We start from the raw sequence: 288,358 nt of genomic DNA on the forward strand, positions 1-288,358 counted from the left end.
TGCACCTGGGGGGATAAAGGTCAAGGTGTTACTACCATTGAGAAGAGGACGGAGCTTGCTAACTACACAGGTGTGTTATTAACTGAAATCAAGAGAATTGCAAACTTTAGACTAAACATGTAGAATTTTATAATGTTGGCAACTGTGGCCTGAAATTTGGAGAAATTGCAAATCGATATGCTTTGTGAAAGAATTTGGGATGTAAGGATCTCTTCAGAATGACGGGAGAAAAGTATCTATATTTGTATTGTCATCAAAATCTAGTTAGGCATATCTTTAAAGATCATGTATACGAAGGTAAAAAAAAAAGTCAGCCGAACGAAAATATTGGCTTTAAATCATCTTATTTTTTTATTTTAAATTATTATTAAAGTATTTGAAATCACCGATTTGTGTCCATCATGCCACAAAGACAATAGTAATTTCCTCCAGTGTCGCAGGGAAGATAAATAATATGATGTACTGCTCCTTTAAGCCCACATATGCTTCTTTTATTATTGGGAAGATTTTTTTCTTTTTAATTAATAGCACGGGCTTTGTTTTTCACGTGTTATATTTTTTTCTTAAGTCTTGATTTAGCTAGTAATGAAAGCTCTCCAAATCCTAAAATATCCTTAGCGTCTAATTTCACGAGGATGAAAAAATATCTGAAAAACCCTCTTCAATCAGTGGCATAGTACAATATCAGTGATACAGAAACCGATGGATTAATTGCATGCATGCAGCCACAGCGCATTTTTGTTTATAGGATTTTCGCGACGTAGCTGTAGGTTTGCAGCTCTTGCCGCATGCTCCCCAAATATTACTATAACTACTACAATTTTTTCCATGGCGGTAAAAACTGTCCATTTACTGTAAGTGCTGAGATCTCAAGATGAATAGATTTAGGTAACGATTAAAGAATGCGGGCACACAAATCCAACATGGTGGCACTTGAATATATCATAGCAATTTCATTGAAAGTAGGCGTTGGTGGCCTCCACTGACAATGCGTCTCTATATAGGAAGGGAGCAAAAACTCCCCCCGAAAAAATATATAAAGAAATGAGGGAACTCTCCAAGGGCCATAGCCATCACATAACTATGTAGTGGTTATGGTGCCAGAAGTGCCTAAGCGGTTCAGAATTGTAGTCAGCTTGACTCATTACCTAGGGTCCACTGGGCAACCACTCCCTGCCTTTACTACTTCCAACAGAGAGCTGGAAGCCCCTGCTTAGGAACTTCCATTGGCTCTCCTGAGGCAAACCCTGCAGTACTGACTAGCTCATTATGTGAGATAGATCAGCTGATCGCTCCCAGCCAATAATCTAAGCCACACACTGCAGAGGTTAGGTCAGGCAAGATGATTCCAGCTCTCTATTGAAAGTAGTGGAGGCAGGGAGGGGTTTCTCAATGGACCACTGGTAAGGAGTCAAACCATTCTAAAATGGAAGGGCTCTTCTGGCACCATAACCACCGCGTGTTACCGTGATTGTGGGGCCCGGAGTGTTCCTTTATTTTTATATTTTCTTGTTTGTTGTTTTTTTTTCTCCTTTCCTTTGACATTGATAAAATAAAACCGCACGATAATTGTACATCATGTCTATACCTCTCTGCAATGTATAGGTTCAAAATGCCAGCCTAATTTAGCACCATGTGCAGTAAGTGCTTGTGTGTAGGTAGCGGTTACGTGTGGTGCGACACAATACATCACCCCCATTCAACCCTTAACCCAATCAAAACCAGGAAACATATATGTGTGGTATAAAAAAGGCCACAGCTTTTATTTATATTTCGTTTATAATTTATCAAACATATTTATAAAACCAACCATAAATAAAACAAGGTATAAACATTATTTAACTTGAACTAGTCCTTGCCAACCGTACCACCAACCCTCTAGGGTACACGCCCTACCGAGGCATCAGCCCTCCCCCCTCGTCCATGATACCTGGCCTTCACCTTGGCCTTCCAATACCACATGCCAACCCCTGGCCACCATTCCTGGCACAGAGGGCACGCGCAAATACCCAAACCTTTCCCGAGGTTAGGGGAGGGGACCCGACCCAGCATCCTTCTTTTTCTTGTACTCCTCTTCCCAATTGGTTCGGCAAGGACCATACCCGCCAGCTGTGACAAGATATTGAACACCTACAGAGGAAGGAAACAAAAACAGCAAAAAGGGGAGGGAGGGAGGGAGATTGTCACCTTGCCGTTATTTTAAGATGGCTGAGGTGAAGGGGACAAAATGTCCGTTATTTATACAACCCCACCCAAACCCTTAACCTAAATGCCACACCCATTTTACACCCACACCCACCACACCCACACATGCCTCCTATCCGGCTAGCTTTCAGCCCGCCTCCTCTGGGCCTTGTGTGTAGGTAGCGGTTACGTGTGGTGCGACACAATACATCACCCCCATTCAACCCTTAACCCAATCAAAACCAGGAAACATATATGTGTGGTATAAAAAAGGCCACAGCTTTTATTTATATTTCGTTTATAATTTATCAAACATATTTATAAAACCAACCATAAATAAAACAAGGTATAAACATTATTTAACTTGAACTAGTCCTTGCCAACCGTACCACCAACCCTCTAGGGTACACGCCCTACCGAGGCATCAGCCCTCCCCCCTCGTCCATGATACCTGGCCTTCACCTTGGCCTTCCAATACCACATGCCAACCCCTGGCCACCATTCCTGGCACAGAGGGCACGCGCAAATACCCAAACCTTTCCCGAGGTTAGGGGAGGGGACCCGACCCAGCATCCTTCTTTTTCTTGTACTCCTCTTCCCAATTGGTTCGGCAAGGACCATACCCGCCACTAGCCCCGCTGCATTTACGCCTAAATCAGCGGGCGCGACCCCCAAGCAACGCCATGGCCTGTTCCAACGCATCCTGCAGCTCTAGGTTAAACAAGTCCAAACCGACATCAGTGAGATGGACCCCATCCGGGCGGAAAAAGATAGCCGCCTCCCGCTCAAAAGTACGGTGTCGAACTGCCAAGCCCCCGATACCTAGCACAAACTTGGAAACCCGTTTATTAATCTTTATGCGACAGCGCTCCATAGCACCCTGATCGCGTGCGCACCTCCAATAGTTCCTGGAAACTATTCCTGACCATATTAAGCAAATTTTTGGAAAAAGTACCCGCAAGCGCGCCAAATCTCGCCTGATCAGCTCCCCTAAGCCCCACGCGGGCAGCGAACCTAAATCGTTCCCTCCCAGATGCACCACCAAGATATCCGGGATTCCTAATAACGTGGATAACTGCACGACCTCAGGCAACAGCTGACCCCATTTCATGCCCCCGAACCCGAACCACCGGACCTCCGCCAGCTCCCGAGGTATTCCGAGCCTTGTCCCACCCGGGCGAACCCCAGCCCGCAGGTGGGCCCAGTAGATGTAGGAATGACCGATTATCCAGATCCGTCGGCCGGGCCCTGTGGAGAAAACACAAGGGGAATACCGATCAGCCGAGTGGGCCGAACATAGGACCGAAACCTCCCCGATTCCCATCTACCGATCCTTTGAATGGCCTGGTCCGAGAAACCTAAACGAGAGGCTTCCGTAGCGGCCCCAATCCGAAAAGAGTGACCCCCAAAGTCTGTGCTCGAAATACCCAGATGTTCGAGTGCCAGACGGAAAACCCGGAGAAATTGGAAGCGGGAAAGAAAAGACCCATCCCCATGGATTAACAATGGGCCTACAACATCCGGGCGACACAGAAGGTAAGATTGAAAAGCTGCGACGGGACAGACAGCCGAGCCGGGAATGGCGCGAAGGGACACCCATGCCCCCTTACCAAAAATGTCAGTTTTCGACTTTCGCACCAGAAAACGCACCGTATCATCCACGACCGACACATCATGGAACAACAAGCCGCCTGGAATCCGCTTGCTAGGGCTCACAAGTTCCCCAATCCGCAGAGCACCAAAGAAGGCGAAAGAGAAAGCCACCCGAAACAACCGCGCTTCGAAATCGGACAAACAGACCCTGGATAAGACCGACGCAATACCAAGTAGCAGTGCGCCAGAAACCGGTCTCCTGGAATCCCGAGGCTGCGGACCTCTACGCCAGCCACGCATAGCGAGCCGGACCATGAAATCTTTGGTCACATCCGGCACGCGAGTCAGGTTGAACCAGAAGCTCAGACCTGATAGCTTCCCTGATACCGTGGCTGGGGAACAACCACTAGCCTCCCAAAACCAGAGCAACCGTAAAACCCCCTGAACCCTCTCCGCAGATGAAGAAAACCCACCTTGGTCCTGCTCTAGAGCGACCCAGTCACCCCATGCCTTACCGTACCGGGCCCAAGTAGCATCCGACACTGAAGACCGAATCCATTCCCTTATTCGCTCAGGCCAAGGGACCATAGCTCTCTGGGACAGGGAAGGCCCATCGTATCTGCTTCGGGCGCGATCTGACGAAACACCTGCCATTGGAAACGAGAAAGGGCGTCAGCCGTGGTATTCTCTACACCGGGAATATGCACAGCGCGACATGTAACGTTCAAAGACAGGCAACGCAGTACCAAGCTCCGCAGGAGCCTGACCACCGGAGGAGAGGAGGCTGTCAACCGATTAATGGCCTGGACAACGCCCAAATTGTCACAGTGGAACACGACACGCCTGTTCTTGATCTCCGGTCCCCAAAGATGGAGAGCCACCACAATGGGAAAAAGCTCCAAGAACGCCATGTTCCTGGTCAGGCCCGAGTCGAACCACGATCTTGGCCAAGGTTCTGCGCACCATTGTTTTCCCATGATAGCCCCAAAACCCGACGAACCCGCGGCATCCGTAAACAGGTGCAGCACTGAGTTTGCTACCTCGGGCTGCTGCCAGTAAGACCTACCATTGTACTCTTCCAGAAAAACCGCCCAAACCGCTAAATCCTCCCTGAGCGGTTTGGTCAGGCGGACGAAGTGGAACGGCTTCAGTATCCCTGACGTGGCAGCCGCCAGGCGTCGGTTAAATACTCTACCCATGGGCATAATCCGGCAGGCAAAGTTTAATTTGCCCAACAAGGACTGAAGTCGTTGCAGCGTGATCTTCCGCAAGGAGCTCGCCTCCTGGACCACCCCACGTAGATCAGCCAACTTGTCCAACGGAAGCCGACATTCCCCGATGACCGAATCAATCTCGATCCCGAGGAAGCTCAAGCACGTGGAAGGGCCAATTGTCTTGTCAGGTGCCAGCGGCACGCCGAACATACAGGCCACATCCGACACTGCTTGTAAGATCTGGGAGCATATCGGGGAATGCGCGGGGCCCACACACAGAAAGTCATCTAAGTAGTGAAGCAGGGAATCGTAACCGGACTCCATTCTCACTACCCATTCTAGAAAAGAGCTGAAGCATTCAAAATAAAAACAGGATATAGCACAACCCATGGGGAGACACATATCCACATAATAATGACCTTCAAATGCACATCCCAAGAGATGATGACACTCTGGGTGAACTGGTAGGAGGCGAAAGGCAGACTCGATATCAGTTTTTGCCATAAGTGCCCCGGGGCCAGCGGCCCTGACTATGCCCACAGCAGCATCAAAGGACGCATAGGAAACGCGGCATAATTCAGCTGCAATGTCATCGTTTACCGAGCACCCATGAGGGTGCGACAGGTGATGAATCAGCCGGAACTTTCCCGGTTCCCGTTTGGGCACCACGCCCAACGGTGACACCCTTAGATCGGGGAGTGGCGAATCCCGAAATGGGCCCGCCATTCGGCCCAGCGCCACTTCCTTCGCCAGTTTTTCCCTGACCACCCCTGGATATTCAGAAACAGATCTCAGGTTTCTGCAAAAACCGGAGACCTGCCGAGGCCGGTGAGGGATCCAAAACCCCTGCCCAAATCCCTCTAGCAATAAGGCAGCCGCCTTCTTATTCCTATAACGATTTAGCCATGGGCGCATCGCGTCGACGTCCACCGGCGTCTTCGCCCTTAGCGCCCACGGAGTCCCCTTTGTCGCCAGTTTTGGCTCGTTTGAAGCATTTTGAAGCGGGGTGAGACCCACCGCACCCCGAACACTCATGCTTGAAGCGGCAACTAGACCCGAATTTGCATTGGCCATCGTTATATTGCCAACAACAGCCTGTTTTTCGTTGCCCGGCCGACGCTGCGGTTGAAGAACCCGCGCCGGCCCCCCCGAGAAAGGACGACAGGCCCCCTTGATGTGAGGCTGGGCGGGTCATGATAGCTAACCACAAGCCAATGTCCATTTGATCCCAGCCCATGGAAGGCCGAACCGCTAAACGTTGGCGGAACTGCTCATCATACCGCCACCAACCTAAACCGCCGTACACCCGACAAGCGGTCCATATGACGTCCTGGTAGCAGAATAGGGAAGAACATTTGGCGGGAGTCTTCTCACCTATCACGCTGGCTAAGATCGAAAAGGCTCGGATCCAGTTTCCGAAAGTTTTCGGAATCTTCCGGTACCGAAACTTTTCTTTGTCCTTTTCGGACTCTTTAGCGTCAGCGTCAACCCGGGGAAGATCTTCCATAGGGAGGAGAGAAAAAATTTCAACAAATTCCCCCTTGTCTATTTTGGCGCGCAATTCCGGCGTGAGATGGAGGCCCAGAGGGCCTGACCAGCACATGTACGCCGCACCGTGCGCAGCCGGAGCAACCCCCAAACCCGAGAGAGCAGCGGCGTCCCCGGCCGTGCCCACTGCAGATTCCGGCGTCACCGGCAGTAACGCCGAGGTTGAGGGGATGGGGGCCTGTGTTATATTAGCGGGCATTGGCGCCGCGACTGCAGAAGGATCAGACCCTGCGGAACCTGCCCAACCCGCCCGAAGTTGGTTATCTAACGACACCGGGGGGGAAGCCCCGGGGCGATAACCCCGCTCAAGGGTTAGCAAAACCTGCTTCATCGCCTGGAGTACAGAACCCAATTCTTGCACCTCCCCTGCGCCAGCGCCCCCCAAACCCGACCCCGTTATACCAGAGTACTCACCTGCAGGAGCTGAATTGGCAGGTAGTAGCGGGACTTCAACATGCCCACCAGGCTGCAACGGCCCCAAGGGAACTGCGACCGCAGGAAGCACTGCACCAGTCACAGCATCGGGGGACCGACTTGTCAGCCGACCAGGGGTGACCTGTGAAGACAGGACAGGTGAAAAAGAACCCTGCCCACCCAACCCAGGTAACTGGGGACCCGCAGAAGTGGCAAAGACTGTGTGTAAAACTGGCATGGCAGAAGGAGCCCCAGAGGGGGCAGCATGGACCATGGGTAATGGCGGGGCAGATGCAGAGGGCATCACACCCATAGGGAGGGGGCCATGGGGGGTAGGATGGGCAGGAGATAGTGTTGGAAGAGCTTGATGGGCGGCTGAGGATGATGAGAATGCAAGATGAACGGATGAGGTTGATGGGAGTGCATGCTGTCCGGCTGAGGATGATGGGAGTGCATGCTGGCCGGATGAGGATGATGGGAGTGCATGCTGGCCGGATGAGGATAATGGGAGTGCATGCTGGCCGGATGAAGCTGATGGAAGTGCCTGTTGAATGGATGAGGCTGATGGGAGTGTGGTAGTGGCCGGGCCAGGGGAGACAGAGCGGGGAGGATGATAAGGGGGGGGGCTGTGCCCACGAGTAGCCGGACCTGGCTCCATACCCCGACCCCCCGAACCCCCCAACCCCCTACTGGTTGCCCTGCCGCCTCGCGGCCTACTCACCACTCCTGAAGAAGAGCCGGCCGCCGACCTCACTTGCTCGCGCTCCGCCTGGGATCCACCATGAGCCGAGCGCCTGTCAGGTGCTCGGGTTGTCGCCATTGTTGAGCTGGAGAGTGATCTCGCGGACGACCTCCTGGAGGCCCGCGAGATCACAGGAGCAGGAACCGGCGCGGGATGGCCATCACCTCCCCGAGAAGCGGCAGCCGCACGGGTAGCTCTAGACCGCCTCGGGGAGGAGGCGACAGGCTGCACAGACACGTTGCCGCCCGCGGCCGCGGGGGACCTGGCGCGCGGGCCGGCAACGGGGCTCCTGCTCCTACCCCTCACCCGACCCTCCCGCGAGGGGCTATAACGGGTAGGAGGACGCGCCCGGCGGCGCGGAGTACCCTGGCTGCCGACCGAGGGAGCAGCTACCAGGGAGGCACCCTGCAGCCTTACCAGCTGGGCCTGCAGGTGCCGGCCACCGTCCTGGAGGGCCTCAGCCCGAAGAGCAGCAAGGATTCCGTCAATATCCATGCTTCTGGCCGTGGGGTAAGCAAAGCAACACAATAATAGGAAAGAGATTGTCACCTTGCCGTTATTTTAAGATGGCTGAGGTGAAGGGGACAAAATGTCCGTTATTTATACAACCCCACCCAAACCCTTAACCTAAATGCCACACCCATTTTACACCCACACCCACCACACCCACACATGCCTCCTATCCGGCTAGCTTTCAGCCCGCCTCCTCTGGGCCTGAATGGCTTTGCTGCAATAATCCAGTTTGCAGGTGAAATCTGTTGACTGCAGATAGCGTATCACAGTCTGTTACCAGAGCAGATACCATGTTAATCAGGCTAACAGTAGTCATGTTCCTTCAGTTAGATGCAATGCATTTTGGTAAAGCTGTTAATATATGGGACTTTCTGTGCTCGCTCTCCCCCTCCGTTACCTACATGATAATTATGATTGGGGATCTGCCGACTGGCTGTGCTCTGTGTAATTATATGGGAAGTATGCTCTATTATTCCTGTCCTTCTGTTCCTCGTTTGCCCTTGCATATGTCTCTGTAAACAAAGAGCTGCATGCTTCTGGGAGGGGTTGGGGGGGGGCCCAAGCGCAAATTCTCACGCTGTCATTTCCAGTACTAGGCTGCAGATGATGGGCACCAAGTGACGGATGGGTGCCCCAAAGGCCGTTAAGAGCTAGCCCACTCTAGGATAATTAACTAGCAAGGGGCTTCTTAAAAGCTACATATGGGTCAGGGTGCAATTTCAGATAATTCAATACTTATTGGGAAGACTAATTCTCCCATTACGAGTTGCTGCGCTGAAGCTTAGGATTTTTTTTTTATTTTTTTGTTTTTGTGTGTGTTTTTTTTTTTTTGTTTTTTTTCTCCCTTCCTTTTTTCGTGAGAACCATCCAGGAACTAATAGCCCTTTCTTAATGGTTATTTGGTTCATCACCGAAATACATTGCAGAACGGCAGAGGCAGACTGGTGTCCCCCAATCCTATTAAGGAACACATTCAGGGGGTTACCAGTGAAAGGAAAATCGCTCAGGCAGGTTTTGCTGTAATTTTTCTTGTTTAAATTGCAAAGCGAAACCTATGAATGGAGCGATTTATTGGCTAAATAGATTTGCATCTTCCTTATTTAACCCTTAAGGATCAATGATCTGACATGCCGTCATCATGGTTTTGTCCCCCTGCTAGTATGGAATGTACTGGCTATTTAGTACTTGGCAAATATTTCTAGCCGAGCACTTGTTCACTTGTTAAAGTAGCAGGACATTCCATTTTGCTACAGAACCTTTAATGACCGGTTTATTATGATATGATAGAGTTTTTTCATAGACCTTAAGGGTTGAAATTACTGTGTGCATGTCTGTGATCTACGGAATTTTCCTACACACATTTTTTTTTTTTTTATTGAATACTAGCTGTTTTTTTATTTTTGTGTTTTATATAAAAGCATATTCTGATTTATATTTAGATGTAAATGTCGAAACAACTTTGTGTTGAGAATAAATATTGCAAAAGCCAAGAAATGCAGACAACGTTTTGTTAATTTGGAAATTTAAGTAATTTCGGCAGCGGGGCAGTGCTGCTTATAGATGGGTGACACCATACATCGTCATATGATATGATCGTCAGTCAACACATTCTAAAGCCAAAATGTTAGATACTTAAAAAAATTGAATAAAACCTAATCTACGTGTGTATCTATTATAATTATACACACATGCGCACAAACACAGTGTATTTGCAAGACTTTTACAGTGAATAAAAATGAAAAAACAAAACATAATATACACAATTTTGTGGCACACTATGTTCATTCCACTGCAACAACCCCCAAATTTGCAATATTTTGTTGAGAAGTGCCTAGATCCTTAATGTTTAATACCGGCTCTTCAACACCTTCGATCACACTATACAGTGGTACCTCGGTTTACAAACGCCTCGGTTAACATAATTTTCGGTTTACAAATAAAAATCCATTGAAAATAATGCCTTGGTTTTACGAATATTTTTCGCAATGGCCTTATACTGTGTGTTCTGCATTATGGGTTAGTTTCCATGTCATTTTGACTTTTTTCTGACCTCCGGAACGGATTCATTGGTTTTCAATGCATTCCTATGGGAAATCACATTTACGAATTTACGAATTTTTCGCAGTACGAAACGTCCCGGAGAACGCATTCAATTTGTACAATAGTAAGGGTTTAGATAATTCTTTTGAAAACTGACAGGTGCTACTGTCTGCAGACAACCGTTCTGCCACCTAGTGGTGAAAGGGTGTGTTTGCCGAAATATTTCTTATGTATTATTGTTGATATGTACATGCGATAGGTTGTCCATGTTCTGATCTAATTTGTTGTCACTGATGAGCCGTCCATCTATGTTCATTCTATTTTTTTCTCTCATTATTTTCCTTTTAGTTTAATTACTTTGTAAACTAATTGGTCTGCCTAGAATATTGCCATTACAAAGAAAAGAATGCAGGAGTCCTGAAGCCAAGGTATGATGTGATCTACCGGTATATTATTTACAAATATCTAAATCATTCAACTACGTACAAGTAAGGGTTCTTCATCAGTTGGCATAAACTCAAGCTGGTGGGAACAAAATGTGGGATTACTGCCAGGAAATGCTTATATAGAAAGATTTTAATACAGTGTAATATTAATAAGACACAATGCTGCTATGTTTCAACTTGATAACGGACTTTATTAGTGAAATTTATTACTGATAAATTTATTACGGAGTCTGCAACTTCCTTCTACACTAAAAAAAAACGGCAGATTACTTATTTTATACTTTCGGGGGTCTGCTCCTCACAGTCCGTGAAAATGTGAGTGGCCTTAACTGTGCTATTTTATACAATGCTACCATTATGAGTTAACATGGAAAATAAACTTTAGTTTTGTAACAGACAGAATATACGGGACCTTTATTTGTTGCCAAAACCAGTTTTGTCAGATTGCCATAAGCATGGCCCTTCATGAACATGAAGAATTAATGCTCAACGGGATAGCCTTATAACCAAGAACATTCCTGATATGTCCTCACCTGGCCAATGACTCATCTATCACACTGGTGTTTTGATAATGCAAACATCTCCTCTGGACAAAGTGATCTTTTGTTGAGCTCCATGCGGGCTTTTCTGGGTGGAAAAAGAATAAAAATTAAAAAAATGTATACCTTTTGGGTGGTCGATCCAACCTATTGTTGTAACATGTGTAGCTACAATAATGTTTGCAGGATCGGAGGAGATGGTTGCCAGTAGACTGATTCTTGAAGTATGAATCCTAATTTCCATGGGAAGCTATATCTGGGTGCAGGACCCGGTCTCAGCAAGTACTACAATTCTTACTCACACCAGGAGATTTTTTTTTGTGTTACTACCGGAGGGGAGAGAGGGAAGGGAGATATACATACTTGAAGATCTCTCTAGTTGGAACCTCCTTTTGGAGACATACATTCTTGGCAAATGTCCGCTTCAGGACCTGTGTTAATGTTCTTTTTCCCATGCAGCATATATTGCGGGATCTTCAATAGAACTTGCACAATTAGTTAATTTATCACTTGCGTATCAGATATTAAAATATATGTTCACATTTGTAGAAACTGCATGATGCTCCAGTTTGCCATATTTACCAAAATAGTTACCCACGTAAAATGAAATAGTCCACACATCGTATTATATGAATTGGTTGTTTTGAAGTTACAATGCAAGTATTTCACAAAGATTATGTTCTAATGAAAATGCTCAAATAATAATTCCACTTTAGCTTGGACCTATTGTGATAAAGAACGCATCAGCCAGTAGCCCTGATTTTTAAGTTTGGTTTTAAGACCCAAAAGGAGAGTGATCTAAAAAGGGCAACCTACTAGGGGTAGAAGTACCTGCGTGCTAGCAGTTGCACTGTATTTTCGGTACGTTTTATAAACCAAATCGTGGGTCTGCATGTTATGAACCAAATCTTGGGTGTGCATGTCATGAACCCAAATTGTGGGTCTGCATATCATGAACCCAAATTGTGGGTCTGCATATCATGAACCCAAATCGTGGGTCTGCATATCATGAACCCAAATTGTGGGTCTGCATATCATGAACCCAAATCGTGGGTCTGCATATCATGAACCCAAATCGTGGGTCTGCATATCATGAACCCAAATCGTGGGTCTGCATATCATGAACCCAAATCGTGGGTCTGCATATCATGAACCCAAATCGTGGGTCTGCATATCATGAACCCAAATCGTGGGTCTGCATATCATGAACCCAAATCGTGGGTCTGCATATCATGAACCCAAATCGTGGGTCTGCATATCATGAACCCAAATCGTGGGTCTGCATATCATGAACCCAAATCGTGGGTCTGCATATCATGAACCCAAATCGTGGGTCTGCATATCATGAACCCAAATCGTGGGTCTGCATATCATGAACCCAAATCGTGGGTCTGCATATCATGAACCCAAATCGTGGGTCTGCATATCATGAACCCAAATCGTGGGTCTGCATATCATGAACCCAAATCGTGGGTCTGCATATCATGAACCCAAATCGTGGGTCTGCATATCATGAACCCAAATCGTGGGTCTGCATATCATGAACCCAAATCGTGGGTCTGCATGGCATGAACCCAAATTGTGGGTCTGCATATCATGAACCCAAATTGTGGGTCTGCATATCATGAACCCAAATCGTGAGTCTGCATATCATGAACCCAAATCGTGAGTCTGCATATCATGAACCCAAATCGTGAGTCTGCATATCATGAACCCAAATCGTGAGTCTGCATATCATGAACCCAAATCGTGAGTCTGCATATCATGAACCCAAATCGTGAGTCTGCATATCATGAACCCAAATCGTGAGTCTGCATATCATGAACCCAAATCGTGAGTCTGCATATCATGAACCCAAATCGTGAGTCTGCATATCATGAACCCAAATCGTGAGTCTGCATATCATGAACCCAAATCGTGAGTCTGCATATCATGAACCCAAATCGTGAGTCTGCATATCATGAACCCAAATCGTGAGTCTGCATATCATGAACCCAAATCGTGGGTCTGCATGGCATGAACCTAAATCGTGGGTCTGCATGTCATGAACCCAAATCGTGGGTCTGCATGTCATGAACCCAAATCGTGGGTCTGCATGTCATGAACCCAAATCGTGGGTCTGCATGTCATGAACCCAAATCGTGGGTCTGCATGTCATGAACCCAAATCGTGGGTCTGCATGTCATGAACCCAAATCGTGGGTCTGCATGTCATGAACCCAAATCGTGGGTCTGCATGTCATGAACCCAAATCGTGGGTCTGCATGTCATGAACCCAAATCGTGGGTCTGCATGTCATGAACCCAAATCGTGGGTCTGCATGTCATGAACCCAAATCGTGGGTCTGCATGTCATGAACCCAAATCGTGGGTCTGCATGTCATGAACCCAAATCGTGGGTCTGCATGTCATGAACCCAAATCGTGGGTCTGCATGTCATGAACCCAAATCGTGGGTCTGCATGTCATGAACCCAAATCGTGGGTCTGCATGTCATGAACCCAAATCGTGGGTCTGCATGTCATGAACCCAAATCGTGGGTCTGCATGTCATGAACCCAAATCGTGGGTCTGCATGTCATGAACCCAAATCGTGGGTCTGCATGTCATGAACCCAAATCGTGGGTCTGCATGTCATGAACCCAAATCGTGGGTCTGCATGTCATGAACCCAAATCGTGGGTCTGCATGTCATGAACCCAAATCGTGGGTCTGCATGTCATGAACCCAAATCGTGGGTCTGCATGTCATGAACCCAAATCGTGGGTCTGCATGTCATGAACCCAAATCGTGGGTCTGCATGTCATGAACCCAAATCGTGGGTCTGCATGTCATGAACCCAAATCGTGGGTCTGCATGTCATGAACCCAAATCGTGGGTCTGCATGTCATGAACCCAAATCGTGGGTCTGCATGTCATGAACCCAAATCGTGGGTCTGCATGTCATGAACCCAAATCGTGGGTCTGCATGTCATGAACCCAAATCGTGGGTCTGCATGTCATGAACCCAAATCGTGGATCTGCATGGCATGAACCCAAATCTTGGGTCTGGATATCACGAACCTCATGCAGGGTCTGCATGTCATGAACCCAATTTGTGGGTCTGCATATCATGAACCCAAATTGTGGGTCTGCATGGCATGAACCCAAATCGTGGGTCTGGGTGGCATGAACCCTAATCGTGGGTCTGGGTGGCATGAACCCAAATCGTGGGTCTGGGTGGCATGAACCCAAATCGTGGGTCTGCGTGGCATGAACCCAAATCGTGGGTCTGCGTGGCATGAACCCAAATCGTGGGTCTGCGTGGCATGAACCCAAATCGTGGGTCTGCGTGGCATGAACCCAAATCGTGGGTCTGCGTGGCATGAACCCAAATCGTGGGTCTGCGTGGCATGAACCCAAATCGTGGGTCTGCGTGGCATGAACCCAAATCGTGGGTCTGCATGTCATGAACCCAAATCGTGGGTCTGCATGGCATGAACCCACATCTTGGGTCTGGATATCACGAACCTCATGCAGGGTCTGCATGTCATGAACACAAATTGTGGGTCTGCATGTCCTGAACCCAAATTGTGGGTCTGCATATCATGAACCCAAATCGTGGGTCTGCATGGCATGAACCCAAATCGTGGGTCTGCATGGCATGAACCCAAATCGTGGGTCTGCATGGCATGAACCCACATCTTGGGTCTGGATATCACGAACCTCATGCAGGGTCTGCATGTCATGAACACAAATTGTGGGTCTGCATGTCCTGAACCCAAATTGTGGGTCTGCATATCATGAACCCAAATCGTGGGTCTGCATGGCATGAACCCAAATCGTGGGTCTGCATGGCATGAACCCAAATCGTGGGTCTGCATGGCATGAACCCAAATCGTGGGTCTGCATGGCATGAACCCAAATCGTGGGTCTGCATGGCATGAACCCAAATTGTGGGTCTGCATGGCATGAACCCAAATTGTGGGTCTGCATGGCATGAACCCAAATTGTGGGTCTGCATGGCATGAACCCAAATTGTGGGTCTGCATGGCATGAACCCAAATTGTGGGTCTGCATGGCATGAACCCAAATTGTGGGTCTGCATGGCATGAACCCAAATTGTGGGTCTGCATGGCATGAACCCAAATTGTGGGTCTGGATATCACGAACTACATCTAGATTCAGACTCCAATTTATTGTCACCGCATCATGTACATACGAGGGCAATGCAACGTAGTTAGCCTCTAGACAGAAATGCAGCAGGAAATAGTAAAATAAAAAATACTATTTAAAACAATGTACTTTGAGTGTATCCTGGGTCTGCATATCAATGACCATACCTGCACAGACAGTGTTCTTAATAACGGCTGTTGGCTCTTAGCTGGACATTTCTGCTTGTCTGCCAGTGTCATGGATGCTCAGTCAGTTACAGTCATGTCATCCAAACAAAGCCAACAATACTCTACAGAAAATAAAAACAAGAAGAGAAAAAACCCCAACCCCTCACTTTGTTGTTCACACTATTACAATAGGTGCGTTTGTGTTTAAAGTTGTGTTATACCTTACATGAGGTTTTATCTACTTGGCAAAAAAAAATAAAAAATCCAACAACACTTCCATCCATATTTTTTGTATCTGTAAAATATGCATAGAGAAACAGAGATCTTAATCTACTAAAAAAGACATGTAAGCAATGAGCCTGGATGTAGTCCTACCTCATCTCCCGAAAGACTCGTCAAATAGGGAAAAAAAAGTTTTCTCTATTTTTGTCTAAAACGTGGTGTTTCCTGGTCTATTTTCCACATTCCATTGGTTCAGCAGATAAAGACATAGATGGAGCAAATACGCAGCAGTCCTAGGTGGTGGCTGGCAATACTTGCTGATATGGACATAGGCATCAAAAGCCTTCTAGCTGAAGAGGTTGACACAGTGAGGGTGTTTAAGCATGAGTAGGCATAAGGCTTTCCTAGACTTAAAGGAACACTATAGGGTCAGGAACACAAAAATGTATTCCTGACCCTATAGTGTTTAATCCACCATTTAGGTGGCTTGCCCCATCTGAGGAGTGGCCACTTGGAGGTGTCCCTAGGGGCAATGTAAAGGCAGTGATTGCATTAAAATGCCTGAAGGCAATGATTTATACTCACCAGAACAACTACATTAAGCTATAGTTGTTCTGGTGACTATAGTGTCCCTTTAAGATAAGGACAGGGACTAATAAAAGTATACCAAAAATTGGACAGACTAGATGGGCCGTACAGTTCTTATAAGCCGCCACATTCTATGTTTCTATGTTCTCAGTATGGTACTTGGCAACGGATTCTTGTCCAGTTGTGCAGGTGGAATAGTGCCTCCTCAGTTTACGTTGCTTGGTGTCAAGACATAAAGCAGGTGTTTGCACACATGTATGTTACCATTCACAGACGAGTTGGGTGTCTACTGTACTGGTGTATATAGGGGCATCTGGAAAATTTAATCTTGTGTCTTCCAAAACCCCTGGTTTTCCACCATAAACAGATTTATATTCATCTATGGATTAACATAAAAGATGAAAACCAACTTTTTTTTACAAAATGGCTGCCATCCCTCTCATGGCCCATTGTTGCCTTAAATCAAATTGTCGAAATCGTACCCTGTAATTACACAGAGGGCTGCGTGTGTAAAGAATTCCATGCATTCAGCAAATAAACCCAGTGTCCTTTCTACGTTAAACTGCCAAACAGATTGAACTCCAAATAAAATGAAGGGGGAGCGGGAGAAAGGATTGTAACTTCAGACAATACAGCGAATCATCACAATAGTGGACCTGTCTAATGACCCACACTCCGGCAGCAATGGGGACCTGAATCTAACCTTAAGTTTGCCTGTTCTTCCTCTGAATTAAAAAAAAGAGAGAATAAACTAGGCAGGATTATTTGGTTGGCTGCACCATCTGTTCCCCAAACTGTGATCATTACATCAAACCACAGAAGAGCATCACCTCCTAGAGAGCTGCAATTTGTTCACAGGCTAAACCTTTTAGCCCAAGGCCCAGTCCTCTGACACAAGTCACCTCACCCAGGGGCACGCAGCGCACATTGCAAGTGAATGCCCCAGCCACAATCGCAGGTTCCCTTTGATAAATCTCTCCAGTCCATGGAAGACAAAGAAAAGAAACCTCTTTTGTATGTTCACCAATTTGCTGGTGTTTCACACTATTATAGAAAGTATTTCGAAGTCCTGCTGTCTTTGGTTAATCCTACACAGTAGTTTTGCCTGGCACAGAGGGTATCCTAAATGATTTGATCCCGTTTAATATATATACGTGTGTGTATTGTATTGGCACAAATTGTCTCTGAGAATCTTGAGTATTTATTTATTTACATTTTTTTTGTTTAACAGGGACTCTTTTTCTGTGTTATATTTGAGATCGAAACTATTTGGAATTTTTCAAGTTTTTAAAACCCAATCCTACCTTAAGGTACCACTGCAAACATGGATGCTCATCGAGGAAAAATAATGCTATTAAAGTAAACTTAAAGAAAAAAAAAAAATCTTTAATATACAAAAAGTTTTCTCCCCGGGTTTCCTTTTTTTTTTTTTTCTCTTCTCAGAAGTAACATCTATAAGGATTTCTTTAGAATGAAGCTGTTACAGTGCCAGGAGGTGCCTAGCGCCCACTTACCTTTATGGGTCACAACCGTTAACGAGCGGTTTAACCCCAAAGTCTTCTCTGCAGCGCCATTTTGCTCCAGCACCTCCACATCTAATTTTCTAAAAATCTTGACACAGGAAGACGTGGACAGGGGCTCCTCTGATTGGCTAAGAACATCTGCAGTTAACGGTCTAACCCCTAAAGGGACCTCCTGGTGCCATATCTTAATTCCAGTGGAGTAGTTATGGTGGCCAAAGGCTCCCTTTAAATTTAAATGGCAAAATTGAGGCTAAATATCTATATATAGAAAAACAGAAAACATGTGGGATACGGCTGTGCAAAATCTAAAAAAAAGGAACATAAAACAATATATAATATATAGTATATAACAATTGTATACACTCACAAGCTTGAGATGTATATTGTACTTATTACACTTCCAGTAATAGCAAGAAGTTGGAGATATTCTGGGTAGAATGTAGAGTTCCTTCTTTAATTATGTGTGTTGCTGTTTCAGTTTTACTGCTGCTCCTTGCCAACTGGCCGCTAATCGGAGCTTTGACAGTATCCGTTTGTACCCCAGACCGTTTCTGGCGGCTGGCAGTGAACGGTGGTCAGGGAGCCTAGTGAATAGTTTGGCTCGCAAAATAAATTAAGACTGGGTTTAGTATTATGCCGTAGACAGAGCAGGTGCTGGCGTCATTCAGAAACCAGAGCTTAGATATGATTTCTGGTTGAAAAGATGCCAAGAGACATTGTTCAATTCTGCGTTCGCCGATTGTTCCTGTCCTCCTGAAATTCCTCGAATCTCTGCTTTATTATTTCCTATATCAGTGCTGAAAGTGTAGGCCTGACCTAGCGTATTAACAGGGAGAAGGGGTGCTTTTAATCTGATTACAAAACACAACAGGTTTTTATTAGACTCCCAATGCCATTGCAGCTTACTTTACTCTTACACAGGCCCCTGTTCCTTGGGGTTAGTGGCCTGATCTCTGTGTAAAAGGCCCTTTTCTCCCGTCTCCGCGGGATTCTTTTGAAGCCTGCTGCGGCACTGTTTGCACGGAATAAAAATCCAACCACAAAGAACAGCTCAGAGGAAGTAAAAAAAGGACAGGATATTAGATCTTTCCTTTTAATGAACCCCAAACAAATGTGCTAACGATTCACACACTAGCGTCCATTGCACACACCCCTTAGGCAATCGCAAGTTTAACTCACTCAGAACCAAAAGGCTTGTTCTGTCATTTTTTGCAAATGGTTCTGCTCAAAGGCTTAAGTTGTGCCATAACGTTTTACAACAAACCTATCTTCTTGTGATAACTAAAGAATTGTACACTTGCATATTAAAACAATGCTTTCTGAATCTTCAAAAATTTTTTTTACAAAATAAATAAATATATATATATAAAGTAGGCGTTGTGAAAGTGTACTTTTATCAAAATGAAGTTCGAATTGAAGTTTATTCTTAAGTGTAAGGGTTAGTCCAAATATAGTCCCCTTGTTCACACGGAATAAAGGAGCACAGAAGTGGACCGGGGACAAGACACAGTCCTGGAAATACTTCAATACTGCCCATATTCTCCCCGGCCTTGCGGAGTGCTGGGGGTATTAGCATTGGGGCAGTTTATAGCAGCTGTCCAACTTGTTACTGTTCTGGTGATTTTGTTAATGTAAATTCATCGGAGCCAATACCCCATAGTGCATTGTACGCTGCATTTTATTTGTTCTGTATTGCTGACCATGCCCACTGATAGCTACATATTAATACAGGCTCACTCCCAGTCTCCCAGTAAGATCTGCAGTTACACTCAGACCCACTATCAGACACATAGTAAGAACACAGCCGCTGGCCGCCAATATATTATACAACTAACACAAACCAATCCCGTAAAACACATCTCCGAATGAAGCCAGTCGCTAAAAGCAAAGAAACTCATTTATAGACCTTTAAACCAAACTGTTCAACTCTCAGCCACACAGTGAAACACACACGGACACACAGTAAAACAAAGCTAATGACAATCGCATTTTAATCGACCTGTAAACACAGACTCACGCACAGAAACACAATACAATCTATTCACTCACAGCCACACTGAGAAACACAGGACTATTTACAGCCAAATTGCTGATTTGGAACTGAAATCGCTAAAAGACCCACTCATAGGGACAAAAAAATATCATTGCCAGCTGATCGATACACCTTAACATGTTCAGATATAAGCTCATTCCAGAACCATGGACATTATTATGGAGTCACGCCACCCTTCGTGGCCGTAAATGCCACCTCTTTACTTGGAAGGCTTCCCACAAGATTGTGGATTATGATTTACAATTTTTGTCAATTCAGCCAAAAGATCTTGCAATTGCTGTTCCAATTAATCCCAAAGGTGTTCATTCGTCCACTCCGAAAAACCATGTCTTCATGGACCTCATTTAAGGCACAGGGACACTGTCTAGCTGGCACATAAAATATCCTTACCGTAAATTGTTCACAAAGTGAAGCACCCAATTGTCTGAAGTGCCTTTTGTATAAAATTAAGATGTCCCTTCACTGGAGCTAAGAGGCCTAGCCCAAACTCTGACATTTGCCCTGGACAATTTTCCATCTTCTATCACATGTCACAGTAGGCAGGCACAATGCAGTCCAATAGATAGCGTTCTCCTGGTATCCCCCAGATAGTTCCATTACACTGCCAGATAGTGGTGTGGGATTTTAGAGCACAGAGAACACGCTTCCACTACTTACACCTCTCCACCTGACGCATGGCATTGCGCATGAAGCTTCCACTTCCAATAATAGCACTTACAGTTGACTAGGGCAGATCTAGAAGGGAAGAAATATTACAAATGAACTAGTGGTAAACGTGGCATCCTATGGGAGAGCCACATTGAAAGTCACTGAACTCTTCTCTACAGTCCAGTTTGCTGCCAATGTTTATCTATGGACATGTCATGGCTACATTCTGGATTTTAGCAATGGATGAAGGCTGAAACATCTGGATTCTGATTAGTAGGGGGGTCATATATTTTTGGCTATATAGTGTATATAGCAGACCGCGGGTAACCCGACCAGTTACCTACGCTAATTTCCTTCCTACACCCGGTTGGTAACCATTTAGAGTATAAAGAGCCCAATTTCCTCCCAGTAACTGGATGACTCACAGTCCTGGAGTTACAATACAATTTTATTGGCATAATTTATGCATAACTTTTATGGATCTTCCCCACACACACAACCAAGAGTTATAACCCAGAATCCTCCATACCTGAGAGCCCAAGCGCGGGGACGGGGGGGTTTGTCTCCCAAATATGGAAAGCCCGACACTCAGACGAGGGGTCTCCCACCCAAGGTGCCTCTGTGCCTGGGAGCCAAGGCGCAGGAACAGAGACTGTCTCACTCTCCCAGACACAGAAAAACGCTTGCCAAACTAGCCAGGGTCCCAAATGTGTCCACACCAACGTCAGGGACTCTCACAGTGGTCTTCTTTCAGGGTATGCATGCTCCCCCTGGCTGGCGTTCGTCTGTACGAATGGCGGCCACTCAGGGGAGCACTCATTAATTACTTCCCTTGCGGTTTCACACCAATGTTGCAAGGGCGAATATTCTGATGAATTGGTGTGAATGTTCTAATGGGGCACTGGGGAGGTCCTCGTTCGGGAGACGAACGAGTCAGGAAACAATCAGGATAAATGTTATTTCCTGAAATAATCAACAAATAAAATCCAATGGAGATCAGTATGACAACCATATTAGTATAAGCTCTGTTATGCCCCCACCTGCCGTGCCACGACTAGGGTCATATACTAAACAGTGAGTAGCCAGCGTAGATATGGCTGATTAGTTACTAATATAATAAAGCGGATACCTGCCACAGATGCCCCTGTTCCCTCACAGTGGTACAATTATCAATATAATATATTGTAGGGGACATACTGTTCTCCAGTGCCCCCACCTGTGGCTTGCAGGTGGAGCCTAATCAAATATTAACTATAATATGATAATGTAATAAAACCACATGAGGTGAAGCAGTTAGTGTTCCTTTAAAAAATAAAAAAAAATAAAAAAGTACAGAATTCTATTACTACCTGGTAACGGCCCTACTATTGGAACACTGCGTAAAGTTGTCTTTGGACAGACAGATTACCCGCCTTGTATGGAGGGTTAGTCCGTAGCTGGTTCTCAATGAGCTGCTATCCCACCTCGTATTGTCCCTTTATTGTACATCCTCCTGCAACTTTGCATTCATGTGATATTCATTGTTTATCCAATGCTGAGAGAAACAGGTGAATTATACAGGCAGGTCCAATAGCATACAGAACATACCCTCCGTTCCATCCCACACATTGCTTTAACACAAGCAGAAAATCTAACGTTTTAACTGGGAAATAGTAAAAAGAAATGAGAGGAAGAAGAGGAAGTAAAAAATGTAGAAAGAAAAGAGGTATGCTGGCCCACTGGCCTAATTAAAAAGAACATTCTGTGCACCAAAACCATTCAGGTTAACGAGGTAGTTATGGTGCTCATAGTCCCCTGCTGCCTTCTTACCTTCAGTTGTTAAATCTTTTTTGTTAAACTGTTTTCGAACGGTTTAACACTGAGGTGGGGTCTCCCAGGCACATGTCCTGTTTCTCTCTGATTGTACTTGGCAAATACAGAAGCACCGACTGAGAACATTATCCGACTCTCTCAGCCTATCGCTGGCCGCCCATAGTGAGTAATGTTTCATAAAATCACATTAATGTCATTACTTCGGGTGGCCAGCGATACGCGTCAGCAGATGCTCCCATCCTAACATTTCTTCTCAAGCCAAAGCAGGAGAGGAAACTCTGAAAAAGAAAGGTTCAACAATTCAAGGCAAGAAGGCACCAAGGGACTCACTAACATAAGGTGGCTTTGGTGCCCTGAGTGTTCCTTTAATGTAAATTTGTACATGTAATGATCATTAAGTACAGGCTCCAAGGCTTACACGTTTACATATGAAGTATTTCATATAATAAGTAGCGCCCGGTGCTTCTTATTATATGAATCCACTCAATCCGGTCCGCAGCAATATCCAATAAACAAAGGTCACAATGGGGCAAAAAAAAAACTGTAATTCAATAATTCCCCAACTCCCTTTTTATTTAACAAACTACTGTGTACAGGCTGCAGCAGGAACCACGGAATTTGGAGTCTTTCATTTGTCTCTTCTGGGTGAGTATATGATTATCCGAACTATAACGTTGTGAGTGTAAGAGGTAATTTAAAGGAGTACTTACAGCAGGCTGGGGTTACAGAGATAATGCGTTATCAAAACATTTAGAGGGCACTCGATGTACTGTAACAACCAATGCTCACTGCACAGCCCTATAAGGGCAAGGAGGTTCCCCTGGCACTGTATCACTGCACATATCAGTGCAGACATTGAGGATCGTGGGCACCCGACAGAGCCTGGTGAGTGTCAAGCCATATGCTATATGGATGGGATGGCATTAGTGCACCATTGTGGATATGGTACTTAGAGTATGCCTTTAAACTAGAGCATGTGTATGTTGGGGAATTGCGCTCGGGTTATATATGGGCTCGGCGGCTGCTTTGTGGGGTTGTATGCAGGAGATGCTGGTGAGGGTCTGTGTTTACGGGTGGGCCGCCTGGTGTTGTGTATGTGGAGGTTTGTGTGTAGAGTGAGAACATTATTTATTGTGGTACAGTTTAATGTAATGAATAAAGTTATTATAACCTCTATTTTGCTTATGTTTGCCCAGGGAGGGGGGCATGTGTCCATGCTGATCCCTGACTGTCCAGTGAGTGTAGTCTGTGGTACCTCCGATAGGAACAGAACACTGGTAGCCCTCCCTCCAGTCTGACACTTCTTAGTTAAAAAGAGAGTTGTCATGATAACCAGCCGCAACTCTGATCTACTCAGAAACTCTGTATCACAGGGGAGAGACACCCACTGAACTGCCAAACAGGTCACCTTGGGAGTTCTTCCGATATCCCCAGCCTGCCCATTTAGGTGTGGCTTCCTAACATACCATGCAAAGGTACCTCAAGCGCCATAAATTGGCAACCCCGGCATAATAAATACAAATGGAATAACTTTTTTTTTTTTTTAAATGTTTAACCCAGAATTTCCGTTTTTTTTTTTTTTTCACAATTCAGCTTCTTCTGCCTGTACTAGAATATTTCTTATTTTTTATTATTATTATTATTTCCAGCCAGTCCTGGTTCTCCCATTGTGTTCTCCAGGATTACTGCTAAACCCATAACACCTTTTCAGTGCGTAGTGATGCAGTCATTCATAGCTTCATTCAGATCTTTATTTTAATGAGGCAATCTGCACAGACTCTCCCGTAGAAAGCTAGGTTTTGGATTCTGAGGATTCAAGTGTCTATTAACAACAGTATATCCTGCAGCCAGCAGCACTGGGGCCAACCTTTCCCTGTCTCTATTAGGAAGCAGCTTATCCACAGCGAATATAGTACCATCGATGTATATAACCTAGCACCCAGGATCTGTGGGCAAGCTTTACAGAGTGCTAATTAGCAGCAGCTAAAGACATATGGTTTGAGCAGTGGTATTCCTTACAATGCTCGTTTGTCATCAACACCTCCTTTAGATGTTTGGCAGCGTTTTATCAATGAACAAAGTTCTCCATAGAAAAAGAAAATGGGGAAAGGCTCGAACCATATGTTTCACACCAAGACTGGGAAGATGAAATACGTCCTTGGCACAGCCGCTCTTTCTTTGGCACAGCCGCTCTGTTCCCCTAATTGTTACATGGGAGATGTTACTTCATATTCTCGTGTATGTGTGCAAAATATTCTATCAATCTAGACAGAGCCTCGGAGGCCAGTGATGGATTTATCGGTCATTTGGACACTGCCCAACAGCTGAATTATAAACTAGAGAAATTTAAAAGACTAGCTACGTGTGCAGTGTGTGTGTTCAAGTATTATGAATTACGATTATTGCAAGCTCTTGCATATAGTAATACATATAGTATAGTGACACAGTAACAGAGGGATTGAGGGTCCTGCTCAGTGAGTTTACATGCTAGATGGAGTGGGGTATAGTGACACAGTAACAGAGGGATTGAGGCCCTGCTCAGTGAGTTTACATGCTAGATGGAGTGGGGTATAGTGACACAGTAACAGAGGGATTGAGGCCCTGCTCAATGAGTTTACATGTTAGAGGGAGTGGGGTATAGTGACACAGTAACAGAGGGATTGAGGGCCTGCTCAGTGAGTTTACATGTTAGAGGGAGTGGGGTATAGTGACACAGTAACAGAGGAATTGAGGCCCTGCTCATTGAGTTTACATGTTAGAGGGAGTGGGGTATAGTGACACAGTAACAGAGGGATTGAGGGAGTTTACATGCTAGAGGGAGTGGGGTATAGTGACACAGTAACAGAGGGATTGAGGTCCTGCTCAGTGAGTTTACATGCTAGAGGGAGTGGGGTATAGTGACACAGTAACAGAGGGATTGAGGCCCTGCTCAGTGAGTTTACATGCTAGAGGGAGTGGGGTATAGTGACACAGTAACAGAGGGATTAAAGCCCTGCTCAGTGAGTTTACATGTAAGAGGGAGTGGGGTATAGTGACACAGTAACAGAGGGACTGAGGGCCCTGCTCAGTGAGTTTTCATGTTAGAGGGAGTGGGGTATAGTGACACAGTAACAGAGGGATTGAAGCCCTGCTCAGTGAGTTTACATGTTAGAGGGAGTGGGGTATAGTGACACAGTAACAGAGGGATTGAGGTCCCTGCTCAGTGAGGTTACATGTTAGAGGGAGTGAGGAATAGTGACACAGTAACAGAGGGATTGAGGGCCCTGCTCAGTGAGGTTACATGTTAGATGGAGTGGAATATAGTGACACAGTAACAGAGGGATTGAGGGCCCTGCTCAGTGAGTTTACATGTTAGAGGGAGTGGGGTATAGTGACCGTAACAGAGGGATTGAGGGCCCTGCTCAGTGAGTTTACATGTTAGAGGTAGTGGGGTATAGTGACACAGTAACAGAGGGATTGAGGGTCCTGCTCAGTGAGTTTACATGTTAGAGGGAGTGGGGTATAGTGACAATAACAGAGGGATTGAGGGCCCTGCTCAGTGAGTTTACATGCTAGAGGGAGTGGGGTATAGTGATACAGTAACAGAGGGATTAAAGCCCTGCTCAGTGAGTTTACATGTTAGAGGGAGTGGGGTATAGTGACACAGTAACAGAGGGACTGAGGGCCCTGCTCAGTGAGTTTTCATGTTAGAGGGAGTGGGGTATAGTGACACAGTAACAGAGGGATTGAAGCCCTGCTCAGTGAGTTTACATGTTAGAGGGAGTGGGGTATAGTGACACAGTAACAGAGGGATTGAGGTCCCTGCTCAGTGAGGTTACATGTTAGAGGGAGTGAGGAATAGTGACACAGTAACAGAGGGATTGAGGGCCCTGCTCAGTGAGGTTACATGTTAGATGGAGTGGAATATAGTGACACAGTAACAGAGGGATTGAGGGCCCTGCTCAGTGAGTTTACATGTTAGAGGGAGTGGGGTATAGTGACCGTAACAGAGGGATTGAGGGCCCTGCTCAGTGAGTTTACATGTTAGAGGTAGTGGGGTATAGTGACACAGTAACAGAGGGATTGAGGGTCCTGCTCAGTGAGTTTACATGTTAGAGGGAGTGGGGTATAGTGACAATAACAGAGGGATTGAGGGCCCTGTTCAGTGAGTTTACATGCTAGAGGGAGTGGGGTATAGTGACACAGTAACAGAGGGATTGAGGCCCTGCTCAGTGAGTTTACATGCTAGAGGGAGTGGGGTATAGTGACACAGTAACAGAGGGATTGAGGCCCTGCTCAATGAGTTTACATGTTAGAGGGAGTGGGGTATAGTGACACAGTAACAGAGGGATTGAAGCCCTGCTTAGTGAGTTTACATGTTAGAGGGAGTGGGGTATAGTGACACAGTAACAGAGGGATTGAGTCCCTGCTCAGTGAACTTGCATGTTAGAGGGAGTGGAATATAGTGACACAGTAACAGAGGGATTGAGGCCCTGCTCAGTGAGTTTACATGTTAGAGGGAGTGGGGTATAGTGACACAGTAACAGAGGGATTGATGGCCTGCTCAGTGAGTTTACATGTTAGAGGGAGTGGGGTATAGTGACACAGTAACAGAGGGATTGAGGCCCTGCTCAGTGAGTTTACATGTTAGAGGGAGTGGGGTATAGTGACACAGTAACAGAGGGATTGAAGCCCTGCTCAGTGAGTTTACATGTTAGAGGGAGTGGGGTATAGTGACACAGTAACAGAGGGATTGAGTCCCTGCTCAGAGAGTTTACATGTTAGAGGGAGTGGAATATAGTGACACAGTAACAGAGGGATTGAGGCCCTGCTCAGTGAGTTTACATGCTAGAAGGAGTGGGGTATAGTGACAGTAACAGAAGGATTGAGGATCCTGCTCAGTGAGTTTACATGCTAGAGGGAGTGGGGTATAGTGACACAGTAACAGAGGGGTTGAGGGCCTGCTCAGTGAGTTTACATGTTGGAGGGAGTGGAATATAGTGACACAGTAACAGAGGGATTGAAGCCCTGCTCAGTGAGTTTACATTTTAGAGGGAGTGGGGTATAGTGACACAGTAACAGAGGGATTGAGGCCCTGCTCAGTGAGTTTACATGTTAGAGGGAGTGGGGTATAGTGACACAGTAACAGAGGGGTTGAGGGCCCTGCTCAGTGAGCTTACATGTTAGAGGGAGTGGGGTATAATGACACAGTAACAGAGGGATTGAGGGCCCCGCTCAGTGAGTTTACATGTTAGAGGGAGTGGGGTATAGTGACACAGTAACAGAGGGATTGAGGGCACTGCTCAGTGAGTTTACATGCTAGAGGGAGTGGGGTATAGTTACACAGTAACAAAGGGGTTGATGCCCTGCTCAGTGAGTTTACATGTTAGAGGGAGTGGGGTATAGTGACAGTAACAGAGGGATTGAGGGCCCTGCTCAGTGAGTTTACATGTTAGAGGTAGTGGGGTATAGTGACACAGTAACAGAGGGATTGAGGGTCCTGCTCAGTGAGTTTACATGTTAGAGGGAGTGGGGTATAGTGACACAGTAACAGAGGGATTGAGGCCCTGCTCAGTGAGTTTACATGTTAGAGGGAGTGGGGTATAGTGGCACAGTAACAGAGGGATTGAGGGCCCTGCTCAGTGAGTTTACATGTTAGAGGGAGTGGGGTATAGTGACAGTAACAGAGGGATTGAGGGCCCTGCTCAGTGAGTTTACATGTTAGAGGTAGTGGGGTATAGTGGCACAGTAACAGAGGGATTGAGGGTCCTGCTCAGTGAGTTTACATGTTCGAGGGAGTGGGGTATAGTGACACAGTAACAGAGGGATTGAGGGTCTTGCTCAGTGAGTTTACATGTTAGAGGGAGTGGGGTATAGTGACACAGTAACAGAGGGATTGAGGCCCTGCTCAGTGAGTTTACATGCTAGAGGGAGTGGGGTATAGTGACACAGTAACAGAGGGATTGAGGGTCCTGCTCAGTGAGTTTACATGTTAGAGGGAGTGGGGTATAGTGCCACAGTAACAGAGGGGTTGAGGCCCTGCTCAGTGAGTTTACATGTTAGAGGGAGTGGGGTATAGTGACACAGTAACAGAGGGATTGAGGGCACTGCTCAGTGAGCTTACATGTTAGAGGGAGTGGGGTATAGTGACAGTAACAGAGGGATTGAGGGCCCTGCTCAGTGAGTTTACATGTTAGAGGTAGTGGGGTATAGTGGCACAGTAACAGAGGGATTGAGGGTCCTGCTCAGTGAGTTTACATGTTCGAGGGAGTGGGGTATAGTGACACAGTAACAGAGGGATTGAGGGTCTTGCTCAGTGAGTTTACATGTTAGAGGGAGTGGGGTATAGTGACACAGTAACAGAGGGATTGAGGCCCTGCTCAGTGAGTTTACATGCTAGAGGGAGTGGGGTATAGTGACACAGTAACAGAGGGATTGAGGGTCCTGCTCAGTGAGTTTACATGTTAGAGGGAGTGGGGTATAGTGACACAACGGGTAAGGGAAGTAGATTGGTAGAACCGTATTCAATGAAGACTTAGTGTGGGGTTATTTGGAACCATAGAGTTTTATCCGTTCACCTTACTGAATGGGGCTTTTGTTGTTACCGAAATGTTCCACGGTGTGTCTCTGAGCGTCTGCCCTTTGACTGTAAAACCCTGAGAATGCGTCAGTGTAAGCTGAATTCTTCACTTTCTCCTTGAGATTCTGCCCATTGACACAAAGTAGTATCAATGCCTATTCACTCTGAGCCCAATTGAGCCATAGACCCTGCAGAATTTCAAACTTTCACAAATAATTAGTCCGGAAATTTATTTCAGGATGGTGACAGGTGCATTGTGGGTATGCGTACATGTATATGACACACACAACAGACTGGAATTAAATCTTTGTAATGATAGTAAATCACCTGTACATCTGCTAGGATCCTGGCCAATACAGTGCTAGAGGGGTGATCGACCATCAGGACAGCCAGGGTCCAGTCCAGCCCTGCACTATGTGCATTCTATGTATAACGGGAGACGTTGGTAGCCCTCGTGCCCCGTACACAGAACTTGCTATCCTGTCATCTGTGGGTAACTGATCGAGTTTATACGTACAGTAAGAAATGGGGCCAGGTAGAAATGTTCCAACATATCCAGGAAATTAACTCGAAACAACAGTCCCAAACAATATAAGATACTGAGCTACAGGAAGGTCTGACCAGGTAATCCCTCCTAATGCGGAAACAGGAGTATGACGGGACCATTAGATAAACAGCTGGGGAGTGCAGTAACTGTGTGGAAACTAGCATTTTTCAAGCTTAGTTTAATAAATAATTCTCTTATTTTGGTAAATGGTAGCTCTTTACTCCTTTTTTTTTTTTTTTTTTTAATGATTTATATTGGTGTTTACCGCTCAGCTGAGCCTGCAAGAAAAATACTGTCCCGTTTATCGTTTACGTCGTTTGTGATGTGTATAATTTGTGATCTCGTGTTTTTTTTGTCCTTTCATTTGTGCTCCTTTTAGTTTAGTTTTGTTTTTGTTTAGTTTTTAGTTGGTATTCTTGTGTTATGCACAATTCGAGGATTTCTATAGCCGTATGTTTTGTGCTGAAAAGTCTTATGGCGCGTGGATGCACCTTCCAGTAGAGGTGGTAGGGGGTAGTTCTAGACTCTCACCAGGAATCCAATAAAGAATGTATTACTTCGGAAACATTCTAATGAATTGCGCCGTAACTGGAAATGACCAGCAGGTTTTCTTGCTATGGTACGAAGTTCTTCCAATGCAGATTTTACCAGCTACAGGTCTTAATTAAGACCAAAATGGGCTTAAGATTACTAATCACAGAGCCCCCCTGTTTACCTGTTCCCCTCACTAGCATCGCGGCTAGAATCCTGTCTGGGAACTGTATATACGCACATACTTCCTAGTGCCAGAAGTGTCACCCGCCCCCAAGCTGCTCACCTTCAAATGTCCTCAAAAAAAATCTTCCATGCCAAGGGGGATTTATAAAAGTGCCAACAGAAATGTGGTGCACAGTTCTACAAATGGAGCAGTTACCATGGACACAAATTGAATCAGCTGCAACATTCCAGTGGTTTCATGACGATATTCGTACAAATCTTGGCACACGTCTCTGGAACACACACTCTCCGTGTATAAGAGCAACAGACTAGCATCCCGACCTCATGCCGAAGCCAAAGACCAAGCATTTCCTCCCACCTTACTGTACCCTACTCGTTTCCAGGGCCTCTCGCATTCCATTCTCTTTCCCTTCGTGAGATGACGTTCTGAGACAATTGGCACATTTCTAATAGATAATGATTTACAGAAACTCAAAAATTAAAAATCTAAAATAACGGATTTAGCACTGAAATAACCTGGTGACTAAGAGCTGCTGATAACTTTGCAGCACGAAGAGTGTCTTTACTGACGTTCGTGGCATATGCCTTCCAGGAAAACAAAATATTTAGCTTTATTGGTTGGTACCTTGATGGTTACAAAACCACAGGGACCGCAAAGCACATGCCTAAAGGATGGGGTTACAAATCTCATCACATTATTTAAGTGCCTAGGGTTGTTGCTCTCAATTATTTTGTCTTTTACCTGGAGAGGTGTTCCAACTATTTTGGGAATATTGCTGGAGGAGGAAATAGGGGAACTTTGTTTCCGAAGATTAACATTTTTGAGTTTTAACTACAGGAGGTAAGGCGGCTGGATAGGAGCTTGAGGTCTTTTAGTAACGGGGGGTTTATTTTTTCATCAAGCCCTGGGTCGTAGTGTTAGCTTTAAGCAGACCTTGGGAATGTATCTCTGTTAGCTCCGAGGGACGTCCTTTTCATCACCTTTGTTGATGATCTGCCACTTTCTCCCAGCGGGTGTGAAGAGAAGGTGTGACCCAGCTGTTTGGAGTAATGAGCTGGGGGAACCTTGGACGAGAAGGAGAGGGGAAAAAAAAAAAGTCACACAGGGTTTTGATACCACTCTGTTGTGTAAGACGATGGAAGGGAGGAGAAATAAAAGGCAGGAGGATAGAAGCAAAATTGTTGGCTTAGTCATGGATATAATATGGGCACGATGCTGGCCTGTAATCATCTTTTTAACACCAGCTTTTTGCATCACAATGGAAGAGAATCAGCCGTGTTTTGTGTCTGAGCGATCACACAATCAGACGTGGGCCTGTTTAAGGTTTTTTTTGTTGTCTCCTGCTGTGGGCAGACACTGGTACTGCAACAACATCATCTCGTCCCCTTAAGCCACGAACGTTGATTCCCAGGCTATCCTGATCACCTGTCAGCCCTCTACATTTCTCATCCTTATTAGAGCAACAAATATAATTACTGGTTCTTTTGAGGGACGACATGTTTGATTGTGTTGAAGGCAGAGGGGCCTATTTATTTTTTATTTAATTTTTTTTTGCTTTTTTTAGTCTCTGTGAGAATCTGAGAGGTTCTTTGCTCAGACTGTAATCTGTAATCTGATCCTTCCTCTTTCTTTTTGTTTCATTGTCGTTTTATGTGTTTAATTGGCAGAAAATGCGATAAATTCAAGGCGATGTAATTTATATCTTTTGGAAGCAATATGGACACGCGAAGCAAAAAGGGAAATGTTTTAGAATATATACTTTTTTTTGTTTAGTCCCCACACACACACATATTTTCATATTTAAAAGGGTACGATATATAATATGTAGTTAGATCTACGCTCATATACATAGCGTTCGTTTTTGACCGGCGATTTTTACTATTATTTTAATTATTTAATTTATTTATTTTTATATAATCCCAAAATTGTTGCGCAGGGAAGAGTCAACCAGCAGAGGTGGTAAGACACCAATAATGTTTAGAATAGTAACGGAACTCATAAACAGAAAGCAAAATGAAGAGTTTGTGTGTTCTGGATAAGAAATGAGCGGACTAGATGGGGAGGATTGGCATTTACCCGTCATTGCACCCTATGTTTAGACGTAGAGCACACCTGAAGATCACGTTAATGGCACAGAGGCACCTGACATGAAGATTTTGTGTAAAACTTCCCCAAAGGCTAGTATTAATATAAACAAAAGAGAAAAGTGATCCTGCATTTAAAAAGGACACTCCTAGTACCATAACCACTTATTGTTGTGGATATGATGCAAAGAGGCTATGGGTACAGTCCATCTGGCTTCTGTCAAACTGCTTTTAAAGTGGTTTGATGACAAATGACCGATTACTGAGCACGTGGAACGAACCTCTCTGCTTGGCAAGTGATAACGAGGACGTATTATGACCTTTTGGTCCAAAATATTTATGACCTAAGCATTCGTTGCTCCCTCTGTCTGTCCACTCTGATTTAGCGGCCATCCTGCTGTGCCGCAGTGTGCAGAGGATAACGGTACTGGCGGTGAGTGCACAGTGCGTGCTTGCACCATAGAAATATATTGAGACAGTGAAATACTTCATTGCCCAAGAGTTCATGCACTTCTACAATACGTTCGTAATAAACTGTAGTAGTTATGGTAAAGGGACACTGTAGGTCTTGGCACCTAACGTGGAAGAATACATCAGAGGTAAAAAAACAAACTTGAGTTTAACATTTTGTTTTGTGCTTCTACGTGTGTTGCAAAAAATAAATGAAAAAAAAAAAAAAGAGACAAAGATTCCTTGCTTTGCTTTGTCGTGGGAGTGTTTTTGGACCGACTTAAATAAAAACCCAGAAACGGAACTAAAACAGTAAAAATAATTTAATAATAAAGGTGAATTCTGAGGTGTGCCTTGGAAGTTGTGTTATGAGTTCAATCTGATCTAATCTTTCAGATCCACACCCTACATGTGCCGGCTATAGGCCTTGGTGCATGCCATTTTGGGTTAATTTCTGGTATGCCATGGACAGAGACTGACACAGTCTTCTCCTCAAGAATAATGGTTTGACATTCGCTCTGACATACCCTTTGAGTAATATGGACATATAGTATTAAAAAAGTCCCCCGTACCTGAAGCGATTCACGCTAATTAGAGCTGTGACTACGTTCTATTTACCGGTATATCTCATAATGTAGAAGGTAATTTACAGAATACAATTTAATCGATAAACCTAACTTAAATACAAAACCATAAAAGCCAAATTACACAATAATGAGTCTCTGCCAAAATAGTCTTCTCAACACTGGCCAATTTCAGAACGTTTCGATGAAAGTCTTCTTCGGGTGTGTCTGAACTATCTTACCCAGTTTGGCTTCAATAGTGTTTCCAAACTCCCGATTCTCGGATGCTTCATATCACTTGGCATGCCCATAAAAAGTCCAGCTAAACAGTCCAGCTCATTTCTAGTACACATTCAATCCCATTAAAGTGTAAAAAGACAAACAAATCTCAGAATTTTCAAAACCTATTATCAATTATATGTAGCATTAAAAGAGAGAAGACCACAATACTTTAAAATATCATAAAACACTATTAACCTCAAACTCCACAGTGGGACCCATTGGGGAGATGGTTTCCATGACATACAACCATTTTATTTCTGGTTTTCTCAGGTGTCTGTGATGGTCTCCACTTCTCCCACGTTTCCCAGCTAGATCAGTTGAAGCTTCCTTACCGTCACACACCTAGCCTGTCTCCTGTCATTCGTTGACAATCCACATTAGTTATCTCTATTTTGCTTTAGCCATATTTCTAACCCATGTAGGATTGCTTAATGCTGGATAGGTTCAGGTTACCAGTGAGTATGCATCTGTGTGTAGGAAGATTGCCCGATTCACCGCGTTTTCCCGAACATACATCTCGTCATGTTGGCGTGCAACACAATAGAGTGCTGCCATGAAATACCGGTATATAGGATTTATATGCTGCAGGATTCCTCGTTCACTATTATAGATTAATATCTCCTTCCTGCAGCATTTGACTTCTGCAAACTGCAGGTCATCCCTAAGTATCACGTGTTACCAGCTGAAAACCTTTACTGTGTATCTTTGACAGTGATTACAGATGGTTCATCCAAGCTACCTGCTTCATTGATGGGCCAGTGTCACACCAAATACTTGGTGGTTGTGGTGTGAATGTCTGTGTTTTAAACATGCGCTGTGCAGGGTCTCTGCAAGGTCCATCAAGCTGTGAAACATGCTTGGGTTGACATTTTAGCAGTAGGTATGCCATCTAGTGGTTTCTCACAGCAGTGCATCACTGCAATACATGTAGCAAACTGAATCTAAATTCAGCACCTAGGACAGATCTTAATGCATGATTCTGTATACTGTATATTTATAGCCATATTATTTCTTCTTCTTCATTTCATAATTTCATGACAGCTCTATGCTGTAAAACTAACATGTCCATCTACTAGTAGGGATTTCTCGGTATTTCTTAATGTTAAGAACACTTTATAAAATGCATTGATAAAAATGTTTTTTTTTATTAAAGGAATGCTGATCTCAATATGCAAAAGGCCATATGTAATTAATGGTTTGGCAAAATGAGTAGTTTAATAGGTCCAAATGATAGCAATAGTATTTCCGCAATTCTTTAAAAAACAAAAAAAACACAATCATGGTGAAGTGTTAAAATGTCATAATGAAACTATAAAACACATTCTTTAACCCCTTAAGGACCAAACTTCTGGAATAAAAGGGAATCATGACATGCCACACATGTCATGTGTCCTTAAGGGGTTAAATGCTTTACTCACTCATTAAAAACAGGACATTTCTGGCCCCCAAAACCCAGCTTGTTTTATTTAGAAAATGTTTTTATTTAACATCCTCCTCATCATCGATATAGCAGGGTATCGGATTCGGCATCGATATAGCAGGATATCAGATTCGGCATCGATATAGCAGGGTATCGGATTCGGCATCGATATAGCAGGGTATCAGATTCAGCATCGATATAGCAGGGTATCGGATTCGGCATCGATATAGCAGGGTATCGGATTCGGCATCGATATAGCAGGGTATCGGATTCGGCATCGATATAGCAGGGTATCGGATTCGGCATCGATATAGCAGGGTATCGGATTCGGCATTGATATAGCAGGGTATCGGATTCGGCATTGATATAGCAGGGTATCGGATTCGGCATCGATATAGCAGGGTATCGGATTCGGCATCGATATAGCAGGGTATCGGATTCGGCATCGATATAGCAGGGTATCCGATTCGGCATCAATATAGCAGGGTATCCGATTCAGCATCGATATAGCAGGGTATCCGGTTCGGCAACGATATAGCAGGGTATCAGGTTCGGCAACGATATAGCAGGGTATCAATTCAGCATTGATGTACAAAGAAAAGTGAGGGGAAAAAGACTCAACTCAACGACATTACAATTCGGAGGCAAACAAGCTCATATGTTTTAAGTTTTTACATCTTTTGCCAATTTTTGCCAATTTGAACATTAAGCCGCCCACCAATATCTAAGATTTGGTCGCCCTGGGGTCCTTTTGCTGTGGCCGGCTTATCTCAATGGTTTAATTCTTGACACGTGAAGGCCTCTGGAACGGCTGTAGCTGTTGATAAGTTTCTGTTGTGCAGCTGCTGGTAAGATTAATATTACAGACTGCTAGAAACTCTGGGTGAAAACAAGAAGCTTGGTTATTCAAAATGGCTGCACCGGTAGGATATAGAACAAAAAGTACAGAATGACTAGGTGGCAAAAGCTGTCAACTGTCCCACCTCTTTGAGTAGACGGAGTTCTGGGTTTTACTCCTTCCTTAGAAGTTCATGAAGTGCTAAGGCCTCTGGTATATCGTGATCCTTCCACTACCTATTTAGGGCCTTTGAAAACAGCAGGCCTAAGAGGATGCTTCTTAATCTTTTTATTACTTTGTTCCTTGCCTTGTTGGGACGAAGAACTAATTATTACACTGAATTTGTTAGATCCAACAAGAGTACTGCACTGAGTCCTTTCTAGTAAGTGAACTGTTTACACCAGGAAACTGCCTACATAAGTATCTTAACTTTCCATATACTATTGTTGAGAAGGGAATTAACCCCGGGAAAGTGTGCAGTGAGCTCTTCATTGTCTCTGAGGGTCCTCAATGCTGTTTGAAAGCAGAAGCTTTATTGTAGGAGTGGTGGCACAGTCAATATCTGCAACCATTGGAAATGGTGTTAAACGAGAGGGGATCACCAGCCGGGAGATTGCCAAAACCTGCCCATCAGCCTCTAGTTCTGATGCAAACCGTGCCATGAGTTATTTTAATCACGGGGCAAACCGACCACGCACTTCCCACACAGGATGACCGATTTATAGGAAGAAGAGATCTTTAGTTACGTTCCTTTCACCCACCCCTCTTCGTACAAGTAGATGCCGTGGGACACTAAGAAAGTGAAATGAATAATCTGTTGAGTCTCTAAGCTGACACATTACATGGCTACACGTTTATCCATACATTATACGAGCCAATTTGCTTTCAAATTAATAGCTGTGATGTTATTCTCCGTTTCTTTATAATCGTTCTAGCCGTTAAGACAAACATTTTGTGAACTGGTATTTGCACAGTATAGAGAACACCTGCTCTCCGGGAATTGCCTGATGTTGTGCTGGTCATTTGGGGCGGAGGGCAGGACAGCTTGTGTGCTCCAACTTCACCCCCAACTAAACACGACTTGACCCGTGTGACTTTCCATAGCCTGTATGAAAGGCTGGCATCAAGCCTTCTCCCACGGATTTGTTGCTGTAGATGTGTTGGCTTCTCAGCCATTCCACAATGCAGCTTGCAATAAATTGCCAGATAGTTTCATTCATTTATGACTGTGTGCAGTAAGGGCTATGAGGGAACCTGAACAATCTATCTAGGGAACGGCACAAATCTCCAGAAGGAAGCTACACACTTGTTGTGTCTCCCTCCCGCACGTGTCGTTCTTTAATTAAAATTGTAGCAAATGTATTACTAGAGAAATGTGTGATTTATCTTTGCTACCAGTTGTTATATGTAGAGTATGAGCACCCTCTAGTGGTTAAAGTGAATATTGGCAAGCTATTGAATTCCCAAGCTTTTGTCCAATCTCAGAGTTGCCTGTTTGTTGCTAAAGTGAATATTGCATTGGTTAGGGAAGATGGAGAGACGTAAGGTATCAGACCGTTGGTAAGTGGTTTAATAGCTCCCATGGAATTGCACCAGGGAACTCTTAGCAACACAACTACTACAGGGTGCCGAGAGTGTCCCTTTAAATATTTCTAGTATTTTCCAATAGTTCTAAAGGAAATGGGAGAACAGGCATATCCGTAAGAATAATCTCACGTCTGGTTAAATAATAGAAATTCCAGCTTTTATGGGAATTGCCACGTTTTTAAACTTTGAATCGTATCAAAGTTTCTCAACGTTTACAACATTTTACAGAGACAAGCCGTGTGTTTAACAGGTATTGACTAAAATTAAGGGGTAAAATAGCTAGTGATTTTCTATGTGGAATAAAACAATTTCTGTACATTCAATAGGAAGTGCACGTACAGAACAATCTGTGAAAGTAAAAAAAAAAAAACTATAAATAATAAAATGATTAATTTTAAGTTGCTGTGTTCGCAATAAATCTACATTTTTACAGTAGCACGTATCCGAACAGTGTGATCACATTATCCTATAATCTCTGCGCAGTTTCTGTGACGTTTTGTTAATGAATCCGCTTTCTACTTAAGTTGTTAGCGGAACTACAACCCCCACAAATGACTAATTTTAAATGTCCCCATACAGCACAGACGGAGGACACACAAATCTGTCCGTCCGTCCATCTTCACAGCAGTTGCAAAGCATCATTTTTGGCTGTCCCTGTATTACATTGATTTGATGCCACAAGAGGTGCTTTACAATATACAGGGTCCTTCATTACTGACCGGGTCACAGCCATCTGGTGCTGTACGGGGCCATTCAAACTACAAATCTGGTCATTGCTCATGCTATTTAACAGCGTTTGGATTTTGCCCTGCCGGTTCTGAATGGTTTGAATTTCAGCTGAAATCTGCACCCTGAGTGTTAAAATCTGGGCTTAAATTTAACAACAACCACCAAAAACAAAGAAGCTAAACAAACCGCCTTCGTGGCACAAGTGTTAATTATGTGACGGCTGGCCAGTGCTTTCTACCTAGCTGCCAGTATTATAAAAGCCTATGGGTTACTATAACGGAGGTGGAGGCATATCTCCTAAATATTTCACACTAGTGACTGGGCAGCCATCAGGGGCATAACTAGGAATCACTAGTGAATGGGCAGCCATCAGGGGCATAATTAGGAATCACATGGTGCTGGTGCAAGAATCAAAGAAGGGGCTGTCCTTGGTCACCCTAAGCAATACCTCTGCGTGGGATGTGTGTGGTGGCTGAGTGTGAATGTACGGGGCTCGGCTAAGTGTGATTGGCCCTGCTTGGGATCATGCTGGATTCACTGCTTCCGATATTCCCCCAGAGAGTAAAACAGTAACAGGACGAGGACCGTCTGTCATTCAATCTATGGAATTTTGGTCTCACTCCACGTTAATGGCGCTACCATCAGCTCCACCACGCAGGCTCGCTACCTAGGGCTTCTCTTTGACTCTGACCTCTCCTTCACCCCTCATGTCCAGTCCATCACCAAATCCACCTCTACTTAATGCCAAATGCAGCTAAGGTGCAGGTCCATGCCACTGTCCTCTCTCGCCTTGACTACTGCAATCCGCTTCTCAATATGTGCTCCCAACTTGCTTCAATGACATGTTTGTAAGTCCACCCATTGTCAAGCTTTACGGAATTTGTTGGCGCCATATAAATATTCTAATAATAATAATATAACCTGTCTGCCGCTGGCACACGTCTACTGTTAAGGATTTAATTGACAAGTAGGGGAGGGGCAATATTCTTAAAGAGATATAAATTAAAATTAATACATTTGCTAGCACAATATACAGATGGAATTCTAATGTTCTTTAAATATACTTATTAACACTTTAATATAATACACATGTATTAATACATGCATGTGTTTATATACTGTGCGTATTCACATACATATATACACACACATATGCATATTACTATAAATCACATGAATTGAGTAAAACTATTTAAAAAAAAAATGTATTCTTTATTTTGGTTGACAGCGTAGAAACAGAGTATTGACATAATAACATTCTGGATTGTATGTTTTAACAATAGTATATGACTCGGGAAAGCACTCTGCCACTGATAATCGGCATAACAGGGAATTTGAATAATCTTGCATACGGAATTATATTATATAATGCTTGTATTTGGTACATTGTGTTGTGGATGTACGTGGCAGTGACGTCTAGTGGCAAATCGGGTAGTGTCGCAGTTGGGATTTTGTTAAGAACAGGCAAGGCCGGTAGGGCCATTACGCTCTTCAGTTGCATAGACCAGTAATTATCGATGTCTGTGGTGTTGTTATGATAAGATGCGGCGGTCGGTTGTGGAGTGAAACTATTTTTTAATTAAACTTTTTTTTTTGTCAATCAAATTTCTATTCTGGTTCCAGCAAAATGTCACAAGATATGCAAAGCCATACAAAGCGTAGAATACATAAAACATCAGCATATTCAATAGAATCAAACTCTCGTCAGTGCAGGTCCGGTCCGGCCTCTGTCAAAGCTTGGAAGTGATCCAAGGAGTCTAGAGCATCCACCCCCGAAGTTACTGGTGGTGCGTGGCCCACAGCTTTTGCTCTAGGAGGCCTGGGCTGTTGAGTTTGAGGATCCCAGGGAGGTAGAGGTAGATTTATTATGTGGGGTGCCTCTCGAGGCCTTGGTTCTGCACCATATTACTTCACTGAGATTGTAGGACGGCAAGCAGTCCTGTTGGGTCCGAGAATGAGGAGCAAAAATGCAGTATAACTGAAATGTCTCCGGAGCAACTGCAGCATGTGCCTGCTCCATTTGGTCGCTGGCTCTGCCCCCTTCATTAAACGTTTTCATCCCTTTTAACATACGCTCTCATTGATCCATACATGCACTCAAAGGCACACGCAGAAATGGCTGCCCTAGTTCTAAATGAAGAGTAGATAACGGGTGGCATAAGGGAGGTTAAACCTCGCCTTTAGAAATATGGGTATCACATTGATCCCCCTTTTCAAATTAATTTAGCATTTTAAAGTGTTTGATGTGGGGGCTGGCTAGCAAGTGCCGGCGAGCGGCCACATTATTTAACCCTCCTGTTGCCAATGTTTGTTTTTTAAATTATTTTCCCGCTGTTAGTGCTGACAGGAGGCAAATAGTATGTGAAATTATCATTCTTCAGCGCGCTAACAAAATTGCTAGCACATCTATAAATCTGTATTATATTGCTATAAAGATACCCATCCTCTCGATGACATCTCTGCATGGGGGTCCACAAACCGCACAGACCTTTATAGTGGGGATTGAGTGACAGAGGGCTAAAGAATGTGCTGTGATTACTTTTCCCCTTTGGTGACCATAGTGTCCGTGTTTGAGCTGCCGCCTGAACACACGCTAAGATATAAAATAAACACAGCATTGTGATGCGATGTCCATTTTATAGATTCCAGCATTCAAATGGCCACAGGCTGGAGGTGTGACCGTGGTGTGGGGATACTATGGGACATTTAATCTTCATCACCAAATGATCAAAGCTTATGTAGCTGAAAATGCAATTTAGACCAAACACTTTAACGCTAGTTTAAAACCGGTTGATGTGGATTTTAGGTGCCGTGAAGCTCAGGTGTTTTAAAAACTTGGAGATCCTAAAAAATTGGGGGACAAGAAGATAGAAATGCCAGCCAAACAGGGACTGTGACCTCCTAAAGACACAGACATGCAATCATATGAAAATCTCTAGTCCAAAACACTAAGCCAGACGAGTTTTGCTTTACACAGATTGGATTGCGGTACAGTTAGAATCCTTTCCTGCCATTTAACATTCTGTCCGCTGCGCTTGGACCTCGGAATGCATCCCGAGAATCCACAAATGAAGGTAATGTTTCTCCAGAGCTGGTTGTTCGGGTTACAATGTATCCATCTCCCATTAGCTCATTCTCCGCTTCCAGTGAGCAACAGAAAGGTTCTCCTTTGACCTCTTGGCTGCGGAGAGTTATTACAGATTACATGGCAGCTCTTCTAAGAGCCGGCACCCCTATAATTTTCTCCTAATGCTTCTTGAACTAGTTCCATTAGCTGGCTGCTATCCCCAACGCAGTGCACTTCAGCAGCACGGAACCGGCCGAGCATGAAACTAAAGACAAGATGAGATCCAGTCATGGAGAGGGAGATGGGATAAAAATAGGAGTGGGATTAATGAAAAAAGACAAATGAAAGATGTAATTGCTGAATATCTGAGGACCAGACAGCATGAATGTATTGCAGGAAACCAAGTCAAACCCCATCAATAGTCTGGGTGAGGAGACTCCAGTAGGCTGGGCTAACTAATGTAATTAATATCAATTTCTAATAAGATGCAGAATAGGGAACATGCAACAGATATTTACTATCCAGAGCAATAGTCTCAATAGTTTCACAAGGACAAGCGTAAAGTGATAGCCTGCATCCTGTGTGTGTTTATCTTGATCTCTATTATATATACACACACTCACTCTCATGCACATACACAGGTACATAATGCTAGACACACTCAGCCTATTGGCCTCCTCAACACACACACCACCCAGCCACTGCACACACTCACAGAGCCTAGGGCCCCAGGAAACCTTGACCTAGCTGTGGTGCCACTGAGTAATGGCTGGGTAGGCCGTTAATTTTATTCCTTTAGCACATGCAGCCAGCACACACCACACATCACATACAGCTCAGCACACACCACACATCACATACAGCTCAGCACACACCACACATCACATACAGCTCAGCACACACCACACATCACATACAGCTCAGCACACACCACACATCACATACAGCTCAGCACACACCACACATCACATACAGCCAGCACACACCACACATCACATACAGCTCAGCATACACCACACATCACATACAGCTCAGCACACACCACACATCACATACAGCTCAGCACACACCACGCATCACATACAGCCAGCACACACCACGCATCACATACAGCCAGCACACACCACACATCACATACAGCTCAGCACACACCACACATCACATACAGCCAGCACACACCACACATCACATACAGCTCAGCACACACCACACATCACATACAGCTCAGCATACACCACACATCACATACAGCTCAGCACACACCACACATCACATACAGCCAGCACACACCACACATCACATACAGCCTGCACACACCACACATCACATACAGCTCAGCACACACCACACATCACATACAGCTCAGCACACACACCACACATCACATACAGCTCAGCACACACCACACATCACATACAGCTCAGCATACACCACACATCACATACAGCTCAGCATACACCACACATCGCATACAGCCAGCACACACCACACATCACATACAGCCAGCACACACCACACACCACATACAGCTCAGCACACACCACACATCACATACAGCTCAGCACACACCACACATCACATACAGCCAGCACACACCACACATCACATACAGCTCAGCACACACCACACATCACATACAGCCAGCACACACCACACATCACATACAGCTCAGCACACACCAAACATCACATACAGCTCAGCACACACCACACATCACATACAGCCAGCACACACCACATATCACATACAGCGCAGCATACACCACACATCACATACAGCCAGCACACACCACACATCACATACAGCTCAGCACACACCACACATCACATACAACCAGCACACACCACACATCACATACAGCTCAGCACACACCACACATCACATACAGCTCAGCATACACCACACATCACATACAGCTCAGCACACACCACACATCACATACAGCTCAGCACACACCACACATCACATACAGCTCAGCACACACCACACATCACATACAACCAGCACACACCACACATCACATACAGCTCAGCACACACCACACATCACATACAGCTCAGCATACACCACACATCACATACAGCTCAGCACACACCACACATCACATACAGCTCAGCACACACCACACATCACATACAGCCAACACACACCACACACCACATACAGCTCAGCACACACCACACATCACATACAGCTCAGCACACACCACACATCACATACAGCTCAGCACACACCACACATCACATACAGCTCAGCACACACCACACATCACATACAGCTCAGCACACACCACACATCACATACAGCTCAGCACACACCACACATCACATACAGCCAGCACACACCACACATCACATACAGCTCAGCACACACCACACATCACATACAGCTCAGCACACACCACACATCACATACAGCTCAGCACACACCACACATCACATACAGCTCAGCACACACCACACATCACATACAGCTCAGCACACACCACACATCACATACAGCCAGCACACACCACACGTCACATACAGCCAGCACATACTGCATATTACATACAGCCAGCACACACCGTGCATTACATACAGCCAGCACACACCGTGCATTACATACAGCCAGCACATACTGCATATTACATACAGCCAGCACATACTGCGCATTACATACAGTCAGCACATACTGCATATTACATACAGCCAGCACACACCGTGCATTACATACAGCCAGCACATACTGCACATTCCGTACAGCCAGCACATCCTGCGCCTTACATACAGTCAGCACACATCACATACAGCCAGCACACACCGCACATCATGTACAGCCAGCACATACTGCGCATTACATACAGTCAATACACACCGTACATCACATACAGCCAGCACATACTGCATATTACATACAGCCAGCACATACTGCATATTACATACAGCCAGCACATACTGCATATTACATACAGCCAGCACATACTGCATATTACATACAGCCAGCACATACTGCATATTACATACAGCCAGCACATACTGCATATTACATACAGCCAGCACATGCATCACATACAGTCAGCACACACCGCACATTACATACAGTTCAGCACACACCACACATCACATACAGTTCAGCACACACCACACATCACATACAGCTCAGCACACACCGCACATCACATACAGCCAGCACATATTGCATATTACATACAGCCAGCACATGCATCACATACAGTCATCACACACCGCACATCACATACAGCCAGCACATACTGCGCGTTACATACAGCCAGCACATGCATCACATACAGTCAGCACACACACATCGCATACTGCGCATTTCATACAGTCAGCACACACCACACGTCACCTACAGTCAGCACACACACATCACATACAGCCAGCACATACTGCGCATTACATACAGTCAGAGTACATCACATCACATACAACCAGCACACATTACATATAGCTTGATTTTTTAAAATCTGATTGTATTGTAAAGTTATCAAAGATGGATGGCCATAGTTTGGAGAAGGACCGCCAACTGCTCTATTTAGTGTTTACCGTAGGAGCTATCGTCCGTAGATACGTCTCTGTCTCTCCATCACTTGACCTGAATTCTGTATCTATGTTGTACCTCTGTCTCCCTCCATCCTCAAGCTCTATGCATAGCTGTTTATTCCTTTTATGTGTACCTGTGATCTGTACATTGTTTTATCGAGTCTCGTTATCTATCTGTCTCGTATCCCTTTGTCTATCTGTGGAGCTATACAGTAAACTCGTACATACTGCACTTTGTATTCACCAAGCAAACAAATTCTAAACATTTCAGGCCTCTAACATGCACTTGGTAACTATTATTATTATTTATGTATATCTATGTTAAAATAATAATAACAAGCGACTTCCGGTCTAACAGCGAAGCAAACGGACGCACAATCCCGGAGCTCCGTGATAGAAACTGCGATAACAAGCAAATATACTGCCGATACGGTTCCCACTGAACGCTGTACCGCAAGGAGAACTGCCCCAAGCCCCATGGGACGCAAGCACAAAAAGCTGCTGCCGGACAAAGCAGCCCCAGGGCTCACGATAGGTGAAATGTGGCAGCAAGCACGAGGCCTGAGCGGAGTCAATATGGCGGCGCTCCACGGAGGCTGCTCCGACTTCTCAGATGACGGCACAGGGGGAGACGAAGAGGACTATCTCCCAGCCCCAGACCCAAAACCGAGGGCAAAGCCCAATAAACCGAGAGCTGACCCCGACGCCGATCTGGTAACTACCGGAGTGTTAAAGAACCTGCTAGCAGAACTACAGAAAAATATCCTCTCAGATGTCACAGCACTCAGGGGTGAACTGAAAGGCCTGTCGTGCCGCATAACAAAGCTGGAGGATGCCTACCAAGACCAACAGCAGCATACAGCCTCGCTGCAGCGGGAAATACAAGAACTGCGCCAACAAAACCTGCTGTTTGAAAGGCGGTTCGCGGTCCAGGAGGACACAAGACGGAGACTAAATTTAAAGGTTAGGGGGATCCCAGAGGGGCTACCAGAGGCAGAGCTGCCACAAATGATTGCGCGTATGCTTAATATTGTACAGCCCCCAGGCCAAACCAAGGCCATCACACCCAAAGACATCTTCCGGATCCCGAAACCCGCTACGGCCCCAGCCACGGCCACAAGAGACACTGTACTTACCTTCAGAAATAGGTCAGACAAAGAGACGATCCTCACTGCCCTCCGGGGTAAAACACCCATACGGCTTGAAAACACAGAATTAACCTTCTATGCCGACCTGTCCAGTGGAACTCTAGCGTGGCGCAGATCACTCCGTCCACTCACCTCCACTCTCCGGCAACATAATATACAATACCGCTGGGGGCCCTCCCACACGCTACTTGAAAGCACATCAATTCCGGGGCATGCAGGATGCTGCGGATCTTCTACACACCTTAGGCGTGCCTCAGGACTCACTACCCCAATCGGGACCCCAAACTCTCACTTCCCCGGCCCAAGGCTGGGACCCAGCGAGAATTGCCCCGTTTATACCGAGGAACATCACTCCGATCTCTTATGCCTCTGTCACCACCTAACCAGAGACATGGGACAGGCTCTCCAGCCGCAGGGATGCCAAAGCCTACCCGCACCAGACCGCTACACACGTTCTACATGAAGACTTAGAGCCCACCGAGAAGCAGACAACCTCTGCCCCTCAACATGAACAATTACCTCTCCAAGTAACTCTGACCCACGGACTTACCTTCCGACCCTACCCAAAGGAGATATCTGTAGCACGGGCCTCAGGAACGACAGGCCCCAACACCTTCACTCTCAACTGAGAGCAACAAGAACTCGGCCTACACGGCCCTCCTGGACTCTAACCTCAAGTGGACGTGGGTTGACCGTCCACTAGATGGGCCCACCCGGTTATAAGAAACCCCCAACCTTCCGAAGGACTAAGGGCCTCCTCTGATTGTCCGAAATGATGTAGGCTCCAGAGCAAGTGGTTTAAACGCAACACACTGTTCATGCTGGTTTCGTTTTGTTTTTTCTGTTTAATTTTCCACTTTTTCTAGCTCCACATTGCATGCCTCTCTAATAAGGCACTGCCTAGCTTTTTTGTGGGCACTTTATAAATAAGCGAAACGTATACGTAGGTTCAGATTAGAGAATACATTTGTTCTTCTTACTTGTATCTTAACGGGGGTACTACTTTGCTTTACGCATCACAATGCTTTTACATACCTACTGATATATTTAATATACGCACTGTACAGCACTTATCCTGAAGGGAACGTGAGAGGTATATGTGGTAATATTCACAGTGTACCTAGATTAAGGATGTAACTAGACAATGGTATTGCTATCCCTATCACGTGTGTAACTCGCTACCTAATTAGCTTGTCTAACTGTGGACACCGCTGCCTCACAATCTTTTTTTTTTTTTTTTTTAATTCTTTATTTTTGTAGTGCAAACGTAAAATACAAGCTGCTCGGGTATGCCACAACAGCATAAACAGGCAATATTTGGTACAGGATCATACATTGAAGTAGCATTGTTAAATCTGCACACATTTTTTTTTGTTAGTTAGTAGATGATTGGTCAAACGCTTAAGGTTAGGTTTAGCAAGGTTACCACAGGCTAGGTACAATTTACTAGTTGCTATGGTATATGTTATAGGTTATAACAAGATGAAGTCTACGAGAAGTGACATATCGATTTATGGGTGGGTACGTCTAAGAGGTCACAGGCTATGTTCGTCTATTATTTTAGTTGTAGACATAGTTTTACACGGCAGTCTAACAGCTCACTGCTGTAATTAAATTAACATAAGATTAGATTACGGTTTCCTCTGAGTAGGAGTACAAAAGTGAGCTATGTGTTTGGAAGCATGCTTATATATTATGAGAAAAACAAAGTATAACGGTATGCAGTGCTAAGAAAAGCAAAAAGTAAACACGCTTGTAAGAAGCTGACTATTAAACATGCAGCACAAAAGAGTATTCTCTACATTTAGTGCAGTGCGTGGATGAGCTAAAAGGTATTAGACATGGAATAACAGTGCTTGGTCTGGCTTATAAATTGAAGCAAACTCACTGCACATAAAAGTGGTCTGGTATATTAAGGGTTAACTAGGTGAGAAACCACTGGAAAGAAGTTTTAGCAAAAAAAGAAAATAACGTTACGAATAAAAGTTACTATTGCTGGTGGCACAGGAGCACAATGGGTATGAAACATGCGTGTGTTGTCAGAGTCTGGGTATACCCTTGTGCGGCAGTATGGTGGAGGCTTCAGCCGATACCCAGAGTAGGTAAGTCCAAGTTGCTGCTGTTGGGAGACCCTCCTCTGTTGCCCCTGGGCATGGTGTCTCTGCGTCGTGAGGTCGTTCCGGCAGGGCTCTGTGGGGTGTGTAGCCATTCAGCCATGTGTTTTGCAGCGGTGGTAGTGAAGCGCCGAATCTTGTAGCCCTGAGTGCCGTGAGTCTGGCTGGGTGAGTTGCTCCCACGTGTCGCTTGTTTTGTGGTTCCACTTTCGTTGGTCAGTAAGTGGGAGCTTGCGCTCGAGTGACATGGCGCCTGTTCCCGCCTTGAGGATCTCAGGAACCTGCTCCGCCGGACGGACTCTTTGGAGGATTGGGGTGCAAGCTTGTGGTAGCGGCGGCGTATCGTTGGACGGATCCATGAGGCCACCGTTAGTTCTGCCTGGCGGTAGGTTGTTCCTCTGCTAAGCAGCGCGTCTCTGAGGAGTGCGTAGATCTGGTCAAAACTCCCCAAAGGTGTCGTGTGTAGTCGGGTGTGGGTACTCCGCTCCGTAGCACTGCGTTGGGCGGCCATTTTAGCTGTGCCTTTGTGGCCTGGTGCCCCGTGTGCCTTGTAGTCGTCACTTCTGTTTTCGGTTTCGTGTGATTTGTCCAGTGGGGACCGGGATGTCCCCCACCGGTCCGGGGGGGGGGGAGAGGGCAAGCTGAGGCGGAGTTGCTCATGGGTCTTTGTGCCGAGGAAAGCGGCCGCCTCACCCCGGCTTCTGTCCCAGTAGGCCGCAGTCGGTTTTCAGCTTTCCCGTGTCCGACAGGCCCCGGGGTGGTGTCGTTAGGTTCAGGGGGGCACCCCCTATGTGGGTGGTGTACCCTCAAAGGACTTTGGGCCAAGTAGCCGCCGCTTTTGTCCCGGGTTCTGCTCTCCAGGCAGGAGCTCGTGCCAGACACGTCTGCACAGCTTGGTGGTCAGGCCACTCCCCCGCCTCACAATCTTTTAACCTGCTATCACTTGCTTCAATAACATAACGTCCAGCCGTGAGACTGACGATACATGTCTTTACTGTTCTCCACCTCCCTTAACAGTTAAGCCCGGATAGTATCTTATGCAAGCGCCACCTATACTCCTTGATTCGCTTAATACCCCAAGGAATCGATAATAAACGCAGTGCTACAGCTTCGCCCAGCACTAAATACTTTACCTATAAGGATCAAAGCTTAAATATGTCCTAATATTATTGCGATAATACTAGTTTACGAATGCTGAACAATCTGCAGGTGTCAGCGGCATCACAACTGTGTATAACGGGTCTTAACCAAAGTAAAATGGTAGTTCTCAAAAAGCCCACACAAGAGTACCACTCCCTGTATAAACCACACACACAGGCCACCTATGACCACACAGCACAGCGCAATGCCACACTACAAAGGTAGTAACATCACTAATATATCTAGCCTAGCACTGATAAACACTGATGTTTGTTCCCTTAAATTTTTCTTTTCTCTCTTCACACTGTCAATTTCACATGTTAACTGATCTTATTACTTAACCAAGCTAACGTTTTAGCGCAGTTTTCGCTAGGAACTTTGCATGTAACGAGCAAGCAATGTTGACTCAAGTTATGTGTCCATAACTATATACAAAAATGTGCACTGCTCAAAATGCCACCATTGTATCATTATTGTTGTGTTATGTCTATGCTTACACACGCTGTTGTGGCGGGGTAAGCTGTCTTGTATATTCATGCACCCAAAAATAAAGAATTAAAAAATAAAAAAATAAATAATAATAACAAAAGCTAAAATATGTGGGGTTACAGCTTGTTGATCCCAGGAGCAATCAGACTGTCATTTTGGAGTCAAGAAGGAGTTTCCCCAGTTTGTGCAAATTTGGGAAATTCTATAATTTGCGGTTTTTCTTTTTCTTCTGGATTAACAGCAATGATACAGATGTAATAAGGGCGAAACTTTATACACTAGACTCTTTTCAACCTACGCTACACTGAACAGTGTTCCAGACAACATCTCGACCCCTCCAGGAGAGTTGGAACCGCTCTGAGCCCGTGCAGGTTTAGCTGGGCTTGGCACACACAAGCTAGCTGAGACCTCAGGTAAGTTGTCAAACTGTCAGTGATCTGTTAAACTACTTACCCTACACTAGCGTGTCCCTGTCCCTACTTGTATCGAGCTGCTGCCCCCACCCCCCAAGCCCCCATCCATTAAAATAAAAAGGAAACGTGACTCTCCTTTTTCCATAGCCAAGGCTCCTCCACCTCTCCGCCTCTCGCTATGGTCCAATTCAATGCGCATGTACGGCAAGTGCCCGGTGCGTTTAAATTGGGGCTTACATGCACACTTTTCCTATTTACAGGTTTTCCTGTCAGTGGAGCGGAAGTAGGTACTTCCAGTGTCTGTTTTACTGACAGCCGCCAGAGGTGGACATTAGAAACATTGCCGTTTCTAATAAAGACTGCAATGCTTTTTATCGTATTATTAAAAGGACAGGGCCACCGCACCCAGACCACGTTATTGAAATGACATGGCCTGGGTGACTTTACTGTCCCTTTAGGGATAGTTGTGTCTTCAGAGACACAAGTAATGTTTCATATTTTATTTTGTATTGTTTGAAGAAGAATTCTGCATGCAGTGTTTTCTAATATCACCACATCACCAAATATCACCACATCTCACATCCAATTTAAGGTGTATACCGGGGAATCATTGACTGACGCAGTATAAACGGGCAAATCCCATCCCCTGATCACTGCATAGCTGTAGGCGATATTTCCCTGATTGTTGGTTGTGAGAAGAACCGACATTGCAAACCAGTAATAAGAGATCTTTTACTCACTTCTCATGCGGAAACGATCAGTCCTGACAACAGAAAACTGTAACTGTACATCTAATTACGCTCCTGGTTACTGGCGTTCTAATTAGGCATCTTATAACAGCCGACTTCACTAAGAATTGGATGTAGAATGCTGAGAATGATTAATCAGCCCAATAATTCCTTTTTTTTTTTTTTTTTTTTTTTTTAGTTTTTCTTTCTTTGTATTTTTTTTTTTTTTTTTTTAAGTGTTAATCATATCATTTTGTATTAACTATTGATGATTAAAGGAATTCTAGTGTTAGGAATAAAAAGATGTGTTCCTAACTCTATATAGCCCTCTCCCGACCCCCCTACCCACTGGCGTACATACCGCCCTGTGACCAGGTATGTGCGCCAGTTTGCCAGTCTGGCAGTGGCGTTACATGGCAGGCGAGCGAGGGAGCATTCTCCCCTGAGCGCTCTCTGCCCAGCTCCCTCGCGCACACCGCAGTAATGCCGGAATATGACGTCACTTCGGCTCCGACATCAGTAAGCGGCGGGCTGAACAGGAGGATCAGTGCTCCCTCGCCGCCTGCAGGACCGGCCGCCGGGCAGCACCACTGGACCCTCAGCACTCCCAAAGGTAGGAGGATTAAATTATAAAAAGAAATATGAGTGTGTGTATGTGTGTTACTGTGTGTGTCTGTTATTGAGTGTGTGTGTCTGCTAGTGTGTCAGTGAGTGTTAGTTTTTGTTTGTGTGTGTCTGTTATTGAGTGTGTGTCTGCTAGTGAGGGTCAGTGTGTGTGTGTGTGTGTGTGTGTATGTTACTGAGCATGTTAGTTTGTGTGTGTCTGTTAGTGTGTGTGTTTGTCAGTGAGAGTGTATGTTTTGTAAGTGAGTGTGTATGTATGTCACTGAGTGTGTGTCTGTCAGTAAATGTGTGTGTCTGTTAGCTAGTGTGTATGCGTGTGTTCGTGAGAGTGTGTGTGTGTGGTTAAAACCCCTTCAACACTTACCTTTCTCCAGCGCTGGGCTCCCTTGGCGCTGGGGCTATCTCCGCCCCGATCCGCCTTTCAGCGTCAAGAGCCGCGCGCGCATTTAAACCGCCCTTAGGAAAGCATTACTCAATGCTTTCCTATGGACGTCCAGCGTCCTCTCACTGTAATTTTCACAGTTAGAAACGCGGAAGTGCCTCTAGCTGCTGTCAGTGAGACAGCCACTAGAGGCTGGATTAACCCTCAGTGTAACATAGCAGTTTCTCTGACACTGTTTTCAGCTGCAGGGTTAAAACTAGAGGGACCTGGCACCCAGACCACTTCATTGAGCTGAAGTGATCTGAGTGCCTATAGTGGTCCTTTAAGTGTATGTATCGGCATGCACTGGCGTACATACCGCGGTTGCAGGGGTCGCAGCCCTGCGACCAGGTGCCTGCCACCATCTGTTGCGGTCCTGGCCCGCGCAGAGTAAGCACGGGGGGGGCCCACGGATCAATTTTCGCACTGGGGCCCCATGGATTGTGTGTACGTCACTGCCCCTACCCATGACGATTGAATTGAGAGAAAAAAAATAAAACACTTACCTGAATCCAGCTCTGCCTCCTCTGATGTCATTTGACACAGCACATTAGGCCCTCTCTATAGGAAAGCATTGACTCAATGCAGAGCGTATGGATGGCCAGTGCCAGGCAACCTTGAGGCTGTGAGACGGTCTTAGTGCTGCGATATAAACATTGCTGTTTCTCAAAAACTGCAATGATTTACATTGCTGGACTAAGTCTGACAGGGACAGTGCACCTACACCACTTCTATGAGCTAAAGTGGTCTACAGGGTCCCTTTAAGACAAATCTCTTTGCTTCCAAACTGGAGTTTTATATTACTAAAATGGCTTACAAAAACACACACACACACACACACACACAAAGAAAACACACCAAACACGGGTTTTTAAAGGGTCTCCTATTTGTATTTCTTATTTGTAGTTATTTACCTGCATAACGAGCACAGCTGTTACAAGCAGACATGTAATTTGTGATTTTCATAATTTTATTAAAATTATTTCTTGAGAGCAACCTACTGTAGAGATGACCTACTTACCCGAAGCTTTCTTTCTCCTCTTCCTCTTCCAGCAAGAAGTTACTGGATATAGAGGTTAAGGGCAATGGGGGAAGACTGGTTGAGCAAAGTGTATTTTTTTATAATGTGAAACCCTCTAATTTTTCATGACGGGTGACATTCATTTAATTTGTCAGCATCTATCTTAAATTCCCTGCCTGGTCCAGATTCAGATTGTGCTATGTTATATGTAATTAACAAGATGGTATGGAATGTCTTGTGTTTTATACATATTCTACTTTTATTACGGTATTATTATTACCACTCTATGAATCATCATTGTGTAAGTCGGTCTTTGTCCTTGTGTACAGGTACTTGTGATTACCCTCCATTGTATAAAGTTGTATATGATCACTCTGTTGTAGAATGCTACGTGCGATTGCTACTCATTGCGGTGGTGGATGTTTTCTGCCCACTGCGTGCAGTTACGCATGGCTGCCACCCAGCGCGTAAGGCTAAATCAGAAGAAACATTTTAATTATTTATTAATAAATTGGCAAAAACAGCACATAGAAACCTAAAGTTCAAAGTGTTGGTAGTACTCCTTCCCAACCAAGCTCATCATCTTGTGAATTGTTCAGGAGGAAAAAAAACAGATTAAGGAACAGCGCACACATAACAATAATATTTAAAATTTTACACGGCTACTTAAAATCTCCTATCTCCGCAAACAGATATGATGATTCAGTTCCACCATATGGCCATATTGTGTTAAGCCCACCACAACGTCACAGTGTACTCCGATATCGGTGGGTCCTGCACTAATTCCAACGTGGGAGACAAATTAAATAGTGCTAGTGCTAAATAATCTGAAGTGTATGTAAATAATCGGCTGTAAGAGCATTGGCAATATATATAATGCTAAATTAATTGATAAAAAATGCAGTGTCAAAAGTAAACAATTAAAGGGATAGTGCTTGAATGAATGAAAATACTCACATTGCATATCCTATATCTGCTCTATACCAAATGAAAATTATAATTAAAGTGACATTACTATCCATAGAGACTAGACCAGATCCACTCCTCACTCCCCCCCATCTTCAGATGCCCCTTTAAAGGGGACCACAGGAGAGTGGATTCTAGGAGGAGACCTCTTGTAAGAACAGCAAATCAAATCTGATGTACAGATGTTAAGCAGCTAAGCCGAGTTTAATTGTCTTTGGGTAGAATTTCAGATAATCTAGGTGTAAGCATTAATCATGGTGTCACATTTCAACTGCTTTCTGTGAAACCTGGTTTGAGTTTTTGACATCTTAGTACATATTGTAGATGGGCTTTCATTTATGATTAGATTAAAATGTCACTACCAGTAGGTAAGCAAAGTCGTTCTTCAGGTCACTAATGGCTGCAATTAAAATAAATTGGTGGTAGAGCAGAGGCAGGCTCCGAGGGACTGTCTATCCTTAAGTCTGGGGATGAATGTTGGTTAATTTTTAATGATTGCCTTACAGTGTGATTTTAATACTTCTTTTTATTGCGTTTACTCTAACTTGTCTGTTACCCTCGAGTAAGGGGTGGAGGGGCATGACAGGAGGTTAATTGAGCACCTAAAGGTCTGCCTATAAATATTACAAACATTTAGCATCTATACTACACCCATACATTTCTTTCGGGCTTTAACTTTGTCGCAGAGGGACACTCAATCCCTACGTAGACCCCAGCCGCAAACATCACTATTTTACCGTCAGGCGCATTGAGCAGTGCGTGAGCTAATGCCCTGTCTCGCTCATCTCATTCATCTTTTACAGAGCGTCCTAGCACAATACTATTAGAGCATTGTACCTAATACACTTGGCACAGCACACTTCAAGGGGTCATCTTCTCCTCTCCACAGATGCAGTGAAAGCCCTTTGATAGGATTAGCTGGAACGTCCTATTTGGCACTTTGAGAAATATGGGCCTGGACCATATGCACCTATAGCCAGAGTTTGCATCAATGGTGCTTATACAGAATAATTTCTAATACGAATGGAACTAGACAGAGGTGTCCACCTTCACTGCAGCTCTCTTTTCTTGACCTCAAACCGTTCTTGCAGGAGTGAGAGAACCCTCATATCGACCATTGTTTCCCCCCCACAGCCTTTTATTAATTCAATTAGGATGATATGACACTTACAGTCCACAAAGCTAAGATTATCTTCCGCCCCCTCACCTCTGGCCCAAAACCCAGGCATGAAAGCACGGAACCTAACCTGCCTACTTTTAAGGAACTTCACCAGGTGCACCACCTGGTCTTGGACAATATCTTACCACTTAATACACGCCTGGGTCAGACCTCTCCACCTTCATGATGAGATTCCACTACACGCAGGTGCTGGATTATGTCATAAGGTTACCGCTACAGGCAAATTTGCTTAAAGACCCTACACCTTTTGAGCTCCTAAGCCTGGACCTCGACCCCTTTGCACACGGCATCTCATATCTATGTGCTACTCTTCAACAACAAGGCTATTGTGACCCTGCTTTTGGGGAGTCCTTAACTACATCTCAGTGGAGCAAGATTGGTGATTTGGTACACCACTATGCTCTAGCTGGCAAGATCCAGGACTCTGCATACTAGGTCCTCTTTGTGGTACAGGTCTCCTAAGCGCCTTCATGCAATATACCTAGAACTTGATAGTCTATACTAGAGATGTGTATACTAGAGATAGGACTTGGTGCACAGGGACAGTGCTGATTCTGTCAGGATTACTAGTTGATCCAGCACGTAGAATTGTGTCACACAGATGACTAATAGGTAATGTATTGCCGGGCCTTAGAATGGCCGGAATTAAAGGACCACTATAGGCACCCAGACCACTTCAGCTTAATGACGTGGTCTGGGTGCCAGGTCCAGCTAGGTTTAACCCTTTTTTTTTTTTTTATAAACATAGCAGTTTCAGAGAAACTTATATGTTTATAATAGGGTTAATCCAGCCTCTAGTGCAGGCATAGGCAACCTTCGGCACTCCAAATGTTGTGGACTACATCCCCCATAATGCTCTTACACCCATAATGCTGGCAAAGCATCATGGGAGGTGTAGTCCAAAACATCTGCAGTGCCAAAGGTTGCCTATGCCTGCTCTAGTAGCTGTCTCATTGACAGCCGCTAGAGGGCTTCCGCGCTTCTCACTGTGATTTTCACAGTGAGAAGACGCCAGCGTCCATAGGAAAGCATTGTGAATGCTTTCCTATGCACTGGCTGAATGCGCGCGTGGCTCTTGCCGCGCATGCGCATTCAGCCAGTGACGAAAGAAGAGAGAGGAGGAGGAAAGCTCCCCGCCCGGCGCTGGAGAAAGAGAGGTAAGTTTAACCCCTTCCTCCCCCCAGAGCCCGGCGGGAGGGGGTTCCTGAGGGTGGGGGCACCCTCAGGGCACTATAGTGCCAGGAAACCAAGCATGTTTTCCTGGCACTATAGTGGTCCTTTAACGTACCAAAGAGTAGTCAGGATACTTGCCGAGGTCAGGGGATACAGAAAGAGACACAACGATAAGGGAAAGCCAGAAGTCAGGGATACCAGAACACAGGGTCAAAACCGGTCCTTAGAATGGCCAGATTAAGTACAAAGAATAGTCAAAAATACTAGCCGAGGTGAGGGAACACAGAAAGGGACACATTGATGAGGAAAGCCAGGAGACAGGATACCAGAATATTGAGAAGTCAAAATCAAAGCCAAAGTAAAAAAACAGAAGAAACTTGAATCAGGAACGCGCTCTCGGACAACCACTAGGGAAACCACGACAGGGCACTGAGCAGGATGAGAACTGGGCCTAAATACCCCTCCTCTAGATCTGGTAGGCTGTAACCGGCCTTTGACCCAAAAGGCAGTTACCAGGTTCCCATTTGCATAATTGCTGCTCAGCATTAACCCTTCTGTGGATTTGGTTGCTGCTCGGCATAACTTTTCCTGTGTGGACAGTAAATGTCATTAACCCCATTTTTATAAGCGGATGAATACGTGATAGATTCTTGGGAATCAATATGAACACTGACGGGTGACGGACACTGGAGGCATTCTTAGGGATCAATATGAACACTGACGGGTGACGGCCACTGGAGGCATTCTTGGGGATCAATATAAACACTGACGGGTGACGGCCACTGGAGGCATTCTTGGGGATCAATGTGAACACTGACGGGTGATGGCCACTGGAGGCATTCTTGGTGATCAATGTGAACACTGACGGGTGACGGCCACTGGAGGCATTCTTGGTGATCAATGTGAACACTGACGGGTGACGGCCACTGGAGGCATTCTTGGGGATCAATATGAACACTGACGGGTGATGGCCACTGGAGGCATTCTTGGTGATCAATGTGAACACTGACGGGTGACGGCCACTGGAGGCATTCTGGGTGACGGTCACTGAAGGCATTCTTGGGGATCAATGTGCATACTGACGGGTGACGGCCACTGGAGGCATTCTTGGGGCTCAATGTGAACACTGACGGGTGACGGCCACTGGAGGCATTCTTGGGGATCAATGTGAACACTGACAGGTGACTGTCACTGAAGGCATTCTTGGTGATCAATATCAACACTTCATTTTTACAAAACGGAGAGGATGCAAAGACAGGCCCCTTGCACCAAAATAACTAAATTAAGCTATAGTGGTTCTGGTGATCAGTGTGCCTTTGTTTACAGAAACAACCAACCAGGATTTTCACAAAATTTTAGGCTACAATAGCTGAACTGAACACTTGCAACTGAATAAAATTAAACCGTTTTTAGGGAACTCCATTTCACAAATTTCACATTTGGGGTAATTGAGAAACCATGCACAGTTTTATAATATAAACAAGTGTATGTAGATATGTCAGTAGATCAACATCATTAGGCATGGAGACAAACAGGCTATGCAGACTGACATCAGGAATAGATAAAATGATATGGGTAAATACAGAAAGAAAACTACTGCAATGCATAAAAAAAAAAATCGATCTATGTTAAACAATAGAGGAGTAACTGGCATCACTAGGTGCTTGAGAGTAGTTAAGAATTAAATGTCTGTTGGTGGGTGTCAGGCGTAGTATATGGGTGTTATCTCATGTTAGGGTTACCCTATTATAAGACCACTGGGTCCACATCCCTGTGGGCGATTGGGTTTTACACAAATTGGGCTCTGGCTCCCCAAGATGGGTGTGATGGAGAGTGCGCATTTATGGGGTGTGTTTGTAGCTCCATTATGGCCTTTGGGATGGCTGGTAGGTGCCTAGCCCAGGTATATGCGTGGGGTATGTACCAACGTTAGGCAATGTCACAGCAGCCAGGGTGTAGCTGGTATAGTAAATTAAGCTGCTCCTCAGAATTTTAAGCATACACAATATAAGTTAGACTGGGATACAGCATATTTGCCGAAAAAAAGGTCAAATAAAGATAGAATTGTGCTCGCTGGGGGTAAAAACATATAGAGGAATGTAGGAGTAGACTGGCATGCTGTGGGTAGAGTAGTAAGCCAGCATGAAGGCCCGACTACCTACTATCCAAATGCTAGGGATGTGGAGTCTCGAATCAGCCGATGCCCCGGCTTGGTGGCAGGCTTAGGGGATTGAGGTTATCATGAGGCAGAGCCCGAGCAAGTCTTCCCCACATCCCCAGGCCATCTTGAAGGCCTGCATCTGTGTACCACGAACTTGGGTGCTCATATAGGATGCCGAGTTCATCCCTTGCAGGGGACGGCGGTGGATCCTGATGAACTGTCGCCGCCTGCAGCGCTGGATCCCCCGTGTTTGTGGCTGATGCTCGGAGTATTTCCCTGTTGGTCTTCAGCCCGGATGGGCCAATTATGGGCGTCTTCAATGCTGTTGTGGAAGGAGCACCGGGGGGTGCTCTTTTCTCTGCTCTCTCTCCTCAACCAGAGCCTTCGGCGCTTCTAGGTGGGCTGATAGCTTGGCCCAGAATTTGTCGAAAGCCCCATCCAGGCGCAGTTGTATTATCTCACATGCGCTCTGTGCGTTCTTGGCAGGTTGCTGTTCACGAGGCTGCAGCATGTCCGCCATCTTGGGGAAATCTGCCCTGTCCAGGATCCGTGCCAAACAGGTGCTTCAGGGGGACTGCGGGTAGTGGTGTTCACCAGTAGGGACCAGGATAACCTCCGCCGGTCCCGGGGGGGAGGGGACAGCAAAGTGCCGGTCGGAGAACTGTGAGAGCGTCCATCTCACCTCCGCTCAAGCTCAGGTAGGCCTCAAGCCTTAGCCACCGAAATTCAATGCCTCACAGGGTCGTGTGAGGTATCCCCGTGTGCACATCGGCTGCTTAGCAGAGTGGGTACCGATCTAGGTCGGAATAGGCGTATGGCCCGCAGCTAGCCCCTGTTTTCTGTAGCAGTTGCAGGAGCTCAGACTAAACACGTCTGATCCGATCAGCAGGCAAGCCCTGCCCCCTTTTTAGTGAACTCTTATACATATTTCCAGTCTTATTTTATTGCATTGAGCTAAAAATTCCTGTAAGTACCAATGTCCCTTTAAAGAAATGTAAATTGATAGCAACCAAGTTTGGCAATGCTGCAGTTGCAGGACTTGTTTCCCACAATCCCCTGCCATCTGTAGATACAAAGCACCATATATGTGTCAAGATTACTGTTTGATCCAGCACATAGAACTGTATAGCACGGATGACAAATAAGTAACGTATTACCGGTCCTTAGAATGGCCGGATTAAACGTACATAGAATAGTCAAAAATACTAGCCGAGGTCAGGGAACACAGAAAGGGACGCAGCGATGAGGAAAGCCAGGAGTCAGGATACCAGAATATAGAGAAGTCAATAAACAAAGCCAAAGTAAAAAAACAGGTAGAAAACTATAAACAGGAACGCGCTCTCAGACAACCACAAGGGAAACCACGACAGGGCACTGAGCAGGATGAGAACTGGGCCTAAATACCCCTCTTCTAGATCTGATAGGCTGTAACCGGCCTTTGACCCCAAAGTCCGTTACCAGGTTTCATTTGCATAATTGCTGCTCAGCATTAACCCTTCTGTGGATTAGGTTGCTGCTCGGCACAACTTTTCCTGTGTGGACAGTAAATGTCATTAAGCACATTTCTATAAGCGGATGAATACGTGACAGTATGTTAAAGAAGCAATCCATGGAGTGTGTCCTACTGTTTAGTAGATCGGCCCCTAAATAAAACATGCATGCATTTTTTCCTCCAGGTTATCTTGGGGGTTTGTAATAGCTGCGCTCACCTTTGTTCTTCGCCCAGACGATCAGACTATTTGTAAACATAATTAAAAAAACATTTAATGACATAAATCAGACACGTAAATCACGTTAGAAAGCTGAAGTTCTCTTTGTGTTTGGAGTGCGCCTGTAAACACTAGACCCAAAGTGAGCAGGTGATATATAAATTAAAGGGGCATGGCTCTGTAAATGTTGTATTCCCAATTCTACTTAAAGTGATATCCCCTAAATAGTGCTATGTTCATCTAACCAAGCTACATATTAATTAGCCATTATCATCCATTTTAAAAGTCTAACTCGATGTCTACAAACATAGAAAAATAAAGGGTTCAGGAAAAAAAAAAAACCAAGACAACATATCAGAAACGAGTAATTATCATTTTTTTTAATAGTAAATTTTTTTTTTGTTTTTCTTTTTTACAACAAATATAGTGAGAGTTTTCCCAACAAAACTCTGAATATTTTTATTTTTTTTGTTCTTGTGTATTCTTTTCTAACTTTAGAATATACAATAATGCATCACCATACAGCACAAAGAATTAATAAAAATAAAAAATAAGGGAAAATGACATCTCATACACGTGCTGCCGCCCTAGGAAGAGCAGGGAAAGATGAAAACAAGAAATGTTTATTTTTATTAAATATGTGTGTGTGTCGATAGATAGAGAGGGAAGGAAAGGGAATAGATTATGGAAATGGGGAGCTGTGATTGTCTTCTGGGGAGGGTTAAGCTCAAATCACAATCCTATGTAAAACTAAACTTTGACTCGCAGCCATAGAACATGGATACAAATTAAACGCTTTAATAGCTTTCATTTTGACTCTATGAATCCTAGTTATTGCGCCCCAACAAGAGACGGATGTGTTGAACACTTTTTGGGTTGAAACTCTGATTAGTCTTCCTGGATCTGTACTGTTGAACTAGGTTGGATCCAATTCATGACTAACTGGTTATGTTGATATTATATGAATATCTGCTTTTTTGTGTCGCCATTGTTCTGTCTTCCATTTCTTTTACTAAAATGTATTTACGCCACATCTATGCGATAGGTGGTGAGGACCCTTTAGTCCATTCTCTACCCACGAATTCTGGGGAACTGAGACGGAAATTGCAAATTTGGTCCTAACGTAGCCTTGCTTGTAGAACGTTGGAGAATTTTACCACTGACTTTTGTGGTCTAAAATCTGTACCTCCATCAGTTATTCCACCATTTGGCATTGAATGATTTGTATTGCCCAGACACACACATAGCAAATAGTTCATAACCAGGTAAAACAATGTGACAGGTGAAAGCAAACCAGAGTTTCATCCGTGGCAATGTTCAGCTCTCTTTCCTCTATTGCAGCATTTCCCAAACCAGTCCTCAAGACCCACCAACAGTCCAGGTTTTGTTAGTATCTCCATTGGAATAAAACCGGGAAATACATTAATCCTGGACTGTTGGTTGGGCCATGAGGACTGGATTGGAGACCACTGCTCTATTGAATGCAGCATCTATCTAGTAACACCCATTTTCTAGAAAAAGTAGACCTGTTAATCTTACCCACCTACTTTATAGTTAGGGGCAGGTTGACCAGGAGGGAATTGTCTGGAATGAGGGGAACTGTCATGTCTCAATAAATTACACCACTGAAGAATACATCGAACGTCACCTATAATGTGTGTTCACAATTTTATATTAAAGATTAGGCAATTAATATCATAATCATGTCCATCTGAATTGTAATTGACTTCTACGTCAGAATTCCTAGTCCACATTCCACCACAATGTTGCTCTAGTTGTGCAAGTGACACAGACATTTTCAGTGATGTATGTGCATAGTTTAAATCCCTGTTCCCGTGGACGTTTTATACAATAACTGGTATTCTGGCAGGCGTGAGGAATGAATGCAAGAGATTCTTAGCTTAGTTAGCTTTAATTTTGTTTTCTTTTTATAAAGCCTTTAATCCCTTCACCAACAGAGGAACGGCAGAGGTGCAGTGCTATAGGTAAAGTAAAAAAAAAAACACAAATAAAACCACAACCAGACTGGCCAAAATACTAAGGCAAAAGTATAAAATCTTTCTATTTCTATAGTTTATACTCTCAAATTCCAATAAATAACTGGGTACGTGCATACGACTGTACATGGATTTATTTACCAAAAGTGCAATGCAAGAGTGCAAGCTGTCCTAAGTAAATTTGACCTCCCGTGGTCTACACCATTCCTAAGTCTACTCGCACGGGGAGGCTACAGGTTGGCTATAGTGCATTAGCTGAATTCATGATTTATGGAGGCTAGCATGAATGTCCTGAGACATTTGTCATAGTCCCGAAAAATGGTTGTTTTATGAAAGATTTTAGATTTCATAAAATTGCGTCTCTGTAGAATGGGTTGTGTTAGCTTTCTGAGATTTAAGCTGAACAAAGTCTGATTGCAGTGTGCTCAGTGTCGTCTGTAGGACTGCCTAGGAACCGAGTCTGTCCTCAACAAAAACCTTTATTTCAGGTTTATCCCATGGTGCCACAGACATAACATTCCATGTAGCCCATTTTGTAAGGAAATGTAGTTGCACGTTTTTTTTTTTCTTCCAATCAACTGCTGTTTTTTAGGAACCTTAAAGTATGTTACTATACAAAAATTCTTCTGCGGGGTCACTCTTACATAGTCAAGTATCTCATCCAGTTTTATACTAAAAAAGTAGTTTTTCTATTGGACAAGATTTTCCCTGGTGTCATCCTAAAAACATCGCTAAAACCATGTTCCTGTGCGAGGAAACTCCCCAACCAGCACTAGGGGAATAAACCAGAACTATCCAAGTCTTTGGATGTGGCTAATGTGTTATGTCCAAGTTGAAACTTGTCCGAGTAAGGCCATCACAATATCTCTTCTTTCTTACAAGCCAAACTTGACTTGTCAACCCATTACAGTCCTGCAGAATATGTAAAGGTGTTATAAATAATTATGGAAAGTAGGTTTGTTTATATTGTTAGCTTGTTTCATATTAGGGGAAGCTACTTCTCTGAGTTATCAGACCAGCTAATATCTCTGCAGTAAGAAGACCCGCGAGTTAATAACTGAGAACAATATGATTGTTAGAAAATGATTATCCTCATGAGGGAGGGGTGGGGGGCAATGAGGGCACCACTAAAAGTTTCTAGTTATGTAGAAAAGGTTCATAGCTTTTCTAGGATATGACCTTATAGTTGCCATCCAGTTCTGTTGTATCATCAAGTTTGGTGGAACGTAAAAGTTGAGGAATGCCCAAGTTGCACCCAACTAACAGAGGTCCACGAGGGGGCGTGCAGACACGGGATGCAGCTAACACAGGTCTGCCAACAGTGCACGCATCACGGTAGATACATGTGCTTGGTAGAAACCTGTAGAAGTAGACCAGTGGTTTACCAGTATATATATTTTGTTCTCTTAACCCCTTAAGGACCAAACATCTGGAATAAAAGGGAATCAGGACGTGTCACACACGTCATGTGTCCTTAAGGGGTTAAAGGGTAATTAACAACCTTCTTAATAAGCAATCTTCTTAATAAGCAATCTTCAACCCTCATATTAGACTGTGTTATCATGTTGATACCATAAGTGGATGGTAATGAGCTGCCATTGCTCACCAGTAGTAATGCAGAGGGTGAACGTGCAGCCACAGACTTTGTAGGGGTAAAAAGCCAAGTCAACCACAGCAGAAATAAAAATAAATCGGCCTCTTGGGTATAGGAGAAATAATTAATTTCCTTTTGTGTCTGTACTTTGTGGTGAAATAAATGTTGCTCGTTAGGTGAAAATGTATTCACATTACTTTAATAGGACGTACTAGATCTATGAACATCTTAATTAACGGCAAGGCTATGTGCACACCCTTTAACTCCGTGTCAATCAGCTTTTACCCATGGCCTACGGATGGACTTCAGTTCCCAGCAAACTCAGCCAACCCATAGTGGCGGGGGGAGGGGAGGGTTAATGGATCATATTATATCACAAATAAAACTGGCTCCTTGTACATAGGAAAAAAGCTCTTTTATTGCCATAACCATTGGTCAGGGAAAACAACCCTGGGTGTCTCCATATACTCAGGGCTTTTATTTATTTTTTGCATAACATTAAAGGTTTGCAGTGAGTAAAATAACACAACAGCATTATTTAAAACCACAGGCATTGTCCATGGGCCGCAACTTCAAACAATATATAATTTTTTTCTTTTGACCCAAACTTTTCTCCTAATGTAGAACCTGTGACGTTACGTTCAGGAGGCCTGTGACTCAGACTGTGTGTATACATGTGATAAAGTGACGCTTCTTGTGAAATCCTACTGGCAGCCATTTTGTATTCAGGTGGTAGCCATCTTGTCATGACAGTCTGGCCCCTTTCTGACAAAAAGCAATGCACTCTTTCTCTACCCGGTTTCATTAAGCACAATCAATAATGTACAAGTCCTCGGTTAGGGCAAATTAGACATTTAAGTGTACAAGCCGATAATAGAGACTTCTGCATAACCATTACAGCCACTAACTATGTCTAAACGAAAATATTAAAAAGTGGACCATGTTTAATATTTACACAAAATGTATATTGGCTCATTACTAAAACATCATCACTTCTCCTTCTACTCTTAAACTATTGCTTATTGTATTTTTTTTAAACACTTGTCCTATGATAAAGCAAGGAGTGTGCCCTTCTGCACCTACATATTTATAAAATTCTGGGTTAAAGTTGAGGGATATTAGGAAAGGGAGGGATGGGGAGACAGTGGGAGGAATTTGAAGCCATAAAAAGCTGTACAATTACCATCATGTTCAAAGTCAATATTATTACAATATACTCTGACAAAAATATAATTTCATTTCATATCAATACAACAAAAAAACCCAAAGAAAAAACAGTTCCCTGTACTGTAACCATTCTGTGACATATCCAATCTTGCTATATACAATTAATTTAGCTCTAACTTATAAAAGGAGATCATGAGTGACTAGAGGGTGGGGTAAGCGGTTGACGATGTTGTGGATCTAATAACAAAAGTGTAAGAGAGAGCCCCTACATTATGATGATGGGTTTATATGTCAGAAAGCAGATGGATAGAGATACGTGTGTGAATACTTTTTATACATGGATGTTGCAAACATGATGGTCTTTCCTAGGTAAATAACTCTACAAAAGTTCATTTTAAGTCCCAAGTTTGGTTCTTAAATCCACACAATCTAGGAAAGACTCATTTTCAGGCAATAGAAGATATGACTGCCCAAGGCCAGGAGAAACCAGGGATGATCGAGGTTTATTGGAGAGTAACAGAACGTTGGCAATGAAGTATTATGTGAAACAGACTTGGTGATTAAGATGATGCGGGACATCATGCAATACCTTGGGAACCAATGCTTTAGAAGTAGGATAGTTGATGGTCTACAGCCCAATGTTTCAATGTGTATGGGATTGAAAGGGACCTTCTTCTCTCTGACCCGTAACCTGTTTGGTTTTTAAAGTTCCTCCAAAAACCAGAAATGTTACCTGACCATTGGTTCTTTTTTCCTACCTTTCCAAGGCCACAGAGGCCTACAACTTGTTGCATCTCCCCTTGACCACGCTGTGGTTCTGATGCCTTGAGAATGCCATGATGATATACATGATAAGTGGACTTCTGTGTGCCATAGGTAGCTTTTCATAATGGAGTTGAAGATGGACAATGGAAGTAATGCTTGGTGACGTCTAGCAGGAAACCGCTGGAAGAAAGCATTTCTGATGGAAACAGCTGGCTCGAAATGACTGGTTGTCCATCTTAACTCTAGTTTTTCCAGTACTGTACTTTCATAATGTTTGCTTTGGGAAGGCACTTTAACCTGTTATATATGATGACAATGACATGTTTACCCTTCCCGTTCTGAAAGCGTTTTAGTGTACTTCTGTGGTGCACTTTATGACGATAGTGGGTACAGCAGCAATTGGCCAGGGTTTTAACAAACCTTTGGTGGTATCTAGATATGCACAAACATTTGTTTTAATCTATTCTTTTGAATAAGATTTCCGGTCATCGTTAAACAAACCGATTCTAAATGGTTTTACCTGTTCGATCCAGTATCGATTAACAGGAATTTTACTCTGACGAATTGCTTCAAATTAATTTTTGCACAAGTCTACAAAGCCATGAGGATCAAATATGTGGCAGAGTATAAGTTTTAAGGAATGGTCCAGACACCATAACCACTAGACTTGGACATTCCACTTAGTCTGAATTGAATTTTGACCAATATGGCGCATTTCCAAATAAAATTCATCTGAAATTCTGATTAAACTGAATAGAGCATTAGACGACCCAACTAGGCACCAGGTTTTCTTCAATTTAGGGTTTCTCTGGCAATATTTGTTTTGATGCAAATTTTGAACTGAACCAAAACATTTTATCAAACCAGAATTCTTCAGAAACGAAAAGTAAAAAAATCCAAACCCAACCAATTAGGAAGAACTGAAATGTTTCCCCATGCCAAAGACTAATAATTAGGAATGTTTTTGTAGTGGTTATGGTGCTATGGGGCTGTCCCTTTTACATCTATTCCATTTCTGTAATTTAACTTTATGTACAGCCATGTATTCGCTGACATAATTTGGAGAACTGTAGCCTCCTTACGGTTCCTCCCAAGTATTTGGACACTGTGAGCATGCAGGATCTGTACTGTGAAAAGGTTCTTTGTTAAAAGAACACTACAAGCACACTGTAGTGGTTATGGTGCCAGCACTCTCCCAAGCTATGCAGGGCCAGCACATTGGGTGAGTGTCAGCTGATTGCCCCCTGCTGCCGGTCTTAGCTCAGAGCTGAGTTTCCAGCTACAGTGGCGTTGGAGAGTGGTACCCCGTGGATTGCATATAAGAGGTCACTAAACGTGGGGTAAGATTGCGGTGCCAGGGCACAATACCCACTGCAGCATGCTGTAGTGTATTACAGACCAAAGCTTAAACACACTTTATTTTAGCTTTTATTTGTCTGTGGTACAGATTCTCTATGATGGTAAATTACACCAAACATAGGGTATGATTAGATTGGTTTCTATCAATTAATCTTTACTGTTACAGGTTCGTGTGTATGTGGGCGCACAGATACTGTGCAGGTGGACTATAGGGGAGAGTGTGGTACGTCATCCCTCTCTGTTCTGCTGGTGCTATTTACATCCAAATAAGCGCGCTCAATCTGGCGTCAGGCTTAGTTATCTGTACCTCTCATTTGAAACCATAATGCCAGCAGCACCATATCCACACTGACTGTCTTTATCATGCTCTATCCATCACCTATATAACTGAGGAAGCCAAGAATACCTGTCTGGGATCACAAGGTCAAAAATCATAGTCCTATTTTGATTTATTACAGTGTGGATTTCCCAGCAAGTAATGACATTTTTTGTTGTTGTTGTTGTTTGTATCATTATGACTCAACACCGAAGAGACGGGTAATCAAGCAGCGAGTCTGACAGTGACAGCAGATATTTGTGCTGATGGTCAAAGCTTTGATTTCTAAATGGTTTTGTGATTTTAAAAGTTTAAAACCATAAACATTGTTTGGCGGTTTGCTGGCAACCACACCTTACATTTAGGCCAATATTGCTGAATTGCTAGATACTTTATTTTCTTAGCTGGCCATACTTTTTGCAATATGGTTGTTGGCACACGATGGATGCTCACAGTAAGCATGGACTCTAAGCACTGATACACAGGTTATGAAGCAAGGCACTCCCCTGTGCTGCCACCTCCATAGGGGAAGCTAAACTTTCCTGTGCCAATACTTGTACAGTGTACCCACATTGTGGTACAAGTCCTGACTGGCATACACTGGCTCTCCTACAGCTTACTATGAGAGAGCCAGAGCTGCAGTCGCACACATGAGCATTACTAAGAGCAGCTTTATTTATACGCTGCGCTCCCACCGACACAATGGCAGGCCACTTCCTGCTCCCTGCAGACCGGCAAACTTAAACATATGGGTTTTCTAACATTTTTTTATCACGTATTTTTTTCTAATGCAGTGACTTCATAATGCAATTAACATTTTGAATTAAGCCAGATGCAGTGCTCTTAGCGGTAGATTGCTCGATGAACACACAATGATAAGTGTAGTTCCATTTAGCAAGCAGAAACGTATCAGTTATCGTATCTACAGAATACCCAGTGGCAGTTTATTTGCATACTGAAATCATCATGCCATCAATTACCTTCCTTTTTGGGTGCCAATTCAGCAGCCTGAGGCGCCTAATGCCATTTTAGAGTGTTGTACCATTTACCATCTTTTAAGCACCATGCTATAGTTACAACGTAGTCACATCACTTTCAATGTAGTCGAGCAAGATGTGTAAAAGTGAGAATGGTCAGAGAGACCTTCTAAGAACTGCGTTATGCTTGTAGTGCTGCCACCTTGTGATCAGATTATGGCAACACATTTAATATACAAATATAATGAAATTTAGCTATTGTGTCTGTCAGTTGGCAAAAACACAATGCGTCTCTCCAAATATCTTTGTAGTTTCTCCAAACCCCTCAACCCCCGATGTGCATGTGTAAATGCCTTAAATGGCAATGAAATGAATGGCTGAAAGACAGATGGAGAGCTTATGGTAGATTGAACCATTTGTTGACAGGGGGATATGCACAGTTTGACAATGTCTGGCACCAAGCTTGTTGATGCGTAAGACCCAATGGTCAGGGTACCATTAACATTTCAAAAGGGAAAGCATAGACAGAGACTTTGGTAAGTAACCACACTTTTAAAAAGCAATATATATATCATTTTTTAAAACATATCAGTGCATACTTCTTATATGAAAATATACACAAATGTATTTCATAGTCAAAAAAAAAAATCTGAAAAAAAAAAAAAACATTTGAAACAAAAAGCGAACGAGCCAAACACAATATATTAGCTATTTTTGTTTAAATTTTAAACGCTACACTTTTGTTGAGGTTACATCTTTTTGACTTTTTTTTTTATTTTTTGGTGTTTTTTTTGTAAATATTACTTCATGCATCTTACACATTTTTTTTTTTTTAGCCTTTGAGAATAAATATGCTCCTTTTTTCTTTTTTAATTTTCTCCACTCTTCTAAAAACTGCAGCATTTAACTTGTAAATTTTGTGTGTCTGTGTGTGTGTGTGTGTGTGTGTGTGTGTCTCGTGCAAGTTTCTGCCACACCCCTTAATAAAATGAGGGAAAACCAAAAACAGGAAGAAAAAATAAAATAAAACATAAAACAAAAAAACAAAACAAAAAAATGAACAATAATAAACTACTCTACAGAACGCAAATTTACGAATATAAAAAAATATTCACAATGTAACTGTCAACAGCACAAATGAGCACAAGAAATAATATTAAAAATCAGAAACAAATATTTTTACAGATAAAAACAGGGTGTGGGAATTATATCCCTCTCTCTCTCGCGCGCATTTTTTTTTCTTTTTAACGATTGTCTTTTTTTTTTTTCTCATCTTGAAAATTAATATGAGTTTCATGGATTAATTTTTACATTTGTGTGAGAAAAACAAGTATTAAAACAAACGGTTCTCAAAGAACCTAATGTCATTGCCAAAGGCCCGTGAGGTTTCACCAATGCCCATAACAATGTCTCAACGGCCAACTTGCCTCATTCCATCACTGTCGTTCTTACTTGGGTTTCATTAATCATACTGACCACCATTTTGCTGCGGTTTTAATACATTCATTAATAGGACTAATTAGTGAGTGATCTAGCTCCTCCTGGTTCCTGAGTGAGTAACCGTTTAAGTGCCAAATGCACGGGCACATGGCCAGCTTTTTTTTTTATATGTTAGCAGGTCTCGCCTATGACAAGTGTGGGGTTTGTGTTTTCAATTATATTCGAATAACCAATTTGCTTCCAACATTGTGCTCAAATAGTGATTCCAGGTGAAGTCATTTTTAATGCCCTTTAAGGATCGCTAAATCACGTGAGTGATAGCTGCTCTTATAAGAATATGTGACAAGCAGTGACTGTTGTGCTGTGGTCATTAATAGGACGCAGTGTATGATACAATAACCGTTGCCGGGTTTCGGTAACCTCACATTGTGTGTGTGACATTGATGTGTATGAGCCAACATTTGTGTTTTAATATACACAGCACAAAATCCATCTTTTCAGAAACTACTGCTCGATGGAATTCACCTATACAGCAGGTGGTGGAGGTATTATAGAAAGTCATTTGGGCACAAAACACTATGGAGTAGCTTTGGGCAAATGCTAGTGTAACATTGTTCCTTTTAGAATAGAATAAAATAACTCATTGTATTACGCTCTGGACATTACTGTGTCACTATAAATTTAAATTAGAATTGTGATGTTGGGCGTTTTGGTTTTAAATACACTTTTTTCCCCTCCTTCAGCTGTCATACAATTGCTTTTCTTTAAAACAAAACTGTACAAACTCTGTTTTGAGTTTGGCAAATCCCGTCGAGGTACATTTTAACTTAGTTTAATGTCCGCTATTACAGGAGCTTACAAAGTGTTGCATTTTGGGTCCAGCATGAAATTGAAGCTGTATATATTTGCAGGATGACCAGCACACAGTAGAAGTCAAACACTGCTTCTTACAAAGAACGGTGTCTGATTGTGGATGCATGACCACAAGGGGTAGCGGTGACACTTACATTTGGCCAAAGAAGGTACCTTGCAATTCTGGTTGTGGCTTGGTAAGGTGGTGTGTGTAGAACCTGCCTCTCACAGGGACTGGTAAGGTTACATGGTGTTTGATGGATGGCCAATAAATTAAAATTGCAGCAAAATGTGAGGATGGCCCAAGAGAACAGACAGATGGGGTGCGTTCATTCTACAGCAAGTAGACCATCTTGACAGACAGGGTCACTAGGAAAAATAAAACCTAACATCCTTCGATTCTAAGCCCTCCAGTCCAAAGAAATATGCACTACCCTTCGGCACTGAGAGGGTTTAAAATACGAGGAGATTTTGTTTTCCAGACATGATTTCACTTACTAAACGGTGACGGGAAATAGCTGTGATATTGATACCTGAACGCCTTCAGTTCTTTAGAGGGCTGCTGCCCAAACTTATATTGAACCAAAATGTGCTTCCTTCAGTAAGTGAAATCATAGCGTGCATTTCCTCCAAAATAAGAATACCGCATTTAAAAGAATAAATATATATGTATATATTATATATATTTCTTTTTTTTTTGTTTGTTTTCTTTGTAATAGGCAATGTCTGCATGTTGTCGGACTCCATGGCTGTAGAGATGGTTTGTGTCCATGTGTAACCCGGGCTGATATGCTTGCTGTGAATAAGCTAAATACGTTTCTGTTATTGTGGTACCCTTTGGGCGTACTGGACGGTGTATTCTGACTGAGTGGAAACACCTGGCCATATACAAAAAATAGAAAAGATGTCAGGCTCTGCCTGCGACTAATAGTGAAAAGATATATAATGTCCTGGTGACTTGGTGGACCCACCCCTGTTAGGGCATAGTACATAGGGAAACACTGAGCTCATAATATATCTCTTACAGGGCAGTGGTTGGGCATGTTGTAGGTTTTATCTATAATGAAATATTCTGAGTTGTATGTTGAATCGCCAGTTTTTCTCATGTGGACCCACACGTTACCCATCTGGCTATAATTACTCTTGGAGTAGGCAAATGCAATAAGAGTGGGTTGAGGGTGGTAATGTCAGTGTGATGGGGCAGTTTTAGCAGCTGTAGTTGAGTGACCCCCCGACAAAAGTTAACCCTCCATTTCGGTAGGTCATAAAAGTGCAGTCATACTGAATAGAAAGTCTTATGGCAGCCATGGAGTGCCTGGCCTTCTGCAGACATTGCCTGAAGCACTGGACTATGAAGAATGCCTACCGAATACTAAAGCTATATCTCAGGCAGTTTATGATAGGTTCCCACCCTACAGCATTTAAACCCAATGATGACTACTCCATCCCTCACCCCCCCTCCCACCCTTTAACTCGGTCCATCTGTGGACAGCAAGAGAAAAAGTGTCGAAGCAAAGGGCAGTTATGTTACCCATGCGTCAAGTCGCATGCGTTTTACGGATGGGCTTTCACCATCTCCGTCCCCCGTGGGTCTCAGCAGCCCGAGGGACGAGTAATCACCCCGCCCGTCCTCTCGATCATTGCCCTCAAAGGAACTGGCGTTGCTGCTGAGGCTGTCCACAGGAGATCGACCAGTGACTTCATGTCTGCTCTGGTGAGAATAAGAGGTCAGAGGGGTGCCTGTGCTGCGTTCTCTGTTTGGAGAAGGTGGTTCCTTTTTGATGCTGATATTTTGATTGGTGTTGACAGTCAGTGTGGCAGTGTGTGACAGATGCCCACTTGACCTGAGGAAAGAGGAACAGAAACAAAATTTCAAGGGCTGGAAAAGATGCGTCAGGCAATGAGGAGGAAGAGAGTGGGGTTGACAATGAAAAGTAGAAACAAATATGAAGTAGAATTGGTGAGGTGAAAGAGCAGATAAAGATGTTACCACTGTCAGAAATGTACAATAGGCCAGAACCAATAAACAGAAGAGTTGCAAAAGGAAGACTGCAGCAGGATTGCATAGTTATTGTTTCTGTCTGTAACACAATCAAGGTGAAGCTTCGCTGGCATTGAACACCTTCGTGGTTGGATATCACTTGTTGACCATGAACTTGTACCTAGTGAGTTGAGCTACTCTCATATGACGCAAGTTGCCAGGCAACGGTAACCATTGGTCCAAAATGGCCAAATGCCTTAATAATCCCAGCTGAGCCAGGATGGTTGGTCCCTCCCAAGACTAAAGCAGGTCTCTAACCAACAGCCGGACTCGCTCAGGCATTCAGTACACTTAGCAATGTTAATCAGGGCTTCGTACAGAAAACCACAGCTCAGATGGAGTAACAAAACATAAAAAGCAAACTGTTGCAGTTCTACTGCGCTCTGCTTGACACTCAGACAGTAAATTTTATTTATTTTATTTTTTTACTAAGACCTCATCATATAGCAGCAGACATGCAAACAAAAGGCATTTAAATGACCTTATGTTCTCCCCCATTCCCTTATTGGAGCAGGTTACTGTAACCCACTGCGGGTTTTAAAGATTTCAACATACCAATCACTCACTCAGTGTAAATATTTAATTTGCATTTCTTTTTGGGTGGTAACAGATTAACATATTTAATTGTAATAACGTCATTGCAGTTTGCATGAGATCAAAAACTACGCAAAGCAAATAAAATATATGGTTTTAGGAATGGACCATTTTAAAATATATACTTCTAGTGAACTGAACTGTGCACAATAACCAGTCACATCACGTAACGGAGGAGACGGTATACTGGACGATGCGTTGGACAGTAGAGTACTTACACCAAGTTGCTTAGTGACACCGGGACTAGTTGCTGCTGTTGGTGATGTTGCGGTTGTTGTTGCCAGGCGGACATGTTGCCTAGTGATAACCCGCTGGGGGAACTGAATGTGGTGAGTGACGATAGGTCTGCGCTGGTCAGCTGGTAATCTAGGGGAAAAAGTGAAAATAACTGGTTATACGCTGGACGCAAATCTCGCGGACCACGGATAGTTATCGGTGACACACCATTGGTATGCGTCTCTTGCATATGAGAAAACACAGAATTCTGATTTTAAAAGTTAGTGACAGAAATATATTTGGCTGCCACATGAAAATAAATAAAATAAAAAATAAATGTAAAAATTGGTCTCAACCTTTATTACAGCAATGGATTTGCTGTAAGCAAGTTAATGCACACTTTCACCAACAGAGGGCGTTGGCACAAAATTGCAGCTCTGTCACTTCACTACAGAAAGTGGTCAGCTACGCCCATTACTGTCCTTAAAGGGACACTATCAGGCAGGTGCCTAAGCTTTCCCTGTGTGGCAGCTTTCAAGGTACTCTAACTGGCACAGGGTTTTTGTAGTCTTAGGATAACTGTACATTTACACATTTGCTGTCTATTCAACTTGCACATGTGAAAATTATGATTTATGGATTCATGTGAGACAGAGACCCTTTAAAAAAGAAGGCTTTGTAATCTAGTAAGAAGAAGAACACGAAGTTCCTCTATACATGGACCATCTGCCCTGCACTGAGAGAGGGGAATCCATACAGAATGTGCTTTGGGCAGACTGCAAACCAACGCTGAGTTCCAAGAAGCAGAGTGATATGAGATTTAAAGGAACACTTCAATCAATAAAGTGTGTATTGGAGGATGGTTGTGAACCTATGATTTGATGACCCGTGCTTTCTAAATCGACCTTGTTGTAACCAAGATCTGTACTGGGACCGTAGCGACATGCAAGAGGTGGAATGTGTGATCACTGCAGCCATGTGACATGTGTGCTTGTATCACGCCCTATTCTTGGGTGTACACAGTTTCAGTCTTACGTGAAGACGGGGCCTCTCTAAAAACAGGTATTACCAGTACATGGGGAAAGCTGAGGTGTGACCAACAGAAAATAAATAAAAAAAGCAAAGTAGCTAGTTCTGAACCAATTGTGAAACCACCCATCTTAAATGCTTAGGCAATGAATGCACGAGGCAGGTAGGCTTTCAATACAGGCACACATTGATCCATATATTAAATACACGATTGATGCAGCGAGGATTGTGGCAGGAAATCTTACCTGTGTTGTACGCTGTAGACATGGCAGAGAAAGGTAGCCCGTGATGTGACAGTAAACTTGGAGTTGCCACTGAAACGACCGGTGTGGTTAGGGAGTGGGCCGCCTGGGATACCCCTAACCGCTGTGCACTCTGCAGGGGGAACAAAGAAACAGCGACGGATGAAATCACATTACTCACACAACGTTAATGCATCCTAGGCTTGTACACCGCACCATGCTTACCATCAGCCACACTGTTACTTGCTATACTCTGCATGCTATCACAGTGTATGCATTATATATATCCAGTGCAGCTATTACCCCATATGAGCTGAAGCCCTACAGCTATGTACGTCAGAGCAGCCATGCAGAAACAGTGTGTGTTCTCGGCCTGAAAAGGCTGTTACACAAGAGCTGACCCTCTGCAGACATGGCTAATCCCCGGTTACTGCCCTTTTTTGGTTCAGAGGGTTACAGCTTTACAGGTTCGAAGTATGTGAGGCCGGTGAAATAGCTCAGTGGGCTAATGCATCAGCAGAATCTGTTCTAACCCGGCAGGGTTGACTCAGCCCTTCATCCTTCCGAGGTAGATAAAATGAGTGCCATTAAATTGGGTGATAGTAACAACCCCTGGATGTTGGGCTAAGGTAACATCCCCAGGACGTACTTGGAAACCAGAGTAGTCTGAATGTACCATTCCTGGTTAAATACTTTGTTATTATGTGCTTAAAGGGGAACAGTCACTTCCTGGGATTTTAAGATTAGATTTACTTATCTCCTATCTTTAGCAAATATGTGTTTGCTACAACTGGAAAAAAAAAGTTCACATCTATAGATCTATCATAAAGCTGGGCGGCTCCATCTTGGCTCCCTGCCAGCCATCATTATGCCAGTGAACCACAGAAACAACAAATATCTCCCAATCTTTCCTTTCTCTTCATTTGCAAAGTGTGCCTGGACTGGTCATGCCACTTGCTAAATATCAAATATGCATTTTAAAAGAAAACAGAGAAATTTTGAGAGATTAATACCGTAACGGCCTCTCCCCATTGGCTGCGCAGTTTGTGTCTTTGTGTGTTGTGTGAAGTTTTGTTTGATTTTATGTTTATTATGAATAATAGATTTAAAACAGATTGGCAGTTTCTATATCTCCGAATTCTTTGTCCTCACTGTACATTTTAGTGGTAATCACCCAGTCAGAATATCCCTGACACAATCTGTGTTTGTTATATGCCGTGACTGGGACACTCTTGGCTGGGGAGGTTATGTTTCAAATATATTCAAAATCCCAAATTCCCTTGCCTCCTGGGAAGTGGCCCCAGATTGGTTTCAATGGCAGAGTTGTATATACCCTATAAATATCCTCAGTATATTTAGGTAGCAGCTTCTCTCATTGATGGTCCAGCATGGTTGTAGTTATTAGCCTCCACGCGTTTTGCTAATAAAGTCCTTTGCCTTTTCTCTGGCACTGCCTGTTTTTTCTTCTAACTGACTCGTCTCATCTATCTGATAGGCATACAATTGTCTCTTCATGCTGCGGGAGCATCACACGCAGACTCTGGGTTAGGTCACACATCCGCGGTGTGAAGAAAGGCCAGCTGGGCTGTTATTTCCTCCAGACACAGAGCTGGAAGAGAATGGCCTGCCTTTTACTTCTCCTCATATAGGCATCCTTGTGATTTCCTAGCTTCAAAGCCTTCTCTCGGAGCTCACTGACCACCAATTCAGCATGAAGTTACAAGGCAGCCTGCTGGCATGCAGCCCTGGAGCTAGAACACGGAAACCCAGACTAAAAGAACGTGTTTATATAAAAGTAATGCCTAGGCTCTCCGTCCAGTAAGACTGCACTATGACATGCAATAGCACCCATGATAAGTGGAGCAATTCAGAGCCTAGATCCATCGGAACAGTAACTTTCCATAGGGTGGTGGTCCAAATTATGTGGGTGCAATCCTCCTTAAAGAGGATAGGCTAAGACTGATTACACTGACCTTCCCTGAGTTCACGCAGAGACTGGTGATTACCATAAATCAATGTATAACAGAGCCACGCAGTCAAGGGATACAGAGAATTATAGAGTATAGCTTGATTCCTGCCTTGCTCGACTCTACGTTAATTGTTTAATTAAAAGGACACTCAAGCATCATACCAATTCTTGCTGCATGCATGCATGCATCCAGGTGCAAGGAAGCCCACTGTCCCCTTGTCACAGCTGCCAAGAACTGATGTAAGCCCCCCTGTCAGTCACAGACGTTGTCTGGTGACTTTTTGTATCATACTTTATGTAATACATCAGGTTCTCTTATCTTGCCCTTTTGGTGGCTGTCGTGTTCCTATAAACTTATCATGTCTAAACTTGAGAATGTAGGTGAACAACACATACTCTTTTCTGGCCTTTCAAGTGACGGTAATTTGTTTTATGTTCAATGGAAAATGAAGGTGCATATTCATCTAGATGGGAGGCTTTACTCCAAGATGTATCGTCCATCCATAACTAAACCGGTTGTAACAACATACAAAACCATAATGTCCTGTCAGGTGCCGTTTACACCACCGGCAATATAAGGGTTACAGTTTGATACGTTTTAGGTGGTCCTTAACTCATTTTTCAAATTCCCACATGCACTAAATTACCCAATTGACACAATAATATGGGTTTGTTTGTTTTTTCCTGCTGCACATTCTTCCAATATTCTATTGCCTGATTTGCATATTGTTAAGAGGTAAGTGATAGAGAGATACAGTACAGAGCAAGCACATTAACTCACCATCTCCAACTGTTCCTCCGTCTGGGTGCAAAAAGCAGAGAGAGGAAAGAGAAAACACGGAACAGAACCGTTAAATTAGGGAAGGCAGCACACAGCCAAATCACCAGAACAATACAAACAGACTTGTCACATAAAATAAAATCTGCTAAAAGGTCGAAGAACCAGAATATATTGACACAGTGGAGGGAGAACTTCAGGTGAGTCTCTCCAGTGCCCCGGGTGCCAACATACAAAACCATGATCCCATGAGTGACAGAGTCCAAACCCGCACCCTCTAAGCATTATTGGACTACATTTCCCATAATTCCCTGTCGCCACATGAGAATTGTAGTCTTGGAAAGCAAATACTTTTCCAACCAGATCTCATCCTCTCAGCCTGCCGCATCTAAACCTGCTTCCCAACACCACCAGCCATGATCTGGATTGATTTATTAAGAAGGAACATTACCGCGAGGTGTATATAACGAGCATATAAATCCATATATCCAGCTTTATTCACTAAACAAGGAATAGTAAACTATGAAAAGCACTTAAGCCGGATTGGTAGAATTAACCCACTCTGCGATTCTTCCTGCATTGACTATATCATGTGCAGTGAGGATGAACTTACCATGTGGTGCATTAACCCTTTGTTGCCCTGCGTGGTGATGACACGGAGGTCTGGCTTGCGGCTGTTGGCTCCGAGCTGGTTGTTTTGGGACGGAGGTGGCGGAGACTTGGCTTGTATGACTTTGCCCATGCTGTTCCCGTTGGAGACTGGTATGAGGCCTGGAGAGGCCCGAGCACTGATGTAGCCATTCCCTGCAAGAACAAGAAGGATTATGTGTCACTGTGTAGAGAGAGGGAAACTAGGCATTGTTAGGCTGGCTTCTCTGTAGGAAATAAGCTTCTATGATATTTGGTCTCAGGTACTGGCTGTTTTTGCTCCTTTCCTGCAGGTCCATCTCACCTCTGCTTTGTTTTGCTCCGTATAGTAATAATGAGGACCATAATTTGCTTTAATAGCTGGTGGGCCTCAGATGGTAAGATCTTTAGGGAAAGAGGAAAACCAGTCACTGAAGAGCAGCACAGGCCCTCTATCCCGTATTTTAGCTATGTTTTCTTGGTAGAGACCCTGGTTAAAAAATAGCCGACTTGTATTGGGGTATTGTGATGGTGAGTTTAATCCTGTATGGTGTGATCAAATACCTATATTTTTACTGGAGACAGGTTTCTGTAAGTAGCCTTATGAGTTTAGAAACTGTATATTTTGTGTGGATATTTATTTATTGGGGGGAAGGGGTACATCCTGTTTACAAGCATTATCCCCCTATATCCAAGTGAGTACTGCAGATAATACTTTAAGTGTGAAGTCATTGTTTTATTCACTGATTGGATTGTAATTACACCTATTCCATCCTATAGCATACGGTTCATATTCAGATTAACAATGCAGGCCCAGCTCAGTGTCACAGAGCTTTGTGAAAGGGTTAATGGGTGTGGATATAAGGACTGTTGGTAAAGTGAAAGGGCAGCGGCTAGGTGTATGATATCAGACATGGGCGCCTGGGCCATGCCCCCAGGCCTTCTAACTCAAATCATGCTCTGCTTTCCTGGAGCGGGGCAGATGGAATCTAAAGAATGCCAAGTGACGTCAATGCTGACATTCATAGAACCAGCCCTGCTAGAATTGTTTAACAGCTGATGGAGGCTGGAGAGGGGGAACCAGTGGGGTCAGGGCTAGCCAACATGTAACTCTCCAACTGCAACTCCCAGAACCTCCGTCACAGGCTGGCAAAGCATGTGGAAAGTTTCTAGTGCACAATCCATTGTTTACCCTAGCCGTTAATGTGTGCAGTTGTCTGTACACTTTCTTCCCCCATACTGCAATCTAGTGCAGGCCGCAGACACAGTCGTGTTTAGCAGATTAAACTCCAACAGCGAGGACAGAGATTTGTATGTGTGCTGCCCTCACAGAATACAATAAAAAGCAGTAAATCTATTTTAACCAGTTATATCCTGGTAGAAGGCCGTAAGTGTATAACCTTACTGTACTATGTGCCTTTTTGCTCATTGCTCATTGAAACTGGCAGTCGTATTCATCTCATGTATGAAAAAGGTGCTTCTATACTTCACCCCTTCCCCTTTGAGTACCAATCTGAATAACCAGCACCCTCCTCTCCAAAGTGTTAGTTGGCAGGGGAAACGCAGCTGACAGATCTCATGGCACACATGGAGGATTGTGTCCAATGTGATTAGCAGGAGAGGAGAATTAAACGTCTTAGACACCAGCGTGAAACTGGCATTGCATCACTGCCTTTCAGATGGGCCCCGTGAAGAGAGGGCCATGGGAGTCTAGGGCTCCATCTAATGATACTAATAAAATTAATCTCACAGGCAGCAAGGCTATTTACTATGTAATGCTAATGTGATGGGGGGTTACAAAGAACAGAGAAGAAATCGATGAGCTTCTGGGGAACTCTGAAACATTAACCGCTCAGCACCCACTGTTATAAGGTGCTCTGGACAGTTTCCATGTGAACCGGTTTAAGACTTAAATTGCACTTGCTCACTTCGTAAGACTTTGCTGCTTTTGCTAGAGATAAGAAACATTGAATCTTTCAGGAGGACCTTTCATATCTTTAAAACTCAAAGTCACAAATGGACCTGGTAAGAGCTCGCCATGAGACTTGAAGGGTAATTCTGTGAATTAAATCTAGCCACATTGGGACTACGGCTGAGCTGGAGAAATGTTCCAGATCCGCTATTTTTGCCTCTGTTTTCCATTCAGATTTAATGAGCATATAGTCCCCAACAAAATGATGACTCGCTGATCAGCCACAAGTAGTACAATATTTGCAAAGTAGAACAATTAAATTAATATTCCATGTGAATTATTTAGGAGATGCACAGGTAAAGTGTATCCAATGAACAGATTCAATGTTGTGCATGAACGATTCTTCAATTAATAGTTTGAAGAGTCCGTCTGAAGGTGACGGTATGCGTTAATTCTGCAGTTTGGGGTCATCAAGAACATTTACCACCATATGCCATAAATCACATAAACCCCAGTAGGACACGGTCACCTTCACAGGATCTTCTGAGTAAGGAGGTCTTGTGGGGGATCGGAATGACAAGGTAACGTTCGTTCTATGTTCCCTGGCACAGTTCACGACAGGTAGACATAACTCACCTACTGGACTTGGGCAAGTTCCATTCGAATTATTCAGGTCTCCTCCCAGCATGGCTCCTACAAGGTCACAAAAAGTAAAATAAATGAAATCCAGATTAGCCTTATTCCAAAGATGATTACATCTTCCTCATTTCTTGCTAGAACTTAAATTACAGTATTTATGGCAGGCTCTCTGTCTGATAAACCGGTTTAAAGAGATGAAGCAGTAACTGTGTAAGTGCCTGGAGTCCCCTGGCGCGGTCCTTCCATTCAGTGTTAAACACAAGACCCCAGAAGCCCATCCCCTCTGTGCTGATTGAGCTAATAAGGAAGCATTAACCTGGGCAGCAATGAGCCGCTGTAATTGATTGAGAGTGTCAGCTGACTGCGTGTAGCCTATCACAGTGCCCATTGCTGGTATGACGAGAAGGAAGTGTGTAATCTCTGCCTTTGCAATATCCCCAGTGGGGTTGGGTTTATGGAACGCCAGGGACCCTCATTCAGTGTTAAGCTGCTTGAAAATGGCTTAGCACTGAAGAGAGGAACAGTGCTGGGGGACTCCAGGCACCATAACCAATTCATTGAGCTGAAATGTTTCTATTGTCCCTTTAAACCCCACGCCGCTGTATTCTGCATAGAATGGAATGCAGAACTGGGGATTTAAAATACAGAGTTATGTATGAAGGGGGATTGTGGGGCAGAAACATTCTGGTGGTTTCTATGGTGACTGCTCCACTTCTAGAACTGTGTCACAATATTACTCTTTCTATATAGCCCCCACTGTAGTGTGACCGCTTGTTTCAGCCGTTCTTCACAGAGAAACAGTTATTGCAACCTCTGCCTTGGGTATTATCAATATAAGTGCGTCACTTCGCCGCTAGATCACTTCTAAACAAGAGAATACATTGCATCTCCTTTAATGAAAGCACAAGATATAGCACAAACCGCTACCGAACTGCCTCTTTAATACATCATTTGCAAAACTCTTGTTAATTTATTCCATGAACCAAGGGGCGGCAGAGGCTTATTGAATGTGTAGAAATCTTGCTGGGAAGAAATTAATTTTGAGTTTCTAAATGTGTCAGCTTTTTTTTCCAACACTAAAGTACCTGAAATAATTACTGTAACATACAGGCATCATCTGTAAAAAAGGAACACTATAAATTCCATGACTACAAAAAAAACCAAGGGGCAAAATATAACAAAGCTCACAGCTCGATCCTACTGTGTTAAGAAAATAGTCTACACGCCATATGTTATTAAGTATTTGGCATGTGTGTGTACACACAGGAAGGCCTTACCTGCGCTGGCTGGCCTCTGAGGTAGCCCTGGAGATACCGTGTTCCTTTGTAAGGCTGGCTGCTGCGGAGATAAGAGTCGAGGGTCTGCCAGAGAAGCTGTCATCAAGGACTGCGTTACCAGCGATCCTCCGGGGTTACTGAACTGCAATGCGTTCTGATTGGTCACCGGTACAGTAACTGGCATGGCAAAATTTGGGGCTGGCACTGCAGACTGAAAACACAGACTCCATCAGCCACCAATTTCATTTATGACATTCAGCACGTGGTACTAAGTTAGAAATATCATTAACATCAGTGGCCTGGTTTTCAGCATATCTACTGCCCTGCTGCATTATCTAGCTCTATACAAACAGCACTGTTATCCGCACCCCCTCTAACATTCTGATATAAAAGGAGGGCTCAATAATACGTCACATTGATCGATGGAGCAAGGTTATCGTGGAAGACCTTTCTTCTAGCCATGGTGTAATAAGCCATTAACTCTTTCTGCTGCACAGCTGGGTGCGTCCTTAGACAGCAGATCTGCCTTACGCCCACGTGATTTGTTGACAAGGCATTATATCAGCCCACGCCATTTTTAAAGGCCACGATATTCAAAGGAGTGAGTGGGGCACCATCTGAGAAATTATCTGCTCAGAAAGAGGGCGTTTATTTATTTTATTTCCCCCCACGGAGCCCCTAAACTTAACTCCTTTACAGCCAAGGCCTATTTAACAAAGCAAGAAACATATTCAAGTATCCAAATACAACAGTAAAAACAAGATAATGGACAAAAGAGAAAGTAAAAGGTTAGTGGTGAGTGGGAAATGGAAGCCGGTTTAAAGATTTTACAGCTGCCAGTAGGAACAGACAAGCACACCTTGCCCCCTGACAAAATGTTACTGTTTTAGGTGTGCATTAATAACAGGATTGGAGTTTGCTATCTGAGTAACACTGGGTTATAAAAGCAAACTAGCGCAGACTACGTGCTAAACCGGGGCCGGGCTATGATCAGTCCGCAGCAACTGGAGAGGCCTAGAGTAGAACTGGGCAGCATGACTGACAACAAAGTCATTGGCCCGCAATCTGTTTGTTTTATTTACCTGCCCGGGAGAGCCCTGAAAGCCTCACTGCATTTATGCCTACTGTGAGTATTGAGCAAACCCAAGGCCAAGAAGCCGAGCCATGCAAGAACACACGCCATATTGTCCTTAACCCCTCTGTCACTGTAGCCGCCTGCGGTGTGTGTTACAGCCTGTCCAGCAGCGGAGGGGTTAAGTGCACATTCTCCATCAAGCAGCACTGCAGGTTTCAAGCGCCCCGTATGCTCTATAATATGGAAGTAATATGTAACTAAAATGAATAATGCATAGAAAATGTACAGAATGACAATAATCTACTGTTTATAATTTGAGTGTACCGTTATAAGATTTCAGATTGTAATCTCTCCATATAAAGACTGCAGATTTTAAAATCTATTACTAGAAAATATATATATATATAAATATATGTATAAGCATACACGTATTTAAAACATCTGGCCTTCTGTGGGAATATCTAACTTTGAGCTCAGATTGTGCCAAATAAGCTTTCTAAAAGAAAAGAAAACAAATATTTTGATTTTAAGTGGGTATCAGGCCTTTGCAAGCCAACACTTTTTGCAGAGTTCAAAATGTGATCAAGCAAGATTTCAGAACGTAAAATGTGCAAAATCTCAATGGTCCACGCTAATCTGTCATATACAATGTTTGTCCATATCCCTGCCCTAATAAATAGCTTGAACTCTTGATCATATGGTTCTCTACCTTTTTGAGAACTATGTTTCCCAGAATCCACAGAGAGCTACCACGGGAAATGTAGTCCACAAAAGCAGAATCTTGAAAATGTTTTTTTTCTAAGTGTTTCATATAGAGGTGCCTAGTGTCATCACGAGCTCTGGAGGAGTTCCCCCTACGACCCTAACCCTCGAAGCTCGAGGACAGTCTGTGAAAAACGTGCAGTGCTGCTTTGGCCTCTGGCTCACTCTGCAAAGTACTCACTGCGAGTCTATAACTCTGCATCATTTTATCAAACTCCTCGTCAATCTTTTTATACTTCTCCTCGGTCTGCGGAGTCAGCGCAAAAACCTCATCTGCGTCTGGGCTCTCGTACTCCCTGTGCTTCTTGTTCAGCGCCTGCTTTTTTTGGAGGTCAGGACGGAGGGGGAAGGGGGATTTTTTTTTTTTTTTTTTATTATTTAAAGGAATGAAGACAGGAGGGTAGGAAAGAAAACAAAAGAAAACAAAAAAAAGAGAGAGATGAAGGAGTTGCTGGAGAAAGAGTACTTACACCGTAACGTTTGAATAAAATGTCCAGGTCCTCGCTGGCTTTGCGGTATTTGTCTTCCATGAGAGGGCTCTGGTCAATGGAGTCATCCCCATCCGGTTCAGGGCTGTCACACCCGTTAAAACCTTTCTTTCTTAACGTCTGAAATCACAACCAGGAAAATCTCAGCTCTGAGCCTCCTCCATGCACAAGGGCAGTGGGGAGATATGGTGGACCCTAGCCCTGCGGGAGTGCGCAGGAGCCAGGTCTATGTGCCTGGGAGATGTGTAATAGGCAACCTTCTACGCAGAATACAAACCATGACAATACAGCTGAATGAAACAACACGTTAGCTTTTACTCAATAGACTGGGCATTGTGGAAAATAGCAGGTTTTAGGCAAAAATATCAAATTTACAAACATTTTCCTCCTTGGATACTGTGCCCACTCTGCTATGCTAAAAATGTCACTTCTTTTGTCAAGTCTCTACATTTGCCTTTTTATTTAATAAACCCCATATGTTTTTGGTGACCGTCGAATAGAAGGCATTTTTCTTGTGTAGTCTGTACAATTAGGGAAATAATTGAAGCAGGAATTATTCATTTACATGAGAGGATGGCTTAGTTCTACAGGTTACCTTTGGGGTAGGATCTGTTATCTTAAATAACCATAAATGATTACTTATTTTGGCAGGTGGTAAATTTGTATATACATATAGAATATCTCAAGAAACCTTCTTGTCTCCATTCTCTGATAGGGCCAGGGAGAATCAAAGCAACTTTTCATGAAAAAAAAAAAAAATGTATATATATATATATATATTAATATTAAAATGGAACTTAAAATAGAAGTTACAATCAAATTGTTAGTTTGCCAGATCCCTCTAAAAACTACTGCCAGTGTTTGTTTCATTTTCCCAAATGAAGTTTCTATCCGGTAATTCGAAGTGTCGTCATCAGAAACATAGAATGTGACGGCAGATAAGAACCATTCGGCCCATCTAGTCTGCCCAATTTTCTAAATACCTTCATTAGTCCCTGGCCTTATCTTATAGTTAGGACAGCCTTATGCCTATCCCACACATGCTTAAACTCCCTCACTGTGTTAACCTCTACCACGTCAGCTGGAAGGCTATTCCATGCATCCACTACCCTCTCAGTAAAGTAATACTTCCTGATATTATTTTTAAACCTTTGCCCCTCTAATTTAAGACACTGTCCTCTTGTTGTGGTAGTTTTTCTTCTTTTAAATATAGTCTCCTCCTTTACTGTGTTGATTCCCTTTATGTATTTAAATGTTTCTATCATATCCCCCCCTGTCTCGTCTTTCCTCCAAGCTATACATGTTAAGATCCTTTAACCTTTCCTGGTAAGTTTTATCCTGCAATCCATGAACCAGTTTAGTAGCCCTTCTTTGAACTCTCTCTAAGGTATCAATATCCTTCTGAAGATACGGTCTCCAGTACTGCGTACAATACTGGTGAGGTCTCACCAGTGTTCTGTACAATGGCATGAGCACTTTCCTCTTTCTACTGCTAATACCTCTCCCTATACAACCCAGCATTCTGCTAGCATTTCCTGCTGCTCTGTTACAATGTCTACCTACCTTTAAGTCATCAGAAATAATCACCCCTAAATCCCTTTCCTCAGATGTTGAGGTTAGGACTCTATCAAATATTCTGTACTCTGCCCTTGGGTTTTTACGTCCAAGATGCATTATCTTGCACTTATCCACATTAAATGTGAGCTGCCACAACTCTGACCATGTTTCTAGTTTACCTAACTCATTAGCCATTTGGCTTATCCCTCCTGGAAAATCAACCCTGTTACATATCTTAGTATCATCAGCAAAAAGACACGCCTTACCATCAAGACCTTCTGCAATATCACTAATAAAAATATTAAAGAGAATGGGTCCAAGTACAGATCCCTGAGGTACCCCACTGGTGACAAGCCCATGCTTCGAATATACTCCATTGACTACAACCCTCTGTTTCCTGTCACTCAGCCACTGCCTTACCCATTCAACAATATTGGAATCCAAACTTAAATATTGCAGTTTATTTAAAAGCCTTCTATGTGCAACAGTGTCAAAAGCCTTACTGAAATCTAGGTACTGCACCACCCTGATCTATTATTTTAGTTACCCAATCAAAAAAATCAATACGATTAGTTTGGCATGATCTCCCTGAAGTAACCCCATGTTGTCTCTGATCTTGAAATCCATGTGTTTTTAGATGTTCAACAATCCTATCCTTTAACATGGTTTCCATCACTTTCCCCACTACTGAAGTAAGGCTTACTGGCCTATAGTTGCCCGACTCCTCCTACTATCTTTCTTGTGAATGGGCACAACATTTGCCAACTTCCAATCTTCTGGGACTACTCCTGTTAACAATGATTGGTTATATAAATCCGTTAATGGTTTTGCTAGTACACATACAACATCAGGAAAATAGAGCAGCAGAAATACCAGCGATTTTATTTTTTTTATTGTTTAAACTTTGAACCACTTTTCAGATTCTGAGACTTTGATACATCTCCCCTGGTGTATCAAGAGCTAATGAGATTTTGTTGGAATTATATAAATGATGATAATATGATAAAGTGGCTCTTTGATTTTTCTTGCATACCCAGATGTTGACCTCCTGCCTGACCTCAATCAATTATCCCATATACAGACTAATAAGCCAATTAAATAAACATATGGAGCACTTTGCAAGCAGATCCAGGGACGATGGAGTGAGGAGATACAAACAGCTAGAGCGCTACGGACTAGTCAAGAGATGGAGGAAACGGTGGGGCAGAAGCTATGGGTGTTAAGGGGAGAAAATCCGGAGGGAGTGGGGCTGTAAAGGTATTCAGTAGATGGAGGAGTTGCAGGAGGTACTGAGTACGTTATAACATAGTTAATGGGGACAAATAGGGGATTGATGCGGTTGTGTGTGGTTAATTCTGGTCAGAGAAGAAGGTCCATCTATCCAAACATAAACCCAACATCACACATACATTTCTATAACAGATACACATACACATACACACACTCTAGATAAAACAAGCAGATGGCTCGTGCAGCTCCGATTTGCCTTGGCATTAGGCTGTCTTTACAAATGCTCACTTCTTCACACTGTCCTATTTTGGGCTGTGGCTAGGACGCTGTGCTCAGTTCTGCTCTGGTTCCTCCTCTGTATATAAACATGAATTAGGAGCTCAGTTCATTTGACACCAGCTTTGGGCCAAGTATACCCACAGACTCTCCGTGCTGCCTCAGCAGTGCTTTCTTCAGCAATAAATGGCCTTCTTTGGGACAAGATACATAATTGCGATGAATACAACACACATCTCTGCTGACTAGAGGATCTGGCGAATTGCTCTGCAGCTGTTTAGCCTTTTTATTCTGTAAACCTAGCTATTTTTACACAGTCTTGTAATTTAAAGCAGCACCTTCCTAAAATAATCACTGTACCGGGTGCAGCAGTCTGGAGTACCCTACTTTTCAATAAACTACAGCCGTGTAGGCGTCACAGACTGAATATCTTGGCACTGACTCACTGTGCCATAGTGGGCCTTGTTGTGCTACAAGTTGAAACCCCCATTTCCCCAATGCCAAAACCCATTGGAAATATCACACGACTCATCATAAAACACAGTAAGGGGATATTCACATGGTCCGCATCACTTATTGCTGTGTTTATATCGGGCCCGATAGACCATGCATGACCAGTTACTGCTGGAACCCAACTGAATATTTTATAAGAAAATCTATGGATGAACACACATCCTGTCTTCCAAGCGGATTAGGAACGTGTTTCTTATGGAGCTATAATAACAAATAAAACATTGGAAATCATCAATAACGTGTGATGGGCTGCTTCATTATATTTGTATATTAAAGGAAGACTATGGGGTTAGGAATACAAATGTGTATTCCCAACGCTATTGTTTCTTTTTCACCGATTTAGGTGTCCAGAGTTAAAATAGTTAAGGCCTACTTGCCTTTTATCCCACGCCACACTGCTCTCTCCACGGCTGGCTCGCCTCCTTGGTTGAGATCGATGAGCTCAACCAATCCAATGCTTTTTTTTTTCGTAGGAAAGCATTGAAAGGCTAGTGTGGATAGCGCTAAAGACATTTAAACACGTCATTGAGATGAAGTGGTCTGGGTGCCATTAGGGTCCCTATAAATATTCTGCAATTAATCCGGTTCAGTCTTGCAGATAGAGACGCTCTGTTCAAGATAAAAGGTAAGTTTTTTTCAGGCCTAAGAAATGCATATTTGTGTAATATAATGGGTATGTAAACAAAATATTAAATATCACAGGGTGCGACGGTTCCCCTTTAAAAGTTAAAGGGAAAATTGAATACAATGTTCAAGGTTTTATCCGCACTCCCAGAAACAGGACATGGCTCGGTAGTGTTCCAGAAGCAGAGGGCAGAGAGGGTACATATATTGGTCTTATGTCCAGAGACTCCAATATGACGGAGCAGGACCTCGCAATACAAGATTGAATTCAATACAAAGAATTAAACTGTTAACCTTCATTCCATCGCTACCCTGCTGTTCTCTGGGGGAGGCCAGGGTTTTAGAGGAATTAGAGGCAAATGGAGAGTGGGAGATTTATATGTTGCTGTTGATCTGCCAGTATTAAATGGTAGTCTCGGAATCTCTTAAAATCTTCTAATTGTTTCCTGTTGTTTTTAACTTTGACTCTCCGTAAAGTGCAGGAGGATATTAAGTGCATTTAGGATTTTATGCTCTGGCCCCTGCGCGGCTCTTGTGCACTTACAATCCAGTAACGCACATTCAGGGGGGTCGGATGGTTGCCATCCAGCGGCTGAGTTGGTAACTTTGCCAATACGAGAGATGGATTCTAAATTAAATAAAATGGAGTCTGAAAGGTTATTTCTCTCTGTAGGTTTGTGAGTTGGGATTGGCTCAATGAGCGCAGGCCTCTTTACTTTGACATTCTTAACGCCTTACGGACACATGACATGTGTGACATGTCATGATTCCCTTTTATTCCAGAAGTTTGGTCCGTAAGGGGTTAAAGTGACACTATAATCACCAAAACAGCTTTAGCTTAATGAAGCAGTTTTGGTGTATACATCATGCCCCTGCACTCTCACTGTTCAATTCTCTGCCATTTATTTGTTAAATCAATTTGTTTCTACAGCCCTAGTTACATCTCCCTGCATGTGACACAGCTTTCCTAAACACTTCCTGAAAGTGAGATCTAATGTTTCCACTTCCTTTATTGCAAATTTTGTTTAATTTAGAATTTTGTATCTCCTGTTCTGTTAATAGTTTTCTAGACCTTGCAGGAGCCTCTTGTGTGTGATTACAGTTCAACTTAAAGAGCAGGAGATAAAAACTTCTAAAGCAAGTTAACATGTGCTTGACATAGCTTAAACAATTTTTTTTTTTAATTTTCAGTCACAACCAGGGGAGATACAGCTAGTGCATAAACAGAAACAAAGGTGATTTTAAGGGGTACTATAGTGCCCTCTGCCCCCATGATAGATAAAGAGTTTAAAAAAAATAAAAATAAAAAAAAATATTTGGGGGCTGCGCATTGGCCATCCTCATATGAAAGCCATAGAGATTTAACAGACTGGATATTCAAATGCAAAGTGTAAGGACATCCAGCGTCAATTGGGCGACCTTAAATCAGGTAAAATCCCAGAAACGCCTCTAGTGGCCGTGTTAGTACTGCAATGTAAACATGACAGGCACACTGCACCCAGACCATTTTAATGAGCTAAAGTGGCCTTGGTGCCTATAGTGTCCCTTTAACTGTTAAACGGCAGAGAATTGAGCAGTGAGACTGCAGGGGCATGTTCTATACACTAAAACTGCTTCGTTAAGCTCAAGCTGTTTTGGTAACTATAGTGTTCCTTTAAATTAAACGTGTTTGTTTTGATAGGACAAGAAAGATAAGTACTCAACTTTCTGGTAACATCACACACTGGCTTGCTATAGGATATAAAGTTGCTACTGACCATCTGAACTGATACCCCCTCCCAGTCATATTATCTATTGATGGAAGCCCCAAGGAAACAGTGTCTGACAACAGGTTATGGGGATCGCAATGAGGTGCACTGACTGAATTTGGAGTGTTTTATTTCTTTCCAATTGTCCACATAAGCCCCAGTGTGAGTCTGAGTGCTGGAATTTCACACACACACACACACACACTGTGCCATAGACTGGACTTATTGCTGAATTTACATCCAGCAAGGGCTACAATGTATTGTGTTTATATAGAACATTATAATTAACAGTAAATAGGACTTGTTAACGTGTCCTCCTCACCTTGTTTTGCTCTTGGCACAGACCAATCGATTATCAGAGAAGCTATAAATGCCCCTTAGCCCAGGCTCTACAGGCGGAGCTTGGCGCTGAGACCACCATCACTGTGATCCTATATATAGTCTCTGAACAATGAGACGCAGCAGCTGAGATCCAACAAAGACTGCAATGGCATAGATTCCCTCATTTCAGCTGCATAAGCACACACAAGACATCCTCAGCATATGGCCTGGGGCCATCTGGAGAGAAAATTAGCAGTAAGGAAGTTACTCAGGTGACATCACATGACCATGTGCTACAGGGACATTGACAAACGGCTGCTGGTCACTTGTAGCTGGAGCAAGTGACTCAGTATTCTCAGCAGGTGTAGCTTCAAACACATACAGAAACCTGCCAAACTCCAAATCCCATCATCCTGGGATCCCGACACTGCCAGACTAGACAATAAGATGAGAAGAGGCTATAACGGCAATGGAGAGCCATGGAGTACAGAAGCATGTCGATAGATATATACACAGATTTCCTGTAAATCTCTTCTTTTGGAATCAGATCTATTCCTTATAACACAACCCCTGTGAGAGGATGATTTCCCATGCTCACATGTAGTCGCAGCCCCGTGGCGGGTTGCCATGCTTGGAGCATGCTTTTGGCAGTGCATGCTGGGAGTGTTCCCATACAAACTGACAGCATTGCTAAACACATGGTGGGAGTGTTGCGTGATCATGTTTACATGTCAGACTAGCAAATTCACCAAACCAGCCCGCCACCCATTAACCCTCTCATTCCCATAGAATCAGTGCATCTCACATGTTATCGGGGACTTACAAAACAGAATGAACCGTGATACATGCTGCTTTGTACAAGATTTAGTATCTTTAATGGCAGATAGCTCTGCTTAGGACATAGTCTTAAATTAGAGGGGCAGAGGTTTAAAAATAATATCAGGAAGCATTACTTTACTGAGAGGGTAGTGGATGCATGGAATAGCCTTCCAGCTGAAGTGGTAGAGGTTAACACAGTAAAGGAGTTTAAGCATGCGTGGGATAGGCATAAGGCTATCCTAACTATAAGATAAGGCCAGGGACTAACGAAAGTATTTAGAAAACTGGGCAGACTAGATGGGCCGAATGGTTCTTATCTGCCGTCACATTCTATGTTTCCTATCACATGCGTACAGCAAACCAGGCTTGTAACAATACAGCCAGATACTGACGCAGTCCTGTTATTTAGTCAGCATTGTTAATGGAGGGTTCTTGCACCAACTGCTGAATGGCTAATTGGGAGTATAGTTTCAATCCTGGCTATACCTCATATTTTCATTTTCTCTACTTTTTATTAATGTATGCAGCCCTATCTGACAAAGTATGCTTTATAACGCCCCCTGTAAGTAAGAAAGGTTTGTTCTAGGAGGATCCGGATCCGTTTCTGACTATATTCTTTCCATTTTTGGTTGGGAGTTGAGTCCATGGTGCTAAGACAAGCTGCAGATTATTTTACTCTTTGTGTAATATGTGCTTCTTGAGCTAAGGAGGGCCATGCAATGAATGAGGTTCTGTGTCGGACCTGCTTAGCTCACTGAAAAAGTCCAGCAGGAGGAGCACACAGGTAAATTGTCAAACCATTCTAAAGCAAAATACTCCAAGCACGGAGTACATACAAAATGAGTTTCAGACACTCACAGGGCTACCTTCGTACAATGACATGCAGCATGCTATGGTGATTATGGTGCTTAGTGTCCCTTGAATTCACTCATTTTTCCATTTTCTTTTAGTACTAGATTCTCTGTTGGAAGGTCTTTTGATGATTTTACAGTCTGCTCAGCAATCTCTATCCAAACCATTTGTACTGTGTGCCAGGATACAATGTCACCCGAGGCCAAACACCACCGAGAAAAGGTAGGAAAGCAAACATGGGCCCGCAAGGTGTATTAATTAGAATGGCTAGAGTCATGGAACAACTGTCCAAAGAGGCAAATCAATGTCTGGGTTCGGAAGAAAAATGGTAACAAACAGGTCAGGTCTGGCACAAAGGGAATCGGGAACCCAAGAACTAATACTATTCAGAGACACACAGAATGCTCTCAGCAAGGCAACGTGACGTCCTGTAACCATGTGAATCGGAATTCTGGACAATTCATACTTTTTCGTGTATGTGTTGCTTTAGGAGGCTAAAGAATATTTCCTTATTCCAATATGGAACCTGCCATGGTCGTCGGCAGCAGGTAGATGCTGCTTCTGCAGATGTATAGAGGTTAGAAACCAAGAAACAATTAATAAATAAATCGATATTAACTCTTCTTTTGCAACTCTCCCTTTGGGTGACATACTTGATGTAGCCTGGGGACATCCAAGACTCGGCAGATAACGTGACACCGTGAAAAGGTCACACAATGACATTCAAACTGTGGTGAGTGCGCAGGAAGCTGCAGCAGTGAAGGAATTCAATAGAGCAGGAATCTTACTTTGCCTGTCACAAGCAAACACCTTAAATCATTAGCTGCGATTGTGCGCCTCTTCCTACACACCTCTGTACTGTCAGATCCTTTATTCACGGGTTTAACATTCTCCCCTTGTGACGACATATCACTCTTATTTAACTCTTCACATGACCACGTTCCACATGGCTGCAACTACTTCAGGAGAAAAGCTAGCCCCGAGCGGTTAAGTGGAAAACACTACATAGTTAGAACCAACATTATAACCCACTGACCGAAATTTGGACTCAACCTGGCCGAGACGTACAGAAGGCGACAACTTCAATCGTGTGTCTCTCAAAGCATTTAACTTTTGATTGTGAGAAGTAGATACCTAACCTACCTGACACTGAAAGGACAACGCAGGGGTTAATATAAGGCACGGGTTAATATAACGCACGGGTTAATATTAGGCTCGGGTTAATATAAGGCACGGGTTAATATAAGGCACGGGTTAATATAAGGCACGGGTTAATATAAGGCACGGGTTAATATAACGCAGGGGTTAATATAAGGCACGGGTTAATATAAGGCACGGGTTAATTACTGCCTGTCCCTGCAAACCTTTCCCACTGCGCAACTTTCCTTCACACTTCGTTTCGCACATCTCTGCACACCTGGGTGTCTAGGAGCTGACATTTTAGCTCGGCATATAAGAACACCTCGACAGAGCGAGGAAAAAACGGGGTGCTAATTAAACAGCGGTGACCGTATCCTGCAAACAGCTTAAACCCTCCTCTCTCCACGGAATTAACACTTTCACCGCGCTTGCAAACAGAAGAATCACGATCTAATGACAAACCAGGACATTCCTGTTAACCCTTTTACAATAGAGGGCAAGGGGTTGGGATAATAATTATACGTACATGTATGTGTGGAAGGTAAGCATTCCCAGTGCTGGAAGGGTTAAAAGCTACAACAACAAGCATCAAGTTAAAGCACCTATACTTTGTACCATGACCGAGCTTTAACTATTAGCAGTGAATACTTTCCAAAACCTGATTCTGCTAATAGTAAATACCATGTTTGCTAATCTCAGGGCCTGTCTCCGGTGCTCATTATTTAGAGGCGAGTGCGCTCCCTCCCCAGTGCCAATAATAAGTGCCTGCTCCTGTTAATCCTGCAGCGGGGAGGCCGCCACTCACTTGGCATTGTCAATCCCTCATTATATACATAAGTAACCGTTGTGGGAGGCAATTACTAGACAGGGAAGCTGAATGAGGCCCGTTCCACTGGCTGGCGTGGTTACTGAAAGCGCTGGCTGGCAGGGGGGTGATGACTGACTACCCATCCCCGTTAATTCACTGCCTGATACTGGGGGTGGAGGGTTAATCCAGGACCTCCCACAACAGCCTTGTTAAAAACCAGAACCCTTCCACCACTGTGCCTTCTCAGGGGTTTTACATGGCACAGTGGGTGCAGACTGACATATTGGCCCCAATGACGGATGCACAGTATGGCGAGGAGCCCTATAGTGAAACATCGGGGCGTTTGCAATAAGCAGTTAGCTGGCAGACGCAAATCTATACTTTAGGCCAACGTAACAAAGTTAAGAAATGTTTAAATTAGAGATTTCATTCTGTTCCCTCAAAGCGGCCAGCCAGCTCACCCCAACTCACTGCGTTATGGATAAACGGTTATAGAGCTCAAACCAATTCCACCTCTACTCAAACACAGCTGGTGGGACTGCTGCTATGATAGGATGTGGAAACTAGCCACACTGGGACAGGGGTAAAATCTGGATCGTCTGAGCAACTCTTCTGAAACTGTGCGGCATTGCCCAACAACTGCTACAAGCTATCCTTCTCTTTATTAACAATGAAGGGTGTCTGAGGAATGTGCAAGGCAGCCATGTTTTACGGCACTTTTAATTTTTTTTGTGTGCAGGACAATGTAGACTTAACTGGAGTTTGACATTATTCACCCCCCACGTGGTCAAAATCCACCAATCCTTAAAACAAACAATGGGAAAGTGTTAAGGTTAATATAACCTGTCTGTTGGCCTACGCAGGAAAAAAATAAACATACTCTGCACCAGCAATGCATTAAAAGGACACTCTAATTAAAATATTTATTTCCAGTTAGATTCATTACAAATGCACTGTGGCCATGCGATCCATTAATCCTGTGCTTTTCTATGACGAGCATTGAGCGTACCATGCTGGCCCCAGACATCACCAACATTGAGTTATTGAAGGCCCTAACAGGTGTCTGTGTGACAGCCACTAGGGGCGTGGGGATTGCAAATGTCAAAAACTGCTGTTTTCACTGCAGGGACTGCATCATTGGGATGAAATTATTCTGGTTCTTGGAATGTCCCTTTAAAACATAAGCTCTTGGCATCCTGATTTCTTCTTGTTCAAGTGTATGCCATATGCCTCCAATGGACTGTGAGGCCCAGACTCTGTTTACAGATCACAAACAGGATTCTGCATGTATGTTCCATAACTATAGAGGGGGATGGGAGGAACATAGTTTATGACCGCATGTCAGATCATGTGGCACGTCTCTGTCACGGTCCTACCCTCAATGTTAAGATGTTATGAGAAACAGCTGAGGTTCTTGTGACCTGATACCACCGGTGGCACGGAGCGGAAGGCAAGCAAGTCTATTTCATTTAAGGATCAGTTAGTTTTCTCAGCCATTATAAAATGCCATGTTAAAGGGACACTATATGCACCAAAACCACTGAATGTAGTGTTTTTGGGGGGCAAATGGCCAGTCCCTGCAGGCTGAGCAGTATAAACGCTGCCTTTTCTCAGAAAACAATGTTTACATCCAACTCCACCTCTTGTGGCATTCATTCTGACAACTACTAGAGCTGTGATTCCCAAACCAGTTCCTCGTGCCCCCAATCAGGCCAGGATTTAGAGAGATTTTTTGTTTGTTTTTGGTTAAAAAAAAAAAAAAAAAAAAAAAAAAACCTTAGTCACAACTGGGTGATCCCTAAATCCTGGACTGGTAGGGGCATGAGGACTGGTTTGGAAATACTTGCATTAGAGGGTCTTCCTGGACAACGCAGTGCAAAGAGGGCAGGACCCACATTCTGCATGGAGATGCTGTAATCTCCCCATGGAGATGCATTTAGAAAATTGGACAGACTAGATGGGCCGAATGGTTCTTATCTGCCGTCACATTCTATGTTTCTAGGTTTCTATGCAATGACTCAATGCAACTCTATTAAAAAAGTTAAAAATCACTCTTGTTTCTGTCCATGCAGCAATAGCCACACCTCCCCTGCATGAAAACACAATGGTTTCATTTTCAATCAGATGTTAACTTGCTTTAGATGTTTTAATCCCCTGCTCTGTATATTGAACTTTAATTATACACAGGAGACTCCTGTAAAGTTATTAACCGAGCAGGAGATATGAAATTCTAAATTTAACAGAATGTGCAATAAAGGAAATATAAACATTAGATGACTCTTTACAGGAAGTGTTTAGAAAGCTGTGTAAGTCACATGTGGGGAGGTGTGACTAGGGCTACATAAACAAAGTGATTTAACTCCTAAATGGCAGAGAATTGGGCAGGGAGACTGCAGGGGCATGTTATATACACCAAAACTGCTACATTAATCTAAAGTTGGTTTTGTGCCTATAGTGTCCCTTTAAGGGCACTGATCAGTTTAACTGGCAACCACAACATCATCAATATATTATCCTGTCACTTTCTCTAGGGAATCTGTCACCTAATAGTGAAAAAAAGAGAAAATATTTTTTTAATCTAGAATATAAAAAGTTATTACTATTGGCATTCATATAGCGCTAACTTATTCTGCAGTTCTTCACAATATTATAAAGGAGAAAATTGCAAAATGCTATAGGAACACTAGACCCTGCTCAGGCAAGCTTACAATCTAATTGCACATTAATAGTATTTACAGAAGATTATTTATATATATATATTCTGATCACTGTTGTGTTAGAGCTCATTTCAGTATTCCATGCAAATTAACTCGTTTTTCCCAGGATTCTCTACTGCCGTCCCCAGGTCCCCTTTAACAGGAATTTCTCCTGTGAACCATCGCCTGATGATCTGGGTATCAACACTAACAAACTCATGAAATTTGTCAAAACAAGCATACTGATTACGTTTAATTACACCTGAGGATCCTGGGAAAGGAAAGTTATTAAGGTCAGATACAGGGCACAGATAGCAGCGCAATACAAATTGTGCGCATGTCTTTCACATGCCGACTTATGAAGGGATTAATTCATCACTAGACGGATTTGCAGGGTTGTGGGTAGGGACCCCCTTGCATTGCAGACATTACTCAATGTGCCCTAAAGGTCTGTCCTATCAGAGATCTCCTCTCCAACCTGCCTGTTTTCTTTAAAAGGCGAGAATTCATACAAAACCTTCCCTGGAGAGCCTTATCCAAGCAAGAAGGCCTAATCTATGTGTTATCTGCCTGATAAAAAGACAGGTCTGGAAAGGCACTCAGCACCCTTATCCTTAGAATAACAGCCTTAGTAGGCCATGTCTTGTCTATCTAAATGCTGCACTGATTACACAAACATAATGGGCTCTATCGGAGCTAATTACCCTATTGGCCTGGCCCTGGCAATTCTCGCTCTGCCAGCTAGTGTCACCTTACCGTGGGTTAGCATTTACTTTTTCACTCCTCAGACAGGTGTCACTGTCACGTCACGGGAAGATGACACCTGAGGCCAAAGGCCGTTGGGAGCCATACACCCGCAAGAGGCACTTGCTCTGGCAATGATGGGCAGACTAGATGGGCCGAATGGTTCTTATCTGCCGTCACATTCTATGTTTCTATGATTAACCCTTTAGCGGTCACAATGCTGGCGAGGTATTCTGACACACGTGAAGGAGGTTATAGATCCTTCATCTCCTACTACGGTCATTCCCTTTAACCATTTGTCAAATAAGACCATTAAACGAAGGATAGGAACTGCACCGATTCATACACAGCCATCTCAGTGATAAGGGCTTCCTAATAACAAAGAACTGCAATTCCCATTATCCTTGGTAGCTAACGGCCTTTAAAGGACCATGGGAACTGAAGTCCAAATGTCAGCATTCTGTCTGTCATACATCAGTCATACAAGAGGCAAAAGGCATGAATGGATGATATAGACATGTAGTACAGCTTCCTAGCAGAGACTGTGGGACATCACGGTGTAAACAATCTGAAAGAAAGAAAATTAGTGCGAAAATTGGCCAATCTTTCCCAGAGTCTAGCTTCAAATAGGTCAACGGCTTCTCTAACGTGTAACGGAAGCTACGCAACTGTCCTGGGTTTTAGGTTATTCAATCCTTCTATTTTACCAACCCTGCTTCAAGGTAGTTCCATGCTATGGAGACATGTGGAGCACAGTTTGGATGTAGTCGGAAGCGCTCACCTCTATAATGTCTGCGTTTGTCCTACTTTCATGGGGCTCGTTATACTCTGTGTATTTCAGCAGCACCTTGTCCATGTCTGTGCTGGCATACTGAAACAACTTGTTCGAGTGGTTGAAGATGATAAGGGCGATTTCACAGTCGCACAGGACGCTTAGCTCGTAAGCCTTCTTCATCAAGCCGAACTTACGCTTTGTGAACGTGACCTGAAATGAAGATTAGACAATATTTAATAAAGGAGGTGGGTTTCAATCTAGCTATTGAGTACATATCCACGCTCTCTAGTCTTTACATTTAAATTGTAATGGCAGCCATGGTCACTATGCAAAACTCCCAGAATCCTGTCTGCACCATGTCTCTGGTTAAGTGGCAGAAGGACGGCCTTATCTCAGAACCCTGCTTGCTGGAATACATGTGGGCTCTGCAAGATAACCGTGACTGTGACAGTCTGATGAACAATTGAGAGAATGGATTTTTCCTTCCTCCAGAGGAGGGGGGGGGACGTATTCACCAATCAGTGACTTAGATTAAACAGGGCTATTCACTAAGGTGTCAGTTGTTGGAAATTATAACAGAGCTGAACTGGAAAATCACTGACTCTGAGAATGTTTCCAATTTGACAATCATGGCCTAGAATGTTTAATTCCCTGTGAATTCTCTACAATTTACACCTTGGCAATAACAAAATCTGGGCCAATTAGGGCTGTGTCATTAAAAATCTTCAAATCTGTAACGTTGGAGGTTTCTATTTAACTTAGGTAGTTCAGACTAAATTCCACAGTGTGCAAACCAACAGTGTGGTGAATAATGGCATAAAAATCCAGTATGTAGCTTTGAAAAAGAAGACTGCTTCCTTTTGGCAACGCTATGATGGCTAGGAGTGATCCAAGTTGTATTTCAGACCTTTTCAAACCTTCAACAGAATTTCAAGCGGGATAGGGAGAGGGCTAAACAGCAAGTTATGGTAAATGGACTAGCAAGCAGCAAGACGTAGGAGGAGAATGCACTCTGAGAGAGCACCGTTTAGTGAATCCCCAGACTATATTCTAATCGCTTCATTAGCCAGAAATCGCTCATCTGTCTCAGTCACAGTTTGTCGAACCTGCGATCATTCGTTCACACCGCATTTACATCACTATATTTTATAGAAATGCATCAATTAATGAATATATTTGCACAAAATTCTGATTTATTTCTAGATACAAAATATTTTATATTAAAAGTATGTGGGGAAAAGTCAGAACCTATTTATATTATCTAGTAATTTTTCCCCAAGACCGTAAACTCAATCAACTTCAATATATGCTCTATTGTAGTTGGAACAAGCAAAGTATTCTGACAGAGTAAAACACACAGACATCCCCTACCTAAACCAATGGCTTTATAGGACCAACCTGACACTGCTAGGATGTAATGATCTATCCCTGCTATACAGTGTGTGAAAGGTAAGAACAGATCTCACCATCTCCATCATTGCCCAGAAGCGGTCGGCTCACTTGAGGGAGACAATAGTTAATTTCAGGTGTAGCTACCCATCCAATTCATTGTCTCCTAAAACCGTGAATAGGTGGGGCCCAAACAGTGTTATTATCACTACTTAAATAGAAAATGACATGCCATATCTTAAACCAATAATACAGAAAAAAACAAAAACCATGTAAAAGGACGCCAAAATCTCCCGTAAGATGAAAATTTTAGAGAGATTGACTACATCTGCAGGCATTCGTCTGTCTCACCAGAAGGACTCTCCAATTTATATCCTCACATTCTGCTCTAGTGGAACTGATCATATCCCAAAAACCCCTGTCAAGCATGGGTTTCTGGGGTAAAGTATGAGTGGGACTACTCAATAAACTGACAACAGCCGTACTGGGAACGCCAACACTTTATGCACAGCATGGCGTATGGTTTACAGGCTGTGCACATGAGCAGTGTTTGGCTCTGCAGTTCCAAAGGAGGAGATGAAGCTCACTCCAAGTTGTGATATGAGATGTCTAGCTGTCTGATGGTCAGGTGCTTATAGCGGTGTGATTTTTACAAAGCCGCTCTCCTACAAGGCAAGTGGGTCTGAAATATTAGTTACTATCTGGTGTAAAATTTAACTAATTGAAGATGAAAAAAAGTATTTTTCATATTTACAGGAGTTGGAATAGCTGACGTAGAAGGAACAGGGTATGATGTGTGGCAGGCAATCTGCAGGTCCAGTTATACCAGCAGTTAGCAGAAACGGTCTCACAATACGCTGGACCTACCTCTGGTACTCCCAGTATGAAGACCCAACTGAAAGCAGACTGTCCAATGGAAATGTCTCCCCTCCCTATACTTCTATAAATCACGTATTATGATTATTGTTATTTACGCTGTACAGAGGTCATCATTAAAGGGACTTTATTGTCCTACTCACTCTGTACAACTGTTCTCACCGGGACAATGATTAAAGGATACTATCGCATCCATCGAGATCATTGGTTTTGTATACACAACCACATTCACGATGTTGTTTGCTATGATTTGTTTGAAATTAACAGCGGTTGTTTAACAACATTTACTTTTTAATGGAGTGATCCCATAAAACCAACATTTACAAAGCATGACATACGATAACTTAAGTGGTAAAATATTGACATTTTTGTATTTCATATTTATGTGCCAAAATGCTTGTTGATAAACATCAAGGCCTAGTGATGGTCCCTTCTAAACTTTTAACAGTCAACTCATGGGAGATAAAAATAGTACCCGGAAAGCAGAACGATACTTTGTTAGGTGTAGTGAGAAGTTGTAAATTGTTACATATATCAATAAAAACTGTTCTAAATACTGAATTGGAATATTTGTTTCTTGTTAAAACAATAAATAGGGACCAGTATTAAAATAATATCCTCACTTTGCTGCCAGTGATTACAAATGTCTTCACCTCCCCTTTAAGTGACAGATGTTTAGCTCAGCTGTGGTCTCTCAAGGCTCCATCATGTGCTATTATCATCAGTCATGGGGAAGCAATATTCCATTGCACACTCTCCACTTCCTGTGACAGCACAGCACACTTTATCACCTTCCCCCATGAGCTACAAAGCACAACTTGAAATACTAAGAGCTAGTTGGAGAGGGCACAGAGCGCAAAATGCAATCTAGCACGCGTATCTCTTCCATTGGATCTACATTTAGTTTGCAGGTTGTGAACCTATTTTGTTCGCCACCATTGGCACAGACAAACTACAGAAAGCCTCTATTATTTACTTCCACAAAGCCAAGCGTGCCATCTTAAAATACTTGTTTTACAGCACACGGGGTGAGCATTAGCCATACAGGTAGAGGAGGAGACCGGCTGATTCACAAAGTCCAGATAGAAACAGTATGCAATCCAAAGCACTTCGTGTTCATAGACTGCACATGGTGTTTCTGATCAGAGCAGTGTATCATGTACTATGGAGGACAGGTCGTATTGAGAAAATACACGTGGCAATCAGTCGTCGTTGTCCCCCATTTTATCCCAGAATTTCACATTTCCTTTAACAATTCTCTACAATTTCTGCTTTAGTGTATAAATCCAGGTGGTATCTTTTGGGGTTTTCAAGCGTCAAACAAAAAGAGAGAATGCTAAATCTAGCCACTCCTACACATCTTTGTCAGAGGCGGGGGTACCCTGCTCTAATACTGCACACCCTGTGACTTTATTTTGCCTAGCAGTGTTTTGGACTAGCCCAGCCACAGTTGAGGTTGTGAAAGCTTTGCAGCACATTTAGAACGTTGTGTTCTGAATATTCCAGAGCAGAATGTAAAGGGTTACTGATTTATCTGTGGTTTTATTTTAGGATATAAATGGCTTTCCCTATAAGTACATTCCCCTCATTCTCCTTCATATATAAGGGGGTCAGCATGTTAAAGTTATGGGATTGACACATTTTACCCCTGTGACTGCTCAGACACGAAGCTTTCTCCCAGCATCACATGTGTTTCCACGAGTAACACGGCCTATAATTCATCATTCACCCGAGACTTATCCGATGTGACAGTTGCCACGGTAACCCTCCTTTGTCTTCTATCCTCTACTGTGCAAACGGCGCAGATCTTACACTGTGTCAGGCGATAGGGGGTTTAAACCAAAAGGGACACACTGGCGCTACAGAGAACAGTCGTTACCATCGCAAACTGGGAGACAGAGGGTTAACATCCTTCATCTCACAATAGGGATATAATACAGGTAGATCGTCCAGCATACTGCTCCTAACAGCAAACCTGGGGAGGCCAAGAGGTATCGCCCAAACCACAGGCTGCAGCAGAACTACAACACCCATGATGCTGTGCAGGAATTCATTCACGTGTAAGCACTAGAAAGACATTTAAGATATGGGCTCTCCAGAACACAAAGCCGTATCCTGAGTATTTTACAATCACGTAGCAGTTCTAATAATCTCATATTTGGAGATTTTTCCAATTCTGTTATTTTGGCCGACATAACTTAATTGCCATCCTAGCACAACTGCCTGTTTAGTCCGTGTCCCCCACGTTTTCCTGTAACACAGTGAGAACCACACAATCTTTGTGCAGCGAATTTGTGTGCACTGAACCATTCAGAACATCTGTCCTGACCTGTATAACACACCTGGATCTGAGAGAAAACTGCTACATCAAATTTAAATGAAGCACTACCACAAACGGATGTCAAAATACAGGAAAATAATTAAATAAGAAACCTCCATCACAAGGTGCATTTGTAAACAGCAGCTAATTTACAGCCAGACAGGAGTGTGACAGGTCATCTAGATGTACATTAAATAAATCAAGTCATCGTGATATAACAGGGAGCAGAAAAATGTACCCATTCAAAAAGAAATACACAGAATGAACACGGGAACTGCACACGTACAGAACGAACGCATCCTCCACCAGGCCCAAGGAGAGCAATGTTTGTGTAACAGATATTATAATTTCACACGAGGGAAAACATACAATCACATGAAATGAAAGATTATCTGGGGACGGAGGGCAGGGCAATTGTGAAAGGTTTTTTAAAACAAGCCTGAAAAGCACAGAAGAGGTTTTTCTTCCACAACAAAGTTGTAAAGCCAATGATTGGTAACAAAAAAGACTTTTTAAGTAAAGTTTTTGTTGTGAATAAATAAGGTGTGCTCCCATGTAATGCGGAGTCATTTAAAATGAATACCCAGAGATTGGGGCCCTTCCAGCTTGTTCTTGGTACATAAACAGAGAACAGGCAGAGGCTGTTCCCATAACCCTCAGCCAGCCAGCTGCTGTGCTTTACACTGGCTCAGGGTTGTGAAGGTTCAGGTCTGGTAATATCGAGAGGTTGATGGAACCTCTGTATCTAGAATTCCGTGAAATGTAAATAAACTTTCGTAACTCTGCCTTGGGAAAGGACCACAGACACAGCAATCCCACCAGTCTCCCTATAAAACACATTGGGCCCCTCATCCCAGTAATCCAGTCTCCTTCACACCTTCGCCAACCGCAGTAGCACTTTCCCATGTCACTCATTATCAGCATCCATCACTCGTCAGATACACCCTATCAGGGAGGCTGAGCTGGGCCTCACCAGGACAGGAGATAACGTGCAAGCAGCAGCCTCTTCGGCTCCACTGCCACCAAATCACAGCACAGATAACCGCTATCGTGCTGCTCTCAATCCACAGGAATGCCCCCTGGAAATGGACGGTAACCACCATCATCATGGACTCTGGGGACGTTGGAACTGTCGGGCCCACCAGCGCCAAAGAAGGAATTTGAGAAGTTAGTCCCAAAGGAATCCCAGGAAATGATTGCATTTTCGGCTCCTAGACACCAAACGGTTAATACAAAGAAACAAAATATCCCTCTACATTATACGCATGATTGTGGAGGATCTCCCATGATAACTAAATGGCTAGCTCTTGGGAACAGTCTTCTGGAATGTACCATTATCTGATTATAGAACTAAATTTCCCCAGGTTAGGATCTACCTGCTATCAGCGTCCATTCCTATTGTTTATATACATGTTACATGTTACAGTGCCCTGATTTAGTGTAACCCCTGCATATCAGCATCTTGCCCTGAATTCCACAGAAGGTAATATTCAGCCTAATGTTCTCAATGATAATTGGGCAGAACTAGTCATGTAAGGGGGACGCAAAAATACCCATATTGTAAATCCTGGTCCGGTCAAAAACATAATCCGCAAGATATTAAAAAGAAATTAAAACATATTAAACTTATAGCTATGGCAGTGTGGACAGAAGTCTGTCTTTTGGGTTTAAATCCAGAGAGACTGGTTAGCAGCCAGCAGCCTCCCCTCAAACTGAAATGCTGCTGATTATTTCAGCGCTGTCTGTCAGGGGTGGTATGGAAAGGGTAGTAGATACCTGGAACAGCCTTCCAGTGGAGGTAATAAAGGCTAAAAGGGATATAGAAAGGGATAGTAGTAGATACCTGGAAAAGCTTTCCAACAGAAGCCGTAAAGGCTGGCAGTCATGTATAATAAATAGCCTTCCAGTGAAAGTAGAAAGCATTTCCCTTTCCCAGGATAACATCGAGGAAGGAAATGAAATGTGGCAGTGTGGACTAAGACCTCATTAAAAGCCATCAAAGTCCATGGGGGGGTATAATAACGCCACCTCACCAAGCTCACCCTCCAATGTCTGCCTTGCATACTAACACAGACCTAAGCAACAAACAAGATACTAACAATCTGCAAGCCAGTTATATTTGCAGTGCCCAATTCTCTGCCAAAGCCTTAGAGCAGGAGAGGCCATATGGTAGACCCCAGCTACATGACTACAACACCCATGATGCCTTGACAGACCTAGCCAACACAATCTAGGCTTGATCATGCTGAATTATCATGGGACAGAATGCATGTACTAAACATATCAAATCTCTGCCATAGATCTGCTTTCAGACAGGCGGATATGACCTCCCTCATCACGTAATCCTATCTGCGTTTCGCGGCCTTTTTTGTCACTCATTTCAAGCACAATGTACATCAATCGCCTCCTGGTCATTGCAGGAGGTCAGCGGATCTGTCTGATGGCTGCCATTAACGCAGGATTTTGTGAACTAATCACAGCTGATAACAAGCAACGTGTCACGGTGTATTGCTAGAATGATCGTACCTGAACGCAATATTTAGAAATGTTATCTGCGTTCCGTGCATTTACAATATCATTCAGAATTCAACTAATGAACATCACATTAAGATCATTCATACTAATGATGATTTTAATGTGGGGAAGGGGTCGAACCTTTTGCCCTATTGTGTTTGTGTGTGACCGAGGGGTTTAGTGTGCCTTGAGATAGCAAAGAAATGTAAAATGTGTGATAATAAATGGAGTATAATGAGAGCAATGGAGAGTGCCAGGAAGAGGGGGGATGGGACAGCGATAACGAGAAAGCAGAAACAAGATAACGTGATTTAATGTGCCAAAGGAAAAAGACAGCCAAGAGGTGTGATAATGTGAAAGTAGAATTAATGGAGAGATGCAGAAGAGAGATAGACAGTGTGGCCTGGAGAAAAGAGACAGAGCAAGATTGATGATGGGACAAAGTTAAGAGGAGAAAGGCAGAGAGAAGTAAAGGTATAGAGCAGAAAGAGGAGACAATGTGACACACAGGCAGGGAGACAGTCTGGCACACGCAGGGTTATTCACACAAGTAACAATTGTTGTGAAATCCAAGTGAATGTCAAACTTTAGGCCAAAATTTGAAAAAGGATTCTCCAAGGAAGGTATAAATATAATTTTCAGTTATTTTGGCATACATTTTGAATTTCACTTAGAATTCCTAAAAATGTATACTTTTGTTAATAACCCGAGAGCGCGGCACAGAGAGAGAGAGAGAGGAGAAGGACAGTGAGTGTGCGGCACAGAGAGTGAGAGGAGAAGGACAGTGGGTGTGCGACACAGAGAGAGAGGAGAAGGACAGTGAGTGTGCGGCAGAGAGAGAGAGGAGAAGGACAGTGAGTGTGCGGCACAGAGAGTGAGAGGAGAAGGACAGTGCGTGTGCGGCACAGAGAGAGAGGAGAAGGACAGTGAGTGTGCGGCACAGAGAGAGAGGAGAAGGACAGTGAGTGTGCGGCACAGAGAGAGAGAGGAGAAGGACAGTGAGTGTGCGGCACAGAGAGAGGAGAAGGACAGTGGGTGTGCGGCACAGAGAGAGAGGAGAAGGACAGTGAGTGTGCGGCAAAGAGAGAGAGGCGAAGGACAGTGAGTGTGCGGCAAAGAGAGAGAGGAGAAGGACAGTGAGTGTGCGGCACAGAGAGAGAGGAGAAGGACAGTGAGTGTGCGGCACAGAGAGAGAGGAGAAGGACAGTGAGTGTGCGGCACAGAGAGAGAGAGGCGAAGGACAGTGAGTGTGCGGCACAGAGAGCGAGAGGAGAAGGACAGGGATTGTGCGGCACAGAGAGAGAGAGGAGAAGGACAGTGAGTGTGCGGCACAGAGAGGAGAAGGACAGGGATTGTGTGGCACAGAGAGAGAGAGAGAGAGAGGGGAGAAGGACAGGGATTGTGCAGCACAGAGAGAGAGAAAGCGAGAGAGAAAAGTGATTGTGCGGCACAGATAGAGAGCGTGCGAAAGTGAATGGTACAGAGAGATGTGATATGTGGAAAGGGAACGCAGGATATTGTGTGACACAGTGGGATTATGGCCGTACGGACTGAGAATGAGGACAGAGCTCAGTATTCAGAAAGAGGGCGATATGGGGAAGAAGTAGACATGAAACGAGTGACAGAAAAACATTAAACAGTTGCTGGATGTTTATTTTTCTGACCAAAGCAACATTTCCTTTCCAACTAGAAAAAAAACTGCATCCACAGCACAACTACACAGCACTTCCTCCCCTTCCTAACACCAGTCTCTAGGCCGGGCACTGCCCCATACCCCTTACTAACAGCCCCATAGGCAGAGAGCAGCACCTATCACTGCCCCATGCCACTCACTAACAGCCCCCACTGGCAGAGAGCAGCACCTATCACTGCCCCATGCCACTCACTAACAGCCCCCACTGGGAGAGAGCAGCACCTATCGCTGCCCCATGCCACTCACTAACAGCCCCCACTGGGAGAGAGCAGCACCTATCACTGCCCCGTGCCCCTCACTAACAGCCCCATAGGCAGAGAGCAACACCTATCGCTGCCCCGTTCCCCTCACTAACAGCCCCATTGGGAGAGAGCAGCACCTATCACTGCCCCGTGCCCCTCACTAACAGCCCCATAGGCAGAGAGCAACACCTATCGCTGCCCCATGCACCTCACTAACAGCCCCACTGGGAGAGAGCAGCACCTATCACTGCCCCATGCCCCTCACTAACAGCCCCACTGGGAGAGAGCAGCACCTATCACTGCCCCATGCCCCTCACTAACAGCCCCACTGGCAGAGAGCAGCACCTATCACTGCCCCATGCACCTCACTAACAGCCCCACTGGGAGAGAGCAGCACCTATCACTGCCCCATGCCCCTCACTAACAGCCCCACTGGCAGAGAGCAGCACCTATCACTGCCCCTTACTAACAGCCCCACTGGCAGAGAGCAGCACCTATCACTGCCCCATGCCACTCACTAACAGCCCCCACTGGCAGAGAGCAGCACCTATCACTGCCCCGTTCCCCTCACTAACAGCCCCACTGGGAGAGAGCAGCACCTATCACTGCCCCGTGCCCCTCACTAACAGCCCCATAGGCAGAGAGCAACACCTATCACTGCCCCATGCACCTCACTAACAGCCCCACTGGCAGAGAGCAGCACCTATCGCTGCCCCGTGCAACTCACTAACAGCCCCACTGGCAGAAAGCAGCACCTTTCTCTGCCCCATGCCACTCACTAACAGCCCCACTGGCAGAGAGCAGCACCTATCACTGCCCCATGCCACTCACTAACAGCCCCACAGGCAGAGAGCAGCACCTATCACTGCCCCATGCCACTCACTAACAGCCCCCACTGGCAGAGAGCAGCACCTATCACTGCCCCGTTCCCCTCACTAACAGCCCCCACTGGCAGAGAGCAGCACCTATCACTGCCCCATGCCACTCACTAACAGCCCCCACTGGCAGGGAGCAGCACCTATCACTGCCCCATGCCACTTACTAACTGCCCCACTGGCAGAGAGCAGCACCTATCACTGCCCCGTTCCCCTCACTAACAGCCCCCACTGGCAGAGAGCAGCACCTATCACTGCCCCGTTCCCCTCACTAACAGCCCCCACTGGCAGAGAGCAGCACCTATCACTGCCCCGTTCCCCTCACTAACAGCCCCCACTGGCAGAGAGCAGCACCTATCACTGCCCTGTTCCCCTCACTAACAGCCCCCACTGGCAGAGAGCAGCACCTATCACTGCCCCGTTCCCCTCACTAACAGCCCCCACTGGCAGAGAGCAGCACCTATCACTGCCCCGTTCCCCTCACTAACAGCCCCCACTGGCAGAGAGCCGCACCTATCACTGCCCCATGCCACTCACTAACAGCCCCACTGGCAGAGAGCAGCACCTATCACTGCCCCATGCCACTCACTAACAGCCCCACTGGCAGAGAGCAGCACCTATCACTGCCCCATGCCACTCACTAACAGCCCCACTGGCAGAGAGCAGCACCTATCACTGCCCCATGCCACAGAGCAGGACCTATCACTGCTGGCCCTACCATAGCCATCTGATAACACTATCAGAGCTAATTAGGGACTGCCTAAGGGGGAGGGGGAGCTCAAGCTGAGCAGCTTATTAAAAAGGATTAGTGAATGGCATTAACACTTCACTGTCAGCCAGTATCCACAGGAATCTCCCTCCACTATACTGTCAGCTCAGTGGAAGGGTGGTGGATCCGTGGAATGATCACCAGGCAGATGTGGTAATTTCACAACAAAAGTAATAGAACAAGAATTTATAGGAATAAGGTCAGGGATACACACAACACGCACGCTAAATATTTTAAGGGTTTTCCAGATACCTGGAATAGCCTTCTAGTGGAGGTAGTAAAGGCCAACAGTGATAGAGAAGGGGTAGTAGATACCTGGAATAACCTTCCAGTGGAGGTAGTAAAGACTAACAGTGATACAGAAAGGGTAGTAGATACCTGGAATAACCTTCCAGTGGAGGTAGTAAAGACTAACCGTGCTATAGAAAGGGTAGTAGATACCTGGAATAGCTTTCCAGTGGAGGTAGTAAAGACTAACAGTGATAGAGAAAGGGTAGTAGATACATGTGCGGCACTTCCAGTGCAGGTAGTAAAGGCTAACAGTGATAGAGAAAGAGTAGTAGATACCTGGTATAGCCTTCCAGTGGAGGTAGTAAAGGCTAACAGTGATATAGAAAAGGTAGTAGATACATGGAATAGCCTTCCAGTGGAGGTAGTAAAGGCTAACAGTGATAGAGAAAGTAGTAGATACCTGGTATAGCCTTCCAGTGGAGGTAGTAAAGGCTAACAGTGATATAGAAAAGGTAGTAGATACATGGAATAGCCTTCCAGTGGAGGTAGTAAAGGCTAACAGTGATAGAGAAAGAGTAGTCGTGTATAACTGTGATATCCTTTAGAGATTGTGAGATCGTCTGGACGGGGCCCTTTACTGTTCCCGTAGTTCATACATGTTTTGCTAGAACTAAATGTTTGTCTCGTTTGCAATTGTGCAGGGACTCGGTATATGTTGGTGCTATATAAATAATTGTAATTGGTCCACTTCTGATATAATCCTTACCAATTGACAACTCCATATATAATGGAACTAATTTATGTCTAACATAATAACGACATAACAAAACCTGCTATGTAACCTGCATTGATTATTATGTATTTTATCTACCGTACATTACGTGTCTATGTGATATTCAAAAGATTTATGCCAGAAGTCTTCCTCTGCTCATAAATAAAGTATTTCAACATAAATAAATTATTGTAATTGGTGTTTAAAGGGTTGTAGGTATCTGGAATGACCTTCCAGTGGAGGCAGTAGAGGCTAACGGTGATCTAGAAACGGTAGTAGATACCTGGAATAGCTTTTCAGTGGAGGCATTGCATAAAGATGGGAAAGGTGTTGAAGGCGGGGGATACATCCTAAGTAACAAGCAGTCACTGTATTTATTTAGGGTATATCGTAACGATCCCCGGGGATTAACCTCTGCCTGGCTCCTAGAATCCTCCATCTCCTGCCATACGTTATAGAATCCCATTCCTCGTGTACAGAATGGGGTTTCCAAGCTAAGTCCTCAGGAGTCTCCTAACTGAGCCGGTACCCTGCTCCCACGTGTCCCAGCATGTGCGTCACGTCTTCACTGAACCCACAAAGGAATACTGGACCCCCTTAATCCCTTAGAGGAGAAGCTGCTCTAACAAATTGCTTTGGCCTGGCAGTTAAAGGGTCTCCAAACCTAGTTTGGCGGCCCTGTAGCTCACTAACAAGCCTGGCCTGCATGCGTTAACCCTGACATCATGCTGCACGGCATGTAACAGCTGCTCGCTGCTTCAATCTGCCATTAGTGCGGTGATCAGAGAACTGGAAAATACGGCTGCCAATCACCGCGCTATAGAAGTCTAAGGGCAGCTCAGTCTCATCTTACGCTGCAGAAAACAAGGAGCTGCAGAGGATTATGGGACAGGACGCCCGATCCTACGCTCTGCTACTCGATATTCTATAAACCGTAACTGTCAATAAAGTTGTAAAACTCAATTTAAAAAAACAGCTTTAAAAAGTCTTTATTTTCATATAAACGTCTTCTAATAGTTCACAATTCACCCGCTTAGAAACACATCCTTGATTTCCACTTCTGAAGAAATACAGTATTCATGAAAAACTATACAGAGAGAGGGGGAAAACCGTGAGAAATGTCTATTTTTGGCAATCTTCAGATTTGATATAGGGATCGATCTTTGTGGGATTTATTCCCTAATAAACTAAACTACTTATAGAGAACAGAAATCTGAATTGCCAAATTTAGGCTACCTTAGTCAAGCCGTGACTGCAGCAATTCTGGAGAATTTTGACAAATCGGATATTTCCTGCCTATATTTTGCAGCCGGGCTTTCTATCCCCTCCAAGCAGATTTTTAGTAAATAAATCCCTCCGAGCGAGTAGCACAATTTCTAATATACACACAGGAGAAAATAGCAGCATTGAGCTCAATATGTATAACATGACAGACAGCGATCTTATACAAAGTACAATAGAAATCATTTATGACTCTATAAAACAGCTATCCTGGATGATATAGGCCTGTCCTCTCTATCGGAGGTAGCCTTCCACGATTTATAGCTTATGCACTGCCGCTAATTGCCCTGTGTGTTCAGGACTGCATTAGTCTGTCTGGCTGTGTCCATATGATGGGATGTAAATGGAGCCCAGAGACACCGAAACACATTAGAATTCTGCCTATTCCTTATATAAAGGTAACACGGCCGCTCAGAATATCCGATATTATTGGATGTGCGGTTACGTGTCTCACCAATAGTTCATTATAATAGGATTAGTACATGGTTTGGCGTGGTGATTCATTCTCTACAATCCAGAGCTACCATAGACAAATATACAGCTCCTGTATAATGTGGGTGGTGGATACATGGAATGGTCTGCCAGCAGAGAAGGGAATCACATATTATTATTATTATTACTACTAATTTAGCACTGACATATTCTGCAGCGCTGATATGCTGGAATTTATAACCCTTCTGGATATAAATAGTAGCCAGTCCATTAATGGCACATTATCAGTTTCAAATCCAATTTCACGGGCTTTCTGCCAAACGCACAATGAATAGAGGATTCAGACTAGGCCTCTCGCATGGCCTACATAGAATCCCTTTATTCTAGCCTGCTCACTCTGCCTTCCTGTCTCCTAGCCTACCCTATACCTGGTGAGTTCAAATACCAGACTATCAGCCAACACAGAACAGCAACTCTCATCAAGCTTAGCCAGCCAGATACACAGCAAGGTTGCCAATAGCTGGACATCTGACATTTCAATACTCTCTTCAAGAGGTTAACAACCCACAGCCCCATCGCAACCTGCTGTTTGGGATTAATGCCTCTGGAAGGCTATTCAATGTATCTACTACCTTTGCTATATCGCGGCTTGCCTGGAAGGTTATTCCCACGTACATTATTTACTGCAATTTGCACAATTATCTCCTCCACCAGGCCCTGCAGACACACTGTATGACTGCAAATCAAAACTGCTGACCCCATTTCGGTGTCTCCATGCTGAGGCTGGCCCCTGATTGTCCCAAGCATTCTGAATCCACGTATTATTCCTCTGGGATGCGACTGTAAAGTCAGCAGGTATCGCTGGCATTAGGAGCGTAGCAGGTCTGGGAGGTGGGGGCAGTGCCAGCATACTAATCGATCACTAGGCAAGTCTCTCAGATTGATCTATCGGAGAGATCCGCTTTAGGATTCAGCACTTAGAGACCAGAGAATGTCACTCTACACAGTCACAAATTATTCAAAATTATACTGCATATATTTAATACACAAAAAAAAGTATTCCTGTTGTGTTGGCCTTTTTTTCTGTAGAACCATTCAGCGTAGTGGAAACTATAATTAATAGCCTAATTGTATATGGGATGGAAGGGCTATGCCATATGCCGAGTCCTGCACAAGTTATCAATCTGAGAAAGTTAGCAGCCATCTATAGAAAGCCATGTGCAATATAGAACAAACTGCTGAACACATTTAGCACAAGAAAAGTGGCCCAATTCTGGGGCAAGATGTTACATAATCCATCGGGTGCCATGGAGACTGCTCCACCTTCAGAACGGATTTTCTTTTGATCTGTATATGGATATACCTTCTGAGAGAGTGTAAGAGGTAATGAACACATTTATCAAATATTACCTTAAGACTAAAAAAGTCATTTCTGTGTTTTTTTTTTTTCGGTGGTGGTGGCAGGCTTGCTTATCTACCCAATGCAATATGTTGGGTCGAGAACCTCTTGTAGATCTGTAAATGATGGAACATATATTGTGACGCTCTTGGAATTTCTTTGTTAACCCTCCAAGACCCGTTTATTAGAAGAGACCTGTGCATTGTGAGGAGGCCACAGGTGGGCAGAGATAACAATGCTGCATGATGAGCCACCCAGTGCCACCAGTAAATATCTGGCATAGAGCCACGGTGAGAACACAGTGTATAATGCCAGTGTAACCTCTGACCCCAGACCTGTGGAATGCTGCACTTTGAGTCCATTGTTGAAGTGATAGCACTCTGTGATTATGTTTCCTCTGCAGCTCTGCTTCCTGTAAGCTGCCAATCAGCATGGCCAAACAGGAAGCAAGATGCAGGGGAAAGCCAAACACTCACACTCCAGGTTGCCCTCGGCCACTCACAGGAAAAAGAAATGCAAGCAGGCACGCTCAGAGCGAGGATTTGTCTGCGTTCAATGCAGTCTCAGTTAACTCTTCCATTGTCATGAAGACAAAGTAATCACTGTTAAATGGCTGTACGTATCTGTACAAAATAACCGCTGGCTTATCGTACGGAAAGGGATAATCAGTTTGGAAAGAACCCCCCCCATTGGAGACTATAAATAATAATAAAATGAATAATATGCACGGCAGGACAGATAATGGATGACCACATAAATGGCTATTCCCGCAATATATTCAGTAATGTAATGTGCATCGTACACAGCACAGTTTAAAGGGACACTCCAGGCACCCACATATTAGGTGAATTGTGTAGGTTAGATTACGGTTAGTTTATTAGTTACCCTGTGCTTTTAGTTTTGCTCCCTGAGTCCACACCTCTTCCCCTTTTTGCTCCAAAACCACCACTGCTCTTGATATCATGACTTAGGTTTAGGCGGTTGTAGTGTAGCCGTTTACTTTCTACATTGAAAAACTAACAGCTGAAATACAACTCCTTGAAAGCATTGTTTATGGATGTGCTCTATGTTAAGGGAGCATCATGACGGGCTAAGCCACTTCCTGGTTTCACTAAAAGTCATTGCAGATGCTGCAAAATCTGGAGACTTGCAGCAAATACAGGTACAGCAAAAGTGATGATTTCTCCCTCTTTGTAATTGCTTTAGCAATACAATACATTTAAGATAAAGAATGAGTTAATTCTAGCCTGGCGTGTTCCTTTAAATACCGACTGCGTCCATTCACCTGGTGTCAAGTTGCGCATGTTGCGTTGCTTATTGGCGACAAAGCACAGAGAATTTAGCGATGGAGACATTGGCCAGAACGCAAAAGCAAATTGCGCACAGAGCGCCATGGATTATGGGTAACTCTATCCTGACACTTGGTTGTTAATAGAGCCAGTCTTATCTGTATAGGCCTGCAGCATTGTACATATGGCAACATGATTACTGCTGTCGTTGGGTGTCACTTTATTAGAGTAGGGAAATGCTGGACATCTTGAAGCTATTGCTAACTCTATCAAACATCTTTATTTAGTTTGTTTGCCTGTTTAACCCCGCTTTGCCGAGAGCTGGCCTCTGGGTATGAAGCAGATTGATGGCTCGCAAGACAGAGGCTTATTTATAATCAGCGTTCCTCCAATCAGAGCAAAGTGTCACCCTAGAGACAACACAAGCCCCCCCATAAGGAATTAACAGAAATTACGCCTAAAAAAAATCTAATCAAAAAGGTGTACTTTCATTATTTCAACCCTATTTTTATGTTTGTTTCTTTACAATAAATAGTTACAAAACAACAAAAAAATTAAAAATACAGCAACGCAGACTACTTTTAAAGCCCAAACTGCTTTTAAAGCAGACTTAAGCTGAGGAAGAACGCGCACACTTGGTAGATTGTATATAAAACTGTGAATTTAACGGTGTGATGTTTCCTGTGAAAGATTATTATTATTAGCAAAGTAATGCAAAAGCAGTAGGCCAGTGTATTTAAATTAAATCCCTTTATAAGTAAACGTAGAATGAAAACGGCTGCTCATTCTGCTAAAAAGGAAAAATGGCTCCCCACCTCCTCCGTTTACTAAAAGCATCAAAAGAGCCCTTTAAATTCATTCACTGATACGTTTCTAGCTTTTTGTTTTTGGGGGGATTTTTTTGCATCTGTTTTTAAGGTTGTTTTCGTTTTCTTTTCTGGAAATGCAAAATGTATTTTCTCCCCCAAAGTTCCTTTATATGATGGCAATAAGCAATGATGGCTGCTAGGACCTCGGCTATAGGGAATACTGACCTGTTAGAATAACGATTTGGACATGCCATGGTATTGGTATGGAAACACTCCCAGCACCTTTTTAAGTGTAGGGGGTATAATTGTCAGCCAAGGTCACTAGAGGACAGCCATCTTTCATTTAACTTTCCTCTTCACTAAATAGCAAAATGATTCAGGAAACCAAGTGATCTCTGGGCCTAGAAGTAGAACTTCTCTTAGTAGATAAATAATCCAGGATTGACAAGTAAAATAACTGAATATTATGGGCTTGTCATTTTACATTTATAGTCCTCCATAAATCTGTCTGGTTTGATTTTTATCCATTGTACGTACAGCAACAAGCGACCATGCAGAGTTACATGAGGAGTGATTGGTCAATAAAGTTGAGCTAAACGGAGGTACAGGCTGGAGACTAATGGATTGTTCAAATAAGACTTTCGTTTGGTAAAGACTGATCCTTAGCTGTGTATGGAGTAATGCCTGACCTCTGGCATGATACATTTTGTGGACTGCAGTTCCCAGATCCCCAAGTTGGATTCTGAGCAATGCTGTCTCCCAGGCCAGAGGGCCTGCAAGACATCAGTTATGGCAACTTCGTACTAAACTCCACAGTCACTGGTCAGATTACAATGTCTTACAGTTAGTGACACCCTAACAATCAAACTCTGAACCCCAGAGGCGGGTCCCTCGCTCGCCATTCCTCGCCTAAATGCCGCCACGGATAGTAACACACAGCAATCTCCAAAAAATGAGAGTTCCACTAACCTGTCTGTTCCGTTCATCTGTGATTCTTTGAATCTGAATCTTTTTCCTCCCCATGGCTCCTAAAAATCTTCACTAACCAGCGAAGACTGTGCACAGAATGGTTTCCCGTTTTCTTGGGATTTTTTTTATTTTTTTATTTTTTCCTCCGTCTTCACAAAGTGTTCATGAAATAATTGAAAAACAAAAAATAAAAATCCTATTCCCCGTCAGTTCATGTTATTTCCCTGCTGGTCCCAGATGTTCTGAACGTTTTCTGCCGGCTTCAGTCCTAAGAGGGAGGAGGGGGTTTGAGAAAGAGAGAGAGAGAGAGAGAGAGAGAGAGAGAGCATGTGAAAAACATGTTTCCCATCACATAGAGTTCAGCCTTGTTAAATTGTATCCTCCTGGGGATAATAACCTCAAATCTTTTCACATTGTTCTACTGTATCAACTCTCCCCAAAGCCTTTTAACAGTTTCAAATCAATCATCTATTATCTGTCTTATTATTTCGCTGATCTATTTTGCTGATGAGGGCACAAACCAAAATATGCAAGTTGACTTTCTTCTTTGCAGATTACTTTACACATCGCGATCACCTCCTTCTCTTAAAATACAGGGGGTGCCCTTCCTAATTATAGCTTTGTTTGTACCAGATTTGTCTTCATATCTCAAAAACATCTAAACAAACCACAACTATGCTCCAGCCTTATCTTGCAAAAATATATATATATAATTACATTTTTTATTCAAGTACAAGAATTTAAACCCCCACCTCTCTGTTGAATCATAAGTGACGTTCCTTAATCGAGAAGTCTTTCTGACCTTCTTGCTTTACAATTGGATTGTCTACATACCTATTTATTCAATTCTTTCTAAAATGTTGGTACCTGTACGTGCCTAATTTGTTGCAGAATTTTTGTCACGTGAATCTTTCAGAAAATTCAATAAACTTTAAACAGAAACAATAATTTTTTTTTTAAAACAACTGGTACAACTCCGGCCATTAATGCAGATATAAAAACCAAACAAAACAAAGTGCAAACACATAATAATTACGTAGATATTGGAACTGAACAAACACCATATATATATATATATATATATATATATATATATATATATATATATATATATATATATATATATATATATATATATATATATATATATATATATATATATATATATATATATAAAAACAATCCGGGTTAGCACAGATTAGTTTGAATGACATTCGTAGTCCTGTAATGTGTATAACTACCCAATGTGTGCTCACTCAGCACACGTATCCCAAAGAAGGACAGTCTGTCACATAATCTGAACCAAAGCAAGACAAAAATCTGTAAATTTGTAAGAGGAGGGACTTTTTAAGGACACTGGGAAAGGTCATGCACATAGTGGATCCAAGGTGACATTCCCTCAGAAAAGAAATATGGAATGTGAAACGGAGTTGAGGAACTCAAGCAAATGAGTTTTCCCAAGTACAAACAGTGAAATCCGCTCTCATACTTGCTATACAGGAAACAGCTTATATTATATACACGGTTATTATACATCTTTAAGTGATATAATGGATGCTACCGTCAAGAAACAAACAGTAAAGATTCCCCTGAATGGTTATGGAGAATCCAACAAAGACAAAATTTTTATTCTTGATGGATAGTCCGGGACAGAGCTCTGTAAATCGGTTGGGCTAAAATGTAACTTCTAAAGTAACCACTCTGCAAGATTATCACAGAGAATGTCCGTCCACAACCTCTTAAAAATACTGCACCCAACAGGTATTTATAAACCAAACGTACAGTATAAATAATGTGGGACAAGGTTGATGAAGGTTGGATTGAGGAATTAAGGAGCCAGAAGATGTCATGAGCCATCTAGATCTTAGGAAGATATATATCCATAGCACTATAAGCACCCAAAGAAGGATGACACAAGTCATGGCCATCTAGATCATGGAATATCTGAAACTCGAATGGGCAGGAGGGATTGCAGCACACACTCCAGGGTTAGTCCCAGTTAGAGACCCTTCTAGAGATTGGGCAATGGGGGCAAGATATGGAGGACAACTCTACTGGCAATGAAAGGGTTAAACTGGAGGCCCACCCCATCTTCTGCGTAGGAGCCTGGGGCAATGAAAAGAGATCAGTTGGCCTTGTGTGAACCACAAGTAGTTCTCTTTGATCCCAAGCTGCCTTGGAGCTAAGCAGACCTCACTGTATGGCACAATTGTTTGCCTGGCTCACAAGGATGCAGATGTACTACTAAGGCCTATGGAGCTATTGTACAGCATCAAACTTGGATACCAATCTCAAGATATGGTGGTCACAGTGTATGCCATGGTATACACGGACCAGTCAGGGTACGGAGGCTTCCTGGAATCATGGCGTTATCCATCAGTTCACTAAAATACCATCAAATCTAATTCTGGTGCCCAAGGAGTCATGAATAGAATTCTAAAAAATCCCATGCAATCACCAAGGGAATAGAACAAGTTGGAGCTATGGCAGCAAGCAAGAATAAATATTGCAGATTATAAAGAATACATGCCTTAAAACAACGAGCAAATCCACCACAACATCGGAATGATATAGAAAAAAGGGGAAAAAAACTAAGTAAAAAACAGAATCTGAAATCTTTGTTTATTTTTTAAACAATAAAATTCAGGACTAGAAACACAGGCTACTACTGATATTACAATGTTAAAATAAACTTCTTAAGTGCTGCGAAGGGAGATGTGCCACAGCTGAAAAGCTTAATTTAGGAGAGGGGAGGGCAGAGAGCGAGCAAGTCTTGGATATCGAATAAAAACAGGAAGTTCTCCTTATTGTCCTGAGTAAAATGCGTGAGTCACAGCATTATCATAACAGAGTCCACGGTTGTGTAAGGGGGGGCAGATAAGGAGTGCCAGGGCCACCCGTCTCCACAAATTGTTCTCCACTACAAGCCCTATTGTTTTAAGAAAAGGAATTTTACACTTGCTGTCCCAAAAATAGATTAGGCTGGGATATAAATAGCTGTCCCGGCGTAGATCCTTCAGCCAGGAAAAGATGAAGGGGAAAGGGAAAAAAAATAAAAAAAAATTATATTGGAACAGGTCAGATTCCCAAATTGTGTTTTGGAAAAGCAGCTGGGCTGAATTTCTGAGCAGAGAGATGAACAAGCAAAGCAGCGTCCACGCAGGGAAAACCAGCGGAGAAATGTAAATGCTTACAATGGAACATTCAGAACAAGATCTTTCGCATGAATGTCTTAAAATGGAATCTTTGTAAATGGAGTCGAATAGAAAACAGCCAATTTAAAATGTAAAAAAAGGGGATTTCTCACACATTCTGACTCTGCAAAACAGCTCCTTTAAATGTATGAGGGTGCAGACAGTTGCTGGGGGGGGGCTCTAGACCTCTGCGGACACCCAGCAAAACAAATTGTACTCTGATACTTTGATATTCTAATTGAAGATAGAATCCAATCAATTAAATCGTGCACAGCCTCGAAAACGTTATGAAGCACAGATTTTATTTCTCCTGTACACAGTAGGATCCATCTCTGCACTTAAAATTATTATTTTTATTTTTTTTTTTTAAACGCACACACACTAAGTTCAACACCCTAAGAGAAACAAGTAACACGATTGGATAGAACTGATGGGTTGTCTATAAAACACCCAGGGCCCAGATTGGGCGCACCCGAATATATGAAATTAAAATGGATTTTCACAAATGTCATTGTTTCCCTTCCACTTATTTTATACAGTGATAGATCTACTCTCCACCTATAGAAAAACAACTGAGACTTTTAAAGAGTTTAAAGAATGTCGGGTATGTGTGATTCAACTTGTGACATCCCTCCTGCGCCCCGACTTCTAATCCCAGGCTGTTAGCTCCTCCAGACTTTAAGCAGGCAAACTGATCTTTTAATATGCATGATCTTGTGAAAATACATGCATGCATCTCTCGCATTAACGCATAGCTCCTGGAATTCACAGGAACATGCATTCTACACAGCAGAATGTCAATTTATGTCTGCGTTTGCTCCATCTGCTAATTTGAGATCAGCGCTTCCATGTTTAGTCAAAGGGAAATCAAGAAAGAAAGAGGAAAAAAATCATAAAAACATTACACACACACACACACGGAGTACATGTGTTCTGTAGAATTCTGCGGAAACACATTAATATAGTCTGTAAAGGTATATGAGATGGTGTGAAGAACCCATGAACTAGTGAAGTCTAGAAGTTTAGCTTACACACAAGTGCCAATCTGTGAATGTGGCGCTCAGAACAAAATTATATGTGAAAAAATAAAAATAAAATAAGTGTTTATTAAGTAAACCAGGGATTATTTAGAAATGACCTGCTACATGGTCCCTATTCTTTTATATATTTATTTTTATTTTATTTATATTTTATTTATATTTTAGTCCTGGGGTGAAGAAGTTAAAATCAGTTCATTTGGAATTTATAATAATGCTTTTGCAAGTCCCTGCCTGAATCTGTTCTCACCTGTGGTAAAACCTTCGACACTTTCTTTTAACATCGTCGTGTGAAATAGGCCGGTGTTTACTCCCACCACCTAAGAACTACAAAACCTCAGCTGGGAGGTGAGTCTATGACTTAACAACCCTTTCTACATAGCGGTTGTTTGAGACATTTCCCTTTAAACACCCACCTGTCACTTCGTAAAACTCTCGCTTTCTAAATCACATTCTATCTGGGAGGCATTGAGACTCTCGGGTTCTTATCGCCATAAGAAAAGCTCTGTTCGGCATCCAGTAATGGCTGACAAAGTCCAGTCGGGTTCAGCTCACTCCTCCGATAGGAGAGCGGCACTTGCAGTCCCACAAATAGAAGTAAATCTATCTACTGCACGAGTCCACAATGGACATTTAGAAATTCCGTAGCCAGGGACGCCCAGAGATGTCCTAGTCTCAAAAAGGCTAGCAACAGAAATAACCATCTTAAAAGCCACTTACTACAAGGTGGTCATTAGGAATTAAATGACATTAAGAGCACATGTTTCAGTAAAGAGCAACAGCACAAGAATAAAGCAGAATGCGGGATAAAGTGCTGGATATGGAAAGGTTATCCAACACAGCTTTTTACTTCAATTTTCACAGCGGGACAGATTTAACTAGTTGCCACGTTGCAGTCTATTAAACCCTGCATCTATATCACATACAAACTATTGAGGATCAAACTCATCTACGTTTTAATTAAAAGGTGACTTTACTTAAATGATTTGTGGACTCCCTTAACACAGTACAATATGCATTAAACCTGGAGTGCCAGAATGGTAGATCCCCAGATGTTTTAAAACTACAGCTTCCATGATGCCTTGTCATTCCAAAGCATTCTTAAGGCATGCAACGCATCATGGACGTTGCAGCTCTACGACATATTGGGATCTACCTTTTGTGCACCCCTGCAGTAAACTATCCGTTCTTGACCTTTCCAATGACTTCAGTGTTCTCAGCTCAGGCAAGAGAGCGACTCAGCCAATCACAATGCTCCCTTACTTCTCCATGGCAGCGCAGAACTTATTCCATTAATTCCTGCAGAGCCGAGGTTTGTGGGAGTTGTGGTTCAATAGTCCACTTTTTACCGTAGAAAGCCAAGAGTTGAACAAATCCCAGAAACGTCTGCTGTGCAAGAATGAATGAGATAGAGCGCAGCATTGTCATGGGTCATGACATACACAACAGAATTAGCGTAGCATAAAATGAGGGAGGGGCAGGAGGGTGGAATTATGGATCAAAACTAATATTTAAAGATTCATATAAAAAAAAATAAAAACACAATCCACCAAAAGTTGTACACAGCGTACCAATAACATGGGTACCATGAGTGTCCTTTTAATAAGCTTTGACAGAACAGAGATTTTCAGTCGCCCCAAACTCCTACCCCCTCCTGTTCTGCAACATTTTATTGGGATTCCTAAAACCAATGTTTTTTCTCCTAAAATGCCGATACTGTCACAGAGTAGCAGAGGGTCTTTTAGAGTCCTGCAAGCTTGACTGTGGCCCATTTATTGCTTTAGGCAGCCAACAAAGGTTAAAAAAAAAAAGAGGGGACAGACTGGAGCTGTTCGGAGCCTTTATTAACCTAAACCAGGTCTCCAGGAATCCCGACCGAAATGGCAACCACAGGTCCTGAACGTATAAAAACAACAAGAGGCTCATTCACACCCACACCCCAGACCTGCATGAATGTGAGAGACTTTGTTAATGGAAATATACAATTCATTCTGCGCCAAGGAACACAGGGCTGTCTATATGATTACAGCAAAAGAAAGTAAAATGGATAATTTTACTCGTTTGGAGCCCAGAACAAGGAAGCCCCCCCCTGGTACGGTAATTATAATTACAAATAAAAAATATTCACAACACTTATGTAGGCCTGCTTGTAGGTTAAAGGCATTCTCCCTCCGTGACCTTCAGATTTATCATATTCATGATGATGGCAAGCTGAGCCTCATAAAAAGTATCTCACCAACATCTGCAGTGCAAAGGTCAGCAGTCCTCGACCTTAAAGTTTGTTTGTTTTTTTACTTTATTTGCAATGCACACAAAACACTACACAGATCAGTGGAACGTACACAGGCTACGAGAGTGATGGGAGTTATAGTGGGTGTAAATTCGTTCTGGGTCCAGCCCCTTGATCAGCAATAACAAAGTCCAAAAAATGAAGTTTGATTTTTGCAAACCTAAACTGCCGTGCCTCATGTCTAAATTAAATGGGAACAACAGCGGACACAGTAATAATCTATGTATTTGTCACTTTGACCCAGATTCCAGATCTCCCCAACATAATGATCCCATCAGCACAGTGTAATGATGGGAGATGTTATAGATCAATAAGGGGCCGTTGAAAAGCAGTGCTTCTTGACATCAACAAACCGGCATCAATCAGATCCCCGCTGAGCCATCTTATACACCAGCCTTGCTTCCGCAGCGCCACTTACAAAGGTCTTGTCTTTCAAATCAGGCCAATTACACGGCTGGTTGTATGTCAATTGCCATTGTTCGGTTTAACATGTGCAAATTACACTGATGGCACAATTCGTGCGCACAATAGTCCTAATGTTTAAGGCAACGTGCCCTGTGATCATATTACTCCTGATGAATAAAAAAAGAAATAAAAATAAAAGAAGGGGTGTCTAAACATATACTAGCCATTTGGACACTTTCAGGGCCAGGAGTACATATTGAGATGTCAACCGATATATGCTACCATTTCATTTTCCCTACAGAATACACTATAAAATATGGTAATATTAGAACATTCAGATGGATTTCTGGTTTATATTCACTATACATATTGGATGACCAGTCAGTGCCATCACTCAGACCCAGGGAGGCAAGTTCCAAAACGGGTTAATATATCTCACGGGAGAGGGTGAAGCCGCAACACAGGGTAAGCTACTATCACTCATCCAATACCCATGTAATCTGCATGACGTGACTCTACCCAGAATTCTCAGTTTCATGGGCATGCAGGAATTGTTCTTTGTACGTTACATGTGTAAATGTGACGTAACCAACAGAACGGAGAGGCAGATTACAGAGTAGGGTGGTAAAAAGGGAGGAGGAGGAACTAGCAAAAAGTCTTAATGGGACACTCCAAACACCAATTACTCTAGCTTGCTGAAGTGGTTTACATTGCTGGACTAAGGGAGACATGGACAGGGCAACTCGGACACTTCAATGAGATGAAATGGTCAGGGTGCCTTTAGTGTCCCTTTAAGACCAGCATGATATAAAACAAGCATGCACTGCACATGGTAAGAATATAAAGGTAATGTAACAGTCCCAGCATGCACTGCACATAGAGGTAAGGTAACCGTTCCAGCATGCACTGCACATAGAGGTAACGTAACATACCCAGCATGCACTGCACATAGAGGTAACGTAACAGTCCCAGCATGCACTGCACATAGAGGTAATGTAACAGTCCCAGCATGCACTGCACATAGAGGTAAGGTAACCGTTCCAGCATGCACTGCACATAGAGGTAACGTAACATACCCAGCATGCACTGCACATAGAGGTAACGTAACAGTCCCAGCATGCACTGCACATAGAGGTAATGTAACAGTCCCAGCATGCACTGCACATAGAGGTAATGTAACAGTCCCAGCATGCACTGCACATAGAGGTAACGTAACAGTCCCAGCATGCACTGCACATAGAGGTAACGTAACAGTCCCAGCATGCACTGCACATAGAGGTAATGTAAGAGTCCCAGCATGCACTGCACATAGAGGTAACGTAACAGTCCCAGCATGCACTGCACATAGAGGTAACGTAACAGTCCCAGCATGCACTGCACATAGAGGTAAGATAACAGTCCCAGCATGCACTGCACATAGAGGTAATGTAACAGTCCCAGCATGCACTGCACATAGAGGTAACGTAACATACCCAGCATGCACTGCACATAGAGGTAATGTAACAGTCCCAGCATGCACTGCACATAGAGGTAATGTAAGAGTCCCAGCATGCACTGCACATAGAGGTAACGTAAGAGTCCCAGCATGCACTGCACATAGAGGTAATGTAACAGTCCCAGCATGCACTGCACATAGAGGTAACGTAACAGTCCCAGCATGCACTGCACATAGAGGTAAGGTAACAGTCCCAGCATGCGCTGCACATAGAGGTAACGTAACAGTCCCAGCATGCGCTGCACATAGAGGTAATGTAAGAGTCCCAGCATGCACTGCACATAGAGGTAACGTAACAGTCCCAGCATGCACTGCACATAGAGGTAACGTAAGAGTCCCAGCATGCACTGCACATAGAGCTAACGTAACAGTCCCAGCATGCACTGCACATAGAGGTAATGTAAGAGTCCCAGCATGCACTGCACATAGAGGTAATGTAAGAGTCCCAGCATGCACTGCACATAGAGGTAATGTAACAGTCCCATCATGCGCTGCACATAGAGGTAACGTAAGAGTCCCAGCATGCGCTGCACATAGAGGTAACGTAACAGTCCCAGCATGCGCTGCACATAGAGGTAACGTAACAGTCCCAGCATGCACTGCACATAGAGGTAATGTAAGAGTCCCAGCATGCACTGCACATAGAGGTAAACTTAACAGTCCCAGCATGCACTGCACATAGAGGTAATGTAAGAGTCCCAGCATGCACTGCACATAGAGGTAACGTAACGGTCCCAGCATGCACTGCACATAGAGGTAATGTAAGAGTCCCAGCATGCACTGCACATAGAGGTAACGTAACAGTCCCAGCATGCACTGCACATAGAGGTAATGTAAGAGTCCCAGCATGCACTGCACATAGAGGTAACGTAAGAGTCCCAGCATGCACTGCACATAGAGGTAATGTAAGAGTCCCAGCATGCACTGCACATAGAGGTAACGTAACAGTCCCAGCATGCACTGCACATAGAGGAATAAAGTACATGTGCAGTGGAGCAAAGTTTTTTTTAAAAGAGAAACAAAGCAGGAAATAGTATGATGAAGGCAAAGGAAAATGGAATCATTACACTGAGACTATTTAGGGTGTCCTCTCTCTAATAAAACTATTCTGTAAGAGGTCACAGTTTTAGTAATTTAGCAAAAACAAAAAAGAGATTCAAATCCAAGAGATGCCCTCAGAACAAACACGTCAGTAACCCCTGCATCTTGTGGGATTGCTTCCTAAAACCCCTACCCCTGACTGGAGACGTACGAATAATGGTTACAGAGACCCAGTTTAACTACCCCCACGTTACAGACGGACTGAAACGCCATGACACAGCCATACTCTATGATGAGGTCTGTTGGGATCACTTCTCTCTATGACAAATTCTAGCACAATTCAAGATGTTAACAAGGCTTGTTTAATAAGGTGGACCCCTGTCTTTATATATTTTTAAAAAGCAATTGCATTCGCATAGACAGATAGACACAGACGTGTTTATATACCGTGTGAAATATGAACTTACCATACAGATTTCCTACACCATTTAACAAATCTCCAGGAGCTGAGAAGGGGGTAATACATTCCCCCATTTACTGTAAAATTACACACCTTTCAGACAATTATCTTTTTTAATCAACATTAAGGATAACCTCCACTTCGTGTCAATCAATTCCATCATGTTAGAGTTCCTTAACTAAGTTTGCAAATAAACACAAACCTTACAAAAAGGGAGAAGATTTTTCTTATTTTTTTACCAGCATAATACAAAATGTCTCATTCTCTGTTCATCTTAAGGGAGATTGGTGCATTAGCATTTACATTTCTGCAAGTACTAATACCTTTTAGTGCACATGTTTGTGAAACCCCTTAGTAGACAATCCTCATGTTTCTACAGATGGGAGTTTTTCCTTACCTCTGTATTGGGGAGAAGCACATGCACTCCGTGTTAAAGAGAGGCCGCTGGAACACATGCGAAGCAGGCAGAGCGAAGACGCAGCACGCCAACTAAAGACCAAGTGCATGGCTCCCCCGAGGCAGGAAGACCGTTAGGCTCCAGGTTCTTGTCAACCCAATCAAGAGCTGGCAGCCTCAGGATACTAACTCTTCCGATGATCATTTCTTTTGTTTTCTCAAGGCTGATGACATGTTCATCCCCTCCTCCTCCCCCCCTATAACACCAGAAATAGGAAGTTTGAAACCTCTCATGGAAAAACCTCAAGATCTTCCACTGCAGGCCTTGCTCACACAGATTAAATGGAGGTCAACAAGCGGTTATGAACAGCGGCCCATGAGGTCCAAGGTACGCCCCACGTGGTCTACAATTGACAGGAGGATCTGGAGACCCTTCCATTAATGATACCTGGATCCCTACAGTGAGAACAGTTACTTTATTTGCAACGTGAAAAGAATATAAAAATGCATCCAATAAATTGGGGTTTGTGTGCTCTTTTAGAAGAAGTAATAATGCAGTGAGGTCTTTTCCTCCAAGGTTCTCAGTCAATCCAATATGGCCTCCACCACCATCAGATGCGGGCATTTGTAGCAGACACAGCAATATGGCTATAGATGTTGCTGTATATGGCAGATAGAGCAATACATAGTCAGAGTTACAGATAGAAAGACTAGCAGAACCAGAAAAAGACCGTGATTTAAAACAAATACCCAAGGGAAATATGGTTGAATAGAGAGTTCAAATATTAAAGGAATATTGTCGAAAAAGGTTTTAGCATCCAAATATACGGTAATGTTTATGTTATCATATACCATTTCATCATGTGTTCCCTAATAATGGTTAATACGTTTGTAGGGATTAAAGGGACACTATAGGCACCAAGACCAGTTCAGCTAATTGAATTGATCTGGGTGCACTGTCCCAGTCCCCTTCACTCTACAATGTAAAACAATGCAGTTATTGAAAAACTACAATAATTACCCTGCAGGGCTAACACCACCTCTAGTGGCTGTCTAGTGGTCTGCTAAATGCATGAGGACGCACTCATACTCTTTATGAGGACATCCAGCATCAGCTAAAACCCCATAGGGAAGCATTGAGTCAATGCTTTCCTATGGGGAAGTCCGAATGCGCTTGCCACACATGCGCATTAGGTCCCCCCCCTTCAACTGATGTTGGCAGAGGAGAAGCGAGGGATATTGGTACTGGAATCAGGTAAAGGGTTCTCACCCTTTGTCGGCTGCAGGGTGCTGTGGGATACGAGGGAGGTGGTATGGGTTACGAGGGGTGGGGGGTGTGGGTTACGAGGGAGGTGGTATGGGTTACGAGGGAGGTGGTATGGGTTACGAGGGGGGGTGTGGGGTACGAGGGGGGGGTGTGGGGTACGAGGGAGGTGGTATGGGTTACGAGGGGGGGTGTGGGGTACGAGGGAGGTGGTATGGGTTACAAGGGGGGGTGGGGTACGAGGGAGGTTGGTATGGGTTACGAGGGAGGTATGGACAGAGGGTACTATAGTCCTAGAAACACAATGGTGCAGTTGTAGCAATAGAGTTTTCCATTTAAGAAAAATACTCCTCTCTGTCTCAGAGATTCTACCTGTGGTCTGAAAACAGCAAGGTGATTTGTTAGTGTGGGAGTCTTACTTACACATTATTGGCCATTGGAGTGGTGATAAAAACCTACAGTTGTTTAAATGTGTATAGGGATTTGTGTATAGGGACTAACGGATTTAGTTTTTATTCCATCTATTGGGGCTGATGTGTACTAAAGTCACTGCTGCCGCCCAGGAGCAGTGGGAGTTTGAGCGCAAGGCTTGATTTCGTATGTCGTAAAAACATTTTTTTAGTATTCATGTATATGTCATTTTTAAAGAAAATCGCTTGTCTACCTTTCCCACTCCCCATTTCTGACAGCCATCTTTATGCACCTTTGGTCAGACTGTCGGTTATCTGACCCAAAGCTCACTATTTTGCAGCTGTCTTTTTGAAAACTGCCTGCTCTTTCTGCCTGCAGCATTTTCTGTCAGACGATTTTGGAAAGCAATGCACAGCTGCCAAATTGTGATCACTGGGTAAGATAACTGGCAATACTATAAATGTGGATTGGAGAATATAGGCAAGTATTTTTTTTATTTATTTTTTTTAAATGTCAATAAATATAAATTTTAAAAAAATAATGAGATGGTATATTATAAACATAACAAACATTATTTTACGATAAAAAAAAAAAATAGATCTGATGTCAGTGTTCCTTTAAGCTTGGATTGCAAGCTCTGGAGCGCAGGGTTTCAGACAAACACATGGTATAATGTCGGCCCTAGCTGTGTGTATATCAGCCTAGTGACAGTGTGAGAGGAGATGGCTCCTGGAACGAAGCCATTTAAATGGGATATACGGTGAATATTGGATGTTACTACACTGTGATACTTTGTACTGATAGTGGACGGTGCGCGAGGTCTGTGGCCCCTGAAGCAGCTGTCTCTCCATTCCTCCCGGTGCCGCCATTCTCCGCCTTATCTTGCTTCACTTGAAGTCAGACACAGAGTGATCCAGACACACTCGGCACATGGATTCTCATGCACTCGTTTCCATGGCGACTATCGCCACGCAACAGCTCCAAGGTCTCAGCCTCCTTGATGCTGTGGGAGGTGGGAAAGGCATAGACATGGCAGTGTATGTGAGAGAGCAACAAAACTCTAGGGAGACCACCCTGTCTCCCTGCTCTGCCTAGAGACGGTTAACCCCTCGCGCCAAAGAGAGCCGAGAGCCATGCAAGACAAAATGTGCCATTTCAGAATCAAACCACGTAAAACATCTATGAATGCCAAAACTCCAGGTAGCCATGGCTACTAACTATCATCCTTATGGGGCTTAGATTTCTAGGTCCTCAACAGATGTAGACTTGCTGACTCCTGTACGCAACGTGATTCTAAATTCTGCATCGATTTCGAGCAATCCTGTAGTATGTTGTAGGAACAGAGCAGGGACTATAAATATCTGGATTGTTCAGGAGCCAGACAGAACTAATTAGAAGCCATTTTGTGTCGTAACCAAGTGGAAAGTATATGCTTTGAGATTCTCAAAAAATACTCAAAAATGTTTGGTGTTGGCAGTAATATTTTATGATTCACAGCTCACTAGAGTTCCTTAAACTACGAAGAAGACTTTAAAGGTCCGTAATTTCTACTTGCTTCAATTAAGGTGGCAACCACTACTGTCATGGAAATTTAGCAGGGCTTTGGACAGGGAAATCACAAACGGAGGCCAAAGCTACAGGGGATCTTTAAAAATGACCAGTGTTCCATATATCACCAAACCCCTTTCCCTCAACTCTTAAGTTAAAGAAATGGATGTTTGAAAGAAAAAAAACTAAACAAAAAAAATGGGTTAAGATGGGCAGCATTAGCTGGATCTTCAGACCTTTTTATATGACGCAGTGAGCAAAAGCCGGAACTGGATTGAATCAATCGCATGCGTTTGGGATCTGTCATTATTCTGTCAGTTTGTGGAGAACATGCAGAAACTGCTAAATCGTTCCCTGGGAACAAAACCAGCTGTTACAAGAGATTGGGTTTCTTGATGCAAAACCCTTGCAGGAAAATGCCCGGAACAGGATGAGGTGGTGATTTGAAAATGTGTTTGTATGTATTTATTAAAACTGGCTGCATTTAGGGAAGCGCTTTAGAATCTATCAACGGAAATGTCCAAATGCAGGGAAAGCATTTAGGAACTTGAAACCCCTACATGCCGTGGCCTGTTATTGAGTGTCAGTCCCAAAAGAAGGCAATGACATCATCGGACTGACATGAGCGCTTCAGAGAGTCCACCTGCCTTGCTCTCTCCCTCCGCTACGTTGTTGCTCTTGCTGGTGGTACACGGTTATATTAGCATAAACAGCAACTACACAGAACAATCTTCTAACAACGCGTAAGAAGAACATTGGTCTACAGCTCCAGCTTAACCCCTTAAGGACCAAACTTCTGGAATAAAAGGGAATCATGACGTGTCACACACGTCATGTGTCCTTAAGGGGTTAATAATGTGACACTGCAATTCATGAATTTATCCTAATTGAATGCAATTAAAAAGTGTTTGAAACTTCCAGATCTCGTATTACAAATTGTGGGTTTATGAGGCTTTGATTGTAAATGTCCCCCGTCATGGTCACCGCAGGGACATCTGCAGTTGCATCCATGGAAACTGAAGCAAACAGTGGTGACCAAGGTCTCTTTCACCTGTTCAACTTCTGTCTCATGAAAGAGACCTTTTGCTGGATGACTAATGGCATGAGAGTGCCAGGAACCCTAGGCACTGGGCCAAGAGATTCTGTTCTGAAGCTTTCAGTCGGTCTTGAGCACCCAACCCAGTCTGCCCTCACTCGGAGCAAGGATGGTCCTTTACCGATGCCGTAGAGCAGTAAATATTAGTCCAGATGTTTTTGCATGCCTTGGGCTTGAGGCAGACTGAGAATGATTGGAAATGCGGTTTAGAAACATACGGGGTGCCAATGTTGGCTAGCAATGCCAGAGGGCTGTAAAACAATGCAAATCAGGTTTAGGGGTATCGTTACTGGTTTGGCAGCAAATCATTGCCACTCATTAATGCAAAAGGCAAAATATCAATGCAAACAAACAAGAAAATAGAAAGCAGCATAATAAGTACTATATGATATATTTCAATGAACAAATTTGATACTGCAATACTGTATATGATTGCATCAGATTCGCTGGACTAACAGTCTGCGCCTGGGTGTCTGTGTTCTAAATGAGAACACCGAGTATCCAATGACACGTCACCAAGGCAATGACGGAGTGAACCTTATAAGGGTCACTGCCATATTATGTTCCGTATTCTCTAGTACCCAGGCTTTAAAAACAGAAAAAGTTGGACTCCTTTTCAAGAGTCAGACATGTATAGTCAACCATCACACAGGGGGGTAAATTAATTAGCATCATTTGGCAGGAAAGTCTGGCAAACAATGTAAATGGTAAAAAGCACATGCCTTCTCCAACACATACAGGCCAATTTAGATCAGGGAGCAAATAGCACAGTTGGTTAGAACTTGCAAGCAAAAGGCTAGTAGTCCGTCTCTGAGTAAGGATGGTTTTTGATGTACCAAGCAAAATATTTGAAAAATACATGGGGGTATTTTTTTTTCCTGAATAGCTTATTTTTTTCATGCAAAGATGTGGATTCCTTGACAAAAAAGGCAATGAAGCTGACAAAAAAAATTCAGGAGCAAAATACATGTAAACATAGTGTAAAGACCCCATGCGATCTCCCGCAGCTCAGAGCTGTTGTAAAACGGTATGCTTGTGTTTTTGTGATGTTTAAGCCCTGCATCCCGGGTGACATTGGAAATGGGCTCTGTGCCACGATAATGTCCACACTGGCAAAGCGGTTCTGTGTGATATATTTCTGAGATGAGCACAATGTGTGTGTGAATTTTGCCATTAAAAGTCATGGACATTGAGAGCAAAATCCATGAATTCCTCATGGTTTAAGGTGCTTTGGGCACTCCTTTATCATCTGATTGTAGTGAATTGAAAACCGAATTGCAAAATACCGGCTGAAAGTGCAAATTTGGAAAACTTTTGCCACCGTCACGGTCTGGATATTAAGTCTAAATTTCAAATTCACATTTCAATTCACTACAAATCGCGTGATGAACAAGTCCCTAAATGTAACATAATCAGAGCTCAAAATCCCAAGCCCTGTGCTACGAGCCAGGCTTAAAAGTTACATGCCACCAGAGGCCTGGAGGGTCCATGGCACAACTCATGGTGAATTACTTTAATAGGCGAGTGGAAATGTAATGCCCTGTTAGTATTTCAAACACTCGTCTACTGGATATGATAATATGAAAAAAATAGATACAATGAGAATGGCATATTCATTAACTAGACGCTACGATCAGAATGTCACCAATAGGGACAGATATTGCTTCACATCTCCCAGCGATGTCACAGAAAGGTCTACACAAAGGAATTATATTTATTTATTCCAAATGTTTTTTTACCAGTAAGAATACATAGAGATTTTTATTGTTTTTAAGTCTGTCCCGGGACATACGCTTCAGACTAAACTGTGATTTTCTAAAGTGAAACATTAATTCTCTTTAAAAATATCGATACTACCGAATTATCTTTACAGGTACAGGGCTGTCCATTAAATCGTGGTGATCCACACCACATTATAAAGTGAAATGGCGTGCTAAAGAGATAGCAGCAAAATGTTCTACATAATCAATCTATATCTTATGCAGGGGGGGGGGGGGGGGTATTTTTATAGACTGGGATAAAAGTCGTTCCTGCTTGCTCCAAGGCTGCCTGCAAGAAGTGTGCTTGTTGCCATCCTGCAAGGGCAGAGGATGGCACAGAGGGTGAAACGCTTTAGGCGACCAGGTGTTCGCTACCAGCCTTCATCGCTCATCGCAATTAGTTTCTAGGAGGGGAGACTGAACAATCTAAGTACAATCCTACGGAGACGCAAAAAGAAAAATTGAGGTCTGATTCAAGCAACCCCCGGAGGGAAGAAATTATGTTCCTGACCTAGATTTCTGCAGATAGCTGATATCAAGCAAAAATCTAGACACAGTGCCTTAGCAGGAAGGGATGCTGGTACTAAATCACACAATATACTGCCATTAGTGAACTCACACATCCAAGTGCAATGTGATCTTATAATCTAGAACCTCTTCTTTTCCTGTTTTAATAATACATTTGATATTTGCTGGAAATCTGCAATCTTAGAAATCTACGCTTCAATTCACAGTTTGGTTATGTTTGCAAAGTCACCGCGCAGGCCTCTACGAAAGGCCACTGGAACGGCGTGAAGTCGGACAATAAATGCCCAGGTTTTATGCTGTGTTCACTATTCCCTGAGTCATTGCTGACCCTTGATTTTTTTATTTTTCGGAGCTGAAGTTTCAGAGTTTATCAGACCTTTCCTGCTGTTTTACCTTACATTAGGCAAACGGTCTGTTCACGAAATTCCCTCTGGAAAAGTAGGATTATAGGGACGGATTTTTTTTTTGTAAATTCTTACATGCAATCGACTGTACAGCGTCTTCGAAAAGAGTGAAAGGCAGATTTAGAAAGACAGACAGATGGATAAAAATAGAGATACAATCGAAACAGAATAAAGCGAGATATTCAGTCTTGTCATTTCCACAAGCCAACACAATGGGGAGCAGTTAACCCCTGCCGTGCCGGAGTAGGACATGGCATGCCAAGGGTTAACACAGACTGCCAGTTGTGAATCAGGTTGTGTTCAGCTGACCAGACAGCTGCACGGCAGCCATGAGGCATATTAAATGGCGGCTTTTGTGAGAGGAGTTTGCAGCATTTTCCCAGATGACATTGAGGACTGTCCGGCCATTTGTTCTTTGTTTGACTTCCTTGAGTTACGTGGCAATAAAACGGCTCATTCCAATTGGACACTGCCGTGCCGGGATGTGGGGATTCCTCACCTACACTGATTGCTCTGCCTCCCATCTGCCGAGATTTGTCAGCACTTGCTTACGTTTTATCTATTGTACAGCGCTGTGGAATATGTTGGTGCCTTATCAATAATAATAATCATTAAAAATGGCTTCCTACGACTTCATGGTTCTCTAGACACTTGTGTTCAGGATAAAGATCTCTATGAAGTTGTCCTAAGTAAAAGGAATGATTTAGAGCTCCTTCCCCATCGCTCTCCGCAGGGTGCCCATGCTGGCTGTAGAGAGGGGATGGGCACCCAGGAGTGGCTGGCACACGTGTGATCTGTTTCCAATCGAGCAGACAAGGAGGCGCTCTGAGCAACTTGCAGTCTCAGCATCTCCTGAGCGCTGATCCGGAGCAGACATTGGCAGCACGAAGAAGGGGCCCTTTGTTAAGATTCCCAAGAAGAGGGTCAACATAGCAGGTAGCCACGGGGCCCCTAGCATGGAGCAAATCATAAACTACCTAAAAATAAAAACAGAAAACTACAAGGGGAATACCTGACGGACGGGTCAGCAATACACATGGTGTAGCTTGTTTAAGGCAGCATGAATTTGATCAGGCCAAGGCCTTCTTCGTCTCTGTAAAATATCCCATGCTACCACTGCTGCTGGGAAAATATTCCATGAATCCACTACCCTCGTTCGGTACAGTTGTCTTTCTGCTGACCTCCGCATACACAGTGTGACCCCTGGTACCTCCTCCCCATGAAAGAAATGCTGCCTCTGCCCTTCGCAAAGTGTTTAAAAGGCATGTAAGCACATACCAACAGGTAACACTAGACCTTCAGGCAGAGAACCGACCACTTGTGGTCGCACAAGCCATATGGCAATGCATGGGGGTTTAAAAACGCCAAGGAGTCGGTGTTCTTAAAACGCCATGTGTGGCCCTATGATTATTCTACAAAGAAAAAAATGAAAGGTAAGGTTTCCTAGCTCCTAACAAAATAAATAAGTATATAAATTGCTCGTAAATATATAAGCGGGAGGTTAACTTTTACAAACATTTGCCAATCTCAGTGTCAGAGGGCTTTGAGCACTCTGCACTGGAAGAGCCACAACGGCATCAGATGTACCTAGCAGTACTGTCTCCATGGTTCAAGATATCTTACATTACACAGAGCACAAATCAAATACTAAAGTCTGGCCTCCCGGATGCTGACGGCCTACAACTCCCAGAATTGTTTGAGTGCAATAGTTAGGCAGAGAACCATGGGAATTGTAGTTTAGCAACAGCTGGGGGGTTGGAGATACTTGCTTTATGGAAATCCTTCGCCAAGATCCAGTGGACCAAAGTGTTTGGATCACAGAACAATACGCCGCAGCCAGACTGCGCAGAAACAGCTCGCAGACTTTAGAGAGCGAGCAACAGTAACACATCTCGCAGGAGCGACAGCTTACTGGAAGAAGTGCATCTTGAATCATTACCCTGCTTGCTATCATTTTACACTTGGTTATTAGAATAATGGCCCTCTGTCCATTTTAGGCGCAGTGACTTTGTGACAAATCGTAAAATTGCAGATTACTTGTTGTAAAGACTAAAGAGCAAAGGATTTAAAGCAAAATCCTCGCAGCTATACGGAGGAAAAGAAATGGTCAGATCACCTTTTTTTTTTTTTTTTTTTTATATGGCCAAGATTTTAGAATTTACAGTAACACCATCATTCCCATTAAACGCCAATCTCTGAAGCCAGGGAATTGGAATTCACACACACTTACGAAATGGAGAATAAAGGGTTAAATGGGGACAGTGGATTCAATGCAAATTTTATACTTAAGGCAAAACACAGCCAAACCGTGAGCGTCATTTTCCCATTCAGCTATGTTTGTCTTAAATGTGAAATTTGCTTTGAATTCCTAACAATTCTCACTGTAGTGAATAACCCTGTATGTATCGAAGATCAAATACACCTACATCAACTGAATCAATCAATAAATTAAAATAAAAAATGAATTGAAACTAACCTGGTTTAAGAACCACAATGCCCTAAATTCCTGCAACTCTTTTTGTGTAAAAGTCTACGTGTATACAATAACGGGCTTATTTACTAAAGTATAAACTGCCAGGAATTTAGCATTTTAGGCCAACATGTGAAAATGTACCAGGTCAGCTGTGTTTTCAGTGCGGGTTCTGTGGTCTACAATTTGCCATTTACTTTGAATTCCTGGCACTTCTCACCTTAGCGAATAAGCATATATATGTTTCAAAGTTTATTTCAACAGGCACCAAAGGTTTTTTTTTTACCTTGCGCAGGACGCTGCGAGATCCCATTAAAAACAGTGCTGCTTTCACGACAGACGCCAACATGAGTCTTTGGAGAAGTTGAAATATAAGTGGACAGCTGCCTCTCAGCTGCTGCCGGTCAACACTCATGGGAAGGAAAAAACCCTACAAAAACATACAACCTGTCTATTTAACAGGATCTGGGAGCCTGCAGGTTAACCTCTTCATTGCCACACACCTGTGCGCTCTATGCAATGTATCCTGTACCCAAGATTGCTGGACTAAACATAAACAATATGCGGTGTGTGAGAAGTTACACAAAGAAAAAAAAAACTGAATTAAAATGTTTAAAACATTTCTCTTAAATATGTCCCCCCCACGCTCGTTCCCCCATGACCAAATTTCTTCAACAAAACAAGACATGAAATAAGGAAGTCATTCTGTGCGGTCTTGCATGTTTTTCCCCTTACTGTTCACGTTACAGCTTCCTCTGCAGAGGGTGCTGGGAGTGGGGAACAGGCCTTCAATACAACGGTTTACATTTGGCACCGTAAAAAAGGCTCCGATTTCCAACTTTTCCCCTTAATCTCTTTAAGGACCAAAGATGCTCCAACATGGGAGGTCTCGCTGCTTAGGGATCTACAGAGCTGCTGACAGTCAATAACCAGGACAATCCACAAAGGACTTGATGGTAAGGGAGACGAGGACTGTGATTTAAACATTAATTAGTGAACACTAAAAATCAGAGAGAATATTCCATTAAAGAATCGAGAGCCATGAGTTGTCCAGACCAAGGCCATAGATGGCAAACTGCTTGAAAAGTGTTTGAACTCCGACCAAAACATGTCCTGGTGTTCTAGTGTAAGGGACATTATAATGTCACCTCTCACCTCTGCCTCCCCTCTATGGTGTTTGTTGCAGTGAATACATGCGCATGCTATGACATCATATTTGGGCGCCTTCTACTAAAGGGATGCCCAAAGATACACTATGGATGGAGCCAAGGCACCTTCCTTCTATTCTCCTGCTTGGGACTGAATATGACAACAAGGGAACAGCCTCGAGTGCCCATAAAATGCCCAAACACAGATTAAAGCCAGAAAGGGACAATAAATTAAACAATGTTCATGCCCATGTGATCAGGGTCTCTAAAGCAGTAATGTTCCTCCACCTAATCCCTTCAAGCTCTCTCATCCATTGAGACCAATAAAAGTTTGAGACCCAAAAGACTGCAAACCGATAAACAAGGCTATATAGGTACCAGTTTGATATACCAGCCATCAGGATTGGCAGACGTGGCAGATTAATAAGCAGAATATGCTGTGGTTTTATACGATGTAAATAAACTGTACTGACCCAGCGCCAATGTAGGCCCTGTTCACACGTTCGCGATAATTTTACCTTCATCAGACTACGGCTATTCTGTCCAAATATACAGATTACAACTTCTGGCCGAGACTCGGCACAACACATGCTCATGGGATTTACAGGAGACAGGGAACATCAAAGGTTAAATCTAATTCACATCTACATGTATTTATATGAAGATAATGGGGTGCCAAATAAAAATTCCCACCTGTGGCTACACTAAATGTAATAGAGATACACATTGAAGAGGGATTGTAAGAAATGAAAGAAATAATAGAGATATAAGAAGAGCTTGCAATCTAATAGACAGAGCAGTGATGGATATAATTCACATTACAGTAACTGCACTAAATATAGAACATCTTTATATTGTTGCAAAACGCCAGTCTCACATATTAACCCATATTACAATACATATTTATGGCAGAACCTGGTCAATGATATACCAGCAGACTTATACAAGGAAAAAGGGGAGAGAAAAAACTAAAATATCCATAAATCAGTCATGGCTAACTTGAGCAAACGCTTGAACTACATCCCCCATAATGCTCAGTCTGCTTAAAGGTTATGCAGAGAGGATCCCTAGACAACTGATATAAACAAACACACATTGCTCTTGAGTACAGGGATATAGCTCTGCTCCTAAAGCGGCTTAAAAACACAGCTAGAGATCCAGACATGACCTACGTCTATAAACCTCCCTTAGGAAGAAAACTGGATCGACAGCAGAATGGGAAGGGTTACAACACTCCGATCTCTCCAGCCTTGAAACTGTGAAACACGGCTTGAGGATTGTAAACAAGTCTAATGTCTGTGCTGGGCATGCAGAGCTAGCTGGGCCTATTCTGCACTTGCTGAGAGCTCACCCAGAGTAACTAACCCACGGGCTGGTCATCGTTCAGGCCTCGTCCACTGTGTGCCAAGCTAGCTCCGGGAGATTACAAGCCTTAAGTGTATACCATAAGCCATGCCTTATAAGGAGAGCACAGGCAATGGTTTGAGCCGCGTTACAGATGACAAGCACACACTCTGAGCAGGCTGTGTGAGCTCTACAGGAAAAAGAAAAAAAAAAGAAACTAGAGTGTACTTACTGCCAGAAGTCTAAGTGACAGTCCTTACAGGTCTCTTCCTTGGGCAAGTGGCTTCCAAAAAGAAAGAAGCGAGAGAGCCTACGACTCGGTGGCTTGTGGTGGCCCTGATAGATCTTACCAGCCCCAACCACCAATAAACCAACTGTTTGCAGTCTGTCGCTGGGCAGCATGGAAGGTGTCCCCCCCGCACCCCCCCAGTAAAATACACCACACTGCTTGTCCTGAGTGACAGCGAGACCTCTGCCTTGTCAGCGAGTAAAGGGCAGTGACAGATGCGGTGACTGGGAGGGGGTGTCTGTGTGTGAGTGAGAGGAGGGTATGGCTTTAGGGGGAAGGAGGGGTATGCCTCCTGCCTAAAAACAGCTGTTGAAAGAAGCCGCTCAGTTTATTTCCTTTCTAGTGTGATTTTAACTGGTCCAGCTCCCTCCCCCTCTAATTCCTGGCCAGTAGCAAAAGTTTTCAGAAAACAAGCAGTGATACTGTGCATCATTATTAATGGGGACAACCATCCTTCAACCCCATCCAGGGACATTTCTTATCCTGGATTAAAGAATTATGGTCAATGTGACGTCAGAAGATTGATTAATTCATAGAGTGCAAGCTCAGTGGGCCAGAAATTAAAAAAGGTTAGAAAAGTGTTAAGTTTTAACCAGTAGGAGGACAATTTAGCAAATAAACTGCCAAGAAAGAACAATCAGCAGAGTGGGAATGTTTGAATGGTAACATTTAGGAAAGAATAGCGGATTTGGATAAATTCACTAAAAGCTTGGCTGTGTTTGCCAGAAATTTGCAATTCAATATTCTATTCATAAAATTGTAACCAAGGACAAAATAAAGATATTAGTTGAGTTTTTAATCGGCTGATTTCGCCACAACCTTGCCCCCTTCCCCAAACTTTGCAATTCCCCTCTCAATTCTTTCACAGTTTGAGCTTAATGATTTTAGACTAATGTGAAGTGGGGAAGTCTTAGAGGGGATTTAGCACACCGGAAACACTCAGTTATTTGTTACATTGTGAACCTTTTTAAAAACGTCTTCTAATTGGCAACCTCCAGAAACAACAAAACTACAAACTACAAAACATTTCCCAAACTATCGGTGTTAAAGGGACTCGGGATAAACATGGTGTGCGCGTCTGTACCAATCAGTGCAAATCTGGTGCCCGCGGGAAAAACGGCAAACATGGCGACTGCAAATGAGTGACACATGTCCGTCATTATGAGAAGCTGTGAGTATCAATATGGGGTAAATAGAACTGATGATCTATATTCTGCGGGGATTTACCAACACAATATATAGGTTTTACCCACTCTTACATGGAGTTGATTCCATCAGCAACACATTATCCAGCTCTCATTTTTCAACTAATTTGCATTTTTGTTTTGGGACCTGGCTGCCAGCTTTCTATATATGCTGTAACGATCCATATTTAAAGTGGGCAACATCTACCCAGAATCCCTAGCTCAGATACTTGCTCCCCATGTTTACATCATGTCATCGTTCAGATGTACCTTTCACAAGGAGAAATGAATATACTGTATATAAAAAACAAAGAGCCTCCCACGCAGATAGAAGACATTTGTGTGTCCAATGTGTAAGGTCCCCTGCGGTCTTTGGAGTAAGTGAAAATGAGAGATTGACATGCAATATATGCCCTGATCCAAAGAGCTAGCATTCAAATTCTCTAATGTAAAAGTGCATTTGGAACCAGTTTCAGTTTCCAGTGCTGTTCAACCCTCTCTGATTTAATAAGGGTCAAACTCAAAACAAATACACACAAAATATAAGGAAGGTATTTAAGACAGTTGCCTTGATTGTATTACATATATACCAACATCTATAAACACAAGCCCTTATAATTGTTTTGGGGGGTTTTTAAACTGAAAAATACATTTCTATGTGGGTAACCTTGGAGTGTCCTCAAAGTGAGCAGGTTCCTGGGTGGGATAGGAGACCCCCCTGCCTGTGCCCTGCATTGCTCGCACTCTGCCAGCTGTCTGTATTGTCACTACCTGTCACACAGAGCAATGCGCCCCCCCCCCCACCCCCGGTGACGGACTGAACTAGATGTGAGGTCTCTGCAGGGTTACTACATAGCGAAACATTCATGTGGAATTCAGGATACAGGGAAATTATCCTCATCAATATTTATTTAATCCCAGCAATGACACCAAGTATCATACAATACTCAAAGGGGTAGTACAAAGTCACGCTAGTATATAGGTAACACCTTAAACAAATATGAAATCTCTCGGTTCCAACCAGAAAGGAGATCCTCATTCTTCTACATGGGATCAGAACTTTGTATCAGCATATCCACAGTATATAAATTCTTGTACTTCCTCTGCGGTCTGGGAAAAAGGTGCAGGCTTACAGCTATGTAATATTTATAAATTGCTTCAGTTTTAATCAACGCCATGCAGGGAGGTCTAGGACAGGGGAAGTTTCCACTTGATTAGCAGTAAGCAGAAGGGAGCTTTGCCTAACTTTTGGTTTGCAAGATTCTAGATCAGGGATACACGAAGAAGGCCATATTGATCCTTCATAGAAAATGTTCGAGAATCTGGAATGCCAGAACTAGCCTACCACCTGTTCCACATCGATGATAATAGTTACAAATACAAAAAGAGTCCTGCGCTCACTCCCATCACTACTGGGCCGGCAGCAATGACTACAGTACTCATCAGCCCCAATATATAGTAAAAACCAAAGAAAAGAAAAAGGTACCTGCGCTCTCTCCTTAATCCCTATGTATATTTAGACAAATGGAGGTCATTTAGTTGCTCCAATGGCCATTGGAGGGAATGCCCACCGTAATTAATTAAGGGTTAATAAGTATATAAAAAAAATACCCCTCTCTGTCTCATTAGAGATATCTTTGCCAGAAGCTCAAGGAAGCAGGCTGAAGGGTCAGTGTTAGGACCCGCCTAGGGGGGTCTGCCTTGACGTTGGCAGGCGGGCATTCCCTCCAATGGCCATTGGAGCAACTAAATGACCTTAGTTTGTCTAAATATACATAGGGATTAAGGAGAGAGCGCAGGTAACTTTTTCTTTTCGATGATATTTAGTTGCCCTGTTGGCATTATCGAGAATATTAGAAGTTCAGGTGTGACACTAACGGTACGTGAAAGTAAAATTCGTTATAGGGAGACGTTTGGAGGTATTTTTTAATTTCTTTTTGCAGTAATGTGCCAAAGACAGCTTAGCAGACATGGCTCTCAATCACAGGGAAACAACGGTTAGCGTTTAAGTCGTAATGGAGCAAAGTCTCCCATAATGCTTTGCCAGACTACAGATAACCCTGGTCGAGATTTTTAAAAGGAAGACAGATTATACAAACTATATGCTTCACCTTACAAACCCTTGTCACTAGTCTGCTGTTAACTCGAATTTCTGAACGTTCGTCTTTTCTGAGCCAGTAAAACCCCCCTAAAGATGTATATTAAAAGCTTTTTGATGACGAGGTTTTTGCAACAGAAATGGTAAAAATACCACACTTGACATCTCCGAGTGACACGTTAGAAAAAGGTGTTCATCAAAGCTATCCGCTCTTTTTTTTTTTTTCAGATCGGAAGCTGTGAGGTGCTTGAAAATCTTCGGCCTTATATAAAGGCCCTTTATAAAAATAAAAAAGTAAAAATAAAAAGTGAAGTGTCGGCCTTCACTGGGTAACGCAAGCTGCAAACAACACTCGCCGAGAAACCGGAGGCACAACATCACAGGTTAGTTTATACATTTCAAAGGTGGGACAGCCAAGAAATTATCGAGACATCTGTTTTCCTCCTTAAGGGCATCACACATGGAATAACTTACTCACTTGAAATGAGAATGCTGCTTAATATCTTTTATAAACAGAGATCCTAGTCACTCATTGTACAGCGCTACAGAATTTGTTGGCGCTATATAAATAATAATAATAATAGTTAAAATATTAGCATTTAAAAAAATGATAGAACAACTCATGGATGGCCAAAAAAGTAGTCCTGAAATAGTTTTGGATCGCTCATTAGCCACCTCTGCAATTTGTTCACTAAGTTTTCAATGTTGGCACTACACAAACAGCAATATCAATTTGTAGAAAATGAATTTAAAAGAAGATACATAGAATAATGTAATACTTAAGAAACTGGGCCAATGCACAAAGACAGCAAACATCCCAAACATCCTCCCCACTCCCCCCCCCCCCCCCCCCCCCCCACACTCCCCACACTCCCCACACTCACACACCTTATCAATGGTTGGAAAAATGGTTTATTTCAGATTAACTTCCCCCACAATTCAAGCAGAGGTCACCCAACACAAACAGCAACTTGCCATCCTGATCAGAACACTGGCTAATGTTACAGATAGGTAAAGATAAGATTATACTCTGACACCCAGACAAAGCACTCTCCAAATCGGATCTGGGTTCTTTTCTAGCCTTGGGTGTTAAAAAGCTCCAATTAACCACAGAACCCAGACTGCCGCAGCACCCCTCTTGCAGTGATCACATGATGGGAGTTAGGATTTTGGTTAAGTGTATGGAAATCGCAGTATAGCAAAGAAGGAGAATATTTAAGATTTATTGATGAGATGTTTTATGTCATGAATGCAGTAACTACACAGGAAAAGGAAATGTCGGGGGAGAGAAAAAAAACATGGCTCAGAGCCCATCTACGAAGACAAAAATTAAATAAAAATTATCATTGTTTCACTATTACAACCTGTTTTTTTTTTAATTTTGTTTAAGGGGCGTGTGCACTTAGAAAGACCAAATTCTACGGGGAGTCTGTTCACTAAACGGCGCATTGTGGTGGGTTTTAAAACTGCCTGGAGGGCGATATAACGGAGTTGAAGTGAACATTTTTTTCCCAAAAAAAATCCAAAATTTGGGAAACTTTTTACTTTTTCCAACTTTAATTTTTCTGCCTAAAATGCTCCAAGATCAGGAAGCATTAATAATCTTCATGCGAAGGGGGAAAAGAGTTAAGTAAATTAAACATCAGAAGAAAAAAGTATCCATGTGAGTTTCATAAAACCTACACTAAAGACACATTAAAGGAAAGAGGAAACAGGTCATTGGCTCTGCTCTATCTAGCTACAGAGTGTTAGCTCTTATGACGAGTATCCTGTTTATCAGCTGCACTAGGATGTTTAAACACAACATCCTAGCAGATATTCAGATGGACTGCTGTCCATTACTCCAGCACTTTGAAATCTAAACAAGTCCTCTCCGCTCACTGTCTTCGATCTTTGAATTTTCTGTAGGATTGGAGGGTCACTGCATCACACGCTGTGACTCACATATCCCCTTGACCCGGCTGTGGCCATGAAAGTGTTATTGGCCACATGGTATTGTTGAAAGAGTACTGGGCATTCCACAATGTACTGGCCCATACCAGCAATGGCTAGGCCTGACCCTATAGATGTTTGTAAACCTTAAGGCTGACTAAGACTCATGGGAAATGAATCTCATTGAGCTGCTACCACTGGCTTCTACAGGCCTGGGGCTCTCAGCTTGTACTTGACACCTCTCCTGGAAGAAACCTTCATCTATAACCTTTTGGCTCCTACAAGGATTTTTCCGATTTTCTTCATATTAACAAACATAAAGGGAACTGGTCGTATTTACGTTATATTAATCAGAATATTTAAAAAGTAAATACCCGTATATACTCGAGTATAAGCCGACCCGAATATAAGCCGAGGCCCCTAACTTTACCCCCCCCCCCCAAAAATGGGAAAACTTATTGACTCGAGTATAAGACTAGGGTGGGAAATGCAGCAGCTACTGGTAAATTTAGATCCTCAAAAAATTATATTAATTGAATATTTATTTACAGTGTGTGTATATAATGAATGCAGTGTGTGTGTGTATGAATACAGTGTGTGTATGTATGAGTGCAGTGTGTGTATGTGTGATGCAGTGTGCGTTTGTATGAATGCAGTGTGTGTGTATATGAGTGCAGTGTGTGTGTATATGAGTGCAGTGTGTGTGTGTATGAGTGCAGTGTGTGTGTGTATGAGTGCAGTGTGTGTGTGTATGAGTGCAGTGTGTGTGTGTATGAGTGCAGTGTGTGTGTGTATGAGTGCAGTGTGTGTGTATGAGTGCAGTGTGAGTGTGTATGAGTGCAGTGTGAGTGTGTATGAGTGCAGTGTGAGTGTGTATGAGTGCAGTGTGAGTGTGTATGAGTGCAGTGTGAGTGTGTATGAGTGCAGTGTGAGTGTGTATGAGTGCAGTGTGAGTGTGTATGAGTGCAGTGTGAGTGTGTATGAGTGCAGTGTGAGTGTGTATGAGTGCAGTGTGAGTGTGTATGAGTGCAGTGTGAGTGTGTATGAGTGGGGTGAGTGTGTGTGATGCAGTGTGTGTTTGTGTTGCAGAGCCGTAGTGGGGGGTGGGCATTTTTATTATTATTATTTTTGTAATTATTATTTTTTTTTGTTATATTATTATTATTTTAATTTTTTTTATTATTATTTTATTTTATTATTTATATTTTTTTCGTACCCCCTCCCTGCTTGATACATGGCAGGGAGGGGGGCTCTCACTCCCTGGTGGTCCAGTGGCATTGGCAGTTCAGTGGAGGGGGCTGGCAGAGAGCGCTTACCTTTCCTGCAGCTCCTGTCAGCTCCCTCCTAGTCCGCGCCGGTCCGCTCAGCTCCCTCTGCAAGTCCCAGTGTAAGTCTCGCGAGAGCCGCACTATGACCCCGCGGCTCTCGCGAGACTTACACTGGGAGCTGACAGGAGCTGCAGGAGCCAGCCCCCCTCCTACACAGCCCCATTGTCTGTATTATGGCAATGCAAATTGCCATAATACAGACATTGACTCGAGTATAAGTCGAGTTGGGATTTTTCAGCACAAAAAATGTGCTGAAAAACTCGACTTATACTCGAGCATATACGGTAGATTTGCTTTTTAAATATTCAGATTAACGGATGTTGACATCTTAACTACCTCCTATAAAGGCCCAACAAGTCACACAATTTAACCAATTATTCCCATCATTCTTTTTTTACCATTACAGGTAAACATACCATATTTCTGCAATCTAATTAAGGCTGTAAAGGAATCATGGGAGTTGTAGTTCAGATGTAAAATGTTTTACTTCTGCTGGCACTATGCTTTTATCATGACATTTATAAATAACGTGTAAACCACAATCAGAGAAGGACCAAGGTAATGAGAGATCCAACCACACTATGGCTTCGCTAAAGCAAACTCCCATCATCCATGGTTCTACACTGAAGGCGAGTCATGAAGGGGATTCAATTATAACAAAGGGCAGTGATTATTTATCAACCCATTTAATTAACAGTTTTTCAAATTCCCCATTTTCCACTTTTGTCCCCAAAATACAATATTTTCATGTTTTTACAAAACAACTGCAAATTCTAGCATTCATGCCAGGACTCTGCATGAGATTACAACAGTCTGGAATGAATTTAGAGGCTGAGCCAGGATAATCGGAGTGGATACGGTGCACACAGGCTGTGCTAGTACCGGGCAGAGCTGTCACAATGAGAGCAATGTGCACAACACGCTAGCCGGGAATGGATTCATTGCTGAATGAGGAAGGGGGAGCGTGCTCCGCTCAGCTGTTCTGGAGCTAGCTGGGTGATGGACGTTATGGCCGCGTGTGGAAGAGAACGTAATGTTCTGCTTGAGAAATAATCCACTGGAGCCACAGATTGATGTAACTGGGCCAGGCTGTAAGAGGGGAGGTGGAAGAAGTGGGGGGAGACACTAAATAAATAAATAAAAAAATAAAATCTTAAAGCTACAGCGCAGCGGTCAAAAGCCCAGTCTGATGGCAAGCTCGCTGCACTTCAGACAGACAAACTCCAGGGGGTAAAGCAAGCACAGAGGTATTCTGCCCCAGAAAAATTAGAAAAAGGAGTAAATGAACATTTCACAAGACTAAAAAGTAATACACACGATATATAAAAGATACATAAACCCGGTGAATATTTTACATATACGCATATATATGCTATGAAACAATAGAAATGATTTAACTGGAGAGTCAGGTTTAATATTATGATGTATATTCTATAAATGCATAGAATACACAGTACAGCTAGGCAGTGATATTTGGTATAGTCAATATATTATATACAGTGCCCTCCGCTAATATTGGCACCCATGGTAAATACGAGCAAAGTAGGCTATGAAAAAAAATTAAGCTTTAGTTTAACCTTTTGATCTTTCATTCAAAAGATACTCAAAAATACAATGCTCTTACAAATACAAAACAATTGCAAACACAATACAGGTTTATAATTTAAAAAAACAAAACAAAACAAAAAAACATAAAATTATATATGTGGTACAATTATTGGCACCCCTAGGAATTCATTTGAAGAATAAATATTTGAAGTATATTTCCATTGATATACTCCATTTTTTAGTACACCTGGGTGACTAGGAACAGGAAATTGTTCAACCATGACTTCCTGTTTCACATGGGTATAAATATGAGGTAACACACAGGCCAAATTCCCTTAGTCATTCAGCACAATGGGTAAGACCAAGGAATATAGTTGTGATGTGCGGCAAAAGGTGGTTGAGCTTCACAAAATGGGAAGTAGCTATAAGAAAATAGCAAAAGCATTGAAAATGCCCATTCCCACCATAAGGGCAATAATTAAAGAAACACTATAGGCTCAGGAATACAGACATGTATTCCTGACCATATAGTGTTAAAAAAAAATATTTAGGTGACTGGACCCCCATGCACTGGTTCTGCCCTAACTCTGCCTCGTTGGCTGACATCATTAAGACTGACGATCTAAGCCAATCCAATGCTTTTCCTAAAGGAAAGTTCTGGATTGGCTGAGAGAGTAAATTCTGATTATCTCAGCGAAGACTGGCCAATCAGCATCAACTTATCGAGATGCATTGATTCAATGCATGTCTATGAGGAACATCAGTGCTGCACACCCAGTCTGAGTGACTGACTGCCACTGGAGGTGTCCCTAGGGAGCAATATAAGTACTGCCTTTTTTACAGCAAAAGGCCTGCAGGGACTGACTATACACACCAGAACATCTACAATACGCGGTAGTTTTTCAAGTGACTCTATAGTCCCTTTAAGAAGTTCCAGTCAACTGTAAATGTTACGAATCAACTTGGAAGAGGACGTGTGTCTACATTGTCTCAAGGTTTTGTGAAGAGGATGGTTTGAGTGGCCAAAATATCTCCAAGGATCACAGCTGGAGAATTGGAGAAGTTAGCTGCGTCTTGGAGTCAGAAAGTCTCCAAAGCAACAATTGACGTCACCTACATCACCACAAGTTGTTTGGAAGAGTTTCAAGAAGAAAGCCTCTACTCTCATAAAAAAAAACAAAAAAAAAACCTCAAGCATTTCCAGTTTGCCAGACACGACTGGATCTTCAAATTGGGATCTGGTTCTATGCTCAGATGAAACCAAAATAGAGCTTTTTGGCTATAGACACCAGAGGTGGGTTAGGCGCACAGAGTAGTAGCCATATGGAAAAGTACCTCATACCCATGGTTAAATATGGTGGTGGCTCGACCTCAAAATGTGAATGACCTGGAGAGATTCTGTATGGAGGAATGGTCTCAGATACCTTGCCACGTATCCTCCAACCTCGTCAGGCACTATAGGAGAAGACTCAGGGCTGTCATTGTGGCAAACGGCAGTAGCACAAAGTATTGACTAAAAGGGTGCCAATAATTGTGCCACACATTTTTAACAAAGAATAATTTTTTGGGAAAAACGTGTGTCGTGTTTGCAATTGTTTTATCTACAAGAGCAATAAATACAGTTTTTCACAGCCTTCTTTGCTCATATTACCGAGGGTGCCAACATTAGTGGAGGGCACGGTCAATGTTAAAAAGTCATATGAAGACACATACCTCTAACGATTCCTGAAATAGCTGTTCATCATTTGGGGAAACGGCTGTTCAAGAGGAATATCTGCAGGGAAAAAAAGAACAATGGTGGGTTATACGATTCATAGCACATATTAGCAAACATTAAATCCACAGCATACACAGAAAACAATGCGGAGATGGCAAGAGCCATCTTTTCATCCTCTTAATTAGCTGGTTACATTGTTATTTACTAAAGTGAGAATTGTTCTGATTCAACTGTTGTGGTCTAAAATTTGCAATTTTTTTTTTTTTTTAACAATCCTTAGCAATTCCCTGGTTTAGTGGGAAAAAAAAACATCACGTGAAAAGTTTAGAACCATAAAATTATGTACTTTTGTCAGACAAGTGTTGATTATGAAAACGCAACTGCAAATTTTAGGCTGCAGAAGCCGCATTGGAAAAATAATCAACTATAAGCACTAAAAACACTCTGCAAAAATAATTAGAGACGCACATTTCTCTGAATTCGCAGTGGTGATAATATATTAAAACAGAAGCACCATTCATCAAATGCACCAAAAAGGTGTAATGGGACTCGTTACCCAAGCAAGTCAAATATTAAAATCCCATTAGGTATTTAACCATTTACAAGGTGGATGTAGTGATTGGCAACATGGTGGATTTTCATCATTATCATTTATATAGCGCCTGCTCTGCGGTGCTCTACAATCATACCGTGGGGCGAATAACATGATAGCAGAATGTAAGCTCGTTTGAGCAGGGTCCTCTTCAACCTATTGTTCCTGTAAGTTTATTTGTAATTGTCCTATTTATAGTTAAATCCCCCTCTCATAATATTGTAAAGCGCTACGGAATCTGTTGGCGCTATATAAATGGCAATAATAAATAAATAGCAACAGATACAAGATTTGAAGAGACCCTGCTCTAATGAGCCAACAATCCAGGAGACTGAAGTGTTTGTTCTGCAGTTCTGGGAACATTCCTTAGAAACAGACCTTTAGTTATACTACAACGTATGGAGGGAATATTCTATAAAAGGCCAAGCTCATTAGAAGAACACACTCTAATTAACTAAATTATATATAATTATTATTACTATTTTTACTAGATTTATTCCTTCATAAGTATAGATTCATGGGCTATTCTTTGTTTACTATTTAAATCGCTATTTAACCTGACTTTATTTTAGCTGGAGCCCGATCTGCCCACAGTGAATTCATCAATCCATATGACGTTTATTAATTTGGATGCTTCGAACCAATCCAATGCTTCTCAGAGCGAATACCTGGTCATGGGCAGTGTTTTGTGTGATGGCTTTGAAAGGTGAAATTCTTCAAAAATCAATAAGAATCTAGTGGCTGACCTTGTGACAACCACTAAACGTAAACAATGCCATTTCTTTGAAACGGCAATGTTTTAGATTCTGAAAAAAAAGAGACAGAATCTATAATTCTAAAGCCACTAAATTGAGACGTAAGGGGTTACAGTAAAACAACAACAAAAAAATACAACTTTATTTAAATACTATTTCTCGGATTCTAGACCATTTCTTTCTCTGTTAAGCTGAACAATACGTGAGTCAAATGTAATAAATTATCGATAAATAATTGGGGCCATGGTCATTTACAGTCAAATTCACCCCCTTGAACCTACATATATGTAATTTGCAATAATTCTGAGCCATCGCTATTTCAGATTAAAAGGGTCAGCGCTGATAGAACAAACTGGGAAAAATGAGATTAAGGCAGCTTCCCTCCAGAAGGAAGGGGATCCCTCTATCCCTATAGTAGTAAGGCAAGTACAAAATATAAGAAGTGTAGAGGATTAGCGCCACTCTAAAAAGACACTGGTGAGAATATTATAACCAACATAAGATGCCTTCAATAGGTCTACAATAGATCGATACACTTAAAAAATGGCATAGAATAAGAGACCTAAAATACAAATATATATAAAAGAAGATAAATGGAATAATAAAAAATAAAATATAAATTATTGGATATATGTCCAAAATAGAGAGTCCAATAAAAGATGATGGTATGTATTTTCTGGAGGAGCATCTTGTTGGGATATCAGATGTGGAAAGAAAGAGAGGATAATGGTGCAGTATGTCCAAAATTCTGATGATATTTTAAAGGATTTTATTTCAGATAAGCCTAACGTCGTTTTTAGAGGCGCCCCAAATTTCAGATCTATTCTGATTTCTTATCTTTCTTACCACAAGCCAAATGTTTTTTTTTTTTAAAAATGTAATAGATGTACGGTATGTAGAAACAAAGATCAGAGTATAAAGTCAAAAACGACGCACTTTATATCAACTAACACTAAAATGTCTCAAGAAATTAGAGATCTCATCTGTTGTACTACTGAAAACGTAATATACCTATTGGAGTGCCCTTGTGGCCTCCAATACGATGGGATGACCTCACGATGTTTAAAAACATGATTGGCAGAACATTGCTGCAACATTATCAAAGGTTATCCCAACCACTCTGTATCAAAACATTTTCTAACCCATGATAAAAATCCAAAGTATCTAAAATGTATAGGAATTCAGAAATGGAAAATCCCTTGGAGAGGTGGAGATCTTAAAAACATTTTAGGCCAAAAAGAAATGAATTGGGTTTTTAATTTAGAAACCCTGGCCCCAAAAGGCCTGAATGTAGATTTTGACCTTATTAAACATTTGTATAATTTTTTTAAAGAATTTATCCTATTCCATCGTATACAATATATTTTGTTTACCTCCCTTTATACGGTTTATTCCTATACATATACATTTTAAGTTTAACTCTCAGTCATACACATTCTAATAAAAAACAGCTATAATTAACAGTACATACTTTCTCAGATGTATTGCTTTATGTATCTACAGTCTTATATATAACTGGTTTTATATTTATTTTAACATTCTGTATATACTATAATGGTTTACAGTTCTAAGTGTATATATGTTTATGTATATCCCTGTGCAATGTATTCTCGGCCGTTGCTAACCGCGCTCGCAATGCCTATCCTTATTCCATCGGCATATTGAGTCTGCCCACCTGATCATAATCCCTCTTGTAAGATAAAATGTATTGCTTTTGTTTGGGTTGGAGGTTGGAGTTTTTCCAGCTCAAATTTATGCTTGCTGTGTCCACTATGTTTTTATCATTTTTAGTTTATCTACTTAATGTTAATATGACCTTGGACCTTTGAAACAAGTCATGTGACCTCATTTAGGGTCAATGGTCAAATAAGACACCATTTTTAATTTGCTGATTGTTTGCACCCTATATAAACCCACATGTGCCAGGCTAATACTATGTACACTTGAAGAAGCCCCTGGTGGTAAAACGCGTTGTGGATGTTTAAGTTGTTTTACTACTGTGTTAATAAAAGGTTTTTTGGCTACTTTTACATTGAGTGTGCCATTTTACTCTTTTTACTCAGTTATTATTCTTTTATTGCCTGGTATCCTGATTTTACTCCCAGCAGAAACTACTCAAGAAATCATTAGGTGGGGATTATTCCACCCACGCCCTATCCATAGAGCATTTTGTCTGCTCTGGCAAATGTGAGTAGTATTCCCTTTCTTATTCTTCTGGTTGATTTTATACAGTGAGCACTATTGTTGTTTCTTTTTATTTTTTGGTGCACGCATCATTGAAACCATTGTTCACGTATCCTATAAGTGGGGATTGTACCACTGTACGCCTTTCATACTAGAGCTGGTTTAAAGCTCTAAAAAACGTGAGTAGGACCATATATACTTTTATTCTTATTTTTATATTTTCTGGACATAGTGCACCATTGTCCTCTCCTTCTTTCCACATACGGACCGGATCTGATATCCCAACAAGATGCTCCTCCAGAAAGTATATACCATCTTCTTTTATTGGCCTCTCTATCTTGGACGTATATCCAATAACTTTTATAATTCTATTTATCTTATTTTATATGTATTTGTATTTTAGGTCTCTTATTCTATCAATTTTTTAAGTGTATCGATCTATTGAAGGCATCTTATGTTGGTTATAATATTCTCACCAGTGTCTTTTTAGAGTGGCGCTAATCCTCTACACTTTTTTACATTTTGTACTTGCCTCACTAGTTCAGATTAACTGGGAACTCACCGACCAAACCATTAAAAAAAAACAACATTTGGCCATCTAAGCAAAACTGTCCAAATCACCATCACTGCAGATATGCATTATACGAATTATAATTATATTATTTTACTCTGTAGCAATGTTTCATGATGCCTGCTGGGTTCTTTAAATTTCTCTTATCTCACCTTCAACAGCTGGCTTTTCTTTGGAACCAGGCATTTCTGCCAGTTTGGTTTGAACCTATCAGCAACATCAGCCATACTTAGAATATTGGCTAGCAGTAAACCGTTCTGAAAAGCCTGCCATTAAGTGGGTCATAAAAATATTTCACAGCATAAAAAAAAACAAAAAAAAAAACACAATAATGTAAGCCTTCTAAATCTTCTAAAAATCTCCAGACAGTGTAAGGATGTTTTCCCAGAGTGGGGTCGGGTAAATGGCAATAATCATGCACTTGGATAATTTTCACGGCTGTGTCTCTTTAATTTTCTGACCATCCGGGCACAGAGCACAGCGTTACTGCAACACCTAGAGCTGTGAAAAACTGTCACTGCGTATAGGGAACAAAACAATGCAAATGAGCAGAAGTGCTGATACAGGAGCGAGTTACCAGCATGACTGTAAAACCAGCAAAAAGGGAAACTGCGGCCACGAGCGTTGACTGTGACAATCCAATGCCGAGAACTGCCACCCAAAGGAGGTGGTAGAACGACAGGATGGTGGCTTAAGCGAACCAGTTAATGACAAGGGGGTATCCCAACACGTGGTATTATATTGGACAATAAGAGGGTAAAGCTCAGAATGTTAAAGGAATATAAAGTTTTTAAATCTGCATTCTGGTTTTTAATTGAGGAGTCTATTCGATAAATGGCTCAATTCTCTCAAATTTTTGTGATAAAATACTTTTGAGGTTAATTTTATTGAAGCAAAACAGAACCATATTGAGCTGAAGTAAAGTAATTTAAAAGTAGATTTTTGGGGGCTATTGTCATATGACAGGGGGTTATGGTAACGTCAGGGTAACATAGGTTTGCTTGCCATTTGTCGGATTGTAAGAAGCCAAATAGCTGACCGAATGACCGCCGTAGTGATGTAAAAATAAGGCTGAAACAGGTAAACTTGGCTTTTGTAAATAGTCAAATTGGTTTCTCATGTCAAACATTCTGACAGTGTTCTCCAAATGTATCAATGTCTGGATTCGGACATGAACGACAAACATTGTAGACTAGATTACAGTCTGTCTGGAGACAAAGACAGCTGAGATCTGGAAGAGAAGGATGAATATACGCAACCAAACTCAAATCCAGTGATAAATAGACAGAATTGGCAGCTGTCTGTAGTTTAACCGAATATCCAGTTGCCAATTCTATCATTACAAAAAGCGGTCATTAGTATCTGTTTAACCACTAACTCCACGGGAGCGACCCAATATACCCCAATAATTAAGAAATGTATTTAGGGAATTCCACTTGGGTTACATTATTCATTTAATTTATTTGACCTATTAAATTCATATTATTTTATGAATTTAAATGTAATCATTTGTCAAGCAGGCAAATTTCGTGGCTATCTGTAGGATTGTCTTCGAAAAGCAGGTACATTTGGGGAGTTTTCCGTCTACCAGATTTGCTCAGAATAAATCCTGTTGAAATCTGGTGTTTGACAAATATTAAAATATATATAATTTTTACTATTGTGCCTCGTTTCCACTGAGCGGATCGGTTCAGTTCGGTACGGTTCTCTATTTTGGGTGTTTCCATTATGAAAGTAGTCCATACAAGCGAACCGTACCGATCCATTCAGGGCCCTTGCTTCAGATGTAGGGCCATAGGAAATGGAATGGTTTGGTTATAGCAGAGCTACTATACAATCCATTGATTGGTGGACAGGAAGAGCATTTTTTCTAAACCCCGCATGGCCCTGAAAGGTCTGACTTGCAGTGGAAACGCTCACCAGAATGGGCTGGTCCATTCTAAACCTTCCAAACTGTACCGACCCGAACCGATCCGCACAGTGGAAACGAGGCATTAGAGTCGCATTGGAGAATTGTTTATTTTAAAGCAGACACCGGATGGTTCTGAAAAAGTAAAAACTGCGGCAAATAGTTCTATCCAGGCAGATCAGGGTGACACAGAAACCCCACTTCCTATAGGATTGGAAAGGCTTCTTTTTTTGCTGAACTGGGAATTTGAAGAGAATGTAAACGAGAAATGCAAATTTAAGGACAAAATAGCTAATTTAGAGAATTTTTACAAATCGTCTATTTTGGTCTACAAAATTCCTCTGGAATTATTGGTTTATTGGAAAAAACTAACCGTATTCTTTTAGAAGTATCACTAATGAGCAAAAATAAAAAAAAAATAAAAAATGATACCACAAACTGTTAGTATTTATTAAAGCAACCAAAAAAAACGAACGGTTCAGAACAACTGTTAACGCCTAGCGTGAAATGCAATACCTTGCGGAAATGAAACCGCGGCTGGAGCTGCGTCGGCGCATTGAGTTGTACCTCGAGTACTTTAAGGGAATTTGACAGCGTTTAATATTTGCTTCTTGTATCTTGGAGCAGAGACTGTACTAAACAGGTGAAAGGTGATATTGAAGAGCTGAGCAGATCATATTAAATAAACGGCGGATCGCGGATATAAAAACTGTCTCTTCAGCGACATCTTATTTCCGCTCCTTTGGTTAGCTGCTCGTTTAATTCTATTTTTTTTTTTTATATTTCAATAATGGTGCAAGCAAGACAGCTTCCTTTCTAAGTAATGGTACCTAGCCAAATCTGTCCTCTGATCAAGGTTATTAGCCACCTCCGTGGTGAGGCTTTTAATGTTTAAAGACACAGGAACACAGAAAGAAGAGGATGCGTTCGCTCTCTGCCACAATCACAATCTCGAGAGAATGCTTTGGGCTATGTAGTGCAGAACTTAAAATGTTAAAATAACTAAATATACTTGCTCAATATATATGCACAGCTAGTAAAATGTTAGCAAAGTGGCCAGTGGTTTGGATAAGGCTAACCTTGCAGGGTGCTTTACCTTTAAATCAATTATCATTTTTTTTTTTTTTTATCTTAATTAAAAAAAAAAAAAATAGGATAGGGAGCAGCCATATTGGTTTCTGGGCAGACGGCAGCTGGGTTTATGGTCTTTGTGACTCCATGAGAATCGGTACATTTGGTTAATTTGAACTAGCTGAAACACATTTGTGCACAATTATACCACTGGCCAGTATATAGGTCTGTTTGTGTAGGTATGCCTAATGCACTGTTTTCTAAGTTTGTCCTTCACAGGCGCCCTGAAAAGAGGTTTCTCTCTAAACGGCATTGCATTAAATGCAGGACTAAGCTACATAATAACCCTGAGCTATACAATAGATATCCAGGGCTAGGCTTGGTTTTTAGTAATGGTCAGTCAGTAAATTACACATACCAATGCTGAAATGTATCAAATGTGTTTTGACTATGATACTGCTTCTGTGTAAATAGTAGGTAGCTCTCATCTTTAAATACACTATGGGGAAACGCAGGTCCGTATGGCCGCAAAGAGTTAAAATGAGCAGGAAATTGCAAATACATGTGTGAAAAATAATCTATGGGTCTATCTGTTCCAAGATTATCTGTAAAATGGTCCATCCTAAGCTCTCCATCATGAGGTAGGTCAGGTGTAGGTGCTCCCCACAGGCCATGTGTAACGTTACCCAGACCAGGGCTGCCTTCATTCCCATACTGGACACATGGTACTCTTAGTCCTTCACAATAACCATAAGTATATCCAGGTCCAGCTCCTCACTACAACCTGTAGTCCCGGGACGAAGATGGGGAGATGGCACGGGACGAAGACGGGGAGATGGCACGGGACGAAGACGGGGAGATGGCACGGGACGAAGACGGGGAGATGGTGAAAAAAAGAGGGAGATGGCAAACAAAGAAAAAGAGGAACACAAAGAACAAGAGAGGTAGAACCAGCAATAACAAAATTGAGGGTATGACAAAATGTTTGGATGAGGTGTTACAGGGAAAAAGCGTTGAGTGGAGAGAAAGGTGGATGGAAAGATGTTAGAAAGAGGTGATGGGGAGAGAGACGTAGGGATCGACCGATATTGATTTTTTAGAGCCGATACCGATACCGATATTCTGTGAACTTTCAGGCCGATAGCCGATATAATTTGCCGATATTCTGTACATTTACCATTTTGGAAAATAAAAACTATTTCTAAAGGTAAATGCACAAAATATACATGCCACGTGTAGTGGATGCAGTGTGTTTAGACAGGGGAGCTGTTTGTGTTTGTGTAGTGTGTGTGTAGTGGATGCAGTGTGTGTTTGTGTAGTGTGTGTGTAGTGTGTGTGTAGTGGATGCAGTGTGTGTTTGTGTAGTGTGTGTGTTGTGGATGCAGTGTGTGTTTGTGTAGTGTGTGTGTTGTGGATGCAGTGTGTGTTTGTGTAGTGTGTGTGTTGTGGATGCAGTGTGTATTTGTCTAGTGTGTGTAGTGGATGCTGTGTGTATTTGTCTAGTGTGTGTAGTGGATGCTGTGTGTATTTGTCTAGTGTGTATATAATGAAAGCAGAGTGTTTGTGTAATATGTGGGTAGTGTGCGTAAAGTTAATGCAGTGTGTGTGTGTAAAGTGAATTCTGTATATACTAAATGCAAAGTGTGTGTGTGTGTGTTTGTGTAGTGTGTGTATATAAGGAATGCAGAGTGTGTGTATTTGTGTAGTGTATGTATATAATGCAGTGTGTGTGTAGTGTGCATTATATAAACACACTACACAAACACACACTGAATTATATAAACACACTACACAAACACACTGTGTATATAATGCAGTGTTTATATCATGCAGTGTGTTTGTATAGTGTGTGTATATAATGCAGTGTGTTTGTATAGTGTGTGTATATAATGCAGTGTGTTTGTATAGTGTGTGTATATAATGCAGTGTGTTTGTATAGTGTGTGTATATAATGCAGTGTGTGTTACACACACACACTGCATTATATACTTACACTATACAAACACACTGCATTATATACACACACTATACAAACACACACTGCATTATATACACACACACTATACAAACACACACTGCATTATATACACACACACTATACAAACACACTGCATTAAATACACAGTGTGTTTGTGTAGTGCATGTGTATAATAATGGTGTGTGTGTGTGAGGGGTCATTTTTTTTTTTTTATATTTAATCATTATTATTTATTTTGTGTTGTCCCCCCTCCCTGCTTGTTACCTGGTGGACCAGTGGCATTGGCTGAGCTGTGGGGGGGGGGGGGGGGGGAGGGAGCAGCAAGCGTTTACTCACCTCCCTGCAGCTCCTCCAGCTCCCCAGTGTAAGTCTCACAGCCAGCGTGCCGCGGGTCTCGCGAGATTTACACTGGGGAGCTGGAGGAGCTGCAGGGAGGTGAGTAAACACTTGCTACCCGCCACCCCCCCCCCAGGACCGCCAGGCTTGTAATGAGCCTGGCGGTCCTGGGAGGTATTATCGGCAATATCGGTATCTCTATTGGCCGATACCGATATTGCCGAAAATACCGAATATCGGCCGATTATATCGGTAAAACCGATAATCGGTCGATCCCTAAGAGAGAGGTGATGGGGAGAGAGAGAGAGGTGATGGGGAGAGAGAGAGAGGTGATGGGGAGAGAGAGAGAGGTGATGGGGAGAGAGAGAGAGGTGATGGGGAGAGAGAGAGAGGTGATGGGAAGAGAGAGAGGTGATGGGGAGAGAGAGGTGATGGGAAGAGAGGTGATGGGAAGAGAGGTGATGGGGAGAGAGGTGATGGGGAGAGAGGTGATGGGGAGAGAGAGAGAGGTGATGGGAAGAGAGAGAGAGGTGATGGGAAGAGAGAGAGAGGTGATGAGAAGAGAGAGAGAGGTGATGGGGAGAGAGAGAGAGGTGATGGGGAGAGAGAGAGAGGTGATGGGGAGAGAGAGAGAGGTGATGGGGAGAGAGAGAGAGGTGATGGGGAGAGAGAGAGAGGTGATGGGAAGAGAGAGAGAGGTGATGAGAAGAGAGAGAGAGGTGATGGGGAGAGAGAGAGAGGTGATGGGGAGAGAGAGAGAGGTGATGGGGAGAGAGAGAGAGGTGATGGGGAGAGAGAGAGAGGTGATGGGAAGAGAGAGAGAGGTGATGGGAAGAGAGAGAGAGGTGATGGGAAGAGAGAGAGAGGTGATGGGAAGAGAGAGAGAGGTGATGGGAAGAGAGAGAGAGGTGATGGGAAGAGAGAGAGAGGTGATGGGAAGAGAGAGAGAGGTGATGGGAAGAGAGAGAGAGGTGATGGGAAGAGAGAGAGGTGATGGGAAGAGAGAGAGGTGATGGGGAGAGAGAGAGAGGTGATGGGAAGAGAGAGAGAGGTGATGGGAAGAGAGAGAGAGGTGATGGGAAGAGAGAGAGAGGTGATGGGAAGAGAGAGAGAGGTGATGGGAAGAGAGAGAGAGGTGATGGGGAGAGAGAGAGGTGATGGGGAGAGAGAGAGAGGTGATGGGGAGAGAGAGAGAGGTGATGGGAAGAGAGAGAGAGGTGATGGGGGGAGAGAGAGGTGATGGGAAGAGAGAGAGAGAGGTGATGGGGAGAGAGAGAGAGAGAGGTGATGGGGAGAGAGAGAGAGGTGATGGGGAGAGAGAGAGAGGTGATGGGGAGAGAGAGAGAGGTGATGGGGAGAGAGATAGGGAGGTCATGGGGAGTGGAGAAAACTAGAGGAAGATCATGGAGGGTAGAGAGAGATATATGGAGATAATGAAAGAAAGCCTGATAAATAGTGTTAAGTGACGGGGAGAGATAGCAGGAACCTAGAGGATCTATGAGAAGTGACAGTTTTGGTTGACAAGCCTGTCGGCTGATAACAGACACATTACCAGCACTGCTGTCTGTCAATGGGAGATTCTCAGGCCTCCGAACACACACACTGAGAGATTGGATAGTGACACTGTAATTATACGGGAAATTACCATGTAAGGCAGTGCTCGTTACTCCTCTTAATGACCAGACATGTTCCCCATTCTTCGCATTTAGTAATCTCACCCAAACAACCCACGACAGACAAACAATAGGACAGTAATTACTTGTAGGGGGGATTCTCCAGCCCACCCTAACTCTGTTTATTCTCCCCATGGTTTACTCTGCTCCCTATACCAAATAATAAACGCAGTATTTCCATTTCAATTCGATCACGCAATGCATTGTGCAGGCAGAATACACAACACAATAAAACGAACAAAGAAAAGCCTTGGAAAAAAAAAAAATCTAAACATCAGAATGACTGCAAACCCAGAAGAGCTCAAAAAGGCAATTCCAGCATACACCACGAAGATGCACAACATGTATTATTTCATTTCATGAAGGACCTGTTAAAGGGACATCCCAGGTTTCAGCCGGCCCATTCTATAGATCAGTGGCCCCAAACTCAGGAAATTGGCATTTCTCATGTCAGTTCCTATGTAGTAGGTAAACAACTAACATAGAACATTAAAAATATATGCAAAAATAAATGTATTTAAAATAATAAAAAAATACTCACGCTGCTGTTCCTGTAAGCCCCTAGTTTTAAGAAGTGACTCAGTTAGTTTGAGTTAAAGGGACACTCCAGACCCCTAAAGCCGTTGAAATGCTTTATGTATTGTAAGCTATTTCAAGCATGGTCCTCATTAACCGATTGATCCAGTAACATTTTGTATTTGTCTAATTTATCGTAAAATGTCCCCCTTTAGAACATTGTAAAGCGTTGTGGAATAAGTTGGCGCTATCTAAATGATCTATTATAATAGTGTGTGAAAAGGGCACATTTTGACAGAAATTTACACTTTTATAAATGAACCTTGCTACACCCCCCTGGCTGTCAATCAGATACCTGGTCCTGTTACTTCCTGGTTGTTTAGCTCAGTGAAGCTAAACTCAAGAGGCAACAATTGTTCAGAGCACCTGCCTTGCAAAGACTTCTTATTGAGCTGCATTGGGCAGTCCGTTATTGGACATATATAGAAAGTCTGGGTTGGGGAAAGGGCTTGCAAAGGATGCAAACAATATCTTTAAATATAGCCCCAATTGCATAATTAAATGCATGCATGTTTCAATGGGGTATATCGAATAAACAGTGAATTTACAAAATTATTTATAGGATATGCACAGCTTAACTGCCCATAATTTAAAGGGGTCGCTAAAAGACTGGATTATTGCCTTTGTAAATAAAACAGATACATCTTTTAGATTGAAAAACTAAAGCAAGTTATCCCCCATTAGACCACATAGTACTTGCTTGCAGCCAACTGCAGATGAAAATGTAACCAGAATTGGAATTGGTTCCTGGGAATGTATCATGGGTGGTGATGAGACACATCTCTAAAACTGTGGAGCTAAACTGTACATGCTATAAAAATGGCAGGAGTCTCTATCCACTCTGTACATGCAGCCTGCACGTTCCTCTACATGTTACATGCAGCAGCGAGGGCCACAGAGCCTCTAACGCTGTGACCGTTAAGAGCCAAATACTTTCGTTTTAACTGGCCAACTTCCTCTTTGCAGGAGGGGATACAGAAGTGAAACTGGCAGATGTGCTGTGCTGATGCTGTGAAGGATATACTGGCAAAGAAACAGGCGGGGGTATATGGAGTCTAGTGGGCTCTGACCTCTTTACTGAAGACCTGCTGGGACAAATAACAAAACGTGTAACAGGTCGCCACACTATAGCGGTTGAAAAACTACAATCCAAATGATGCGTTGCCAGCCTGAAAAAGCTCTACAAAAGCTGTGGTCTCTCTGCTGATCATCCATCGGGTGGGCATTATCACAATCTGTAAAACCCTTTTTAGATTTAATGCTTGGAGTAAACAGCGCCCCCTTCTGACCTGCCAGTGTTAATCCCATTACAATGTTCACGCCTTCGAAACCCCACACGTGCTATAGATTAAGCTAAACATGGCCAGGCTTGACCACTTACCCTAGGAGTGCACCAGGTCACTGCTGGCACCATAACCATTACAGTTGACTGTAGTGTTTATGGTGCTTGGAGTGTTGCTTTAATTGCTTGCAAAGGAGCATGGGAGATTTATTTTTGCAACAACTGGACAGTAAATTGTTGGCTTCTAATGCTGGATGTCAAATATTGGTCTGTCAACCTTGTGCTGGTTGGGTCAAACTTTCCCACAATTCCAGCCAATGGCCAAAACTAAATAGCCTGGAATACAAATAACAGGTGGAGCCGAGATACTCCACACTGATGTAGGGTTCCCGGGCACATTAAAGAGGCAGCACTACATTTTGTGGTTCCTTTCGCTTCTTTTGAAGTCGCTCGGTCTGGTTTCCACACAAAGTTTCATCATGAATGGAGACTGAGGAACTAATTATAAATGAGATACTAAAATGAATTGGGCAACAAGTTTGATGAATGAAATGTCGACATATCTATTTGATAGTAGAGTATCCTACAGTCACTGGCTGCGCATACAGTGTCGCCATACTGGTTTTGTTGTTGATTTTTTTTGATCGGTTTGCATATCTAACAACGCTCGTTTTTCGACAAACCAGACGAGTCATAAATATTTTGTGATAATTGAACTGGGAATAGTTGCTCCCGCGAGTACTGAGCTTACAACACACAGGCAGTGCACTAAACAAGGGGACCAACATCAGTGACTATATGTAATTAACAGGAAGTTCCCATGGGTTAAGCATCGTAGATGTATCACATGGTGTAATAGTAGGAGAGCCTACACACCAGAGAGATACATTCTCGTAATATTCCACAAAACCTATTATTATAACCCTTTATAGAGTGCCAACACGGTACACAAAGCAATCCAGTTTCCCCATAAAGACTGTACGCAGACCATAAGAGGACTTCACTAAGCTGGCAAAGGAGTACTAGGATAGAAACCACACACGCGCACAAGTCATTGTTCGTACAAAATAGCGACGCGGTAAAAGCCTGGCTACTCAGCTAATTGGCACAGTAAGCACAATTCTCACTTAACGGAAATAATGAAAGAAAAAAAAAATTGTGTTCCTTGCTAATTTGTCGTGTACATAGCAACCCCGAGCTGAGATAGCGGCAATGAGAGCACAGGGACACGGGTAATCATTAACCGGTCTGAGCTGACACGGCCCATCTTCAGTATACAGTGACAATGTTTCCATGGCAACAAGCGCAGCGTGGCGTCGAGAGGTTAGCGGACTCGAAGCCGTGATAACGTTTATCTAAAGCAAAATAAGAGGCCTTTTTTTTTTTTTTTTTTGTTAAAGATACTGGCACACATCACAAAGGCTTCCTCGCATCTTTATCATTACTGGAATCATTTTGTTAACTTAGCAGAGAGGTTTTAAATGCAAATTCAAAATTAAATAAACTTTAATAGCAACTAAATACAAACTGGCACAAAACATAAAATCGCAAATAGTGATGTCTTAAGTGATTTTCCAATTGGGGCACATGTAGCGAACACTTTGTGTGACACATCAAGCAACGTGTACCTTGTTATCGGCTAGCTCCATCTTGTGACACTGCGTCTAGAGCAGCGATGGCTGGACATGGCCATTTGTGGGAATCCTTTACCAGGCTAGCAAAGCATCATGGGACATGTAGTCCAACAGCAGATGGTGTAGATCTCTTTACTTCTAAAAAGTTCTAAAATCTCCAGACTGCAGCCATATTTTAAGCCCATCCCAGTCCTGTAAACTGTGCCTTCTAATAACGGGGCAATGTGCCCACCACCCAGCGTGTTATTGCCTGTTCAAAACGCTCAGTACATCTCGTACTATGACTCAGTTGCTCTTTTTATTTTATTCATGAGTTGAAGTTTTTTTTTATTTTATTTTTGTTATTTGCCGAACATCCCCAAGGCTGTTCTTCACACACCCTCATCAATAAAACGAAAGAAAAAAAAAATAAACAAAAACAATTTATTTTCATTTATTATTCATGTCTTTAAGCAGCCTGCGGGTTAAAAGTAAAGAGATGCTAAACAGTGCTTTGTAAAGTGTGTTTAATGTGCGGTGGCAGGAGTCCCAAGCACTCCGAATAATGTCATTTGGGAAGCAGCAGCAAAGCCCTCTGGGAAATTAACCATTTACAGGAGCGAAAGGCTTCCAAACTAGTCATATATGCCCGACAACTACAAGGACAAAATGTCCTCGCTCATGCTAAGGTAATAAGCCAAAACAAAATATGTTACAAATAAAATTACCTAATCAGCTAAATTCTGATTCTGAATGGAATTAAAAACTCAGTATGAATAACACGTGTGAATCTATACGTTTGTACATGGTAAGTGGCTCCAGTCAAAGACAATCCTCCTTCTAGACACTGGCTCGGAATTGTACCCCCTCCAGTAGTCAATACACATTTATAAAACTTTAATATCTTTTACATTCCCTTAAGGGACATCAAAGTAACAAAACCACTACATATTTGATACAGTTTTGAAGCAGTAAGAAAAAGGAAAAAGAAAAAAAACAGAACAGGGGTCTTCTTGCCAATGCCTAAACCCTCCCCCCCACCCCCCACCCCCCACCCCCCACCCACACAGCTAACATTATAATGAGGAAGTTTCGCTTCCTCATTATTTGGCCAAAATACTGATATGTGTTAGCGAAATTTGGCCGCCTGCGCCAAATCTCTGTTAACCCTTTCACATGGAGTACTTTACAATGTGACACAGTCAAAGAGGTTAACAACTATTTCTGGTGTGTGTATCCTGCTAAACTGTACAAATGTTTTGACCACATAAGAAGGAAGCCAAACATCCAATTATCATATAGGAGGCCGAGGGACTACGTGAAACTGGACAGAAAGTGCACCTAGGTTAACGAGCATCATAACAACTATAATAAACAGTAGTGGTTGTGGTGTTGAAGCGTCTCGTTAAAATCTCCTCCAATCTAACCTATTTACCAAACAGGACACTATATTCACGAGAACAACTACAGCTTAATGTTGTGGTTCTGATGTCTACAGCATGTCTCTGCAGTGTTAGCGAGAAAAGGCAGGGTTTAGATTACTGCCTAGTAACACCTCTAGGTGCAGTCACTCACACGGACACTAGTGGTGCTTCCTGGGTCAGTGCTGCATAATGTGCAGCACTGGCGGTTAGTCTCCCCACTCTGCATGGAGGCACTGAATGTTCCCTGTAGAGATGCATTGATTTAGTGAATCTCTATGAGGAGATGTTGATTGGCCAGTGCTGTGTTTTGCCGCGCATGTGCAATAGCCATCCAATGTTTTCCTATCAACACTAATGATCTCAGCCATGGAGGCGAAACCGGCGCAGCATAGGAGAAAAGGTGAATAAAATCACTTTTTCATCCCATAGAGAGGCGGCCGATCACCTAAGCAGCCACAATAGTGCCATTAATGGTAATACTGGTTTGTATTCCTTACACTATAGTGATCCTTTAAATGAAAACTATCCAGAATAACAGTCCTCCCTTCAGTGCGAGCTGCTGTGTTCACAGAGTATTTTACAGATAGCAGTCGGTCTGTCGAACGGTTTGGGTCAGTGGAAGCAGCCAGATAGGACAGATTAGACACGGACACTCGTTCCCTGACAATACAGAGGCTAAAGGTGTTAAAAGCCCCCCACTATCTTTAACATTAAACAGCTGAGACATCCCAGGAATGTGACATAAATGAATATGTGCTAAAGTATATGAGAAGTGAATGTTTAATGAGAGTTTTACGTGAATGCAGTGCGACGCTCCACTCTGAATGGGTTAAAGGATGGGAACAAAGCCATCTCTTATAAAGAATGCTTCTTCTGCCAAAGCTAGCACCAAGAGAATGAAAACTCCAATACACACAGGACAATTCCCAGAGCTCAGCGCCAGATAACATGACCGCAGTAGCCGCAAACACTACCAAGTGCTGCGGCACTGAAGAGGTTAATCTGAGCGACAAATGCATACGGCAGGTGATTGGCTGTTCAGAGGCGGGCTTAATACGCTGAAGATTTGGGGGAAGTGGATTTCTACTCACAGCAAATCAGTATTTATTGAATAAAAGAACAAGGACAATACAGCCAAGCTGAAAATGTAGTGGACTTGAAGAATTTTTTCCAATTAGGCGAACATTGAATTCTGAACAATTTAGTAACACGCTTTAGTAAATAATCTGACAGTAGTGTTTTCGGCTTTTTTTTTTATTATTATTATTATTATTTTTTAGTATCACACCTTCAGCTTACAAAACGCAGAAGCTGATTCAGCGGCAGTGACTTAGCATTGAACAGAATTCTCCAATTCACCAGTCTGGCTAATATTGTACTAAATTTAGCAATTTGGATCAAAATAATTTCTTAAAGGCATAGCCAAACCACCCCCCAATGATAAAGTGTGACAAATATAGACTCCATGACGAAGTATTCACCGTAATAAACACATTGGTAAAGCGGACCTGTGTCTGCTGGGGACTGTGCGACGATGCATCGCCGATGGCAAGCTTCCACATACTGGAACGCGCACTTGAGAAACCGGGCCTGAATCGCTCCAAACAAAAAGACCGCAAGTGCTGTAAAGAACCTGGAAATAGTGGAAAAGTGAACAAAAAAACCTGTATCGGTGCCAAAAAGAATACATTGGCAGGATTTTCATGGGAATTGAGGAAAAGTGAATATTTTGTTCCAGCTCCTAAATTTTGCAGTTCCCTTTTCTTTTCTCCACAATGGTCTCTTTAGCGAATAAACCCCTGAAGGCACCCCAAGATGTCTGCCTATATGTATTGTTTTGGCATCAACGCTTTATAAACATGTGGAACGTTGCAGACCAGTTATTTCAGGTTGGTAAATGTGCCAGGCAGCGGATTTCAAAATATTTGAATGGGTTTCGCTGGTATACTGGAATAATAAACTTGGTGCACTGTACGACTGTGGGATCAGGAACGCAAATTGAAATCCGTTTTGGTTCTGTGATTGTGTGTCTGATCCCAGTGTATCTGCACTGCGATGATATTACTGCAGACACCTACCCACACCATTCAAATGGGAGCGTACGCAGGGAGGGGAAGTACCATGTGAGCAGTGAGCCATGCAACTGTACCACATGTTAACCCAAGATGGGAAATTCCCGCAAACAACCACCACTAACAGGACATCCAGGACGGACACAAGTACACTTCTCGTGCCAAAACATTTTTATATTTTAAAAATTAAAAATGTCCGTCATTGTCAATCGACTGATTCACCTGCTCTAAAGCGGGAACACCGTAATGATTGATAAAAAAAAAATATTGCCTGTTGACCACAACAACTGCTAAATGGGCCATCAAATGTATAGAAAACGAGATGGACACAACTATATTCTTGAGATCAAGAAATCAGAAAGTGGGCACTGTTCTGTAGAGCCACCCATCTGCTGTAAAGCAGAAATGTGGAAAATCAGCCATACTCCATTATGAAGGACACAACACGAATTTCAAGGGAAGTGTCAAGAAAAGAAGGGCCATCTTTGAGTGTTAAACACAGTCCAGCAAACAGTCAAAATACACAAAAACAAACAAAACCAAAGTTATAATTTCACTGAAAACATATAGTATGTCTGCTTGCAAGGAGCTCACCATTTTAGGTGGTCATGTGATATGTGACCGCCACCCACTCCCCTCACTGCTCGCAGTGCAGGCTGCTTTACAGCATTTCATGTTCAGTCTGCACCATCGGTCAGTCAGTTAGCGCTCCAGCAACTCCCACAATGCTTTGCCAGCGGTTTCACAGCAGCAGCTGGAAAGCTTACATGGTGGAAATTGCTGCTCTAGGCAATCCTTAAAGGGACACTATAGTCACCAGAACAACTACAGCTTAATGTACAGTATGCAGCTTAATGTACAGTATGCAGCTTAATGTACGGTATGCAGCTTAATGTACCGTATACAGCTTAATGTACGGTATGCAGCTTAATGTACAGTATGCAGCTTAATGTACGGTATGCAGCTTAATGTACGGTATGCAGCTTAATGTACGGTATGCAGCTTAATGTACGGTATGCAGCTTAATGTACAGTATGCAGCTTAATGTACGGTATGCAGCTTGATGTATAATATACAGCTTAATGTACAGTATGCAGCTTAATGTACAGTATGCAGCTTAATGTACGGTATGCAGCATAATGTACAGTATACAGCTTAATGTACAGTATGCAGCTTAATGTACGGTATGCAGCTTGATGTATAATATACAGCTTAATGTACAGTATGCAGCTTAATGTACAGTATGCAGCTTAATGTACGGTATGCAGCTTAATGTACAGTATACAGCTTAATGTACAGTATGCAGCTTAATGTACGGTATGCAGCTTGATGTATAATATACAGCTTAATGTACGGTATGCAGCTTAATGTACAGTATGCAGCTTAATGTACAGTATGCAGCTTGATGTATAATACAGCTTAATGTACAGTATGCAGCTTAATGTACCGTATGCAGCTTAATGTACAGTATACAGCTTATTGTACAGTATACAGCTTAATGTACCGTATACAGCTTAATGTACAGTATACAGCTTATTGTACAGTATACAGCTTATTGTACAGTATACAGCTTAATGTACGGTATGCAGCTTGATGTACAGTATGCAGCTTAATGTACAGTATACAGCTTAATGTACAGTATGCAGCTTGATGTATAATATACAGCTTAATGTACAGTATGCAGCTTAATGTACAGTATGCAGCTTAATGTACAGTATGCAGCTTAATGTATAATACAGCTTAATGTACAGTATGCAGCTTAATGTACCGTATGCAGCTTAATGTACCGTATACAGCTTAATGTACAGTATACAGCTTAATGTACCGTATACAGCTTAATGTACAGTATACAGCTTATTGTACAGTATACAGCTTATTGTACAGTATACAGCTTAATGTACGGTATGCAGCTTGATGTACAGTATACAGCTTAATGTACAGTATACAGCTTAATGTACAGTATGCAGCTTAATGTATAATATACAGCTTAATGTACCGTATGCAGCTTAATGTACAGTATGCAGCTTAATGTACCATATGCAGCTTAATGTACCGTATGCAGCTTAATGTACAGTATGCAGCTTAATGTACAGTATGCAGCTTAATGTACCGTATACAGCTTAATGTACAGTATACAGCTTAATGTACCGTATACAGCTTATTGTACAGTATACAGCTTAATGTACGGTATGCAGCTTGATGTACAGTATGCAGCTTAATGTACCGTATACAGCTTAATGTACCGTATACAGCTTAATGTACGGTATGCAGCTTGATGTACAGTATGCAGCTTAATGTACAGTATACAGCTTAATGTACCGTATGCAGCTTAATGTACGGTATGCAGCTTGATGTACAGTATGCAGCTTAATGTACCGTATACAGCTTAATGTACAGTATACAGCTTAATGTACCGTATACAGCTTAATGTACGGTATGCAGCTTGATGTACAGTATGCAGCTTAATGTACAGTATACAGCTTAATGTACGGTATGCAGCTTAATGTACAGTATACAGCTTAATGTACAGTATGCAGCGTGATGTACAGTATACAGCTTAATGTACAGTATACAGCTTAATGTACAGTATGCAGCTTAATGTACAGTATGCAGCTTGATGTATAATATACAGCTTAATGTACAGTATGCAGCGTGATGTACAGTATGCAGCTTAATGTACGGTATGCAGCTTAATGTACGGTATGCAGCTTAATGTACAGTATGCAGCTTAATGTACAGTATACAGCTTAATGCAGTTGTTTTGGTGAGTATTATCGCTTCCTTCAGGCATTTTCATGTAAACACTGCCTTTTCAGATAAAAGGCAGTGTTTACATTGCCCCTAGGGACACTCCTCAGATGCCCACTGGAAGTGCTTCCTGGCTCAGGGCTGCACAGTAAGCAGCTCTGCTCTTCGTCTCCACGCACTGCATGGAGACGCTGAATTTTCCTCATAGAGATGCATTGATTGGCCAAAACTGTTTGACCCCTCCCCTTGTCGATTTTAGTCAATCCAATGCTTTCCCTATGGGAGAGCATTGTATTGGCTAAAAATCGTCCATTTCAACGATGTCACAAAGGGGGCGGAGCCAGCGCAGGAAGACCCGCACGGTCTGGAAATAAGGCGAGATTTATACTTTTATAGGGGGGCAAGCCACCTAAATGGTGGGTTTAGCACTATAGGGTCAGGAATACATGTTTGTGTTCCTGACCCTTTAGTGATCCTTTAATCCTTTTCCTGGCAGATATTAAGCAAGATTAAAGCACAGTAAGAGAAAGCCCTCATAGTTTACCCTAGCACACTGGGCAAGGGTACAGCTGTATCCATATTTGAGAAAGTTACACAATTTTTAAAATACAAAAAAGTTAGACGCAAACGTTTAAGTCAAACATTAGACGTGAATTACAAAGAATGCGGAGTAGGAATGTATGTCCAGTAAAAAAAAAAAGAACGTGTTTAAAAAATTGTACTTAAGTGGTAAAATGGTTAATTCAAATACCATGTGCCTCGTTACGTTTAGTGAGCTGTTTTTGTAAAATAATTTGGTAGCTTTCTATCTAAAGATCTGATGTTTTATGACAGCAATCTACGCACAGAGCCAGTGCCACCACGCCTCCACTACCATATCTTTCATTTTGTAGCTGTAGAAGTAAGTCTGTCAACCAAGCACACTCCAACGAGCTGTCGGGCCAGCTAGACCGGATTCACAGCCTGTAGCGCAGTAAAGGAGGCGTGTTCGATCTGGTGACATCAGTATGCAAGGGTCACTGCTAATGTGAGCCCCTGTCAAAATAAAGCCCTTTAGTTGGATCGCAAGCTGAGGGCACAGCTTCTAACTATAAGGGTAGTGTGACGAACATCTCTCATGACACACTGCAAATGGCTTTCCGAGGTAAAACAAAACAAAAAAAATACAAAACCTGAAAACAATTAAACCTAGAAATTCAGAAGGGACTTCCCACAGTTTTTGAAAAGGTTTCCAGGGTTAGACAACATAGTAAATTTACTATCCTGTCATGGTGCTTAGATCTTAACAGGACACTAGACTTCAGAACTTGAGAACCCATCATGAGCATGGGCGTACACAATTCATATAGGAGATTTCTCAAGAAAAAGATTAACAGATAAATCCGAAAAATGTTCTGTTTGCATTACCTTTTTCCCTTGTTTTCACAAGTTTTACTTCACAAACATGTGCAGCACTTCTGGGAATGCCTTGGCTGTTAGGGCTGTTTACCACTTTATTGCATAGTCTTCTGCTACTGCTATGTCCACCTGCACAGGTGAACATAAATCACTCTCACTACACACGCACACACACCCTGTAGCCCCCTTTGGTTAGGGGTACCCAATGCAGTAAAGACTGTTAATTTTGATCCTGAGACATAGGATAAATGAGTCACTTCATAATACTCTTAATATTTAGTAGTCCTTCCTTTATTGTTTGAATAGGGCAACTGGTTTCCGTTGTTTACTAACTTCTGCTAACATAACACAAAAGTGAACGGGGGGGATACATTGCTTGGAATTCTTTGTCTTGATATTTTGTGTGTCAGATCATATACCAACATTGAAAAACTGTACTTTATATTACCGGTTATAAATAAAGAATTAAAAAGAAAAAGAAAAAAGATAAATCTGCCAATATGTGGCACAGTGTTTTACAGGGTTTTTTTATTTTTATTTATTACAGGTATCTGTATAGAGATTTCATTCAAGCCATCTAGGGCGTCCACAAATACGTGGTAACGTAGATCTGCTCTCACACGTTGGCATCAGTGTAACATACAGTAATTTGGTTATTCTTAAAGACGATAGGCGAAGACTGAGTGAGGACCACATGTAAAAAATAAAATATCACGGTTCTGAAGGAAACTCGTAATAAGACACTTCAGCAGCAACAAAAAAAATAAATATAACAAAGAAATCAGTGCCAACCATTGGAAGCTTAAAAAGTTTATTCTGGAGAAGAGTGGCCAACAAGTTCGCCCTTGCCTCTAAGAACAACACTTTGAGATGGCGCAAGAGGCATTGTGATGGTAAAACTAAACACTCATTTACTGTAAACATCAGTTCGACTGCTAGAGTTCCTGTATGATCACTGGAGAAAGAGCCTTCACCCCTCCATTAATTCCCGTCCCCCTCACCCACTGGCAGTGGTAGACGGAGGATAGCATTTCCTAGTTCCCATGAATACAGCTGCTAAACTAGCTTTCACAATATTTCTGAAGAAGGTCATGTAACAATAAGAGAAAGGGAAGTAAGAAAACAGTACCCAAAGGATGTACCCGTTGAGCCAATATAAAACAGTTTTGAAGAATTATAGACATGGTAGGTAATGGTCCAGAAATGGTCCATAGGTTTCCTATTTCAAAATCCAGGCTTTTAGAAATCATCATCAATCAATAAAATGTGAGCGAGAACGCCTTGATCATCAAACTCTATATTCACATTCTCCTCCATGACATATCTCCAGTTACTTTCACCCATCACAGTGTACCTGCCAACATCTTCTTGTCTCTGCAAGCCTAGCACGAGCTAGTAATCGTGGACAACAAGCTCTTGTCGAGCCATCCAGAAAATGTACTCCAAAAGCAATATGGATGGGATGCTGCTAGTGAAAGGGCTTCCAAACTCTTCCACCAAGGGGCCTACTGGCAATAAATCACGCTAAAAGAATAGTGTGGAGAAATCCATAGATTCTATCCTGCAACTAAAACCGTGGATGTCCATCATCTTCCCTACCTACGTACAGCCACATCAAAAACAGAACAGCAAACTTGCAAGTAGGAATGTAATGGTTTCCCTTAGCAAGAAGAGATAGATTTGTTAGAGGAGGCAGAGAGACAGCACATAAGTACTGTTCTTTAGCCATATTGTTAGAGGATAGTGGGTAAAATACATGAATGTACGTTAGGTCTATGCCAAGTCTGTTTGGATAACTGAAAAGAACACAGCTCGAAGGGGAGTGAGTTCCAAAAACATGTGTTGAGGAGCAAGAACAATGAGCGCTATTTACTAAACTCTGAACTATCAGGAATCTAACAGAGATTTGTATCCAAATAAAGGTTAATCTAGCTGACTTGAAGATATACACATATATTGACCATAATTGTCAATGTCATGCAATAAACAATAGTTTGCAGTTTAGTGAATAACTGTGAGCTAATTTTTCACTTCCTCATTGCATTCAAACGGGTTAAAATCTAAAGTAACCTTTACATCTGTCATGTTGCTTTAAGCCTTACACGCTGTGTTTGTCAGCATTTTCCATAAGGCTTTCTTCTTCTTTTTTTTTTTCCTTCACCCCCTTTGGCGTTCATTTTACAAGTTAGATTTTTTTATTCTTCAAAGATAAATCCCACCTTCAGAGTTAGCTTAGCTTTTCTGCTAAGAAACTATCACATAGCTGACACTGGAGCTGCTTAGGTACATTCTGCCTCTAAAAACTGTCATTTTAATCGAATACTGGAGTAGTTCACCATTCATGGAACCTCCTCCCAGCAGATGGCAGTGCAGAGAAATTAAATGGCGCTGGAGACAGTCGCAGTTTCACGCTCATATTGTATGCAAGATGGAGTCCAATGAGTTCATAACTAGGATGGTTACAGTATTTCTAAAGAGTATTTCTACAACTTACATGATGCTTTGCATGCATTTGGAGTGCTTTTAGAATGACAAAGAATCATGGAAGTTGTAGTACCACAACATCTGGGGATAAACGTTTATTAAATTACTATAAACTTGGTCAGATTTCATTGTTGGACACGCCTCTCAGCTAGGCGACTTTCTTCATCCTCCAACTCCACCTCGTGCCCACTCATGTCATGTAAATCACATTGATCAGACTCCCTCTCTCTTCCCCCTCTGTCAGGATGTTGCAGAGATCTTCCAACTGCACATGTGTAAATCTGTGAGGTATGACCAATGCACTTCCAGCATTCCTAGGGATAGGACACTGATTGGTTAGATCAGTGTCCTCCATCAAGTATTTGTGGAAAGCATAAGAAAGATTAAGCAGGTTATAGGAAAATAAATCCTATTTACCTCCTTGTCAGCCTCCACATGAGAACAATTGTCAAAGCGATGCATATCCCTTTAAGAAGGGGGGCTGTTTCAGAGAATGCTGTCCGGCATATGATAATCCAGTCCCTCCCGTAACAGCAGAGGGAAGTGTGTTCTTGGAACAGTAGACTAAAATTACAAGAAAATAGGAAATGTTCAGGAAGTCAGCATCACTTCTAATGTAAGAGCAAAAAAGTGCTGTAAGGTCAGTCCAGATACTAAACGTTATTTATTTTGTTACAATTCTCAATTAATTCCTTTTTGTTCTCGTTATCATTTTAGAACTATACAGCATCACACGAAAGTTGTACCGTCTAAAGCTATTTATGTGTGCATTAAAAGGGATCTGTCGCTATTCTTTAATTCCATCACAAATGCTTCAAATAATCAATGACTCATTAGGGAATTTAAAAGCACTGGTATTTAAAGTAGCCCTACTGCTTATTGCAGTGGTTATAGTGCAAGGTTCCCTAGGCTCTGAGCACTGGGGTAGCTTTGCACCCAAAAATGGATGGATTTGTACGCACATGGAAGTAAAATATCTGAATTATCTTAGAGGCAGGTGACTGGATGGGCTTTGACAAAAAACAAGACTCCCTCTGTGCCCAAACTGCTAAAAGAACATTTTTAGAAAAAGGGTTGAATGGCACCCACAAAACATTCGTACCATAACCACAGCAATAAGCTCTCCCGTTAATGTATACATTATAATCCCTGAGGTACCTCAGCCTTCAGAAGTGTTTTGGAGGAGCCTACGATAACAGTTTGACAGAGATTAAATTATAGTTTTTTTATTATCAAAAGCTGTAGTTTGCCTAACTGAATCCACAGGCCGTCGCAAAGAAACCAGGAGAAACTGGGCAAGATGGCCAGAAAATATGGTCTGCATCTGGAGAATAATCAGAATATAGTGGGTCAGGAGAAATCCAATAACACCCTCAGTTGACATATGGCAGTCAGGTGCCACGTTTGAAACAACGGGATGAAGTCTTATACGAAACAAGAGAAAAAAAACTTTGTGACATAATATATAGAGAATGAAGCTACATTGAATGGTATAAAACCATCTTCAGTGGCCAAAAAATTTAAATTGTTGGTTCAAAGAGACACGAATATGAGTGCCGTCTGGTGCAGCATGTCCTACCATCTATTCAGAGTGTGTACCAACATGTTAGCAAACAGGGTGGGGTATCTAATCAAAAATCAGTGGAATCACCGATGCTGATATGCAAAAGACTACAATGATCAATAATGAGCCTCGTTTGGCATATTCTGACCCCAAAAACTCAGAAAACGGAATAGATACTAATGGGACTAGACTGGCTACATCAGGGCAGAGAATTGATCATCACTGAAGCAATGTGGAACATTTTGAACCTGAATTGGGAAACACACAAAATCAAAGGTTTTGATATATCCTGCAGAGAGGTTAAAACAAATGACCCCATTAAAAAAATAAAACAGGCTCTACCAAAAAAAGAAATGATTCAGGTTTACAACAGCAGGACACACAAGGCATTAAGTGTTGGTCTTAAATATAGAAAATAAAAATTGCCAATCGAAAAATACCAAAAGTTGCCTGCTCCATGGGTTGCGTTCTATATTTTACTTTAAAATAATCCAATCCTCAGTTCATTATGGTCCAGTATGTACCAGGTCTCTTCCTCCAAACCGGAAGCTCATATTGTGTGGTTGGGGTTTTCAAGACGTGATGGGAGGGGGCTATATAAGTGGCACGTGGCCCTAGGTATGCTTCCAGCTTAACGGGAGCAAAGCAAACTGGCTGAAATTTTTAAAGGAATTTCATAAAACCTCTGTAGAATGCAAAACCATACATTCAGATTTGGAATGCAAAGTGTATTGACAATTTGTGGCATTCAGGTGACCGGTCCCTTTAAATATTGCCTCTCTGTAGAGACTGGACAGTCCCCAGGCCTGTGATAAAGTGAAGGCCCTTGCACGTCTTTGACAGGGGATGCACAGGCTAAGTTGTGGCGATGAGAAGTGCTCTAAGCTCGCAGGAAGTGGTTTCTGACTGTGGTGGCCTCACACGGCTCATACAGTAGCTGCAGAGCATGTCGACTACACAGACCACCAGGCTGCAAAAACAAATGAGGGAAACGCAGAGCAGCTCTGCAAAAACAAACAAGCCCTTCCCAGTGATTGAGGGCCACCACAGGAAGACGACAGGGTAAACGTGCTAGGCTGACTATATCTGCAATAGCCGATTGTCCATCCTTCCTGGTCAAACCCAGTATCCTGGCTCTACGGACTAAGAGAAACACTGAATGTGCAATTAAACAGTACGTGCATTGAAACACACATATTATATCCAAGTACTCGGACCAACCATGCCCAGATGTATATAATCCAGGTTCCACTGAAGACAAAATTGCTAAATCTCAGCCAAAATAAAAACCAAAAACAGACAAACTAGCTGCATCGGAAAATTCCCTTCTTCAGATGGTTTCCGAATTTGCTATTCCTAAATTTTCCTATTGGTTTTCCAATACACTGTTTAGCTAATAAGCTTCAGCGCAAAGCATGGGTGTCTCTACTACGGCAGGAGATAAATCCAGTCTTACCGGTACTCCGGAAGCAGGTAGGCTCAAGGCAATTCCACGAGACATTACGTCACGGACTTACCATACACACCTCGGCTTCACCGGTAGATCCAGATTCACTGCAACTCTGACAAACTGGTGCAATCTCTACAGGAGGCCATTTAACCCCATCATTGCAAGGAGTTAGGCAAATCACATTATATCTTAACACTCCTGGGACATCGGCTGCTAAGTAGAAATTAAAAGGGAAGCTGGAAAGAAAGTGTGACTTACACAAAAGATTATTATTTAATCTCCAGATAAATTTTATGATTGCGGAAGACACAATGTTCCTCAAAGTCACGTGTTGCATTGTTTGGGTGTTTTTTTTTTTTTGGGGGGGGGGGGGGGGGGGGGGTTGTGCAAGTCTAATGTCATTGTGGTTTTTTTTTTTTTTTTTTTTAAAGTCTTAAATGCTGTCTATAGGCCCTGGACAGCTAATTAAAAGTATGGCTGTAACCTGCATTTTAAGGTGTGATTAAGAACACTCTACTGAACAAAGGTGTAATCGGCAAAACACTTTTCAATGCTTACAATGTGAGGCTTTAAACACGAGTTGGTCTGTAACCCCACACATGAAATATAGAATAGAGTTCAGTATTAAATCCATTTGGTTTTAGAGACAGGGGCTGATCTCAGTATGTAGGGACGGCTTAATTTCTAAAAAAAAACAGTGATGTTTTCCACTGCAGGGCTAAGGGGGACCGGGACACTGCACCCATACCAGCCTAATGAGATTAATTGGTCTGGGTGCCTATAGTGTCCCTTTACCTCCTAGATTGCAGATAATTGAGTAGCGAGACTGCAGGGGCATGACCTATACACCAAAACCACTTCATTAAGCTAAAGATGTTTTGATGCTTACGGTATTCATTTAATAAAAGTTCTTTAAATTGAAACATATAATTTAATTGGTATATTCACTAATTATCGAGGTACTCTGCCTATATATAGATCCCCCCCAACTTAGTTCTTTCAGCGTATACTTATAAGTGTGATGGCAATTCACGGTTTAATGAACGCAAGACTCTCCTGTGCACCCAGTCTCCTATGCCACATACTGACACAGCTGTGACCTTACTTCCTATTCTGACGCCCACATTAAACAGCAGCAACACTGAAAGGCAGGCTATATCTGCTGCGGAATACAGATCACAGGCAGATATACAATACGACGTGTTTCAATCCACGCAGAAATGTAGATATAATAAAACAAAAACACAAAAACGGCATAGTTTAAGAATTTTCTTAATCTAAGAGCCCAGCGATAAAAAATAAATACATTTAATTTCTACCCGACTCATCTACAGCTACAGTTGAGAAACCGATCTTTATGTTGAATGATACGCCTATAAACGTTGTACATGGCTACATTATGGCGTTTAAGGGGAACGGACAACTGGCTTGCTATATTTTGTCCATAACAACCAAAGCGGTACCAAAACTCAAACTCTCCCAATTTACTTCTAGACCACAAACTGGTCTGACTCGCAGTTTAGTGAATAAGACCCCACACGCTGTCTGTATCTGTACATTTCTGGAGTGACGTGTCTGGCCCAAGCTATAAAAATAAACGTACAGATGTGTTTAGGTGAGCAGAGGAAAGGCAAATAATCAGAGGTACCAGCAAGGGTAAGTGTAATAAACGCTGCTCGGGTAAATCTGAGATGGAACAGGGGGCACTTTTATTTATGTAGCTGCCACTGGGTTTCAGGGTAACAGGGATGATTTAGAGCGACAGCCCTGCCTCGCTACTTCACCACCCCCAGCACCTGTCCACATGCGTCTTGCATGGAGCTGGGCACAGCAGTTTAACGAGGGGGGAGGAGGTCTTCTTTAATGTCAGAGAGCAATCAGCTCCCCCCTGTGACCACAGCTAGACCTGCTGCTGGTGGGCCACGACATTGTTTCATTGAATGGACCAGGATTATCAGACTCCCACAACATCATACTGTATATATTTAGAATTCTATCTATACAGCAAATTTGGTTCCACCTCACACTAGACCCCAAAGAGGTCCTACAGTGGTCCAGGAGCTCAGTGCACCAAAGATGGACAGGGAAAGAAGTTCACCTATTGTTCCCACTGCTCGAGGCTGGCCATAAACCATCCACAGGGACATGCATCGTTCTTCAAATTATAGCACTTGACAACTATGAAACACATGACTATTTCCTAAACATCAATCTGAGATCTTGCAAATTCCATGGCAATCAATCATTGGACTTTAACATCCCTGATTTACAAAGAATGTCCTACACACTAGTCCTTGAAAGTTTTAGGCTGTTCTCGACTGAGCTATAGGGATGTGCTATAAATGTATCAACAACCAGTCCAGGGCTGGCCCATGAGGACTAGTGAGGGCTAATACTGGCAGCCTAGTACTAATAAGTGTTTAAGAAAGGTACTTAAATTTCCACGGTGACAACTAATAAAATAAACTGCACGTTATTAATCTTAATACGCCAACACAACCGGCTGTTTCAGACGAAAATTTCCACGAAACCTACAAAGGTTGGAAAGAGTGTCTGTTCCCCTGGGGGTACGGTCATGTGTCTTCGGTCCTCGCTGGACTTTTTCCCCCTGCGTTCCTTCAAAGACGCAAAATCCTTCAACATGAAAGCGATTAACACGCCAGCAGCAGCTACATGTGTTTAAACTTTAACCGTTTCTGTGTTTTTAGACACGGATAACTGCCAACACGCCACCAGATACTACACAGAAAAACTGGAGGGATCAGAAGCTTATAGCTGAATGCAACGAGGCCGAAATGGGATACATATAACGTAGGAGCAACGGTGAAGCAAAGTATCACACGAATCAGTAGGATTGCTGCAGGTTATCATCAAAAACCTGAACAATGAATTTTGCGGTAAAAAACAAACAAATAATACTATGTTTTCTTATATACATGGCATTTTGGGATATACTTGAACAATCTGTGCCCTGTCAGAAGAAAATAGTGATGCCACGGTATAGGTCAGGGGTAGGCAACCTTCGGCTCTACAGATGTTTTGGACTACATCTCCCATAATGCTTTTACAGCCATATTGCTGGCAAAGCATCAAGGGAGATGTAGTCCACAACATCTGTAGAGCCGAAGGTTGCCTACCCCTGGTATAGGTTAAAGAATCAGAATGGCTGAACCAGGCAAGTTCCCCAAGTCAGCTATGATTCCACTTTAATGATTTTGGTCTAAAATGTGAAATTCATGATTTACTGAATAACCCCCTAAGTCATTATGTCAAATCTTAAAAGAATCGCGACCTAGCGAAAACCATCTATGTAAATAATTACCTGGCAAATCAAATTAGACAGAAGTAAAAATGCTAATTACTGTGAGTTTTATTGTCGTGGAGCTCCGTGAAACACCCATACGCACTGTACATGACGAAGATTATTTGCTGCTCTGTGATACATTCATACACGCTGTACATTACTAAGAGATTCATTGCTGCTCTGTGATACATTCATACACACTGCACATTACTAAGTGATTCATTGCTGCTCTGTGATACATTCATACACACTGCACATTACTAATATTCATTGCTGCTCTGTGATACATTCATACACACTGCACATTACTAATATTCATTGCTGCTCTGTGATACATTCATACACACTGTACATTACGAAGTCATTCATTGTTGCTCTGTGATACATTGATACACACTGCACATTACTAATATTCATTGCTGCTCTATGATACATTCATACACACTGCACATTACCAAGTGATTCATTGCTGCTCTGTGATACATTCATACACACTGCACATTACTAATATTCATTGCTGCTCTATGATACATTCATACACACTGCACATTACTAATATTCATTGCTGCTCTATGATACATTCATACACACTGCACATTACTAATATTCATTGCTGCTCTATGATACATTCATACACACTGCACATTACTAAGTCATTCATTGTTGCTCTGTGATACATTCATACACTCTGCACATTACTAAGTCATTCATTGCTGCTCTGTGATACATTCATACACACTGTACATTACAAAGTCATTCATTGCTGCTCTGTGATACATTCATACACACTGCACATTACTAATATTCATTGCTGCTCTGTGATACATTCATACACACTGCACATTACGAAGATTATTTGCTGCTCTGTGATACATTCATACACACTGTACATTACGAAGTCATTCATTGTTGCTCTGTGATACATTGATACACACTGCACATTACTAATATTCATTGCTGCTCTATGATACATTCATACACACTGCACATTACTAAGTGATTCATTGTTGCTCTTTGATACATTCATACACACTGTACATTACTAAGAGATTTATTGTTGCTCTGTGATACATTCATACACACTGCACATTACTAGGATTCATTGTTGCTCTGTGATACATTCATACACACTGTACAATACTAATATTCATTGCTGCTCTGTGATACATTCATACACACTGCACATTATGAAGATTATTTGCTGCTCTATGATACATTCATACACACTGCACATTACTAATATTCATTGCTGCTCTATGATACATTCATACACACTGCACATTACGAAGTCATTCATTGCTGCTCTGTGATACATTCATACACACTGCACATTACGAAGATTATTTGCTGCTCTGTGATACATTCATACACACTGCACATTACTAAGCGATTCATTGCTGCTCTGTGATACATTCATACACAATGTACATTACTAATATTCATTGCTGCTCTGTGATACATTCATACACAATGTACATTACTAAGTCATGCATTGCTGCTCTGTGATACATTCATACACACTGTACATTACTAATATTCATTGCTGCTCTGTGATACATTCATACACACTGCACATTACTAAAATTCAATGCTGCTCTGTGATACATTCATACACGTTGTACATTACTAATATTCATTGCTGCTCTGTGATACATTCATACACTCTGTACATTACTAATATTCATTGCTGCTCTGTGATACATTCATACACAATGTACATTACCAAGTCATGCATTGCTGCTCTGTGATACATTCATACACACTGCACATTACTAAGAGATTTATTGTTGCTCTGTGATACATTCATACACACTGCACATTACTAAGATTCATTGTTGCTCTTTGATACATTCATACACACTGTACATTACTAAGAGATTTATTGTTGCTCTGTGATACATTCATACACACTGCACATTACTAGGATTCATTGTTGCTCTGTGATACATTCATACACACTGTACAATACTAATATTCATTGCTGCTCTGTGATACATTCATACACAATGTACATTACTAATATTCATTGTTGCTCTGTGATACATTCATACACACTGTACATTACTAATATTCATTGCTGCTCTGTGATACATTCATACACACTGTACATTACTAATATTCATTGCTGCTCTGTGATACATTCATACACGTTGTACATTACGAAGTGATTCATTGCTGCTCTGTGATACATTCATACACACTGTACATTACTAAGATTATTTGTTGCTCTGTGATACATTCATGCACACTGTACATTACTAATATTCATTGCTGCTCTGTGATACATTCATACACACTGTACATTACTAATATTCATTGCTGCTCTGTGATACATTCATACACGTTGTACATTACGAAGTGATTCATTGCTGCTCTGTGATACATCCATACACTCTGCACATTACTAATATTCATTGCTGCTGTGATACATTCATACACACTGTACATTACTAAGTCATTCATTGCTGCTCTGTGATACATTCATACACAATGTACATTACTAAGTCATGCATTGCTGCTCTGTGATACATTCATACACAATGTACATTACTAATATTCATTGCTGCTCTATGATACATTGATACACACTGTACATTACTAAGAGATTAATTGTTGCTCTGTGATACATTCATACACTCTGCACATTACTAAGAGATTAATTGTTGCTCTGTGATACATTCATACACTCTGCACATTACTAAGATTCATTGTTGCTCTGTGATACATTCATACACAATGTACATTACTAAGTCATGCATTGTTGCTCTGTGATACATTCATACACAATGTACATTACTAATATTCATTGCTGCTCTGTGATACATTCATACACGTTGTACATTACAAAGTGATTCATTGCTGCTCTGTGATACATCCATACACTCTGCACATTACTAATATTCATTGCTGCTCTGTGATACATTCATACACACTGTACATTACTAAGTCATTCATTGCTGCTCTGTGATACATTCATACACAATGTACATTACTAAGTCATGCATTGCTGCTCTGTGATACATTCATACACAATGTACATTACTAATATTCATTGCTGCTCTATGATACATTGATACACACTGTACATTACTAAGAGATTAATTGTTGCTCTGTGATACATTCATACACTCTGCACATTACTAAGTGATTCATTGCTGCTCTGTGATACATTCATACACTCTGCACATTACTAAGAGATTAATTGTTGCTCTGTGATACATTCATACACTCTGCACATTACTAAGATTCATTGTTGCTCTGTGATACATTCATACACACTGCACATTACTAATATTCATTGCTGCTCTGCGATACATTGATACACGTTGTACATTACTAAGATAGATGCATTGCTGCTCTGTGTATATTCATACACACTGCACATTACTAAGATGCATTGCTGCTCTGTGATACATTCATACACTCTGCACATTACTAAGATGCATTGCTGCTCTGTGATACATTCATACACTCTGCACATTACTAAGTCATTCATTGCTGCTATGTGATACATTCATACACACTGCACATTACTAATATTCATTGCTGCTCTGTGATACATTGATACACGTTGTACATTACTAAGATAGATGCATTGCTGCTCTGTGTATATTCATACACACTGCACATTACTAAGATGCATTGCTGCTCTGTGATACATTCATACACTCTGCACATTACTAAGATGCATTGCTGCTCTGTGATACATTCATACACTCTGCACATTACTATGAGATTCATTGTTGCTCTGTGATACATTCATACACAATGTACATTACTAAGTGATTCATTGCTGCTCTGTGATACATTCATACACGTTGTATATTACGAAGTGATTCATTGCTGCTCTGTGATACATTCATACACACTGTACATTACTAATATTCATTGCTGCTCTGTGATACATTCATACACGTTGTACATTACGAAGTGATTCATTGCTGCTCTGTGATACATCCATACACTCTGCACATTACTAATATTCATTGCTGCTCTGTGATACATTCATACACAATGTACATTACTAAGTCATGCATTGTTGCTCTGTGATACATTCATACACAATGTACATTACTAATATTCATTGCTGCTCTGTGATACATTCATACACGTTGTACATTACAAAGTGATTCATTGCTGCTCTGTGATACATCCATACACTCTGCACATTACTAATATTCATTGCTGCTCTGTGATACATTCATACACACTGTACATTACTAAGTCATTCATTGCTGCTCTGTGATACATTCATACACAATGTACATTACTAAGTCATGCATTGCTGCTCTGTGATACATTCATACACAATGTACATTACTAAGTCATGCATTGCTGCTCTGTGATACATTCATACACAATGTACATTACTAATATTCATTGCTGCTCTATGATACATTGATACACACTGTACATTACTAAGAGATTAATTGTTGCTCTGTGATACATTCATACACTCTGCACATTACTAAGTGATTCATTGCTGCTCTGTGATACATTCATACACACTGCACATTACTAAGAGATTAATTGTTGCTCTGTGATACATTCATACACTCTGCACATTACTAAGATTCATTGTTGCTCTGTGATACATTCATACACACTGCACATTACTAATATTCATTGCTGCTCTGTGATACATTGATACACGTTGTACATTACTAAGAGATGCATTGCTGCTCTGTGTATATTCATACACACTGCACATTACTAAGATGCATTGCTGCTCTGTGATACATTCATACACTCTGCACATTACTAAGATGCATTGCTGCTCTGTGATACATTCATACACTCTGCACATTACTATGAGATTCATTGTTGCTCTGTGATACATTCATACACACTGTACATTGTACAAAACAGGTGTGAGGAAGGCTGAACTTGATGGACGCAAGTCTCTTTTCAGCTATCTAACTATGTAACATTACTAATATGCATTGCTGCTCTATGATACATTCATACACCCTGTATATTAGTGTGAGATTAAGTGCTGTGGAGCTCTATGATACTCATACAGACAGCACAATACGGTTATTGTGATGGAGCTGTGTGATATACTTGTAAACACCAAAACTCTCCTAAAAAAAAGTGTTATTTGGGTTACAAATGTGCACTGTCCATCAAGTGAAGGAACAATAGATATGCAACTCTCACAGATCCATAATAAATAGATTATGGGCAGTCAATTTGCCCATCCTAAAAGCCCTTAGTATGAAGGTCCGTGCCACAGACAGCATTAATCTTAGATATTCTGAACGTCCCGGGAAGATTTGCTGCTGGAGCTATATGCCACAAGTCCACCAACTTTATAGCATGAACTATGTGATAAATCACCCATGATACATCCACAACGCACCTTCTTCCAAGGAACAAATAATGTGCATACTCCGCTCTGCCCTTAGCACTGAAATCAATTCCAGAAAATGACAAAAGGACCAACAGGTGGAACGTATTCATCTGGATATTGGGCCAATGGCTCGGACACGATAAACCAAACCATATGCAAACGTATAATATATTCCCTATATTCACAAATTAGATTTTCCTTCCAATTCAGGAAACATATTCTAAAATAAATAAGAGAAGAATGAATTAATCTAAACCCCCAAAAACCTCTGACAGAAGGCACTACCCGATATCACGGGCTACACCCGAAAATAATTCGGCCAAAATAGCAAATTGGAATTCCTGAAATGCCATTTGGAAAACCCTTGAGGATGATAATTGTTTCTCAGGAAAGTATGACCAAGGATGAGCCCTATGATATACTTACACGATGCCGTAGGACTACACCGGCGTTCTCTCCCCTTTATTATTATTGGCATTTATATGCCAATCTGTGCCAACAGATTCGTAGCGCTTAACCATATTATGAGAAGGGGGATTTAACTATAAATAGGACAATTACAAGAAAACTTATAGGAACGATAGGTTGAAGAGGACCCTGCTCAAACGAGCTTACAGTCTATAGTTTAGAATGTCCATACACAGTCAGACGATGACTAATGTCCCTCTAACATTTACCTATTCTTAGAATGCCTTACCTTTCCTGAGCTATTATTGATCTAGATTTCCATGAATCTTCTGTAGGTAACATTACAATATACACTGTTGCAGTAGGCAGATAATGTTTTCAAATACCGCACTGCATGGTGGGAGAGGTCCCACTACGCATTATAAAATGGGGGAGCTTTAATTTCCCGTAATACAAAGGTTGATGTTATTAAAGCTCTATATTGTAGACGGGAAAACTAATCAATGTCCTTTAACTTGATTTTCCAGCACCTAAATGGTTAAAAAGAGCCATGCCACCAAGACATATGGGTTCTCCAACAGGCCATTCAAAATAACAAACAAAGTAAAACAAATTGTGGTGGTTAGTACAGGGAATGGCCGTCCAGCCGAGCAGGTAGAGATGAATAAATCTCAGGGAATTCATGGTATGAGCGATGGCAGTAAAGGGAAGGACTGGGGAGACCGCCACAATGCAGCTCTGAAGTTTAACAGAAAAAAGGAGAGAACAGATCGGGTCAGCCAAGTGTTGTCAGAGATTAACGGATAGTCAGAAATCCCCGTTAAAGCATCACTTTGGAAAAGGGGAGAGGAAACAAAGATGGGGTTAGGACTCTTACTGGCACTAGTCTATACAATCTATGGGGCTTATTAGAAACATAGAAACATAGAAACATAGAAACATAGAATGTGACGGCAGATAAGAACCATTCGGCCCATCTAGTCTGCCCAGTTTTCTAAATACTTTCATTAGTCCCTGGCCTTATCTTATAGTTAGGATAGCCTTATGCCTATCCCACGCATGCTTAAACTCCTTTACTGTGTTAACCTCTACCACTTCAGCTGGAAGGCTATTCCATGCATCCACTACCCTCTCAGTAAAGTAATACTTCCTGATATTATTTTTAAACCTTTGCCCCTCTAATTTAAGACTATGTCCTCTTGTTGTGGTAGTTTTTCTTCTTTTAAATATAGTCTCCTCCTTTACTGTGTTGATTCCCTTTATGTATTTAAATGTTTCTATCATATCCCCCCTGTCTCGTCTTTCCTCCATGCTATACATGTTAAGATCCTTTAACCTTTCCTGGTAAGTTTTATCCTGCAATCCATGAACCAGTTTAGTAGCCCTTCTTTGAACTCTCTCTAAGGTATCAATATCCTTCTGAAGATATGGTCTCCAGTACTGTGTACAGTACTCCAAGTGAGGTCTCACCAGTGTTCTGTACAATGGCATGAGCACTTCCCTCTTTCTACTGCTAATACCTCTCCCTATACAACCAAGCATTCTGCTAGCATTTCCTGCTGCTCTATTACATTGTCTGCCTACCTTTAAGTCATCAGAAATAATCACCCCTAAATCCCTTTCCTCAGATGTTGAGGTTAGGACTCTATCAAATATTCTGTACTCTGCCCTTGGGTTTTTACGTCCAAGATGCATGATCTTGCACTTATCCACATTAAATGTCAGTTGCCACAACTCTGACCATTTTTCTAGTCTACCTAAATCATTTTCCATTTGGCTTATCCCTCCTGGAACATCAACCCTGTTACATATCTTAGTATCATCCGCAAAAAGACACACCTTACCATCAAGACCTTCTGCAATATCACTAATAAAAATATTAAAGAGAATGGGTCCAAGTACAGATCCCTGAGGTACCCCACTGGTGACAAGCCCAAGCTTCGAATATACTCCATTGACTACAACCCTCTGTTGCCTGTCACTCAGCCACTGCCTTACCCATTCAACAATATTGGAATCCAAACTCAAAGATTGTAGTTTGTTGATAAGCCTTCTATGTGCAACAGTGTCAAAAGCCTTACTGAAATCGAGGTAAGCAATGTCTACTGCACCACCCTGATCTATAATTTTAGTTACCCAATCAAAAAAATCAATAAGATTAGTTTGGCATGATCTCCCTGAAGTAAACCCATGTTGTCTCTGATCTTGAAATCCATGTGTTTTTAGATGTTCAACAATCCTATCCTTTAACATGGTTTCCATCACTTTCCCCACTACTGAAGTTAGGCTTACTGGCCTATAGTTGCCCGACTCCTCCCTATTACCTTTCTTGTGAATGGGCACAACATTCGCTAACTTCCAATCTTCTGGGACTACTCCTGTTATCAATGATTGGTTAAATAAATCTGTTAATGGTTTTGCTAGTACACCACTAAGCTCTTTTAATAGCTTTGGGTGTATTCCATCAGGTCCCATTGACTTATTTGTCTTTACTTTTGACAGTTGAAATAGAACCTCTTCCTCTGTAAACTCACGTGTAATAAATGACTCATTTATCCTTTTTCTTAACTGAGGTCCCTTTCCTTCATTTTCATCTGTAAATACAGAACAAAAATATTCATTGAGGCAGTCAGCTAGACCTTTATCCTCTTCTACATACCTTCCTTCTTTTGTTTTTAATCTAACTAATCCTTGTTTTACTTTTCTTTTCTCATTTATGTATCTAAAAAAGGTTTTGTCCCCCTTTTTTACTGACTGTGCTATTTTCTCTTCTGTGTGTGATTTGGAAGCTCTTATAACTTGCTTAGCCTCTTTCTGCCTAATCTTATAGGTAATTCTATCTTCCTCACTCTGGTTTTTTTTATAATTACTAAATGCTAACTTTTTGTTTTTTACTATTTTGGCTACATCTGTGGAGTACCACAGTGGTTTCTTGAATTTTTTGCTTTTACTGACAAGCCTAATGCAATTTTCTGTTGCCTTCAGTAGTGCAACTTTTAAATAATCCCATTTCTTTTGGACTCCATTTAAATTGCTCCAGTCTGATAATGACTCCTTTACACATATTCTAATTTTGGAAAAGTCTGTTTTTCTAAAGTCTAAAACTTTTGTTTTTGTGTGGTGTGACTCAGTCACTGTTCTTATATTAAACCACACTGACTGATGATCACTGGATCCTAAACTTTCACCTACAGTAATATCTGATACCAAATCTCCATTTGTTAACACTAAATCTAGTATGGCCTCTTTACGAGTTGGCTCCTCAACGACTTGTTTTAGAGACAATCCCAGTAGGGAGTTTAGAATATGTGTGCTCCTGGCACAAGTAGCTATTTTTGTTTTCCAATTTATATCAGGAAGATTAAAGTCACCCATGATGATAACTTCCCCCTTCATTGTCATTTTAGCTATTTCTTCAACTAGTAGATTATCTAACTCTTCAATTTGTCCTGGGGGCCTATAAATCACACCTACACGAGTTACTGTGTGATTACCAAATTCTAACGTAACCCAAACTGACTCTATGTTCGCCTCACTAACCTTTATTAGGCTAGATTTTATGCTATTCTTTACATACAGGGCCACCCCTCCCCCTTTCTTGCCTTCCCTGTCTTTTCTATATAAAGAGTACCCTGGTATTGCTATGTCCCAGTCATTTTTCTCATTATACCATGTCTCAGTAACAGCGACTAAATCTACACTATCAGTTGCCATTATTGCCACAAGTTCATGGATCTTATTCCCTAAACTGCGAGCATTTGTAGACATGACTCTAAGCTTATCATTTTTTAACACACTTGCTACAGGCACCTTCTGTCCTTGTTTTGGGGGACAATTGGATTGATGTTTTATCACCCTTTTGCCCCCCCCTCCTAGTTTAAATACATCCTAGCAAAACCTCTGAACTGCTCACTGAGAACATTTGTTCCCTTTTGAGAAAGATGCAAACCATCTTTTTTGTACAGTTTATTTCCATTCCAAACAGAGCTACCATGAGCAATAAAGCCAAATCCTTGCTCCCGACACCATTCACCAAGCCACAAGTTAAAGTCCCTAATACGCATCCGCCTGTCATTCTGAGTGTTATGCACAGGCAGAACTTCAGAGAATGACAATGTGGAAGCAACCTGCCGTATATCATTGGCAAAAACACTAAAAACTTCCTTAACCTCTGAAACCTCATTGCAAGCCAAGTCATTTCTCCCTAAATGGACAAGTACATCCAATTCCCCTTCCTGCTTTGCTTGCTTAACAATATTACCGATACGTCTCCTGTCTCTGTGAGCAGTAGCTCCGGGAAGACACCTCACAAGACCACCATTGTCCATCTCCACACCTCTTATGATGGAATCCCCCACCAACAACTGCTTTCTATTAGGCCTCACCAAGCCTCTCTGCACAACACCACTAGCCTCAGTGCCTCTCTGCACAACACCACTAGCCTCAGTGCCTCTCTGCACAACACCACTAGCCTCAATGCCTCTCTTCACAACACCACTAGCCTCAATGCCTCTCTTCACAACACCACTAGCCTCAGTGCCTCTCTTCACAACACCACTAGCCTCAGTGCCTCTCTGCACAACACCACTAGCCTCAGTGCCTCTCTGCACAACACCACTAGCCTCAGTGCCTCTCTGCACAACACCACTAGCCTCAGTGCCTCTCTGCACAACACCACTAGCCTCAGTGCCTCTCTGCACAACACCACTAGCCTCAGTGCCTCTCTGCACAACACCACTAGCCTCAGTGCCTCTCTGCACAACACCACTAGCCTCAGTGCCTCTCTGCACAACACCACTAGCCTCAGTGCCTCTCTGCACAACACCACTAGCCTCAGTGCCTCTCTGCACAACACCACTAGCCTCAGTGCCTCTCTGCACAACACCACTAGCCTCAGTGCCTCTCTGCACAACACCACTAGCCTCAGTGCCTCTCTGCACAACACCACTAGCCTCAGTGCCTCTCTGCACAACACCACTAGCCTCAGTGCCTCTCTGCACAACACCACTAGCCTCAGTGCCTCTCTGCACAACACCACTAGCCTCAGTGCCTCTCTGCACAACACCACTAGCCTCAGTGCCTCTCTGCACAACACCACTAGCCTCAGTGCCTCTCTGCACAACACCACTAGCCTCAGTGCCTCTCTGCACAACACCACTAGCCTCAGTGCCTCTCTGCACAACACCACTAGCCTCAGTGCCTCTCTGCACAACACCACTAGCCTCAGTGCCTCTCTGCACAACACCACTAGCCTCAGTGCCTCTCTGCACAACACCACTAGCCTCAGTGCCTCTCTCCACGACACCACTACACTCTGAGAGTGCAGAAAATGAATTATGTAGAGCAACAGACTGTGCAATATGCCTTTTATCCACAACTCCAAGTCTACCAGATCCTACAGTAATCCATCTGCCATTCCTAGTATGTCTCTGCGGCAGTGGCTTTGCAGCAGTTCCAGCCTGAGTTTGTTTACCAGATAATTTACAAATCTCAGACTTCAAAAATACAATCTCCTGCCGCAAAATAGAGAACTGTCTACAGATTAGACAACAACCAAACCTCCAAAAAGTGGAACGTGAAACAAATGCAAAGCAACTATTACACTGAACTAAGTCTGCCATTCCAATGAGGTGAATAATTTAAATCAAACAAACCTTAACTTTTTATTTATCCTCCTGGATACCTCAGATTACCTCCAGTTTATCTCCAGAATATCTCCAATCACACACACACTTAGAAGCAACACTTAGATGAAGCAACCAAGCTCTATCACTAAACACTGAACTATTATTCACTAAACACTGAACTAAACAAGCTATATTTTGACTATGGCAGCATGGGAAGAAGGTATCCAAACCAAACTTATTTCCCCCAAATTTAGCAATTGAATTTTTAAATCAGCGTCCAGTGAATAAACGCCTTTATTTTATTTCACCCCATGTCGGGTTAAATGAATGTCAGTGGCTGAGCACTGGTACAAGATGGCCGCTGTGCTGTGAGGACTTCGAGGCTGAAGAATTTGACGTGAGAAAATGCCATCGAGATGCCCCTGTGCCCCAGGGAATAACCTTCCCATAGACATGACAGCATTACACGGCCTGTGAGAGAGAGGCCGGCAGACAGGATTCCCACGGTCCAGCAATAAGACGCTGGTGTTATCAGCACATGGAGGAGGGACAGGCTCCAACCATTCTCTTCCCAGTCCTAAAAAGGAAGACGGCCCGTCTGCGTCCTTTCCAGCCTTGTTTACCTACTTGCAGAGAAAGGGATTGCACGTGGGCTTTAAAAGTCTTGTACTGTATCTACTAACTGACGTTCCTGTTAGGTCTGCCTTATAGCTACAGTGACAGAGCCTCGTCTTAATAGTAATCATTCAATAAGTGTGCCCTCTACAAACCGTATTGCAAATGATGGACACAGGCCTGGGCAATGCTTATTAATCAGAGAATTCATAGATTTTACACTTCTATTCATACACTGGAAGGGTCGCTTCAGAATTCCGCCCCACCTGCAGCAGAATGCAGTTCCATCACATGTAGTAATATTAAGTGTTCTTAAAAAACAAGTTATTAATTCTACAATTTAAGGCCCAAAATTCAACTAACGCTGCCCACCAGTATTTAAAAACCAGTCCCTAAAGATGCCCTCAGTCTATGCCCCACAAATGTTTCATTCACTCAGCAAATATACAAACACCAGTCCACGCACAAGCATCCAAATGTCCATTTTTAAATGGGTGACCCGTATAATGAGTTGCTCCAGGCCTTGGTTGAACTATGGTGAAAGCCAGTGGGGGCATATACATTTATCGGTCCTGTATTTCTAGAACTTCCCCGAAGGAGGAGCCATTTAAAACATTCACAAAGATCTGAACGTTTCCAGGCTCATTATACCTGGAGGGCAGTTTGAGACACCGGAGGTGAAATAAAAGAGCTTTTCCTCGCCTGCACAGATATTTCCAGTATCTCGATACGCATGGAAATTTTTACCCAATGAACCAGAAATCATTGTTTAATTTCCCATCCCCCATTTAAGAGAAGCGAGTATTTTAAAGATTCTTGCAGCTTTCTACACGTCTACTTCTATATTTTGGACCTACTGCCAGTCAAAAACAGCACCAACTACAGTTTCGCCTTTCCCCATCACCCTGTCAGTTTGTTGGGGTAGGTACCCTTTGGCACAACTGATGTGCTGGACTATATCTCCCTTGACGCTTTGCCAGCAATATGGCTGTAACAGCATTATGGGAGATGTAGTCCACAACATCGGGCGCACCAAAGGTTGTGTCCACACACACACACTATATATATATATATATATATATATATATATATATATATTAGGAGCCTGTCGTTTCACAAACCACAATAAACAAACCGGCAGGAAACCAGAACGACTTATCTCTTCACTCTTTAAGAGGAAATGATCTTCTGCAGACCAAACTCCTATGACCGATCATTAAATAATAAAAACTTTTTTTTTTTTAAAGTCAGACACACAAATCTATCTCACAACAGGTGTCCAACTACAACAAGATACAAAAGCAGAGAACATTAAACATATAAACCACCCATAGGTGCCTTAAAAACACACACACACACACAAAATCACAGAACAAAAATATATTACAAAGATGTCGATGTTGTTAGTCTAGAAGCTTTATTGATAGAGGCATTTTCTTGGTTTGTAACAAGGAAGGGTGAAAGGTGTGTTGGCTGCAATTTATGTCATCTACGAGAGAACAAGTAAGGCGGTAGCTGCATGTGTTAATAACAGAGAGAGGAGATTTCGAGTTAGGCTGGGTGTTACTGCCAGGTAACCGAAGGCTAAACCCAGGATAACCTCATAATCCAACTCTGAGTCAAACAGCAGGAGGAACGTCTGGAACTGCCTTCGATTGGATGTTTCTGCATGGCTCCCAGAAGTCAGGCTGGGCAATGTCTTCTCGAGATGTACTACAAATCCCATCACTCACTCAATGATGGGATTTGTACTCCATTAGGAACGAGGCGGTCTCAGCTGAAACCACCTCCTTGAAGGAGTAGAACCATAAGGTTGTCCAAAACAGCAACTGCTTCCACAACTACATTTCTCTTGTGTGAATGAGAGAGACATGGCAGGGAAAGGAATAAGCCAATACAAAAGATGGGTTGGTGGTCAACCATCCTGGTTTTAGAGTAGAATGAGAAGACATTAAAGGGACACTATAGTCACCTGAACAACTTTAGCTTAATGAAGCAGTTTTGGTGTATTGAACATGCCCCTGCAGCCTCACTGCTCAATCCTCTGCCATTTAGGAGTTAAATCCCTTTGTTTATGAACCCTAGTCACACCTCCCTGCATGTGACTTGCACAGCCTTCCATAAACACTTCCTGTAAAGAGAGCCCTATTTAGGCTCTCTTTATTGCAAGTTCTGTTTAATTAAGATTTCCTTATCCCCTGCTATGTTAATAGCTTGCTAGACCCTGCAAGAGCCTCCTGTATGTGATTAAAGTTCAATTTAGAGATTGAGATACAATTATTTAAGGTAAATTACATCTGTTTGAAAGGGAAACCAGTTTTTTTTTTTTCATGCAGGCTCTGTCAATCATAGCCAGGGGAGGTGTGGCTAGGGCTGCATAAACAGAAACAAAGTGATTTAACTCCTAAATTACTGTGAATTGAGCAGTGAAATTGCAGGGGAATGATCTATACACTAAAACTGCTTTATTTAGCTAAAGTAATTTAGGTGACTATAGTGTTCCTTTAAAGGTGTAGTTTGGCTGGTGCATCAACTTTAACTGCTAAATCTCATTGAAGTGGTTAGAGTGTCTGGAGTCCCCCAACGCCATCCTTCCATTTAGGGTTAAACCAGTTTTAATGCTTTAATGAACAACAATGGGCTGCTGTGATTGGCAGGGTACAACTTGCTCAAAAGAGCTTACAATCTACAGACTTTTCCAGCTCACTAGTCTTCAAAAACAGGCAACACTTTGCTAGTGCACAATTTTGCTCACTATGGCATTCTATATTTTATATACACATTATTTTAGGGTGAATTAATGTAAACTGGTGTAGTATTTTTGTTTGTACAAAGTGAACGTGGTATGTGACATTCCGTCTTGGTATCTCATCAAAGCCAACAACGAGGACGAAGGTTACTAAAGAACGCGCATACAGTTGGGGCAATTCCTCTTTTATTTTTCATATTCACGGAGGTTCAATGGATTATTATCTGCAGAAAAATATGCATTCCGTCTGAAGTTTTACATAAAGTCCACACTTCCCTCGATACGTAGATCATTTTACTGTACAGTAACCGGTGGGTAGGACATAAAAAGACAGGAAAATTATAAGCTTGGGTGCTCAATAAATAAAGAGAAAAATATATGCGCACAGCCCACCACATCGATCAACCCATGGTAAAACATAGAAAAATCGTCAATAAGAGATTTAACAGCATTTGTTTTAGCCCCAGTACAAATCCCACGTTGAACGCATACATTTAATGTTACAGTCCAAGCAATCATCTCCTAGTTTTCTTCTAGTAACATTTTGTAAGGATATCTAATTATTAATAATGTAAAGGGTATATTTGTGCACTAGTGGGGACGTTCTTCAGAAAAATCAAATCATTAGCTATGCAAATCCAACATAGTTATGCTAATGGTAACTTTAAGGGTTACTCAAAGCACCATAACCACTTCAATTCGCTATGAAAAGCTGCTGATACAGAGTTTAACCCCTCTGCTGCCAGGAACATAACTCCCGCAGTGTTATTGGGGTGTTACTAGCCCGAGCTAAATGGTTTTCCCCATTGCTGGCAAACTATGCCAGGTTAATCTTGCCATCATAACCTCTAGAGTGGGGGATATAGTGGTTATGGTGTTTGGAGTAAGCCTGTAAGGCCCATCAAACCACTATAGATTTGTCAACATTTGTTAAGTTAGACCACAATCTCTATGTAAAACTCAGACAAGCAAACAGCAGATAGCAGACTTCTCAATCCAACCAACCAACCAACCAACAGATTTCTATGTTATCTGCAGTTCAAAGCATCTTGTAAATCACCCCAACCTTGCAAATCCTTCTATCTTGGCAGAAAACATTTTACCATCACTTCTACCAAAAGTACGTAATAACCACTTTGATCACACGTGCACTCGACATTACTGACGTTTTTATAAAATTCTTTATTAGTAAGTACATGCTACAATAAGGCAGCTGGAATACAGAAGGAGCACAGCAGTGCACGGTCATGGAAAATTAAAGGGACACTGTAGGCACCCAGACCACTACAGCTAATTGAAGCGGTCTGGGTGCAGTATCCCTTTTGCACTTCATGCTGCAATGTTAAACATTACAGATCCAGAGAAATTCTAATGTTTGCATTGCAGCTCTAAGTCTGCCCTTAGTGGCCGTCTACCAGAGAGCCACTAGAGGGCTTCCGGAATCCAAACGGACCTTTGGTTCGGTATCTGATGCTGGACATCCTCATGTTCTGCATGAGGACCTCCAGCGTCAGATTTTCCCGATAGGAAAGCATTGAATAATGCTTTCTTATGGGGAGGTCTAATGCGCGTGCATGCGCATTAGGTCTCCTCTGCCGGCTGACATCGGCGGGGAGGAGCGTGGGCGGAGCCTGACCCAGCGCCAAGGGACATCGGCACTGGATTCAGGTAAGTCACTGAAGGGGTTTTAACCCCTTCAGGAACATGGGATGGGGGGTGGGAGGGAGAGGGTCACTGCAGGGTCCTGCAGTGCCAGGAAAAAGGATATGTTTCCCTGGTACTGGAGAGTCCCTTTAACCTTTTCTGTCAGTGCTGTGTGTGGTCAAACTGTTGGCATTTGTGGGTAAGAGAGAGATTTTTATAGAAAATCTACCTGGATTCAGGTAAGTGACTGTAGGGGTTTTAACCTCTTCAGCCCCGCTGGAGGGGGCCACTCCAGGAGCCTATTGTGCCAAGAAACCAGGCTAGTTTTTTTTTTTTTCAGGCACCATAGGATCCCTTTAAATTGTATTTAAATATAAATACATATTTCTAATAAAATTAATGGATACTAGTAGCAACAATCCTGGTAGCAAAATGGACGGAGGGAGGCGCACAGTTATCAAACTGTAAGTGGTTGGCTTATAAATACATCTACAAATATATACGTTGCAAACATTATTCCAAGCACCATCAAGACGCATGGGATAGAATTATATTTACCTGCAAACTTCTTCCACGAAACGTGTTAAGACACCAAAAGTGCCTCATTTTCTACCGTATATCTCATTTATGAAGGTATGTTAGAGGAAGCGTGTCCACAGTTTGCTTTTTTAATTAGATTTTTACATTGAATACTTTATTTTCACCTCTACACAATGGTTTTGTTTTTTTGTACAAATCAGTAGCATGCTCTTTTAATGTAACGTATGTTGTCCCTCCAGGTCCTTTTGTGATGTCACCAAGTGTACATAATGAGCCTTTCCATTAAGTTAGTAAGTTGATTGAGCGTTCAGAAGAACATTATACCTCTACATAGGTTGCGAGGCCTCCTCTGAATAGGGTAGCCACGGCTGTTCAATGAGACAGCATGTGGCCAATCAGTACACGCTTCTCCCACACACGTATGTTCCTGCTGTGACATCACGCATTCCAAGCTAAACGCCGCAATATGTTTGTAATAAACTAACTGAAAAGTCTAGCGGAATATTATCAGCATGTCCGATGGCTTCTAACAGGCAAAGACGCGAGGTCCTAACTATTCAACAACGTCCCCAAAGCCTGGTCAAGCCTATGAATGTATAGTGATAAAATGTCATGGAACATAAAATCCTGTTAACTCCTAAAAGATATATCATAAGGGGTGGAGGGGGCGATTTCATGATGAGAAAATGGTTTGTGTTCATGGGCAAGTATGAAAAAAGACTGATAGTATAACATCGCAAAATTCAAATATATAAAAATAAATCAATTATAAGGCATAGTTTTAACAGTACAAATAATCATAATAATACAATAATTAGATTAGGCTGTGTATTACGATTTACTGAAAATACGGTAATGTGGTAGTTTTCTTTAACCCTTTTCACTACATTCCCTCCCATGTTCATCCTTCTGCCAACTCTCGGGTCCAGATTTATGGACCAACAGAAGCACTGTCCAGTCACGTGGAAGTGAACAGGAGGACTCTAAATGCTTGGATACTGGATTGGAGATGTGGATTTTATAGGCTATCAATGGTCAACACATGTATAACAGAAAGCAGGGGAAGAATTTATCTTAATCCCAGAGTTATGCATTTGCAATTAATTTACTGACTTCATACAAAGATTTGCTGCTGCAGTAAGTGTTTCCATAGACTCGCCATCTACCTCTGGAATAATCATGGACTTTATAATCTTTGAAGAGCTATAATTCTAACCCTTTCAGATCTACTTTGAACTTTAACTGGGCAGGTGGGTAGAAAGGGGCTGCAATGACAACTAGTCTTTCACCGAAAATAATTAGACAAGGGGGGGGGGAGGAGAAAAAAAACAAAAAAACTGAAAAACCTTCAAGAGAATTGAAGGCGTATTTTTTTTTTTTCACCGATTGCCTTTTGACGCCGTCGAGGAAAATACAGGTGTTTTTTTACAAGTGCAAATAAGCGTGCACAGAGTAGAAAATTGAAGCATTCCACTTTGTATATGTGAACAATGAACAAACATGTTTTGTTGCTGAAGCGGAGGGAAAATGGTGAGGGGGGGAGGACAGAGCGCGTGTAAGAGGCATATGCGCAAAAGGGAAACAGATGTCTCTTGATATACTGTATTCTTGTGTTTGCACTTCATGGCTGCAAGTGTAGGGCTTTACTGTAAGTAACATGACACACAAATTAATGGATCCTAGGAGCAAAATGGACGGTGGGAGGCGCACAGTTATCAAACTGTAAGTGGTTGGCTTATGGACCTTTTACGAAGACTGTCTGCACAATGTCAGTAGGGAGTAAGAAAGGCAGTGGTACTTAGGATGTAGCAAGATGTTCTGGAGACTGGATGGAAATATGTGTAATGTTGCCTACAGCGGTTGACAGTCATGGAGGTGTTTACTAGCAGAAGTGCTTTGTCAGACCTCAAACCAACACAACTGGTTTGGTGAGGGGTTTGTCGAGGTAATTATGCAGGAAGCTTGCAACAGCTGCAGATTCTGTGATCAAGCCCTTGTACAAGAGGGTGACTCTGGGGGACTAAGAGCCGGCATTAACCCTTCACATTGCAAGTCACACATTTCTTACCCTATCTTCTATTTGATATTAATTCACCTCCGAAGCTATATTTATGTGATGGACGCCAAATTTATTGTTGTAAAAAGTTATCAGCCCATGATATGAAACACAAAAGGATGCAATATCCAAGGGAAGAAGCAGAGTAATCAAAAACATGGTGGTTGTGCGAATTATGCTATTTCCCAGAATCCAAACATCGAGCCAAATCCAGCATGCTTGATACATGGATAAATACAGCGGGCTTTAAAGGGACACTACAGGCGCACAGTTAACTTCATCTCATTGAAGTGGTCTGGGTGCCTTGTCCATGTTCCCTTAACCCAGCAATGTAAAACATTACCGTTTTAGAGAAATTCCAATGTTTACATTGCAGGGTTAAGACTGCCTCGAGTGGCCGTCTCCTACTAGAGGAGCTTGCTGCAGTTTCACAGAGTTTGACTTCATGCTGTGCATGAGGACGTCCTGGGTGTTGAATAATCCCATAGGATATCATTGAATTAATGCTTTTTCTTGGGGGAGGGCCTAACGCGCACATGGCTCTCACCGCGCATGCACATTAAGTTTCCAGATTGCGCTAACGCCAGCAAAGCCCAAACCAGCAGAGAGGAGCTAGGCACTGGAATCAGGTAAGTGGTTAAAGGGTTATTTCATCCTTTATATCACCGGAAGGGGAGTGGGGGTGCAGAGGGATCCTATAGGGTTAGAAATATAACTCTGTATTTAATCATACAGTGCTGGTAGGATTGTAAGTAATCGCAAGCATGGCCCTTGCAGCAGCCCCCACGACAAGCTGAAAATTTACTCCTGTCTTTCTATGAACTGCGATCTATTTACCCTCAGCTGAGAGTGATGGGGATTATACATCTCGTCCGCTGTCATCCAGCTCTCAATAGAAGAGATCTTACAGAAAAAGCTGGATAGTGATCCAAACCTTACATTTTTATTTCACGCAGCCGGTACTGTCAAATTGGGCCAATCACCTTAACTCTGCAGCCAGAAGCATATACAGTTCAGTGTCTCTTTAAGAGTTTGTCAAGCCTCATTGTAGCAAGCCTTTTCATTCTTCTGTCACAGTTTAGAGGTCACAACCAAAGTAATCTCCAAGGTTTACAGAGTGCCTGCCTTCACAAACAAGGCCCGTTCCCTCTAAGAACTGAAAAATGCAGATTCTAAACTTGACCCAACTGCTTGATCTTCATCAAACCTATGCCAGTCCCAGGCATGGGGTGAAAGTGGATGGCACAGTGCCATAGTACTGGATCTCACAGAGCCCTGCAGCTATGACACCCATTATTAGAAACTTTCGCAGTAAAAAATAATATTCTCCTACGAAGGCCAAAAAAAATCAATTCAATTAAATTAAACAACAAACATCATATAGTCTCCAATGCAGATTGTGATTGCATGAGAATATTGTTTTATTTTTATTTTTTTAAATCATTGCAAACTACTGTTTAGTTGTGCGAACACTCATGCCACGCCACGCCACTAATAGTCATCAATACCTGCAGATGATTCATTATAGATTTTCTTTTCCTCTTTCGGGCTGGATACAGATCTCCTTGAGAATAAATAATATGAAGCACTTAAGTTAGGGCACAAAGGCATTTAGCTGACCGTCCCTGGCAGCAAAACAGACATTATGTTACGGCTATTAAGGAACCAAAGCTCTCCTGCTCTGATTGAATTATTGAAAAGTGCAGAATTATTTATAAGAACATGCTAGGGAAGAACATGTTCCAGAGTTCGCGAGGAGCCACAATAATGACCAGACAGAGAAAGAAAGCTCTGTTCTGTGACATCACCGGGGTTAAGCGGCCATTTCCTCCCTTTACCGTTTTGGCGCTGCTTAGCACAGACGTAAGGAGAATCAGACAAAGGGGGTCATTTGTAAAGTGCAAATATGGGGCAAAGTTCTAAAAACGGAACCATAAGGCATGAATCTTTTAGTGGTATCCACGGCAATTGCTCCATATTTAGAATAGAATTGCTTTTATACACAACGGCAACATGGATACAAAACAAGGGTGAACGCGAACAATACATTCCACCAAAGACAATCAATAGTAAACACCTCTAGTGTAACGATAAGCAAATTCTTTACCGTTCCTCTAGGGGTTAAATCTCGTCAGAAAGAAATAAAGTGGAAAAGTACATAGCTCTAAATCGGCCTGGTTTAGAAATGTTATTATTGAAAGATTAAATATTCAGATTTTTTTTTTTTTTTTTAGCATCCCATCATTGTCCAAGTTGCAATTTATTCAATGATCTGAGCTTTAAATGAATCGCAGGACAGATCAAAATAGATCAGTCAGTGTCGTCCGTCTAGAATTTCGAACAAGATTTGAATTTCAGCCTCTCTAAACGCTGCCGGTTTATTATGCTTTACATAAGATCTGGCTGCTTGTAGGGATTTTTTTCTCTCTCTCTCTCTCTCTAAACCAAATAGGCCTGTCTCAGCACAGTTCAGATCTGGAAGTGTGAAGAATCGACCGGTGTTTTAAAGACAAAATTGGTAGGGTACCAGGATACGTTGACGATTGCTCCCAGATAGACAAGTCAGCCTCACAGCTGATTAACAACTAGCAATGTGTGAGGTAGTTACTTTACGTCACACCTACCCCCACAAACTTATGAAGAGCTTCTCCTGTATATTTTTAACCCCTCAACGTTAACAATCTGATACGTACTGATCCATAAAAAAGGGCTCAGACATGATGAGAAATAATTAGGATCTCTGGTAATGGCGTCAATAGGCAGACGGTCTGCGCCATAAAACGTTACTAATATTTGCTTTACACATTTTTTTTTTTTTTTTTTAAATCTCTGTTATGTTGAGTGCCCTTCTAAATTTCTCCTATCTTTTGGTTTAACCTTAAAAAAAAAAAAAGTATGTTTTCATTTTAATAAATGGAAGAAAAAAATAAAATAATTATACATTCGTGCAGAATTTGGGTTTTCTTTTTCTTACGCTCATGAAAAAAATAAAATAAATAGCTAAATATTTGGAAGGTAGTCTGCTATTTTTTATTTTTTTTTTTGCATTTTATTTGAACTAAGATTTCTTCCAAAAACAAACAACGATGGCATTCATAAAAATAACAGCACAGTTTATGGCCGATAATCTTTGCATTGTGTTAGTACATTTCTCTCTTTGTACAGGAGAACAGCTCGTGTCATCCGAACACCATTTGGCTGCGTAATTGAAGCAAGCTGGTGGTCTCCGCACCTGCTGTTGATCTGACAGGTGTTTACAACAGCAGGAAGTGGAAATTCTGACAGCTCCAAGGCCGAGGTTTGGAGGGGAGTGGAAATGGTTGCTCCCTGAAATGTTGCGACGCCCCAGAACAGGGAGGACGAGTGCATCGGTGATTGTGCGTTGTCGCCCAGTCATTAGACAAAAAGACAGTCAGCAATCTCCATATTTATATCACCTCGCAGTTTAAAAACCATTTAGCAACTCTGCATGCTACGAAGAAAGGTTAAAATATCTAAAAAGAAAGTACGTAATGTCAAGGAATTTAAATGTAATCCCTGGCCTGCCAGGTAGATCTGTCAAATCAACAGAAAAAACAACAACATTGAAACGGGAAAACATTTAGTGACAGACACAAAGTATATAGACAGCTAAAGATTGACAAACAGTGTTCCTCCTCTACACAGACACAAAGTATACGGACAGCTAAAGATTGACAAACAGTGTTCCTCCTCTACACAGACACAAAGTATACGGACAGCTAAAGATTGACAAACAGTGTTCCTCCTCTACACAGACACAAAGTATACGGACAGCTAAAAGATTGACAAACAGTGTTCCTCCTCTACACAGACACAAAGTATGCGGACAGCTAAAGATTGACAAACAGTGTTCCTCCTCTACACAGACACAAAGTATACGGACAGCTAAAGATTGACAAACAGTGTTCCTCCTCTACACAGACACAAAGTATACGGACAGCTAAAGATTGACAAACACTGTTCCTCCTCTACACAGACACAAAGTATACGGACAGCTAAAAGATTGTCAAACAGTGTTCCTCCTCTACACAGACACAAAGTATACGGACAGCTAAAGATTGACAAACAGTGTTCCTCCTCTACACAGACACAAAGTATACGGACAGCTAAAAGATTGTCAAACAGTGTTCCTTCTCTACACAGACACAAAGTATACGGACAGCTAAAGATTGACAAACAGTGTTCCTCCTCTACACAGACACAAAGTATACGGACAGCTAAAAGATTGTCAAACAGTGTTCCTCCTCTACACAGACACAAAGTATACGGACAGCTAAAGATTGACAAACAGTGTTCCTCCTCTACACAGACACAAAGTATACGGACAGCTAAAGATTGACAAACAGTGTTCCTCCTCTACACAGACACAAAGTATACGGACAGCTAAAGATTGACAAACACTGTTCCTCCTCTACACAGACACAAAGTATACGGACAGCTAAAAGATTGACAAACAGTGTTCCTCCTCTACACAGACACAAAGTATACGGACAGCTAAAGATTGACAAACAGTGTTCCTCCTCTACACAGACACAAAGTATACGGACAGCTAAAGATTGACAAACAGTGTTCCTCCTCTACACAGACACAAAGTATACGGACAGCTAAAAGATTGACAAACAGTGTTCCTCCTCTACACAGACACAAAGTATACGGACAGCTAAAAGATTGTCAAACAGTGTTCCTTCTCTACACAATTGTGTGTGAGCAATCTAGCATGTAAATTACTAAAAAAAATTATTTTACCCCACCACACCCAGACATTTGACCAAAAGCAACAGAAAAGGTGCTTATTACAAGATGAGGTTATCATAAAGGTTTTTAACCACTTCAATGCTTGACTGCTTACGAAAAATGCTGAGCGGATACAATACCAATAATGGATTGTTCCTAAACCATAGAACCACTATTCATTACAACCAGCTGGGAGTCTGAAATTTAAACACCGCAAGTGATACAGTGAAATTATTATTATTGCAGAATGACCCCCGACCTGATGTGGGCTGTATACCCCATAAAGCTGTGCGATCTGAATGCAATGGGACTAGTAGGACAGACAGAGATTACAATCAGCCTCTACTAGGAAGGAATTATGTTCTCATTTATAGACTCCATGAGCGAAGGGCACGTGACCTTTTCTAGAAACAAGAGAACCAATTAGCGAGCTGAATGGATCTGTAATGATCTGCGATCAATCACTTTACCTAATCGACTTGCACAGTTTCAGTGAGAATTTCAAATTTACGGCCGTAGTAGCCAATCTGAATGCACGGCTGACTTAAGAGAATTTTTGAAGTTCGCAATTTTTTTCACTTTAGTGAAATTCTGTGGCGATCCAGGCCACACCCTCTATCCTTCTACGTACAAAGATAGAACATCCCCCACTCTCTCCCCCGACCCAAAAAAAAGTATCTGCAAAGCCCCTAATTGTAAGTGGTTAAACGGACATGTTTAAATCTCAGACATCCAGAACGATTGAAGTTGGAATAACTGGCAGACAAACAGTTAAAAATAAATTTTTTTAAAAATAACTTAAAGGCCCCGTTCACCAACTGTTTGCTACAGAGTGATTTCTAGAGGATAGTGACAGATATCGTAGGTGGGACTATATCTACGGGTTTAAACAGCGCATAAACCGGGCATGCCCTGCCTCTCTGAGCTGGGAAAATATAAGGTGCAGAAGACATTAAAACAAACCGTGGGAGACAGTAGCACAAGAGGGAAGCAGGCTGTAGGAGGGGGTCTGAGCAAGAGAGGAGATTTGAGAGCTGGGAGAAAAGCCATCATTACGTTTTAGAACGAGAAATGGTCCTAATCTGTTCTGCTATCTATAGGCAGAGAGTTCCAGAGGTGGTCCCCTCCACTGATGGAAATCAATCTCTTCTTTTGGTTTTCTTGATTAAATTATGTACTGCTGTTAAGAGATCCAAAGTGTCTAGAGCAGACATTAAATATATACACATCTGCTAAAGGAACAGAGGTCCGCTATGGTGGTAGACTGATTCACATTGAAAGATGTGCAAAATATGGTGGGAAGACCAGATTTGGTAGAACATTCTGATACGATGTTCAGAATAGTCTGTAAGGTCTTTCCTGACCAAAGATTATCCTCTCTTTGGACAGAAGACAAGTCTTGGAACTCAGTTGGATATTTTGTTAGCGGGGGAACTTTGAAAACACGATATCGCAGTGGCCAACATTAACATGAACAAAATGGGCCAGCCAATGGTTTGTTCACTAGGACAGCACATCGTCAACTGCCTTCCTAGAGCTTCTAGGCTAAATCCACTATGATGGAATGGCCAACTCAATTAATGAGTGCTGGGCTACATGCAGATGCCAAATCATAATAAGCATGACATTTCATAGTGACGTGAGGTTTTCAGGGAAAAGATTATGGTCACAGCAAAGTGTAAACATTTGGTCATTAAAGGGTTGAAAAATTAAACAGAAGAAGCAATATACTGCTAAAAATTACAAGTTGACATAAAACACAATCTTTGAACTGGAGCTATTTGTGTTTTGTCCATAAAATGAACAAATTACAACCAATGGATAGATCGGATGTCCACAGCAATCGTAATTTGGCCTCAAAAGCTGTTTATTTGGGCAAATGAAAAATACTGAGTGCACAAACACACAAATCACAGCTAATCACCAACATGTGGACACGCACACAAACACACACACACTTAGTGCAATAACGTTTTGGCTCAACATACATTGTGAAAATATGCAGATTCCCGCCCAACGGTTGAATTAATTTGACGCCCCCATGGCGGTGAATCACAACTTTGCTTGATCAATCTCACACACCTATTTATAGCCCGAAAGCCGTGCTGTAAGTTTACATCGCGTATCTCATCAGACATGGAGCCCACTCAATATGTACAGTGTAACACAAGTATGTGAACGAGGGAACTGGTTAATGGGTTAAAATAAAGAGAGGTTCACATAACATGCAGGAAAAGACCCGGTTTAAGGGGACAAAGTGGTGGATACAGACCACGACTTTCCAGAAACAATGAAAGACGTTATTGGCCAAGGTTATCAATTTATTCATCACTGAATTAATCGTTGAATGAGCAGCTAGTTATTCTTTCTAAAGGTGCGTGGAATAACCAAACACTTTCAATGCCAACAAAGGAGTATATTAATACTGTTTGTAATTAAAGGGACACTCCACTCCCAAAATATATATATTTTTTAAAATCATTATTTAGTAAACGTAGCCCAAATAAACACATGCATGCATTTTATTATGCATATTTTCATTGGATGTATATCTACAAAAGATCACAAAACATGCAGCCCTCTCCTGTGGATGTCTAATCACAGACTTCCCAATGCAGTTCAATGAGAAGTCTTTGCAAGGCAGGTGCTCTGGGCAATTGCTGCCTCTGGAGTTTAGATCTACTGAGCTAACCAAACCAGGAAGTAACAGGACCGGATTGTCAGATTGGCAGCCAGGGGGGTATAACAAGGTTTATTTATGAAAGTGACCATTTCTATTAAAATCTGCACTTTTTGTAAAATGAAAAAAAGAGAAAAAGACACACTCTTTACACACAAAGCACTTCGATAAGCTAAAGTGTTTTGGGGGTCTGGAGTGTCCATTTAATGATCCTTTAGGAATATCATCTCCATAACGTTATTAAATTCTGCTGTAGCACCAGAGCTCCTCTCGGTCATTGGAAGAGACTACTGACATCTCAAATGCTGATGTCATCAGGGTGGAAGATGTCACTCGCGTGACATCCTGCCATCACAGGAGGCAGGTTTATTGTTATGGGTGACAGTAATTAGGCTGATCAAGCTGCGTCTCTTAGGCCTTATTACTGAGAGGGGGTAGAGCTTTAGCGGGTTGTTAGACTTCTATTATTTATTAGGGTACTAAAGTCTTTATTACCTTCCCATACAACATGACTTAGCTAGTGTTTATTCCTATAACACAGCAGAGCTGCAGCTAGAGAGAGGTACAAAGTCCATGGAAATGTTAAAAAACAGATACTAGTGGGGTAATTTACACAACTTGATATTTCAGCAGGAGACACCATAGTGGGCAATGCCTTCCAAATGGGTAGACACCTCACAGGGCGATATTTTCTCCATAGGTAGATACCTCAGAGAGCGATACCTTCTCCATGGGTAGACACCACAGAGAGCGATACCTTCTCCATGGGTAGATACCACAGAGAGCAATATCTTCTCCATGGGTAGATACCACAGAGAGCAATATCTTCTCCATGGGTAGAACCCACAGACGGCGATACTTTCTCCATGGGTAGACACCACAAACGGCGATACTTTCTCCATGGGTAGAACCCACAGACGGCGATACTTTCTCCATGGGTAGACACCACAAACGGCGATACTTTCTCCATGGGTAGAACCAACAGACGACAATACTTTCTCCATGGGTAGACACCACAGAGAGCAATACCTTCTCCATGGGTAGACACCACAGAGAGCGATACCTTCTCCATGGGTAGACACCACAAACGGCAATACTTTCTCCATGGGTAGACACCACAGAGAGCAATACCTTCTCCATGGGTAGACACCACAGAGAGCGATACATTCTCCATGGGTAGACACCACAAACAGTGATACTTTCTCCACAGGTAGACACCACAGAGAGCAATACCTTCTCCATGGGTAGACACCACAGAGAGCAATACATTCTCCATGGGTAGACACCACAGAGAGCAATACATTCTCCATGGGTAGACACACCAGAGAGCAATACCTTCTCCATGGGTAGACACTACAGAGAGCAATACCTTCTCCATGGGTAGACACCACAGAGAGCAATAGTTTCTCCATAGGTAGACACCACAGAGAGCAACACCTTCCCCATGGTTAGACACCACAGAGAGCAATACCTTCTCCATGAGTAGACACCACAGAGAGCAATACATTCTCAGAGAGCAATATCTTCCCCATGGTTAGACACCACAGAGTGCAATGCCTTTCATATGGGTCAACACAATACAAGGAACACTTCCATTGATAGACACCACATATGGACATGTTCGACATGGATAGACTCAAAAGGGAACATATTCTCAGTGGGTAGACACATCAGAGGGAACACATTCTCTGTCGGTAGACACAATAGAGGGAACACATTCTCTGTCGGTAGACACAATAGAGGGAACACATTCTGCGTGGGAAGACACAACAGAGGGAACACATTATCCGTGGGTAGGCACAATAAAGGAATTACATTCTCCATGGGTAGACACAATAGGGGGGAACACATTCTCCATGGGTAGACACAAGAGGGAACACATTCTTCTGTTAAACAATTATCATGCGGAGAAATGGTTCCAAAACCTAAACGTCTCATGTCACACACCAAAAGCGGGAGTAAAACTTTATGAAAGTGATTCATACAGTGTTGACACCCATGGTTTCCCAACTGCTCCATGTCCCAAAGCAAACTTTCCATACTTCCTGCACAAACTGAGCTTGTACAATTAGAGCAATGGATTCTGGGTGCCCTCCAGTGCTGAGGATACAATGTATTCAGTGGTTGTGTCATCAGATTGAGTCACACCTCCCAACATTTCTCTACTTTGTATTGCTATGTACCCAGCTGTTTGGAAATAGTATTTTATCGTAAAACTATTGTATAACATAATACATTCTACAGAGACCCAGCCTCACTGTTTAAAAAAAAAAAAAAAAGAAAGAAACTAATTTTAACTTTTCATTATTTAATATATGAGGATTCAGGAGCTCAATGCACAGCAATGGGTTAAAAGTGACCTCTCACCCAATACATGACGGACATCTGGTTTACACTAATTCTGGACAAAGTATCTCCAAATCCACTTAAACGGCTGTTCCGCAGTCCCAGGAAGCAACTCTGCTCTCCCAGAATCCTTTGTCAACCCAACTAAGTCACGGCAAAAGTAAAGCTGAAGGAATAACAAGCTCACTCCTATAATGAATCAGCAGCACTACAACTGATAATGGCTAGATCAACATAATAATAATACAAAGTCATGCTACAATAGATGAAGGGTGTGAGTGGCTGCAGGGCTGCACCCCATGGGCTGTGCTGAAAAAACACACAAATTACTACATGTGGACCGGATACCTCACGCCTGTTGTTCTCACTGCATGGGAGGTATGGCGTACAGGTAACTGATCAGACAATTATTAGGTATTTAATCCAATTAACATTGGATAAATATTCAGGTCTATGGTGCGTTATAGTTTGATGAAAAGGGGCCGTCATGCCAGACATTTCTGATAACTCATTTGCAGTTACATCGTGCCTCTGATACATTGCACAGATCATAGACCCCATCACGCACCAAGCCTGATTGGCTGCTCACTGTAACGTACTATAAACCTTGCCGACGACAGGAAATAGGTTTAGAAAGATCAATACTAGAAAGAAAAAAAAAGGGATTCTGTAAAAAAAAAAAAAAAAAAAAGAAGTTTTCTATTTTTCTATAAAAATCTCTCTCTCTTACCCACAAATGCCAACATTTTGACCACACACAGCATTGACAGAAAAGGTTAAAGGAACTCTCCAGTGCCACACTGCAGGACCCTGCAGTGACCCTCTCCCTCCCAACCCATATTGCTGAAGGGGTTAAAACCCCTTCGGGACTTACCTGAGTCCAGCGCCGATGTCCCGCCCACGCTCCTCCCCTGCCGACATCAGCCAGCGGAGGATAACTAATGCGCACGCACATAAAACCTCCCCATAGGAAAGCATTATTCAAAGCTTTCCTATGGGGATTCCGGCGACGCTGGCGGTCCTCACATATCGTGAGGACGTCCAGCGTTGTTTAAAACACTTTTCTTGTTCTAAGAACACGGAAGTCCCTCTAGTAGCTGTAGGATAGACAGCAACTAGAGGAGGACTTAACCCTGCAAGGTAATTATTGCAGTTCATGAAAACTGCAATAATTATACTTGCAGGGTTAAGGGTGTTGGGAGTTGGCACCCAGACCACTCCAGTGGGCAGTGGTCTGGGTGCCTGGAGTGTCCCTTTAGCTAACCCTTGGCCAAACAACATGGGAACCCGTAGATCACAACGATAAACGATAAAGGTTAGACATCACTGTCACATGTGGTCTTGACCTTGTCTTTGATGTCTCTGTTCAGGACTGAGTTAGGTACTCACATCAAGTCAATATTCATGACTTATCTAAGCTGACAAGAGGATATTGAATTCCTGAAAGTACGAGGGGGGGGGGGGGGGGAGCAATAACCAACTACTGGACATTTTTATACAACGGAGTTAAAATTATTACATATTACATAACATGGCCGTGTGGTGCTTTACAGTTCCTCAACTATCAGTATCCTCACTTTGTGACCATAATTAGCACCCAAGCTTTCTTCCAACAAAAGTAGGGGGTATTTAAAGGGACACTATAGTCACCAGAACCACTACAACTTAATGTAGTGGATCTGGTGTCCCAGCAGTCCTAGCACTGTAAACACGACCTTTCCAGAGAAAAGGTAGTGTATACATTGCTGCCTAGTAACACCTCAAGTGGCCGTGAGTCAGACAGCCACTAGAAGTGCTTCCCGTGTCAGTGCTGCACAGTATGCAGCACCTACATTTAGCGTCTCGACTGAATGCTCCCCATAGAGATGTAGATTGGCGCAGAGTGGTGTTTTGCCGCACATGCGCAATAGCCGCCCATTGCTTTCCTATAGGAAAGCATTAGATTGGCTGAGATTATCAAGACTGATGATCTCAGCCACGGAGACGGGGCCAGCCGCATTGACATTGGTGCAGCGATTGAGAAAAAGGTAAGTTTAAATACCTTTTAAGAAGGGGGGTGGGGGGCAGTCACCTGAACAGCCACTCCAGTGTTGATCTCTTATAAAAATATAAAACAAGGATAAAGTCAATGGAATACGACTGCATCACAAATTCACAGGAGGGAAAAAAAAAACACTAAATAAAATTGGTATGGGCTGTGCAGTGAACACGCTTTGTCTCGGTATTCAGCGATCAGTACCTGCCTGGCTTACATCTGCCTACAGCTACCCTCGAGGATCTGGGCTTTAAAAATTGCACTTTCTCTTCCCCTCGGCAGGAAAGGAAACATTTCCAGATCCAACAGCCAAAAATAGCTTCTCTGCTCCTACCGCTCTATTCCAAGAGGTGTGAAGCTGGTGTAATTAGCTTGCATCCAACTCTAAGTCATTAAAAAAGTAATAATAAAAATGGTCTTTGTCTGCCCCAGAAAGGAAGAATCCAGTATGGAGATCAAATGTTTTTGTAAGCTGTGCCCCAACAATTCCTGCAGTATAGTGGCGACAACTCTCTCTGCTGCTTAGTAAACTATATTTTTTTACCATGCAACGTGGGAATCTTCTGCAGCGTACAAAGTATGCTTTAGTGTCGCTTGTTAATCAACATTATGTTTGCCTTCAAGCAATTAACAGATTTCACTGCCAAGGTCTCGATTGCCTGTTTTCAGCACACGTTTTGCCTGCCGAGATGGCAGGACTATACCTCATATTGGGGTACAAGGAAACTTAAATCCTCCAGATATTTAGCAGCTAAAGGCAACAAGTATACAAGGACATTCCAGGTAGCCAGCCTCCCAAAATGACTTGGATCAGTTTGCTACACATTCACCCAGGGGGTGCGGTAATGGTATGTATGCCTAGCGGTTGAGCCTTTATTATGGCACTGTGGTCTATGAAGATTTAGGTAGGTTAGCAGGAGCAAGGCACGACCTTGGCGGCTCTCCATTCACAATCCACGTGTGCCACAAACAATGCACTCAATTGTTATTGTTCCTTGGGGGGGGGGGGGGGGGGGTGGGCATAGTGAATGCTGTCATTTTCCACAATTAATTAATTTGATTATGTTGCCCTACATTTGTCTACCTGCTTGTGTACTTTACGGAACGGTACCGACCTGGGAACTTTGACATCTCGTCCCTCTACCTCACAGTCACACTTAGTATCCAACATATCACTTTTATTTTTATCCCAAAAGGTCACAAAATTGGGCAAAATTCTCTGCACGATAACCTGATGTTGTCTTTTACTGCAAACCAAGTGAAGGACGTATCGTCCTGTTTAGACATTTATCCTCTTCTGCAAGGAGATTTGTGGAAACGGGTTCCCTAAGTTCAAAGCGGTGTCTAAAGCTGTGCCGATAGGCAATCTCCTGAGTTCCCGATTGTTTTTCTGTCACCATGTAAAGATTCTGTACACCTAGCAAAGCAGCCATCAAAAATCACCCAAAAAAACAAACTACACTAAACTGAAGCCTTTGGAAAACAGATATAAAAGATATGAATATTACTGTCTGGGGGAGTAAAAAGAGAAAAAAACTGCCTAAGAAATTAAATGTACTAAGCCACTGTAGCTATAGAAAATCAGCCTCAAGATCAGATTCATGGACACCATTATATTTCAACAAACTTAGCAACGAGGATTCAAGGGAAACTCCTTAATTGCAGACAGATTGCTTTAAAACATCTAATCATCTATATAGATAATGATCAAGAAAGGTCTGAGAAGAGCAAGGTGTGAAAATGTTCCATATGCAATAAGAAGTGTAAAAACCTATTCATCTCATTAGAAGACGTTCCAATGTCCTCTGCTCGTAGAACACCAAGATGGGAATGGTGGATTGAAGCTAGAACGGAATTCAATCCAGCCTACTCAACACCGGAATACATATGTGATACACCAGGCTGACCACGTGAACATGTTCAGGACCTAGTCTTTGGGGGTATTCACCAATTTTGTATTATGAAGAACAATTAAAGGAAATTGCAAATTCATGGCCCAAAATGACCCAAATGTAGCTATTGTGGCTCCAAAATTGGATTTCCCTGGCTAATCGTTCACAAATGTTGCTTTTAATGAATACATTCTCTACATATTATATATATATATTTATTATTTTGCTGTGTATTAGCAGTTTAATTATTTACAGATTTTGCATAGGAATCCACGACCTGTAAGATATATAATTATATGAGTCAACAACCCCCTACCCTCCGTCTTCTTCAGCATTCGTTAGCATTCCAGCGTTTGGTTAGAAAATGAAATTAAACATCTAATTGCTACTAAACTTCACCCACACCATTTGCATTTACGATGTTAACAGTAATGATGGGGTATCGTCAACTAATTGCAAATTTGTATTTTTCTATTAATTACGTGTACAGCTAAACCTTTTATTACCTGCGCCTGCTCGATTCTCTCAGGGATAACCTTTCCTGCACCCATGGGTGTTCATGCGGCAACGCAACTGTTTTGGGAAGATGGGTAGTTTTTTTTAACCCTACCAGTGCAGACGGGGAGGAGGGGTGCTCGCCTTTACTGGCTGTGCAAGGGTGGAAGGGAGCAATTAAAGGACGAACAGCGTAAGCAGACCATCAAACACTCGATTGCATGATGCATGCTATATCGACCCTGAGTGCAGCATATTGACCCTGTTCTATCTGCTCCAAATGCCTAGAGTCTCAGATTTCCCAAGCCCTTTTAGTTTTGGTGAGCTGTGTAAGAATCGCTGCACCCATGCCAGTTTCTGACCCTCCACCATCACCACCGCGACATTAAGATGCTGCGTATTCGAAGCCAGAGCATGCAGGAATGCTGGGAACTAGTGAAGAGGAAGTTTCCCAGTGATTGCCAGAGATTGATTTAAAAGGTTCTTGTGCAGTGGAATAAAACAGTAAAATCAAAATAAATAAAATTGGTGGAGGCTTGTTCTGTGTTAGTGACGTGTACAAGGGGCAATCTATGCATTATAAACACAGAGTTACTGCTTGACTTTATAAAAAAAAAAAAAAAAATCTGGGACATTTAGAATAGAACAAATGAGATCAGCAGACATTTCAGTGAACATTGCTACAGATAGATCAAAGCACACCTAGGCCAGCAAGCAATAAAACAACTCCGGGCTTTATCTTATTACAAGGGTACAACCCTTTAGTTTTTTTCCACGCATTCTAGATCTGTTTGACATTTCTCTGTTCACACACTCACAAACACGGTCTAATCTGGGCTCATTTAAACAACCTTAATGCTAGCCATGCATCATGGGAGTTGTAGTTTTACACCATGGTCATCTGCTTCATAGTTAGCATTTACCATTTCTGCTGGGTGACAGCTCAGTTCTGTAAAAGGAGTCAAACCTGATATGCTGCCTTTCGATTTCAGAGTTTTTTTTATCTGCTCTAATAAACAGTCAGATTTCGTAACTTAGGCAAGGTCTGCCCTACTTGCTTCTCCCAAATTCGAATATAAAATAAGCCCCAGTCAACAAGGCATGCATGACGTAATTACAGGGAAGATTAAAAAACAATTATTCTTATTTGTTTGCTTTTTTTAAACAGATGTGATTTAGAACTGTGAGAGAGAAAGAGAAAACTGAAGAGGAATTTTAGCTTATAATGATATTTGGAAAAAAAAACAACAAACTTGATCTGCAAGTTCCATGAACGCAATGGGTTAAAAAAAAAAAAAAAAACAGTTCGGATTGAATTATGGGTTGGTCACCAGATCTTCAACACACACTAATTGGGAGTTGCGAAGAACACAGGTTCAAGTTCACCTCCTGCCCCAACACAGTGTATGAACAGGATTTATGATTTCTCAGGAAGTAAAAAACACATCAATCTTTTAAGGTAGGCCATAAATGACAGAAGGTGATGAACCATTCCCCTTTTGTGACATAAACAGAGATACCATCAAGGCAGGAGTGTAGGACTCACCAGCTTCTGTAGCTGAAACGTATTTAGGGAACAGATTTGTTTTCATATAACAAGAGCAATCTAGTCCTAAGGTCTAGGACAGGGGTAGGCAACCTTTTAGCAGCACTGTGCCGATACAGGATTGTGATGTCCCGTAGCGTGCCGGTCCTATTTTTTTTTTTAATCGAGGGGTGTATGCTGCCATATTCTGCTTGTTATTTTTACTGTATTTGCTTTGTATCGTTGTATGTGTGCATTTAAGCAGGGCCGTCTTTAATAGTGACTGGACCCTGGGCAAAGCATTTGCTTGGGGCCCCCTGGACCCTGTCCCCCCTCCTCAGGCATGCAATCACGTCCTCCATCTCAACACAGTGGCGGATCTAAAGTAGAGAGGTGCAAGAATTTTTGGGGGTCTCCCTGTTGCACGGGTGATTAAAAGGTAGATCCCCCATCTGTCGTGCAACTCCAGAAATGCATTGACAGCTGGGGCTCTACCATTTACCCATGTTTGCAGGTCTGTATTTAGCACTAAGCAGTTTTTGTGTGTTTGAATGCAAACAGGTTTTTGTATGGAATATGTTTGTATGTGGTGTTGGCGTGATTGCAAGCATGTATTTGTGTAGTGTTGGTTTTTGAATGCAGGGGTGTATTTACATATAATTTTGGTGTGTAACACAGACATGTGTTTGTACGTAGTGTTGAAATTTGAATGCAGGGGTGTATTTGTGTGTAGTGTTAGTGTGTGAATGCTGAGATGTATGCACATATATACGCACACACACACACACAGATCTATACACACTGAAATGCGCACACACACACAGACACACAGACATACTGACACACAGACATACTGACACACAGACACAGACATGCTGACATACAAACATACTGACACACACAGACATACTGACACACACAGACATACTGACACATGCTGACACACACAGATGACACACACACACACACACACACAGACATACTAACACACACACTGACAGACATACTGACACAGACATACACTTTAAAACCCACCCTCCAGTTTCCTACCTTTCCTGCTCGTGGCTGAAGGTGTTGGGAGTTGGAGTCTAGAGCTCTCGGCCAGCCCCCCTCCAATCAGCCTACTCTTCTTTCCCGCGCGCTCCTCTCTTTGTGGGAGGAAATGATGCACGGTCGTCACTTCCTCCCAGGCTGCTGCCGAAAAGCAAGGGGCCCGCTCACGCTGTTAAAGCGCCTCAGCGTGCGACAGGGCCCCTGCTGACAGAAGCCCACCGGGTGGTCCTTTGCGCATGGGCAACGCGGTGGGCCTCCTTAGTGTGCAGATTACCGGCCAGAGGGTAAGAAATAGTTGAGGCCAGCAGGGCTCACGGTGCAGCTGGCGAGTTTGCCCCACGTTAAAGACGGCCCTGCGTGTACGAGCTATTATATTGTATATGTTCATGAGTAGTTTATGGTATTGTGTATGATACATATGAATGTGGGCTGTGTATGGAGGCTGCTTGTGAAATTGTGTATGTGTGTGGATGGATATGTCACAGTGTGTGTTTGGTAGTGTGTGGGGGCTGTTTGGGGTATTGCATGTGGGGTTGTGTGCATGTATATGGATTGTTAGTGGTGTTTCATTTGTGCAGATTGTGTGCATGTTTGTGTGTGGGCTGTCCGTATTATTTGTATGAGGGGAGGGTTATTCTGCATTTCTGTGTATATCTAGCAATGTGGGTGGCTTCCAGTGGGGACTAGGCCGGCCACGGGAATGTCAAGTATAGGAGCTGCAACAGCAACTGCGAGCTGCTCTACTACAGTGTGGATTCCTATTCAGAAGTGCTGGGAGGACGTGATCTGAGATTACTTCCTCTACGTGCTGCAATGCATAAATTGAGGATTGTCCTTTACTACCTTTTCGGATTAACAGATATCTGAAATTTTACTGGGACTCCTGATAGGTCAGAGCCTGTTTGGCTCTAGCAGCCTTGAGTGCCATGCAAAGACACCTCGAGTGCCGTGCATGGCACTAGTGCCGTAGGTTGCCTACCCCTGGTCTAGGATCTCACGTAGTTTGAAGGTCCACATAGAACCCGGTGGGGCTGTCCAAGTTTATCTGTCTTAGTTCGGACAGGTCTGCTAAAACGGTTATAAAAATAAAATAAAAATAAAAAAACTCATTAACATCTACAGAGTTTTTTTAGGCAGCTGTGGGTCACAGAGCAAGCACGGATGGTCTGACGGTGAATAGCTCTGCATTAAGTGCACTTAGTAAATCTGTGGACCAGAGACCATACTAAAACACCACTAAATACCTGCCACATGTCAGTCAGTGTCCATCTCAAAACACACAAAACATGAATCCAGGGCTGGAGAAACAGTAGATGCCAAGATATTGCAGAATTGCAACTTTCATGATGCTTTGCTATTGCAAAGAGTGGCAAAGCACCATGGCACTTGTATTTCTATAACATCTGGGCATCTACCACTTTCCCAGTCGTGGAGACAACTCCCAGCATAGGGACTGCACACTTCTAAAGAATAAACAACTGAAGATCCCAGTGGTGCAACAATGGGCTCAGGCTGGCCAAACCCTTTTCTTCTGGAGACATATCCCGTCTTCCCACCAGAAACAGTTCTCCAGCTTTAGCCACTTAGTACTGACCTCCTGTGTAGTTCCACACCTGCCTGCCCAAGATTGGCCTCTTTTGACAATCCAGCTCCTGCTCGCCCCAAAAAGCTCCACTTTGAAGGGCCTACCCAATATAGACTACCTCTGAAACTCCCAAATCTGCCCGCCATGGATAAAATATCTTTGACAGTCCAATTTCTGCCCATCCTGGATACAGTATCTCCGACAATCCAACACCTCATCATCTGGGATAGACCAGTTACTACAAGTCAACGAGTGGTCTACAACAATCTTGTTTGGCCAAACACCAGAGCTTCTGGATTGCATTCACCTTCGTTTCAGAACCAAAGTAAATTTAGTAGATTATTTAAATACAATTATTATTATAATTAAAGAGCCACTGATCACTCAAAGGTAGAGACTGGGAAAAAAAATGTCAAATGGCAGAAACCCCAACTCTTGCAAAGAAGACTGAGTATCTCTAAGAGAAGCTCTCTATTCTAACGAATACAGTAACAAGTTCAAAATAAACTTCAAGGGTACAATGGCCAGTAGCCCACCCATGCCAAGGGTCCTCTCCATGAGTAACACCATTGTGATAAAGAAAGTTACTAAATCGAAAACCATCAATTCAAATTGCAAACCGGAGCCGAAGACAAGCTGAGCTGGAATTGTTTTTCCCCAACTCTCCTTTCGAAGTGAATTTTATGCCGATAAATCACTGTTTAGCAAATCAATACAAAGTGTACACCACGGCTGAGAATTCTTTGTTTACTTATTAAACAAATTCAGTCCATTTCCATCAATAAATGAATAATCCGTTTGGCTTTAATAATAAAAGATAAAAAAACAAAAAAAAAAACATATTTGCTGCTTAACAAATATTCCAATCAGATCGGTGCACGCAGGCAGAATGCGAGAAGCAACAACAGTAGTAGCATCGAGACATCCTGCTAAAAATATTCAAATATCTATAAATATGTCTATAGCTATAAATATGTTTATACGCCGTTATCCAGCACCTAAGTGGGAGGTTTGCCAAATTCTAAAAATGGGTCCATGGCTCCAAAAAACAAACAGTCTGATAGATATCAATCTTATTAAATAGGTCAAAGGATAGAGTGCATTATATTTTCACTGCAAGTTTAACCGTCAACATTAAACCAATTATATATCCACATTCATTTATTTATTTATTTATTTATTTATTTATTTATTACCAGGAAGGATACGTTTACATTTTTTCCTTATTTTGTGTCCAAACGGATAACCATCTGGATGCTTCACAAGTGGAAGCACAAAATAGAATTTTCTCGCTTAGATGGGATAAGTTACCCAAAATGTTTAGCTTTCGTAAGCAGCAACATGATTTTAAAAAACATGCCAAGATAGCGAGGCTTCTAATGTCCCCCCCCCCCTCTGCCCCCCTCCCCTCGCCAGGGGGTACTAATAAGGTACAGATGTTGCCAGCTAGTGAAGTAATAATCGCCGGTTACAAGGTGCATCTCTGAGAGGGACAGGTTATTAAATCGGAGATAACAGTGTCCCAAATAATGCCAACGGGTGACATAATTCTGGCAGTGACGCTGTTTTCTCTTTAACAGGTGAAAGTGATTTAATAACAATTATAGATACATTAACTCTAACCTGGAAAGAGCACAAGATAATGACCGTCTTCCCCAAAAAAGCCCTCTTTATTGCTCCTCCGAAATACTTTTCTAGACTCCCAGGTTTTAACAAGATAAAAATGGGCAGTTCAGCTTTAAAATAAAATTAACATACCTTGTACAGATTATATACGAGCTACGAATAGTCGCCAAGTGTCAGAGAATCTCAAAAAAAAAAAAATGTAAAAAAATATTAAATTGCAATTCCACTTCTTAAACACTACTCTTCTCAACTAATTGAGGTTTTAACTACACTATGCGACCCCAGAAAATATCCGTATCTTGTCACTTCTTCCTCTCGGTTAAAGTCGTGTCTTTGGCTTTCGCAGTCTGCATCCAGATGTGGCGATGCATCCAGTTGTACAGTCCAATATAAACAACACCCTCTCCGCCAAATATCACTCTACCCCTTGGTACCTTGGTATTTTTCCCACTGGCCTTTCGTGAATTTCCTCGGTTGTAACCGAGCGGTCGACCTTTTCAGGGTAAGAATAATGTTCAACGTTTTGCAACGCAATGATCTGCTCATCCCAGTGACAAGCAAAAGGGTTAATGGAGGAGTGGCCGGTTGGCTACAAAGTGGAACCCTTTCGAGGGCTGTACATTTTTGAGGGCATTACACAGTTCTTGTGCCAGAGTCTGCTTTCCGGCACTGAAGGTGGTTAAACTAATTTAGAAAAATAAAACGAAGAAGAAAAAAAAAAAAACAATAACACAAGGCAATAACCCAGCTCTCCCCGCAGGGGCCTCCCAGCCCCACTCTACTCCCAGAGGCTCATGGCCGGTGACACCCAGGCTCTTGTTATGATTGCTCCTGCTCCTATCCACCGTGCTGGGGCAGCTCACCTCCAACCCTTCAGAGGGCATTAAGGGGCTGACGAGTCCATTTAAAGGGCAACTATCAGCACAAACGCGTACGGTCACTTTTAACCCCTCTAGAACCACAGAGGCCTTGCCAGACCTTGAGAAGAAAAAGCACTTATAAAAACATTATTACCATGGTTATTATTTAGCCCCAAGAGCACACATAGCTGTAAATATTTAGCTCTGATAGGCAGGGCCCTCATATAGTCCCTATTGATCTGTACAAAGTGTGTGTATTTACTTCCCCCAAGCCATGCTGCGCTACAGAGGACGTTGGTGCTATAAAAACAAACATTTGTGGCTGTTAAAGCAGCATTTGATCAATGTGTGCCCAGAATGAGACAGTGCCATCTCCACAGGGAGGCAATCACTGTGACCATGACAGGAAGAGCTGATCCACTTACCTACACAGGCTGAGCCCAGGATCTGCAGATCTGCCCCCTCTCCTGGTTCCCCCCTCCCTTCTCCTCCTGGAGGGGAGTCTTTGGATCTCCTTCCCCCCAAAATAAAAGCTTTCACAGCCCCAGTCTTCCCTCTGCTTCCTACTGTATCCCTTCCTTCCTCTTCCTCCCCCCTCTGCTACAATGTAACTCAATTTCAGCCAGCAAAAAAAAAAAAAAAAACACACATACAATGTATCTGCTAATGCTAACACAGCAAGATGATGGACAAGCCACAGCAGCCAATGCGGAGGCAGAGTCTAGTGACAGCCGGCCAATAGAAAGCCGGGGGGAGGCGGGCTCAGTGGCAGTGTTTAGCTGTAGTCTAGGTTGTCACTGTAGGGTTAGGTTGCAGTGTGTTGCTGTGAATCCCTCCGCCTGGATAGATAGGCTGACAGATTTAACCCTTTACTGCCCAGAAAGAGCTGACTAGAGCCCTGCAGGGCTGCAAGGGGTTAATCAAGTAACAGAAACCCATGCAGTCACACAGCATTTAGACATATACAACATCTCTTCCAAAGAGAAGCCTGGGAATACTTAGAAACTGCTATCTATATAAATATATACACACACACTCTATGTATTATTATTATTTATATAGCGCCATCAGATTCCGTAGCGCTGTACAATGGGTATAGTTATATATATATTTAATTTCTGCTATTATACCACAACAGTCATTGTGGGAAAAATATATATAATTGATCTATTGTTTAGTGAATGCAATGAACAAACCAGGAGTCTCTCTCTGTTTAACTTTTTTAAAATTAAAATCTGGATGCACTTTGGGTTCGTTGTTTTTTTCACTTTTCTTCTACGTCACGCTATAATGTTTGTTTTTTTATACCATTTTTTTTCTGTCTAATTTTTATAATCACATCTTTCTGATAACTATCAGAACGCACGGCGACCGCCCTCGCTAAGTAACGCGACTGACGGCAAAGGGCAGCCACTAGTAACGTTCCAGTTACACACAAGTTCGACACTAAAGTGCCAGTTGTGGAGAATTCGAAATGCATTTCACATTTTAGGTAAAATCGCTAAACGGAAATCTCCTCCGAGACCGCTGTGATTTACGATTGGCTGGTTTGGCACAAGATTTGAAAAAAAATTTCTTCCAATTCCTAATAATTCACGCTTTTGTGAAAAACCGTGACAGTGAACGGTGAGGAAGGGGCTTATGTTCTGACAACTAGCAAACATAAATGTCTTTACTAAACAGCGAATTGTAGAGAAAACCAAACCACACAATTAAGGGGTCAAAAACTCAGCCGTAGTTTTATTGCACTTGAAATTTTTTCAAAATCAGAATATTATGACAATATTTTCCAGTTAATTTTTCAATTTACTACAGTCTGCTGCTTAGTGTGTGATTCTTATGGAACCTTCAGAATCAATGGGCCATAAGTATATTAAAAAAAGAGAGAGAAGCTTGCAGGGGAGGTTGCCTGGACGAATTTGCACCGCTCACAGACATAAAAGGGGCACTATATCCTGGTGCACATATTTGTCAGGATAAAAGTCTACCCTACAGGCAGCCATTTAGGAACGCTCATGTACAGAACACTGGTGCACGGGCGGAAATGCCCTCAACAAGACTTGCGCAGCACCAAAATATTCAAAAATGTGTTCAATTTGGGCTCTATGGAAATCAGGGAGTAAAAGAAACAGGACAGGGTCTAAAAATCAGGACTATTCCACCAGATTTGGGACAGCTGGCAAGACTTAACTTTAAAAAGCAGTCATATTTTGGAAAAGAGAATACATAATTAATAGAAAGCATTTTATTTCAAATTTACCCTTAATGAATTGATTGCCGTGAGAGCTATAAAATATGATCATATGTTTTGAATGACAATAACACTTGTTATAACCACCCCATACATCCCCCAAATCAAGGCAGGGATAATAAAAAAAACAATGATAAAATTATATTTATCATTAAATTATACTTCTATGCATTTTATGGCCTGCTTTTTTTAATAGAATGTATAACCCACTGTTGGGCTAAATTTGCTTAACTTTAATCAAGTCAATTTTAAAATAGTGTTACAATGGGGCCGTCTTAAAAAGACACAAACAACTTAATAGCGAACATACCGAACATAATAGTACCATTTTTGTAATGGGTTACTACAGGATGGGGCACAGCAATGGGTCCTTTATCCGCAAGGTGGCAAAGTTTGTTGTTTTTGTTTGCATTTTACAAAAGCCCAGGAGAGATAAGCCAGACAGTAAGTTCTCCTCCCCACCAGTGAATTACTTGTCAGACAATTGACAATTAAGTGACAGGTGCCTGCAGGAGAACCCTTGTACAGGCAGTTCTACTGTTTCCATTCACAGAAACTACAGAGTGTGCACTGTATACTCTTCTGGCAAGCACATTATATACTCTGACAGAGATATATATGAATGGAGAGATAGGCATGAAGGCAGCACAGAGGAGGTTTCCTACTTTGGGAAGGACGGATCCCACACAGTTCCAATCATATAGTAAGTAACAGGGAAAGGGGTTGGTGTTAAAGCTTGTGAAGCAACCACAAACCCAGCAAAATGGCTGCCAAGATATTGACCAGATTTATTTTTTATTTTTTATTTATTTTTGTAATGCATGAATAAAATACAGGATTGTTAAGACACCTTAGCGTAAGCACGTTTAACAAAAAAAGTTGGTCTCACATGTCATAGATGCTGCACTTTAAAAAAAAAAAAAAAAAGTAGATAAAACATAACAAGTTAAACAGTATGGCATTAGAACTAAATCAATAGGAGAGAAGGTGATATGCAATTATGTATGCCATGTCGGATTAAGGTCCCTGAGCCCTCGGCATCACACAGCCAGCTAAATAAGCGTGGGTATCCACTGTACTGGCTGCATGGAGAGTCACCCCAGTCCCCAGGTAGAGATCCCCATCTCCCACCGCCGGTCGGTTATGAGTCTGTTAGCGGACAGCCATCAATCAGCCTTGTTAGCCCAGTCACTCCTCAGAGCCAGGTACTGTGTGTCGCTTGAGGTTGTGGAGTGACTTTAAATTTCTCCATGTTGCGGGAGCTGATGCTGCAAAGCAAGGAGGTGGCGTGTGGAGAGGGAGAGGTTGGTGCTTCCGGCAGTCTGCCTCGGTGTCGATTGTTAGCACCCATGAGCCATGTGTGACACAGACAGTGTTGCCCTGCCCACATGGGGCGCCAAGAGCCCTGAGAGAGACCACCATCTCTGTGGAGGAAGGAATAGACTCCGCCGCCATCTTGTTCGGTAAGCGGGTCCTCCAATGCAAGTAGCTGGCATTGCTAGTAAGCTGGAAGTAGGGCTTCAGGGTGGACCGGGATGACCCCCACCGGTCCAAAGGGGGGGAAGCAGGGCCATCGCCTAGCGGAGTCGAGGGTCTAGCTTGTTTACGGTATGCAGGATAGCAGGGTGGCGGCCCCTCATATAAAATAAAATAATGGGGAAAATAAACAAAAAAGATTTACTTACCTTTTTTCTCCAAGTGTGATGGACTTCCCAAGGTACCCCACCACCGCTGGCTGAGATGATCAACCCTGATGAGCACTGGGAGGCTACTGTGCATGCGCGCCAATCGCTATGTACTGCGCCAATCAGCATCAAAATGTACTGCGCCAATCAATGCATCAAAATCGAGAGTGTTCAGCGTCACCACGCCAAGTCAGTCGCACAATCTTTGCAGGACCTAACCCAGGTAGCCTCTCTTTAAGTGACAGCCATTAGAGGTAGCGTGTAAACACTGCTTTTTGTCAGCCTGCAGGGATAGGCTACTTGCCCCAGAACCACTACATTATGGATCCGATATATAAAAATGGAATGTCCCACGCATTTAACAATTTCAGGATTGCATATAGTGGCAAATTGTCAGGGTACCTGAAGTCTCTACCTCTGAGAGAGGTAGAGACTTAGTCGTTTATCCGTCTAGACGAGCCGTTTCCTCCGTTCCTCGCGGTCCATTCAGTCACTTAAACGCTGGCCGCGAGGGATCCGCTTCCTTTTCTAACATGACGCTCGGTACGTGACGTCATGACGCCAATTCCGAGTGACCTGTCACTCAATTGTCGATATCAAATCAGGACTCGTCGGAGGCGTGTCTACTCTCCGGAGTCAGGGTATTTAAGCTTGCTTCTCTCTTCAGCTCATTGCCCTGTCGTGGTTCTAGCTTGTCTAGTCACTCAGTGCTTTGGTATTCTAGTATTCTCTTTGGTTCTGACCCGGCTTGTTGTACTACTCTGCTTATCTCTGTTATCCCTTTGATCCGGCTTGTCTCTGACCATTCTCTATTATTCTCTGTACGTTAGTCCGGCCATTCTAAGGTCCGGTATACGTACCTTCCTACTGTCTGTACTCTGCGTGTTGGATCCCTGTCCCGATCCTGACACAAATACAAAATAAGCAGGGATACCATACCAACAAATGTTTTTTTATGGACCAGACTGATCTGTAATGAGTAATGCATGTGGTCGTTAAAGGGTTAAGCAGACATGTCAGTTTATTCACTGATTAGTTTCTTCATACACATAAAAACAAAGCAGACACATTTAACAGGTTTCTTCTGCTACTATGGCAACCAAGTCAGGAAACCAATTAAAGACTTCACCCTGTGTCACATGGCTACAGGTAAGGATCTGACCCGGAAGTATGTGGCACAACTTGACGTAATTAATTCAATAAGTTCTGATAAGATGTTTGGACATTCTGCAGTAATGGGGTAGATCTTCCAAATATAAAATGTATTAATACAAATTATTATATTCATCATGGTAATGGAAATTGATGCATCATGTCATATATATATATATACATACATAATAGATATGTTAAATAAAAATAATATTCAATAGAAAATATATCAATATTACTTCTGATAATTGTGCAGTCTACATAAAATCTATAGAATTATTTACTTACAATGTGATTTCAAAAGAATCTCAAAAATATAAGCAATTTAATGCCTTTGGGGACTGTTAATTACAAGAAACAATATCACAAAATATCTTTAAATAAGATAATCTAAAACTAGGTTTTGTACAAATATGAAACAAAGATTGGAAATACCCTTCACTGTATGGACACTATGTGGACTGACCGGCCATGCTCTGGCTGAGTGTGGAATCACCAGAAACTTCAATCCCCCCACATATTTCAGCAATGCGGCTTCTGCAACAAATCACACTATAAGTGTCCCCCAACCTCTGAGTGAGACATGGCAGCGGTTCTGCTCCCTGTGTGCCTGGCCGCCATGATATTCTCTGCGGGGCTCTCTGTGAGGGGAAGAGGCGGGATCTGGGGAGTGACATCACTTCCTGCTTTCTGTGTGCCTGGCCGCCATGATATTCTCTGCGGGGCTCTACGTGAGGGGAAGAGGCGGGGTCTGGGGAGTGACATCACTTCCTGTTCTCTCTGTCCCTGGCCGCCATGATATTCTCTGCAGGGCTCTCTGTGAGGGGAAGAGGCGGGGTCTGGGGGAGTGACATCACTTCATGCTTTCTGTGTGCCTGGCCGCCATGATATTCTCTGCGGGGCTCTCTGTGAGGGCAAGAGGCGGGGTCTGGGGAGTGACATCACTTCCTGTTCTCTCTGTGCCTGGCAGCCATTATATTCTCTGCAGGGCTCTCTGTGAGGGCAAGAGGCGGGGTCTGGGGAGTGACATCACTTCCTGTTCTCTCTGTGTCTGGCCGCCATGATATTCTCTGCGGGGCTCTCTGTGAGGGCAAGAGGCGGGGTCTGGGGAGTGACATCACTTCCTGCTCTCTCTGTGCTTGACAGCCATGATATTCTCTGCGGGGCTCTCTGAGAGGGCAAGAGGCGGGGTCTGGGGAGTGACATCACTTCCGTTCTCTCTGTGCCTGGCCGCCATGATATTCTCTGCGGGGCTCTATGTGAGGGGAAGAGATGGGGTCTGGGGAGTGACATCACTTCCTGTTCTCTCTGTGCCTGGCCGCCATGATATTCTCTGCGGGGCTCTATGTGAGGGGAAGAGATGGGGTCTGGGGAGTGACATCACTTCCTGTTCTCTCTGTGCCTGGCCGCCATTATATTCTCTGCGGGGCTCTCTGTGAGGGGAAGAGGCGGGATCTGGGGAGTGACATTACTTCCTGCTTTCTGTGTGCCTGGCCGCCATGATATTCTCTGCAGGGCTCTCTGTGAGGGGAAGAGGCGGGGTCTGGGGGAGTGACATCACTTTGTGCTTTCTGTGTGCCTGGCCGCCATGATATTCTCTGCGGGGCTCTCTGTGAGGGCAAGAGGCGGGGTCTGGGGAGTGACATCACTTCCTGTTCTCTCTGTGCCTGGCAGCCATTATATTCTCTGCAGGGCTCTCTGTGAGGGCAAGAGGCGGGGTCTGGTGAGTGACATCACTTCCTGTTCTCTCTGTGCCTGGCCGCCATGATATTCTCTGCAGGGCTCTCTGAGATGGCAAGAGGCGGGGTCTGGGGAGTGACATCACGTCCGTTCTCTCTGTGCCTGGCCGCCATGATATTCTCTGCGGGGCTCTATGTGAGGGGAAGAAGCGGGGTCTGGGGAGTGACATCACTTCCCGTTCTCTCTGTGCCTGGCCGCCATGAAATTCTCTGTGGGGCTCTCTGTGAGGGCAAGAGGCGGGGTCTGGGGTGTGACATCACTTCCTGTTCTCTCTGTCCCTGGCAGCCATGATATTCTCTGCTGGGCTCTCTGTGAGGGCAAGAGGCGGGGTCTGGGGAGTGACATCACTTCCTGCTCTCTCTGTGCCTGGCCGCCATGATATTCTCTGCGGGGCTCTCTGTGAGGGGAAGAGGCGGGGTCTGGGGAGTGACATCACTTCCGTTCTCTCTGTGCCTGGCCGCCATGATATTCTCTGCGGGGCTCTATGTGAGGGGAAGAGGCGGGGTCTGGGGAGTGACATCACTTCCTGTTCTCTCTGTGCCTGGCAGCCATGATATTTTCTGCGGGGCTCTCTGTGAGGGGAAGAGGCGGGGTCTGGGGAGTGACATCACTTCCTGTTCTCTCTGTGCCTGGCCGCCATGATATTCTCTGCAGGGCTCTCTGAGATGGCAAGAGGCGGGGTCTGGGGAGTGACATCACGTCCGTTCTCTCTGTGCCTGGCCGCCATGATATTCTCTGCAGGGCTCTCTGTGAGGGGAAGAGGCGGGGTCTGGGGGAGTGACATCACTTTGTGCTTTCTGTGTGCCTGGCCGCCATGATATTCTCTGCGGGGCTCTCTGTGAGGGCAAGAGGCGGGGTCTGGGGAGTGACATCACTTCCTGTTCTCTCTGTGCCTGGCAGCCATTATATTCTCTGCAGGGCTCTCTGTGAGGGCAAGAGGCGGGGTCTGGTGAGTGACATCACTTCCTGTTCTCTCTGTGCCTGGCCGCCATGATATTCTCTGCAGGGCTCTCTGAGATGGCAAGAGGCGGGGTCTGGGGAGTGACATCACGTCCGTTCTCTCTGTGCCTGGCCGCCATGATATTCTCTGCGGGGCTCTATGTGAGGGGAAGAAGAGGGGTCTGGGGAGTGACATCACTTCCCGTTCTCTCTGTGCCTGGCCGCCATGAAATTCTCTGTGGGGCTCTCTGTGAGGGCAAGAGGCGGGGTCTGGGGTGTGACATCACTTCCTGCTCTCTCTGTGCCTGGCCGCCATGATATTCTCTGCGGGGCTCTCTGTGAGGGGAAGAGGCGGGGTCTGGGGAGTGACATCACTTCCGTTCTCTCTGTGCCTGGCCGCCATGATATTCTCTGCGGGGCTCTATGTGAGGGGAAGAGGCGGGGTCTGGGGAGTGACATCACTTCCTGTTCTCTCTGTGCCTGGCAGCCATGATATTTTCTGCGGGGCTCTCTGTGAGGGGAAGAGGCGGGGTCTGGGGAGTGACATCACTTCCTGCTCTCTCTGTGCCTGGCCGCCATGATATTCTCTGCGGGGCTCTCTGTGAGGGGAAGAGGCGGGGTCTGGGGATGGGAAGTGACATCACATCCTGCTCTCTCTCTTCTTCTGCTGAATCTGCAGAGTGCTCCTGGATTGAGGAGATAAGGAGCAGACTGATAGCAGAGACCGCTCACACCGGGCATGCTCCGTTTTAGAATGGGATAATGGGTGCTGGTTTACAGACAGGAATATTAGGTGGAAATGGTAGAGGCACAGGCAGAATGAATGGTTAGAAGGTACTCCTATCACCTCGGCTCAGATACCCCACTGCACCCACTACAGACCCTCTCTCCCCTGCACCCACCTCAGGCTCAGATACCGCACTGCACCCACTACAGACCCTCTCTTCCCTGCACCCACCTCGGCTCAGATACCCCACTGCACCCACTACAGACCCTCTCTCACCTGCACCCACCTCGGCTCAGATACCCCACTGCACCTACTACAGACCCTCTCTTCCCTGCACCCACCTCGGCTCAGATACCCCACTGCACCCACCTCGGCTCAGATACCCCACTGCACCCACTACAGACCCCCTCTCACCTGCACCCACCTCGGCTCAGATACCCCACTGCACCCACTACAGACCCTCTCTTCCCTGCACCCACCTCGGCTCAGATACCCCACTGCACCCACTACAGACCCTCTCTCTTCCCTGTCCCCACCTCGGCTCAGATACCCCACTGCACCCACTACAGACCCTCTCTCTTCCCTGCACCCACCTCGGCTCAGATACCCCACTGCACCCACTACAGACCCTCTCTCACCTGCACCCACCTCGGCTCAGATACCCCACTGCACCCACTACAGACCCTCTCTTCCCTGCACCCACCTCGGCTCAGATACCCTACTACACCCACTACAGACTCTCTCTCCCCTGCACCCACCTCGGCTCAGATACCCCACTGCACCCACTACAGACCCTCTCTTCCCTGCACCCACCTCGGCTCAGATACCCCACTACACCCACTACAGACCCTCTCTTCCCTGCACCCACCTGGGCTCAGATACCTCACTGCACCCACTACAGACCCTCTTTCCCATGCACCCACCTCGGCTCAGATACCCCACTGCACCCACTTCAGCACCCAGTCTCTCCCCTGAACCTACTAAAGATCCTAACAATTCCCCCCCCCCCATGCCTTCTCTGCACCCACTACAGCCTCTGGCCCTCCAATTACCCATCACAGCCTTTATTCCCCCATGCACTCACTACAGTCCCTATTAGCACTGCACCTTTTACAGCCTCTATACCCACACACATACTACTGCCCCTATCCACACACTACACACAAACAGCCCTTTGCACTCACATATTACACTGCAAACCGCTTCATTCACACATGCAACCCACAAAGAACCTCACTGTTTGCTCACAGTCCTACAAGCAGCATCCACACACATGTAATACTGCATACGGCATCTTTATACACACAAACACACACTTATTTACTTATAGAGCACCAGCATATTCTGCAGCGCTGTACAACAGGTAAAACAAGACAAACTATTAATTCTAACACAACACGTTTGACATCCAGGTACATCACAAGCAGTAACCCACACACGCAACAGTTGCCTACAAACACATGTGTTTCCAGGCTACTTACAGGATTGTACATGTGGAAGACACTGCTTGTGTGATATCACCAGCAAACACAGATTTTTTTTTATTTTAACGGGATGGGGGGGGGGGGGGGGGGGGAGGGATTGCCAGCAAGCGTTACTCTCTTTAAAGTCAATCGGTCACTGTTTTGAGGCCATGTAGGTGTGGGACTTATGACTGCGTGGCTCACACACAGCTATCCTGGGTGTTGGCCAGTTGTTTGGTAGTAGCCAAAAATCTTTGCACCAGCAAGGGGGCCCTTGATCTCCTATAGCCCAGGGACCCTGCAAGTTGTCAGTCCGCTCCTGAATGGGACAATGCAAGTTCAAAAATACTACCTTTTAACTTAGTATCAATTTCATAGTCCTGGACCTTATACACAATAAACATTGAATAGAACGATCCACCTGGACAATTGTATAAAAATGGTATGATCCAGTACCATTTCCAAAGTATTTGGCAAACAGATATTAAAAGTGCAGAGGTCCACTGTACAATCATTTTTGTGTTTTGTTGTGGGAAAGGGTAGAGCAGCTTTAAAAAAAGGTATAACAAATCACTTTTGCAAGCATTTAGGCAATCTCCCAGTGTTGCCCATATCTTTCTCAATGGGGGCCAGGTCAAACCAGGCTTCACATTATCTTTTAAAAACATAAGCTTTAAACACGTCAGCCAGTGCCTTGTGAGGATGTTGTCAATGTATACATTTTAACACAAATAAAGGTTTTCCTGTGAAGTTAGGAAGAGGGTAGATGGATATTTAACGTGTGATAAATAGATTATCACCTCCTGTGAACACACACTTATCCACAGTCTCCAGATTTAGCTTTTAAAGTGTGGTGTGATTAACCATTTAAAATGCACCCAGGGCACTGCCCTACCCTGTGGAACCCATCGACACACAAATGACACCCAGATAAATTTTTAGGCCAAGTGCAGTATAGGACATTTGTGAGAAACTGAGTATTATTTCTACAGCTCCTCAGAAATGTTGGTTTCAAAACGGGGGCTAGCACGCTGCTTTTAGATGCATGATTTCCGCTGATATGTATTCCTCTCTTCCCCCCACCTCAACAACAATACCAACACTTCAAAACAAACACGCTGTCAAAACATTCTCCATTTCACACATGGTACAAGCGTCTAGGCCTCAGTGCCACCTACTGGTGTGTAGGAAGCTAGAAGGACAGAAAAACAAATAATCTTCATCCAGAGAATTCAACCCGAAAAGAGAAGAAAACTGTACCAGCCGGATCCCAGATAGAATCCCGACACAGGGGCCTATATAGTTATTCCACCTAGAGCAGCTGTACAATAATGGAGTAACAGTGCTTTTTCTCGATCTTTTCCATCCATTAGATAAGGTCGACATGTTTGAGGTCTTCAACTTAACAGCCACCTTTGTCCACAGAGTTGGACTACCAACTGATACGAATAGAGGTAAGTCAAGGCTAGGCTGATTATGTAGATGAGAAGAACTGGATGCAGGAGAAGGATCCAAACTTGTAGCTAGGGCATAGTCCGGCGACTGAAATGGAGATATTTTTCACTGGCAGGACTAATGCAGAACTGGAGAACAAAAATAAAAATTGGCTTATCTGGACAAATTCTAGTCTAGAAAGCAGATGTTGGTTTTCTGGACTCTGGTAATATCATTAGGTAATACCATTGAATGCTAGAACAGAGTAGTTTGAACAAGCTACATGTTGTATAAATCAGGGACAGGCAAGGACGAGATGTAGGCTACTGGAAAGAACACACAACGGGCTCCTCACAACGGACTAGGATCAGATGATGGTTCAATCAGTGGCTTTAAGGATCAGAACACAGAACAAGCTTATCGTGATAGAAAAGGATCAGATGAAGGCTGGATCTGGGAATAATTCACATTCGTGCAGTCAATGGATTGCACGACTAGACAATGGCTGAGAACCAGATTAGAAAGTGTCAAGGTTGGTGACTGCATTGGTCGTAGTGCCTTCTTTAAATGAAGTGAGCTGCCACTTAGAGTCAAATTAAAGTTAGATAGCAAGGCAGCCTTGCATAGCATCATAGTGGCAACTGTGTCCAAGACTAATATCACCAGGAAATTTCCAAATGTGACTAGAAATCCTTCCCTGGCACAAGGAGAGAGAGCCGGAAGACATGTACAGCTGTGTTTTCCCCCTTGACTCACTCATACCTCTTGGTAGCTAGAAACAATAGGTTGGGGAAATGGCGCAACAGAATTGTAACTTTTTTTTTTAAATAAAAATAACCATCATGAAGAACGCAATCTGCCAAGATCTAAAATCACATAATTCCCAATTTCCCATCAATCAGCTGAGGCTCAGAAGCCGGATACAAGCTCCCATGGCTTAGGATTTACACTAGGCAGATACAATGCATGTAGATCTAGCATAGGACAGAAGAGGGTAAAGCGTATCAGTTTATATCTACAGCACCAACATGGTCTGCGATAGCGCAGTAAGAAAGCGAAGGATCCAAGATAAAACAGAAATTAGCCTTGGCAGCAGTCCGGTGGGATGGTGAGCATTTAACATAAATTACAGTATAGATTTGTCTCTTTATTTATAGGCCAGGGGAAGTTATTTTTATATCCTCTAACTTTGTTGGAGATTTCCTACTCAAAGCAAATTTAGATTTCAAGCCAGCCTTGCCTATCGTCATGGTGACTACTGTGTTCAAGACAAATATCAGGAAGTTGTTGTAGATCGTAACAGGAAGTGAAGAATGGGGGGAAAATGGTCTCCTTCAGCTTCACGAAAAATTAAATTTCTGGATGTAATTTAGAATACCTTAAATTCTGTGAGAGTACCAAATGGCTTTCTCATAACAGACAAACAAATAATTACTTGTCGTCCTTTAAAGAGACGGTCAAATCATTTTTTGACAAACAGATTAAATATAATTTGACAAAACCTGGACGAACTGCAGCCATAGCCCCTATTACCATAACCACTACAATAAGCTGGAAACATTTAGCAGGCTGTAGTGGTTACCGTCCCTATACTGTCCCTTTAACAGCACAGGCCATTTCAGCCATATTACTCAATGGAAAGGGGGTATACGTACTTTTTAACAGGATTATTAACTAAAGTGAGAATTCAATGTGAATTAAAAATTAAGTTCAGGGGGTGTGGCTTGGCGCCGAACGAGAATGGCAGCACAATCCGAACCCTGCCGACACAATCTGCACACACCAGCACACCCAGAGACCTAATGGGCCACACAAAGCGAGGCACAATGACCCCTACCACACCGAGGACGCAAGGTGAGGGTCCGTCTTCCTCCATCCGCAGCTACCTGCACACGCCGGGGATCTTTGCCTTACACCACGAGGCATCCAACATGGCGCCCTCCTCACCAGGATCAACTGTCTCTGAGGACAGCCTGCTCACAGCCGCCGGCTACCGAGATCAGGGGACTCCCACACCAGACTGGTATGCACTGTTCACCTCCCTGCCAAAAAAAGAAGACCTCCAATCAATAGTGCAGGAGGTTAAAATAACCCTCAGAACAGAGATCGCCTCCTTGCGCACTTCCTTGCAGGATTTGGAGGAAAGAGTGACAGCACTGGAAAATGCTGGCCCCACAATGCAGGTACTTCACCCCAATCACACCTATGACAGGCAACTCACTGACCTGCGGCTCCATGTAGAAGATCTGGATAACAGGAGCCGCAGGAACAATATTAGAATAAGAGGACTCCGCGAACCCATAGGCCCAGAACACCTAAGGGAGACATTGATCCCGCTGTTTAACCTAATACTGCACAGACCCCCAGAAGCACGTCTGTATATTGATAGGGAACACCGTGCCCTCCGCCCAAAGCCACCTCCATCTGCCCCACCGAGAGATGTAATTTGCTACATACAAGACACTCAGCTAAAGGAAGATATCATGAAAGAAGCAAGGACGGAACTCTCTTGGCGGTACAGGGGCCAAACGGTGGAGTTGTACAACGACCTTTCCCATCTCACCCTACAAACTCGCAGGGCCCTCCGCCCTATCACCACACTACTCCAGGACCACTAGATAAGGTACCGGTGGCACTTCCCGTTCGCGCTCATGGCACGCAAAGACAACATAGAAGCCACAATCAGGCTCCTGGACACCTTGGGACTGCCAGCCACCGCGGTACGGGACTGGACTGACTGCCCCCTCAATGAAAGAAACCTGGGCAGACCGGTGGCCCGTGCGTTGGAAGCGGACGGGCTGGTCGGGGATACAGTACCACCCCACCAGAGCGCCCATGAAGAGTAATGCCCAGAGCCCCCGTGGCCGGCGCACCAGTTGAGCAACACAAGAGCTGCCCCGCGAACCACCCAGCGCACCTGACGGAGCTAACAGAGACCATGACAGCAACCCCACGACTCTCGGACGACACTGGCCCGCTGAGACTTAGACTATCGACAGATGAGCCCCCCCGCAGGTGACCCCCAAGCTCTCATAACACACAGCACACACACTAAATGCACGCCACACTCCTGCACCAACACACAACGCTCCCCCGCTTGCCCCCGGCGGAGACCACCAGAGGAGGTCCGCCGGACGCACGCGGGAGACCCCCCCCATCCCACACATCCCCACCCCCCCAGACCGCAGGGCATCAGGGCGGCCCACGCGCCCGCTTGCGCAGACATGGCTCCTCCCCGGCTACACCCCTCCCGCAGACACAAGAAGACACCCCAATCGGACCTCAGAATCTACACGATCAACGCTAATGGGCTCAACTCCCCACAGAAACGAGAAAGGGCACTGAGAGAACTGAAATCCCTGCACATTTCCACTGCGTTCTTCCAAGAACCGCACTTTCAAACAGCCAAACAGCCAAACACCCCAAATTCTCAAATAAACACTACCCACTGAGCCATTAATCCAGACTCCAGACTGCCATTAATCCAGACTCCAAGACCAAAGGGGTCACAATAAACACAATGCCTGAATATACCTCCAGACTACAGGGCGCCACAACCACTAGAGTATATATAAATGCCAAACAATGAAGAAATAATAATGGGTGGAAATCCAAACAATCCACTTTATTTTGGAACAATAAATAAAATAGTAAAATATGCGCAATATATATGCAGGAAAAAACAATATAAATATTGACAGCCAAATTGGCCAAGAACCCCTAAGGACAGCAGCTATAAACTCACAGAAGCCTTTAGATGTAATAAGGTGCCAAGTGCTAAAGTGCAAACAATGCAAAGTGCTTGATGTAACTTCAAAGAATGGACACCAATACAGAACAAGCTCCTGAGGAAGTCGAGATCGACGAAACGCGTTGAGCACCCACAAGATCCCTACATTTTCGGCACAGCAGTTTTTTCTGTCTCCTGTAAGCACTTTATTGTTCTGTATTGGTGTCCATTCTTTGAAGTTACATCAAGCACTTTGCATTGTTTGCACTTTAGCACTTGGCACCTTATTACATCTAAAGGCTTCTGTGAGTTTATAGCTGCTGTCCTTAGGGGTTCTTGGCCAATTTGGCTGTCAATATTTATATTGTTTTTTCCTGCATATATATTGCGCATATTTAACTATTTTATTTATTGTTCCAAAATAAAGTGGATTGTTTGGATTTCCACCCATTATTATTTCTTCATTGTTTGGCATTTATATATACTCTAGTGGTTGTGGCGCCCTGTAGTCTGGAGGTATATTCAGGCATTGTGTTTATTATGTTTAGAGGTTGAGAGTGACCTCGTGACAGTGGCCTGCCTACACTAGCTTTGTGACTTATCATCACCTCCACCACCCACCCATCTACTGCAAAGGGGTCACAATACTCTTCGCGGCGGACATACCGTTCCACTAAGAAGAGGAACTTGCGGACCCAGGAGGCAGATTTCTCTTCCTGAAAGGAACTATACCCCACCTGTCTCCCCTCTATACCAACACAATTCCACATGATCAACAACTCCCAGACCTTGACTAACTTGGGCCTACCATCCCCGTTCAGGCTACAACACGTCCTAGTGAACGGGACCATTCCCCCGTTAACCCACCCCTCCTGACCACATGACTAAATTCCGATACCTCCAATTGGTGAGCGCACTGAAGCGAATCCCCAACTTACCCTCGGCAGCCAGACCTCTGACCACGTTTGAGGCCATCTGTACGTAAGACGCCCCCACGCCGCACGCCATATCACTCCTGTACCGACTGCTAAACTCACCACAGGGAGACACCTGACTTCCCTACTTTACCAGATACTGGGAAAGAGACCTTGGGCATCCGCTGACCCAAGACCAATGGACCACAGCATTCACGATGACACAAAACCTCCATAAGCACCAGATACCAAGAATCGGGATACAAAATTATATCGCACTGGTATAAAACACCAGAGAAACTCGCTACGATGTATGACACAAGCACACCAGAATATTGGAGATGCGGAACTGAACTGGGCACGCTATACCACATCTGGTGGACATGCCCACGGATCAAACCTTTCTGGCACGAAATACACCAGGTGGTAACAACGCTCACAGACAACGCCATAGAACGCACGCCAGAAAACTACCTACTACACCTGACACCTCTACAGCCCCCCCTACAAAAAAACGATCACCCCGTATCTAGTAAATGCGGCACGTAGCCTGATCCCAACATTCTGGAAAAAATCCATAATACCAACCCTGACGGACTGGATAACAAGGGTAGAAGACATAAGGACCATAGAGGAAATGATCCTGACAGCAAAAGGAAGACCCCAGACATACCTGAAGACATGGTTCCATTGGCTACAATGGCTCACCACTAGACAAAACCCAGGACCACACCCACGAAGGATGGACAACGACGGTTGAGGGCCTACGGATCAAAGGGCAACACACCCTGCAGACCAGGAGATCACGGCACACACACCTGGAGACAGGGCACCTGAGGAACAAGGCAGCGACACCCGAAGACCGCAACGGGAACACATGCAACAGACTGTACCGAGGAGGGGCCTGGGCGCTGGTGGGACGCGGGGGCTCAGGCCCCCTGGGGAGACCCCACCCCTAAACCCCCACACCCCCCCAGGAACATGACATTCTCCCCCACAAAAAACAAAGACAGAACAAACACAGACATACAGGACACAGACATACAGGACCATGCTGTACCACACAGAACACCTGACCCCTCCCCACTGTCCTAACCTCCACAAGACACAAGTGACAATCACGCCCAAGCGGAGAGGAGGAGGGAGGACACCCAAGAACTCACCCCTACTCAATCACTCGCCACCCCAGCACCCCTAACGCGCACACTGTCCGAAGAGTCGAGACACAAACCTGCCCTGAACCAACACTGAACCCCGACCGTGGACATGGGAAGGTTGAGACAGAGACCCAGGGTGAATGAGACCAGACTCAGGGACAAGGGCACCACACTAGATAATGGGAGGCTGACACTACCCATAGAAGCCCGCCAAACGAGCCCCCCACCCATCGGGACTATAAGCCATTAACCCCCAAAATACTAAATTAACACCACCATCGGCACACACACACAAGAACACATCCCCCATACCCACAACCACACGAAGACACGCAGATAGCCCGACTGACCCCAACCCGGAGACAGCCTCGAACAGAGAGAAATAACACAAGGGCACCACGACACGGGTTCTGAACACTGACGCTCCTACAAGGCAACCAATAGAGACGTACCCCTTTACACCTCTACGAAACCTGACCTAGATACATTATATAGCACTCTAACATCGGCTAACCAATTACCTATGGAATGCACGCAACAGCGACCACAATGCAATATATAGTAAAACAATATCACCATAGTCGCTATGCCCCATGAGACCACACACCCAATGTACTTAAGAAAGGTATAATACAAAATGAAACAAAAATGCCGGCCTCAAAAATCACAGGGATCATACGTTATAAGCCTCTGCGTAGGCTAATGTTGCAAAGCTACTGATTTAACAACCCTGCATTTCAAACCATCTACCAAATCTACAACACTACCCCTGCGTAGGTAAACTGTTCTCTATCAGATGTTATGAAATGCCCACCTTTACCTAGGTCGGAACTACTACGAAATATGTAATAAGCCTTACTTTTGTTTGTTTGACGTACTATGCCTCTGCGTAGGCAACAATGCACCCTCTTTTCAAACCTGTTACATGTCTGCTAACATTTAGCATAAATAATAAAAAAAAAAAAATTAAGTTCAGCTGTGCTTTCAGTTCCGGTACTCTGCGCTTAAATTCGAAAATCCCTTTCAATTCACACTTTAGTAATTAACCCTTTTATTATTAACCAAGGGACCTACTTTATCTTGGCTGACTGAGCATGATGGCAAATATAGTTGTGAAGCATCTGGATTGGCCACTCTGGGTTTAGGGGGTGGCATGTGACTATCCAGTTATTAAGCGGTATTTGTAATAAGCGAATATTCCTTCTCTGGGCACGATACAATGCGAAGCTTCCCCAAGACACAAGGCGAATTGCTCTGAATAGTTTCCGTCACTGCGCTAAAGGTAAAACCCGGGGCGAGGTTTGTTTTCCTTGTAGTTTATAAGAGAAAGGTCAATGTCAATCTTTTTATTATAGTTCTGCATCCAATGCTTTCAGATACCGAGCAGCTCGCACAACAAGTTCAATCAGTTCTGAGATTACACTGCTTATTGCATGTCGAATATAAAAGAATGCTTATTTACGAAGGCAGCTTCAGAGCCGTTCGGGTTAATGGCGAATAATGCATATCTGAGGATATTTTGGAGAGGAGCAATGCTGAGCAGACATGAGAACTCAGGCAAAATGGCCAGATTAACTACATTTTTTTTTCTATCGCACACTTATCAGTAGACCTTAACCCCTTAGGGACCAAACTTCTGGAATAAAATGGAATCATGACATGTCACACATGTCATGTGTCCTTAAGGGTTTAAAATACCAATAATTTGCTTTATTTTTATGCATCAAAAACTGGGGGTGCCACCCCACCTGCCCCCATGGACCAGCCTCCACTGAGTATCAGGTATATTTTAGTTCAAGGAAACAAAACGTACAAAACCAGAATTTGTTGGTTGGTGCAGAACGAATACAGACGATGTCGCTATATAAATAATAATAACAAAGTATAAAGAGTTTCTGAGTTGGGCACTGTTGGTGGACAATAAATGCGAGGTGTTTAATTTTTTTTTTATAGATTTTAGTTCGTCTCCTGTAAAATGTTCCCAGCTGATTGTAACACAGAATTCTTTAATATATTTTAAAAAGCTACACCGCTATACCTAACTACGAGAAACCCCTCTTTTTTCAATTATATGTATTCTATATATCTCCTAAGAAGGTCAAGGCATGAGACCATAAAGAAATGTGAAAGGTGCTTTGCGCAGGACAATTTATTAGATGAATTTAGCAGCAAACTGGGCTACTGGACACTTGGAGGGCATATCACCGGGATGTCACCGATTACCTCCTTTAAGCATTTTAGCGGTAATTACTCCAAAGATGGATAGGTTTTTGGTCTCATGCGTTTAAGAGAGATCAGAAATTGACACTAAATTCAGATGAGATCATACACACAGTTTATATTTCTACATTTAAATCCTTGTCCCCCATGGAAGTTCCAACTGAATGTATCAATACTCCAGGATGCACAATATGTAAGGAAAGCACTACCCGTGGCACAACAGGCTATGGTTTGGTCTAATATAATGCAGTGACGAGGGGTCATTTATATAGGCAGGCTGTCAATAGAAAATATTTGAAATACAGGTAGATTTTTACCCGCAGAAATCATTACTGGGACAGACTAAGTACCAAAATCACTTCATCTTAATGATGTGACTTTTGGGCATAAATGCTGCCCCTGCAGCCGTGCAAATGAAAATAGTGACGTTTGTGAGAAACAGTACTGTTATATTTTGCGGTTTCCACTCCTACATGTGGCTGTTGGACAGATTGTTACTAGCTCCTTTGGACTAGCATAATTATATCTACATGATGTTTAGCATCAGCATGCAAAGTGTACAACTCTGAAACCCATGTGTGTCCGATGCTGCTCTACGATTGGCCTGGTGGACACCTCCCAAGTGTCCCTATTTAGGAGGGACAGCCCCCATTTTAAGCCCAAATCCCTCTGTCCCTCTTGTTGGTGTGTCTGAGTGTATAACAGAGCTCCACAGCAATAATACTCCCAGTAATGTGTCTGAGTGTATAACAGAGTTCCACAGCAATAATACTCCCAGTAATGTGTCTGAGTGTATAACAGAACTCCACAGCAATAATACTCCCAGTAATGTGTCTGAGCGTATAACAGAACTCCACAGCAATAATACTCCCAGTAATGTGTCTGAGCGTATAACAGAGCTCCACAGCAATAATACTCCCAGTAATGTGTCTGAGTGTATAACAGAACTCCACAGCAATAATACTCCCAGTAATGTGTCTGAGTGTATAACAGAACTCCACAGCAATAATACTCCCAGTAATGTGTCTGTGTATATAACAGAGCCCCACAGCAATAATACTCCCAGTAATGTTTCTGAGTGTATAACAGAGCCCCACAGCAATAATACTCCCAGTAATGTGTCTGTGTGTATAACAGAGCCCCAGAGCAATAATACTCCCAGTAATGTGTCTGCGTGTATAACAGAGCTCCACAGTAATACTCCCAGTAATGTGTCTGAGTGTATAACAGAGCTCCACAGCAATGATACTCCCAGCAATGTGTCTGAGTGCATAACAGAGCTCCACAGCAATAATACTCCCAGTAATGTGAGTGCATAACAGAGTTCCACAGCAATAATACTCCCAGTAATGTGTATGAGTGTATAACAGAGCCCCACAGCAATAATACTCCCAGTAATGTGTCTGTGTGTATAACAGAGCCCCACAGCAATAATACTCCCAGTAATGTGTCTGCGTGTATAACAGAGCCCCACAGCAATAATACTCCCAAGTAATGTGTCTGAGACTATAACAGAGCTCCACAGCAATAGCACTCCCAGTAATGTGTCTGAATGTATCACAGAGCTCCACAGCAATAATACTCCCAGTAATGTGTCTGAGCCTATAACAGAGCTCCACAGCAATAATACTCCCAGTAATGTGTCTGAGTGTATAACAGAGTTGCACAGCAATAATACTCCCAGTAATGTGTCTGAGCGTATAACAGAGCTCCACAGCAATAATACTCCCAGTAATGTGTCTGAGTGCATAACAGAGCTCCACAGCAATAATACTCCCAGTAATGTGTCTGAGCGTATAACAGAGCTCCACAGCAATAATACTCCCAGTAATGTGTCTGAGTGCATAACAGAGCTCCACAGCAATAATACTCCCAGTAATGTGTCTGAGCGTATAACAGAGCTCCACAGCAATAATACTCCCAGTAATGTGTCTGAGTGTATAAGAGCTCCACAGCAATACTACCAGTAATGTGTCTGAGTGTAAAACAGAGCTCCACAGTAATACTCCCAGTAATGTGTCTGAGTGTATAACAGAGCTCCACAGCAATTATACTCCTAGTAATGTGTCTGCGTGTATAACAGAGCCCCACAGCAATAATACTCCCAGTAATGTGTCTGAGTGTATAACAGAGCTTCACAGCAATAATACTCCCAGTAATGTGTCTGAGTGTATAACAGAGCCCCACAGCAATAATACTCCCAGTAATGTGTCTGAGTGTATAACAGAGCTCCACAGCAATAATACTCCCAGTAATGTGTCTGAGTGTATCACGAGCTTCACAGCAATAATACTCCCAGTAATGTGTCTGAGCGTATAACAGAGCTCCACAGCAATAACACTCCCAGTAATGTGTCTGAGTGTATAACAGAGCTCCACAGCAATAATACTCCCAGTAATGTGTCTGAGCGTATAACAGAGCTCCACAGCAATAATACTCCCAGTAATGTGTCTGAGCGTATAACAGAGCTCCACAGCAATAATACTCCCAGTAATGTGTCTGAGTGTATAACAGAGCTCCACAGCAATACTACCAGTAATGTGTCTGAGTGTAAAACAGAGCTCCACAGTAATACTCCCAGTAATGTGTCTGAGTGTATAACAGAGCTCCACAGCAATTATACTCCCAGTAATGTGTCTGCGTGTGTAGAGCTCCACAGTAACACTCCCAGTAATGTGTCTGAGTGTATAACAGAGCTTCACAGCAATAATACTCCCAGTAATGTGTCTGAGTGTATAACAGAGCCCCACAGCAATAATACTCCCAGTAATGTGTCTGAGTGTATAACAGAGCTCCACAGCAATAATACTCCCAGTAATGTGTCTGAGTGTATCACAGAGCTCCACAGCAATAATACTCCCAGTAATGTGTCTGAGCGTATAACAGAGCTCCACAGCAATAATACTCCCAGTAATGTGTCTGAGTGTATAACAGAGCTCCACAGCAATACTCCCAGTAATGTGTCTGAGTGTAAAACAGAGCTCCACAGTAATACTCCCAGTAATGTGTCTGAATGTATAACAGAGCCCCACAGCAATAATACTCCCAGTAATGTGTCTGAGTGTATAACAGAGCTTCACAGCAATAATACTCCCAGTAATGTGTCTGAGTGTATAACAGAGCCCCACAGCAATAATACTCCCAGTAATGTGTCTGAGTGTATCACGAGCTCCACAGCAATAATACTCCCAGTAATGTGTCTGAGTGTATAACAGAGCTTCACAGCAATAATACTCCCAGTAATGTGTCTGAGCGTATAACAGAGCTCCACAGCAATAACACTCCCAGTAATGTGTCTGAGTGCATAACAGAGCTCCACAGCAATAATACTCCCAGTAATGTGTCTGAGCGTATAACAGAGCTCCACAGCAATAATACTCCCAGTAATGTGTCTGAGTGTATAACAGAGCTCCACAGCAATACTACCAGTAATGTGTCTGAGTGTAAAACAGAGCTCCACAGTAATACTCCCAGTAATGTGTCTGAGTGTATAACAGAGCTCCACAGCAATTATACTCCCAGTAATGTGTCTGCGTGTGTAATAGAGCTCCACAGTAATACCCCCAGTAATGTGTCTGAGTGTATAACAGAGCTCCACAGCAATAATACTCCTAGTAATGTGTCTGAGTGTATAACAGAGCCCCACAGCAATAATACTCCCAGTAATGTGTCTGTGTGTATAACAGAGCTCTACAGCAATAATACTCCCAGTAATGTGTCTGAGTGTATAACAGAGCCCCACAGTAATAATACTCCCAGTAATGTGTCTGAGTGTATAACAGAGCTCCACAGTAATAATACTCCCAGTAATGTGTCTGTGTGTATAACAGAACTCCACAGCAATAATACTCCCAGTAATGTGTGTGTGTATAACAGAGCTCCACAGCAATAATACTCCCAGTAATGTGTCTGAGTGTATAACAGAGCCCCACAGCAATAATACTCCCAGTAATGTGTCTGAGTGTATAACAGAGCTCCACAGCAATAATACTCCCAGTAACGTGTCTTTAAACTACAATAAATGTTTAGTAAGTCTGTGTAAGTAAGATACATTGTTATTCTAAATTACATTTTTGCTGCAAGAATTGTAATCAGTGAGTTACCTAAAAATGTTTAGAACAGCCCCGCCCCTAGCCACACCTTCACTCACACCCCTAAAATGAAGGTGTCCCTCTTTGTCCATTTGAAATGTTGGGAGAAATTGCGATTTGCGGCCTACGTGGAAATTTGGGTTTCTCTGATGGAGTATTTCCCGTTATATGAACTATACCTTCATTGTTTACCTTTGAGGTTACAAACTACACCCAGATAAATCTATAAACCGAATGTTCTACCATGTGGGAAGAGTATAAAACGGACATCACGCAGCTCATCGTGGTGGTTACGGGTCACTCCCTCTCCTCGTTCTGCTTTATCCTTTTTATATTAGTGTTTTATAGGGATATCAAAACGGTATTACATGCTACATCCGGATTCTAAATAAGAATAATAATAAAAACAAAATATGTATTCACACACAGTGATTTTGCAATAGACGTCAGGCTGCAATGCATTGTGGGAGTTTTAGTAGCTGGGGGCCTAGAACGGTAGATTTAGACTTTGCTGGCAAATCCTTCCTCTGCATCTCATGTTCCTTGGGCGCTAGGAGGAGATAAATGGCTATTTGGGCTTATTCTCCATTCCTCAGACGGACAGCAGGTGCACCTGTGTAATGTGAGAGAGTGGATGCAGGCACTGCTTTCAACAACAATAGAGTTACAGGTTGTAAACATGATGTTTGCCGGCCTATAACACAGCTCCTTGGTCTGAGTAATTTTGGGATTAGTGCAGAGGGGATTAGTGCAGAGATTAGATAGGGGTGTAACACAGCACCTCCTACCTGTGTGTGGGTCAGGTTAGGCAGGAGTCACACTAAATGCAGATGCCCAGATTTTTCAATGGATGGAGAGACAGCTTCTAATCAAATCTTGTTTTATTGAAAGAATTTAAATTAGGAAAGGGGCCGATAACCGGTTGCAAATTATTAAAATACAAAAGAAATATGTCTGAATTATATCCCGGCAGAGGCGATCCAGCACGGAATAATCACTTAGGTTTATATAAGAAATTAAAAGATTATACTGAAAACAGTCAGACAACGGCTTCTCAGATCACTCCTTCCCTGGGTGATCGCTAGTGTTAACCCTTTAAGCACCAGTGACAATCTATGTCAAAGAAGTCAATTTCTAAAATGTCATTTATTTACAGTATCAGCACTTACTTACAAAGGCTGATATCACATTGGGGACCAAATTGTGGAATGGAATTTTAGTACCCCCCCATCTGGAAAATGAGTATTTCATAAAGATAAAATCTTTATGACGGCTGCAAGGAATTGGCCCTGTCTGGGATCCTCCATAGATCTCAATGTTGTACTCTTCCACATGTACGGGAGCACAGGAGTGACATTGGCACACCTGAAGATGACTTACCAGAAGAAGGCAGCCACGCAGGCAAGGGATAGGTTCAGATAAGTGGAACTCACCTATACCTTCTGCCCCTGGGTCCCTGATCCCCCAGCAGCGAGGTCACTGTTGGGTTTCTTCACAAATTCTGTTAAGTGCCCAGACAGTGACAGTGCCCCTTTAAGAAATTAAGATTAGTGAAATCTCTGCTTGAACACTGGTAAGTAAATTAGATTTCAGAGAGTATTTTCATTGACTAGACTCTCTTCCAGCCTCCGAGAAACTAGTGCTGGCCAAGGGTCTCCACTGCCGGACCTGCTGTTTTCTTTCATGGACCAGAGGGGAGATCAGTGATCTCCCTCCCCAGCCCACAGCAACCTTGCTGGGCAGCCGGCACGGGAGGGAGAGAAGACCCTGGGGAGCTCTTACCTGCAGCTCCAACGGGTTTTCCTCCGGCGAGCACGGAGCATTGCCGCGGTTATCATAGCAACGTTCCGTTCTTGCGAGAGTGAACTCTAGCCTGTGCTGCAGGCTCCTCTCACCACTAGGACCACCAGGGAATGGAAGAACTGTCCCCCCTCCCAGGCCTCAGGTAAGAAGGGAGGGGGGATATTAACTATATTTATTTAGTAATTTAAAAAAAACCTGTAAAACATATCTTTAATCTGCCCCCTATCCCCTCACACAAACTATAATCCTCTGCACACTGCACCACACACAGCCCCCAATACACACACTGCACCATTCACACAAATACCCACAGCCCCCCTTATATAAACAATGCACCACTCACACACAAACACACTGCTCCCAATACACACAGCCCCCAATCCATACACTGCCCCTCAATACACACACACTACACCCCCTCAAACACACACTGACCACAATACGCACACTGCCCCCTCAATATACACAATTTACCCCCATACACACACACTGCACCCCTTATACACATTGACCTACCCCATACACCCCTCACACAAAAACAAACTGCCACCCTTATACACACACACGGCGCCACTGACACACAAACACACTGCTCCCAATACACATACTGCGAACCTCACACACACACACTGCACCCCTCACACACACACACACACTGCACCCCTCACACACACACACACTGCACCCCTCACACACATACACACTACTGCCCCAATCCCAGCAGACCCCAAGTAAGTAATCAAACAGTTTTTTTAAACAGTTTGACCTGTTACTCTCGGAGGGCACCACGGCAGTCCTGGCACCAAAACCACTAAAGAGAGCTGTAGTGGTTATTGTGCCTGGATTGTTTCTTTAAATAATCTGCCAGTGCCCCTCCCGAGATTAGGTTCTGGATCCGCCCCTGCTAGAGACTAGAATCCATTCACGGTGATGCATAAATAACCACGTGGAGGCACAGAGGTAAATATGATTTAACCAGGGTTAGCTTTCGAGATCTACCATGTCTTCCTGGACACATATCTCTTATGTGTCCAGGAAGATATGGTAGATCTCGAAACCGGAGATCACATGGAAAATGCAGGTAGGCAATCAATTCCCTAATGGAACACTTTGGGCACCATAACAACTTAATCAGAAGTGGAACCTCTGCTCAGTGCTGCCCGTGCCTTCAGACAGGGGGCAAAGCAATCCAGCACTGGAACACAGACTGTGGGGTTAAATCATTCGTGAGCGTCTTAACCCCTGAAAGGTAACCTAGCGCGAGGGACCACATGGAACCATAACAACTTCATTTCTATTAAGATATTTTGGTGCCCGTAGTGTTAGTTTAAATCATTGAGCAAATTAATGCTACATACGATCCGCTGGTATGAATTAGTGATAAAATCATGATGGATCTCACCACCCTCACCTAGGCAGGAGAGGGTTAAATATGGGCACAAGTGGTGTGTTCCTCAACAAAGTGTGCCAATGGATATCATGATAAAGCAATCCCTCCTATTAGTGAAGACTTCATTCCTGATTAACTAGAAACAAGTGGTCAAACACAGGAAGCTAGGTGTTTCCCGATGATCCTACCAGACTCGGCTAGAGTGAATCAGATATGTCAGAGTGATGTCATAAACCCCAGCCCTGTATGGCGCACAGAGGGACTGCACAGGTAAAACAAGACCGCAGGTAATTGTCACATGTTATCAATGAAAGCGTAGCAAATAATATTACAACTTAGCGTGGATTTTACCAAGAGGTAATTAAGGGTTTTTTGGTTTTTTTTTTTTAACTATTATTATTTTATTTTTCACGCAGTACAGTGTTTTGGCCATCAAACATATGTATATACAGATACAATCAAGCAAACTAATCTATGGACAAAATAGAACAAGTGTCCTTTGACAGCAGAGCTTGCAATCAGTCCATACGGTTACATATAATATGCATAGTTAAATAATGACAGATCCAGTCCTTGCAAACATGTCTAGTCGTGTCTTCAACGTACACTCTAAAATACTCACGCTTCTTTTCACATTTTTAAAACCTAGGTGAAAGCCACAGGCTTATAAATAGACAGGAATTCATGTTGATTTCAGATCTAAGGCCACACTAGTCGATATGAAAACACAGCTGCCTTAGAGATTTTTACAGCTCGTCTATTGTGGTCTACATTTTGAAATTCATTTAGAACCAACCAGTTGTTGACACTTTAGTGAACAACCCTTACTGACTGATGTATATTGCATAATGTCTAGACTTTCCACCATCGGGGGGGATAATGTTGCCTATTTAGCCCCTTCATGTCTCTGATATTGACTATCTCCTATTGGGAAATGGAATGCCCCACTTCCATTATGCCAGTAACTTCATGGCCAGAATACGATGACGGCAAAAAAATATTGGTCGCAAATGAAATAAAAGAGCAGAACCTACCGCAGAGGGCTAATCTGCAGCCCCCAAATATGACAGCACTACAACCTCCATAATGCCCTGCACGTCAATGACTGTCAGAGAATTCTGGAAGTTGCAGTGTGACAACCTTGTCCGTCAGGGCGGTATTGTTTTAAAACAGTTCTATTTTTAGAATTTACTTTTTTAAATTTTTCATAACTTTCACCCCTTAAGGGGAAGGCCTAGTGACCAGAAGAGAGGTTTACAGCATATTCTGATACACAACCTTGCGGCACGTTAGGAGTTAATAGGCTGCTCTCCCTGCCATGACACAATATACGGCTCCAAACAGCTGCAAATCCCTGCGGCTCTCAGGGACTACATTAGTGTTGAGAGAGCAGTGGAAGGATACAATGTTTACAGTTAGGAGGAAGCAGTGACAAGGTCAGTATGTGGAATCCAGGGAAGAGAGAGCCTGCGAGACGGGCATAATCTCAGGACGGACTAGTTCTCTCGCTCACCTTGCACCCTGATCTCCACACCCATGGAGTGTTTACCACGGTTTCATAGTAATCATTGTTTTAAGTTTTTTTTTTTCTTTTCAAACTCTTTCTGCTCCCTTGGCCTTGAATTCTCCCAAAGCTGCAATTGACGTCAGAATGGCGTCACCGAATCTTAAAGTACCAGACGGCACGTGGCCTCATTTAAAGGGAGAGCCAGCAGCTGGTCGCAGAATGCTGAGGCTGTGCGCTGCAGCTGTTCCACAATCTCAAAAGCTCAAAAAAACCAAAAAAACTAAATACAATACTGGAGATCGATCGATATGGATTTTTTTTTTAGAGCCGATACCGATAATCAGTGAACTTTCAGGCCGATAACTTACCGATATACTGTACATTTACCATTTAAAAAAAAAATTCTATTTCTACGCAAATCTGTAAACTGAACATGTCGATTTTATTTATTTTGCAAATCTTTTTTTTTTAGTTAATGTAAATACACAAAATACACATGCCAGGGGGGACAGACACGCTGAGCTATGGCGACCATGGTTTGTGTTCGTGTCACAGAACGTATAGCGATGAGAGCGATCATCGTTTGGACCCCATGGGGAGACCCCGGGCCCCACGGGGCGGAGCCAACGTATACCATCTACCCTCTGCTACTTCTATACCCTCCTTCCCCTCCTCGCACCTACATACCTTCTCCTGCTGTGACGCGCCAGCCGCCATATGGGGTGAGAGGGGGTACGGCCTTCCCCCTTTACTCTTCACATTGGCATTCTTTAATACAAGGCACACACCGGCCGCCTGATACACCCCTTCAACTTACCATGTGTATTCCACAAAACGATAGCTAATGTCCCCCGCTTGCACACTAGACATGAATGTCCCACTGGACACCTCCACGCATACATTAGGCACTTGTCTGCTAGCTGTAATGACAGGAACACGAGCTCACGGGGGGAGGGAGATGAACGGGGCACACATGGAGGGACATGCCTGGACGCACGGTCTTGCGCACAATTTTGTGAAACTCCACCATAAGATACCGCCCAGACACATTTATACAGGCTGGAGACATAATGGCACAAAGCTCTTGCAGCTGAAAGATACCAGTCGATAACCATATAACTACATGACTGGCTCTATTTGTGCCTGATATTTTATTACTATGATTCTAAGGACGGCCGGATAGGCGCGCCATGTTAGGAATCTGGACAGGTCGATCCCTGCAACCCTATTATTGGGATTTTGATGCTAGACGGACCTACACAACTTGCCAAAAATTGGGAAAGGCTGACCCCTACAGACCTGAACCTACAACAAACCGGGTGTATAATAATAATAATAAAAAAAAAAAAAAAAAATAAGAAAAAGAACTATGCAACACACAAAAGACGCACAACACCGGGTTGTGGGGTAAACTCTCTTGAATTGACCACCTTCTCCTCCCTCACAAACCTTCCTACTTTAGGCTGTCTTGCCTCTGCAACTGGTTGTTGACTTACAAGAAGTCTATCCCGCAAAACTTACAAAGCACGTCCCTGAGCAGGACACAAATAGAAAGAACAGGTACATCCATGTAACATGAATCTATGTCTTACTGCTGTGATTGTTTTGAGATATTCCACTATGTTCGAGCACTGTTTCAAAGTTCATTCTATAGCCTTGTACTTGTATGCAATCTTTACAAATGTATCTCACAAAGGCCTGCGAGCCCTACTCTCTTGTCAATCTATTTACAATAAAAAAGATTCAAAAAAATACACGTCAGTCAGAATTTTTTATGTTTTCAAGAATATGTGTGTGTGTAGTGGATGCAGTGTGTGTGTGTGTGTGTGTGTGTAGTGGATGCAGTGTGTGTGTGTGTGTGTGTGTGTGTGTAGTGGATGCAGTGAGAGTATTTTAGTCAATGCAGTGTGTGTGTGTGTGTAGTGGATGCAGAGTGTGTGTGTGTGTGTGTGTGTGTGTAGTGGATGTTTGTGTAGTGGATGCAGTGTGTGTTTATGTAGTGTGTGTATAGTGAATGCAGTGTGTGTGTTTGTGTAAAGACCCTCCCTGGACTGATAAGGTAGGGGGGGACATGACTGATGCAGAGATAAGGGGATGGGACAACATGGACACAATATAACAATATGGGGACTGGATATACATAGGGGACAGCTGGGTGGGGACTTACCAGTCAGCTTCGAAAAGTGCAGGGATCCCGACTTTTCCTCCCTCCTTTCCTAGGGGTTAGTAATAATTGTTGGTCGATGTTTGCGTGTGCTTTGGTTTTTCTGTCTCTTCTTGTTTTGTCACAGCATGCAGGAGTCCTGGCCAGCGCAGTCATAAGCGGAAAAAGGTGCAGAGGAGAGTCGCAGCCTGCTAGGAGCTGATGGCGGAGGCAGGCTGGTCCGGACTCTTGGTTTAACGGGATAGACCTGTTTGTTGGTGAACCACCACAACAGCCGACAGTGGTAAATACTTGCTGGCATTAATTAACAATAAAGCTGTGGCTGTTGCCCTTACCCAACAGAACAAGGTCTGACGTGTGTTATTGGGCAACGGGTGGGGGTGTTCCTGGGGTAGTCAGCAGTCATGTGTATATAGTGAATGCAGTGTGTGTTTGTGTAGTGTGTGTATAATGAATGCAGAGTGTGTGTGTTTGTGCAGCGTGTGTTTGTGTAGGTATGTTAAGTGTGTAAAATGGGGGGCATTTAAAAATGTTCAACTTTGTTATTTTTCAAATATTAAATATTTTTAAATTATGCTTACCTGGCCATGGAGGGGGGATATTGCATTACCTGGTGGTCTGGTGGCATGGACTGTGCAGAGGAGGACTCGCGAGAGTTAGACAGGGGAGCTGGAGGGAAGGTAAGTAAGAGTGTGCTGGACCCACCAGGACCCTGATGACGGCCCTAGTCTGCATTATCGGCAATATCGATACCGATCAGGGTCCTGGGGGGCCCAGCACCCTCTTACTTACCTTCCCTCCAGTTACAATGTGATAGTTTGAACTTGGCGTACAAAACTTTATCACTACTGTCTCACTTATCCAGGGCAGCCATGGAAAAGCATCCTCTATCCAACTGCTGCTCACTGAACATTACGTGACAGAGACTGTGCCATCCTCCATGTTCACATCAGCGAACTTATCAACTAGTCTGATTGTAACGTTAACTTCCACAACTAGCCAGGTTTAATTATTTATAAAGGTTAGTTATAAAAAAATATACATACATTGTATACCTACTGCACTTACTGTACCTCCCTCTACTGTAATGTAACCTGTAAAGTGCTGAGTACACCTGTTAGCGCTATATAAATATAATATACATACACTGTATATCTACTGCACTTACTGTACCTCCCTCTACTGTAATGTAACCTGTAAAGTGCTGAGTACACCTGTTAGCGCTATATAAATATAATATACATACATTGTATATCTACTGCACTTACTGTACCTCCCACTACTGTAATGTAACCTGTAACGTGCTGAGTACACCTGTTAGTGCTATATAAATAAAATATACATACACTGTATACCTACTGCACTTACTGTACCTCCCTCTACTGTAATGTAACCTGTAAAGTGCTGAGTACACCTGTTAGCGCTATATAAATATAATATACATACATTGTATATCTACTGCACTTACTGTACCTCCCTCTACTGTAATGTAACCTGTAAAGTGCTGAGTACACCTGTTAGCGCTATATAAATATAATATACATACATTGTATATCTACTGCACTTACTGTACCTCCCACTACTGTAATGTAACCTATAATGTGCTGAGTACACCTGTTAGTGCTATATAAATAAAATATACATACACTGTATACCTACTGCACTTACTGTACCTCCCTCTACTGTAATGTAACCTGTAAAGTGCTGAGTACAACTGTTAGCGCTATATAAATATAATATACATACATTGTATATCTACTGCACTTACTGTACCTCCCACTACTGTAATGTAACCTGTAATGTGCTGAGTACACCTGTTAGTGCTATATAAATAAAATATACATACACTGTATACCTACTGCACTTACTGTACCTCCCTCTACTGTAATGTAGCCTGTAAAGTGCTGAGTACACCTGTTAGTGCTATATAAATAAAATATACATACACTGTATACCTACTGCACTTACTGTACCTCCCTCTACTGTAATGTAACCTGTAAAGTGCTGAGTACACCTGTTAGCGCTATATAAATAAAATATACATACACTGTATACCAACTGCACTTACTGTACCTCCCTCTACTGTAATGTAACCTGTAAAGTGCTGAGTACACCTGTTAGCACTATATAAATATAATATACATACACTGTATACCTACTGCACTTACTGTACCTCCCTCTACTGTAATGTAACCTGTAAAGTGCTGAGTACACCTGTTAGCGCTATATAAATAAAATATACATACACTGTATACCTACTGCACTTACTGTACCTCCCTCTACTGTAATGTAACCTGTAAAGTGCTGAGTACACCCGTTAGCGCTATATAAATATAATATACATACACTGTATACCTACTGCACTTACTGTACCTCCCTCTACTGTAATGTAACCTGTAAAGTGCTGAGTACGCCTGTTAGCGCTATATAAATAAAATATACATACACTGTATACCTACTGCACTTACTGTACCTCCCTCTACTGTAATGTAACCTGTAAAGTGCTGAGTACACCCGTTAGCGCTATATAAATATAATATACATACACTGTATACCTACTGCACTTACTGTACCTCCCTCTACTGTAATGTATCCTGTAAAGTGCTGAGTACACCTGTTAGCACTATATAAATAAAATATACATACACTGTATACCTACTGCACTTACTGTACCTCCCTCTACTGTAATGTAACCTGTAAAGTGCTGAGTACGCCTGTTAGCGCTATATAAATAAAATATACATACACTGTATACCTACTGCACTTACTGTACCTCCCTCTACTGTAATGTAACCTGTAACGTGCTGAGTACACCTGTTAGTGCTATATAAATAAAATATACATACACTGTATACCTACTGCACTTACTGTACCTCCCTCTACTGTAATGTAACCTGTAAAGTGCTGAGTGCACCTGTTAGTGCTATATAAATAAAATATACATACACTGTATACCTACTGCACTTACTGTACCTCCCTCTACTGTAATGTAACCTGTAACGTGCTGAGTACACCTGTTAGTGCTATATAAATAAAATATACATACACTGTATACCTACTGCACTTACTGTACCTCCCTCTACTGTAATGTAACCTGTAAAGTGCTGAGTACACCTGTTAGCGCTATATAAATAAAATATACATACACTGTATACCTACTGCACTTACTGTACCTCCCTCTACTGTAATGTGCCGAGTACACCTGTTAGCGCTATATAAATATAATATACATACACTGTATACCTACTGCACTTACTGTACCTCCCTCTACTGTAATGTAACCTGTAAAGTGCTGAGTACACCTGTTAGCGCTATATAAATAAAATATACATACACTGTATACCTACTGCACTTACTGTACCTCCCTCTACTGTAATGTAACCTGTAAAGTGCTGAGTACACCTGTTAGCGCTATATAAATAAAATATACATACACTGTATACCTACTGCACTTACTGTACCTCCCTCTACTGTAATGTAACCTGTAAAGTGCTGAGTACACCTGTTAGTGCTATATAAATAATATATATATACACTGTATACCTACTGCACTTACTGTACCTCCCTCTACTGTAATGTAACCTGTAAAGTGCTGAGTACACCTGTTAGCGCTATATAAATAATATATATATACACTGTATACCTACTGCACTTACTGTACCTCCCTCTACTGTAATGTAACCTGTAAAGTGCTGAGTACACCTGTTAGCGATATATAAATATAATATACATACACTGTATACCTACTGCACTTACTGTACCTCCCTCTACTGTAATGTAACCTGTAAAGTGCTGAGTACACCTGTTAGCGCTATATAAATAAAATATACATACACTGTATACCTACTGCACTTACTGTACCTCCCTCTACAGTAATGTAACCTGTAAAGTGCAGAGTACACCTGTTAGCGCTATATATATACCCTGCTGATAAGACACGTGCTGGTCAATATCTTCCACCAATATCCCTGAAGTGGGGGATCAAATCCACTGCAAGCTCTTTATACTAGAGCTGGTTTTAGCTCTATCCCATGTGAGTGGGCCATTTGGATTTATTTTTATTCAAGCTTTTACCTTATTTTATACATATTGCACTATTGGAGTTTTTTTCTTCTCTTTTATGTTCCTGTACACTTGGACGGTATTCTAACCTGAAAATACAGGCAAACCCTTACCGACTTAATTTATATTACTATATTTTATCCTGGACTTTTTGTTTGTTCTGCTCATGTTCACGATTTTATATGGACAGTGTATAATTTGTTTTATTTCATTTGTTTTACTTAAAGCATTCTGATTCCCAACCCCTTGGCGTACCCTATTGTTCTGTATTTTTATTATTCCTTTTGGGTTTTTGGGAAAGACTAACCCGTTTAGGTGTGCTGTCTTCCCTACCTATTATTATTATTATTGCTATTTATAAAGCGCCAACAGATTCCGCAGCGCTGTACAATTAGTAGAGAAACATACACTATACACAGACAAATACAAGAGGTAAGAGAGCCCTGCCCGTAAGCTGATATCTAGCCATTGGAGCGCTTTTATACAAAGTGCTTGGCTAGATGGCCCGTGAGCTTTAAATCTAAAGGAAACCATGGGGATTTGAGACAAGAGGTAGCAGGGGAAGTTTGGAGGTGATGGCTGAACGAGTTAACAGAGAAGCAGCTACTGGTAAGATGTTAGGGGAATGAAGAGGTAATTGGGTGAGAATCTCAAACAGCCTATAACATAGCGCTATTCCACTACTTGTTTTTTTTTTTCATTTTCTAGTTAGAGACACAAGTCAAGAGGGGTGGCAAAAGATCAGGAGAAGTCAGATAGATTTGCGTGTCAACTGCATAGAAAATTCTTCAAAGCTTAAAGAGCTGATGTTTATCAAGGGAGGCAGTATAGGGGGGACCAAGGACAGAACCTGGGTGATCACGGACAGAGAGGGGTTGCTGAGAAGAGCCAGAAAAAGAAACACCGGCAGAGCACTGGGAGAGGTAGGAGGAGAACCAAGACCGAGGTTACAGAAGATGAGAAGAAGTTGTGATTATCAACAGTGTCGAAAGCAGCAGAGAGGTCAAGGAGAATTATTAGAGAGTAGCGACCACTGGAGTGACGAGCCCGGGGTTGAGGGAAGCATTGGCAAGGGTAGGAGTGAGATTAGAGATCGCTTTCCTGATGACAGAAAGCTTCTCAATGAAGTTTGTAATAGTCAAGTTAGGATGATCATCAACAAGCCGAAGAAGAGAGTTACAGGTGTGAAAAGGGCGTTTGGGTTCTCAGGAGAACGTAGGTATGAGAATTTTGAAATATTTTGCATTTGCGAAGGAAAGAGCCATACTGTAGGAGCACGGCATAAATGTATAGTTGAGCAAGTCAGACGGAGAATGAGACTTTCTCCAGAAGAGTTTAGCAGTTCTGGAGCATTTTTTGAGGTATCTGGCCAGCTTAGTGTGCCAAGGTTATAATGTGAATGTTTAAATCTAGGAGATGCCGTGATATCTAGTCCAGAGGAGAGGGTTGAGTTCTAGAGGGAGGTTGCAGAGCTAGGACCGGTGATGTTTGATAAGGATAAAAGGAGAATTTATAGGTCGGTGGATATATACACCCCATAAGATGTTAAGTGAAAAGCAGGGCATAAACGTATTGGGCTCAGGTTTCTTAAATATACGAAATTATTCTCTGCACTCATTGGGCTCAGGTTTTTTAAAGGGATCCTATAGTGTTAGGAATAAAAATCTGTATCCCCAATTCCCAACACTATAGTGCCCTCTGGTCCCCCCTTCCTTGCGGCCCAGTCCAGAATATAAAGGGTTAAAATACCTTAAAATCACTTACCTAATTCCTGTGCTAATTTCACTCTCAGCTGGGTTGGTTTTCCTCCTCCTCAGACGTCATGCAACGGGGGGACCTAATGTGCATACCCAGCAAGCGAGATAAGTAGCCTCTCAATGTTTTGGCCAAGATTTAGACAGATTACAAATAAATTACGGGAGCATGGATTAATTATTATTAAAGATGAATATATAGCTGGGGATTCTCTACTATCTAGATAATGATAATAGATGGACATAGATTAGTTTTCAAGTCCCCAGAAGACATTGACGAGTGGCTTGAAGTAAGACGGAATAAGTAAAATTGAAGCAATGTAGAGTGATTTTATTTTCTTCCTCTCGTTTTATACATTTTTGTTTTAACTGAGAGGGATGAGGGATAGTTCTTCTCTTCCTATCACAATGAATAGGCAATTTATAAAATATATGTTTTTTAATATTATATATCGATAATTAATAGAGTTTTCCAAAGGCGACTATATTTCTTTTACACTCTGGGTTTTGAATCTGATGAGATTAAGGGCAAATCAAAGAGGTTGTGGTATATTTGATCACTGATTTTGGATATTATAATGTTAATATTGTATTATATATTTTTTGGGTAAATTTTTTTTTTATTGAGGTGTGATAACTCACATAATAAAGGGTATGCAATTCAAATACAAATTGTCAAATAAAAAAATGCCATAGCACCAGTGTATATAAGATTAAGTTACTACTTTTTTTTGTTTGTTTGTGTTAGAGAATAATCGATGACAATAGGTAAGGCAAACAAAAATCAGAATTAGAAAGTAAACTGTTTAAAAACTATTGCAAATTATAAGAATGAGACTTCTCTAATATTTGAGCCTTAAATATAACGAGCTTGTAGGACTGCGTATGTGTAGGCTGATGATCGTGCACTCCTCAACCCTGAGTGGGAAGCAGGAGTAAGGGGGGGACGGAGGGCACGATGGAGGGTAAGCAATCTTCTGGTGGTAGCGTCATCTTTAATTATTAGAAGCATAGAATGGGAATAAACATGGGTAAATGACAACAATCTAGGCAGCATTAATAAAAGTGATCTAGCTCATCACGTGTCTGTGGCTCACGAGGTACAAAATGGAGTGGAAACGTCCCAGGAACGAGGGGTCATCGGGGCAGTATCTGGCATTGCAGTCAGGCCCAGTGTGTAGTATTGAGATTATGTTTTTGTATTCTATGACATAAGTAAGGGAGAAAACGAAATATGGGAAAGGTTAGGTAAGAGAATTATTAATAGACACTTAACAAAACATTAGCACTTATAATTGTAATAAGCACTATAAATTGATAAAGTTTGAGGCTGCCGCCAAGTGTAATCCTATTTCTAAGTTTATATATTATTTGGTTCCATCGGACATGCAGGAGAACAGACATCTTAAAGTAGGAGTAACTTCAAATGTTGGCTCAGATGTCTGCATTGAAACCATGACTTGAAGAATCAAATCCCCTCCGCCGCACTGTCATGGTGTACCCCAAAACTGTTAACTTGATCATTCGTCTATAAGACGCTCACATTTCACTTTATAAACGCTCTCAAACACAGATTGGAAAACAAGACTAATGTTTAGTGTTAGAAAAGACGTGTTTATTTATGTATCTCCCCACGCAAACAGAGAAGGAATAACATCTGGATGGCACGCAGGTTTGGATGAGCTGATTTATTGCATTCACGCATTCAGTATAATAATGTAAATAGTTTACAGACTACAACGCAGTGCAATCTGTAATCTACACCAGCTTCCCGCACTCTCCCTACACCGATAACCCCTTCATGGCACCAGAGATTGGCTGACAAACACTGCACAAGAACCGTACATGATGAACACATTAAAAATATATATATATATATCATATTGTAGTCTATTCTATTCTGTGTAGGACAGACTGGCGGATCATTGTGCTTCCACCTCTCCTATCCCTTCCCCATTACTCCTACTCCCTCCCCCAACAAGTCTCTCCCCATTGTTATACTGCCCCTCTCGCCATCATTACTCTGCCCTATCCCCCCACCATCATTACTCTGCCTATCCCCCTCGCCATCTTTACTCTGCCCCATCCCCCAACCATCATAACTCTGCCTATTCCCCCCCTCACCATCATAACGCTGTTCATCCCTCACTCAACATCATTACTCTACCCCTTGTACCCTCCAAGCCAGCATTCCTCTGCCAAACCCCCCTCGCCATCTTTACTCTGCACTGTCCCCCCACCATCATAACTCTGCAAATCCCCCCTCACCATCATTACTCTGTTCCTCTCCCACTCAACATCATTACTCTGTCCTTTGTGCCCTCCGTGCCATCAATACTCTGCACTTCTCCCCTCCTTGCAATCACTACTTTTCTCTTCCGCTCCTACCGTTCATTACCCTGCCCATGCCCCCTCACCATCATTATTTTGTCTATTCCAAACAGCTCTTAATTACTCTGCCCATCCCCCCTCTTCTTCATTACTCTGCCCATGCCCTCCTCGCTAGCAGTTCTAAGCCCCCCCTTCTCATCATCTTTCTCAATCTTTTAATGGTTTTTGATTCTGCTGATAATTATCCCATTCTTAATTATTCTGTGTTTGTTTTAATTAATGACTTAATATAAACAGAAGCTGGGTTGATCATTTTTATTTGTAGTTTGGAGAAGGCAGATATTTTAAATAAATACACTGCCTGGCACTACCATGGAGAGAACCATGCCTTCACAATGCCCTATGACCATGAAGAGAAAGTGTCTTTCCGATGCCCTATGAAAATAGAAAGTATCTTTCCAAAGCCCTATTTCCATGGATAGAAAGTACTTTTCCGATGCCCTATAACCATGGATAGAAAGTGTCTTTCCGATGCCCTATGGCCATGGATAGAAAGTGTCTTTCCGATGCCCTATGACCATGAAGAGAAAGTATCTTTCCGATGCCCTATGACCATGGATAGAAAGTGTCTTTCCGATGCCCTATGACCATGAAGAGAAAGTGTCTTTCCGATGCCCTATAACCATGGAAAGAAAGTATCTTTCCGATGCCCTATGACCATGGATAGAAAGTGTCTTTCCGATGCCCTATAACCATGGATAGAAAGTATCTTTCCAATGCCCTATAACCATGTATAGAAAGTATCTTTCCGATGCCCTATGACCATGGATAGAAAGTATCTTTCCAATGCCCTATAACCATGGATAGAAAGTATTTTTCCGATGCCCTATGACCTTGGATAGAAAGTATCTTTCCGATGCCCTATAACCTTGGATAGCAAGTACCTTTCAGATGCCCTATAGCCATGGATAGAAAGTATCTTTCCGATGCCCTATGACCATGGATAGAAAGTATCTTTCCGATGTCCTATAACCTTGGATAGCAAGTATCTTTCCGATGCCCTATGACCATGGATAGCAAGTATCTTTCCGATGCCCTATAACCATGGATAGCAAGTATCTTTCCGATACCCTATGACCAATGATAGAAAGTATCTTTCCGATGCCCTATGACCATGGATAGCAAGTATCTTTCCGATGCCCTATAACCTTGGATAGCAAGTACCTTTCAGATGCCCTATAGCCATGGATAGAAAGTACCTTTCCGATGCCCTATGACCAATGATAGAAAGTATCTTTCCGATGCCCTATGACCATGGATAGAAAGTGTCTTTCCGATGCCCTATAACCATGGATAGAAAGTATCTTTCCGATGCCCTATAACCATGGATAGAAAGTATCTTTCCGATGCCCTATAACCATGGATAGAAAGTATTTTTCCGATGCCCTATGACCTTGGATAGAAAGTATCTTTCCGATGCCCTATTACCATGGATAGAAAGTATCTTTCAGATGCCCTATGACCATGGATAGCAAGTATCTTTCCAATGCCCTATAACCTTGGATAGCAAGTACCTTTCAGATGCCCTATAGCCATGGATAGAAAGTATCTTTCCGATGCCCTATGACCATGGATAGAAAGTATCTTTCCGATGTCCTATAACCTTGGATAGCAAGTATCTTTCCGATGCCCTATGACCTTGGATAGAAAGTATCTTTCCGATACCCTATGACCAATGATAGAAAGTATCTTTCCGATGCCCTATGACCATGGATAGCAAGTATCTTTCCGATGCCCTATAACCATGGATAGCAAGTATCTTTCCGATACCCTATGACCAATGATAGAAAGTATCTTTCCGATGCCCTATGACCATGGATAGCAAGTATCTTTCCGATGCCCTATAACCTTGGATAGCAAGTACCTTTCAGATGCCCTATAGCCATGGATAGAAAGTACCTTTCCGATGCCCTATGACCAATGATAGAAAGTATCTTTCCGATGCCCTATAACCATGGATAGAAAGTATCTTTCCGATACCCTATGACCATGGATAGAAAGTATCTTTCCGATGCCCTATGACCTTGGATAGAAAGTATCTTTCCGATACCCTATGACCAATGATAGAAAGTATCTTTCCGATGCCCTATGACCATGGATAGCAAGTATCTTTCCGATGCCCTATAACCTTGGATAGCAAGTACCTTTCAGATGCCCTATAGCCATGGATAGAAAGTACCTTTCCGATGCCCTATAACCTTGGATAGCAAGTACCTTTCAGATGCCCTATAGCCATGGATAGAAAGTATCTTTCCGATGTCCTATAACCTTGGATAGCAAGTATCTTTCCGATGCCCTATGACCTTGGATAGAAAGTATCTTTCCGATACCCTATGACCAATGATAGAAAGTATCTTTCCGATGCCCTATAACCATGGATAGCAAGTATCTTTCCGATACCCTATGACCAATGATAGAAAGTACCTTTCCGATGCCCTATGACCTTGGATAGAAAGTATCTTTCCGATACCCTATGACCAATGATAGAAAGTATCTTTCCGATGCCCTATAACCATGGATAGAAAGTATCTTTCCGATGCCCTATAACCATGGATAGAAAGTATCTTTCCGATGCCCTATGACCATGGATAGAAAGTATCTTTCCGATACCCTATGACCAATGATAGAAAGTATCTTTCCGATGCCCTATAACCATGGATAGAAAGTATCTTTCCGATGCCCTATAACCATGGATAGAAAGTATCTTTCCGATGCCCTATGACCAATGATAGAAAGTATCTTTCCGATGCCCTATAACCATGGATAGAAAGTATCTTTCCGATACCCTATGACCATGGATAGAAAGTATCTTTCCGATGCCCTATGACCTTGGATAGAAAGTATCTTTCCGATACCCTATGACCAATGATAGAAAGTATCTTTCCGATGCCCTATGACCATGGATAGCAAGTATCTTTCCGATGCCCTATAACCTTGGATAGCAAGTACCTTTCAGATGCCCTATAGCCATGGATAGAAAGTACCTTTCAGATGCCCTATGACCATGGATAGAAAGTATCTTTCCGATGCCCTATGACCTTGGATAGAAAGTATCTTTCCGATACCCTATGACCAATGATAGAAAGTATCTTTCCAATGCCCTATGACCTTGGATAGCAAGTATCTTTCCGATGCCCTATAACCATGGATAGCAAGTATCTTTCCGATACCCTATGACCAATGATAGAAAGTACCTTTCCGATGCCCTATGACCTTGGATAGAAAGTATCTTTCCGATACCCTATGACCAATGATAGAAAGTATCTTTCCGATGCCCTATAACCATGGATAGAAAGTATCTTTCCGATGCCCTATAACCATGGATAGAAAGTATCTTTCCGATGCCCTATGACCATGGATAGAAAGTATCTTTCCGATACCCTATAACCATGGATAGAAAGTATCTTTCCGATACCCTATGACCAATGATAGAAAGTATCTTTCCGATGCCCTATAACCATGGATAGAAAGTATCTTTCCGATGCCCTATAACCATGGATAGAAAGTATCTTTCCGATGCCCTATGACCAATGATAGAAAGTATCTTTCCGATGCCCTATAACCATGGATAGAAAGTATCTTTCCGATGCCCTATAACCATGGATAGAAAGTATCTTTCCGATGCCCTATAACCATGGATAGAAAGTATCTTTCCGATGCCCTATAACCATGGATAGAAAGTATCTTTCCGATGCCCTATGACCATGGATAGAAAGTGTCTTTCCGATGCCCTATTTCCATGGATAGAAAGTATCTTTCCGATGTCCTATAACCTTGGATAGAAAGTATCTTTCCGATGCCCTATGACCATGGATAGAAAGTATCTTTCCGATACCCTATGACCAATGATAGAAAGTATCTTTCCGATGCCCTATAACCATGGATAGAAAGTATCTTTCCGATGCCCTATAACCATGGATAGAAAGTATCTTTACGATGCCCTATGACCATGGATAGAAAGTATCTTTACGATGCCCTATGACCATGGATAGAAAGTATCTCTACGATGCCCTATTTCCATGGATAGAAAGTATCTTTCCGATGTCCTATAACCTTGGATAGAAAGTATCTTTCCGATGCCCTATGACCATGGATAGAAAGTATCTTTCCGATACCCTATGACCAATGATAGAAAGTATCTTTCCGATGCCCTATAACCATGGATAGAAAGTATCTTTCCGATGCCCTATAACCATGGATAGAAAGTATCTTTACGATGCCCTATGACCATGGATAGAAAGTATCTTTACGATGCCCTATGACCATGGATAGAAAGTATCTCTAGGATGCCCTATGACCATGGATAGAAAGTATCTTTCCGATGTCCATGTAGGGTCTGTAGCCACAGTAGTCTGAAGTATATCACAAGACCATATAGAACTGAGCTTTTTTGTTCCTTTCTTAAATTATTAAACGTCATCTGTTAAAAACTTCAAACTGCTCTGGGCCTCTAACTCCCTCATGTCTGAGTAAGCGCTTACCTGACAATTGTCTTGACGGGAGTGTATAAACTCTGGCAATGAAGCCCAGACAGACGACTTAGTGGACATGGCGCAGGCGTTTATGAAATCCATTTAAGCCAAGGGTTGGTTAGATCAGGACTGGGCTACGCGCCTAGGAAACTGCAACTCTCGTGATGCACAGGAAAAGCTGCTGGGATGAAGACCAAACGAAAAACACAAAACATGATTATGAAAATTCGTATTTTCTTCACCTGCACCCAAACTAGACCGAAGAGATGTTTGTAGACAGACAGACAGTTTAAATTCACCATTAATGGTTTTTCAGTTAACCTGCTTCCAACACTCATGGCTTCTTGCTGCCCTTTAAGGGGTGATAGCTTTGGACTGACAAAGTGTAAGGGAAACGTTTGTAATTTTCTACGCAGCCCCCAAGGATCAATCTTTGAATGGGGAGGTGAGACACATGTTTTGGTCAAGGAGCCAGAAATGGAATAACTGACAAAAAAAAAAAAAAGAGAAGAGAAGCGAAGGGCACCCCAAAACGCCATGCGTCCAACCTATTACAAGATTATTAGAGTCTGTACTGGTTGTGAATCTTAGAATTATTATTAAGAAGCTACATCCAAAACCCAGCGTTCATTCATTTGTAAAATCAAGATGAAAATTAAATAGTTTAATAAAAGGCATCAAAATCATATTGATTTATTTTACGTTATTATCCATGAATTAAGCATTTCAGCATACGGACAGAAAATTGTTACCATGGAAGGGTTAAAAAAAAAAAAAGGCAGCACTCGAAAAAAAAAAAGTGACTAATCTACAATTGAAACCACAAGGAGAGCACATCTTTAAGACAGCCTCAAAAAAAAGAAAGTATTTTTCTAATTTTCATGGAATAATGCACAGAAAAGAAAACTGCTACGCGTTTACAATTACAAACATATGACATCATCCAAAACTAGCCCGCGCTAAACAACATTACATTCTGAAGAATGTCTGATGTGCCGTTGGATTGTAGGAGTTAGAACAGTGGGGTTCGGAACCCCTGGATATGGACCCAGAATCAAGTCCCCAGGCTGTATAAATAGGTTCCAACTGGTCCGCTCAGACCCATCAGTCTCCCAACAACTGCCCAAACTAAGTGACTTATTGTACTAGCATTGGGCAGCATAGGACTCCAAACGTCATCTCTATGAGGAAAAAAATCAGTGTCCCCACGCAGAGCGTGGAGACCCTGAACGGCAGTGCTGCCTACTGAGCAGCACTGAGCTAGGAAGCCCCTCCAGTGGCCATCTGAGGAGTGGACACTTGGAGGTGTCCCTAGGGACAATGTAAACACCGCCTTTTCTCTGAAAAGGCAGTGTTTGCATAAAAATGCCTGAAGGCAATGATTATACTCACCACAACAACTACATTAAGCTGTAGTTGTTCTGGTCATATAGTGTCCCTTTAAGTTAAATAAAGATAACTTACCTAATTTCTAGCGCAGAGACTCCTTCGCTGCAAATGACAGGACCACTGCACCCAGACTATTTCATTGAGATGAACTGGTCCTTAAGATAATATCCTTCTGAACCCAGATGTTTTTCCCAGAAAAAAAAAAATGTCACAGTGTTATTCATTACCTTCCCTAAGCTGTAGATTCCCCTTATCTAAAGCCCTAAGTCTGGACCCAGGCATCTCAGGACACAGTATCTCCATTGTACGCTCCTATTTCCTGCGCACATTATTGGAAAAACAGGAACAAGACCATTTGCCAACATCCAACACAACCCTATTCCTCAAAGCATGGTCCATTTCTAACCATTTGCAGTAGTCTCTTTGTAACCTCATCCCACTAGCACCGAACCATTCGGTTGTACTCGCTGATGGCGTCTCTTGAGAGGTTTCTGCAGGCAATGGAGCTTCTGGTATGTTCTTGTCTTTTAGGAAGGACCACACATACTTTTTCGATGCGGAGTTTTGAAAGAGTGGTAAGACGATAGTGATGTTCTGTACATACGTTTGAAGTAGGAGTCTCACATGTGTTAGCACTCCCTTCAAATACACATTTAACTTGTACTATCTATTTTGTACAATGAACATATAAATATAATGGATGAGCATCGAAACTGAGAAGAATATGAAAGAAAGGATGGATAAATTCTAGGTACGTCTCAAGGAAGATAACATGCCTACTGGTTCTTAAACCGTGATTTCAACTAGAACCCCAAAGTAGATGAGTGAATGTCCATACACTCTGTCACTCTTGGAATCAATATACGATGGACTAAGTCCACTGATTATCACCCCATTAACACAAGGCTACAACATCACACTATTATAAGCAGCCAAATCAAAACAATCCATTGCAATCAACCACAACACAAAGTTAATTTCGATGAAGTAAAGTGCAGGAGCTCAGGACCAACATAAAGCAGACATTTTTTTTTTTTTTTTTTTAAGTCTATACCCACACATTAGTATCTCCTCGGAACACCATGGACATATTTCGTGGACACCAGGTATAGATTTCCAACTCTAAGCCAGGGTTAAATCATGTTAAACTCTCAAATATACCACTAAAGTGGCGTATTATTCTACACGCAGTTCCCGCAGGAACAGAAATTCTTCTTGAGCACTGAATCACAGCCATAGAAACCTGATAGATGTTTAACTTTCAGCCTCTGCCAATGATCAAGGGACTCTTGGTGCCCTTTAAAATGTGGGACGAGGCTAAATCCGGGAGAGATAAAAGACACATATTCTCTGCACCAGATACCTTTGATGTAAAAGAAAAAAAGTCACATTACCTCTGATTTTTATATAATATATATATATATATATTTATACTTATACACTTAAATAATTGGTTAAGCTCTGGGTATTGAGATTTAATTTTGAGGATGAAAGTGGACAAGGGATAAAATGAGGACGTACCGGTAATTGGAAGTCTGCTCTCTCAAAGTTGGAATGGTTTTTCCTATTTTTTGCTCTTCCCTTTCTTACATTTAAGGATCTTAAATAAATGGACATATTTATTAGGAGGACACAGATGTTTTCAATTCAAAATTGGAACTTCTCTCGTTACCCTTAATGCCCATTTGAAAATCTGAAAGACTAGTGAGGAAAGATCATTATTTTTAATGTAGATTGTGAACGCACGTCTGGACCGCTTGCTTCACGTTGAACATCTATGATGTACATCAAAAGCAGGGTTTTATAGAGCCCTCACCCTGTTCCTGAAATTAATAATATTTCAGCAGCAGCATTCAAGCAATTCAGAAACATTTGTGAGACCTGTAACACAGGTTATGTTTAAGGTTGACTGAAATTGGACTCCACCTATAGAACTTCATCCTGACAAAGACAGAAAAAGATTAACGTTCTTCACATCTGAGAGCCGTGGGCCTGGTGTTAGAAAATTAAAGAGGTTGCTTTCCACTTTGACAATAGTCTTAAGTAAGAGGCCATGGTCATGTGTTCTGTTTGGGAGGAAGCATAGGGATAATGACACAAAGGAGCTATGGGTACATAATCCACTCAGGTGGAAAAGGTTGAGGTAATGCTACAAAAGGAACTATTGACAACATTTTGCACTTTGGAGTAGAATGTCAGGATAAATATAAAAAGGAATGCATCCCAACGGTCTAATTTTCAATGGGACAGTCCCAAGTTCTGAGTCTTGTCCCACTTTAGTTAGTGTCCCACACCATGGCACTGTCCCCAGCACAACATGAGTCCATAATTAGACCTTCTCGCACTGTGAAGCAGGGCCTAGGACCATGCAGATAGCGCTTTAACAGTGTTCTCTGCATGGTCCTCTATGCATGGGACTGGCCAGGAGACTATAAGCCTGGCGTGCGTGACATTAGACTCACATGCTCATTCAGTGGGTAGATCCGTCTACTTTCCAGGTGGTCACGCTCACTTAGGGGCATAACCAGTGATGCAATTTGTGAACCTGGAGACTATATTTAAAAGAAGAAAAACTGCCACAACAAGAGGATATAGTCTTAAATTAGAGGGGCAAAGGTTTAAAAATAATTTCAGGAAGAGAGGGTAGTGGACGCATGGAATAGCCTTCCAGCTGAAGTTGTAGAGGTTAACACAGTGAGGGAGTTTAAGCATGTGTGGGATAGGCATAAGGCTATCCTAGATATAAGATATAAGATAAGGCCAAGGATTAATTAAAGTATTTAGAAAATTGGGCAGACTAGGTGGGCCAAACGGTTTTTATCTGCCGTCACATTCAATGTTTATATGGCAATGCCACTTAGGCAGTGTATTTAATTGGGGCAATGGGGAGAGCAAGGTATTACATTGGGGGAGGGACAGTGTATTCAATTGGGGGGAGTGAGGGGGAGGGTATTGTATTGAATTGTGGGAGGGGAGTGCATTTAATGGGGGAGAGCAAGGTATTAAATTGGGGGAGGGCAGTGTATTAAACTGGGGGGAGTGAGGGGAAGGGAGTTGTGTATTACATTGGGGGAGGGGGAAGAGCAATGTATTAAATTGGGGGGAGGGAACCGTGTATTAAATTAGGGGGAGGGGGGGAGCAATGTATTAAACTGGGGGAGTGAGGGGGAAGGCAGTGTATTAAATTGGGGGGAGTTCAGTGCATTTAATTGGGGCAATGGGGGAGAACAATGTATTAAATTGGGGGGGCAGTGTATTAAATTGGGGGGAGGGCAGTGTATTTAATTGGGGTAATGGGGAGAGCCACGTATTACATTGGGGAGGGGCAGTGAGGGGGAGGGTAGTGTATTAAATTGGGGGGAGTGAGGGGGAGGGTAGTGTATGGAATTGGGGAGGGCAATGTATTTAATTGGGGCAATGGGGGAACAGCAATGTATTAAGCGGGAGGAGGAGAGCAATGTATTAAATTGAAGGGGAGGGGCAGTGAGGGGGAGGGTAGTGTATTAAATTGGGAGAGGGCAGTGTATTTAATTGGGGCAATGGGGGGAGAGCAATGTATTAAATTGGGAGGAGGGGCAGTGTATTAAATGGGGGGAGTGAGGGGGAGAGTAATGTATCGAATTAGGGAGAGCAATGTGTTTAATTGAGGCAATGGGGGAGAGCAATGTATTAAATAGGGGGAGGGGCAGTGGAAAAAATTGGGGAGGGGCAGTGTATTAAATTGGGGGAGGGGGCACAATGTATTTGGGGAAGACGGTTGTGTATTACAATGGGGGAGGGGAAAGAGCAATGTATTAAATTAGGGGGAAGGGAGCCGTGTTTTAAATTAGGGGGAGGGAGGAGAACAATGTATTAAATTGGGAGAGGGTCAGTGTATTTAATTGGGGGAATGGGGGAGAACAGTATATTAAATATATACCCCACTCCCTCTAGCATGTAAGCTCATTGAGCAGGGCCCTCAACCCCTCTGTTCCTGTGTGTCCAACTTGTCTGGTTACAACTACATGTTTGTTCGCCCACCTATTGTAAAGCGCTGCAGAATCTGTTGGCGCTATATAAATGATAACATAATAATAATAATAATTAAACTGGGGGGAGGAAGGGGGAGGGTAGTGTAATACATTGGGGGGAAGGCAGTGTTTAAAATAGGGGCAGCGGAGGCAGTATTTTCAATTGGGAAAGTAGGCAGTGTATTAAATTGGAAGAAAGGGCAGTTTATTAAATTGGGAGAAGGAAGTGGGGGTAGTGTACTGAATTGGGGGAAAGGGACGGGTGGAGGGTGGCAGTGTATGATAGTGGAGGGACGAAGGTGGGGGGGGCAATGTATTAGTTTGTATGCTATTGGGCTGGTGTGCAATTATTTCCAGGCCTGGTTTTCATCCTCAATCCGGCCTTGCTCTCAGAACATGTGAACATGTATCCCTCCTGCAGCCTGCAGCAGCTATTGCGGCCCCTGCTCTTGACCTCTGCCTGGCGTCCTCATTGGACACTAGGAAAGCCACCCACACATCTAGATTTACACAGAGCTGCAGAAGATGCCTCTCCTCATACAAATGATACAAATAGCCCACACACAAACACAAAACTACTGACAATCTAAATACAGAACCCCACAAGCAGCTTCTCACATGCAATACCCCAACCTGCCCCACACATACACACCACACACACGCAATGTGACATATCATCCACACACACAATGTGACATATCATCCACACACACAATTCCTCAAGCAGCCCCAATACAAAGCCCACATTCATAGGTATCACACTGTCACATCCTGTTCCTGGCTGCGGATCATTTCTGGCAATGGCTTCTGATATCTAGTACTCTTTTTACAATTCTTGTTTAGTTTTTCTTGTTTTTTCTGGTTTTCTATTCTATGTCTGGTTTTCTTTATGCTGGGTTTTCTGGGTTCATTCCTGTATTCCGTTCCTGGAATTCTCAGTCTCTTGGATTCCTTTAAATGTTTGGTTTTTGTTGCCACACCCGTTCCTTACCCATTAATCCTTTTTGTTTCAGTCTGGTCCTGCAGGCAGTGGTTTCATAACCTCTGCTTCTTTCTTTGCAGGTAAGTGCTGTGTGTGTTTTATTGTTGTTTATTTAGTCATGCATATCTAGGCAGTTAGGACCCACCGTAATTTGAGTACTTTGACGCAGTGGTGGACTGCATACATCTTGGCCATTTATGTATGTCTAAATCTCCAATGTTTATTGCACATATTAGTACTTGGTTATGTCTCCTCTTGTTTTGCCTTGTATCTCTTGTTTCGTTTTATTTGTCTTGTATTTCCAGTTCATGTACAGTCATGTCCTGCCCTGTCCATGTTTCCCTCATGTATTGTGTACATGTTCTGGGTTCTTCTAGTCTTGTCTTGCCATCTTCTTTGGTGCCTGTTTAAGTCTTGCCTTTTTTCTAGTACTGGATAAATACCTGCTGCAGAGCCTCTCTATTCAGATCCTGGGAGGTCTGCATATTGTCATCTAGCATCTGGGATCCGCAGAAGCTGCATCAGGGCCATGGTATGTGGCCTCACAAACGCTGGTGCTTAACACAGCACCAGGCCCTGATCATTTATTTGCACACAGTGACTCCTACTATCAAGATCAGGCATACTGGGTCCCGGTCACCAGAACGCCACCCATGACACATACACAGTACTACAAACTGCTCATAAACGTAAACTATACAGTGTAACGGCCCACATACACACAAATACAACACTACAAAGCAAATGCAGCACCCATAGATAACACAAGCACAATACAGCAACATACACACCTCAATTAAAAAGGGACTTAAAAATCTTGTTTTGGCATGGTACTACTAAAAGGTTGCCTACCCCTGATCTCTACTGTGGTGGCTCCCGGTGTCGGTAAATGCCATTCTTTGCAAAGAACCGGCGGTGGAAAAAGACTGCAGCCTACCATCTCTCTAGATGCCTGGAAGAATTACTCAGGCACATCCCTTTTCAGTGCTAACCGGATTTGATCACAGGCAACAACCCCGCTGCTGATCAGCCCTCAAACATGGGGAGACGCTCACAGAAACCGCCACCAGGTACGCCAAGAGAATCCCAAGACATTGGGGATCTATTAAAACGCCAGGCCCTGCCCAAAATGGCAGGAGGCCCATGCGGACTTTCAGACCCACACACCCACACACTACCCTCAAGCTCACTCCATGCCTCAAGCACCAGAACAAACAGCTTTAGGCATCAGCTCTGGCCACCAAGAAAGATATTAAAATCTAACTGAATTCTGCCAGACGCTAGCCGCAGACATAGCAGTTATCCTGGCTGACTTACAGGTGGTCACAGACAGGGTGAGATGCGCTGAAGAGTACATCACTGATGTGAGGAGGAAGTGTCCAATGTAAAAGGACTCCCTGCAAAACGTCCAAAAAAACAAGCATTTTCCACGCACCTTGCTACGCTGGAGGACCATTCCAGACGTAATAATCTGAAGAGAAGAGGGGTACACGAGTCCGTCACCATAAAAGAAAGGACCCACTACCTGAGGCGACTAGTGCCCTCACTACTGCCATGACACAAGCCAAAAAGCTTGCTTTTGATGGCATGTTCCACCTGCCAAAATCACCTAAGGCTCCAACGAGTGCTGTAAGTGACATCATAGTACGCTGCTCTCTGGATCAAGACAAAAGGGAACTCCTTTTAGCTCTATGAAACCAAACACCTTACTCATTTGAAGGCACCGACCTGTCCTACCAAGACCTTTCGAGGTCCACCTTGCAATGGTGCAAAACGCTCCTTCCAACAACGAGCCACCTGAAAAACGCAGGAGTCACATACCAATGGACTACTCCACGAGCCCTCACAGTAACCAACAATGGGTCTTGCCCTAGGATATCCTCGGCCGAAGAGGCACTCACATTGTTACGAGCACTGGGACTGCCTGCTATTGGCAAGGCGATGAGAGATCAAAGAGGAACACAGACTTGGGACCTAACCTCTGTAGTCTTCTTCACCCTATATGACCACTCATCCACGCCCCCCCGGGACATGAAGAAGCTCAGATTCCAAAGAGCAGCAGGCGGCCATGGGCTGCACTGGCTACACACCATTTGTTTTCTCTATCTTTTGTTGTTCATAAGGTTTGACAAGGTTACCGCAATCAAAACATCCTCATTAGGCAGGAGCTGGAAAGTGGCGGTCCTCCACATGAGGCCTCGACATGATTGGCCACATTCCATAAGATAGGTGTATGTAGGTGTACACCTACATCATCTCCCCCACCCCCAGCCGCAGTCCCCTTGGTTAGGGGTACTAAAAGCTAGAGTCAGTCCAAGCTTATTTTGCCGCAACACAACTATTATCTATAAACCAGGCCTATAAACACGAGGCTGATCAAAATAATGAGTAATCCACTGACACTCATATCTATATATCCAAGCCCACATCAAGCTACTTAACCCCATTTAACAGCTACCATACTGCTTACAGTCGATTATTAGTTGCTATTTTTGTTTGTTTTGTTTCAGGTCTGATAACCTCAGTTTTCGCCCATTATTAACTAACTAAATTGCATGCCTAACAAATATAAGCACGTCACTATACAGTCTTCCAGATGACATCCCAAGTCAGAACATTGGTAATCTCGTATTACTTCTTAGATTAACATATAATTCCCTTACGATGGCCTCAGATTAAGCAATTATGCCTGGTTTCGTATACTAAATTATCAAAATGTATACCCCACCTGACAGGCATAACACACGTTTACTATTACTATATTTCTTCAATGTCTGGCTTATGTGAGGATTTTTTGCCTATTGAATGAATTATAACAAAAATTAATTAATTAATTAATTAATTAAAAAGGGTGACAATCTCTCAACGTGATCGGTTTTGTACATGCAAACTACTTTGTCGCATTATCTATCAATATCATGTAATTAATTGCATATGTTTCTTTACATGCACTAAAATAAAGAATTATAAAAAATATTTTTAAAGAAATGAAAGACAGCGAAGGAGGTTAGGAAAATGAAAAATGATAACAGCTGGGAGAAAGAGACTATGGCTTTGTGTTCCCTTTCAGAGGACAATAAACGAAAAGGACTATTATTGTATGTTACATTAAAAGGGAGATCGATGTTTTAATGCATGCAGAGATCACCCTCGGAACGGACATAAATCGACATGATAGTTGCAAATTTTAGGCTAACAAAGGCAAACTGTAACAATTCTCAAACTCCAGATATTTTTCCAGCACAATTGCAAATTCTCAGGTCAATGTCTACTTCAAGTGAATAAGAATGTGTGTGCTCTATTTGAGAGGAGAAGAATATAGAAAGGAGGAACGTTTAGGATAAAGATGAAATGGGACAGTTTCGGCATAACCGATTCAAGAGGAGAGGGTTAAGATAAAAAAAAGTATGTTTTCTACCCAGGAGGAGAACATTGGAATAGATTGTTGGGATAAAGATTGACTTGGACTATAGGTATATGCATGTTCCACTCTATGAAGAAGGCTGGAAAAATACTGAAATAGACTATAGACTATGAGTGAACATTTTACTAAATAGGATAAAGCTGGGGTAAAGACTGAAAAGAACTGTGGCTTTTTGTTCCACTCAAGAGTTGAAGGCTGGGATAAAGACAAACAGACCAGTGGTGTGTTCCATTTGAGATAAGGCTAGGATAAAGACTGAAACAGACTTTGGTGGTGTGTTCCACTGGAGATGAGGCTATAATAAAGACTGAAACAGACTTTGGTGGTGTGTTCCACTGGAGATGAGGCTATAATAAAGACTGAAACAGACTTTGGTGGTGTGTTCCACTGGAGATGAGGCTATAATAAAGACTGAAACAGACTTTGGTGGTGTGGTTCATTTGATATAAGTCTAGGATAAAGACTGAAACAGTCTTTGGTGGTATGGTTCATTCGATATAAGTCTAGGATAAAAACTGAAACAGACTGGTGGTGTGTTCCACTGGAGATGAGGCTAGGATAAAGACTGAAACAAACTATGGTGGTGTGATTCATTCGAGATGAGGCTAGGATAAAGACTGAAACGGACTATGGTGTTGTGGTTCATTCGATAAAAGTCTAGGATAAAGACTGAAACAGACTGGTGGTGTGTTCCACACAAGATCAGAATGCCTACAGCACCACGTTACACTCGGTGGAGAAGGCTGGAAAAATATTGAAACGGATTAAAGCTCCAATTTCCACTTGAGAGTAGAAGGTTGGGATAAAGATGGAAATGGATTCTGGCACGGAGTTCCATTCAAGAGGAGAAGCCAGAGATAAAACTGAAATGGACTGCGACTGCATGTTCCACTTGAGAGGATCATTTTTGAGTTATGAAAGAAATCTGCTGGTAGTTTGAGCTAAATAAAGAACTTCTTTAAAGAATAATAACACAGTTTCGCTTGAAAACCCTAGCATTAGGTCTATAGAACATGGACATATTACCAGCCCTACTGTCTACCCGATTAATCCTGGGTCTCTCTCTCTACTGCTCTTCTCTGTAAAGCCATGACAAGATTATAACTATTTCATTTGTTATACTGTGAACTGTTTTTTTTTCTTTTTAAATTAATGAACATAAGGTTGTCAGGAGCTGCCATGGTAACGGGCGGTTGCCAGGGAACTCAAAGCATTGCGATTCCTGTGGAGTGTAATAAGGGGTCACATTAGCAAACAGGGAGGTGTTGGTGATATAGTGGGGGGTGGATGGGTGTTAAAGAAAGGGGGGTGCCCACGGTTAGGATTTAACCCCTATGTTGCTGGAAAGGAGCTAATGTATATCAATATATATTTGGCAGACAATCAGTTAATGATGTTACCATCTAATTAAATTTGGGGCGAAATAATACGTTTTCTTTTCACTATTAAATTGAAAACCACATAGAAATGTCTGTTGCCCAAAAGATGATCTTTGAAAGGTAATGCATTTGATCTATCATTTCATCCATGTTCTAAACCAGGATATGTTTAAAGAATTGCACCAATGTTTTTGAAAGAGTAGTAGATTCATGGAGAAGCCAGCCAGCAGAGGTGCAGAGGGAAAAAAAAAAGTGAACAAAAATTAGATTTTTATGTTTGTTGAATGTAAAACATAAGATAATCTTCACTTTTTGCTCCTTACAGGAATTCCCCTGAAACACAAGGGAAGTCATCTTTCGTTGGGGTATTTTCGTACAGATGTTTTTAAGAAATTGTTCTGAAGAAAAAGCAAAATAGATTTATTCCTAAACATGGGAATTGGGGGGAATGGAAGAGAGATATCAACATTTTACACCAGACTAGTTGAGAAGAAGAATTGTATCCAATCTGGATCTTTTTGGATACAATTTGTAGATCCCTTGTAATTTCACCACATTTCTCACTTTGGTGCCAGAGATATGGAAAATTCCCACATCTGCCATTCAGCTGCACGACCTTCTGCCTAATTATGACTCAGATTGATAGAAAATACCTGATGACCGCATCTGCAGGGAGGTCATCCCATGCATCTACCACACTAATTAAATGTAGTCACTAAGCCAAGAACCGTAGAAAAATGCCATGGGAACGGCATGTTTTAGATAAAAAATGCTGAGTAAGAGTATATATTTTTTTATTATTTTGACCTTATCTGTTCACTTTTGTAATTTCAACATAATTCCAAGTCTAGTGAACAAACCACTGTTTATGAATAAAAACTGCTAAAGTGTGCATTTCTAAACACCGTTCGAGATACGATTTGTTCAAAAACCTAATCAAAATTTCCTGTTAGAATTTATGTAAATTAGATTACTCCGTTCCTGTTCCCCAAAATTACAGCATTTTAACACAAATGTAACAGTTTAATAATACCTGACATGCATAAAATCATACAGAGAAACAATAAACACAAAGTAAATTAAAATGAAAACGTAACTTCACTTTACCGGTCAGCTCTGTTTGCAGACAGAATGGAGCTCTGTTTGCAGACAGAATGGAGCTCTGTTTGCAGACAGAATGGAGCTCTGTTCACTTTGTCTAGCGCTAGCGGCCGATGCCTAATGCGAACGAGGTTTAATCCCACGAGATTTGTTCAGGTACCGAGTTTTTGTCCGGGCACCAAGATATTTTTTTCTCACATTTTATGTTTGACTACCTAACTGTTTTGGTAAGGGAGCGTTTGAGTTCAGAGGTTCCACCGTACATGTATTATAATACTTAAGTGCTGGTGAATCTCTTGAGCCGATCTCGGAACCTTCATTAAAAAAACATTTTTTTTTAAATCCAGTGGTTAGACAGTCCATCACCGCAGTTCCCCTCCTACGGATAGAAAGCTTCTCATAAACGAGCACTGGGACACGGTGCATGCGCAGCAATCACTGCACTACACCTGTAGAAACAATGACTCCAGTGCTCACCTATGAGAAGGGTACCCTTCCGTGATGTGCTGGGGTGATTGACAGCTGGGAGGGTGCCACTTTGCACCTTTATAAAATTACCAGTTTCTCTGTTAATCCTTAAAGTACTTAAGCAAGCTTAAGTGCTTTAAGGGTTTGCATTGTTCTGGCTATCCAGATTCTTTGAACACCCTTCCAGCAGAAGCAGTAAATACGAACAAGGCGATGGAAAGGGTAGTAGATACATGGAATGAGAAAAGCAAGTGTGCAACCAAAGGTCCCTTGTAGAAGAGTTATAAGTGAGAAGGAGTCCCTACCTTTAATAATCCTAAGGGTATAAGCAGCAAAAATAGACAGGAAGAAAATAGGGAGAACAGGGTAAGGGGAATGGATGTGTCAAAGCACATACAGACCCAAATAACTACTTGACAGAGAAATTTGCCCAAGCCTAATAGTAAAAGCTTAGGTCAAGTTACATCAAAACTGTAAGGTTATCAAAATAGGTAGATAGAGGAATAGGTAGAGGGGGAGGATAACATCCTAAGCAAGGGGATAAAAAAATCCCCAAAACCCAGTCCCAAAATAAGCCCACTCACTAGGAGAGGATGCTATAACTATTTACCTCGGCACTGTGATGAATCACAAGTGCCTACTTGTGCCTATTACCCTTCTCCCTTCCTGACTAAGTAGCTGAAAAAACGAATTAACTTAAAAAAAAAATCCATAAAGTGCTACCTAAGTGAACAAAATGAAAAGAAAATAATTAAATGAAAACTCGACGCACGTTTCGGCAACGGCGTGTTAGAACGCCGAAACGCGCGTCGAGTTTTCATTTAATTGTTAATTGTTGAATTGTTCCATGGGCCTAATCAGTAACCCCTGGGTCAATGCTTTCTTTATTTTCCTGATACATGGAATGACCTTTCAGTAGGCAGAGTAAGAGTTTTTGCTGTCTACAAGGTTAACCTAAAGAACAGGTAAAAAGGGTCTAATATTTTGTTGTGGACAGATACAATAGGCTTAGTAAAAGATATAGCAAAAATATCAAAAGGAATAATTTAGCAACTGAGCATCCAAAAAACTGAAGATCTTGTTTTATTGTCTGATGACATTTCCACTACACAAAGTGTTTGTAAGCAGGTGGTTCCTGCGGTGACAGATGTGAAAGGCAGTTAAACCTCCTCCTTAAAAAAAAACAAAAAAAAACAACCTCTGTCCTGCAGCGAGTAACTGAACAGGGAATTAACAGGAATGGAGCCAGCTTCGGCTCAGACCTGAGCTGCAGACAGCACTTGTCACTGTGGTTACATTTCAGCTATCTAGCTAGCTTTGTCACAAACAAGAAAAAAAATAAAATAAAAATGAAAGATACTGAGACAGAATTACAAGGCGCATCACTCAAGTTACTTCACAATCATTAACCATTATATAGCTGGACTAATTAGATGCAGCAATCTATATGTAGACAATAATTAGGCTTAACAGCCGCAGAGCAAAGAAAAATAAATTATACGTAAAGACATTGCAAGGTGAAAAAGGAATAATGCAGGCTTCAAACAATGTGTAAGGATTACAATTCATTGTAGGCCACAAGTACAAGACGATGACCTTACAGCCTACACAGTGGAGGAAGACCTAGCAGAAAGCTGGCCTTACACACTACACAAAGGAACAAGCAGAAAGCTGGCCTCGTGGCCTACACAACTGAAGAAGACCAAGCAGAATGTTGGCCTTGCCAAATGGAAGCAAAGCTCATAAAATGGCCTGCTCTCAAAGACAGTAGACCTTGCAACTTACACAAAGGAAGAAGATCTAGCAGAACGTAAACCATGCTGTCTACATAATAGAAAGAGACCTAGCAGAACGTCAACTGTGCCATCTACATAATAGGAGACCTAACAGAACGACAACCGTGTCGTCTACATAATAAAATACCTAGCAGAATGTCAACTGTATCATCTATATTGTAGAAGACCTGGCAGAACGTCAACTCTGTTGTCTACATAACAGAAGATCACCTTGCAGAACATCAACTGTGCCATCTACATTATAGAAGACCTAGCAGAACATAAACAGAGTGTCAACTTAATAGAAGAAGACTAAGCAGAATGTCCACTGTGTCATCTACATAATAGAAGAAGATTTGGCAGAACAGGTTCACAGCCCAAACAACGGCAGAAGACCTAACAAAAGGTTGGCTGTGCAATCTAAAAATGGAAGGAGATCTTACAAAATGTTTACCTTGAAGCCTGCACAATAAAAGACAAGCTCACATACAAGTCATAGCATCCCTCTGACAAACTACAATCAGTTATTTCCATGAATTTGCCATAGACACGGTGACTGGAATTCTGACCTAACCATTATGGCCCTACCTGGTAGTTGTGTTGGTATCCTTATACTGTTTATTTTGGTATCCTGCACTTCCCGGCATGGCTATCAGTTCCAGCTTTATTTTTTTCCCATTGCAGGATCTGCAACAATTACCTGAACCTTACTTTGAATCAAGTATGACAGCTCCTTATTATCTCCTTAATACCTTTTCCATTCAACCAGCACTGCAGACTCAAAAACATTGAATGCAAACAAAAGGAAGAATGATTGTTTTACAGCCTAATGCTGATAGACTATCCAGTACATCTTCAGGTTACGGTCCTTGCATGGACCATTTTGAGAGAAACACCTGCAAACAATCAGAACAAACGTATAGAGTGATGTTCTTGCACGGCAAACTCTTTTATGCTTAAATCTGTAATTCATGGACCAAAGATAAGATCTATGACAATGTAACACATTTAGATACAATGCCTGCTGACCAATCGACTTGTGTTAATAATCCAACTGTTTGTTCGGCCAATGGGCCTTTAAGACCAACTACATTTTCTGATTAGAGAAGCAGTATCACATTGACATATCGGTATCTGAAATCATCTTGAGCTACGATGTTAAAGAAGTCGTTATGAAGAAATGCTAGATAGATAGTTTGCTTGAAAAAAAAAAAATCTCAGAGGGAGTATGAAAACACTACACAAATATATACACTGAGAGTACAAACAACTCTCTGGTGTCAAGGCAAGTATAACACTTAAAACGCAAAGCAAGGGCAGGCAGTATCAAGTGTGAATCGAATGCAACCCATTATTGTTCCTCCAAATGGCCGGGAATATCATATAGAGGCAAAGGAGAAGGTCTGGAAGCCGAATAAGAATAAACTGAGACAAACTAAGATCAAGCGATACAGAATAACACAAAGATGAAAAACAGGTCAGGGAGCACATTAGTCAGAATAAACATGTAACAAAACCAAAATAAATCATTAGGATCACAAGGACAGGTGACAAGACTTGATGGGGCATTGAACAAACAGTGGAGAGATGTTACAGAGTTATGCACAGTGTGAATACATATACCATGCCGGCACTCAGATGGAGTAGAAGCTATGACATCTAGTAAAATGTTCATTAACATGAATGGACCAGTGGTCACCCATTGACACTGTAAAGGAACACTGTAGGGTCACGAACACAAACCTGTAATCCTGAACCTATAGTGTTAAAATCAATCACCATTTAGCCTCCCTGGCCCCTTCCAAATATAGTAAAATCTTACTTTTATTCAAGTCTGCAGCTGATGCCCCGATCTGCAGCTTGGCTGACATCATCAGAAGCTCTCAGCCAATCACAATTCTTCCCCATAGGATTGGTGGAGCTTGTCAAGGAGGCAGATCAGGGGCAGAGCCAAACACAGCCCTGGCTAATCAGCATCTCCTCATAGAGATACAACAAATAAATATATCTCTATGAGGAAAGTTCAGTGTCCAGTGAAGTTATCACTAGACTTAATGTAAACACTGCATTTTCTCTGAAAAGACAGTGTTTACAGCAAAAAGCCTGAAGGTAATGATTCTACTCACCAGAACAAATTCAATAAGCTGTAGTCGAATTGGGTGCAATTTTCTAAATCTTAAAGATGAATAAACACTATAACCATCATACAGCTCAAGGAAGCAGGCTCAAGGGTCAATGTTAGGACCCGCTTAGGGGGGTCTGCCTTGACGTTGGCAGGCGGGCATTCCCTCCAATGGCCATTGGAGCAACTAAATGACCTCCATTTGTCTAAATATACATAGGGATTAAGGAGAGAGCGCAGGTAACTTTTTCTTTTCAGTGTGCAGCGTTAGCCAATCGCTCTCAGCCAATGAGCTGAACACTACACCACCAACTTGAGAGTTTCTTGCCATGTTCCTTTAAAGTAAAACAAAGCATTTAATGAATTAAAATGTTAATACAGGTACGAGGTCATTTTCCTTTAATGTTTTTTAACAATGTTTGGAAGTGGTTTTGGTAGAACGGTACACAGTTCAAATACAGAAAAACACCTCCTTTGTGTGCTGTTCATCTGACTTTTCTGGATTTAGTCTTGTGGATTGGTCTCACTGCACCTATTGATTCCACAATTATATTCAGAATTGGCTGCATTACATATAACAATCTGACTTCTGGATTTACATTATCTGTTTTATTTTAAAAATCTAGCGTCATTATGTTGGTTCTATATTTTACTCATCCGTAGATTGTTAGACACCTTACATTTAGGGCTGCTTTGTAAGTAACAAGTGACTATTAGAACTATTTTACATTTTTATCTTCATGCTGATCCAAAAAGAGATCTAATTGCCTTTATGGAGGCAAAAATAATTTATTTAACTTTTTTGGCACAACTGAAAAAATATAAATAATAATAATAATAATAATAATAATAACTTTGATTTTAATTTTTTTTTTTTTTTTAAATTCTTTATTTTTATTGTGCCTTGAGTGACAATACATACAAGCTCTTGGTGCCCCAACAGCATTCCTTGAGCACATTTTCAGGCATAACAGATGAAGCACTATGATTATTGGCACATTTTATAGGTTAAAGTAATGTAGATTAGATCAGGTTGTTAGTTAAAGCGAAACACAATAGCAAAAATCGATTTTAATTTTATTTTGATATTTTTTTTCTTTAATAATTTTGCTGTGCTGTGAAATACAATCAGATTTGTTTGCCATGCCCCAGCATCAGACAATCAATAAGGCAAAATACAGAAGCTTGTATGATGGGTAACATGTCGATAAAACGTGCACCATTTTTAGTACATAGGAACCATGCTAGATGGCCAGGTCTAGATATTGCTAAGAAAACAGATTAGCTAGGTACATAGCATTCCAGACATGTGAACAGCTGATCGGTAGGTAAGAGTAGAGTGTTATAGTAAAGATAAGACATAAAGCAGATAGAATAGCACTGGGTACTGGTATTAATATGAAGCTCCCTGCACTGTTAACGGGGTTAGTCACGCACCAGGTTCATCCGATGCCACTCGTTGGTCACACTTCACGGTCTATCTCCAGGCCGGTCATGATGTTGTTTCCTCTGGTGACACAGGATGGTGATGACTGTGTAGCTTCCCAGGACATGGTAGCCCACAGTACTGCAAACTCCTGCAGTCTCAGCTCCGGATTGTGATGAGAGTCAGTTCCTTGCATCCACGGATCCCCCTACTCCAGGTGGCTGGATCGTCAGCCCATGGGGGTTTCCGAGGTCTGGATCACCTTGCGGGTATGTGGACTTTGGTGTGGAGACGTCTCCACGCAGACCCCCCCCAGCCCAGAAAAAGCACCAGCAGCTGAGCGTGCGTCACCAGGCATACAGATAGCAGGCGAGGTGAGGTGAGTCGATCTGCTTGAGATGTGGTTCCAGAATGCCTGGCAGAGTGTGTCAAATCTGGCTTCAAGTTGTGTCTTCCAGTCCTGGCCCTCCGAGTCCATGCGGCCCTGTTGCGGCTCCATCGCGGCGGCCATCTTGGTCGCGCCACGAGGCATTTGATGCAGAAAACCCTGAGTCGACAGGTAGGTAAGTCCAAGTGACCAAATGACGACCGGGATATCCCCCCAAGTCCAAAGGGGGTGGGTAACTAGGTTGTGACTGGTCAGCTTCGGTACAGCGCCCAGAGCCAGGGAATCTGCCGTGTTCCTGAACCGCCGGCGTGTCCCCTGTAATAGGCCTTGGACGTGATACACAAGTACCAGATCATCTCCTAATCAGAGTTGGATGTGTGCCCTGGGATTCTGTGACGTCTGTGAGTCGTGTATAAGCACTAAAATTGCCAGAATCCACTTAAAAAAAAAAAACTAAAATAAAAATAAATAAATAAACTTGTTTTAGGCTTTAGGCTCCAATATCCAGGAGCGACATGAGAACACGTCTAGCCATCTTGGCTGTCAGGCCCCGCCCCCTTAATTTTCTTTTTTTTCTTTTTGAGGATTAACAGGTGAAACAGCAGAGACGTGTCAAAGGCTGTTTTTTCTGGCTAGAATACTATATAACAAAATTGCACGGAAACCAGAAGGCCTTCTGGGTAGTTCAGGTGAACCTGTCCGAACAAGTTCCCTGTAACGGATAACTCTAAAAGCGCTTAATACATAATTTATCATAAAAGACAAAATGATATTTTTAATTAGTGAATAATCGCCTACTGCACTGTGCTGCCAATAACACTGTGCTCCCAGCCCATCCAAGACCCCCTTGCTAGAACAGTAATCACAGCGACTACAGTGCATTTGCAGTAGTTGCTGTAATGGAGAGCTGAACCCACCTGTATGAGGAATTCTCTGCTCTGCTTTGTGAATCAGTGGTGACATAGATAGAGAATACCGTCATCATAGACCTCTAACTATGCTGAACATGGACAGATTAGAGAGAGAGATCAGATTTATTTTTTTTAACCATTTTACCCAATCCATGCATTTGCTAGGGGGGTAGGGGGGGGGGGGGTGGGAGGGTACTGTTGTATTCATGAGATATTGCTGAACACAAATCTGAGTGTTTCAAAACAGTAAAACGTATAGTGCCGAAAACCAAAAAAAATCAAATATAAACATCTATGAAAAGGGTTTGTGACTAAGTGGCTTCTAAAAAAGACTGGCTATACCCCATTTTTAATACCCTGGGTTGTCTACTTTTGCAAATGGTATGCCATCATGGAGGTAATTTTCACACCTTGGCTGTTATACGGTCTCAAAGGCAACATAGGAACGACAAACCAATCTGGCAAATTTCAATGTGTACAAAATGAAATGGGCAAGCTCTTCTTTTGACCCTGTAACTGTCCAAAACACCATAAAACCTGGGCATGACGGGGGTACTACTGTACTCGTGAGACTTCACAACATACAAATATGTGTGTTTTTATTGCAGAGAACGTTAACAGTATCACGACATTTGCAGTTAAAATGCCAGGCAGAACTTGGAAAAACAACATTCCTTAAATTTCTAAAACAAATAATTGTAATCAAAATTATTCAACCCCCGTTTGAAAATCAGGTTAATTGTCAAAATGTACAGACTTGCAGCTGTTTGCAATGAGCAAATAAAACATAAGCAATTGAAAAAGATCAACACAACAAATGCTTCAAGTGGTTTCCCCAAATTCAACTATAAAAAGGCTTCTCCAGTCTCCCAATTATTAAACCTCCTTCATGGCGAGCATCTTTAGTACTTAGCAGAGCACCTTTTGCTGTTATGACCTGCTGCAGCAGCTGGCAGCGTTCCTGAGGAATCATACCACATTGCTCATGAGCAGTGGCCTCCAGTTCAGTAATATTCTTGGGTTTGCATGCTGCACCCACCTTCTTCAAATCCCACCAGAGGTTTTCTATGAGGTTCAAGTCAGGTGACTGTGTTGGCCACCCTAGAGTTTTCCAGGACTTCTTCTGTAACCAAGCCTTCGTTTGCTTGGGATCATTGTCTTCTTGGAAGGTCCAATGACGCCAAATCTTTAACTTCCTCACTGACGGCATGAAGTTATTCTCCTAGAATTTCCTAATACGTCAATGAATCCTTCATGCATGCCACACGCTGCAGGTTTCCAGTGTCAGAGGATGCAAAGCAGCCACAGAGCATCATTGAGCCATCACCATGCTTAAAAGAACACTATAGGGTCAGGAACACAAACATGTATGCCTGACCCTATAGCATTAAAACCACCACTACCTTAAGCCCTTTTATAGGTAGAACAACTTACCTTATTTCCAGGTCCGCCCATGACCCGCCTCCTTGCCGACATCAGAATTAAATTATTTCGGCCCATTCAATGTTTTTCCATAGGGAAGCATTGGATTGGCTGAAATCGGCAAGGAGCCAGGATGGGGTGGGGCCAAAAAATGACTTGGCCAATCAGCACCTCCTCACAGAGATAAATTGAATCCTGTTCTTTGTCTGTGAAGGGAGATGATCTCTTCTTTTAACTTTGTGAACCATTCTTTTGACTTATTAAATTATATTTCTAACAGGCAGTCAAACGTGACACTCAACAAACCCTTAGCCAGTTCAGGCATTGAGCACGCAGAACATCCATAGGAAAGTATTGAGAAATGTTTAGATTCGGCACCACTCGGGAGCTGACGTCAGAGGGGGAGGAGAGGTCCGGCGTTTTTAATGCGTGCGCGACTCTGGCTGTGCATGCACATTCGGGTCAACTCGGGAGCTGACGTCAGAGGGGGAGGAGAGGTCACCAGCACCGAGGGAGTCCGGCGCTGGATTAAGGTAAGTGGCTGAAGGTGTTTTAACCCCTTCAGCCCAGCGAGTTTGTTTTCCTGACACTATAGTGGTCCTTTAATATGAAAGAAGTAAATTATGGTTGAACAGATACCTATAGCTCAAATTCCAGGTTTTGTTTCGGTCAGAACTTGTACAATTGCCTCTGTCCTTAAAGGGTTAAAGATGAATGTGGATGCAGTGCTGAAAAAGTAAATGAATAAAAAAGAAAGCTAAGACCATAAGCAAGTGAAGAACTACCGCCGGTGCAAAAAGTATCGCATTGTGTGGCCCTAAGTGCGTATGCCACTGGACAGGCCCCCAATGTGTGGGAAGCACGACCAGGCCCCTGTAGTATCGGCAGCCAGAGAGGAAGTGAGAGATGGTCACTTCCTCCCAGCTTCATACAGAGAGTGCTGCTTGGGAGGTTGGAGGAGGCAGTGACCCCACGGGCAGAATGGGGAAAAACAAGGAATGAACTGCAGCAGACCCCACACTTACTCCCATCAAACTCAGCCAGCAGCACGACCCCAAGCAAGCCACACTCCTGCACACAGAGGGTATGTTAAGAGGAGGGTGGCTGTAAATATAAGCATGACATGTATGTGTGTCAGATTGTGCTTGTGTGTGTATGTGCCATTAAGTGTCTGTATATTCGTTTGTGTGTGTGTCAGGGTGTGTATATATGCAAATAGGTGTATTGGTGTCAGGGTGTGTGCATGTGTCAGTGTGTACATCCCTGTGCTACTGTGTATATAAATTTGTTTTTGAGTGTGTTTATATGTGTGCAATGTGTATGTATATCAGTGTACGTATGTATGTGGCCGTGTAACCAACACAACATGCAAACACCTGCAATCTAACACAAATTTGACATACAAACACACCCATGCATTTAAACACAAAGAATAGACACAAATGTACATTCGCATTTAAAAGCGAACAATACATCTAAACACATTCCTGCAAATAAATGCAAACATTACATACAAACACACCTCTGCATTAAAACTGAAATTATGTACAAACACTCTTCTTTCAGACACCAACACTACACACAAAAGGACACCTGCATTTAAAAGCCAATACTACATACAAACAAAAACACACACCTTCAATCAAACACAAACACTATACACAAGTACCCCTCTGCATGCCAATGGCAAACGGTATATACAAATAGCATACATATATACTTTCCAAAAACATGCTTATATTCAAATGCACAAACACTGCTCACAATTACAACCCTGCTAGGATGGGTAAATGGTAGATCCTCAGCTGGCGTAGCATCGCTGGAGTTGTAAGACAGGTGGGGTCTACCTTTTTCCAACTCTTGGACTAGAGAGGGGGGGTGTCTTTCTAGCAACAGGGCCCTTTCTACATTAGTTCTGCCACTAACTGTAAGATAAGATAAGATAAAAAAAAAAAGTGTGCATACATCAGCCTCAAGAAAATAACCTCTACTGTACAAGCACAAACCAAAAAATACAAAGCATTAGAAAGACTCGACATGCACCAATGGTTATATAAAGCGTAACCTTTAAGAGACTACGGTAAGTGACAAGCCAAAAAAACAGACAATTCAACCAGATTTTCCTGTATTTACTACTATTTTCCTTGTGTATAGAACATTCAGGGGGGGTCATGGTTGACCTCAGCTTTGTGCGACCTGTGCGATCGCACATAGAGGATGTATCGCCACCTTACCAGCGATTACCAGCCCTTCTGTCATTGCGTGTGCACACACACACGATCACAGACAAATACAAACACAACAAAATACATGGACATGCAGGAGCACTAAAATGGGGTGCCATTCTTGTGAATTCACAATGACTGCGGGCACAGAAACCCTCTCACATTCACCAATATTGCACAATCTATAAATGTTATTTATAAAGACACTTGATGTTAACAGTACTACTCGGGCAATCTCAAATACGTGCAGAGATTGCGTATTTATGTCAAAAAAATAAAAAAATTACTTTTACAACCAATCTAAACAAACTGAAAATAAAAGCAGAAACAACGAGTTGGAAGATAGAGGGAAGCTCTTCAAATTGGTCCTTAAACTGCTTGATTACCATACGCTTCTGGGTGGAAGTGAATCTTGTTAGAATTCTAGCAATAAAAAGAGTAAATCTTAGATAACTATCTCCTGGGGGGTAACCCCTAGTGAAATAAATTCACTAAAAATGAACAACACTAGACCAAAAATCTGGAAAAATAGGAGTCTAATGAAATATTCGAGGGAGTAAAAGCCCTCTGTGGGCTGGGACCAGGGTATGGCAAACAAAGAGATGAAAATGTAGCCCATGGAACAGCGCAGTCAGGGGAGTGGGCCTTGACAGAGCCAGGAGTAGGCAGGGGAGTAACCAGTTAAAGGGGTGTGGTTATTGGTAAATGGGGGTTGGACTATAGGAGTATATTAAGCGGCCATTTTATGACTAAGGGACATTTTAACTAAACTGACACTTACCTGGTAATTGTTTTTGGCAGGTCTGTGTTGGTTTTTTCTTTTGTCTTGCAGATCATGGCATCAATGGAAGAAATCCTGGAGGGAGGGAGAGCTGCTGTGCGGGATAGAGGACTGGCCTGGCTTCATGAGCAACTGGGGGCTCAGGGTCCCCCCCCTACGACCCCTGCGGCGGCGGCACGGCGTTCCATGAGGAGGGCGAGACCGCCCCAGCGGCTGAGCCCAGGCATGGGGCCCGAAGTCGGCAGACGGAGGAGCCCGTCAGCGGAGTCTGTTGGGGCCTTGGATGAGGTAGCGGGCCCCAGCGGAGTGGAGGTACCGCGGCCGGCATCGTCGGTTCGACGCGGTGCTGGCCGGGCGCGAGCAGCAGCTAGGCCGAGGCCTACCACGCGGTGTGCGCCCTGCCGGGAGGCGGCAGGCGGGACGGTTGCGGCTGGAGCCAGGACCCAGAGCAGATCGGATGGTGGAAGCAGTGAGCGGTTGCGGCCCGGTGAGTCAGGGAATGGCGCTGGGGCTGGGCAGCGGGCGGGGGGCAGAGCGGAGGCCTCTAGTGATCAGGCGGTCCCCCTGATGGCAGGGGGAGCCCCTGGGCAAGGGGACACATCGGGGGCGGCCTCTAGTGGGGCCAGGTGCAGCACAAGGGACTCAGACGGCGGGTCCGCTCAGCCAGGTACATTGGGGCCGGCAGGGCCCGCGGCTTTAGCAGACAGGAAACGCCAGGACAGACAGGCGGAATCCACAGTTCGCAAGGCGGCCCAAAAGGGGCCAGGTTCAGCGGGTCGGGATAGCTCCCAGGAATCAGCTCAGGGCATGGAGACAGGACGGGCTGGGAGAGAGCGGGAGGGCCGCAGGGGCGGCTCCCGGGGACCGAGGGGTCTCTCGCGGAGCCCTAGGCCGCATCGCAGCAGGGAGCAGCGCGGCGTCAGTGCCAGGCATGACAGGAGGCAGGCTGACGGGTGGAGGGGTAGAGAGAGGAGCAGGTCAGCAAGCAGGTTTAGCAGGAGGAGATCGGCCTCAGGGGAACGGAGGTGGAGGCAGCGGCGCAGTGCGTCTGGGTCATCAGGCAGGAGCTCGCCAGGTCAGCGGCGCAGCGCTTACGGCCGGGAGGGCCAGGCAGGGAGACGGGATATGGTGCGGAACTACAGGCAGGAACATAAGGAGGTTGGGCGGGTATGTGATCATGTGGACACACTACCCAGGTGTCGTTCTCCTTGCAGGTCTCGCAGCACTACACCCGCGGTCCTGAGGCAGGGCCAGGCTGACGGGAGTCGGCGCCAATTGGATGCTCCGGAGCCAAGCATGGCGGACGGAAGGGAAACGAACCCACAGCCTTCTGCGGCTTCGGGCTCAGGCGGTGAGTCAAATGTTACACCACACGCATGGGCGGGTGGGGAAATGGCTTCACCTCAGTTTGGTAGAGTGTGGACGTGTGAGAAAGGCCAGGGGTTACAAGGTAGGGCCGTGGGCCCAACACTGGATAGCGAAGTGGGGTTATCTGTGTCCGAAACTAGTAAGGAGTCGGGGGAAAAGGTAGGTATTGGGGGCGAAATTACCGACGCTGCGCGGCAAAACGTGAACGTGTCTTTTTCGGGCCCATTAGGTTGTCATCTGAAAATGGACATCAAGGAGAAAATTTGGAAGGGTGAGTTTGTGGAGGTTTTTTCCTTGCTCCCGCTGGAGGAGTTCTTAGACATGAAAGAGGAGGACAAGAAGGACGCAAAGAAGGAGGAGGAGGAGAAAAAGCGTAGGTATCGGAAGATTCCTAAAACGTTTGGGAACTGGCTACGGGCCTTTTGTATCCTGGCCAGCGTGATCGGGGAAAAGTCGCCGGATAAATGCTCCCAATTGTTTTGCTACCTAGATGGGATTGGGGAAGCGTACCGGACCTATGGCGGGGTCGCCTGGTGGCGGTACGACGAACAATTTCGCCAGAGGTTAGCGGCGAATCCCAGCATGCGGTGGGATCAAATGGACCTTCCCCTCTGGATGCGGCTCATGATGGCGCAAAAGGCTGCGCCCTTTCAAGGGACGGCCGGTGCGGCCCCTGGGGGACCTGAATCGGCCGGGCAAAAGAAAGGCTTCTGTTGGCTCTTTAACGAGGGCCAATGTAAGTGGGGTACGTCGTGCCGGTTTAAGCACGAGTGCT

General features: G+C 42.8%; 1 protein-coding gene across 8 annotated transcripts; it reads right to left on the reverse strand.

Annotated features, from left to right (window-relative positions):
• Positions 1–68,183: 68,183 nt before the first annotated feature.
• On the reverse strand, positions 68,184–219,949 carry MEF2D (myocyte enhancer factor 2D). Of its 8 annotated transcripts, none has more exons than XM_063439464.1 (12): positions 219,792–219,949; positions 148,535–148,595; positions 116,152–116,419; positions 98,298–98,501; positions 84,171–84,308; positions 81,864–82,074; positions 80,584–80,640; positions 78,022–78,212; positions 77,412–77,432; positions 74,665–74,794; positions 73,393–73,540; positions 68,184–72,383 (listed from the first exon to the last, which is right to left on the reverse strand). In XM_063439464.1, exons 3-12 carry the CDS (start codon positions 116,203–116,205, stop codon positions 72,062–72,064), a joined length of 1,476 nt encoding a protein of 491 aa, XP_063295534.1. In that variant the 5' UTR covers positions 116,206–116,419; positions 148,535–148,595; positions 219,792–219,949; the 3' UTR covers positions 68,184–72,061. The 8 variants fall into 8 exon arrangements, with proteins under 8 accessions (XP_063295534.1, XP_063295537.1, XP_063295532.1 ...); XM_063439467.1 differs by lacking the exons at positions 84,171–84,308; positions 219,792–219,949 and adding exons at positions 83,882–84,016; positions 218,639–219,054; XM_063439462.1 differs by lacking the exon at positions 219,792–219,949 and adding an exon at positions 218,639–219,052.
• Between the last annotated feature and the right edge of the window lie 68,409 nt (positions 219,950–288,358).

This window comes from Pelobates fuscus, chromosome 13, assembly GCF_036172605.1.
Source record: "Pelobates fuscus isolate aPelFus1 chromosome 13, aPelFus1.pri, whole genome shotgun sequence".
In the NCBI taxonomy this organism is placed as follows: domain Eukaryota; kingdom Metazoa; phylum Chordata; class Amphibia; order Anura; family Pelobatidae; genus Pelobates; species Pelobates fuscus.

Excerpts from the sequence above, each read along its gene's own strand:
- MEF2D (XM_063439464.1), bottom strand. The coding sequence starts at position 116,205 with ATGGGGAGGAAAAAGATTCAGATTCAAAGAATCACAGATGAACGGAAC. Across the intron at positions 84,309-98,297 it reads CAAACGCAGACATTATAGAG|ACGTTAAGAAAGAAAGGTTT; the intron begins GTGAGCGCTTCC and ends TTGTGATTTCAG. Across the intron at positions 78,213-80,583 it reads AACTTGCCCAAGTCCAGTAG|GGAATGGCTACATCAGTGCT; the intron begins GTGAGTTATGTC and ends TTGTTCTTGCAG.